This window comes from Thunnus albacares, chromosome 2 (genome assembly GCF_914725855.1).
Source record: "Thunnus albacares chromosome 2, fThuAlb1.1, whole genome shotgun sequence".
NCBI lineage: Eukaryota > Metazoa > Chordata > Actinopteri > Scombriformes > Scombridae > Thunnus > Thunnus albacares.
Window position 1 is genome coordinate 29,607,903 of NC_058107.1, and position 246,335 is coordinate 29,854,237.

General features: G+C 38.7%; 10 protein-coding genes and 1 long non-coding RNA gene across 17 annotated transcripts; 8 read left to right on the forward strand and 3 right to left on the reverse strand.

Annotated features, from left to right (window-relative positions):
* Nucleotides 1-97,775: 97,775 nt before the first annotated feature.
* jak2b (Janus kinase 2b) lies at nucleotides 97,776-125,986 on the forward strand. The gene is made up of 24 exons (XM_044329514.1): nucleotides 97,776-98,291; nucleotides 101,472-101,708; nucleotides 102,350-102,473; nucleotides 102,563-102,680; nucleotides 106,143-106,288; nucleotides 107,841-108,132; nucleotides 109,255-109,374; nucleotides 109,600-109,757; nucleotides 110,410-110,521; nucleotides 114,263-114,449; nucleotides 115,432-115,556; nucleotides 115,710-115,844; nucleotides 116,489-116,576; nucleotides 117,798-117,925; nucleotides 118,082-118,220; nucleotides 119,035-119,186; nucleotides 119,422-119,572; nucleotides 120,088-120,224; nucleotides 121,115-121,304; nucleotides 121,709-121,833; nucleotides 121,934-122,106; nucleotides 122,415-122,532; nucleotides 123,935-124,048; nucleotides 125,125-125,986. The coding sequence occupies exons 2-24, from the start codon at nucleotides 101,486-101,488 to the stop codon at nucleotides 125,230-125,232; spliced, it is 3,363 nt and encodes a 1,120-aa protein (XP_044185449.1). The 5' UTR covers nucleotides 97,776-98,291; nucleotides 101,472-101,485; the 3' UTR covers nucleotides 125,233-125,986.
* Nucleotides 125,987-129,565: 3,579 nt separating this feature from the next.
* On the forward strand, nucleotides 129,566-139,784 carry zgc:114041 (uncharacterized protein LOC574425 homolog). Of its 2 annotated transcripts, none has more exons than XM_044329537.1 (5): nucleotides 129,566-129,909; nucleotides 131,288-131,553; nucleotides 131,638-131,781; nucleotides 135,100-135,882; nucleotides 138,129-139,784. In XM_044329537.1, the coding sequence occupies exons 2-5, from the start codon at nucleotides 131,352-131,354 to the stop codon at nucleotides 138,311-138,313; spliced, it is 1,314 nt and encodes a 437-aa protein (XP_044185472.1). In that variant the 5' UTR covers nucleotides 129,566-129,909; nucleotides 131,288-131,351; the 3' UTR covers nucleotides 138,314-139,784. The 2 variants fall into 2 exon arrangements, with proteins under 2 accessions (XP_044185472.1, XP_044185480.1); XM_044329545.1 differs by having other exon boundaries at nucleotides 131,291-131,553.
* On the forward strand, nucleotides 131,788-133,964 carry LOC122965455. The gene is made up of 2 exons (XR_006398232.1): nucleotides 131,788-132,758; nucleotides 133,470-133,964. It is a non-coding gene; the product is annotated as an uncharacterized LOC122965455 (long non-coding RNA).
* Nucleotides 139,785-140,639: 855 nt separating the features above from the next.
* gldc (glycine dehydrogenase (decarboxylating)) lies at nucleotides 140,640-161,810 on the reverse strand. Its single transcript, XM_044329525.1, has 25 exons — nucleotides 161,107-161,810; nucleotides 160,833-160,911; nucleotides 157,874-158,009; nucleotides 157,269-157,433; nucleotides 156,717-156,794; nucleotides 156,364-156,511; nucleotides 155,524-155,720; nucleotides 155,290-155,386; nucleotides 154,715-154,820; nucleotides 154,372-154,511; nucleotides 152,941-153,021; nucleotides 152,604-152,701; nucleotides 151,295-151,379; nucleotides 151,141-151,182; nucleotides 150,881-151,023; nucleotides 149,963-150,038; nucleotides 147,828-147,953; nucleotides 146,738-146,887; nucleotides 145,540-145,652; nucleotides 145,257-145,398; nucleotides 144,305-144,416; nucleotides 144,053-144,148; nucleotides 143,789-143,961; nucleotides 143,584-143,664; nucleotides 140,640-141,836 (listed from the first exon to the last, which is right to left on the reverse strand). The coding sequence occupies exons 1-25, from the start codon at nucleotides 161,404-161,406 to the stop codon at nucleotides 141,699-141,701; spliced, it is 3,102 nt and encodes a 1,033-aa protein (XP_044185460.1). The 5' UTR covers nucleotides 161,407-161,810; the 3' UTR covers nucleotides 140,640-141,698.
* Nucleotides 161,811-164,298: 2,488 nt separating this feature from the next.
* On the forward strand, nucleotides 164,299-167,761 carry mboat4 (membrane bound O-acyltransferase domain containing 4). Its single transcript, XM_044337482.1, has 3 exons — nucleotides 164,299-165,620; nucleotides 165,996-166,220; nucleotides 166,765-167,761. The coding sequence occupies exons 1-3, from the start codon at nucleotides 165,499-165,501 to the stop codon at nucleotides 167,711-167,713; spliced, it is 1,296 nt and encodes a 431-aa protein (XP_044193417.1). The 5' UTR covers nucleotides 164,299-165,498; the 3' UTR covers nucleotides 167,714-167,761.
* Nucleotides 167,762-169,291: 1,530 nt separating this feature from the next.
* coq2 (coenzyme Q2 4-hydroxybenzoate polyprenyltransferase) lies at nucleotides 169,292-174,198 on the reverse strand. 2 transcript variants are annotated; one of them, XM_044329569.1, is made up of 8 exons: nucleotides 174,095-174,198; nucleotides 173,241-173,620; nucleotides 172,080-172,246; nucleotides 171,505-171,626; nucleotides 171,201-171,286; nucleotides 170,963-171,096; nucleotides 169,639-169,827; nucleotides 169,292-169,485 (listed from the first exon to the last, which is right to left on the reverse strand). In XM_044329569.1, the coding sequence occupies exons 2-8, from the start codon at nucleotides 173,563-173,565 to the stop codon at nucleotides 169,324-169,326; spliced, it is 1,185 nt and encodes a 394-aa protein (XP_044185504.1). In that variant the 5' UTR covers nucleotides 173,566-173,620; nucleotides 174,095-174,198; the 3' UTR covers nucleotides 169,292-169,323. The 2 variants fall into 2 exon arrangements, with proteins under 2 accessions (XP_044185504.1, XP_044185495.1); XM_044329560.1 differs by having other exon boundaries at nucleotides 174,062-174,174.
* Nucleotides 174,199-176,721: 2,523 nt separating this feature from the next.
* On the forward strand, nucleotides 176,722-192,011 carry LOC122965475 (zinc finger protein 462-like). Its single transcript, XM_044329580.1, has 11 exons — nucleotides 176,722-176,912; nucleotides 178,578-178,643; nucleotides 178,740-183,727; nucleotides 183,838-184,109; nucleotides 184,840-184,958; nucleotides 185,771-185,902; nucleotides 186,022-186,265; nucleotides 187,714-187,856; nucleotides 187,933-188,156; nucleotides 188,362-189,667; nucleotides 191,284-192,011. Exons 2-11 carry the CDS (start codon nucleotides 178,634-178,636, stop codon nucleotides 191,424-191,426), a joined length of 7,581 nt encoding a protein of 2,526 aa, XP_044185515.1. The 5' UTR covers nucleotides 176,722-176,912; nucleotides 178,578-178,633; the 3' UTR covers nucleotides 191,427-192,011.
* An 844-nt stretch (nucleotides 192,012-192,855) lies between these two features.
* On the forward strand, nucleotides 192,856-199,402 carry mfsd10 (major facilitator superfamily domain containing 10). The gene is made up of 13 exons (XM_044337494.1): nucleotides 192,856-193,002; nucleotides 194,279-194,457; nucleotides 194,897-194,993; nucleotides 195,122-195,225; nucleotides 195,392-195,550; nucleotides 195,778-195,969; nucleotides 196,395-196,497; nucleotides 196,596-196,707; nucleotides 196,792-196,900; nucleotides 197,533-197,623; nucleotides 198,343-198,390; nucleotides 198,484-198,573; nucleotides 198,784-199,402. The coding sequence occupies exons 2-13, from the start codon at nucleotides 194,305-194,307 to the stop codon at nucleotides 198,885-198,887; spliced, it is 1,362 nt and encodes a 453-aa protein (XP_044193429.1). The 5' UTR covers nucleotides 192,856-193,002; nucleotides 194,279-194,304; the 3' UTR covers nucleotides 198,888-199,402.
* Nucleotides 199,403-200,829: 1,427 nt separating this feature from the next.
* On the forward strand, nucleotides 200,830-213,012 carry LOC122965482 (selenocysteine insertion sequence-binding protein 2-like). Of its 3 annotated transcripts, none has more exons than XM_044329593.1 (18): nucleotides 200,830-200,868; nucleotides 201,775-201,890; nucleotides 202,021-202,195; nucleotides 202,286-202,361; nucleotides 202,751-202,965; nucleotides 203,078-203,162; nucleotides 203,250-203,344; nucleotides 205,307-205,453; nucleotides 205,593-205,655; nucleotides 205,831-205,929; nucleotides 206,828-206,957; nucleotides 208,774-208,940; nucleotides 209,051-209,180; nucleotides 209,307-209,562; nucleotides 209,695-209,915; nucleotides 210,137-210,291; nucleotides 210,421-210,604; nucleotides 210,782-213,012. In XM_044329593.1, exons 1-18 carry the CDS (start codon nucleotides 200,845-200,847, stop codon nucleotides 210,907-210,909), a joined length of 2,466 nt encoding a protein of 821 aa, XP_044185528.1. In that variant the 5' UTR covers nucleotides 200,830-200,844; the 3' UTR covers nucleotides 210,910-213,012. The 3 variants fall into 3 exon arrangements, with proteins under 3 accessions (XP_044185528.1, XP_044185536.1, XP_044185545.1); XM_044329601.1 differs by lacking the exon at nucleotides 200,830-200,868 and adding an exon at nucleotides 200,945-201,187; XM_044329610.1 differs by lacking the exon at nucleotides 200,830-200,868 and adding an exon at nucleotides 201,255-201,547.
* Nucleotides 213,013-216,296: 3,284 nt separating this feature from the next.
* prlrb (prolactin receptor b) lies at nucleotides 216,297-227,692 on the reverse strand. The gene is made up of 9 exons (XM_044329648.1): nucleotides 227,260-227,692; nucleotides 224,505-224,587; nucleotides 222,033-222,165; nucleotides 220,527-220,696; nucleotides 219,327-219,493; nucleotides 217,849-217,990; nucleotides 217,668-217,764; nucleotides 217,468-217,537; nucleotides 216,297-217,155 (listed from the first exon to the last, which is right to left on the reverse strand). Exons 1-9 carry the CDS (start codon nucleotides 227,262-227,264, stop codon nucleotides 216,352-216,354), a joined length of 1,671 nt encoding a protein of 556 aa, XP_044185583.1. The 5' UTR covers nucleotides 227,265-227,692; the 3' UTR covers nucleotides 216,297-216,351.
* A 352-nt stretch (nucleotides 227,693-228,044) lies between these two features.
* malt1 (MALT paracaspase 1) lies at nucleotides 228,045-243,481 on the forward strand. Of its 3 annotated transcripts, XM_044329636.1 has the most exons (18): nucleotides 228,045-228,727; nucleotides 228,864-228,982; nucleotides 229,475-229,641; nucleotides 230,340-230,461; nucleotides 233,687-233,834; nucleotides 234,060-234,238; nucleotides 234,399-234,495; nucleotides 234,607-234,654; nucleotides 235,484-235,507; nucleotides 235,613-235,657; nucleotides 238,149-238,352; nucleotides 238,459-238,636; nucleotides 239,173-239,244; nucleotides 239,335-239,462; nucleotides 240,463-240,606; nucleotides 242,037-242,194; nucleotides 242,327-242,452; nucleotides 242,770-243,481. In XM_044329636.1, exons 3-18 carry the CDS (start codon nucleotides 229,485-229,487, stop codon nucleotides 243,256-243,258), a joined length of 2,319 nt encoding a protein of 772 aa, XP_044185571.1. In that variant the 5' UTR covers nucleotides 228,045-228,727; nucleotides 228,864-228,982; nucleotides 229,475-229,484; the 3' UTR covers nucleotides 243,259-243,481. The 3 variants fall into 3 exon arrangements, with proteins under 3 accessions (XP_044185571.1, XP_044185557.1, XP_044185565.1); XM_044329622.1 differs by lacking the exon at nucleotides 228,045-228,727 and having other exon boundaries at nucleotides 228,734-228,982; XM_044329630.1 differs by lacking the exons at nucleotides 228,045-228,727; nucleotides 234,607-234,654 and having other exon boundaries at nucleotides 228,734-228,982.
* The last annotated feature ends 2,854 nt before the right edge of the window (nucleotides 243,482-246,335 follow it).

Sequence of the window (246,335 nt, forward strand, 5' to 3'; positions counted from 1 at the left end):
TCAATGTGAAAATAACTTTTGTTTGTTTTAAAGAAAACTCCACAGGGCACATTTACATTTGTAAATTATAAAAATCACCTGAATTTTTCATCATAAGACACTATGACTTTAACCTGCCTCTTTTTCTCTTTTTTTTGCTTACTTACCATCTTGGTCACCCTGGCACAAGCCTACTTTACTGTTGGAATAATTAATAAGCATCACTTAAATGCCTAAAATGACTCTTGATTAAAAAGATTCATTCTTTGTTTACTATTCACCTAGTCAACAAGGTGAGAGTAAGATATCTTTCATATGGAACATGGATTTTTCTGTGAAACAAAAAAAAAATATCCTCTGTGTTTTTTGCTCTTTTTCATCTGTCCACTATTTCTCTCTCTCTTACACTGACTTTTTTTCTTTCATCTTCCTGTGGTTTGACTACTTCATCATCTGGGGCCCTGTGACAGCAAGGCATTAATCCTGGCCACCTCACGCACACACACACATGCACAGTATGCTTGAACACACACGTGTGCACATACAAGCTCACACACAATATAGCCACACATGTACACACATAAACACACAGATACATGGACAAATGCAGATAACCTACTGCACCCATCAAAAGTTTGGACACACTTTCTCATTCAAGTGAATAGGAAAGTGTGTCCAAACATTTGACGGGGACTGTATATATGAACACACATGCATGCATACACATATATGCACATACACACAAGTACATCAATGTGCACACGCTCCTGAGCACTAGCACTCACACAGACAAACGTGCATAGTTAAGCACACAACCTGGATGACAGATTTGGAAAGAGATTCAATCCCTCTTCAAGCGTAGTTCATGTTCATTTTATGGCCACAGTTCAGCTGGTGGAGTGAAAGACGTAAAATGAAAAACAACTCTGACATTTACAACATTACACAAAGTTCAGTGCAGCGATGAAAAGTAACACAATCAGTAGATAGTACAGAATGCTGCAAACTGTCCTATACATTATCATATGCAGCACAGCACAAAGCAAGCAGCAAAATTTATTCATAAATTTCCTTTAAACAATATCCACAATGTTTACGGCCACCATTTAATTCCTGAAAAATAGAACCATATATTTTCTAACCCAGTTGTTAATATTTTGCTCTGATGATTCAAGAACTTCTCCAACTATGAGTCACCTAACCTTGTTTCTGGGCAAAATACAGGAAAGTGAGTCCAAAATACCCTCTGCACAACTCTATTTAGTTTAAGCCTGTGACATTATCAGCCTAATCATCAGCAATTGAGCAATCAGCTGGCACACCTGGTATTTATTTCTCCTTAATACAGCAAATATCTCTCTGCCTTTTTTGTAGAGATTTAACTCTTACATGTATTCATGCTACATTACATGCTACAGTCTAAATTGATTCTACAACAACATCAACAAATGACAGATGTATTATTCATCAATCTGCAACTAAGCTGAGACTGTAAAAGTTACTTGTTGTTTTTTTTAGTATTATTTTTATTTTTGATAGTGTTGGGTAGACATCCATTCATCCATTCATTCTCTAACTCATTCTCAATCAGACTCGGGGTTTGACAGCCCCAGCATGCATTGAGTGAAAGGTGAAAAAACACCCTGGGCAGGTGTCCATTCTGTCAGTGTTCCAACACATATACAGACAACCCCATTCACAATTGAATTGCCCTCAGCTAAAATTTTGGGACTTTGCACTTTGGAAGGAAACCAGGCAGAAATCCTCAATGAGAGGACCAGGGCCTATACTGGACTGCTTGGTAGCCATATTTTTCAGACACTAAGCAGCCTCACTAGGGCAACTATCATTGTGCATTTGACTCAATTAACAGCTGAGCTCCCAGAGTGATTATCAAGGTAGGGTGAGAACTTTCTCAATCACTGTCCTCACAGATTTTACTCAGTCAGCCCAGGATTTGTGTAGGCTTCCCCACGTTCACAACTATGCTGCTTCACCTAAATAATACTTAATATCATGCTGTATCTCAGCCCAGTGCTCATGGGAGCATAGTGGATTAAAAATCCAGTCAGTCAGTAATTGAATGGCAACTTTTTTAATGAGAATACATATAAATATAGATTTTATTTTGGCACGAAGGCTCAGTTTCATATCACAGCCTGTGAAGGCTACTTTAAAGACAGCAAATGCGAGAGTGGAGAGAGATCAATGCAACCCCCGAGGGGAAACCAGGAAGAAACGGCAGCATTTTAAATAGACAGCTCAGCTGCTGATAGTAATATGGAAGCTAAGCTGACACATCAGCTGATCCAGAGCACTCCAGTTGTCTGAGTTAAGTAGTTCACATTCATGATATTTATGCATGCTCTTCAGCTGTTAGAAGTGACCAAGTAAAGGTACATAACAGCTCAAAAATAGTTTCTGTAAGGCCAGGTTAAATTCATATAGTTGGATTTCATAAAGGCTATCACCTTGTTTAACATAAGTTTGTACATCTGTTTTGGACACTGTTTTAATGGTCTTTTGTAGCAGATTAAGCCATAGTCAGACTAGAGTTAACTGCCGCAGAGGCAAATCCAGCAGGAAATCAAATAAGAGAGCACCAACACTCACTCCACCACCTGAACTTTCATTACACAACATGTATGATCCACTGACTCAGAATAAAATGTGTGATAACACTTATTATGTTTAACCCAGGGAAGCTAATCACACCACTAGGACTAAATCTAATCAAAGCCCAAGAAATAGCCCCAAAACCACTGCTAGGAAGAGGGCCAGAAGAACCGTTACTAACCATGTTGAATACAGGAATCTGAGGGCCAAAAGAAAGATTGCTAGCTCCCCATCTGAGCCAGACATTATTCTGAGTGGGGACTCCATTACCAAGCATGTAAAAATGGCAAAGACTGACCTCTAACCATGGATGACACATCTGTCAAGGAGCCAACAGGGCTGGTGCCAGTTATCCTCACGACGCATCCAGGTAATATGAAGGTTAATATCCACGGTGGGTCTTTTGACAATCTTCAAAAAAAAAACTGGCTCTGAAATCCTGAAAAAAGATTTTTCCCTGCTACCCGAAAAACTGAGCGGCTATAAATCGCAAGATGTACTCAATTCTGGACCAATTCCAACTTAAAGGAATCAAATCTTATACCAGACTCTTTGGCCTGAAAACATGGCTGACATTGGCTTGCCTTACCCATGGGATAAAGTTTATTGACAATTTCAATATTTTTAGGAACTATAAAAAAATGTTTTAACTCTGATGGGATTCACCCAAATATCACTGGATCCAGACTGCTTGGTGCCAACCTACGTCATGCCCTTGGGATGCCATACCCAAACAAGAATGTGTGGATAAGTGCAAAGGACAGTGCACACAAGCAGACAGCCCCCCCCCCCCCCCCCGCCAGGATCCTTCCCACTCCACAAGACAGTGCTCCCCCTTCACTTGACCCTCTGCTTCACATCACCCAAGGCATTCAGAGGATGTTTCTGTCCCAATCAAGGACCCAACGACCCCCGTCCCCCATCCACCACACTCACCAATCAAGGAGTCAGTTAAGGCCGTGACAACCCAACAAACCCCCCTCACCCCCTTCAACTCTCTCACCAATCAAGAAGTCAATTAAAGCTCTCATTCAAATTGACGAACGATTAAACAGCAAGAACACTCAAGTGTCCACTGGAGATGAGACAGACCCCGTGCCGCTTCCTTTAACATACAGTACCGGTGATCCTAAATAGCCGGTGGCATGGTCAAACATATTGTAGCAATCACAGACCACCTGGTACCTGTCTCAGTAATCTTAAATTTGTCAAAGTTCAGCCACAGCCAGTCTCCTTTACTATCACAGAATCCCTACAGCTGTAATTAGCTCTTTTTTATTGTCAGACCCTTGGCTAACAAATTCTTTTTGGTTAATGATCTGATAATTGAAAAGAATCTGCATTGTGCGTTTTTAGTTGAGACCTGGCTAAACAGCAACACTGGTGTAGCAACACTGAAAGAAGTTTGTCCTCTAAACTATACCTTTTATCAGTCAGTCAGATGTATGATGACATTGACCCGGGTGAATTTGCATCATTTGAATATCTCACTTTTGAGCGTAGCCCCAAAGCTATGGAACTTATGAATTTATTGGACAGTTTTGAACTCACCCAACATGTAGATGAAGCTACCCATTGGCATGGTAACACTCTAGCCTTGGCAATAACAACAGGGTTAAACACTGACAATGTTTAATCCCCCCCTCCCTCACAGTTCTCTACATCAAAATGTGATGAACTAACTTCAATTAGAGGGTCAGAGGATCTCAATAAATCCTGTAAAAATGATGTAACTGCGAGAAAATTTGCCTGTATTACATTAACTAAGCTTTGCAAGACTGTCACTGAATGTAAATCCTCCACCTAATGTACGGACCCCGTACCTACAGCATTTTTTAAACAGGTGTTCAACAGTGTTTCAATTCATGTCCTGAACATTATAAATACATCTCTGCAAATAGGCATTGTCCTGGATGCCTTCAAAACAGCTGTTGTAAAACCATTACTAAAGAAACCAAACCTAGATGGTAATGCACTTACCAGTTATAGGCCAATATCCAACCTTGCCCTCATTAGTAAGATACTTGAAAAGATACTTTCAGTGCAGATAAAATCCTTTCTTAAAGAAAACAATATCCTGGAGGAATTTCAGTCAGGCTTGAGAACAAACCACAGCGCTGAAACTGCTCTTACTAAAATAATCAGTGACTTCAGACTAAACTCTAATGAAAATAAGGTCTCAATTCTTATTCTCTTAGACCTAAGTGCAGCATTTGATTGACCATGATATCCTAATCAATCATCTTGAAAATTCTAATCATGCATCAGGGAGAAAGGGAGAAAGTTTTACGTCAGTCATGGAGATCATGTGTCCGAGAAACATGACATCTGCTTTGGAGATGTATAAGGGAGCTGCCTTGGTCCATTATTATTCTCATTGTACATGCTGCCACTTGGTGACATCATCAGAGAGCACAGTGTATGTTTCCATAGTTACGTGGATGACACACAACTGTACATCTCAGCTGAACCAAATGATGCTGCAGCTATAAATTCCATTACTACCTGTATTCTGGTATTAAATAAATGGATGAGCAATAATTTCTTAAAGTTAAATGAAGATAAAACTGAAATCCTATCAGTTGGTCCCAAAACAAAAAGAGAAATGCTGTTTATAATAATCTGGGGAAATTAACTCCCTGGATTAAATCTGAGGTTACAAGTCTTGGTGTTAAACTCATCCAAATCTCTGCAGTTCGACTATTAACCAGAACCTAGAGGACAGAACACATTAGTCCAGTTTTAACTGCTCTGCACTGGTCTCCTGTAACATTTAGAATTAACTTTAAGGTCCTTCTCCTTATATACAAAGCTTTTAATGGGCTGGGAGCATGTTACATTGCTAACTCCCTTCAGGGAAGCCAGCTCATTACATACTTTTAATAGAAAGCTAAAAACGTATCTCTTCACTGTAGCCTACACCTAGCTACGACTTTCCTGATGCAGGCCTTTAATTCTTTTTCACCTTGCTTTTTGCTTATGCACTGCTGCGTTTCCTTTCAAATGTTGTATTTCACTTGATCTTATACATTCTATGTATTGTATTTATTAAAATCTTTATTTTCATTCGATTTTACATCAGTAGTTGGTTTGTAAATTTGCTGAAAGAGGATACATTAAAAGCGGTGAGATTTTTTCTGGCAACTGGCTTTTCTGACAGGATTGCATTCTGGGGTGCTGATAACTTCTGAAAATTCTGATAAATAAGTGTACACAGCTTCATTTATTATAAATAAATAAATGAATAGACTCAAATTGCCGCCACTGACAAAAAAAGCATAAAAATAAAGATCAAATGGGTTTATTTTCTGTCTTATGTCACATTAATTATGGCATTCTATCCTTGTTCTTACTATTTTCTTAACTTTATTATTATTATTATTATTATTATTATTATTATTATTATCATCATCATCATTATTATTATTATTATTATTATTTTTAACTTGGTTTTCAAAGGCTCTCTAGAAAATGTGATAAAGACTGAAATGCTGCTAATAACATCACGGCCACTAAGGCTAATTAACCCAGTTTAAAGATTTTCATTGATACTACTGAGTCTTGGAATCATGATTAAGCAGCCTAAAAGCAGACATAAATAATTTATAGATGTAAATCTTCTAAATATTCCATCAAGAGAGGACCGTGTAATGTGTGCTTCTGTGAGTTCAGCTGCTGTGTGTGTACAGTAGTCTACTGTATGTGTGGATACTGTCTTGAACTGACTGTAGACTTCAGTGCAAAAGAAAAAACAAAAACAAACATAGGTTGTATGTAGGTATGCAAGTGTAAGGTATCAGGACATGTATGTCAAATGTGTGCAGTGTTATTTTTATAATCAACAATGGTGTTACTGTCATGTGTGTAAGACAAATATCCTAAACAACAGAATACTTAAAATACATTAAATATAATCAGTGAATGTGTACAAAGGAATATGTCAGTATTGAAGGGACAGCACATTTACTGTATGCATGAATCTGTACCTCTATGTGGACATACATCGATAGGGACAAAATAGCTTGAAAAAGGAGGCAGGCAACAAGATAATGAATAAATGAGTATGTATTATTTATTTAATTCATTCTAATACATATTTATTTATAGTATAACAGTTTCAAGAGCAAAGTAATGAGACAATGAAAACAAGAACTACAAGCTAGAGACATAGTATAAAAATTACTTTAAAAAATAAAGAAAGGCAAGTCTAAAAAGGTGGGTCTGGAGCTGTTTTTTAAAAGTGTCCACAGAGATTATTTCCAATGAGAATGAGTTCCAGTGTCTGCGAGCAACAACTTCAAAAGCATAAAGAGAAGCGCCTTTGATTTTAAGTCTGAAGCGAGGTACAACTAACAAGCCCTGGGCTGTAGTAACTCTGTAATGTAAGAGGGAGCTTGACCACGCAAGCTTTAAAAGTGATAACAAGGATTTTGAATTGAATTTTGAAGTCAGTGATAAAAGTGAGGGAAAACGAATTAGAATGATAAAAGGAGGACCGAGGAGAGAATGAGGAAGAAAGAGACACAATGAGAGAGGAGGGGAAAGCAAGAAAAAGACATTTCAACGTGCAGACAAATGACTCTCAGAGCTGCTAGCTAGCTAGATAAAAGACAGGTCTTAAACTATGACCAAGGTCAACTCCCCTGCATCCTGGCTCGGCCACACTGACATATTTACACCGCTATCACCGCCATTTCTGTGTCTTTGCTTTTTTCTGTCTGTCCCTGTCTCTTCCTCTCTCAATCACTCACTCACTGCAACACAACAACACTGAGGCTGCACAATGTTGTTGTGAAAGAGTAAATGTGTTTACAGGCAACTTCACCTTGACAGAAATGTATATACAGTAGCCTATAGCCATTACAACTTTTTTATGGTGTCTTATAGAGAGCCAAAGCCCTGATGTCATGTCCAAGCTTGCCTCTGTTCCACTAGTTTCTGTGATTGAATGCAATCTCTCATTCATAAATGTTGAATCATCAGTCTTTCTGAAAAAATCAAGTGTGTTAATGGGGTTTAAGCTACTTTATATATAAAGCACTTTTCAGCACATTGCATTGCATTTACATTGCTACATGCATTGATTACTTGTGCTGTAGTAGATGCCAATTTGTTTTAGGATATGGAAATTTCACTTTGCCTTTCCTTTTAACTAATCAAACTGGCCCAACAAGTCAGCATTATACCCAGTAACTTTTAATCAGATACAAAGAGTGAAAGAAACCAACATATTTTTTTAGTCAAGTTTAGCAAGCATTCAGTAAATATCTTATTTCTTCTGATTACATAACTGCTCAAGTCTGAAAAAGACCTGAAAACAGTGGAATTGATCAATTTATTCTAAACAACAAATTGGTCTATTTCATACATTTAAATATACTGTCAAACAATAATCTGGAATCTTATAACTGGTTATAGCTTTAAAATATGCATTAGCCACACACACACATTCACACACACACACACACACACACACACACACACACACACACACACAACAAAACAAACATTTCAACGCCATCTCCAAGGAGCTCAACAATGGGCCGAGCTACTTTGCAGTCATATCTCTTCATTATGTCTCCATAATTTCAGATGTTAAATGTCGCACTAATTAAAAACATCAGCTTTTGTCATGATATATGGTGCCCTATTGTTTGTCAGCTTTCTATTAATAGCTCGTTTAGCAGTGGGCTTAATTGATTTCCTAGTGTGCTAATTGATTGCAAGGCTAGAGGGAGATTTGTTTTTGGAAGGTGAATTGAGCTGATTGTCTGAGAGTTTAGCCACTGAGACAAAGAGAGGGAGAGACTGAGAGAGACAGCGAGAGTGAGAAAATGACATCTTAGTCACACAGGCAATTAAGACTGAGAGCCTGACCTCCGCTAACAATGACTGATTACAAGTTTATGTGGCACTGTAAAATGTTTACCAAACGTGCTTTACCAAACTTTACTGTGCTCTAGTAGTAGTTGACATTACGTAATGTTGCTTTTATGGGATGCTGCCCAACTTCCCATTTGTGGACTTCAGTGGTTAAGAGTGTACGTTGCTTTTAAGAAATACTGCTCTCTTAAATCCACGCAGGAATAACACATTTCAAATGCTGCCTTCAGGAATTTTGTTTTTTGTTTGTTAGTTTGGTTCCCACCATGTAAAGCTATATTACCATTAGACCAAGCAAAATGTATGGCAAATGACATTTCTTGTGGTAATGAACATTATGGAGTTAATGTAATATGGAATGAAAATATATAAAATAAAACACACTGGATTCAGTGGAAGACCAATCCATTCAGTGGTGGAAACTGCAAAATGCTACAGATTGTATTTATTCATTATCATTCACTAGCATCCTCAGTGAAGTAATAAAGACTACATCATTTTGATTATTGAATTAATCCTTGTAAACCAGCCTGTAATGTAAATTATACGCAACACTATTTAATTTAATATGTCACTCTCCTCTCCATAGAAACGGCAGCTGAGGTTCATGGGTATTGTAGTGTTCTTAGCCGTCTGCCACACCTAACTCCCAGACGAAGAGTGATTTCTCAGAAATGAGGATGAAATAATTGAAACTGGATCTATAGGATCACTACATTATATTGTTATATATATATATTGTTATATGTTATATTGGATATTGTTTACAAATAAATTTGAAAATGAGTTACAGAAAGGGGAAACATATGTTTTAATGTGGAAGGAGTCCCGTTAATTTTCCCCATAGACACTGCTAGGTTCATAGTTGGAGCGCTTCAACAACTTGGATGGGCATAAAACGTTTAAGTTACAAGACTGTGTACATAAAAAATAAGATGGGAAGTTTCCAAGGTGAATCTGGTAAGAAACATCCAATCACAGAGCTTAAAATTTTCTTACAAGCACCGGTAACAGCAGGTGGAAGCTTAAGATGACAATGTTGAGAAAACTGTCATCTGTTTCATTTTAATATTCTGTTGCTAGCAGCGACTCCTAATCGCACAGCAGTTTAACAGACATTTTTACATTCAGGCTTTTGTCAAATCTGTAACAAAGAAAATACTGACAAGCAAGTCTTATCTACTCTCCAAAGGCTGTTTTTGGTTTTTCAGTACAGTAGGCACAGGATTGTAATGTCTTTTAACTGTAGAATTGTTTTTATAAATGTAGTTTTTTGTGAGCATTTTACTGCTACCCTAACCATTATGGTAGCTGTCTGATGCTAATGTGTTGCTAATATAACATTCTGAGTAACTGGAATCAATGGCTGTGTGCAAAATCACTCCCTCATTTGCTCATACACTACTCCCTACATAACAAACACTCAAAAGCTTACTCTATACTGAGTAAATTGAGATTTTGGACATGTAATCATCATTTTTTTCATCTTCAAAAATGCGATGCAATGTATTGTGGGTTACTCAGCAGAAACCAATGTTTCTGAAGCTAATGTGTTGCTGTAACTAAAAGATTAATGTTGAGCTTATTGTTATGTTTTTTACTTCTTTACTTTTGGTCTTGTGGACTCTGTGTGTGTTTACTAGATTAATTACTGTGATGTACTTGCTGTGGGGAATTTCCCTGGTGATACTGTACAATGTAGCTTGCTTGGCAGCTACTCTATATTTTTATGAATCCAGTTTTCTTGTTACTGTACTGATTTATTTTTACAATAATCTACCTATTGTTTGGAGTATTTGATCTCTAATCACTATGTATTTAACTATATTATTATATGCTATTGACTTTGGTGTTTATTCAGTAATGTTTTCACAGTTGCATCCAGTAAATACTCTCTTCAACTCAGGGCAGAAGTCTCCAGAATGTGCTCTGTTGCTCCGTCACTTTTTGTTTTTCTTCCTTCTTTGCTCCGTCTGTCTTTTCCTCTCTTAGTCTGTCTGTGTCTTTCTCTCCATCTCGCCTCTCCTCCCTAAGTGGATCTCTCCAAGGTCTTCTCAATTTTCCCTTTGTGCTGTTTTGGACACTTCACTATAAACCAATTTACCTAAACCAACTGACAGACATCTCACCTTGGGAAGAGGGGAAGTGTAGCAAAGAAAAGGGTGAGGGAGAATTAAAGTACAAAAAGCGAGGGAGAACACATCACGAAATGTAAAGAGAAATAAATGAGCAGGTTGCAGGTTCTATGTGAGCACATATCAGAGCGTGTATCCTGCGTATATGTGTGTGCGCACGCATCATTTAGTGTCATTTCCCACAGCATCATTTCCCACAAGGCCATGCATGAGCGGGCAAGCAGCTGGTCCCCAGGGACAACGGCAGTTCCATAGTTGCGCCGGTGATATATTGCCAGGAAACCCCTGGGGGCAGGAACCACTTATTTAGACATCAAATTAAGGCTGAAGACACACACACACACTCACACGCATGCACACACACCATATAATAGATGCACACAAACTGTACAAGATAGTTCCTCAAGCACGCATACACACAAACTGATGCTGATTCACAAGCGTGCACGGACACACACACACAGACACTAAAAGAACAATGACTTGCTACACATACATGTACACACACACACACACACACAATAGGTAACTCATAAATGCATACAAAACAATATCAATTCACACTTTCTGCAGAAATCTGAATAAGGATGCAAACACATCAGACGGACAAACCCGACAGTCTTCGCTCGCTGCTTGTTTTTCCCCGTGGTGAAGGAAAAAATATACACAAATATACACACGCACATACAATAACTAACAGATGCAGTCAGAGACACTTACGTCAAGGAATTGACCATTTGTAGAAAAATGGTTATCCAGTTATGCTAGATTTGATGGAAAAGGCTCCGCTATTTGAGGGAGCCCTCAAAAATGTTTTGCAGCAACAAGGATACTGCTGAGATAAACATACTTAAATCAACAATACGAAAAATGCCACATAAGGAGGCGGTTGAGGTAATGGAGGAAACTGCGACAGTAAACAGTGTTGGCTTGAGCATAATCAGTAAAGTAACAACACAGCTGTGAATGAGCCAATGGTTGTGAAGCACATTGAAAACAGCTGCAATACAAGTGCTGCCTGAAACCAGGGCTATGGTCTTTCTCTGTCTTGCTCTCTCGCACACACACGCCTACCTAGAACCTTTTATAGATACTTATGATTTGCTATATGGTGTGTCTTTGCATTCAGAGACATTGCTTTGTGTATTGTTTGTCTTCCTCTCTCTCATTCACAGACAGACACATGTTTACAGTTACAATACCGTAGACTTGAGAAGAGATTTAACAAGGAGCATGGTTTCCATCTGCTGCTATGTTAAAAGACTGAAATACAGAGGACTGAACTTATACATTTGACAGTTAATATGATTCACTAAAGATCATATTATAAGTTATTGAATGTTATCCTTGAAAATGACTTACTACTAAATTACTAAGATTCCTATCTGATCAATGTTGAAATCATTGAAATTGTATCTATGGACTAGCAGGTTCCCAAACTATGCTGGGAATTACACCAAGTTACTAATTTCAGTTTACCAATAAAAAAGTTCAAACGTGTCCTGACTTGACAGGCGCAACAGCAGAGAGAGGGGTTATGTCAGGCAAGCACATTTGTCATATGCCTACACAGTTTTGAAAATAGGTCTAATCAATCAAATAAGTGAAAACACCTGTGTGGGTGGACGTGGACCATGTGTTTGTGGGCTCCTCAAGAGAGCTGGATGGAGCGTTTCATTCATTGTAGTGAATGTTGCCAACCATATGTTTTTAATGGCACACGTACACATTATCAGCCATCTCCCCCCCACCCCCCACCCCCACACACACACACACACACAAATGGCATGAAAATAATGTACTTTTAATTTTACCTAATGGTTTAAACTCTCTTTGTTGTTTTACAGCCTTTTCTTATGTAATAGTGTTGTAACAGTAATGTTTGGGGAGCAGTGTATAAAGCAAACTACAATTTCAACAGTGGCCACTAGATTCCTTTTTGATGCTGATCCTTGAGGCTCTCCCTGTTATCAGATCTTTCTCTGATCTCTGTCTTGTCCTGTTTCTCATCCTATGATGATGCTCTTATACCATTATCTGGTTTCTGTCTAATTCTGTCTGGTGTCTTTTGACACCTTTTCATTTTTGTGTCTTGTGTAATTTCTGTCCTGCATCATTATGTGACTGTAGTCTTGTCATGTCACATTTTTGGGTACATTTATCTCAACCAAAACTTTCTTTCCTACACCATGACAGCCTGACAGCACCATAATCACCCTGCCCTGAGCGCTTCATTTGTGAGTTTTTTCCTACCTTTCTGACGAGCTGACATCAGATCATCACACATGCCCAGAGAATATAAATACAGACCTGGAAATGTGCATGATACGTCCCCTTTAAAATTTCTCCTCGACTTGCCGGGTCCATGTTTCAACGACAAAATGTATAGTCCTCCTATCAAAGAGGAATCCCACAGGAGCCATGTGGTTCCCTATCAGATGTCAGCATCTGCTCTCCACCACACTTCAGGTCATCATCCAACTCTTCACGTGTCTTTCTGCCACTGTGGACAGTTTAACTCTTCCCTCCCTTGTCCCCTGGTTCTCATTTCGCAACGTGACCCTCGGGCTCCCCTCACAACATTTTCATTTTCCATTTTCCATTCATACATATTATTTAATACATATAAAACATTTTCTCCCTAATATTTTACTCAATTATTAAGCTTTTGCCATAATTAACAAGTCTTCCTCTTCTTTCCTAATCTTTAATGTTTCTCTTTTCCTCTCACAAATATTATCTACCAACTTTGATGGTAACCTTTGCACTCCTTGTTTGTAATTACGCCAAAAATTACCAATTATTTTGAGACTGCAGGCATGACCCATCCATCTACTCAAACACCAAAGAGCCAATACTCATGAATGTCAGGCCGCCTTTAATTAAGTGAAGCAGAAAACCATGGTGAAGACTCATCTCAAAATCCTGTTGCCACAATAATTAATATTTACTTTCATTTTGTGCACATAGTTCAGAGTCCAAAGTTTTGTAACTATCAGACATCAAGTACAGACAAGATTATATTCTTAGTCATACTCATATTTTACCTTTACTCATCAATCATCTCTTTTTCCCACATCGATCTGTCCATACAAAAACATACAGCCCTGTTGAGCCCATCTATCAAGTCATCATTACTTTCACATCAAGTCTATTCGAATAAGATACATCAGATGCAGTAGTGACACAGCAAATGAGAGCAATGATGAGATGGACTGAGTGGTATTCAGTTGTAAGGTGTTTGCACTCATTATTTAATAAGCAATAACAACACTGTTGATGTGCATTTGAGCAGTGGTTAAGGCTACTGTGGTAAAAACTGGGCTCCGCTCAAATGCGGTCACGTAGCTCACATCTAAATATATTTTTTGCTAGATGATTGATTTGTAACGTCACATGACAGGCGGCAATGAAAGGGTAGAAGTCTAGAGAATTTCCTGTAAGCCGAGAGGCGTATCAAAAGGTAGAAATAATAATCATCAAAAGAAAAGTCTTTCCCATTAATGATGAGACACAGGAAAAACAGACATTAGGGTGAATTTCTCTGCATATTACTCCTCCTTCTTGCTTTTCATTTTCTCTATGTTTGATCAAGTTCTTCAGTAAAAATTTACTCAAGTGTAGTGGTTTAATCAATTCCCAGTAGATGTCTTCCCCAAAGTTGAAAATGAAAGATATGCCCCTGGGCCACTGCATTTACAGTCAGTTTTATGTTACAATTTAATAACAGGTTCCCACTGTTTAATAAACAGAGAGGTTGCCATTTATGACACTTATCTATGCAATTACAGTATGCCACTTTGTTATACTGCTATATTGCATCCATTACAGTATTAATTTGGAAGATAAAGTTGGAAGACAGTTGGAAGGAGAGGTGTGATGACATGCAGTAAACATTATATTCATTAGTTTCCTATTCTCTACTCAAACCTGCGAAGAGTGGAACATGTGTAAAGGTGAAGGTAAATGAGAAAGCTGGGGCGTTACAGACCCAGCGTTGTACTCGATACTACAGAGGAGAATATAGAGAGTACACTGATGAGACTGGGGAGGAGGAGTGGGAAGGCGATAGGATTTGAAAGGCATGTGTGGTAAATGGACTGTGAAGGTGAGTGAGTGAGGTGAAGAGGTGATATACCAGCGAACGCATTGATTGGATAATTGGATGACTGGACCTCACCAACATTGCTCCTGTGGAGAGAAAAAAGGAAATGAAGAGCTGTGTGTGTGTAAGAATGTTAAGCCCTGTGAGGTCAGAGGAATAGTATAATATGATATTCTTTCTCTCTCTCTCTCTCTCTCTCTCTCTCTCTCTCTTTATCTTCAACTGGAATTATGAGGACAAAGTCACTGTCACTTTTGCGCTCTTAAGGTTTTCCGATATAAAATTTAAGAAATACTTGTCTGCAGTACATCTTTGGAGTCGTCTACAATAGTTGTCACAACACATCTGGGTTAACATGGTCTCTACCATTTAACGTTGGAAGCAGGCAAATATGTGTAACATCACTGTAGTCTTAAAAACACAAAGCTGACATGGATGTGTTTCACCAACAATATAAAGAGATTTGATAGAATTTTCATGCTCATATGTATAAATAAGGTAAATAAAGTGACAAAAATGTTTCATCTGGGATCTAGAAATTAATTAACTTGTTATGTTAAACAATTATTGCATATAATACTTAAAAGAAAACCAATAACTATGTTGGAAGCAAGTGGCCACCACCGCAGCTTGAGGCTGAAGCCAATGTTGAAGTGCCTTAAAGTGCAACGCTGCCAACAACTTCTACATGCTAGCTCCAAAAAAAATCCATGGCTCCAATTGATTCCCATTCAAAAAGCGTCAACTACTAGAAATACTAAGTCAATAGTTTTTTTTCAGTGAGTCATTAGGATTTCAATTGCTAAATTCAGGCCCTCTAGTAAGTGTGCTGGTGTTCATAGCACAAAAAGTAAAGAAATTTGTGTTTGGTAGATTATTTCTTTGTTGTAACAATGCTTCTTGGCAATAAATCTTTGTTTCCCTTTTAAATGGTGCCACATTTGTAAGGAACATGCATTTGTGGGATGAGCAGCAGAGCTGAGTATGTGGCTTGCGCCAATGAAAAATTTGCCAAATCTTCTCTGCCAATGCCAAACAGCTTATTTTGCTGTTGCTATTGACTCTTGTTTTAAGCTTCTGGTACTCCCAGGTGCTGCCAGGAGGCCTGCCATGACTGCCTTTTACCATCAGGCCTGTTTGCGCTGGTGTCGGCAACACGTGCACTGGAACCTGAACATGTGTTCAGCGATGAGTCCAGATTCTGCCTGCGGATTTTGGATCGTAGGGTCAAAGTCTGGAGAAGGCCCGGAGAATGCTATGCTGATTGCTGCACCGATAGAGTATTATCTTTTGGTGGAGGCAGTGTGATGGTATGGGGTGGCATCTCCCTCACTGGAAAAACGAGGCTTGTCATCATTGGTGGCAATCTCAATGCAGAGAGATATTGAGATGAGATTCTGCAACCAGTGGCAATCCCATATCTCCACAGTCTGGGACCGAACTCTATCCTCCAAGATGACAACGCTCGCCCCCACAGGGGAGGGTTTATCAGAGACTACCTCCAGAATTTGGGAGTGCAGAGGACGGAATGGCCTGCCAGCAGTCCTGACCTCAACCCCATTGAACACTTGTGGGATCAGCTTGGGCGTGCTCTTCATGACCAACACAACCATGTTGGCTGACTTGCGACAACTGCTGGTTGAAGAATGGGATGCTATCCCACAGCAGTGTGTGACCAGACTGGTGACCAGCATGAGGAGGAGGTGCCAGGCTGTTGTGGCTGTGTATGGTTCTTCCACACACTAGTGAGGCTCCTGTTTGTTAAATGAATAAATTGTTAAATTGCCAATATGTCTTGTTTCTTCAAACTTCAATCATCCAATCTACCAAACACCAAACAATGTCAATGGCAGAATAAGCTGTTTGGCATTGGCAGTGAGAAGATTTGGCAAATTTTTCATTGGCGCAAGCCACATACTCAGCTCTGCTGCTCATCCCACAAATGCATGTTCCTTACAAATGTGGCACCATTTAAAAGGGAAATAAACATTGTTACAAAGAAATAATCTACCAAAACACAAATTTCCTTACTTTTTGTGCTATGTTTATATATCTCCAGTATAAACTAAATTTAATTAATTAGTGTTTTGTGACACAATGCAACTGTACTTCCCTCTTTCAATTAAAACTGTTGATGAGCCGCAGCAGCAGCAGCAGCAGCAGCAGCATAAATACTTACCAAAAAGTCTCCTCCATATGAATCACAATGGGAGAAATGCCTCTCTTAGCCCTCTTACCCCGATATGGACTTTCACAGACTCAATATCAAGGACAAGAGGAGATTTTAGATTTCATGAAACTTTTATGATACTTATCGAATTAAATCTGTCAGTGCTACTAACGATGTCCTGTTTATGTCTGCACAAGGAATGCTTTTGACACGGCAGGAGCTAAACTTTGAAGGCACTTCTGTCATTTCCAGAGCTCACATGGTTAGAGCTCTTTGGTTTGCAAAGCAGTGGCACGATGAGCATTTTAAATAACCACAGGTCTACAAAAGCACCTCCTTCCCTTGACAATATAAGCATTTTCTATCTGAGTACCCTAGACCTGTCATTGCTTTAGCCACACTAAAAAGAATCACTTCAAGAATGCCGCAGGGAATTTAAATTGCAAATTTAAGATGCAAAATTCTAACCTTGACTCGTATTAGCAGAGTACTTATAGGGACTAGGTTTGAAACTTGACTTGGGACCAAAGCTATACATTAAAAAGTTCTGCAGAGTTCCTGATCATTACAGCGTTTTTATGGTCAATGAATGTATTTTCATGCTTGTATATAGTATGTATGCCACAGTATCCCATTTGATTGCATATATGCAGTACTTACATGTGTTTTTGTGAGCCTGAGTTGCATTTTCAGCTTGATTTTCTGCATAAGTGTGCAGTCGTGTATGTCCTTATGTATGACTCAGCATGCAGGTGTGTGTGTGTGTGTGTGTGTGTGTGTGTGTGTGTGTGTGTGTGCTCTGTGATTTCCCAATTGAAGTACTGGCCAGAGCTGAGCAGGTCTATCAGGGCTTCGCTGATTCAGCACTCCACAGCACAGAGAGAGAATTAAGGACTGGACACATTCACATGCGCACACACATACTTTCTGCAGCCAACTCACCCTAAAGTGTGCACACTCATATGGACACTATCTCAGACACACACACACACACACACACAGACATACATGATTAAAAAAAACTGCACGCACACACACCTCCCTCTGGAGCAAACACCTAATGGAAATAGGATTAGATGTAGCACCAGCTATTACAGGAAAGTGGTGTGTCGCTCTTAGCTCACACAGGTCACACTGTCCTCATTGACATGTTGTGTGTAGGTATGTGTGTTTGTGAGAGAGCAAGACAGAGAGACAGGTATGTGTATGTACAGGTGGGTGTGTCGCTATAGTCTGTATCCTGTGTATGTCGTACATGTGTCCTTGTGCAAGTGAAAATACTTAGGAATATGTACCATACAGGTACATGCATCATAGATATGTGAGTTATGTCGATGGTTAGTCACACCAGCTGTTTTTGTTTACTGCATCCTTTACAGAAAAGAAGATTTTCTGCTTGTCTATGAGTAGTTAATAGCAATTTTTGTTATACAGTGATAGTTGTTGGACAACTGAGTGGGCAATGGCATTATAATGATACTAAGGGTGTAGAGTACGCACATCCAAAAAACTTTATCAGATGCTGGATCAAAAATCATATTAAAATCACTTTTTTTTTTTTTTTTGGACAATGCCTGACAAAGATCGCTGTTAGATCAGAACATTGCTCAATTAAAATTGCTGGGAGCTACAGTAAAGTGTGAGGATCTTCCTCTTTTTTCCTGATTATAACGATACTGTCCATCAAGCTAGCTGGGCCAGCCACGGCAGTTTAACCTTTGCAGGTACAATGTAGCTATCTTGCTGAGTCAAGCCGCCGCTTAGGTTGCTTAGGTGAGAGTAGGATTTAAAGGCAGCTTAAAGATAAGTTAGGTCGGGGCTAGAGCAGGGTGTCGCCTGTCACGGGGTGCAGTAGATTTATGACGGCACAGCCTGATATCCACTGCGGGGGCCTAGTAATAGGCTCACCCAACTTTTTTTGATAACTGATAATACATTCACCACCGGCCTATGAAGTTTTAAAGCTCTCAGAGTTGTTGTTGAATCATCTCATTTAATCTTAGCTTTGTCTTTGTAAGAGAGCTAATTAGCCAATAGGCTAATTTATCAAAGTACAAAGTTGTATTGTTAAATGCTTAATATAACACTGTGAAAATCAGATATTGGACTGATACTATGGTTGGTTGCAGTTACTACTCAAAGGTTAACATCATCTTGAAACCAAATATCGGGTTTATCGGTGTTAAAATGATCATAACCTGCTCAGAATATTAAAGAAAATTATCATTATTTCACACTGGTTTTGAGTCAGAAATGCAATTAGCATCTTATTATGTTATTGCAAACCATTAAGAATGTCCAATATGGCCATCAGGAAAGCAGATGTTACCGTAAAAAGTCACCGCCAGTGGCCCACACAAATTAACACATAATGACTGGATGACAGATGTGATAACTGTGTAGCATATTTGTTTGTGCCACACCCATACCACATGTGCGCACACACACACACATACACTGACTGCACAGCGTAGATACATTATACAGACGACAACAGTATTTCTTACAGTAATCATGCACACACACACACAGACTTTGTCCTTTACATGTACTCCTCTGCACACCTGTGGGAAGAATTGATTTTTCTGTATGTGCACTTCAATATACTACGACAGGCATACACACACACACACACACACACACACACACACACAGTGAAGAGGCCTAATTCCAGAGTTAGAAACTGATCAAACTCTCTAGTTTGTGACAGCACAGCAAACACGTCTGCCTCATTAGGAGAGGCATCTTCAGTGTGTGTGTGTGTGTGTGTGTGTGTGTGTGTGTTGGGGAGGGGGGTGGTGGGGGGGATCTGTGTGTGCTCAGATTAGCCTATTTGTGTTTGTGACAGTCTAGTTACCTATGCATATATTTATGTATGTGGTGTGTGTGTATGTATGTGTAGGTTGGTGGGTGGGTGGGGGGTGGGTTGCTGGAGATGGGGAGATGGGTAATGTTTGAGTGTGTGTGTGTGTGTGTGTGTGTGTGTGTGTATAGGTGGGTGGGTGGGTGGGTGGGTGGAAATGGGGAATGCTTGAGTGTATGTGTGTGTGTGTGTGTGTGCGTATGTGTCCCATGGGGATAATGTGACGAAGCCTGTGGTGTGATGTGTGATGTAAACAGGGATCATTAGCATAGCGACAGCCACTAGCATTCATACTGAGTCTACACCACCTGGGAACTGATAAACACACACACACACACACAAGAAAAACGTGTATAAAGATACCCACCTGGAAGGTAATACACAGTCACTGCATGTACAATATAAGTAAACAAAAACAGATTTACACACATACACACACATTCTACATTACACATTACATACATTCAATCCCATCCCATCCCTTTCTGGAACATCCCCCTTGTATCTTTATGGAAATTGACTGCAGACAGGGATTGGCTTTTTATGTCTGATTTATGTTGCTGCTGCTGTGTGTGTGTGTGTGTGTGTGTGTGTGTGTGTGTGTGTGTGTGTGCGCGCGCGTGTGTGTGTAAATTGAGCCCAGACAAGGATTGCGTTTTTATGCCTGTTTTATTGGACAGCCTCTATTGCTGTCAGGACCAGGTAAAGAGAAAAGAGGAGACACGAAAGATTGAAGGAGAGGAGAGGAGAGGAGGACAGGAGAGGACAGGAGAGGAGAAGAGAGGGGAGGAGAGGAGTGAAAGTATGAAAGAGGGCATTAGATGACTCGAGGAGGTAAATGAGACAGAGAGAAAGGGTGGGAAAAGGAGAAGCAGAGGAACTTGAGCAAAAAGTGTAGAGTGGAGGAAAAACACAGGAAATTAAAGACAGAAAGTGTGACCAGATACCAGACAGATACCAGAAAAATAAAATAAAAATAAAGGAAAAGAGAAGGAAGCGAAGGTGGAGAATGTAAAAAGAGAATCCACACAATGAGGAGAGGTCAGGAAAGATGGAGAGAGAAAAATGAAAGCATGAGAAAGGAGAGGAGAAGAGGAGATAAAAGAGGTGTTCAGGTGATCAATCCTCGCCTGCTCGCAGGACCGGCCCATTTTTCAACCCCTTGTTTAGCAACCTGTGGCGCTACACAGTGGAACACAACACACAGCGCTCCTGAACGGCCCCTCCACCAACCACCCAACGCCTCAGGAGAGCAGCGAATGTGTGTGTGTGTGTGTGTGTGAGAGAGAGAGGAAGAGGGAGAGAGGACAGGCATGAGACAGGCTTTTCTCTTCGCTGTTTATTGATACTCTGCTTCCCTAAATACAGGCCAATCCGTCTCTGTTGACACGCAGAAACATGCATGAACACACACCTCACGGATGGGACCGGAGGGTAAGGAAGAGAGGGAGACAAAGACAGGATCTAAATTCATGACGAGGAGGTGGAGAGGAAAAGAGAAGAGGGAATCAAAGGTGAAGAGGAGGATGAGAGATAAAAGAAAAACGCTGATGAATGAAAGAGGGAAGACACTCCTCCTTGTATAAAAAGGGAAGGGGAAGTAGGACAGGAGGAGAGTGAAAAGAGGAACGGATCTGAGCAGAAGGTGAAGAGGATGTGAAGAGGAGAAACAAAGTCCAGAGTGACTGATAGGCAATCTGCACATCTGTGTCAGCCTCGCCGTCCTTAGCAGACAAAAAAAAATGTGATTTTCCTCTCATTTCCACACTCTCTTCTGTTTTGTACCACTGTTTTATCATTATATCCTCTCTCTCTCTCTCTCTCTCTCCAGAGTAAGAGGCATTAATTTGCTTCAGTTGATTGCTTTGGAGCATTTCATAGAGCAAACATCATAACTCTCCTCTTCCACTTCTCTCCCTTGACTCCCTTTTTCTTCTCCTCCCCTCTTCCCTTTCCCCCTCCAGCCTTTTTTTTTCTCCTCTCTTTAAGCATAATTTCCAATTTCCCTTCCTCACCCGAAAAAAAAATTAGGAACAGCCACTGTCTATCTACTCATATTTATGTCTCTGTGCACTTCACTTACTCTTTTTCCTTTTTTTAATTAAGGTTTGAATTATTTAGAGGCACAAAGGATATGATATCTTCAAAACCAGCATACACAACTATTTCAAATAGTCTAAACTAGAAACTATATTAAATATAAAGAGTAAAAATACTAAAACTACTAATTTAATAAAATCCAATAATTTTGTGCATTACAACTCAACTAATGTTAATATTCATGTTTTATTCTCAGCAAATTATTTAAGTGTTAATCTTGAAAAATAGTTTGTGTTAATGGGTTTGGTGAATGTGGTTACTGGTGGTCATATCAAGCATATTTAAATGGCAAACTAGAGACGAGTGACAAATTAAAGGAAAAACTGGTACAGGTCTGAATGCTTGACCCCTACGGTGATGGGATCTGGTGGCTCTGTTCTCTGGGGGGCATTTTGCTGGCATGGTTTAGGTCCACTTGTCAATGTAGAGGGAGGGGTCTCTGCAAATCAATACAAAGTTGTTCTGAATCATCACCTTTATCCTATGATGAATCTTCAAAAAGATATTCCCTCATTTGGTGTTTTGATGATGGTGGTGGAGAGCGCTGTCTAACATGTCAGTCAGAAATCTTCCGTAGGTGTTCAACAGGGTTGAGATCTGGTGACTGTGAAGGACATAGCATATGATTCACATCATTTTCATACTGATCAAACTATTCGCTGACCCCTCGTATCCTGTGAATTGGGGGTAGGTCTTGTTTCCTTAGAGGAACCATGCCAGCAAAATGCCCCCCACAGCATAACAGAGCCACCAGATCCCCTCACTGTAGGGGTACTTCCTGCAGTGGCACTGAACATTAACTGTAGGTAAATTGTAAGCTGCAGCATTGTCCAATTGAAATGTAATCTCTCGGGATACTGGGCTGAGATATGAATATATGCTTTGAGTCTTCAAAAGACAGAGAGAGACAATCCTGACCAGAAAAAATACTTGAAATTATTAGTCTTCTCCAAATAGTGGGCTGTTTTTGTAGCACTATTGCAAAATGTCTGAAAGTGGGTTGGGTGGTTGGGTCAACTTTGGTTTATTTTAAGCATAACGGGGAGTTCTTCCTGTCATTCTGGGAGACTATTTTGTCAAACAAGTTACCACCAATTCGCCCCGATTCATATTTCCTCCAGAGATTGCTGTTACCACTCTAAGTCCTGACCTAGTGCCCTGGTCTACGTCACTTCAAGCGGTCTACATCATCGAGCTCACCATACCCCCTGGAGGACTCAGTGGATGAGGCATTTGAGCACCAAAAAATTACAGAGGCTGGCTGTTGAAGCACAGAAAGTCTGCATTGTGGAAGTGGGATGAAGAGGATTTGTGGCAACTTCTACCACCAGACTGCTCAGAGACTCGGGGATCAGAGGCTAAAACCTGAGACATAAAGGCTGCTTCAGAGGCAACAGTAAGGAGCAGTCAGTGGGTCTGGATACAAAGGCAAGACCCCTGTTGGGTCCCAATGTAAATTGCCTACAGGTCAGGAACATTTGGGGAACAGGGGGGTTCTGGGATGCCAGAATTTGCTATCATTCCCTCCAGAGACGTTGTGAGTTAATCAACAAAACATCACGGAAGGAGTGTACCCACTTCATCTGTAACATCCACCACCACCATCCACAGCAAGATCTTTTGTAAGTGATCACACAATGGATAATAAGATCGTTTTTTAGGTAAGAGGATTTGTTGGATAACAATGGTCGATTAATATATACGCAAAATTTTAAAACTGTATGACTGCTTACTAGGGAATACAAAAAATGTGTTTTAGCAAAATACTTTCTGCTGATAGTAAGAGTTGTACCAGAAAACCTGCAAGACATCAAAGGTTACACTGGACAAAACAGGTCAAAAGAAAAATCAGTTTTCCACCAGAACTGCAGTGAAACACATTGTGACTACAGCAGGAAGAGAAACTTCATCAGCTGGTATTTAAGTGTTACAATCATGGGACAAGATGAAGAAAAGATGACTGCACTCTCGAGGCAAAGAGTGACAATTTTAAGACTAATTACTGTATTTCTTCCAAACAGATTGTTGTTAATGACGGGGAAAAAAATGTGTTATGTATGATACACAAAAATATTTACAAATCTGAATGAGTATGTGAGCAAGCAGAGTTGCTGACAGTTTTTCCTTTTCCTTTTTAAAAGCCAGACACATAAATGCATCACATCCTGCGTGTTAGACGATTTTTTCCAAGAAAATCAGCAAATGTCAAAGCTAGCATAAAGTAGGTTTAAACACCACTGAATATATTAGCATTCAGTGTGATGATAGAATAAAACTAATACAATTTAATTTTTATAAGATGTAACACTTATGTAAATGTATCTGTAAAAAAAAAAATATTATATCTACTCATGTGGTATCCCTTTCTTATAAATATCACCCAACGGAGATTTATTCTGACCTTGTCTAAGAAAGCATTTCTGAAACATTGAATAAAAGTTAGATTTGCATAATGGCCACTGTTATGCAGCAGCATCCTGTTATTGAAGCACTCTTTTGATAGACAGGAACAAAAGGAAGCTGGAAGGATGTGGCGACAGGAAAGGAGAGAAGGGTAGGATAGGAGGAGAAGAGGAGGGAAGAATAGAAAAAAAGGCGGATAGACAATGTAACACAAGAGGGAGATGTAAGGATAGATAAAGGACGAGGACAGAAGTGGAAGAGTCAAAGAAGAGAGAAAAGAAAAGAGGCAATAATGGATAGAGGGGAGAACACACAGGAGTGAAGAGTAAGCGATGAGACAGGAAACAATAGGGGGAGGAATAAAAAGATGAGGAAAAGACCAAATATATCTAAGGCATACTCCAGAGATGCAATTTTTCATTTTTGTGACTCATCTGTCATTATGACAATCATACAATCACTCATGTGTAGAATTTCCTTCGGGTTCATTTTGGAAAAAGCAAAACATGAGAGAGAGAGAGAGAGAGAGAGAGAAAAGCTTCAAAAGCCATCTGAAGACATTTTCTCCAGAAGAATTTGTGACTTTTCTTAACCCACTGCCAATGAATTGATAAAACTGTTTTGTTAATTTCATGTTATCATAACCCTGATCCGCCCTGGGAAAAATGTCCTTGTTAGTTTGTTATTTGAATTTTCCCAAAAGTAATTTCACGAGGATGAAGTCAAGATTTTGATTAAACATGTAAAACTGCCTTGAAATAAGCAAACAGATCGTCATAACAAATGGACTCAAACGGAATATATAAAAATCAAGAAGAATCGTATATGTGAAAATGAGGTACAGGGAATACTAATAGTTAGAGTACACAAATAGTACAAAAGAAAGTGTGGTAAAGTATGTTTATGATGTCACAAAAATCCACCAACTGCAGTATTTAAAATGTTCTTCCTGCCTGTCTTATTGGAGTGAAAGTCAAATCTTTTTGAATGGAGTGCCCTTTTGTCATTTTATTAATATTTGGTGCGGCCTTGTTAAACTTTTGTCTTTTAACGTCCTTTTGCTCTATCATTATCTGAAAACGACTGGCCTTCCAGTTAAACACAGGTCAATAAAAAAGCAGAGATTCCATCAGACGAAGAGAGATGTAATTTAAAGAAGGATGAGGTGAAACAGAGAATAAAACGACTAAATGAAATCTGTCTATGGGGATCTTTTCTTTCTCAAATTATTGTGGAGAGACGGCCATTCATCTTCTTTTTTACGAGGGAAAACCGGTCCAACTGTGGAGTATACACATAATCATTCACGCCATGCAAGGTTTAATTTAAGGTTACAGTTGAAAAAACACACACACAGATACGATCATAAATATAGATTTCATTTGTATTTTAGTGGGGTGTGATTTTCAGAGTGTAAGACACTCAGTTACGTGTAAACAACACTGGAAATGCCATGTTAAAGAGGCTCTTGGGGTCAAAACCATAGACTGTATAAAAAAATGGACATAGTCACCATGACGTCACCCGTTGGTTTCTGAAGAGCGGTTTTGAAGCTCAAAGGCTCAGTCGCCATCTTGGCAGTGTGTGACCCTACCTAACTCCCAGCCAATCCAAAATGGGCAAAGAGGCGGGCCGAATAGCTGAAACAAGCCACCTAGCGGCAGGCGGACCTGTCACTCAAAGCAGCCATGTCCTTCATTATGCATAACTTTAAGGCTTAATAAAACTTAAACAGGTGAGTTATAAAAAAAAATTCACACCCCGTACAATTGTCATGAAAGTGGAAATTAGCTATAGAAACCAAAACCGTTTTTTGTACCAGGCTGTAAACATGTTTATTTCTGCTGTAAAGTTGGTCATTTTAACATGGGGGTCTATGGGGATTGACTTGCTTTTCTGCATGTCCACACTTACCGTCATTAATGTATGTGTTTGGGTGTGGTCAGAGGTATGACATCACCCAACAGTGATGTCATGGTGTACTGACAACAAAACAACATGACATATCATCACCTTTTAAGTTGTTATGTTGAACTTGTAAGCACACAGCTGCTTATTTACACACCAGCAGTTACACAGCAACATTATAATTTATTTAGAGTCGTGTTTCTGTCCACCTGGTGAATGTAAGTCCAATATTAACTCCTCTGTTAGTTCTGCTTTTGGTCTCCATCAATTCCTGAGGGAAATATCTGGCTCTTTAGCTGTTAAATGCTCCACTATATGTTCACCAGCTAGTCGCTAACTGTGTCCATTTGCTGTTTGGTGCTGAGCAGGTAGTGTACAGTGGGTTATTAGAGCTTCCTCTCTGAAAACAGCTGTCTGCTATGGCTGAAAATGACACCATGAGAGCGGTTAGAGTGAACCATAACAATAAAGTTGCAGCCAGACAGTTAAACAATGAGCTGAAATTCACTATAAATATCCCTAAAGGAGGAGGAGGTGCTGCAGAGTCGGGTGATCATTCTCTGTAAGTTCATCACTACGAGCAGCGCCTCTTACATTGCATATTGTCATTTGATGCATTGTTATTACAAAAAATATCGATTATAGCCGCTTTAAAGCCACTGAGCCTTCAGTGCTGAGCTGTTTTAGTCATGTACCTAAAAATTAGGCCCAAGAATGAATGCTGAAAAAGCCTTTTCAGCCTAAAACAGAAGGCACAAATGTCAATGTTAATGTCAAAACTCAAAACTCCATTTTCCTTTTCCTCTCTCTATGTAAGAAGAAAGCAGTATTTTCAGTATTTTCTGTTCACTTTAATGCTGCTTTGCCTATTTTAGAGACGAAATCTATCGTTCAAAACATCAGTTTTCTGACAGATCGATGAGGCCATTCAGCGAACACATATGGAGAAAAGAGCCAGAGAGCTTATGAAAGGAAAAATATATATTATTTTCTTCTTTCAGACTAACTCATATTCACACAATCACACACACACATTGTGACATTGATGTGTTTGAAATAGGACACAGTTCACTTAGCTGTAACAGTAATCAGCCATGAGCTTTTCTCCCTGGGTTTTCCCCCCCTTGAGATGCAGGGGCTGAACCCCACCAAGTGTATCTGTGAGTGTATGCGTGTATGTTTGTGTGTCCGTGTGCATGTGTGGTTTTCTACCTATGTGTGTGTGTATATGCACGCTACACAGAGCTAACCTTGAAATCTTTCGACATGATCTTTTTTACACAAATATTTACAGCCAGTACATCATATCCTTTCACATTCCTCCTCCTTTAGTCTCAAATTCTATTCACCACATTTCTTTTCTGCCCTCCTCTCCTCTTAAATAAGTCATTCTCTCGTTGAAGAGTCCTCTTGTCCATCTCTTCGCCTCTCTTCAGCTGCTGTTGACACTTGTATCTGCCAGTCTACGTCTCTTTTCTTCTCCATGTATTACCATTTATCTGTCAGCTTCTCTCACCCCCTGCCTCTTTCTCTTGCTTTCTTTCTCTTTTAATCTCTCAATGTCACTCTATGACATTGTCCTGAATTGGCAGTTTCCTTTTTTCTCTTGTTGCTAATTCAATTAACAAGATGCCATCTCCCCAATTAAGCTTTCCAATTACCGCTCTGCTCTCGGTCCGAATGAGACTTGTTCCTCCGTTTGGTGAAGGTTTTTCTTTGTGCTGGATGTTGAATTGAAAATGACTTGCAGCCTGTGATAAGACCTGCTCATCATCATCAAAAAAGAGAAACTGTTTAAAAAGTGTTCACAGCTCAGTCACTCTGATTGCTCTTGCTCATTACTGTTTTTAGAGTTTGGGCTGTAATAGTCAGTTGGTTCCAGTTTACACTGACCTCATTCACATGTGCCATCCTGTGCATTAACCTGCGGAGAGACGTAATAACACAGTCACACAAAAAAGTGCTCAAAGGAAATCTGTGACCCAATGTCCAAAACTGTACAAATGTAATCATTCATACTGGAATTGTGTAAGTACGTTATGGTTAATAGAAAATGCAGTTTTCACATGGTATTATCTGTGACATTCAATACTCTGCCATGAAAGATCAATAATGAAGTACCTACTACATAAGAGAAGTAACCTTGCAGCAGTATTTCTGCTCTCTGCGGCCATTAAATTTAGAAATGACAAAAGAAGGAAGAAAATAGGGTGTAAAATGGTAGATTCACAAGCCCTGTCATGTTGTCTTTTATTATCACACCTTTCAAGCATCAAAGTCAGAAAGAGTCTGACAGTGTCAGAAAGTGCGAGTCCTCTTCCTCCTTAACTGTGTGTGATGAAACTTTATTATAATGTGATAATAATTTGATTCTGCAAAGATTAGTTGATTAATTGCTTAGTCGATCAACCAGCTATATTGATAATCTAATTGTCTCAGTATTTTTTAATCAAAAATACCAGTTATTTACTGTTTTCATATGTGATGATTTAGTGCTTTCTTCTCAGATTAGCTTTGGGACTGTTGGTCAAACAAAAAAAAGGTATTTGAAGACATTACCTTTGACTCTGGGAAATTATAACAGGCATTTTCCCCTATTTTCTGACATATTTATAAACATAACGATTAATTGAGAAAATAACTAACTAATCAATAATGAAAATAATTGTTAGTTGCAGCTCTAATTCTGTGATACAGTAAACCATCCTGTACATTGCCAGACATCCAACAATGACGTATCAGGCTGTTTAACTGATGAAAATACTGTATCCCTCTAAATTGTACATGTGTGCCATCATTCAAAATGAATCAACTTGAAATAGGTTACTTAAACTAAAAGCACAGGATAAATGAAATCTACTGCATGCATGAAAAATAGAGAACAGCCCCCAGTTTCTTACATCAACATATGAATAATTACAGTAAATTCAACAGAGGTGGAAGAGGTACTCTGATTCATTACTAACAATACAACAATGTAAAAATACTCCTGAAAAGAAGAAAAAGCCCTTCATTCAAAATCCTACTAAAGTAATGAACAAAATTATTATCAGCTAAATGTACCTAAAAACTAAACTTCCAAAGCTAAACATTTCTGAAGAGGAGTAGTCCTGATGTATTAATACCTAAATAGCATTTTACTGTTGTAACATTTTACTGCTGGTCGAGGTGGAGCTAGTTTGGACTACTTTATATACAGTTTGGTAGTTTAGTCCAGTGGTTCCCAACCAAGAGTTGACCCCCCCCTACGAAGGGGTCACCAGATAAGGAAGAAGAAATTTCTGCTGCACGTATTTTTTATTCATTTTTTGGACAGAATCTTGTGAACTATTGGAGAATTGTACCTCTTTGGGCCTTGAATAGTTATTTAACTAATTACATATATGTGAAATTAAGAGTGAAATCATTCTTTGGTAAAAACTGCTCATTACTCAAAGACAATTCAAAATGTGACAAGGAGCCCCACCAGCTGTTTCACTCCTGATGTCAAACAGTGTGGTAAATAGTATATTGTTTCCAGATGAAAAGTAGTTGAGTCGAAGTATAAAGTAGCATCACTTACAACTTTATTTACAGCAGTTTGAAGAATTTATAAGGATCTTTGTACAAATAGTGGAGCAAGCTCGAGTAAAAGTAAAGGCAGCTGATCGATAGGGAGCCAGAGAGCTGTTATCACTCATTCAAATAACTGATAATTAATTAGGACTACATGTCTTCACCACAAATGCACCATGGGACATGGGCACTGTTGTTGTTATTTTGGGCCAGGCGAGGCAACGTCTACCTTTCAACCTTGATTATCTTTGGCATTTGTCAGAGTAATATTGTAGAAACCAGCAGCAGGTGCAGAGAGTTGATTAGAATCTGGCACAGTCACATGATGATGACTCATCGAAAACACATGCGAAGCAAAGAGGAAGAGGAAGCGGAGGGCAGGACCAAATCATCAGCTTCTCTCTCTCTCTATCTCACTCGATCTCTCTCATGACTTTGTCAAAAGGCGCATAGATTAAGAAAAACAGCGCTAATTAAAACTTTTGTATAAAACTGAATCTAACTGAACAGGCTGATTAAGTTGCTTTTCAGAAGTACGCAAGGCCATCAATGTGCCAGAGTGATGAACAAGGGTAAAAACTGCATCAGCGTGGATGGGATCTGAGGTTGTCAAAACACAGCCCAATTAAAAAAGTTAATTCATTAAAACTTGCTAGACTTGTAGAGAGACCTGTGAGATGACTGATTTATCTGATTTTTTTTTTTTTTTTTTTTTTTTTTTTCAGAACGGCTCCCATTCTGTTGAAGCAGCTCCGTGTCCTTGCTCTGGCAGAAAGGAATAAGAAATGCTGAAGAACATACCCGTCTCACAGACATGTAAGATAACTTAACTGATGCTCAGTTGCGCAGCGGCAACCGTTTTAGTCCACCTTGATGAATTTATCATATCTATCCAACATGATTGCTATAGAAAGGTCTCCCTTGAATCGTATGCACGAGTGCTAAATTGAAATACTGCAAGAAAGATTAAACCAACAAATTATCTCTTGAATGGTCTGGCTGCTAAAAAAGAACAAATGATTCTTCTTTATTATTTATTTTGTGGATGAAGGTAACGTGTAGCAGTAGCTCAGCAAGCATGCAGTGAAAAAAGTGACTTTAATAAGTGAGTTTCTGCCACACAACAGTTAGTTTAAAGAGTTTGTAGAGCTGGAGCCAGTGGCATCAGCTCTTCATGAGTTCAAACTTAGCTTAGGTATGATTGAAATATTTATTAAGCAGAGATTTAAGCTTCAATTATCAATAATAATAGAACTTTATTTATATGGCACCTTCCATAAGGGGTGTAGCTCAAAGTGCTTTACAATAAAATGAAGAAACAAGAGACTAAATAAAAACAGGCAAATTAAAAGAAGTGCAAATACTGGGAGATAAAATCAATCTTGCATCTCTCATATCCTTCGGCAGGGAATTCTATAATTTTGGTGCATAGGTAAAGGCTGAGCTGCCAGTTTTCTTATTTGTGTTATAGTATATATTTTTTAAAAAAACAGGCAGCAGGGGATCTAAGAGGAAGGATTATAAAGCCACAAAGAATTGAAACACTTAAACACTGAAATATAAATGATTAAATCAAGTTGCTCCACACAATGTAGTTCTGATGTAGAGATTAGTTATAATATAATAATATTTACACCCAGTAATTTTCAGGTGCAACAGTTGTGTAGCTAACTTAACCAACTGACAAACAAAGCTTGACCCATTTAGAATCAGGTCATATGAATTATGGTCGATATACAGTATGTGACCTGTATTTTTATCAAAATGATGTTTATTAATGATGGAAACTGAGAAGATTTTGAATTACATTTGTAACGGCTCAGCAAACAGGTAGGAATCTAATGCAGGACTCAGAGAACAACAGTCTTACATTAAAGTTCAACTTTACTGGGCAGTTTAAAAACTTAAGGGTAAAGCAGCTGGTAAGCAGAAGATAGCAATCAGTACTGAGAGAGCAAAGCAAGGAGCAGGATCTATGAAGGGTAGGGTCAATAAGTCGGAATAAAATCATGTGAACAAATCCAAAATTACAAAGGCAGGAAGGCAAAAGTCCAAATCCAGCTTGAGTTCAAGAGCAGGCAGGCAAAAAAACAGGAAACATGGCTGGAAAGTGTCCTCAGCCCAGCGGCTACTGTGGGAAACCAGCTCTCACTGGAGAACACAGCAGAGCCATGAGCCTGACCCTTCATCTTTGTCATCATCTTCCTCATAGTCATCAGTCTCCTCGTCATCTTCTGTGTCCCCCCTCTGACTCCGTCAAGGAGTCCAATCGACTGTCTCTCTTCGCTGTGATGTCACCCCTCTGCTTCCCAGAGCTGGGGAGCTGCTCCCATAAGAGGAGGTCACGACCTCCAGTGACCCACCAGTGGTCTCCGCTCCCTGTGGTCCGCGCTGCAAAGCAGAGGATTCTGGGAGCTAATGAGGGAATGGGGAGCAGGTGTGCAGATGTACAGGTGGGCAGGGAAGTCTGGCGAAATAACAGGTAGCTGCAGGACAAGTAGGAAATGGCAGGATCATGACAACATTTCACAAAAACATAACAATATACCTCAAAATAGAAAAAAAAAGATTAGATCAAATGACCAAATATCATCAGTCAGGTTGGCATAATCAGATATTTTCCACTCATTTTAAACTTCATGAATTCTGCTGCTAAGACACTTTGTTTTCCGTGTACACATATATAAATGTAACAAAGTCACACTTATATTCACAGTTAATTTTAATATATTGTTTGACTGTTATATTTGAGACAGTTATTTTTGGCAGTTATGTTATAGCATATTATGCTACAGTGATTTGTTTACATAGTTGATTGTTTTTTACAGCTTTGGACAGCACTACTGATGTTCTCCGTAGCAACCAGTTTACGCATTACTAAAGACTTTGCTAGCTATAACATTACTTAAGTTTTACATTCACATTTTGTCATTTGGCTTACGCCTCTCCAAACACCAGACGCCCTTATCCAAAGTGACTTATAAGCAAGGCAAGACAATCAAGCATTATAGGACAGTGACTCAAAAGAGCCGTGGTACAAATTCTCAAGTCGCTAACCAGGTACAGGTGCAGTGAGAAGTGTTAGTGCTACACAGATGTTCTTTTTTTTCAATTAAAGTAAGAAATTAATGCAAGTAGACAAGTTTTGATTATACAACCCAACTAGGTAAAACAGTAGTTAGAAACTAGCTAGTATTTACTAAGAACTCAGGAAGGACTTTACTTGCAAACATAGCAATGGATTTATGTATAGCTGGTTAAACTCACTCCTGGTAGCTGAAGATTATTGAGGCATGTTCCAGAGATTTATGCTATGTGTATGCAGCATTACAGTATTTAAGCTTGAGCAGTACTGCACACATTATTTCAGAAATAATTGCGATATGAAGTTGAAGGAAGGAAAATCCTTGGAGATCTTTTTAATAAAGTTCCTGGTTTCTCTGTATCCCTAGTATGTGTTATTGTGAAATACCATGTGGAATATTTAACTCCCAGAACAATAAAGTAGTTAATAACTGATGTGTGAGAAATGCAGGGAGAAGCAAAAAAGAAAAAGAAGTGAATCAGGAGTTTCTGTCAATAAAAAAGAGTATTTGCACAGTATTTTTCTCCACAGACTAATGGATAGACTGGATATTGACAGCAATAATCAGTACACATGAATAAAGCGATGAGAAAACAATGTTGCTAGGATGAGGACTTTAACTCCTGCTGGGCCCACCCATGCTGACAGTGAATGCTCTCGTGCTACAGTGCCATGAATCACTTTCGACAGGAGTGTCCACCAGATGGCATCGATATGTTCATAAATGACAGACCGGAGCAGATGGAGAGAGAAGCAGTCAAGACAACATACTGTAAGAGACACAGAATGGCAGAGAAGAACAGATGGTAAGAATTACTCAGAGGATGACAAAGAGATATAAGACTGAGGGTAGTAAAGAAAATAATGTATAAGTATAGAATTACAAAGAGAGGGGATATGAAGGGTCATGTGATAAATCTGTTTAAAACCAGTGTACTGTACTAGGTGAGCCAAAGGAAGCCAAGAAAGATCTAACCTTTTTTATTTAAAAATCAAATCCCACAAAGTTCCAGCTCCCTGAACTGAAATATTTGCAAAAGAAACTGGTGTTTTTCCAGTCTATGAAATGCTGTTTTTGCGTACGTGAAAAGATTTTTTGAAACAATCCTTTTTTTTAAAGAACTCAGTGATATGTCAAAAAAAATTTTAAAAATCTGTGGGAGCAGAGTGTGTTGAGGATTGACTCTCATGCCAGGCAAAACCTAAGAAAAGAAACTGAAAGAAAAGTTTATTCACAAGTGAAATGACAAGAAGTCAAAGTCACTATTAGCTCATATTATGCACTTTTTTACCCAAAAAGGGCACTAAGATCCGTTAACTCCTAAAATTGTTTTTGTGTGCCACATTGTTTGTCTAAAATAATACCCAGCCAAGTCAGCCAAAAGTTACACCTCCCAACCATAAAGTAGAGAGATTTGACTTCTAAGTTTATCTTTTATTCAGAAAAAAAAAAGGTTTTTCAAACTTTGCTTTACCCTACATTACTGTAGGTGTTGTCTCCCAACCATGCCAAACACAGTATCTTGTGAGGACAACAAGGGGAAAAAAGAGAGAAAAGAAAAAGGATTTTGAGGCTGAGCTTAGAGGAAACTTGTGAGCACTGTCTCTTTTTTGGCAAGCTTCCTGGACCTGAGGATTAAAGCTGAGCACTGGATGTTCAGGTGTGTGTGTGTGTGTGCAGTGTAGTTTGACAGTGGGGAGCTGGCCATGGTGCTGAACAGCTGAGCTCTGCCTGGTTGTCTCTGTCCATGGTGCTGAAGTTGATCAGTGAAACTGGAGAATTCTTGCCCTGACTTAAATTTGTCTTACAGCTTTTTTGTCAGCATACAAATCCCACAGAGCTAGTTTGGGTACAGATACTGGCCACCAAGTTTTTATAATGCCGAAATACATTTTCAGGTCAGGTTATTACAACTTGTAATAATAATTCAATAAATAACACAAAACTAAAGAAAATACTGGTCATGCTAAATGTTTTTAATTCCCAAATCATAAAAGTTAAAAGCTCATATTGGCAAGTGAACTAGCTTTAAATTTTTTTGGTGAAATGTGTTCTTAATGTGTTTTTATTTACTTTGTTTTTTCCTTCTTTCTGTAGAAAGGCTCTGTGTTGGAGCATGAACTGTGCTGCCACTTTGGCCCTTCATTTAGAAAACATTTTGATTTCAAGAGACCATCCTGCTTAAATAAAAGTTTTATTGTAAAAATACCTTAAAGCTATTTTGACCCAGAATGAATCTTAAACAAGAAAAAAAAAAAAATCCATGTCTTCCAGCTTTAACGTCCCCCTCCGGTCAGAAATGTGTTTTTCCTGTTCCTTCAGTTGGACGTGTGAGCTTCACTCTGCAGAGTTTGACACTAGAAGGCTGTTTTTACATTCATCTGCTGAAAGTGGAAAGTTTGTCTGTGCTCACTGAAAATCTGACTTCACCACTAGTTCGGAACCAATCTTGGCCCAGTAAACAACTTAACAACTTACAAGTGTAATATGGAAACTTGAAGCCTCCAGTGCACACTGAAAATTGACTTTTAAGTGGGTTAGGAACATCTTGTGTCCAGCAGTTAAACCTCTGAAATATTTGCATATTCATAGATTCAGGATTTTTCAATGAGGGAGAAGGAGAAGATGTCACTTCAAGAATTTTTGACGAGGTAATTGGGGTTTTTTGTGGAAAAAACCATATCAGACACAAATTATTTCAATATTCCAAACAGAAGCTTGTGTATGTGTGTTTGTGTGTGTGTGTGTGTGTGTGTGTGTGTGTGTGTGTGTGTGTGTGTGTGTGTGTGTGTGTGTGTGTGTGTGTGTGTGTGTGTGTCCTAAAGCTATATACCGTGAGACAACTTGCCTCTGTTGGCAGCTATAAGGAAAGATGATGAGATGAAAACTATGTGGTACATGAAGTAATAAGGTATACTGGCTATGTTGATCCTCCCCTGCTTCAGTATTAATTAATCTGTCAATTAGCCTATAACATTAGAAAATCAGATTTAAACTACAAGTCATTACTGGTTTGGACCTCTTTTTTCTCAGAAATAACAAACTTTAAGAACTACAGGGTTTCATTCCAACATGAAATGTTTATCATTTAAGAAAACTGGCATCTGCTGCGACAAAATGATTGCTGGCTTGAAAGTGAAGCAGAGATGGACTATTATTAAAATCATTAAACATCCTGAGATATTTTCCCAGAAAACACTTATTTTTGATTTTAGACCATCTGTGTTTAGAAAAATTAAAACAGCAATTTTGAAAGAAGCCTTATTGAAGCAGTCACATCTACAGACTCGTTCTGCACATTTCACAGGATTTCACGGTCTGATCTGTTCTTTTGCAATCACCAGAGATGAAACACGTTGCTTTTCACAGGACATTTCAAATGCTTTCTTATTAGACTTACCTTCACCTTTCATTTTCATTTTCCACATATAGCTCATGTTTGTTTATTACCCATTCTAAATGCAACTGAATTTTAATTCATCACAGCTTGTCCAACCAAATACTTTACAATATGTATTTATGGGAGCATGATGGAGACATTTTACTGTACAATCAGTCCTCCTCAGTTTCTCCTTTTATTGGTCTTTGGTGTATGATGTAAGTTTGTAACTTTACACAGGCACAGTGTGTGATTGTGATAGGATGAATCAGAGGCTGCCAATTTGTTATTGCTGTACATTTTGTCAAGAAATTCAAAGTCCTGTTGTGCTTAAAAATCAATTTGCCTGTCCCCTCTCATTTAAGTGCATTGTGATATAAACAAAAAAAATTCTACCACTTAAGATAAATACACATCTTTATACCATGGCCACTGAGAAATTTCTATTCTGAGTGGCTGGCGGATGTGGATTAACTTTTAGTAACCAGACAGTATAACTAGACACCCATTATGCACGTATTTGTTCAAGCCCAAAGCAAACCCACCTTGATGTGTTCTCATCATGACAGTAAAAAATAAAAATACATTGCATACGAAGCATTCAGAGCAGGCTGAAACTTGGGTGTTTATCTTACAGGGAGCATTTTTACGTAACTTCACCTCAAGTTTTGGAACTTTGACCATGTTTAACATAGATATCTGACATCATAACTGTATATAAATGACAGAAAATCACAAAAAGAATAATATGTCCCCTTTAATGCATTAATATTTAATTAAAAGACAGAGCTTAGGAGAACTACACAAATTTTATTTCCAGTGTGTTTGATATTTGATTGAATGTGGAAGTCCAAACCAACTGACAGTAGGTGGACAGAGGAGAGGACTTTTAACCATTTCAACAGAGACATGAACTAAAATAACTACATAAACACTAATAAACACTACATAAACACTAAATTTGCTAACGACTCAATCAACGTCAAAGCCATATATTCAGTAACAAATATACTTCAACAAATTGAAACAGGGTTCTCCACGCATCTTCCAACAAAAAGTAGCTGAATCAGGTGCTTCTCAGTTTGAGGACAGCAGACTTCAAAAAACAGAAGGGACTGGAGAACACTGATTAATTTGCAGCCTTTAATTGTGCAAACAGACTAACATTTCGACACCGCTGTGTCTTCATCAGAGTCAGAGTGAAAAGTGGATACTGAGAGCTCTCTGTTCAACAAATGTGTTTGTAGAAAATAAATTAAACCTAACTGACATTTTCAACCAGAGCATGGGTAATATTCTCCCTCTGTTAGGCAGGTAGTGTGCTCCGTTCAAAGCATGACTATAGACTTGGTACTTCACACTAAAATCATAATAGTTAATGCTGAAGAGGTAAAGGAATAGTGCATAAGGCTGCTGAAAACACAGTCAGTCCCTCAGTCATCAAGATTTGACCTTTTTTTCATGAACAGACATGCGCATCAAAAAAGTACATTTTCTTCATGGCATTTCAGCAACCTAATGCACAAAATTTAAAAAATGTGGAGTAAATACTTCCTTCCAGGTTTTGTGACATGTCATCCTGCTCTCTTAATTAAATTCTTTATTTATTCTGAAGGATTTTGCCTTACAAACAGGGTTTCCAATACTGATCTGATCTTTTTATGTCTGTTTAAATCAACAGGAAATGTAAAAAAAAAAAACATCCACACATTATACACCATACATACAAAAATTAGAATGTGCCAGTTAATAAGCGCAAGAGTTATAAATAATTCAAATAAGGTATTGAATTGCCGGGTGTTCTGATCTATCTGATATTTGTGTTTGTGGTTTATAATGTGCTGAGCATTTGCTGTGTTTTTTAAATGAAACTAAGCCATATTTTCCTATAGACACATGATGAAGAATTGCAAAATATGAATCTCTGACACAAGTACATCTTTCATGTCCCCTCCCCAGGTTATGTTTTAAACAATGCCACTGAATATCTGATTTTGCATTCTTGTGTAAATGACAACCTTTCTTTCCAGCTTCTACCAGCCTCTTTCATCTTTCCCCCTCATCATTTTAAGTGCCATGAAGAGGCCAGGTCATGAGTACCTTGGATATGAGGCTCTCTGTTGGTAAGAGGGCTTAAGAAGCTGCCTCCTCTCACAGGCATGTTGAGTTGTATACGAGTTGGTCTGGACTGCTCATAACATTAGCGGTGGGTGTCCTAGACTGCTAATACCGTCACACTGAGTCAAGCAGGGGGAGAGGAGGGGAGAGGTGTGAGGGTATGTGTGAGTGTGCTGCGCTTAAATTACAGCGATACACCTCATTGGTTGATAGTGTCATGCAGCGAATCTAGGATAGAAGCGTTGACATGCAAGAAGTGTGAGTGTGTGTGTGAGAATGTGCATATGATGGTAGTTTGGGGGGTTCGTGGAAAATATTCTTCATTTTTTTGTTAATATAAATAACCACAGCAGGTATTACTTCTAGAATCTGTGTGAGTGTGTGAGAGTGTGTGAGTTAGATACTTAATCTAATCACACCGTGGTAGTCATGCACACACAGAGAGCGCATGCAGAGAAATACACAGAGGGGTCTGTGGGATGAATGAGATGGCGGTGTGTGTAATTTACACATTCTGCGGGTCAGTATTTTCCTATTTTGTTTTTATAAGCCACTGAGATTTTATTTATTTATTTTATGCAAATAAATTTTGTTTGTAGAGGGTTTTTTTGTTGATTTGTGTTTCTTCTCTCTTGCTGTTTTGACGCTGAGGAAGTGAAATAGTATTAATTTTTTTCCTCCCCTCATGTTTACCTTCACACTGTATAGAAATCTCTGGTGTTTACTGTTACAGGTGACTGGTTTTCTGGTTCTGTTTACCTTGCAGCTCCCAATGCAATGCAATAAAGTTCAAAGGGGCATACAGTAAATTGAAATTGAAACACAGTTGGCAGTCTTCAGTTTGGGTGTGTTTTGCCGGTCTATCATACAAATTAACTCATTATTCCACTCTCAGCTGCATGTTCGCTGTGATCGTGCTGCAATTTTAAGAAAGCTTGTTTTTTGAACCATCAAATATATTGTTAATGGTCTGGTAATTACTTGGTTAAATGTTGGTTGGTATTTGGTCAAGACTTTAGCATTATGTGTTATTCTAGAGGAGGAGATGTGCTGGATTAACGCATGACGAGGAGCTTTAGAAAATGTTTAAGTTGTGCTTTGGGGCCAGATTAGTTGTGGTGAAATTGTGTTCTCAGCAGGATTTTATTCACACTCAAAGTAGCAGAGTGGCAACAAAACCTGACTTTGGATTTGTGTCTTTAATTTTGTTTGTTTGTTTTTAGGTGTTTTATATTAATCCATTAACAAGAGAGCAGGAAAACAGGGGAGTTACAAAAGAAAGACTACTGCTGGTGACAAAGGTCCTTAAGACTTACATAGTAAAAAAGTAATAACTAACACAAAATGAGGTTGCATGAAATCAGTCCATAGAAATCTACTCTAACTAGTCATTCCCATGCAAGTCCACAAAATCCACCTTTAGAGTCCAGGTCTTGCCATCTCCCAAATAGGAAAGGAAAGGGTCCCATATTTTGTTAAACTGAAATAGCTTTTCCTTCAAAAAGCTCAAGGCCTCCATCGGCATGAAGGTAGTACTGATGCATTGTGTTATGAGAGGAGGGTGTTCAGATACCCACTGTAGCAGTATATAACATCTGGCAGAGAACAAAAGTATTTTGAGCAACTGAACCTTGGAAGAATTAACAGGGGGTGGTTGAAGAATCCCTAGAATACAGGCACTCGGGGCAAGTTTATCCCAGTATTTTATTAATTTCTTGAAGAACGTTTGACCAACATGAAGATATGTAGTGACATCCAAATATACAATGCATGTATGTCCTATTTTCTGGCTTACTTTTAGAGCAGATCTTTGACAACTAGGGATTAATTTTGTTACACTTTACTGGGGTAATTTGAAGTCTGTGTATTATTTTAAATTGTATGTCAGTGGTTTATTGGTACTAAAATAACCACCTAGCTCTGACCACATAATATCCCAGTCATAAGAAGAAGAGCCCAATGATCTGAAAAGTCTGGTTGCTTGTTTGGAAGAATTTTGTTTATCATGAATTTATTTCCCCAGGAATGAAGTAGACAGACCCTGCAGGTTCGCTTTAAGGAGAGATGAGAGGAAACTTTTTGCCTGGAGATATCAAAATAATTGGGAGGCAGGTAAATTAATCTTAACCTTAAGATCATCAAAAGTCATGGGAATGTTATCCGTTATTAGGTCTCCAACTACATTAATCCCTCTCTCTGTTCAAAGGGGAAAGCATTTGGGTTCAAGGCCGGATGGGAAATTGGGATTCAGACGTAAAGGAGTGGGAGGAGAGACCTTACCACAATAGCCCTCACACTTCCTTGTTACGCTCCATACTTTAAGGGCATTTTTCAATAAAAAAAATACCTTTAGTCAACACCTGACTTGATTTGCAGTCATATATAAGAGATGACTAAGCGGTAGAGGGAGTACTGGATCAATCTCCAACCACAAAGAGTATGTGTCTTCTCTAATCCATTCTCAAATACAGTGTCCCAAACATGAAATCTGGTACATGTAAATGTATGGAAGCCCCAGTCCTCCTTGTATTAAGGGTAGCTGGAGACGCAATAGCCTCATTCTTGTCCTTCTACCTTAAAAGAGGTAACACACTGTTTCAGTCAGAGATTTCCTGGACAGGAAGTATGGGGATCATCTGAAATGGGTAAACCAGGCATTTTAGGATATTCATCTACAACAGGAGACTAACCCAGCATGCCAGGTCCATTTTAAAATATGTCTGTTTTTTAATATGCTGAATCAACGGGATAAAATTACATCTATACAAGCCTGAGAGTGATGGTGTTATATAATTCCCAAGATAGGTGAATCCATCAGGAGCCCATCGAAAAGGGGAAAACAAGACGAGCCCAGCACCCCTGAAAGTTAACGGGCATAGCTTCTGACTTTGTATGATTTATTTCATAACTGGAGAACTGTCCAAATGTATTAATGATTTGAATTATTCTGGTGACAGATGTTTCAGTTACACACATACAGCAATATATCATCCACGTAGAGTGAAATTTGGTGATTTCTTGAGCCTATAGCTATGCCCTCCTCTAGAACGTCGCTCCTGATGGCTTGTGCCAGGGGTTCAAATATAAGTGCAAATAATTGTGGGAATATAGGGCAGTCCTGCCTCATCCCTCTGCCCAGGGGGAATGCAGGGGCAAGGGAGTGCATACTATTCGTCAGGACAGCAGCATATGGAGATTCATATAAAATAGATATCCAATTTACAAAATAAGTGCTGATATTGAATTTAGTCAAAGCTCGTAAAAGATATGGCCATTCTATTCTATCAAAAGCCTTCTCCGTGTCGAATGAAATAACTAAAGGCTTTTGCTTCAAATTTGTCCCATTCTGAATGATACTCAGTAGGCTGCAAATATTGCTACATGAATTACAGCCTACGATGAAGCCAGTCTGATCAGTAGATATGATAGTTGGAAGCACAGTCTCCAATCATCTAGACAAATTTTTGGCTGTAAGCTTTCTATTTACATTCAATGAAGATATTGGTCTGTAGGATGAGCAGTCCTTCAATGGCCTGTCGTTTTTCAATATTAATATTTTGGCATCTATCATAGTCTGTGGCAATGAACTGATGTTAAAAGAATGAGATAACATGTAAGTATTTTCTGTAATTACAGAATTGTTGAGTCTAATTTATTAAGAATTCTTTTTTCAAACGTACAATTTATGAACCTAAATAAAATGAATCAGCTCTTACCAACAAAACCAACACGTTTTTTCTTATAATTTGTATCAAATTGCACAATCCTCTCTGTAAAATGACCTAAAAATGAACCCTTTAATACCTGCAAATTACTCTGAAACTTTGGAGGAAATTAGTGTAAAATAAAGTGTTACCAAAACATATTTTGGTATTATTTATTAAGTGTAAATTAAAACTCAATAACCAAAAAATCTACCAAAGGTTTTCAGGGTCTTTAATTGTATGGTGGTTGTTCCATATCTTTGCATCATGATATCTCAATACTGGCCCTATCACAAAAGGGAAGGTGAAGATGGTCGACCTGCCAGTATTGATTCAGTGTCATTTTCATGCTCTAGCCCCCTCAGTGGTTTTTAATGCCCCTCAGATGCCCTTCAGAGAAGCCCATGTCAACTGACCCACTGCCCAAGCCCTATATTGATTTTGCTCTGGTCACAGCGAAGTCTGGACAACCTCCTGCCCTGAGTCACCAGGCTTCAACAAAGCAACCCCCTCAAGATAACTCTTAGAAAGGTCACTGGTTCAATTACTGGCTACACTGGTTCACCCGGCAGGGCTTTTAAGATGTACCATCTCCTCTCCTTTCGCTCATTAAGTTGGGTCTTAATGTAAAATGCTAACATTTACATACATATGCTGCCAATTACTGTCAAGAGTCCCCAGCTTTTGAAGAAGTGTGGGAGCTGGCTTGCCTGCTTGATAGGTTACCATGGAGACACAGGAAGAGAAGGTCAGTGTTCGTGACGAATAGGAAGATGGAACAGGAGGGAGTGGAAAGTAATGGTGCTTTCTGATTGGTTGTTGCCCATTTTACAGCCCGGTTGTTTTAAAATTAGCTATTGTTCTAGTTATGAGTCCTTACTGATATACTGCAACGTCTGTAACTCTATAGGTGGCATTGGATGATAAGAGTTGGATAAAGTGGTTCATTTTTGTCTTGTCAAGTCAGAAATTTTGGCCTAATAGGGAAATTTGCATTTATATTTTATGCATATTTTTCAATAGAAACAAAAACACACTAAAAAAGTACACAAAAAAACACATATTACAAGCCATACACAATCATCAGCAGGTAACAGTTCAACATGGTGAAATATAAAGTCACTTATCAGTGCAACATACAAAGTACTTACACAGGGATAAGATGCTACTTCATTTCATGTGCAAATTAGGCAATCTAAATGCAGTGAGGACAGAATGAGACGCTGCTTCTGTTGTACTTTTAGTAGCAGATTTTATACAAAAGGCCTCATCACTTTTATCCAACCATCCTTTCCAACTGGCTCCAACTACTCTCAGTTTTTCTCTCTGCTTTTGACAAAGCAACACACACCAGACATTCATTTACAAGACTGATATTTTAAAAGAGTCTTTGGGTAGTTAAGACCCCTTTTTTACAATCATGTTTGAAAATGTTGTGAAAATCAAAGTGTCACATGAAGGGTCTCATTCCAAAATACCATATATCCATTATAAGAAAGAAGTCTGTTGCCACCTGAAACGATGAAAAAAAAAAAAGTTTTGAAACACAATAAATAAAATGTTCTTTTTGAATTAATGAGTAGTTGTTATTAGATGAGAAAATGTCAGAATTTAATAACTCTACTTCTTTTCAGTAGTTCATTTTATTTTTTATAACGTAGGAAAACAGTTAATACAAACACTGTCGCGCTGTTATTGTATAACACTTACAAACTCAATAGGCAGACCCACCTTTCTTCATTCAGCCCCCTTCTAGTTGCCTCACTTAGTGAGTTGAAAAAGTAAAATGGCCTGTTCAAAACTAACTGATACAAAAAAGAAAATGGTAAAACATCACTATGGCACCAAACATGCCCTTCTATACAAAGCCATCCCCAGAACACGATGATAAGAACCATGAAACTGAACCAGTTGAAGATATCCAAAAAAGAACTCCCTCAGAATAATTAAAATAAGTCAAATCAATCACATTTTCAACCATACAGTGAAGAACTCACCAATGAACACTTAAACCACTGTCTCCACTTGGCTTTCCCCCCTTTTTTGTTTAAGGACGTGGTTATACAACATAAGTGTCACTTCTCACATTAACACAGAAATGCTGTTCATGTACAGAGTTCTGGAGTTTTTGTACTGAAATATCATCATGTAATGCAGCCTTACTGGACCTTTGGTGCGGTGGAAATTTTGTAAGTGGACCTCTAAGACTTGCACCCCTGGTATGGTACTCAATATAAAGTTTCTGTTGTGACAGTTAAAGGAATGTTTAGACATTTTGGGACATACGCTTATTCACTTTCTTGCCAAAAGTGGCGCTATTTTTTGGTCCCGTGATGTGACTTCTGGAGTCTCCGCTGGTTGCCTGGCAATCTCCTAGTGACAACAAAGATTAAACAAGCAAGATATAACATATTAAGAAGTCAGCTTTAGAGGCACCGGTAGATGGATTTTGTTTGGACAGAGCTAGGCTAGATGTTTCCAGTCTCTATGCTAAGCTAGCAGCCGCTGGCTTCAGCTTCTTTTTCCACATGATTTGAGAGTGGTATCAATATTTTTATCTAGGTCTCTACAAGAAAGCGGCTAAGCATTTATTGCCATTTATTGTGCAATTGTACAATTGGCTGAATTGTATGGGAGGATACTGGAGGAGTAGTGATTATAGTCTGTTTACATATGGCAGGTAATACCTGCTGTTGTGATGTTTTGTCTTGTGTGTCTTCAGGGTATCAAATTTTTCTGTTCCTTAGTTTGTTCCCTTGGAATACCTCTTCACATTTGTTCTGCAACTATAGCAGTGAAATAATTTTATATAAGCTGTAATTTAAACAAGGCAGTCGTCACTCAGTGGCTGTGCTGCTGCCAAGTCACCAGAGTGTAATTACCAGACACAGCAGGGAGCGTCGTTTCACTTTGAAATACAGTTTAGACAAATCTGCATTCGAGTAAGATGGAGAAACCTCAAGTGTTTGAGGAAATTGTCATTAAATGTGCATCTAAATAGATGCGAGGGTTTCAACATGTGCCTGCAGGGGAAATGGAATTTGGAAAGGCTGAGAAGTGCCTTTTAGAGACGTTTGAAAAGTGGCCATTTCAAACTGAGAGAGAGAGAAAGAAAGAGAAAAAAGGGAGAAAAACGAGTGCAGTGAATCTGACAGAAACTAAGGCAAAAAAATAAAGGAAAAATGGACAACAGAGGAAGTTAGGAAAGTAGTAGAAATAAAAGGAAAAAATGATCATGTCTTCATGCTACCTCCTCTCTCAGCCTTCAACTCCTGGAGTGATGAGGCAACTGAGTCAGGCGTTGAACATTTTCTTAATTAGCTACTTGTAAACACACACACACACATCAAGACACAAATTATGAATGCACACTCATCAACTGAAATATACACCAACATGGAGAACACGTACACACAGGAAGCTATTTACACATTCACAACTCCAGTGTTGCAGCATCATACATGTAGCACATGCCAAGCAATTATAGTCATGTGCAACAGAGCACAAAGTTAAGCTCAGTGAAGCAACAACGTGTTTTGTCATTTAATTTTGAGGACTTGCTGTATTGTATTGTTGTTTGTACTGTATGTATATAACTCTTTCCCAGGTTTCATTGAATTTTCTTCAATGTTGTGAAACAGTGTCCATTTGTATTGCAACATATCGATTACATTATTTTGGTAAAACAGTAAAATGTGCTCCTTTGGTATAGCATTGATAAGAAGCCACATTCAAAAGCATCCTTTTGTTAGAATAGGGATGTAGCATGCACATTTCCAGGTCTATATTTATAGTCTAGGGCTCTATCGGTATCTATTTTTGCATGACTTACAGTTAAAAACTCCTTATTGATTTTATATTGGTTCTTTATGCAGCTGTTCTGATTGGTCATCTCCCAGAAACTGCCTCTTGGAAGACTTCTAGCTGCTCGGGAAGCTACGTAAACAAACAGTAGTAGTATGATTTTACTTCTTTTTCTTGTTCTTTACCTGAAATAGAAAATTCTGGCCTGATTACAATACCAAATATGCAAATAGACAACACAAACAATCCACAGAATAACCTTAACAACAACCTTAGCAACATAGACTACCAAGGGACGGCTGTTTGTCGGCATGCGCAAACAATCTGACGTCATCGTCTGAGGTAAATTTATGAAAGAAGCGTTCAGAGCAAAAAGCATGGTATGTCCCCTTTAAAGAAATAGGAAATATCAGCTCATCAGATGTGTACGTTGCCATGTCACTATGGTAGCGTAAATGGTCAAGAATCTGGGGGAAAGAGTGTAGTTATACCAGTCACGCTGTCATTTAATTGAAACAACCAGAGAAGGACTTTTCTCAGAAGACTTGTCTTCCTTACTGATTTTTTTCTAATCTGCTCCATAAAATAAGTACTCTGTTTGTTTGATTGCCCCCTCTCAACACACAGTTGGACATAATCTGGCTCCTGTGGTTTAAATGGATCCGAATTTAGTTAGTCGTTAGTCGTCTCTTTGTCCCTTTCCTGATTGATCTGCTGCTTCTGATCTGATGTTGAAATCTCAAGTCTCAAGGCTCAGATCAAGCTCAAAAAAGTTTATTATCTTTTCTTCCACTTTCCCATTAGATACATCCAAAATCACCCAGCCTTTATCAAAATGGCAAAATGGGAAACACATACAGGCACACACCAGGGTTGTAATTAATTGGTTCACGGGGCAAAACTGCCCTTGAAACTTCATAAAATGCCTGTGAAATTTAAAGTGAGGAGTACCATGGCTCCTTTTATTAGTTCTACCCTGTTCTTGCCAGTGAGTAGTGAAATTCATGCTGTGCATCTTTTCAAACAATTTTTCAACGTCGCTTGTGAACAACAAAGTTAACTCTAATTGAAGAATACTTTGATGTATAGATCGCATCGCAATGCTCCTCTCAAAAGGAAGGAAAGGGAGAGGGACAGAAGAGGGGGGTAAGTAAATGAATGGGTGAGGACAGAGGGAGGGAATGATGAGTAGGGCAAACAGAGGGGAGGAAGGGAGAGACGTGGGTAGCAAGTTTTCAGAATAATAGTCCTTTATATTCTCCCCCACTGTTCGTCTCCTCCCTCTCTCTGGGAGCGTGGCAGATATAAATCATGTTGTGTGTCAAAAAGTGTGTGCGTGTGTGTGCATGTCTGCGTGTCTGTGTGCATGTGTGTGTGTCAGGAATAGCAGGCAGTCCTGGGGCGTCCATCTTGGTTATGGGCCTTCAACAGCATTTCAGTCTGTTCTGTCTGCCTGATGGGTATGTATGGCTAGCAGACACACACACATACACACACACACCAATCTGTGTACTCCTGTCTAAGACTTGTTTATGTAGCGTTTCAGAAGGGCGAATGACAGTTTCTTTCACAGCACAAAGTGATGTGACAGGCTGGTTTACAGTAGCTTCAGAAAAACACAAAGATATATATATATATATATATATATATACAAATGCTTTTTAAGTAGTCACTGTATGGCTGATGCAAACAAAGAGTACCATCGTGTTATAATATAAATATGAATATTTGTCCACCCATTCCTGCATAACTGACTCCAGTTAGTGTCAGTTTGGCAACATAGCAAACAAAATAATTTTTTTGTTTTTTTGCTCTAGTCTTGCCCAGAATATCTACACAAGGTGACACAATGGGTACCATTCAGGAGCCACTCACACAAACAGACACATTCTTAACTGATGTGTACGATGGATTTAAGAGATTTTGTTGCATTCACCAGGTTCTCTTCCTGTGTGTTCAGACAGAATGCAAAACAAATTTTAGACACAGTGTGATACATACAAAGTCAATGTAAAGATGCAATCAGATGCAAATTCATCCGGGACAGTGAGAATTGAAAATGTTTCAACTTGAGCGAAATAGCTTATAGGTTAGCGTGTAGCTTACCTCATAAATGTACAGAGATGAGAGGAAAAGGGAGACGGGAGGGAAATGACACAAAGAACTGGAAGTCAACAGTCAGAGGTTGAGCTGAACACAAACACACTGGCACACTCCAGTGTCAAAGATCCACAGTCAGTGCACCTGTTGCTAGCTATAGCTTACGGCTGATGTAGGTTGATCTAGGTTGTTTGTATACAAACATTCTCTCTGAACACTCCTCTCTCTGAGTAGTTCAGAGGGGTGTACTACGAAGCAAGATTAGTGGGTTAGCGAGGTATGTTGAGCATAAAGCCAGGTTTTTCAATGTCACGAAGGTGGCTCTCTTTTAACCTGGCTGCATCACCATGGTAACTTATACTGCAAACTTAACCTGGTCCGGAGCAGGTTATGTTCTGAGTTTCAGCTTTAATCGGCAATAAAAAGCGCCGTCCTTTCACCAACTACCTGATTTGCTGAAAAGTCCGTTTAACACTTCTGGTACTGCAGCTATTAGAACATCAATTAGAAAATTGATTCGTCTTTTGTCATACATACCATTGATTGATATGTCATATTGTAAATTTGTAATGGTGCAAGAGGTTAGGGTTACTTGTGGGATGGGATTATGTTGCAATATATCAAATTGTATTTCAAATAAAAAAAATTAAAAAAAAATAATGAAGAAATACTTTCAACAAAACAAAAAGATGAATCTATTGGTATTTATCACAGATAATATTCAATCTATAATATTAATTTCACTTTGATTCGGCCAGAATCTAAAGTGATTTCCATTTATCCCATTATGGGACAGAGTCAGATCTGAATGCACTTCTTCAGTATAATGTTTAAATCTGCTGCATCGAGTTTAAAGTTTAAGAGCTTTGGATGTGGGAGGCACGGAGAATGCATTGAGTGGTAAAATAAGTATATAAACTAATTACTTAATTAATATATTAATGAATTTGTTTTTTAATGAACGAATTTACATCAACAATTTTCTGCCAGCATTCCTCTCTCGCCTTATTTGCAGCAACAGCGTTGCTTTTTGCTGTGATAATGTATTTATATTATTCATAGCTCTCCGTTATAATGATCTGTTCCTCCTGACTGAAGTAAACGGCACACGATCTGTCCATTTTGTGCGGAAAAAGAGTCAAATGACGCGCCAAACGCCCCCTTTTATGGGTACGAGCACAGAGCCTGAAGCGGAAAGCTTGGGTTAACAAAGAAAGTTCATATCCACCGTCGTGATACCAGTTATCTCTGATCGCGAGTTCAGGGTTTGTCGAGCCAGCTCACGCAAAGAAAGCCTGGGTATGTTGAACTTGCCTCATACTACACCCCTCAGACCTGTTGTACGAGTCATGTACAGATAATATGCCTTCCTCCACAGGAAGAAAACACTTGTTTGACTTGAAAATTTTAATGCCTTAATATGAATGACTTTGGAGTTTAAATATGTTACTGAAACTAAACTAAAACCTACTGAAACTAAAATAAAACCTAACATAACATAAACAAAATGACTACTAAAACTACTACATTTGTTTTTGTCTCCTGATTTCCAACAGCTGTGATTGTTCTTCTTCTTCTTCATGACTTGCCCACAAACAGATTGGAACAGTTTTCCTTATGTAGCAGTTTGGGGCGGCAATTTTGCTAATAATCAAATCTCATGAATACACACCTCCTAATGAGTAGGTGACTTGAAATTTGTGTAAGTTTGTGCAATTACTGTAAAAGAATTTGAAGGAGAAATTTAGGATAAGAATACGAAAATATTCTTGCATGAGGCTCCAGAAGGATAACAATTGCCTGGATGATTGAGAATCTTCTCAGACACTCTTCCATGAGGCCCAATGTTATATTGATGTTCAAATTGCTGTTGGGGTATCATGGTGGCTCCCTGATCTAAGGCACAAATCTTGTATCCATGACATCCTGGATTTGAATCCAGGCTGAAGCTTTTATATCCCTCTGCCCCTGAACCTTTCCTATTTGTCTTCACTTTAACTACCCAATGAAAAAGACAAAATGCCCAAAAAACAATACCAGAAAAAATGTAGCATGATACCCTGGGTTTCAATTTATAACATTTGTAGCAGCTTTATGCCTGTGTGTGTGTGTGAGAGAGAGAGAGAGAGAGAGAGAGAGAGAGAGAGAGAAGATGGGATACTATTTCGGTGTGAGGAGAAAGGAAAGGAGGAGGAGAGGCAGCAGTTGTTAAATCAGTGTCATGACTTCAGAATTGATTTGGATATGCATGTACTGTTATGTGTTGACATAATGACAAGCCACTGAATGGGAACAAGCCTTCCAGCTCAGATATGGACACACACACACACACACACACACACACACACACACACACACAAACTTTCTCACTCACAAATAGTCACGCATACACAACAAACACACTTTTGTCTCCCTTGCTGAAGTGTGTGATTGCTGCGATTGCTGTGTTAGTGTCAGATTGCAGGGCAGCATCAGTCTGGAAGTCTCATGCATTTTGATAGCATCTTAGCTCCTCTTCCGTCCTCTCTCTTTCCTCTCTTTGAACCATCATTTTACAGTATGATACATGTATCTCATAGTATATGTATTGAGTAATTCTCATTGCAGTGTCTTTCATCTCTATTTTTCAGCCATGCTAACCCCCCCTTTTAATAAATTTATCCTGCTTTTGTCCACTTTTAATCAGGAATCATTTCCTTTTTGGGGCAAAAAGTGGCACAGCAAAATTCATCCATGCGTCTTTTTCAAAATATGTGACTCTAAGAAATTTGACAAAGACTCGTTGACTACAGTAGCTGGCAACTTAACGCTAACAGGCTAGCAAGCTGGGAACATGCTTGAGTTAGTCGAGTTTCTTTCTATTTCCTCTGCATTGTGCCATTTACTCCCACATTGCATTTTGTTCTCAGCGCTAGCTAGCTTGTTAGCTTGGTTACTAACTGGGAGATTCATCCTTACAGTTTATTCAAAAAATGTATTGTCTACCATCAGCTCTTGTCTCCTAACTCTCTTCAAATGTCAGACAGATTAGGCTAAATAAACATGGTGCAACACAGCTAATAAGCCATGATAGTTTCATCCATTTTAAACTCACTCACTCGTTCCCCCAAAGGACATCTTTGTCAAGGCGCTGTCGGTCAGTGGTGCAAGTCCACATGGCAAATTTCACCAAAGTTAAACCTACTGTTCAATGAGTGTGCAAATCCACTGATCATGGCATTTAAATCATAATTTATTCTTTTTTTTTTTTTTTTTTTTAACATTTACATTTACATTTCACGGTTTTAGATATTGGTGTAACCAGGCTTTAACTTAAGTACCATTAGCTCTTGACTAATTGGCACCATTCCTGTCCAGAAATTCAAAAGCAACCAAAATTTGAATTTTCAAGACAAGCTCTCTTTGATTTGGAGCAGCTGTGCAAAAGAGGGACATTAAGCATGAAGCTAAAAGTGAGACTTTACATCTTTAATCTTTGGAACAGACTTTACTCATGTTAACAAATGAAGTCTAAGGTTAAAAACTGTTCATTTTGATTTATTCCTTTCGATTTCTACTACAGTATGGTGGCATGCTGGCCTACTAAACACTTGAGCCAACAGAGAGGCAGCCAGTAGTTTAATGTTTTTACAGGATGTTAAAGTTAGTTTATTTACTGTTGACTCATTTGTATTACAGTATGGATTTCCCATCAAAAGATATGAGGCCAACAACAAACTGCCAGCCTCTGGTTATGAGTCAGTCTTTATAAGCCTCGCTGTCCAACTAAAGAATTAAAACAATGCTGGAGTCACTTAAGCTCATTGTCAGGTAAAGAGAGCAAAATATGTGAATGAAGGCAAGACAGAGAGAGAAATTGCATCATAAAACAATAAGGCTGGCACTATACTCCAAGCAAATCAAATTTGTGGTCTTCAAATCAAGCACAGCACTGTGTGAAAATGTCTGTGACTCAGATCTGTTCCTTTAATGGCATAGATGCTAGACGGAGAAGAAAAAGTGAACTAGAGACAAATGACAAGAGGGACCGACAATCAAAATCCCAACCAAAGTTGATGGAAAATGTGATTTGGGAGGCTGAGAACTAGATTGTCAAGACTGTCTTCATAATAAAAACATCAACCTCTCAAATTATGCCGTTTGTGTCATATCATTCAGATCGTTATTTTTTATTCTACCAAAATACAAATCTCTGATATGACTGGATCATAGTAAACAGATCTTTTTGATTTTGATTAATGATAGAAGCAACACATAAACACAACACATAAATGTTCAAGATAGTTTCCTCTGTGGAAGTAGACACTAAACTGAAGGTGCTGATCATCCCTCCCCACCTCCGAGCAACTTCACGAGACTTCACTAATTGTCTTCATCTTAAACAAGCTCTGCTCAGACTTCATCTTAAGTTTTTCTCAGAACTCATCTTGAAACTGAATGCTTCATGCAACTTGAAAATAAATCAAGTAAATTCATTTCTTATCTCATTACTGAGATGCCAGCTTACTCGCCAGGATGTGAAATATGGACACCGTTCTAAATTATATCAATAATTCTGTTTTGCACCAAACCACCACTGGACTTGGCGAGAAATCTCCAACGTAGACTCAACGAAAAACAAACTTGGACTTCAATTTATGTTAATGTGAATAGATCACACATTTGGGATGCAATGTGTAATTGAATTCGGGATGAGAAATTTAAGTAGTGCTAGTTTAATGATAAACTGTTTATCAACTGCGGCCTCTCTCATACCAACTGAAGCTCAGATTCCACTTGTAATGTTTGTTAGTGTATGAGTGTGTCTAAATGTGTACATGTTTTTCTTACCTGTCACCAAAATGTTGCAGCTCAGTGACTGACTGATTGTGCTCTCTGATTGGATCCCAGTTGCCAAGGCGCGGGACATTAGCTCTATGAATGGTGGATACACACCAGACTTTTTTTTTTATTTTTATCTGACACATCACAGTTAAAAGTCACTGTTAGAAAAGTTCATTTAAAGAATAGTGATGAAAAAATCAATTATACAATTACATAATAAACCTAACAGAAAAACAAGAATGGAACTTCATTTATTCATTTCATCCAGTTTCTTAACACTTGATTGGATCTGGGAAAACCTCTAACACCATTAAATGAGAGACAAACAAATCATTGGCTCTTCAGCAGTCTTAGTCATCAAAAGCAACTTAATCTACAAATTCGAGCAGCAATTCACCACATCCTAGCATCTAGTAGTGCTCAGATAACATGACATCACTCACAATACTCCTAATGATCCCATTCGCAAAAGAGATTAGTTGCAAATGAACTAATCACTCGCGAGTTGCACATTGCTACAGTGAGTGGGGGTAAAAATTGGGTGAATTAGTAAGCAATTATGATGATGGAGAGCAACTGACAGTTAGTTATGCAGCGAGAGAGATTCAAAGTTGTGTTTACCCGACTGTTTTATGTCTTCTCCGCAAGTCTTTCTGCTTCGATGAGAGAACTTTCCTAGGGCTTAATGAGTTTGGAGCCTTGGGCGTTTTAGATTGATGTGATCTGGGTTTAGGAGGTAACTTTCAAAATGTATTCTGGTGCAGTTTAATCATCAGCGTAATCCATCTAGTTACTCTTAAGTAACATAGCCGGTAATTTAATTGATGTGCTCGTGGAAATGATATGAACTTAATTAAGGAAAATAGAAACAGAGCTTTAAAAGGTGGAGGCAGGTCAGGTTCTTGTAAGGTATCATACTATATGTGACACGTAGAAACTTTACCTGCCTTGAACAGAGAGGATGTTGCTGAATTGTTCTACTGTACAACTTTCCTTTGATGTGAAAAACCACTCACATCCATCATGAGCTCTGATCATGGTTTCACACAGCACAGCAAGACACAAATAGAAATCTAAAGCTGCTATAATCAGTGTTTTTATTTTAACAATGGATCAAATGTTCATGTGAAAGGTGTTGCTTGTAGTGACAAATGCTATGCTTATCACCCAACTCTGCAGTTCCTTCCCTTCAGCTCTACAGCAAAAGCTTTCTAGACTCTTATGGCTCATTGTTTTGGTTTTACAGCCCACATATTTACTTTTACAGTTTTCTCTCTCAGCACTCTTATCAGTGTCATTTTCAGACACAGCAGGCATCTTTTCCAGCAAATCATCTCTAAAAACCTACATGCTACCTGTCCAGCAACAAGTGGCAGACAAAGTTAGCGACTTGCTAATGGAGCATTTAGCAGCTAAAGAGACAAATATTTCCCTCAGGAGTTGGTCGAGAGTAAAACATAGCCAAGAGGGTGAATATTTGACTTACATTCATCAGATGGCCGGAAACACAACCACATAAATGTTGATGTTGCTCTGTGTCTGCTGGATGTATAAATAAGTTACTGTTTGCTAACAGGTTTGCTATATTAACTTGAAAGGTGATAATGTGTCATTGTTGGGTTTACAGCTTGATTCTGCTGCCCCCAAATGGCCAAAAAATTAGTTAATGCAAGTTTAAGAATAGAACCCAGCCATGCAAGACAGCAAAGGTAGATGACATGATTTTGGTCACTTAAATAATATGAAGGAAACAATATGATCTAGGTGAAAAGTTAGTCAGGTGATTCATTTACAAATATACACAAAAATGATTTTTATACAGTTCTCTGACAACCGGCAAACTTCATCTACCGATGAAGATCACGTATCAAGTCAATTTTTATTTATATATCACAAATTTTCCTCATGGGGCTTTACAATCTGTACAGCAATACAACATCCTCTATCCTTAGACCCCCAGTTTGGATAAGGAAAAACTCCCCCAGAAAGCCTTTAACAGGGAAAAAAAAACCCCAGGAGGAGCAACAGAGGAGGGATCCCTCCAGCAGGACAGACAGACATGCAATAGATGCTTTGTGTACAGAATAGACAAGATGGCAAAATTACAGTAAATGGAAGTTGGTTTGTGATTGTGGAGAGCTCTGTGTGTGCACATCTTTGCTAATTATAGCCATGCAATTTGAGTCTTTTGTGCTCTGCAGTTTTCATTATGGACCAATCTCTGTGCTGAAACACTGGCAACCACACCACTCACTGTAAGTTACAGTGAGTGGAGTAACAGTAACCTGTAATACATCCATGACCTGTATGCGTCTTGTTTTGTACAGTACCATATTTCTCCCCATCCCCCTGTCGCTCCACATTAAGTTCTGCTCTGTTACATTAAAATACCAGTTTTGAGGACCAGAAATACGTGGGGCTCAGCTCAAACCATTCGGGGCTGAAGCAGTGGCAGCACACTGGACCTACAGGACCTACAGGACGGACCCAAAGCCTTGGCACAGCTCTCACAGCTATTGTGTTCACTGTTGCTGTTGACATGAACACAAATGAGATGCAGGAGGTTTTTCTGTGATTCACAGCAACCTTAAAAAGAATGTGGGATTATGGTTAAGTGGGGTGGCCAATGGTCCCTTGGCCCCCATACTTCTGGTACCAGTGTCCCCACCACGCTGAGGGCGACACTGAACAGTTGGGCAGCGTAAGTGATGATAAAATACACTGATGGATATATATATCATAACAGTGTATGCTGACTATTTCAAGAGAGGAGCTAGAACACCGTGTTGAGTTCCAGGTGTGTGTGTCTGCACACTGGAGTGAGAGTGAGTTCATGATTTTCTTCTGAAAAATTTATTTTGAGCTCATGTAAGAATTCATGAATTTTATTCATGAATGTATATTTCCTAGTGAGCTAATGCACTTTACTATAAGTTAACTATACAAGTTGTGCAGTTTAACAAATGGATTTATTTGTGTTGTATTTCTATTTTCTTTATTTGGAAACAAGCCATTAACTGAGCTTAGTGTTAGTTCAGGCAGGCCACGAAGTCAAGCTCAGCTCACATACCCAGCTTTCATCAGTTGATAGCAGCTGATATCAAAGCCAGCCCACATCAGCTGATGGCTCAGCTGATTCCCTGCAATGCATTCAATTGGCAAATCTCATACAGGGCGCGTTATTTGAAGCTTCTTCAGTCTGCCTACCCTTGCTGCTTCCTCTGCAAGCCACTTGCAACCCGCTTGCACTCCAGCTCCTCCTTACATGCTGTGTCTGACTTAAACAATGTCAATTTCTGTTGTCTCCTCTGTTCTGTACCTGGGGTCTTTGCTGCTGCTCTCCCTTCCTTAGGCTTTCCATGTAAGCACAGGGAAGGGCAGGAAGGTCCGGGGGGTCTTTACTGCTGCTCTCCCTGCCTTGGGCTTTCCATGTAGGCACATGGAAGGGTAGGGAGATCCTGGGGGTCTTTACTGCTGCTCTCCCTGCCTTGGGGTTTCCATGTAAGCACATAGAAGGGCAGGGGCTCCCAGAACAAAGCCATGCTGCCAAATATAACTACTGCAAATGGCAATAAAGTTTTCTTTTGACTAAGTGGTCCTGAGTGAACTGTTGTCTATAGATATCTAATGTCTAGAGTTCATTAGGTTGAGTTATCTGCAGGAGGTATTGAGCTAAAGGCTGTCTACTGCAATCACTCATGTACTGTGATACTCTGGGTGGCCGACCTGCACCCTTGTTTGTTAGTACTATAGTGAACATTTTGGAGCTAAAAGTCAATATTAAGCTTTTGCTGGGGAAGGTGTTTCAGGAAAGGTTGTTCATAGGAGACATATCTGCATCCTATTTGGTCTCACTGATTTTGTTAATTATGTACAAAAAAGGGGAAAATAACTATTCTGTTTTGTTATCTGAAACTCTCAAAATCACAGAATGAATGCTGTTCTTTATTGAGTGCAGTCGGGGAATAAAAAACCAACAAAAGATTTTTGCTGCCCGGTCCCATCATTCATGACCAGGCCACACATATATGAAGAATATGACTGGGAGGATGTCGAGCAACTTCCAAATGGTGCCAAACAGATAAGACCTGAGCCACACAACCTCCTCTCCCCATGTGAGGTCAAGAATGAATTTTGATCCTCAATTTAAATTAATTGTGGTGATAATATACTCTATCAAAATAAAACAGTGCATTAAAAACAATGTGGTAATATTATTTTGTTGACATCGTAAAGCTGCTTCCTGATCTTTACCTTTACAAGTTCAAGGATGAATGAAATGTTCCAGGTCAAGGACTTTCCTCAGCTGAGTCTGTTTTTACTGAGAGATGTCTGGAGGCTGGGTGACAGCTTGGGTAACACACACACACACACACACAGTCACACTCTCCATGCTTGCATTCTGTTTCATTGACACACACACACACACACACACACACATACAGAGCAGAGCAGAGTGGTTAGCAGTGTGGCTAGCACTATCAGACCATGTGGTGTGGTGTTAATCACACCTATGTCCATTAGCACTTCAGCACAAGACGCTCTTAGCATGCACACACACACACACAACATGCACACACACACCCGCACACACATGCACACACACCACACAGAGAGAGGAATTACAGATAGTAATGGAAGACAGGATAGATGGAGTAAGAAAGAAAGAAAGAAAGGAAAATCAGATTTCTTTTTAAACGCGTTATACATGTTAGAAAACAATTGCTGAAAACATGTGAAAAGACTGTGAGCTATGTAGTACTGAATTGTGGAATTAGAGCGTTAAACTGTTTTTGATAATTTCTGTTTTCAGAATTTGGGTGAGCCTGAAATGGAAGCTCGATGACGTAGAGGGGTTACTAAAACCAAAACAATGAGCTGAAAGATGCTAAAAAATAAAGTGCATTAGAACTGAGGGGAATAGCGATAACACCTGTCACATTATACATAGTCATTTTGTACATTGTTAATATAAAATAATTGATTAAAGCAGCTTAAGAGCTTTAACGGGTTCAAAATGCCCGAAACTTCAAAAACTATCAACAGGAAAATAATCTGCACAGATTCTGATAATCAATTCATTATTTAAGTCAGTTATTAAGCCGAAGCCATGCCAAACACTCACCGGTTCCAGTTTCTCCAGTGTTAGGATTTTCTGCTTTTCCTTGTCTTAAATCATAGTAAATTTGATATATTTGGGTGTTGGACATTTTCACAATGTAATCAATAATTAATCACTAGTTGTAGCCCAACAGGGGCTCAGGCCAATGTCCAACATGCTGCTGAGTAATCATTCAATCAAGTTACTGCAAGATAAAGTATGTCATTGTGTAAACAGTATAGTTCCTACCTGCATTATAATGTATTTAAAGCCGGAACCTAAACATCTTCAGTTTAAAAAGGTTGTTTTAATCTGAATTTACGGTGCCATAATATCACACTTTTATACCTCTGTGCTTATTTTGGTTGTTTCTGCAGAATATCTGCAGAATCACATGCTTTAGATGCCTATTAATGTAGTTTCATTACAATTTCTCATGCTGTGTTGCAAGTCCCTGCTGACCAGTTGGTATTTACATTGATTCTGTATGCAGCGTTGTCGTATTTGTCTTATTGTCCAAGCAAGGCAATTATTAAAACAGGAACGGCTGTGATGTGCTTCCTGATTGGATGCTAAAAGATTACAGCCGTGATGAATAATAAAATCAGACTGGACTAATGTGTGGTGTTTAATTTGTGTGTTTTCTGGAATGGCAAATTGTGGACCGGTCTGGGACGGAAACAGAGCAGCGATTGGTGGATTTAGAGGAAGATATGCTCAAAACATGTCGTCAATAAAGAAATGTACATGTGCGATTTCATGCTTCCTGAACCACATTCATCCCACGGAAGAACGTTCTGCTACCCTGCTGGCTGATTTATATTGGGAATGTGTGTTCCCTTCCCCTTCTTCTCTCAAAAGCCAAAATCTGTTTGTGTTAACAATGTCACTTCAACTCCAAATATTTGAACTAGTTCAGGGGCACTTGATTTACTGCAGCAGACTGGAACAGCCGCCAACGCAGACACATTACTGGTGAGATTAAAGTAAATCAAGCACTCCGGTTTCTGCTGTGTTTGCTGTAGGATCAAGCGGCAGGGAAGGAATGGAGCTTTCTGTCTTGATCAAGATTTAAAAGGGTGTGTGTGGGTGTGCATTAAGAATACTTTCAGTGTCACAAGGTTGAGACCAGCCCTCACCACCTCCTGCGTGTTGCCCACCATTCTCATTCCTGTCACCCGCTGCTGTATGCTTTTTGAAAAGTAAACCCCAGTACCGTGAAATAATCTTGAAAAAATTGACCTGTTTTGGTTATGGAAGGCCTCTGTAAAGCCAGCCTCCTTCCACACAGAGTTGAAAAAGAGACTGCTGAACTAAATAAAAAAAAAAAAAAACACTTCACTTCACATCATGTTTTGACTCAAAGACTAAATTTCATTCCCAAACAATGCCAGGGCCTTTCATATACATTTACAGTAGCCTGAGCGTATAAAAGGCTTGTGATTAGTCACACATTGAGTGAGAGCCACTGCTCGCGGACTTGACTGTATAATATCGTCACCTCCCACTATCACTCCAGTGCGTGGTTCAGTGTTCGCCCACATGTGTGTGTATGTGTTAGTGCATATGTGCGGGTCAATATATCGCTCAGCCAAAGCCTTCTACTACCCTCAAGTGGCCAAAATCCAGAAGTGTCAGAATTTACCTGAGAGATACAAGAGGTGTGTGTATGTGTGTGTGTGTGTGTGTGTGTGTGTGTGTGTGTGTGTGTGTGAATGTGTATGGTTACTTTCATGTCTCCACTTATTTGTATTTGGGTCTTACTCGCTTCTGCGCCACTGTGTGTGTTTGTACATCACGCTTGCCTGCATATGTGTATGTGTGTGTGTGTGTGTGTGTGCGCGCACTGTGCATGCCCATGCCTCTTATTTAAACTAGAGATTAGTGGATAGAGAGGGAGCGGCAGAGCAAAACGAACAAATATACAAACACTGTAGAGAGGTGGAAGTGGTGGTAGAGGTGTGGAACCGGGGAAGGAAGAGCCGAGGCACAAACAAAAAAGCACCAGAGTCACTGAGCATTCAGTCCTGCATTAAAAAAAATGCAAGGATTATTGGTGGGGGCTTTTGGCACAGGTGAGACAAAGAAATTAGACCCAGTTTGAATACCAGATCCATGTATCAAAGGCTTATCAGACACCAAAACACACACTCAACACACAACTCTGGAAAGGTGTCACAGTGGTGGCAATTATTTTCAATCACAAGATAAAGAGTAGAAATAAGGTTTACCTTCCCCTTTACAAAGTAATCTACTAGGATTGTGCTCGACTGGCCAAAGCAGCACCTTGCTGGATGACAGCACATTGTGTTTGTTGTTGTTGTTTGCCAGAGCCCTCTGTGTGGACACCCCCACTGTCTCCACAGAGTGGCTTCATTCAAATGAATGAGGGAGCTGCAATTTTTCATTCAGGGCTGTTGTCTGTTGACAGTACTGATACAGTTTTTGAATATGTATTTGCATGCACATGATGGGCACCGCTGTGTATCCTGTGTTCATGTGGAGCATCGGTTGTTTGCATCCTCAGAAACTAATGCTACACATCCACAAGAAGTATTAAAGTACATAAATGTTTGAGGGGCAGAACACCAGGATGTGAAGTAAGGACAGCAACAGAATCTGAACAACCGTAATGATGGAAAGTTTTGAGTAAAAAAAACTTTTTCTGCTGCAATCTTAATATTATTGCACTAATAACCTTCTCAGGATTCACCATGTCAAGTTTTGTTTACATTGTGAAAAATCCATGGATGCAAGACTCTGAACCCCAAATTGCTCCCAATGATTTGATCAAATTGTAAAGTTAGAAAAGCACTATATAAGTGCAGTCCTTAAGAACTACAGTAGATGCTGGACTCCATTCATTCAAATTAAAAGTGCTCGCCCATCACATAAGCCAAAACCATTTTCTCAATTTCTGGTTTGCTTCCACATTGTGCAGCCCACTGGACAGGCGTATTAGTGTTTCTCTCCCTGGGTCCATCTCCCTGGTTCTAGACTTTACATTCATGCACTAGGCTCCAGGAAAAATGTGCAAATCAAAAACATTTATGGTTAAGAAAAGTCCCCTTCCCTCTTTCTCTCTCAACCCAACCAGTCAAGGCAGATGGCCGCCCACTGAGAGCCCGGTTCTGCTTGAGGTTTCTTCTCGTTAAAGGGGAGTTTTTCCTTGCCACTGCTCATGGGGGGGGGGGTGTTGGGTCTCTATAAATTAAAGAGTACAGTGTAGACCTGGTCTATGTGAAAAGTGCCTTGAGATAACTTCTGTTGTGATTTGGTGCTAATAAAATTGACTTGACTTGACTCATAATACAAAGATGAATAGTTTAGCTTGTTTGCAGGTCAAGGTGTCCTGTCAACAGTTTTGCAGACATCTCTTCTATAGTTACAGTGTATGGGGAAATTGTTTTTTGGTCATTTTTAATCATAGTACCGCAGTTGGCCACGGGACAAATCGGTAGCAAAGCTCACTGGCTACACCATACTGTATACAGCTCTTTTACTGTAATACATTTGTGGAAAAATCTGAAGTTTTAAAAGTTTAGAAGTTGTCTTGGCTCTGATCTCCCTTGACAGATAAACTTTTTTTAATTCTACAGGTAAAAACAGAAAACAAGACTGTAAACAACACCTATCAGGTCGCACCTCTTGTTTATGTCGAGGTGTTGGTAAAAAAGCAAGTAAATAAGGAAGATTGGAAAAATATGGAGGAAAAGAGAGAAAAAGAACAGAACAGAGATGAGTGTTGGAAATAGAGATTGGGAGGGTGTTCAGAGGAGGAAGAAAGAGACTCAGACAGGAAAAGAAGGCATTGGAGAGAGACAGAGAGACAGACAGACAGATAGATAGATAGATAGATAGATAGATAGATAGATAGATAGATAGATAGATAGATAGATAGATAGATAGATAGATAGATAGATAGATAAACAAATACAAGTTGTGCATAGGGCTCACATATGGGTAGCAACAGAGAGGCAGCATCTCGCCTAATGGTTAATTAGTCCATTTCAATTTCACACCGCCATTTTCTGGGAGGAGTTGAATAGCCGTATGGCCTGGGGGACAAAAGACTTCAGTCTGTCTGCTGAGCAGGACTGAGACAGCAGGCTGCAACTGAATATACTCCTCTGTCTAGTGAATGTGCTGTACAGACGATGGCGGTTATTGTCCATGATGGACAACAGATTATTTAGGGTCCTTCTCTCTGCCGCCGACATAAGGGAATCCAGCTCTGTGCCTACCACAGAGCCAGCTCTCCTCACCAGCCCGTCCAGCCACATAGCGTCCCTCTTTCTTAGTGCTGCCTACCCAGCACACCACAGCATAGACGAGAACGCTGGCTACAGCTGACTGGTAAAACATCAGCGGGAGTTTCCTGCAGATGTTGAAGGACCCCAGTCTCCTCAGGAAATAAAGCCAGCTCTGCTCCTTCCTGTAAATGGGATGGGAGAGAATGAAAGGAAAAAGAACATGAAGAAAACTATGGGGAGAGGTGTAAGACATGGTGAGAGAGAGTCAACAGATGAGGTGAAAGAAAAGAGAGAAAGGTTAAGTGGCTAGGGAAAATAAGAACAAGAAGGATATGGGCCAAAAAAAGAGACAGAACGAACAGAGACAGAGGGGAAGAGATGGTGGGAAAACGGCAACGCTGAGTGAGAGATGGAATGAGTTGTTGAGAGAGAACGAGAGACAAAAATGGATGGACGGAGTGAGAAAAGAGACAGCGGCACCAGAGGTGGTGAACCGTTCATGTGGAACTCATCTCTCTCCATTGTTGACAGTCTGTGACCTGTATCACACACACACTGTCACACACACACACACACACACACACACACACACACACACACACAGAGAAAGAGAGAGAGAGAGAGAGGTTGGAACCTACACACAAATATGCAGCCAAAAACTGGAGAGACAGAAAATAACCGCAGCAACATTTAGTCCAACTGACAGAACAAAAGCAACAACAGATACTCGATTTCTGTTTATCTGAAAACATACCCGAGTTAAGAGAAAAGGGATTAAATAATTTGGTTTCCAAAATCAAAACACATTAAAAGTTTGTGTCCATTTGATTTATCTCTGCAGACACCAGAGAAGAGTTCACAACAGGAAACATTGCTTTCGAATATACGGATCCACTGCAATACCAAGCAATTACCACTACTAAACATAAAGGGTGGGTTTATATCAAGCATTGATCTGTTTATACTATTGATCTGTTTACACTGGAAAGATAAATCATGACCCTAATGATGCATTTGTGATGTCTGGAGATTTTTTTTTTTTTCTGTGCCTGGTCTCAGGATTCAAATTTTACATGTACAGCTCATTGTCCCGCAGAAAAATTCTCTGTGCAGCCACATGTGTCAAAACAAGCAAAAAGAGACAAAACATGATACAAAACTCATCAATTAAATCTCAAAACCTCATCCACCAAGAGGCTTTGGAGTAAACACCATTAACATGTTAATGTTAATGTTAATAACAACAATGAATAATTAACCGGAGCTGATGAGAGTTAATGCCCTGTGCAAGAGAGGAAACGGCCAATTTCTCCTGTGCCGCATTGTCCTGTTTAAAGCTATGGATGGAAAAAGTGACATGGTTATACACTGATACTGTTTGGTTTATTAAATGTGATTATCAGACAGTGTCCCTCTCAAAAAGCAACAAAATGAAGAACGTTGTTTTGTTTTTGTTTGTTTTTTTCAAGATCTGGCATACTAAACATGTTGGAATCTCTGTTGTACCTCATAAATGTGACCCATAGACTGTACATAAAGATGGACATAGTGTGGCGTGACGTCACCCACTGGTTTGCATCGGAGCCAGTTTGAAACTCAGACTTAAAGCTTTTTTGTTGGCGCTGTCTTTTCCATTTGGAGCCAGGACCTTTCAAATAAGGAGTGTTGGAAACACACCCCGCTACCTCAGACTGAAGAAAACGACTAGCTTACTGGGTACACCGAGTTATACCGAAATATTGCGACTATAGTCCGACTCAGTGCGAGTTCTGGAGCTGGGACAGCAGCAAGTGAGCCAACTGTCAATCACAGCTGTCAATCAACGTCCACACAGCAGATATCAAAGCTACTACGAGTCTTCAAGTCTTATTAACGGAGCAATTATTTCCTGAATGACCACCAGCACACTTATAAGAGGGCCTAAATTTAGCGATTGAGACCATAATGATTCGTTGAAAAAACTGATTGACTTAGTACTTCTAGAGAGAAGTTGAGACTTTTTGAATGGGAGTCCACTGGAGTTTTTGGAGCCAGCATCTAGAGGTCATTGGTGGTACTTTAAGGTACTTCCACATTGGTTTCAGCCTCAAGCCTGACGTTTTTTCATCGAGTATTTTGTAGTGTGCAAAATATGTCATCTGTCCAACTTTTTCACTGCAATCTGCTGTCTTTCTGTTGACATTCCTCTTTATCCTGGTACTGTCACAAGCTTGATCAAAAGACAAGTTTCAACAAAGCAGTGTTTGCAAATTCACCATCACTGGTATTTACATCGGAAAAATTGAAATTTTAGTACAATACAATCAAATCAGATCATTTAAAGGACTCCAGTGTAGGATTTAGTGACATCTAGTGCTTTCCAAGCATTTAGGAGAACCTATAGTGGCTGCGAAACTTGTGAAAAACATAAAAGGCCCTCTCTAGAGCCAGTGTTTGGTTTGTTCGTGTTGGGCTACTGTAGAAACATGGTGGTGCAACATGGCGGGCTCTGTGGAAGAGGATCCACTCCCTATGTAGATATACAGGGCTCATTCTAAGGTAACGAAAACACAACAATTCTTAGTTTCAAGTGATTATACACTAATTAAAACCTACTCACGGATATTATATTCCATTTCTGCCGAGTCCGTTCCACTAGATGCCACTAAATTCTACACACTGCACCTTTAAAAGCAGCTATGTGCTGTTTGTGTGTAACGGGTTGCACTTGTTAACAAACCACTATATGTAACTTGATAAAACTTATTCTTAGTCTTAATTGCTATTTAATTGGTGTGAAGTAGGAATAGATGTAATGATTTTCAAATAATGTGTTTTTGTTAACCATTCAGGTAATGAATACAGCACAAGCTGTCATGATCAAGTCGCTTTTTCTTGTGCTACATGCGGACAGTTTAATTAGTAAGCAACATGTATGTGAATGTATCAATGTTTTTATGTTATACAGTGAAATAAAATGTTGCATGTCATGTGGGAAAAACAGAGGTCTGCCCCACACAAATTTTGCATTTCTTTATTTTTGTTTTTGATTTTTAAAGTGTAGAAATGAAGACGCAGTTTTCCATTTTCAACGCTGTTTTCTAATTTATGCACGTGTGTTTGTCTTGTCTCCTGGTTGCTGATGTAGAGCTTGTTTAAAATGGTATCTCAGTGGTGTTGAAGGCAGACTCACTCTTTTAGACGCACATACACACACACACACACTTAGGTAAATCTCACACAGACAAGGCTTTAAAAGGTTTTGGAGTGTAGCAGCACTTATACAGATTACCTCTTATCTCTTCAATATAAAAGCTCACACACATACACACACACATACACACACACACACACACACACACAGTCTCTAACATTCAATTACCTCTATCTATTCACTATACAAGCCCATACACACACACACATACACACACACACATAATCATTCAATTACACTAAACTTGCTCTATCGATTTTCATTCACAGTGACATGCACATTCTGTTCAGTGTGTGTGTGTGTGTCTGATGTGTGTGTGTGTTGTAGAAATGGTCTGGAGTGTGAATGGGCAGGAAGGTGGTGTGTGTGGCTCTTGTACTTCTATCTTTGTGAGGTCCCATACAGGTGTAACACCTTGAGAGGACATTTTTTGACAGTAAGGGCATTTCTGGAAAGTGAGGACATTTTGTTCTGTCTTCAGTTCTTCAAAGGGCCACATGAGGGTTAAGATTTGGTTTTAGGGTTAAGACTTGTCCCTAATCCTAGAGAAGAGTAGACTTACAGGGTTGGGCTTTGGCATAGTGTTGTGATGGGGTTACGGCAGCCCTGTTTGGGACTGTCTCATACACTGCGTGGGAGAAGGTCTTGGGCTAACCTCCCAAAAAAACAAAAAGCTGCTGTGCACTGCATTGTAACAGACATGGGGAGGTTAACCACACAAACATTTGCCAAACCAACAAGTTAGTCCTCAGCGGAACTAAATAAACCAACGCTTCCCTGGACTTTTTGGGAGGTTAGTCCAGGACTGTCTCTCACTCAGTGTATGACAGTCCCGAATGGGGCAAGGGTTACAATGGATTTTTAAGGATGTCTCTTTGGCCTAGTGATCTAAAACTCATAATATGTAATCACAACATCCCCACATCCAGACTGGGACCTTTGTTGAACATCATCCCTCCAACTTCTTTCTGTCAATTTCTTTTTTCTATGTACAACAGTAGACTAGGGTCATAAAAGTCTAGAGATATGCATGAATCTTTCAATCCTCATGTTTCAATCAACCACGTCACCTAAAAAAGATGTTTATATACTAGCAGGAAACATATTTGCTGAGGGAATTACATCTTCTTTTGAAATACTATTTAGTAGCATATAAACATAATTTCTGGGAGACAGAGTTGGCCTCTGACTTGCAATTGTGTTGCATCTGCAATTCGCTTCGGCGTTCAACCTGAACATCCCTTAGTGTTTCGCAACTGCGTTATGTCAACAAGGGTCCTCATAAGTTATAAAGTATGTGTATTTATGAGACCTTGAAGGAACAATGCAGTTGAAAGATTCCCAGAATAACAACAGACTGCTTGTTTACCTGTTCTGTGTATGTTCAACTCATCCAGTCTGCACTCCATTGACACACACACAGAAACATTCACACCCACTATGGAAGCAATTACGTAGTGATTCACAACCACGTACAAGAAATACAGCCGCACATACACACACTACAGTACATGAATTAAATAATTACAGCCTGACATGCACACACACATGCAGAAAGCATGAAGTTACACCAAATAATCAATATATAATTCAAGCCCATATACACACACCCACATGAAGCAGGATATATTATGCATTTTAGCCTTTGTAGCCATCTTTGCATCAGGCGCTACTGTCGTGGAAAGGTGTTGTTGTACAATAGCAGCCCATAGTAATGGAAGCTGGTAAATGTCCAATGTGTCTTGGAGGACTATTACAATCAGCAGTGGCATGAGGTGTGTATGTGTGTGCGGTGAGTGTGTGTGTGTGTGTGTGTGTGTCTGTGTGTCACTGCTCTCCGATCAGGTCCTGCTCAGCACCGTTTTGATTTCCCAACTGAAATCACCAGCTGTACCTGCTCAGCACGAACACACACACACACACACACACACACACACACACAAATACACGCCGTGTTTAATTGTAATGGGGCTTTTTGTGAGTCACACAACACAAGCTGTCTATTTCTCCATCACAGCTGAAACGAGGGGGAAAATATCTGTTCGTTACCGTGAGGAAAAGGTAACCATAATAGATTTTTCTCTGCTGCCTCTATTTTCTTGGTGAAATTAGTTTCTTTTTCCTCTCCTTCCTGTTCAACTTTTCTGTATTCTTTCTCCACCTTTTGTATATTGTGTTGTTTTTTTTTCCATCACAGGAATAAAATGCTTCATGGAAAATGACAAAAACCAACATCTCTCTGCAGGAACAGAGCAAGACAAACTATCAAACTATGCAAAACAGAGGGTCATAGTAAAACTCTGACTGTCAATTTCATTTCTCTCTGATTCAGCAAGTAAATATCTCGTATTGATGGCCTTGCATGATGCATTTCATTTTTTCTACCAACCTATGATGCATTTTTTTTTCTCTCTCCTTTTCTATTAAATTTCTTTTAAACTTGATGATTTTGTCCACCACATTCATGTCAATTGGAGTGGACAAACAGATTAGAAACACCTTCCAGTATAATGAATATTTCAATCCTAAATGTAGAATTTATTGGACGGCTGTTGTCCTGAATTGCAGTAAACCCTCTCTTGTGCAGGTGTAGATGAATGGGAAGTCACCTCACCAGTGGCAAATCCATTGTGAACAAAGAAGCAGGCAGGCGTCAGGTTCAATACAGTCGTTCAATAGTTTCAATGTCTGTAAGTTTGGCTTGTTAATAAATGAGTTTATTTCTTTCATTATTTTATGGCTTAGTTCTTGCTTGCTTTAAAATGTGCAGAATTATTTTATTTATTGTAATCAAGAGTTATATTTCTTTTCTATTTCAGAAAACCAATCCTCCCTTGTTAGAAAACAATGTCATAAAGCCCTTTGGACTACGCTCATGTGACTGATTGAGTTGGCAGGAAAGAAAAATTGTATTCAATTTGTCTCGAATGATTCTGGAGAGAAAGCTACATGACATGTCACCCTTATAATATATTCAAGTCTCTGGTATTCTGTTTAAATCCAGCAGGCCAGTGAGCAGAAGGGGCTCTTTTGAAATCCTGGAGAGATTTGGGCGGGTAAATTGAATGAGTATGCACAACTACTTTTGAAGAGGCCTTGAGCTCTGTGTATTCATACTTCTGTTTGCTCTTTGTCCGGCACCTGTTGTTGGGGAGTTTTTATTATCCAAATTGAGGGTCGAGTGTCGTACATTGAGCAGATTGTATAGCTGACTGAGAAAAACAAGCACAGTGGTGGCCTCAAGATTAGAGAAGCAGGCTTGTGACTGGAAGGTTGTTGGTACAGTTCCCGGACTGGCAGGATAAATCTGGGCTGGGAAGTGGAAAAGCAGTGGTTGTCCCCTCATTACCACTACTGAGGTGGGCTTGAGCAAAGCCTTTAAGCCTAACTTGGACTGCGGCTGTACTGGGCAGCTTCCAGGTGTGAATGTGTGTAACTGTGTGAGTGTGATCAGCACATTACAGCAAAAGAGATTCTCAGTGAAACTTTCCTGGATAAATAAAGCTAAAAAAAGGAAAAATAAAAAATTCTGCTGATCAAATTAGTTCAACCAGTTAATTTGGCGATCAAATGTATATTGGTGCCTTTAAAATCCAGATGAAACAACATTTCGAGAGTATCTAACTGCTATATCATGACTGTATATATATAAATATATGTATATATGTATTTATGAATGACACAGGACAGACAGGTAGGACATAACGTTGGGAGGAATTTGATTTGAACGTTGAAAAGTGGGCGTATCATAATAAATCTTAGCTCTGTGCTACTAAAAATTGAAGACTGATTGATGGGTGGATGTCCTGATATTATTGGGTGAAATCGGTCGACTCAAGACTATGTAGGTACACTTCATATTTTGTTTTACAGGAAGAAAACATGATTGAATTTTGATGAAAGAAAACTTTTTTTTGTATATATTTTTAAATAGGTGCACAGTATGATTGGGGATGTGCTCTAAAAGGATTAAAATGGCATTTTTCATTTCATCTCGTCTTTAACAGCAGTAATTTACTATACAACCCCTGCTGCTAAGATCAAAAATCCCAACTGTTCTGCAAGTGAGGTTGAAGTAAAATCGATCATTATAGCGTGGTGAAAACCAGGCCATTGCGTCCAGATATCCTGCCGTATTAGTGGACAGGGGAGGAGCTGTGACCTGATTAGAAACAATGCATTGAACTGCTGACGGTGAACGTGTACTGACTTCCTTAATACCTCAAGGTTGAAAACAACTTCATCTGGCCTTCTTTTAAAAACTTCCATGCATCTCATTAAGGAGAAGTAGGGCAGAAAATCTCTAAACAACAGCCACGAAGCAGGAAAAAAGTATCAAGTTTCCCTCATGTCAAGTTTTAATACCTTTCAGTGGTCCTCGCAGATGTTGATAAGATAAAAAGAAGGCCAAATATACCCCTCAGTTTGTTTGCTTGTTTGTTTGTTGTGATAGGTGTTGAGTAAAACCCAAAGGCGAGGTAGTCGGGCATTACACCTGGATCCAGTTTAAACCCCGCAGTGTGTTTCTGCCTGATTCCTCATGTTGTTATATAGCTTTGCCGTTATTACTTTTCTTCCCAACAGATGGATTCAAATGCAACAGGAGAGCCATGGGATGGAGGGGGTGGAGGGAGAGAGGAAAGTGGAAGGGAAGGGGAGGGGAGGGGAAAATAGAGATGAAGAGAGGCAACATGAGGTGAAGTGATGAGAGAAGAGGAAATGAAAGGAGAGGAGAGACAGTAAGAAATAAAAGCAAAGGAGACAGAGGAGGACAGGAGAAGAAGACAGTAGATCCACCCAGAGGAAACAGAGGCAGAAAGGTGAGAAAAGGGCTCAGCTTTGTTTATAACACCCTCCAACTATTGTTTGCAAGGGGCTTCGGCTGCCTCAGGTCTGATTCAGCATGCACTGGTGAGTCGCAGCGCTACCTGAGGGTGTGTGTGTGTGTGTGTGTGTGTGTGTGTTGATTTGCATTCCAGATCAGAAAGAGTTAGAAAGCCTTACAGTTTCTTTGTAATTTCCAGGTGTGCGTAACCATGAATTTCCCCCTGAAGTCTGTTCTCCACGTGTGTGTGCATATAGCTGTAAGTATTCGAGTGTATGTCTGTTTTAGGGGGTGTTTGATCAAGCAAACGGCTTTTACATTCACTGATTTACAACAGCAAATAAGTTTTGAAAGAAACGTGAAAGCCATAAACGAAAACGAGGGAATGTTTTTAATGAGCATGTCTGCTAAGTTACAAAATGTTAGTGAACGTATCTGCAAAACGTTGATTGAAATCGCATTTCAACTGTTCCTAGTGTCCAGTTGTAACAACTGAAGTGCAGTTACTGTTTTTTATGGTTATGTTTAGGGCACTTAAAGGATTTGGTTAAAGGATATGGATAATGATTATCTATCATTTTCTTATTGTCAATAAATCTCATGTGCAGAGCCAAACCAACAAAAAGCGGTGCGGCTCATTCGTGTGTTTTTAATAGTTTTTGGACTACGGCTCAGAGGAATAAGGCTTTGGATACACACACTATAATTGTAAGTAGGATCAATTCATTGTTGATTTGGCTCTGCACACTGAGTTTTGTTGAGAGTAAGAAAAATATTGAAAACCACCAGCCAAATCCTTTAAGGTTTAAGAAATCCTGATTTTGGCGAAATAGTAAAGTGGAACCTCAATCTTTTCCTAACCTTTTACCAAAGTGCATTTGTTGCATAAAACATCCCGCATGTGGAGGATGTTAACCCAACTCTCTGGTGTGAAATCTCTGTACTCTGTATTTCCACCATCAACCCTGACCTTCTCCCTACAGCTTCAGTGTGGTACAAGAATGTAGCACTACACTCACTGAAATAACATTTTAAACAAACATATTTACAGGCAGCAATTTCTCTGAAAGTTATAGGGCAAAACAAATTAGTAGTACATAAATGTAATTTCAAGGAGATGGGGTTGGATCAAGCTGAGGTCACATGAAGTGGAAAAACTCAACATCACACATCCTGTATCAGTTGTTGACTGCTGAGTAATTTCCAAGGTCAAGAATGAACTTTCACACTCATATCTTCTGTTTTTAGAGGGAAGAGTGCACTCTAACAATCTCTAACAAAAAAAAAATATATTTTGAAATTGATGCTCAAAGGTCATCCTTGGAAATGGCTGAAAAAACAATCTGACCTAAAAAAAACAACAAAACAAAAGAAAACTCACCTTAAATCTCACCCCCGAAGCTCCAGAACAGCTACTAAACAGACCTTGGGGTGAGTCTGTTTTGTCAACTTCTGTTTCCAAGAATGCACTTTGAACCTCTACTTAAAGTCAACATGGTTTAGACGTCCTAGAGGAGCTCAGAAACATAATAAAGATCTGCAGCTCTATGGAAATTTAGCAAAGTCAATGTGTTGATAACAATGCTGTCATAAAGACTCTCTTTTTTTATCTCAGGCTTTCACTTTTTAGGATAAATCCATCCTAAGCTGAAGATGACTAAACAGAAATAAAAGATCAGATTTAGCTGACTGTTCCATTTCTTATGTTATTGACTAAAAATCCTATTTGTTATTAAGGTGGAATTTTTCCTTGCAGTGCAACCTGCTTTAAGTCTAACAGCAAAATGAAGCACCTGATGTTGCTTCTGAGAACTAAGAAATATGTACCGTCACGAAGCGCCTTCATTGACAATCAGAGCAAGGAGAGAGAGAGCTTAACTGTGTGTGTGCGTGTGTGTGTGTGTGTGTGGGTTTTTGTGTGTGTGTGTGTGTGTGTGTGTGTGTGTGTGATCCCTCTGACAGACACCTCGCTCCACCGACTCAGTATCATGGGATTGAAAGGAGGGGATTGTGCAAAATGCGAAAATAAAAACAAAATGCATGAAATAAAAGATGGAGAGCGGAGAGGAGGTAAAAAAAATGTTAGTATAGCTAAAAGCTTCATGTTATATGTGTGACTTAACACACTGGATTTACCTCCATTCAATGAATTTGAATTACAACAAAACTTAAGAACAGTCTGGACATCAGCTCCTCTCAGGGCTCTCATGGCAGGTTTCCAGTTGAATTTTACATTTTTTTAGGAGGAAAAAAGCTTTGCTATTCACATATTTTCTGGTTAACTAAAACTACATGTTAACGTTAGGGAACGATCGTGGTCACCATTAAAATAAATCAGCGTATACTGTTAGTAGGAGACAGGGTGACAACCACAGTCTCCACTTTGCTCTCTTGGAGGTTTCTTGATTCAATAATAAAGTCATCCTGCCTTTGCTCTTGAGAGAGAGAGAGAGAGAGAGAGAGAGAGCAATCATTATTCATACTGCTGCAAGACGTAAACAAATGTGGTTTTAAGTGTACAAAGAAATGGCCGATACTGTCATTCATCTGGTGAGGAAACAATTTATTGGAACTAAACATACACCAGTAATGCACGGTTCAGTTCACAGGTTAGATAAAGTTGCAGATCTCTTAATTAACATTAACAAAATGTGAAACATTTTTGTGCTTATGCCAACCGTAGACCTTATTTTGTGGTTAAATTGAAAACACTTTGGGAAAGGCTCAAATTCTACAAACATTGAAGTTGAGCATTGCAAAAATCTAACCTCAGCATTTTAAAGGAAAAATATGGTGATGTTCTCATGCCATGAAAAGACAAAAACCAACAATGAATTATACTTCTAACAAGTATCGCCTGTATAAGCAAAGCCTGATAAAGTTTATTCGTCTGTGCCGTAGAGCTCCGTCGTTGTCTGCAAACTAAAAACACATCAGTGAGCAGCACCACTGTACCTGGTGACATGTTTAATAATTACCATGAACACATGTACTCTAGTTTATATCGATACAATCCCAAATGTACCATCCTGGTGCCTGTTTGAGTAATGTTTGCTGAAAATAACATTGCTTTTTGTTTAGGGGGTTATTTTTAAAAATTTACACCTTTAGTAGGAAGAAATGAGCTGGTGCTGAGAGTCACAGACAGGGGTAGGGATGGAGATGGACTAACGCTATTTCATAAAACGTATTGACAATAACAAAAATAAAGAATATCAACAGCCTTATCCTTTAACCTAAGTCATTGTTTTATTTCAAATTTGCTGCGGTAGAGAGTCAAAATGATGAAAAATGTGTCGCTGTCCTAATAAATGTGGACTACACTACACAAAAACATTGTAGTTGTATCATCCTTTACATTGTTTGTGACAAAAGCGCAGTCATTATATTCTTATTGCTAAGCTTTATGTCAAATGTTATTGTTGTTAAAGATAGCTTTCTCTATAAGTGATAGTGAACGATGAACTTCAGATACCAGAATAAATATGATTAGATAAAATATGTTATCCTATTATACATCATGTTTTTCTTTTTTCTTTTTTTTGGACGGCCAGGAGGAGAGAAGACTGCAGCCAAAAATTAGTTAAAAATCTTTTTTTATGTGTCTTTTTAAAGCAGCCTATTAACAGCTCTTCAGCATACACACACACAAAAAAAGAGAAAACTGGAAATCATACTTTGAAATCAGCAAGCAGAGCGTTGCTTCATGTCACATGTGTGAGTCGCATGGCTCACAATTCATGTCACTTCATGTTGCTGCTTCCCATAACGCTTCAAAGCAGTTTGGGTAATTACAAGGCTGCATCAGTTCTGCTTCGTTCCAACACACACACACATACACACACAACTCAAACTAAAACTAATGAACATCACCAGTGAATAACATTATTTCTGTTCCTTATCTCTCTCTCTTCTGTCCGAATTCCCTATTTCTGTTTTGTGTTTTTTTTCTCTCTCTCTCTATTTCCTGTTTCTTTCATTTGCCAGGTTGTTCAGAAGCAGCATAAACAAAGCTTTGATCACCAAACAAAGTCAGGAAACACTGGATTATCCATTCTGTGACATCATGTTTTTGGCTACTTGCCTATCTGCTTTCCTCTACACTTCTCCACTGCCTATTATCACTTGGCTGATTAATTGTTTTCCCCTCTGTCTGTATTATTGTCTGTGTATTATTTGGATCTGTCTTACTGATCGCTTGCCTATCTGCCTTACCTGCCGGCCGCTTCATTCTTTATGCAGTGGCAGACATCACAGGAACCAGCGCTGTCAGTGGTGAAATCAATGGGTCACCTCCCATGACAATTAAAAATTCAGCATTGTCACGGTTGGCTTCTGAACTATCATACAACAAAGAGGATGAGGCAACAGGCAGGGTCTGCAGAGAGAAAAGGAAACAGACAGAGAAACCAGACAAATGAATGTAGAGAGACAAAGAGACAGTCAGAGATCTACATAACTGTTTGCCTTCTTTAATTTAAGTGTCATATTTGAATTGAATTTTAACATAAGTGGTTCAAAAAACTGTATTATCTTTCAAATCTCAGCTTCTTTCTGCTAACAGATCAGATGTAGATTGCAGTAAATCTATACGGTTTATGTGTGCAATGTTAATATATATATATATATATATATATATATATATATATATATATATATATATATATATATATATATATATATATATATATATATATATATATATATATATATATATATATATATACACATACATATATATATATATATATATATATATATAGTAATAATAATGTAACAGTAAATTATCTTCTGTGAAATCAGGATCCAATGTTGCAGTCGGGTCAGTTAGACAGTGGTGTAATTACTGAATCTTGTTAAATGCTGTTCACATCAACACTTTCAATATATTTGTCTTGGAAGGAAATAATATAGAAGAGTATGAAAAGTTTGTTCTTCAAGTGACAAAACCTGATTTTAATATTCTTCATTTATTCATTCTTGAACCTTTGAAATTGCGATTTGACAAGAAACAGTTGGATGTTACAGAAAAAGCTAGTAAATGGACTTTTCGTAACTTATTTTTATGCTATTTTGATCATGCACTCTATTTCTATTCTGCTATGCAAGCACAGCTTAACCACAACTTTCAGTCCGCAAATGACAATCACCATGTCAAGTTAACTGATTCCACATGATATGTATTTCAAAACATTTTCTTACAAATCGTAAGATAATGTAACACAGATGTTGTGCCTTGTTGGGCTGAGAAATAAGAACGCTGACTTCTTAACTTCTCTGTTTATTCGATCCAGAACACCTCTCATCTACAAAGTAGTACATGAACTATTTATACATCTATTTAAGCCTTAGAGACCCACCATAGACCCATTTTTGTGTTTTTTATAGGGGACAGGGGATCTTTAGGGGGAGATAGCAGGTCAACAGTATATTCCACATAGAAGTTGTATACATCATCTGAAAGCTGGGAAAGTTGGGAAATAAACATTGTGTTGTGATCAGGCACCTATTCAAATTTTGAAACTTTAGAGTGTATAAGGGCTTAGAACATTATGACGGAGGTATATGATGGCCATTCCTATGCTCAATTATGTCTCATAAGCTGTTGCAGCATGTTTTGTTTTGATAACATTTATTACACAGATTTGGTGCAAAATTTTACCATTTTTGACAACTCGAGAATTGATAAAAATGGTCAAAAATCCCTCCAAAATATCACATTAAGACACCAATACCTTGAGGAACAACACACAAAAATTCATACTGTGATTTGGCATCAAAAACCTTTGATGGACACTTCTGTTGTAAAAATTGTTCAAGAAACAAGAAAACCTTGTTGTAAATATACCCAGGAAAGCCATACATCTTCTGGATGCCCTCGGTCTCTAGTTTGTGGTTGTAAAGTTTCATGAGGCTGTGATTATCCTAGAGGTCACAATAGGTCATTTTATACAGTGAGGTCAAGTTTCAAAAAATGGTCTCACTACAATGAAGTAGCCATAAAGTGGATATGTCTGTAAAGCGGAAGACTCGTGGAAACCCATAGAACCCATTTTCTTTCAGATATCTTGAGGTGAGAGGTCAAGGGACGATTCTGAAAATGGCCATGCCAGTTTTTCCCTCAACCAAAATTTAGCCAAACTTCGGAGCATTATTCAGCCTCCTTCCCGTCAAGTTAGCATAACAAAACTGAGCCCACTACAGCGTCTGAAAGACAGTAATGTCGGTAGACGCCCCTGTGGGATTCAGAGAGTTAACTACTTATTGTATCAGAAAAAATACAGTACGGCTGGAATGATGAAGGACTGAAAATTCATTTTAAAGCAATCTAGGATGAATTCTGGTTTGACTTTTAAACGCACTGCAATGCAACATTTGCCCATTAATTAATGACACAGACAATCAAACAAGCAAGTGGAAGCAACAGCAGCACAAATACTAATCAACATTATTGAGGGTACACATAATTAAAGGGGACAAGCCAGAATCTCTTATGTAGCCACCATCGCTCACACAAAGCACAAGCTTTCTACCTTTTACTCTCCCCGCATATCCCTCTGCTTTTTCTCTCCATCACCCCTCTCTCTGTCATTTTCACTGTGTGCTAAATGACATGGAGCACAACAGAAACTGCAATTATTCACTGCAGTAAGAATAAAACCAACTCAAATGCTAAAATACAGTACAGGTGTGAATGCATGCAATTGCCAACACACACAGCAAAGAACTCAAAAGTGCACTCAAACGTGCACGGCGGCACACACACATAAAAAACACAAGTGAGAGCATAGTATGTAGAGCATAGTGTAAATGGATGTGTACACACACACACACACACACACCAATGAAGGATGTGTGTTTGTTGTTTTCTGTTTGTTGTCTGACTGACAGTCAGTTTGGCACCATGAGGATTGATGACTATTCAGCAAGACACTGGCTAATCAAACACACACATGCATTCATGCACCAACTCATATGAACAACAACACACATGGCGCAGACTATAATTGTTAGTGATTGCCTTTGGATACCAGCCCATGCTCACTGATTAGCATTATGGCACAAATAGCTGTTGGATCTTTTCTGTCTCAAACAGCAAACCGTCATATTTATCTAGTTTCTTTATCCTGAGCTCTACACCCTCTGTCTATCTTGATGTAATCTCTGTTTCCAGCTTGTCTGTATAAGGTCCAAAACAGTGTTAAATCCTTTGTAAGTGAAAGAACATCACTTCTGTCTGCTTGGCAGCCTGTTGTCTCCTTTTCCAGAAAACATAAATACTGTTGTTGTTGTTGTTCTCCATTCTAAGTGACTGTTGCCACAGTCTCTCTGTCGTACGTACACATACTTGTTTCTTAACCTAGAGATCACAACAAGCCATTGATGATTCACTGCTAAAAGAAAAAAATGTGTCAAAGGTGTGTTTGGGAGAAAAACAACTTTTAGTTCTTTTTATGAGTTGCTGAAAAGCTGTCTTTTTGGAGACTGCACAGACTCCACATGGCAGCAGTTACAGTTGTATGGCACATTTTGGCCTTTGCCGTGTAAAGATATTATCACGCTGATTGTACATTAATGTAATAAAGCAATTATCATCCCTAAGAGACAAACAGAGCATGAGGGAGAGAAATGGAAATGAAGGGAATTTCTCTTCCATTAAGATGCAAACGGCTCCTGTTCCTTTGGGAGTGCAAACAAGCGGGAGAGGCGAAGAGAGGAGGAGGAGGAGACGAATAAATGAAGAGAGGAGAAAATGAAATGAAAGGACAGGAGAAGATGGGCTGGTTGCGTTGATCAAAGTGTGAATATTCACAGCACTCTCCTCTCCAAGATTAAATACTAATTACTCTCAACAGCTGCTCAATGAGCTCGCTAAGACTCATTATCACAATGTTCTACATGTGTACCACTTTAGAAACACGGAGCTTCATTGCTAAACAAGACGTCCACCAAGAGGAAATAAAAGCAGCACCTTCTTGGGTACAATGATTCCTGTAAGAAAGCTAAAAACTTTATTATGGACCATTCGCTAAGACCTTCAGGAGAGAGACAGGGCTGCTTTATTAACTAAACAATAAACGTTTATGTGTCACATCTCCAGTGATTATTTAGCAGTTATTGAATGTGGTACAGATGTGTCACTCAGTATATTGTGGAGCAAATTGTTCCTTCAGTAATGTGACTGAACTTCACATTAATGTGTTTATTCTTATCTCAACATGTCATTTGCTGTGCACCTACGTGTTACCGCATGCACCTGCAGCTTTGTGGAACTGAGGCTTCCCAATGATCTGTGGTTTGGACTGTACCTCATTTGCACATCCCTTTAGACAAAAGTGTCTGCCAAATGAATAAATGTCAATGCATTGTATTTCTCGACAGAGCTGAATCAGTGTTTTAGTGAAAAGGATGTCTCGATCTGTTCAGGAACTGCTCCTAATCACCCGATGTACTTTAATTTGTGAATACATTAAGTACATACATTTCCGTGCGACTGACATTTGCTTTGTTTGGAAGCCGGCAGACAGAGGGTAACCTTTAAACCTGCATTAACAGATTTTTTTTTGGTCAATTAGACTTGCAAAGTCCATGCTTTGTTGTACAGACTGTGCTATTTACACAATCATGAAAGCTGCTGCATGTTGAATTTGACAGTGTCTGAGTTTGGTATCCCCAGGTAGTAGTAGTGAACTGACTAACTGAATAATGAAATATAATATTATATATATAATAAATATAGAATATATGAAATATACAATATGTCACATACTGACAATAGAGACAGGTAAGTAAGTTTAATAGGGCAGAAATGAAGAGGCAATATATCACAATGGAATAACAAAAGAACAAAACTGTTTGTAATTTACTCCTTGGGGTTAAAAAAGCGTCATTTTAACCTCCAGAGGTTAGATTGTGTTGAAGCATTAGTCAGTCACTGGTAACACTGTGTGTGTGCGCGTTATGGCAGGAGAGTGTGCTCTGAAAATGCCAGCGGGCGGGGAGTTTGTGAGTGCTGGAAAGGCTGGAAAGTGAGTTATGAAATCCAGAAATCTCAGCAAGTACATGGTGTTGGTTCACTGGGGCTAATCAACAACAAACCCCCACAGATATACAGTATTTCAGTATGGTCATTTTGTGCTTCACCGCAGCACAAATCATACTTATTGCTTTTTTGAGGGCACAAACCAACTTAGAAACTACTGACATCCTCTCTTTTTCAAACTTTCCCCTCCAAATAACTCTACACAGCACCCTGATGTAGCAGAATCACCATAATAACATATAAATAACAGTAAAAGAGTGCGGCAGATTGTAGGCAAGCATGTCGCACAACTGGGTCAGCATGTTGGAGAATGGATCAGTCTACACAGTTTGTAGACAGGAACAATGAGCCACAGGGCAGCTGAAATAGGTGATCACAGCTGCACGTAAAGGCTATAAATACAAAAACAAAGAAGGCAAAGCTGCAAAAGGTGCAGAAAGTTATCCAGAAACTCAAAAATGGTGTCTGTATTCACCTAATGAGTGTTGTTTGGCTAAAACATACCCCCCACTCTTCCAGTTATTTTATTCAACAGAATTTAGCTTCAGTTTATCCTGCTGTTGTGACCATGACTGTGACGAGTATCCTGAGTGCATAATGGGAGGAAAGCAAATTTGTGTGTGTGTGTATGTGTGTGTGTGTGTGTGTGTCTGTGTGTGTGTGTGTGTGTGTCTTAGTCAGGGGGAGTTGCTTTTTGTTTGTTGTCTGTGTGACTGGCAGTCGGGCAGCATGAGAGTTGACGGCTAATCAGTGCGTCACTTCCTAATGGGCTAAAATGTACACATGCACACACAAATGCACACACAAATGCGCACAAACACAGCATGGAGTATAATTGTCTGTGATTGCATTTGGATACCCATCCATACTCACGCTGATTAGCGGCGTGGCGTTAACAGAGCAAGAACTGCAGAGTGAACGAGGGAGGGAGAAACAGAGAATGAGTTAGGGAGGCTTATTAGTTTGCACAGTTGTCTGCATATTGCTATTAATGAGAAATTTTTACCAATTAAAGTGAGCCTGAATCTACAACAACAGAACAATAGCAGCTCAATATATCTGCACATGATAAATCAACTGCAACACAGCTGCCGTGTTACAATTTTCAGTTTTACAGCTTAAAATTCCAACTCAGTACTCACGATAGATAGATGGAACTACATTTGACCACATTCTTCATGAAGAATTCAGCTTCGGTGAACTTTGACCTGCAATTTTGTACTATTGACCAATAGCAAACCATCTTGACAGTGCTGACCTTTGAGAGAGCTGAGAGTCCAGAATGGAGGAAGCTATTACAGTGTATTAGCTTTGAATCATCCACTTTCAAGCTGGTTTCATCTAAGTGAGCTAACATGCTTGCTAACTTCACCATTTTCCCCCAAAAATAACTCTTAATTGAATGCAATGATGTACAATCAAAAATAATAAGATACCAGGGGGAAGTAACAACACAAGTAATAATGATAATAATAATCAAAATAATTATAAATGATAAATAAATAATTATAACAATATGCTTTACAATAAAAACAGAACACATTATAAAACACAAATAGATTAAAATGAACTAAAATACCATAAAATATAAATTAATTTACCAAAAAGCAATTTTTAATATATAACTTTGGGTGAGGCCTGTCTGAGCTTTGTAAGTAATCAATAAAATGTTGAATCCGATTGGAAGAGCAACAGGTAGCCAGTGTCAGTGAGCCAGGATTGGTGAACTGTGATCATGTTTCCTTGCAGTTAGAGTCCTGGCAGCAGAGTTTTGGATGAGCTGGAGGTGGGAGAGAGATTTTTTTTTTACTGATGCCAGAGAGCAGGGAATTACAATAATCCTGGTAATGAAGGCATGGATTAAAGTTTCCAGATTTTTGGCAGAAAGAAATGGTCTAATCCTTGAAATATCTCTGAGATGAAGAACTCAGGATCGAAATAGAAAGAAGCTGTTGGGACTGACTAGTGCTAGCATGTTCCCAGATGGCTAGTGTGTTATAACATTCACTTCAAGTTCATTCAAGTTCTAATCAGCCTCGAGAAGCAACGTAAACACAAAAACTGTTCACCTGGAGGTTTATGAAATGTGTTTCCATGGCTGAGCACAAGCCAAGGATCATCATGCACAATGCCAAGGCTAGATTGGTGTAAAGCACATGACCATTGGACTCTGGAGTAGTGGAAACATGTTTTCTGAGGTGGATCACACCTCACTGTCTGGCAGTCTAAAGGACACATCTGGCTTTGACAGGTGCATGTTTGAATGCAAAGTGCAAACTGTAAAGTTTAGTGGAGGAGGAACAATAGATTAGGCCGCTTAGTTCCAATGACGAGAAGTCTTAATGCTGCTGCAGCATACAATGATATCTTAGACCATAGTGTGCTCGGGGAAAGCCCCATTTAAGCTGTGCACAAAGTGAGGTCCGTGAATTTGGCGTGGAAGAATTTGACCAGCCTGCATGGAGCCCTCAGCTCGACCCCATCCAAAACTTTCACGATGAACAGGAAGCCTTATCAACCAACATCGCAACCTCGCCAATGCTCCTGTGGTTGAATGGAGGCAAATCTCTGCAGCCAGGTTCCAAAGTCTATTGGAAAGCAAGAGTGGAGGCTGTTATAGCATATTAATGCCCATGGTTTTGGAATGAGATATTCAACAATCATATATAGTTGTAATGTTTTGGTGTCCACATACATTTGTAGTGTGGATAAATAGATAGATAGACATTTTGACCAAACATCCCACTTTGTAAGCGGATTTATCTCAATATGCCAGTGTTGGCAGAACTGTGATTTGTTTTTAAGTCCACATTTCACTATTTGGTTTGTTGGCAGTCACAACAATAGGTTTTGCATGCAATCAAGCATACAGACTTTCATATTCACCTAAATTAAAACACCAAGCATGTCCTTGGGGTTTGTATTTGAATATGAGAGGCATATTTGTTATTAGAGTGTATCATCATAGCTGAATTACAGAAAATTATTATTAATAAGCAGATCCTGAACATACCATCTCTGTGAAAAGCTAAACCGTTTGCAGTCCCTCTGGGTTGATCGCATGAAAAGACTTGAAGATATCTCGCTCTTTCTATGTACGCAGATGGGAACAGAAGAGGAGATTGAATGGGTGAGAGGGAGGGAGGGCAGAGAGGAAATAGGAGAAAATGGAAGCGGGAGACAGAGAGATGAGAGTGGGGAGGAGAGGAGGAAGAAGAGTGGCGAAGATGACGAGATGAGGGAGGGAGAGCAGAAAAAGGAGTGGGAAGAGGAGCGCAGAGAGGGAATGACAGCCTTAATGTGTCTGCATGAGTGACAGCCATGTATGAATATTGCATGCGTGATTAGGGAGCAGAGAAGATGGGGCTTAAATGGCTTGTTAACCGGGCCCCTAAATACTGGCAGTATGATGGAAAGGAATGGAGAAAAGGAAGCTGAGAAGGAGAGGGAGGCACCAAAATACTGGCAGAAAGAGAGCTGAGAGCGACGAAGATAGCTGAGAGCAAGGGGGTGGGGTGGGGGTGGGGGGGGAGTTAGAGGATGGAAAAGCGATAAGTGAAAGTAAAGGGAAAGAAAAATTGCTTGATCTTTTATTAGCTGATACAGAAAGACATGGAGAGAGCAGAAGCAAGACAAAAGAATGGGAGAAAATCACAAAAAAACATGGGAGAGATACATTCATGTAGCAGAAAACCTGACAATTAAGGCCTCAAGGACCCTTTAGATGGTTCTGCGTCATCTACAAATTACTTATTTTATAGCACTGCTGAACCATTTTCCAAACATACATATACACTTATAAATAAATTTCCTTCCCTTTAGATTTCCATTGGTTTGCATTAATTTCAGTACACGATGACAACCTCCTATTATAGTGTCACAAGTTGCAGAGCCCTGAAACTTGGTTAAGAAAGGTATAGGGCTGCAGCAAACAATTATTTTCATTATCACTTAATCTGCCGATTACTTTCTCAATTAATTTATTAGTCGTTTGGCCTATAAAATGTCAGAGAATGGTCAGATATGTTGATCATCAAAGTCTGTTGTGACGTCCTCAAATGTCTTCTTTTGTCCCGAAGTACAGTCAACAACCCCAAAATATTCAGTTCACAGTCACTGACAACTAAAGCCAGAAAATATTTACAATTGAGAGGCTGGAGTCAGAGAATTTGAACATTTTTACTTAAAAAATGGCTCAAAATGATTAATCGATTATCAAAATAGTTGGAAATTAATTTTCTGTCGATCGACTAATCAGTTATTTGACTAATTGTTGCAGCTCTAGAAAGGCAATCCATCAATAGCGGTCCTCACAGGTCCAGTAGGTTCCTTGTAACCAAGACCTGACTCTGGTCTAAACTATATTCAATATACTTGGGTCCAGGTAGTGTCCCGTACTAATGCTGCAGGTCTCAGGTCTGTGTGTCAATATTACGAACATCCTAATCATCGGGGGGATTATTTCTGTGTCCGTTCAAAATGTTGGCCCTGTAAATACCTCTACATCACAGCCAACAGTTGTTTTATCATTTCTTGTTATTTATTTAATGGATTTCTTTATTGGAGCTCTGAAATCCCAAATTTAAGATTCCACAGACAAACTGAAATCTTTTTAATGCACAAAAACCCCCAAATTCACATTGTCCTTCTTGTGTTGTCCATGTTTGCTTGTTGTTTTGCTTCTGGATTAGATTTTTCTGGCAACATAGAAGGTCAATGCCATGCTTTTCAGCAGCCAAATTTAAATTCTTAGATGTTGGATACCAAATTTAGAAAATGGTCCCTGATTATGCTACTACACAATGATAAAGAGTGCAGAAAATGTCATAAAATAGTACGTAATAATGTAAAGAAGTACTAATGGTAGTTAATAAGCTAAAACATGCAGAACCACTAGAATGTTCCTTTTAATGTTTGGTTTGTAGAGATTTTTCAATAGTAAATCTGCTGAAATTTCGAGACCATGTCATTATTGGCCGACAGTGAACAAAAACACTTATGGCGTTTTGCTAGAATGGCATGAGCAACACAAAATTATGGTTTTCTTATTGTTGTTGGTGTTTTTTGCAGCATCTAAAACTTGTTTTTGGCAATATGGAGTTTTTTTCAGCATTCTCAACCAGTTTCTGGCAGCGCTAGAGCTGTGATTGGGCAGCGTGGGACTTTGCTAATCGAAAGTGGCTGCATGCCCGTTTTGGCACCAACGTCACATATCGACAGAGCAGCGGATACTTTCTCAACTCCAAATTCTTGCTGCAGGACATTTTCTGGCAGAGAGAATTAGTTGTCCAAGCCAGATATACACGCACATAGCCACACAAACAGCACACATACACTCACACACACACACAGTCCACTCACACAGTTGCATGGACAATCACTAATGTAAAAATGTGTGAGCAGAGAGGACAACTGAGACGCAGACTTCGTGGGGGTGGGTAGTTTAGGTGTGAACATGTAAATGACAGGCGTATGGACAAGAATAACCGGCCAACATGTCCCTCTGTTTTCCCTCCTTCGTTTCTATGAATAAAAGATGGACAAGACAACTACAAATGCAGAGGTATTTGGTCAAATTGCATATGTGATATGATGTCCCTTATTTAGACCTCTATCACAGCTTCTCATCCTTTTCATTCACACTGTCGTCTACCAGAGCTCACTCTCACCTCTGGCTCCTTTTTACTCTTTCCTCTGTGGTTGTTTATTACTTTAATGACTGTGAATGTTTACAGATGTGACTCTGTGGACCTTTGCTTTCACTGTTGCACTAAGTATAATCAATCTGCTGTGCTTCTCTTCACTCTGTTAGCTCTGAGGTTTCTGTTGTAAATGTCAAAGCTTTTTTTTTTTTTTTAGCTGAGCTGAAACAATCTCCAGTGGCCAGTGTGGCAATTAAAGGAATGTTTTAAGTGTCCCTCGAAGGTTTTACAAGCTGGAGCCCACTTTAGTATAAAGGCTACTATCATTATTAAGAATAAGAAATGGAGACTTTCTAGCAGCTCAGTGCTAAATAATTTTATATTAACACTGTATGCTTTCAAAACTGGGAATTTAGTGTAAATCTGTAATATAAAACACTACAATATGTATGTTTCTGCAAGACAGTAGAAGCTTGATAATAATACCATCAAGATCAAATCACATATTCCTTTATATGGCTTATGTTTAGGATTGCAACTAACATGTCTTGATTATTGATTAATCCACATTTTTTCATTCAGTGATTATTTATTAAGTATATAAAATGGCAAATATTAAGGAAAACTTTAAAAACTCCCCAGAGTCAACTCAGAACTTGGTAAATGTGCATGTTCGTTCTATGCAGCCTGGGCTTGGAAGCAAAACAGCTGCAACGAAGAATCTGCTGCAGCTGTTTTGACTGGCAGGACCTTCTTCTGGTCTCGAGGTCCTTTACAAGTGTTTCCTTGTGTTTTTAGTCTTTTAAAAGGATAAACTTAATCTAGAAACACTGCCTCTATTTCAATGTCCCTCATGAGGCTTTCACATTAGATAAAGTTTAATTTAAACCTTAAAAACCTTAACCATAATCAGTATGTGCTGAACTGTAATCCCACACCAAAAACCAAGTCATAACCCTAAAATTATATGGTTTACCCTGTGGGGGGACCTAAATCTGGTCCCAAATGGGAAGTGAGTGCCCAGTGTGACAAACACATTTTTGTCCCCACAAGATTAATACAAGTACACACACATACTCTAACCCTTAAAAGGGGACATATTATGCTCTTTGTGATTTGTTATTCATGTACTGTTATGATGTAAGATATATATTCTAAACGTAGTAAAAGTTCCAAAACGTGAGGTCCACATATGTAGAAATGCTCCCTGCAAATCAAAAACCTAGTTCAGCCTGCCCTGAGTGCTTCGTTTGTGACAGTTTCTTCTACCTTGCCAAAGAGCAGCTCATCAGCCCATAAACAGCCATCACAAAGTAGAAATACAAACAGAAAGACAAAAGACATACATTTCTGACAATAAAACATACAAGTGAGTTCTACCATTTCTAAACTCATCCAAACCAATTTACACAATTATACCAACTCTACACCAGTGCACCCCTCAAACAATATCAGTCATAAACATCATCTCTGTATTTTCACCTTACAGCTCATATAACATGCAGTATTCATACTGTAGGACAGCAGGAACAGAAAAAGAAAACAATGTAACGGGTATAGAATGGACCCAGTTGCAGCACAAATGACACCAGTATATGTTTCAGTATATACCAGGTTGAACTAATGAGGGGTGTGGCAGAGCAGAGAGTGAGATTGAATGATTGGACAATTCCCACAGCAACAGGTGAGGGGGAGAGCAGACTCTGACAAACAATCATTGGCTTAGATCCAAGAAAATAAAATAGAATAAACCAGGCGGTCTTGGATTTTTTTTTATTTTTTATTTTTTATAATAACGTTAAGTACTTTTCCACTGGCGCCCATGTTTCAGCGTATTCTGTCTCATTATTTTTATTTTCCTACCTAATCATTTCTATTGCTTCAGTGATCCATTCTTTCTAAGTTGGTGTATTTAAAGCAATCCAGTTATTCATGATTGCTTTTTTTGTGACCATACATAATGAAAGAAAGTTTTATTCTTTGAAGATACTCCGCTGAAGTTATGCAAATCTCCCAGTATACATGATTGACTATATTAGTTTGGTTCATTGCTTGCTTTGTTATCCCAAACCAAAGATCTTTAATTTTATTGCAGTCCCACAACAAATGGAGCAGAGTTCCTTCCTCCAGCAGCACCACATTTTATATACTTACTGTCATCCCTTATGAACATTTTATATAGCTGTGTTGGGGTGTAGCAGCATCTATTAAGTATTTTACATTGACTTTGTTTTTTGTACAACTGAACTGCTGCCTTGTATTTTTCCATCATTCTAGGAAATATCATCCACTTGTAAATGGAGATCCCTGATCCATTTCATTGCACAAGTCTTAAATTGATCTTTGGTGCTTTCATTTAATATTGTGTAATACATTTTAACTATATTTTTATTGAACAAGCTGTGTTCAAATTTGTGTGTGTCAATGTTCAATTTATCTATGGGAATATTCTTTTTAATAGCCTTAAAGTGATGTCATTTAAGTATTCACTTTTTGGGATATAATGTTCAATGATTAATTCATTAAAGGTTTTGAAACAGTTGTTAGAAAATATGTGGCAAAGCTTAGTGATTCCATTGTCTTTCCATTTATTCCATTTCATGACCTTTTTGTTTACTTTTGTTTTATTTGAATTCTGCCATAGCGGTTGATTTATTGAGGTAGCTGTGTTTATTCCAATGATCTTTGTACATGATTTCAGGATGTCAAATGATGCTTCGATTGGGTTTTGCATGATTTCCTTGGGAAATATTTTCATAAAATATAAACATTTTGTGTCAATGTTTGAGCTTTGTAACATATTTTCTGCTATGTATTTCCAATCTTTGCTTACAGAGGGATCAAATAGTTCACTAACTTGCTGGCAACCAAAGGATAGATAGTAGTGAAAGAAGTTGGGTAGCTGTCATCCACCTTTTTTGTATGAACTAGACATCCGTGAGTATGGACATCTTGCCTTGACTTTGTTGCTAAGGTTGTTGCTAAGGTTTTACCATGAGTTTTTTGCATTGTCCACTCTCATATTTCAGATCGGATTTCGGCTGGAACATGTACAGATGTATTTGATAAGTTTTGAGTAAAGAACAAGAGAAAGTAGTGAAGTCCTACTACTACAGTTTGTTTCATGGTTTGTTGATGTAGCATCCAGAGCCGGTGGAAGTCTCCTGAGGGGCAGCTTCTGAGAGCTGGCCAATCAGAGCAGAGTGGGCTCAACAGGAGGGGAGCCTTAAAGAGACAGGAGCTAAAACGGCCTGTTTCAGACAGAGGCTGAATTCAGTGGCCACATAAAGGGCCAGTATGAGGAGTTTTTTTAAGTGTAAATCATGCAAAGATATTTAGGTAAAGCCCCAGATTGACAATATAGACCTGGAAATGTGTATGTAATGTCATCTTTAACCTAGTCATAATTTTAACCTTAACTGTAAAACAAATGTTTTACCTTGTGTTGACCAAATTTTTGTCACATAAAGTAACTGTGGGATTAGATATTTGTACCCCCAATGTGATGAATTATAAATACATAGCACATACACACACACATACACACACACTTCATCCTCGGGCCAGAAATCACATCTTTCACACAGACTCCTCTGCTGTGCGTTGGCTCTCCCAAACCATTTTTGCATTTTGCTTCATTGAAAGCTAATGAAGTGGCGTAAACATGATCTTTCACGCTGAGGTGCCTCTTCTTAGATGCACAGGCCAGACAAAATATGAAGATCATTCCAGATGACAAACACCTTTTACCGTATTCGTCGTGCTGTCAAGGAACACACACATGTCATTTCTTTTGTGAGACTTCAGTCAGTGTCAGCATGCACATTTCAGTCAGTTTAGTGTCTTACAAGAGAAAATGGGGCTTGTAAAGAGGGAGGTTCACATATTGTATTATAGGTGGATTATTTCATGAATGTATTCTAATGCAAACTGCATTTTGCATGAACAGTTTTGAAATTCAGTGTTTAGGTTTCTCACTCACAATTAGCCAACACTAAAATTCAGATCCACAGCACACTGTCAAATTAAAATTTTATATTAAAATCTGTAACATTTTTGCATTTTGCCAGATAACACCTTGACACCTTGTTTGCATTAAATTTACTGTCACTGTTACTGTGTTACAGTATTGTAATTTTAGTCTCTATTTCTGCACACAAAAAGACAGTGTCAGTTAACTACAGTATGAGAAACAAAGTTGCACAATTCTTCCAGTATTTGCTGCAGTCTTTCTGTTGTTTATGACTCTTTCTTTCCATTATTTTATTAAACTATGGTTTGTTTTTGTGCCTATGTATAGAACATTGGAAAACATGTATTGCCGTGCTCTTGTTCAAAATTCAAATCAGAATATATACATATTTTATAAACACATACCAATCAAAACTCATCTTGCAATAACACAAAGGCTCTGCAGTACTGTATTTAAACTTCTGTGTCTGTGTGTAATGCTTGACCAAATACTCCACTCAGCAGATGGCAGTAATTACTGCTCTAGTGAACATGTTCAACTCTGGGACAGATCTTCTTTGTTCGGAGAGTTTTATTGCATTTTGTGTGTGAAATTGTGTGTCTGGTCAAATATCGTTTAAGCATTGAGAACTGGTTTGAAAAAGGAGCCTAGGAATTAAGAAATGCTTCTACCAAACTGTGAAAAACTAAATACATAAAACCATCGCTTGTGAAGCTTTATAATATGTCTCAAGTGTTTGCAGAACATGTTCATGCCTGACAAGTGTTAACTCGGTTGTAAAACTCACCTTGAAGTTTGCAACATTTTAATAAACAGTGGTTTACAAGCAGATTAACTATGCTGAATGTAAAAATATGAAATGCACGAGATAGGCAAGGCTTTATCCAGGATTTCAGAATGACTGAGGTCTTATGTCCAAGGCGCCCCAATGCAATCCCTCCCTTTCAGAGAATTCTGATCAAACAACAAATAGAAAACCTTTATTTTTTTATGTAAGTTTTCACTTATCCATTGAAATATCATCAATAACATCTACTTGATGGATTGGAAAAATCTTCATCGTAGAGGTATAAAGAATCATTTTGTTCAGTTCAGTTTAAAGATTTGTAGTCACTGTCTATGTAGTCCATGCAATCACCTTTCCGTTAAAATTCACTTGAGTGCATACAACAGTAAATGAACGCATCACCAGTCATGTGATGTTCAGAGCTGATTCAGACTGTCTTCAGTTCAGTAGTATGTTGCAAGTTAATGTTGTTTCGATCAGTTCGGTACGAAAGTAGGCCTGTACAAGAACTTTTTACAAGGCTAATAGGTCAGCAACCACCTGTTAGCAACAGTTATCACATTGCAATTGTTTCTGTGGGTTTTGTGGTCTTTTATTAAGTTTTTAACAAGGACATAACAACAAGGTTAGCTCCACTGCTGAAAGCAATGTTTTGCATTTGTTTGTGCAGTACATGTTCTGAATACCCCTAATTCATGGTTCCCAGATGATGAATCCTAATGACTTTTGTCTCCCTGACTTTACGTCAAGCGCCACCATGAGGTTCACTTTTGTGCATGTATCCACAACTACTGGATGGATTGCCATGAAATTAGGTGCAGATGTTCACGTTTCCTTTAAGAGGTATTGTAATGACTTTGGTAATCCTCCAACTTTTCATACAGCGCCATCATCAAGGCCAAACTTGAATGTGTCCAATACTTTGGTTTATGACCAAATACCTGCAAAATAATAACAGGAGCCTGAGCTGTACTTTGTGTTTGGCACATGTTAGCAAATGTTAGCATGCAAACAAGCTAAGATGAACATGGTAAACATTATACCTGCTAAACCAGCATTTCAGCAGTGTCATTATAATATGCTGATGTTAGCATTTCGCCCAAAACACCCCTGTTAAGCCTCACAGCTGCTAGCAGGACTAGAGACTCTTATTTAACTGTAAAACAATCATAAGTACCAAAACTCATGACATTACCTCTGGGTTCTCAGTGGTAGCTATGGCTCTGGAGACGAGACTAAACACATAGTGGATCATGTATTTTCAGCACAATTCAGCATTGTATAACTTAGTTATTTTTATGATACATAATTCTGACGCAAAATTTAAGACGTAACACATGTGTTCATTGTATGGTCATAAATCAGCAAATAACGTTCAAATGCAGCTCCTGCAGGACTGTGATGGTTAAGATCTATTATGACATGACATTTAAGTAAAAATCCATGATGCGGTAAAAGTTTAGGAGCTCTTTTCCAGAAAGGAAAGAGCAGGAGAGAGAGGAGAAAGGAGAAAGTGAGAGAAGAAAAGAGAGATGAGGAAAAGTAAGAGAGAGAGAGAAAGAGAGATTCGGGTAGAGTATAAAAAGACAGATATGAGGGAAATGAAAAAGACAAACAGTCGGGGAAAAAGGTAAAGTTGAAGGAGAAGAAAAAGTGCTTTAAGGAGCTTATCGCTCATATGATAATCATCATTCAATTTGATTGGTTGGCAGATAGAAGGTCAAGAAGGCAGCTACTCATAATTGTGCCTCCCAGCTTGGGCCGACTGAGTCGTTTCAGGTATTGGGTATCGTGTGCATCTATGTGTGTGTTTGTGAGTTCTTGTAGTTCTATCTTTGTGAGGACCAATTTGAATTTTAGACCCTGAGTATGGGGACATTTTGGCCAGTCCTCACTTGTTTGTCACTTTGAAGGTTAAAAGTTGGTTTTAGGGTTAAGGTTATAGTTAGTTATAGGTTCAGGTTTTAGGTTTACACATGTATTTGTAATGGTTAAGGTCAAGGATAGAGGCCAGAGAATGTATTATGTCAATGAAGGTCATCATGTTTAGTGCATGTGAGAGAGAAACAGGGAGATTGGGGAGATGAGATTATATCCAAGTCCGCACTAAGCTGTCATTGACATTATCATGGATAAAATAAAGCTGATCTGTGTGTGTGGCAATTTTCTCTTTCTCTCATCAATAATACATTTCCAATACAAAGTGATCTTTGGAGTCTTTCTGTGGCTTCATCTGTCTGACTGCTCGCACTTTTTCTTTTGAAATGGGCCAGACAGCGTTTTTGTGACCTGAAGTTATGACTGTGTGCTAAAATATTCACTCTGCCCAGCATTGCTCCCTGAGGACTTACAGCAAAGTCATCTCTGATAATAACTAAATAAAGGTGGTTGCACTTCCACATCTGTCATTTCAAGATCACTTTGTTATTTGGGAACAGATGATAGAAAAGTTTATACTTCATGAAGGTGTTTCTAATAATAATAATGCACAATGTAAGAATAAAACAACACAAAGTACACTAAAGGTATAAAGGAAAACATTTTAATGCTGTAAAAAGTGGTAATAAAACAGTTCCTGCTACTAACTATGTATCAACTTTTTCTGCCTGGTCCTGTAAAATCAAGTTCACTCTTATGATCCAATATCATAAAAAATGGCTCAGTAGACTTTACAGGCTCACATCAGCAGTAGATCCTGACCCAGCCCAAGTTTTCACACAAAGAAAAAGTAAGTAAAAATACTGAGGCACACAAGGTTAAAATTAAGTTTTTTTTAGTAGGAAAAGAGCAATTAATTTGAAAAAGCAATGGTGCAGATCACCATCATTTGACTTTATTTTTTTAATGTATTTACTCGTAATATACATTTAGTAAAAGTATTTTTCCAACACAGCCATGTAAAAATAGATTCATGTTGTATGATCACTGGTATTGGCCATATTTATAAGGAAGCCTTGCAGGTTCTGCAGGAAATTTGAATGTCAGATCAGTTTCTTGTTGTGTTTTTACAAACCAGACCCTGTAAAAAAAAAATACAGTCATGCTGTAGAATAATGAATGTTGACCTCATTTTAAAAAATTAAAAAATTGATTGTAAATTGATGAGAGAAAAAACTAACTTAAATTAATAGACTTAAAATAAGTCTGGCTGCTTTCTCTCTGTATTTAAAAGATATTGTTCTGTATGTTAATGTGCACCGCTGAGGTCTATTTTCATCAATTAATGTTTATTAATTAATAATCAATAATTAATATGCAGGATTAAAGTCATTATCACAAAGTTTCCCCAACTTGGTCATTTTTTCAGTCTTATACTACAATAAAAATCCAGAAAGTAGGAAAGCAATGCATACTTAAGGTGCTATAAAGACAAGACAAGCAAAGATGCTATTTTATGTAATAAGATCATTTAGACGATAATATTGTGCCATATATTCACAAGCTGGCAAGATCTGGGAACAAAACACCAAGCTTCCTCCATCGCCAGTTTCTGATGGCTCCATTTTTATGTGAAGAACCTTTTGACTGTTACAAAAGCTTGATGCTGTTCTCAAGTCCCCAACGATATTTAAAGGACTTGGAGAAGAAAATGGCACAAATGGCACAGTGTGTGTGTGTGTGTGTATGTGTGTGTGAGTGTGTGTGTGAGTGTGTGTGTGTGTGTGTGTTTGGCTGGGAGAGAGAGAGGCGCAGGTGGTGAGTTTCAGGCATGGGAAGCCTTTGGAGACTCTGTTGAAATCACCAGGGAGCAGAAGAAGAACATTTTTTACCTCTGTTCTCTCTATTTTTCTCATCGCCACTCTCTCCTTCTCTCATGTTTCTCTTCACTTCGTCTTATATTTTTATTTTCTTTCTGCACTCCTTCCTTCTCAGCCTCTGTGTGCAAGCTGTGTACATGTAGCTCCATCTAGTGGCAACTCTTAAGGATGGCAATCATTTTTCTATCACCTTCATATGGTGTCTGCAAAGGATTGTGATCATAGGAAGTTATATTAGAGTAAGTCAGCAACCACTGACTCAGGATTTGACACTTTTTTAAGTTAGTGAATATCGTCATACATCTTATTAGAGATCACCTTAAAAAAGCAGCTTATTGCACTGACTGGCCTCAACAAAATATGATATGATACGACACGACACGATACGATACGATACGATACGATACGATACGATACGATACGATACGATACGATATGACACAATATATGATATGATGATATGAAATCTAAGGGATAACATGTTTAAGTAAAAACACTTATTTCCAACTTGGTCCCAAGATGTTAAAACATCAAGTGTTAAACACTTTCTTGGAACTATGTTTATTTGCTTTCTTACTGAAGGCACCAACACTTCTAAAGCTCATTAATGACAAGATGTACAGGAGCAACAGGAGTTACATGCAGTTAGTTTTTTCCCTCTGCTGCAAGTCTTAATGCAATGCTAATCACATCAGTCACTAATCACTCCAGCTCCATACTTAAAGCAGAATGAGTTATTGATTATATGGATCTTGTTATTTGAGTAATACAATTTGATGAAGAGAAATGTTCAGGTATCGATCAGATGAAGATGCAAAAATCAACAGCAAAAATAAATGCAGAAAATTCTAAGTTGAACAATGACAACTGAACACCTTCCCTCCTTCCTCTCTTCCTAACTTCCCTTTTGTCCACCACCCCACCCTTGTTTTCTCTTCTGCTCTTTGTCTCGGTTCCTCCACTTGTCCTTCTTCCTCTATTACCCTCCCGTGCTTTCGTTTCCTCCCTCCCCCGCCTCCCGCACTCTTATTGTCTCCCTCCATCTCCTCTCTCTGCCGAGGGCAACCCGGCTGTGATGCTGTTTTAGATCCACTGGAGGGATAAGTGTTAGAGCAGAACAGACTCTCCTGTTCCTGTATGTGTGTGTGTGTGTGTGTGTGTGTGTGTGTGTGTGTGTGTGTGTGTGTGTGTGTGTGCGGACAAGCATAAGTGCTGTCACCCAAACACCTGAGGACATCCTTGTTTCTAAGATATTTTGTAAGAGTGTGTGTTCCAGTGTGTCTGTGTCTCAGCGGCTGCAAAGACAAGTGTCACCTGAATGCCCCAGGACTCTCCTAATGCCTTTATTCATCCAAGTGTGTGTGTGAGTGTGTGTGTGTGTGTATCAGGTGTTTGCCCATGGGTTTCACCAAGGGATATAAATGTGTGCCTTGCATCTACCTATCCATCCATCCATCCATCCATCCATCTATCCATCAATCTATCTATGATCTATCTAGATCTATCTATCTAGGAAAATTGTGATATTTCAGACCAGTGGTTCCCATCCCTTTAGGCTTGTGACCTCCCTTTACAAAGAAATGTCTACTTGTGACCACTTGTTAACTGTTGCCTACAGGTATTAGTTGTGCCTGGTTCAACCAAAGATTTAATTGTCCCTTGTATATTTTGAATAAGCTTTAGACTCCAAAAATGTAAAATTATCTAGTAATTTACCTCAGATGTATCTTCCGGTATTCCAACAAAAAAAAAAATCCCCTGTGACCGAGAAAGCTTCTTCTTTACAGAGACATCTTTACAACCTTTGGCAGGACTCCTCCAACAGCAAACAGGGTAAATTAAAACTCTTTGTGTGATGAATTTTTAGTCCATAAAGGTTTTATATTTGTAAAACTTTCCTAGAGCCTAGAAAACCTATTTTTACATGAGGGAAATTCAAGTTTGTTTGTCTCTCGACCCCAAATGAATTCACACATATTCACACATATTGAACAAAATGTTGTCTCTACAGGGTCCAGTGCAAGTCAATATACATACATACATGCATACATACATACGCAAAAAGTACAAGACACAACAAATATATATATAGAGAGAAACAAATACAGAACACTACATCCCTTAGTAGTATAATTGTAAAACATTGTGAATAAAAAAAACTTGTAACTGTATTATAAATATATATAGTGTCAAGTGCAGGGTGTGTGTGTGTAGGCATGTGTATATTAGCCAAGGTGTGTAAGAGACAGGGTATTGATCAGTCTCACAGCTTGTGGATACAAATCAGAAACGCTAATGAGAGAATTTGCTAAGGAGAAACACTAATGCACATTTGCGGGAGAAATCCTGGGAGGTTTTTGGTTAATGCCTTCAGTGAGCATTAAAGGAAATAGGCGCCTTTTTGGGTTTTATCCAGGGCTTATAAAACATCCATGGCGGCAACAGTTTAGGGAAGGCCATTTCTCGTTTCAACAGAACAATGACCCCATGTACAAAGTGAAGTCCTTAAAGTAATGGTTTGCAGTTTGGTATGGAAGAACTTGACTGGCCTGCACAAAGGCCTGACCTCAACCCCGTCCATCACCTTTAGGATGAACTGCAAACCAGGCCTTATCACCTAACATCAGTGTTGGACATCACTAATGATCCTGTGGCTGAATGGAAGCAAATCCCTGCAGCCAGGTCACAAAATCATGTGGAAAACAATCCCATAACATCACAGCATATTACTGTAAGTTTTCTGTTTGTTTTGCTAAGGCTCATAGCTACGTGAAGTTTACAGATTATAAGGTAAGGATCCTTGACACCCGTCTTATACTTAGGCAAACTGCAAAGGGTTCAGAAAATGTTTGGTGTCCTTGATGATTCTGCCTCTGATTACGCCTTCCAGGCTTTTTATGGGGAAAGTAGTGTGAGCAGCAGAATTATTCTGGGGCAGTGATGTCTGGAAAAGCACCGAGAAGATGTAGCATAGTCTCATCATATGCCTTTCTAAGAAGCCTTGTCCGTCTGAAAAAAAAGCTGAATTTACACCAATTTGCTCAAGTTGGAGTTGGCCTCAACATCAGTCTAAACCACAAGTAACAAGATGAGATAGTTTTAGTTTCCTGCAACCTAATGGTACCAGTTTATGGTCTGTTTTTCTGAAATGATTAGTTGTCATCACTGTAAAGTGGGAAATCAGGCAGGTGTTGTATATTGTTAACCAGTGTATGTGCAGTATATGAGAATAATAGATATAGAGGACCATTGTTAAGTATAAACACAGCAATTTACAGCTTGAAAACCTTTCATCAAGGTAAATCCATTCCCATCTGACAAATGCTCAACCAAAATTTATCATCAGCTTTTCAATACTAGCATTTGTTCAAAGCCTATTGCACTGGATTGCATCTGATATTGAAAGTGTAGATTAACTTTTGTCCCTTGTGTAACTGCGTTGTAGTTTACACCACAAGTGGTTAGTTGTAGTTTCGGTGGGTGGGCGGATGTTGGTTAGTTCACTATTTTGTTCACTGACATGTAAAGGGACTGATTGATACAAAAATGCTGCCTTCATGGGTTCCTGTTAAGCTCCAAATTCACAGACTTGAAGTTGTATAATCAGTTATGTGGCATACATATTATCAAACTGTACAGTGACAGGTAATAGTAAACTTCATAGATCTAAATTGAACAAGGCACTAAAAATCTTAGCCTATCTTGCAGTATTCACCTCTGTCTAGTGTAATTTACAATATTATTATAATAGACTTATTAATTTGTTATATTGTGTAATTTTACATGCACATGCCAACATACTGGGTGCACTGTGGAATGGTAGCTATATAAATGAGCATTTTGTTATCACAATATTTAACCAAACCAATTTCAATTACATCTTGGCTTTCTATGGTAAGCCTGGCTATCAACTATTCAAGTGTTGTAGTCCAGTGGTTCCCAACTTAGGGGTTGGGACCCCCTTTATGGGTCACAAAACAAATCTAAGGGGTCCCTAGATGATTAAGAGGATAGGATGACTTAAAAAACATTTCTACATTTTTCAGATTTTCCTCTAATCATTTGCCCTTTTCCTTTGAATTACTAGATAACTTTGCCTCAAATGAAATAAGGAAAAAAATCACTCTTTGGTTGAACTGGTCACAGTTGATAAACAAATGGTTGCAAGCAAACATTACTTTTTTTAAGGGGTCACAAGCCAGAAAGGTTAGGAACCGATGTTGTAGTCATCCATACAACAATAATGGTATGTACTGAATATAAAGGCTCTACCATGAAATGATCGGTTACAAACAGAAATGCACCAGTTCAGGCATGCTCAGGTCAAAAGCAGATTTTATTGGTTATTTCTTTAGATATATTTTATTCGTTTATTATCATTTAGATATTTTGTTATTTTCCTTTGGTTTTTGTGGTCCGTGATTGTGACATTTCCGACAGCACCTGAACGCAGTATTAGTATGGTGGGAGAGGCTGGTTTGTTGACTGACTTGAGGCTCCGGCTGCGCTGCTGTTAGCAACCTTGTTAGAGTTGAAGCTGTACAGTGGACAAGTTATCAATAATGTGACTCATGTCGGGCAGTCGTGGGCACAGTTTTCGGCACAACAAGATGATTGCCTGCAGATGATTTCCCTGTTAATCGGAGCTAACCGGGCACGACGTGGTTGTAGCTAGCATTAGCATTAAGTTACAAGATTGACAAGATAGACGGCTGAAGTTCCTCTGGAGTGAGATGGGAAACGTTAGGCTGACCAGGGGTAGCTTATGTAGCAGGTTAGCCAGCTGAGTGCGACATGGAAAAAAGAATAAGTCCAGGTGAACCATAAATAAATAGTAAATTATCAGGGAATCTGTTTTAAGTGCTGATATTGAAGAACCATAAGCAGCCGTTTGTCGCTGTCAAACCCGCTCGTCCTGGCTGCAGCGCTGGCCTAGGAAGCTAGCAGCGAGCTAGCTGGACGCACGACTGGCTCATCAACCAAAGTAAGTGTTAGCACCCATTAATAATTCGTTGACAGCTTTATTCTGTTTATTTTTTTGTACAAACGCAAGCCTCTAACGTTAGTTGGTTGAGTCTTGGTTCGCACTGTTGTTTATGTGGTAGTCAACGTTAACTCGTACGGGTGGGTGTGTGAGTTTAACGGTAGCACGTAAGATCACGGCCTTGATGAGTTTGTTCTGTAGCCAAGTTTCTGATATTTAACTGAATATGTCCAGTCTAACCATACATTTATGGAAAACCCCTGCAACCCTTTTAAAACAGGCTTAAAAACCTTTTTATCCAGGAAGAATTTATTCAATTATCTAAAGTCTTGTTATTTTCTTCATGTTATGTTTTCAACGCTGTGGCACTTAGGGATTCACTGCGAATTAATAAATTAAAGCATTATTATTATGATTATTATTATTATTATGTAGCTCTGAACTTGCCATAACAACATGATAATAGACAGCTTCCAGAAAATATATTTAATTTTGGCATTCTTACATTCAGTCTTGCTTTCTACTTGCAGATAGATTTGTTCAAATTGTCAAAATAAAACACTGAGAATGAGAAGATTTTAAATAACAGTTTTGTACATATTTTATGCAACTGAAAGTCGGAAATATTGGAATTTTGAAGCTCCATGCTCGTGTGAAATCGTTATTGTACAGCCTCTAAAATGGCATGAGAAATATTGTCAGGAATCCTCACGTCAGTGTTTTGCAGAAGTTACCAAAATGTACAAAATTCCTTTGTTATTTGCACCATATCCTCTTTCTCACTTCCTACTGGAAAGGTTGTTTAATTAAACTGCATGCTGAATGGTAAAGTGTTTCTCTGCTTACTAGCCAGTGGTGGAAAGTAACTAAGTACATTTACTCAAGTACTGTACTTAAGTACAATTTTGAGGTACATGTATCTCACTTAAGTATTTCCATTTAATGCTACATTATACTTCCACTCCACTACATTTCAGAGGGAAATATTGTACTTTCTACAAATAGTGATTTTTCCCTCTAAACTTCTCACATGATTTGATTTTAATAAATGTTCAAATGATCCAATATTTCAACGAACAGTAAAAGATTAGAGAAAAAGTCTAAAAACTGAAAACAGATTTGTGTATCAGAACTTTGTTTTTCTTCTTCCCTCTCCCATTAATCATCTCACGACCCCTCAGATTTAAGTGGTGACCCTTTGGAGGGGCCTGACCCCTAGGTTGGGAACCACTGGACTAAACTAGCTAACTGTATATAAAGTAGTTGAAACTAGCTCCACCTCCAGCAGCTGCAACAGTAACATGCTGCTCTAACACTGATGCTTCAGCATTAATAATATAATGATGTCATATATAATAACATATCAGTCAGAGGGACCAAACCAATACTTTTACTGTAATACTTTAACTACATTTTGCTGAGAATACTTATGTACTTTTACTTAAGTAGGATTTTTCATGCAGGATTTTTACATGTTATGGAATATTTTTACATTGCTGTATTGGTGCTTTTACTGAAGTAAAAGATCAGAGTACTTTTTCCACCACTGTCACTGATCAATAAACATACTAGTGCTGAAACTATAAGTTGATAAATGGAGTAGTTGATTGACAGAAAAAATGACAGCTTTCCCTGTTTTCAGTTCCTCAAATGTGAGGATTAGCTGCCATCATTTCGGACTGTTGAAATTCCCTTGAGCTCTACGAGATTGTGATGACATTTTTAACATTTTTTAATGGACTACATGATTAATGGATTAGTTAAAAACATATTCAACAGTGAAAACAATCATATTCTCCTCTGAAGTTTTTTATGTTTAGATATTTTACAGCTTTGAATCAACAGAAAAGATTTATTAATGTCAAAATGAAAACAAATCTACAAATTCATCTAAATTAAGTGTAAATCTGAAACATAGTATAACTAATGGTTTAAATATTTATTACCCCCACTCATCAGCATGTAGCGGTGATATCTTTTGCAGCAGCTTTGCACATCTGGACGGTGCAGATTTTCTTCCTCTGATTTGTTTTTGAATCCCGGCACGAGAAACACTAGAGTTCTCGGTTTGTTTACTTTTTACTTTTAGTAGCTTTTTTTGCCTCTCAGCCATGAAGCTGCGTCTGGTGAAGGATCCAGACGTCAGTTTTTGTATGCGCACATCTGCCTTTACTCCTTTAGAGCTGCTAAAGGCCTGTTGATAAGCTCATTCACTAGTGCCTTTCTTGCACTCGATTTTTGAGGACGGCCTGCTCATTGCCATATTTTAAATTTTTTTATGATTAGCCTTAGCATGTACTTTGGTAATGTTTGTAGTTTTCAGTAACCTTCTTACAGATTTGTTAGAAATATTCACTTTTCTCTATAAGGTAATACATTTTTTCATTAGATCACTCCAAAAAAAAGTCCTATTTATGTCCACAGTTTTCAGTTTGTAAAAGATTAAGAGGGGAAGTAAATATTTTATCAACTTTCCAAACATGATTCATGAACTTTTTGGGTCTCTTCTTCATTACAGTAAACCTTTTAATCAACCAAACAGAACTCATTTAAATCATTTCAATCTTGTAAACTGTTTAAATACTTCAAAACATCAGAAACGTCAGAAAGTTCTGGTATTCATTGCAAATCAAGTTTGAGTTTGAAGTGTTGGTGCTCGGTAGACTGTTACAAATGAGGAACAAAAACAAGGACAGGATCTCAGCAATTAGGTATCTGATGTATATCTGCTTATGATCATCTCTCAGTTTGATATAGTTCTGTATTTGGGACGGAGAGAGAATGAGGGGATTTAATTATTCTGCTGAGTGTGTGTGTTGTATGTAGATTTTTGTCTATTTAAATGTAAATAATTAATGGAAAGTGCTCTATTTGAAAGTTGATCCACACCAGCCTGTATTAGAGAATTACATGCACCAGAGCTAAAAAATGTCAAGGCTCCATTTACAGTGTAACTTGCCTGAATGTTTTTGATAACTCTAAGCCCTATTTTTGAATTTGATTTACAGATTTTATAACCTTTTTTCCACAGACAATGGTTCCTCTGTGCTGCAGCTAACAGTTTATGCAACAGTCGAGATCATGTAGCCTAGCTGATCATCATATTAAATTCATCACACTTTACTAACAAAAGAAATCGTCATTCTTTCCGCTGACATTTTTGCATTTCACTGATTGAAGGTTGCACACTGTTGATGGCCTCCCTGCCAGCCATGGACACAGTGACTGACTCATGCCCCGCGGTGCACCAAAATGGGACCGCCCATCGGGAATCTCCAGACACAAGACCGGTCGCTGCTGTTCTTAGGCTTCATTTCTATCACGGCAGCCAGGGAGTGGCCGACTGCAGTTTTCTCAGCTACCCACCTGGGGACTATGTGGCTGAGGAGCTGTGTATAGATGCAGCCAAGGCGTGCAGTGAGTATTCGAGCTTTGTAAGCCTGCGTGAAGCACCCCCATTCATGTGCTTTGCTCATGAATCAACTCAGGACATAGGTCCTAAGATAAGGTTATCAAGAGCCCACAGTGAAACCTATCAGAGATCAGCAGAAAAATTGTTAGTTTGTTCAATCATCTCCATGCTTTGTTTACACTCTGTCTGGTCTGACTTTCTTTACTTTGCAAAACTTTGGTAACTTTGCTTTGGTTCATGATTTTTTTTTTTTTTGCCAGAGTTACGATTTAAGAGTCAATAAAAGTATGAGTCTACTAATACACTGAGCTGGCCCATGGAGAGGGGAAGGCCCAGGCTCACCTGCATGTTGTTAAAATAGCATGTTATGTGTTTGATGATAAGCCAAACACAACTGACATTTTAGACAATCTTTATTGACCTGATGTTCACCTGTGTTGACACTAGAAACAGATAGTTTTCTAATATGTGCCCTGACGTATAATCTATCATGTGCTCCTGAGAGCTGCCTTTAAATGAACACAGTTTCTACAGGAATACTGCAATTTGTTCGTGTGTTTAATTTATACAGAGCAACTTAACTTTGAAGAACATAATGTGGTTATAATGTTACATAACGTGGTTTCTCATTCTTTGTCTGCTGTAGGTATCTCACCTCTGTACTGCAGCCTTTTTGGTCTCTTCAGAGAACAAGACCACTTGTGGTTCTCACCCAACCACATCTTTCAGCTTGATGAGTCAGCATCAGAAGACGTGTTTTTCAGAATAAGGTAGCGTACAGTATCTTTGCTCCTGCGTTATATCTCGTGTATTTTTCACAGACTTTCACTGCATTTTGGTTCTTTGCTGTTTACTGCAGGTATTATTTCCCTGGCTGGTACAGTGGTGGAGCATCCCGGGCTTATCGATACGGAGTCGCCAAAGGATCAGAAAGTCCTGTTCTTGATGATTTTGTAATGTCATACCTCTTCTTTCAGGTAAGTGTCTCTTCATACAACCACCCTCTTTATTAAATATAGTGGTTAGAAATGAATGCTTTATATGGAGGTCAGTTAAGAGAAATATTCAACAGCATGTTGTTAGGTCACACTTCATATTTCAGATTTATTGAAAGCATTTTAATATAGAGAGGTAACAAACCATTAAACTGGTACTTTTTATTTGCTTTTTTGCTTGTGTGTTTGGTTGAGCTGCAAAAATTAGTCGATTAATCAATTAGTTGATTAATTAATTAATCAGCAACTATTTCAATTGTTGAGTTATCGTTTCAGTAACTGCAAAAATGCCAAAAATTAGCTGGTTTCTGTTTCTAAAATGCGATGATTAAACGCTTTTTTTGGTCATACATGATAGTAAACTGGTTATTTGGGGGTTTTGAACTGTTGGTTGAACTGTTGGTTGAACTGATGAAGATGTCACCTTTGACTCAGGGAAATTAAAACAAGCATTTTTTTACTATTCTGTGATATTATTATCAAGATTAATCAATGAATGCCCTAATGTGGTGTTGGGTGTCTACGGTGAAGAGATTCTCAGCCCGTTCTCAGTCTGTGGTCCATGCCGTAAACAAAGAGGGCTGCTCATTTGAGCAAATGGCGCTACCAACTGTGCTGTGTGACTGCAGCTATATCTCTCATGCAAGAGTGAACTCTGTGAGCAGTTTAGGAACTAACAGCCTGCACAAATCAGCACCTGAATTAAATTCCCGAAATTAAACCAGACAGAATTGTACACACACAGTTTTTCTGTGCTTGACAGATCATACCAGGGTCAGTGCAGTGAGCCATTGTCCAAAAATGTCATTGTTTGCTGTAAGGTCCCTGTCCTTGTCCGAAACAATTAAGTCAACCAGCACATGCACAGTGTTTGCACAAATGATAAGGATCTTAAAAGAGGCCCTGCACTGTTATCTTGTCTTGAAGCTTTGTCATGTAGAGGGGCCCTCTGTCCAAAAGTAGTGTTAAGGTTCTTGTCATTTTCAGCACCATATTGTTCAAAAATATGAGCTGTTCAACATGTTACATTGACTGCGCTGAATATTAGTGGCAACAAAGAGCCACAGGAAGGATAAGTAAGGACCAACTGTACATTTTTGCCCCAGTGTTACCAAGCAGGTTAATTTGTCTACAGATGCCACAGTACCACTACTTCAGTACTGCCTGACACAACTGCAGAGCTTCTCCATCGCGGCCAGGAGACCAAACTTAGGTCTTATATTGAAATATGTGTGGTTTTGTGTGTTCGAATGGAGTACCCAAACAGTAAGTACATTTATTGGCTGCTTGAGTATTTGTCTTTGTGTTTTGGGAAATAGAAAGCAGAGTTGTAATAACAGTTTTTTTTCTTTTCCTTCCACACATCATTAAAAATAAAATATCTGTTTGAGAAAAGTTGAATTTTACAGATGGGTTTTCAGTCTCGCATGCTGATGTGTATATAAACCAAATTGCAATAGAAAGGAAGAGTACGGTATAGGTAAGTCCATAGTTAACCGAGCCAGTAATATGACTAGAGGTGAACTCCGGGTGAACTAAAGGATTATGTGGAATTATGCCTGGGGAAATCTGCCCTGGTGGCTCGGGAAAAGCCTAAAAGGGAGAGGGGAAACACCACCACGGGGGTCATTTGAGTGGTGTAACGCACTGTGTGTTTGCAGCCATTGAACCATTACACATGCTCACTTTCACTGTGGACAGATGTTGTGTTGTTGCTTTGTGAAGGATACTGTAAATTCCTCGCGGTTTAATCTAGAGCCGAGCTTCTGCGTCAGTGATAAAGAGAGGCTATTATGACTCGCAAAGGGAAGTGTGTCTCAGCATTCACCAGTTTGACGTTAATACTGTACAAACAACAAAATAAATCTTAAGTCCTGTTTTTAAAGGACAAAGATAGATGATAGGATTTGTAGTAATTAGATTAAATTCCTTTTTTTGTTTAGTAGTGGGCGGGTTTTACACACAAGTGAATCATAATATCAGCTAAAATAATAAAGGTCTTTTCCTTAAGTTTTTTTGGTGGATATAGGTAAATAATACAATGTTCCCATCTCTCAATGGTTGTCATCTAAGGTTTTCACAACTGTAGTCGGTTTGCCTTGATTTGGACCAAAACAAAACAAAAAAATTAATTAATTAATAAAAACACCCACCATCACTTTGTAGTTAGAGTCTGTTTAGAGTTCACACTGACTTATTACAATCAAAACAAGAGTTACCGAAGTTCAGGTGTCATGAGCTGTCATTCTGCTACATACAGGGGAATATCAAAACAGAGTTTGTTCCAGTGATTGACAGCAGGTCATCCTGTACCCAACTGTTCTCCAAGCCGTTATTTATCTACCCTTGTGGCCATGATGATGATGATGAAGAAGTAGCGGGATGTGAGCCATAAAGTCATAAATAAACAGCGGGCAAATAATAAGAAGAAGAATCAGAGATAACACAGAGGGTTTGAAAGGGAACAGGATGATCAGTAGATTATACATTTATATAGTATTTCATTTTATCAAGTGTCACCTCATCACCTGTTATGGATTCACGACAAAGACAACCCACACCATAGTTTGCATGGAAGCAAGACTGAAATGCTTTTTAAACACGGAGTATGCAACATTGCTGTCTTCATCTAGCTATTAAAGTGACGGCTTTTTGCGGTTCAGCCATAAATATCTTGTACTCTGTCTTCTCACAGGCTGCTCAGTGATGAATTGTAAAACTTTATTTAATTAATAAACCCACATTAGTGCAAGGGACGCTCCCCCCATGCTGCTTATGTTCAAAATTCTGACAGTGGACATTTATAGAAAGATTTCTGTTTGCTTTATGTAAACTCTGTGCTTTCACAAGCTTTATAAAGTGTAGGACTGCAACTAATGATTATTTTCACTATCGACTAAGCTGCTGATTGTTTTCTTGATTGATCCTTTAGTCATTAAAACATCAGAAAACAGTGAAAAATGTCCAAAACCCAAAAATATTCAATTTGCTCTCATGTAAGACCTAAAAAAGCAGCAAGTTCTCAAATTTGAGAACTTAAAACTGTCAAATGTTTGGTGTTTTTGTTTGGGGGGAAAAAAACTTAAAGGTTCATCAATTATCAAAATGGTTGCAGATTAATTTCCTTTCGATCAACTAATCGTTGCAGCTCTAATGAAATGTTACCAGGTTCAGACTCAAAGACTGCCATTGTGACTTAAACATAAACGTGACTCAGGTGCTTATTCAGACATGAGACCAACATGTAAAACTGCATATTGCACATAAAGACGTGGGTGTCTGAAAGAGTCCTGAGAAACACTTTTTCATGAGTCTTGTTGCTGTTGTTTTGTCCCTTCCAGGGTCTGAATAACAATGTTCTTGCAAGTTCAAAGATGGACAATGATCAGATGGTTTAAGCTGCAGTAGTAACACCTGCTGTACTACTTTCTTCTTTTCGTGTAGTGGAGGAATGATTTTGTCAATGGTTCAGTAAAGATCCCTAACTCCCACGAGACGCAGGAAGAGTGCCTCGGTATGGCTGTCTTGGACATGACGAGAACAGCCAAGGAGAGACAGATGTCACCGCTGGACATCTACCACACTATAAGGTATCACCTAAATAACTAGTTATGTTTTAAGATATCCAGATGCTTTGAATCATATACAGTACAGTCTACAGTCTCCTCCTTGTCCCTGATAGTCCTCATGAACAAATCAAACAAAAGAAAAGGAAAGTCTACTCTACGAACGAGCCAAACTTCTTAAACACACCAGTGTGTAAATGTTTTCTTAGTAAAACAGCTGTAATAGAAATGAAATATCTGATCAAGTAATAAGTAAACAAGACTTAGATTGTGACAAAGCAAGCAATGCCAACTTTCAGGACAGTTTTTGATACTGTGTGCACTTTATCTCAATTCCAGTACTTTTTGACTTTTAACATCCTTTAATAAAAAAAAAGAACCACATACAGCTCCTATCCAAACCCGTAGAATAAAAAAATTACACCTCACAGACACCCCCTACGCCATCCACCAATCACGCCTCGAATACACACACACACCCCTCTCCCCCACACATGCATACACACACACAGCGGCAGCAGCCCTGTACCGCAGCATTCCTTCTAAGAGGACCAGCATACCTAATTATAAACAAAAATACAAAAACGTGACATCATTCATTCAGATACATATACAGAGACCCTTCTCCCCCGCAGTACAAGCAGCCCCGTCTATACACCAGACCCTCTGAAACCCAATAATATAATTTACCAGACTATAATAAGCTTATTCAGCTCTGAGGCGCACAGAGACCAGCCCCCTCAACATAACCGGGTCTACTGGCGCACAGTCCTTCACTTTATTCCTCCTTGTGAAACAAGTAGACTGTCCATACAGAAAATTCATCAGCACACTTTTTATTTTGTTTTTCACAGAACACAATGGTCCCAGAATGAACAGCCCCACAAAAAAAACCCCAATTTTTCCACAAGGCACATACAGCAGGGCAAGAACAAGTGACACGGTTACACTCAGTGAACACATGTACTACAGTCTCAGGTCAATTACAGAAAAGGACAGCCATTACTCATATTCTTATCTATTTAGGACAGAAAAAAATAATCGCCAGGGCCGCATGAAGCACCCTCCACTGCAGATCCCCTGATCTTTTTGTTACTCGTAAAGCACTCTCCACATAAACCTTGCCATAGTTGCCCTCTGTGTCCTGCCACTGATGCTCCCTGACATCCTGCAGAGCTCATATATTTCTGACCTTCGCTGCAGCTGTGTACAAGGCCCTCCCCTTCACATTCCAGTACTCTTTGAACCTGAAGAATATTGTGGTTTGAGACCCAGCCTTACTGAGTAGCCCAGTGTTAGTTGAAGCTTTAATTTATTTTTATCCGGCAAGCAAAAATGTACAAGTGCGCAACTTTGATGTTCAGACTCCTAATATGTACTGTACATCAATTTTATTATGTGTGTAAAACAGAATCGAAATGATATTGACATATTTCAAAGGAAAAAAATCCTTTCTTTAATAACAATACTTGTGACAGGTAGTTTTTTTTAAACATATGAAAGACACAGAATATATTTAGACAATAGGATTTATGCTGATACATAAAATAGTTTTTTTCCTCTTGCTTACCTCCAGCTATAAGTCCTTCTTGCCGAAGGACATGAGAGCTCAGATCCAGGATTGCAACTTCTTGACACGTAAGCGTATCCGCTTCCGTTTCAAGCGCTTCATCCAGCAGTTCAGTCAGTGCCGCACCACAGCTCGCGACCTCAAGCTCAAGTACCTCATTAGCATGGAGTCCCTGGAGAAGGCCTTCTACACAGAGACGTTCCAGGTCAAGGAACCGTCCAGCGGACAGCTCATCATCCTGGTGGCAGCAGACACTGGTATCCAGTGGTGTCGTGAAAAATTGAAGGATTCTGACCAGGTTGGTACCATTAGAGCTGTTATGCGTTATAGCTATATGAGCTATAAAAAAAGGAGTGCAACTCTTGAAATCTTTAGTTCCCAGGTGACTGACAGACAGACATTTGTCACCCTAAAATTATCCAAATCAAAATCACAAAAGCTTCAAAAGAAACTTCTGAATTTTTCAACCTGGACCCTATTTTCCTGTCATTTCGTGTGTAAGTGACTAATGGGGACAACAGTTTTTGAAACCAGTCCAGTATTGAGCAAGAGCGCTGCAGCAGCAAAATTGGCTGCAATGTAATACCACCCCGTCAATGTATGTCTGCTAAAAGTCCTTGTTTTTGTCACTGACAGGCTCAGATTGTTATTATAAGTGTCTGACAGAAATGGAAAGGACCCTACGGAGAAATAAAATGTTTTTCTCTACCTTTCGCTTGAATTGTGTCTAACCAAGTCTCACTCAAGGAGAAGTCTTGTTCTGATATCTAACGAGAGTTGAGTTGTTGTTCAGCCATGACTTTGAAAATCTTTTAGATAACATTGAGCTATGCTTTCTGTACTCCAGCACAAAAAAACTCCCCCTCAGCACTCCTCTCTGTCATGACTGATGACATATTTAGCTGATTTCAACTACAACTCAACTCTTGTGGGATTTCAGAAGGAGACCTCTCCTTGAGTGAGGTTTGGTTTCACGGCTGCAGCGCTCTCATTCAATACTGGACCAAATGCAAAAATTCTTGTCCCCATTAGTCACTTGGACACAAAAAGATAGGAAAATAGGGTCTAGGTTGAAAAATACAGAAGTTTCCCTTTTAAGAGCTAAGGAAAGGTAGAGACAACACATAGAAACACTGAATTTTTTTCCCTGAGTGTGTGCAGTGTGTCAAATGTGTGCTTGTGGAATTTGTTACACAATTCAACAGTATGTTTTGGGGGTTTTTTTGTGTTTGTTTGTTCCTTTTTTCGGATGACAGTTGAGTTCTGTGACTATGAGGCCTGAGATGTATCAGGCTATATCTGTCGCTACACAGGCGATACTTGTTTGTAACATAAATTCCTTGTTGGTTTTGATCTATTTGGGTGAATTATTGGTAATAAATATAAAAGTCTTATCCTTTTAATTATGCTGTTCGGCCAGGAGCTGCAGACCTTGTGTGACTTTCCTGATGTCACTGACATCAGCATCAAACAAGCCAGCAAGGAGGGCGCTGCAGAGACCCGGGTGGTCACTATCAGCAAGCAAGATGGCAAGAACCTGGTAATTTCACTTTTGAACCTCTGTCTTTAGTCAGTTATAACCAAGCAAAGAAACTACTTTTTTGATATATTGCAAAATTGACCTGTCACTTTCAGTTTCCAATTTATTTCCCAGAGTGGCTGTAAAAGCAGAAAAACATCACAGCTGTAAGAAAAGATTTATAAGCACTTGTCTATGTTTAAGTGCAGCTGATGTATTCTGTTGTGTTTTTTCTATATATTTCAGGAGCTGGAGTTTCCCAGCCTGTCTGAAGCTCTTTCCTTTGTATCCCTCATTGACGGCTACTATCGGCTGACTACAGACGCACATCACTACCTTTGTAAAGAAGTTGCGCCTCCTAGGCTTGTGGAGGCTATTGCCTCTCATTGCCATGGGCCTGTCTCGTGAGTGAAAATTTTTATTTGACCAAAAGCATCAGTAAGGGCTGTAACGTCTTCAGTGTTTTTCAGATCTTCACAGTGGAATGAATAAGAGCTAACATCATTTAATTAAATTAATTTGAATACAGCCCATGTAGCCTAGTCCTAAACTATGTTCTAGAAACTGCTTGGTTTCCTAATTTGTGGTTACTCCACCGCCTCATTTTACTGACAAGCTAACAAATGATTCCTTGAATTTGTGGCTGCGTCACTTAAGTTTCGCAACTTTCTAAAGCTGGCGAACAGTCACCCTCCCTTTGCAGACAGGCACAAAAACGAATGAAAGTTTGCACAGCTGCAAATTATTTTCTCTACATTTCTTACACTCCTAATTCTGTTGTTTTCCATGTTAACAGCTGAACTACACCAATCACCTCTGTGTTGGTAGCGATGAAAATTGCCACTATTTAATGTTCTACAGGAAGAATATGATACATCATTTATATATTTTCAAACTGCTGCCAAAATTCTCAAGCAGTTCTCAGGTCAGGTCAGGTGGATGGTGTTTACAACCTATCCAAGCAGGTAATTCTGCATTTCTCTTCTGAGATAGAGGCAATAATCAGCGGTAACTCTCAATATTCATTTGTTTTGTGCTGCATGTTTGTTGTTGCAGAATGGAGTTTGCAACCAACTGGCTTCAGAAGTGTGGAAACAAGCGTGGGTTGTACATTTTAAGATGTAGCCCAAAGGACTTCAACAAATATTTTCTGACTTTCCCTGTTGAGGTAGGTAACACTCACTCGTGGAAGTTATTTGAGTGTCAGGAGAAAAGAGGAGAGGAGGAGATGTAATATAGATGCAAAATGTTAAATGTAGCAACACAGGCAAAATGACAGGAGTATGTACTCATCTCTATTAGCTAAATACATTTTGTGTGTGGGACTGAAGACAAGCTGCAAGTGAGGAAAGTGCATCATGTAGGCAAGCTTTGTAGGAATTCCTGTCCCTTCAGCAACTCTGTCAAGTAGAACTGGGTATCATTGGAATTTAAGTCAAAGAACTTTATTCTTTCCAAGCGCTGCAGCCGAGCATACCCATTTCAACAAAACTCACTGGAAATATATCTGAAAAGATTTTTCTACACATTTTACACACATCAAACTTCTCTCATTCATCAGTGTTTGTTATCATCTATAGTGTTGTGACAAATAACCTTCAAGATTACAGATTATTATTCAAATCAGGAAATATCTGATCAAAAAATCAGTAAACAAGACTGTGGCCACACTCAAACTAACAAAAACACCTCATTTAAACACAGCACAGTGTTCTAGTGGGGTAATAGGGTACTATGAGCTCTTCAAGATATGATGGTGCCTGACCATTAAGGGCTTTGTAGGCAAGGAGAAGGATTTAAAACTCTATCCTGGATTTTACAGTGAGCCAGTGCAGGGAAGCTAATATGAGAGAAATATGATCTCTTTTACTAGTTTTTGCCAGTACATGTGCAGCTGCATTCTGGACCAGCTGGAGAGTCTTTAGAGACTTGCTAGGACAGCCTGATAATAAGAAAGTGCAATAATCCAGCCTAGAGGTAACAAATGCATGGACTAGTTTTTCTGCATCTTTTTGAGACAAGATGTGTCTGGTTTTTGCAATGTTACGTAGGTGGAAAAAAGCAGTTCTTGAAACTTGTTTTACTCTGGGAGCTGAAGGACATATCCTGATCAAAAATAACTCCCAGATTCCTTACGGTGGTGCTGGAGGCCAGGGCAATGCCATCTAGAGTAGCTATATAATTAGATAATGTGTTTCTAAGGTGTAGGGCCAAGCACAATAACTTCAGTTTTGTTTGAGTTAAGTAGCAGAAAATTGCAGGTCATCCAGGTTTTTATGTCTTCAAGGTACGCTTGGAGTTTAGTTAACTGATTGGATTCATAAATACTATTTGGTATCATCTGCATAAAAGTTAATGAAAGTTTATGGAGTGTTTCCTAATTTCACCTAAAGGAAGCATTGAGTATATGAGGTGAATAGTATTGGTCCAAGCACAGAGCCTTGTGGAACTCGTGTTTAACTTTTGTGTGCATGGAGGATTCATCGTTAACATGTACAAATTGAAATCGATCGGATAAACAGGACTTGAACCAGCTTAGTGTGGTTCCTTTAATGCCAATTAAATGTTCCAATATCTGTAATAGGATGATGGTCAATGGTGTCAAGTGCAGCACTAAGATCTAACAAGACAAGCACCGAGAGAAGTCCGTTGTCCGATGCAATTAGGAGGTAATTTGTAACTTTCACAAGTGCTGGCTGTGTGCTCTGGTTCACTCTAAATCCTGACTTAAAACCCTCAAATAAACTATTGTTATGTAGAAAGTCACACAACTGATTGGCGACAGCTTTCTCAAGGATCTCTGAGAGAAGCAATGGTTAGATATAGGTCTATAATTGGTTAAAACACCTGGATCAAGAATAGGCTTTTTAAGAAGAGGTTTAATTACAGCTACTTTAAAGGACTGTGGTACATAGCCTGTTACTAAAGACAGATTGATCATATCTGGGAAAGAAGTGCTAACTAAGGGTAAGACTTTAAGACCTAGTTGCGATGGGGTCTAAGAAACAGGTTGATGGTTTAGATGAAGAAATCGTTGAAGTTAGATTGGGAAGGTCGATTGGAGAAAAACAGTCTAAATATATATCAAGTTTTACAGCTATTTCTAAGGTTCCTGTGTTTAAGGATAAATCTATGCCAGTTGAGGGCAGCAGGTGATGAATTACTATGAATACCATGAATACGAGGTATACCATCAATGTAATACTACTGAGAGCTATAGTAATACATGGATCAATAGAGTTATGACTCTTTGTCAGCCCGGCAAAAATGCTGAAGAGGAAATTAGGGCTGTTTTTGTTCTCCTCTATTAATGATGAGTAATAAGCGACTATGGCATTACAGAGGGCCTTCCTATATGTTTTAAGACTATCTTGCCAGACTAAGCAAGATTCTTCCATTTTGGTAGAACGCCATATCCTTTCAAGTTTTCGCAATGTTTGCTTTAATTTGCTGGTTTGGGAGTTATACCATGGAGCTAACCTCTTTTAGTTTATCATCTTGTTCTTTTAGAGGGGCAATAGAGTCAAGTGTCATTCTCAGTGAGCCTGCAGCACTATCAACAAGATGATCAATTTGGTAGGGAAAAAGTTAGCATAAGAATCCTCTGTTGTATTGAGACATGGCATTAAATTTAGTGCTGATGGAATCACTTCCTTAAATTTAGCTACAGCACTATCAGATAGATGTCTAGTGAGGACATTTTTGCCTAATGGCGTGTAGTCCAGTCAAGTCCATTTTTTTTGTATAGCGCCAAATCACAACAGAAGTTATCTCAGGGCGCTATTCACATAGAGTAGGTCTAGACTGTACTTGTTATTTTACAGAGACCTGACATTTCCCCATGAGCAAGCACTTGGCAACAGTGGCAAGGAAAAACTCCTCTTTAGTCCAGTAATAGGAATTCAAAAGTTATTAAATAATGGTCTGATAAGAGGATCCCGTTAAATTAAACGTTGTGTATGCCAGAACAAGGTCGAGATTGTGGTTAAAACAGTGAGTTGGTTTAGTTACAGTCTGAGAGAAGCTAATTGAGTCCAATAATAAATACAGTGCTAAGGCTATCATCATCAATGTCTACATGAATATTAAAAACAGCTACAATAATTACTTTATCTGTACTAAGGACCAAATTTGATAAAAAGCGAGAATTCTGATCAAGTACAAGGCCAGGAGGACGGTACGCTATGACAAATAGAATTGGCTGTTAAGTTTTCCAGGTTGGGTATGAAAGACTAAGAACAACACTTTCGAATGAGTTATAATAAAGTTTTGGTTTAGGGTTGATTATTGGGTTTCCAGGGTGCGGAGCCATGCTTCTAATTCACTGAGCCTCGCCTCCAACACGGCAAATAAACTACATTTATTACATGTACTTTTATCACTAAAAGACGCAGAGGAACAGCTAAACGTAAGACGCACTGAGCAAGAGTCGCTAAAGTCGCTAAAAGAAGGAGATAGCTGTGAGTGTTTGAGCGGATCTAGTGTAAATTTAAATGTACGACAGGTAATTAGCCGCAGTAATGAAGAATATAGCTAAATTAACTGGGTTGAGAAGAAAAAACACTACCAGTAACACAGACACCAACACAGGCCATTTGAGTTTTGCATACCATGGTGTTGGTCCACGACTGAAGGACCTGCTTTGGATACAGTTAAGTCATGCCAGTTTGGTCGTACAGGTTGAGCAGCAACCTGTTCTATAAAAGGTTACTTGCTTTGTAAGTTAATGAATTTTTAAAAAGCTTCTTTTAATTCAAACCTCAAGTGTTTTCATTGTAGAATTATAAACCACCTAGACTAGATGTCACACTCCAAATCAGACTTAAGCTGTTGTATCAATGTCGATTCCATGACTGAAGCTTAAACTGTATCTGTTTCCACTGTCTGCCTTCCTCTGTGTGTCTGCTAGGTGTATGATGCTGTAGAATACAAGCACTGTCAAATAACAAGGTCTGCCAGCGGGGAGTTTAACCTCAGTGGAACCAAAAGAAACTTCAGCAGCCTGCAGGAACTACTCAGCTGCTACCAAAAGGAAACTGTGCGCTCTGACAGCATCATTTTCCAATTCAGCAAGTGCTGTCCACCTAAATCCAAAGGTAAAACTAACAAAATCTGGATTTATCCAGGGTATGGTTTTACGAGATTAGTTGACATTAATAAAAGCTATGTGTGTGCTAAAAATCCAACCATTATATACTGCAGGATTAATGATAATATAGTAGGTTACATGTTTTAAAAATAGAAAGGTTTGCCAGAGATGCCATGTTAAAATGCATACACAGAAGGGGCGGACAACTGTACTCCAAGAAGCGTATAGGAAAAGGAGTTGAGGAAGAGATTTTTACTATTTTATGTTTACTATGTGAATTGGTAGAGTGATGAATGAAACATGTTCAATATCCTAAGAGGGAAACATCCCTTTAATCCCTATTTATCCAGTCATTTGTAAGCACACAGGATACTAGTTTACACACTGGGCTTCTCTATCAAATGTGTGTATCAGAATCTCCAACACAGCAGTGAAGCTCGGCAGATCAGGCTGGTTTTTCGGGTCTCTAGCTGTATTGTTTTTCAGATACTGCTGAATACAAAGACAGCATTTGTACTCCTGCTAAGAAACTTTGTACTCAAATAAGGAATCAACTACCCTCTGCACAAGTTATCTAATGCACCCTGATTTGATGGTCGTTAGCTTCTTATTTACTGAATTTTAAAGTACACTCTGGCCAGTCACAAATAGAGACGGAGAGCATTCATTTTCTGAATTGGGATGCACAGAGAGCAGACTAACAACCAGGATGACTCAGAGGTGTCTCAGTCCTTGTGCTTTGGTAATTAAACCAGAGCTGATGAGAGCTGCAGTTTTTAATAACATGGTGGCTCCATTTCCCATGAAACCAGTAACAAAGAAATGCAGTTTCAAAATGTTATGTAATCCACGTCTGACTCACATAATTATTTCTCAAGTTTCCCTGTCAGTTGGTTTCTAACTTTGATCGCTTTCAATTTCGGGAAACTGTAATTTTCAGCTTGTTTAAGATATGTTTTTTATATGATTTTCTTTTTTCCCACCAACAGAAAAGTCCTGCCTCCTGGTATGCAGGAGCAACAAGGGCTCAGAAGTGCCTATATCACCTTCATTACATCGACGCAACATCAGCCAAATGGTGTTTCACAAGATCAAGAAAGAAGATCTGGAATTTGTACGTTTTGCATATTCGGGGCTGTCATGTGTTTGTATTTCCTCCTCCATCCGACAGCTCTTTACATTAATGCATATTAGATTCTGCATAATTATGTTGCAGCAAATGTATTGTCTTTAAAAATGAAACCTGCAATAATGATTTTCCTTTCAGATGGAGAGTCTAGGTCAAGGGACATTTACCAAGATCTTCAAAGGGGTCCGCAAAGAGCTGGGAGACTATGGTCTCGTACACCAAACCGAAGTTGTCATGAAAGTCCTGGACCAGGCCCACAGGAACTACTCTGAGGTGTATAGATTTAAAGCTGTGCAAAGACTTTAGTTCACAGGGACACAAAGTAGATATTGGTAAAAATATAAAAAAGTAAGCTATTGAAGGTTAAAGGTGCATTGTCTTCATCACGACACACAAGCTGGAAGAGCTCTTGCTGTGTTTTTTTATTATGAACAGTTTTACATGTTTACTTACAGTGCATGTATTGAGAAATAACTGACTGCTGGTAAATTCAGGCAGCTGCAATTTATTCTACTCTCTTCTTCTTTTTTTTTTTTTTGGTGGATCACACTATCTCAAATGATTAGTCTATTAATCGATAAACTGACAAAAAAAAATAACTGTCACAGACTTTGATAATTGATTAATCATTTTACTCATCTTTCAAGAAAAATGCCAAATATTCACTGGCTTCAGCTCTTAAATTCAGGGATATGCTGCTTTTCTTTTTCTCATGATAGTAAACTGTATATCTTTGGGTTTTGGACTGTTGATCAGATAAACTAAGGGATTTGAAGTCGCTTTGGGGTCTGGGAAATGATTTTCCGCTATTTTCTGACATTTTAGAGACAGAACAATGAATCAGGAAAATAATAGAGATCTTAATTGTCACTGACACATAAACATTGTGGTCTTCCGTCTCTTTTTCTGTCCCACAGTCTTTCTTTGAAGCAGCCAGCATGATGAGCCAATTGTCCAATAAGCACCTGATCCTTAACTATGGCGTATGTGTCTGCGGAGAAGAAAGTAAGTCAGACTTAAAGAGAGAGACACACACACACACACACACACTCGACGCATAAGCATATGTCCTCATTTGTCCTTACAGTGAGATGGATAGAAAAGGATCTGACACACACACACACACACTCAATGCACATGCAGTACATTCATTTGACAGGCATTATAAACTTATGTCATTATGTTCTAATGATGTCAAGAGCCTGCCATGCTTCACGATAATCTTAACCAGCCTCTATTACCCTGAGGCTCTCAGCCATAATTAAACCGTGGGCTGTGGTCGGCTATTCTTAGGAGGATTACAATACCCTGCCCCAGAAGCTCTTATACCTGCCCATCTCCCTCCTCACCTCACAAGACTTCTGTACTGCAGGCATCTGTCTAGGCTGCACATGTCTGTACTGCTCAGAGTTAGCATTTATGAATAGCATTCATGAATGACGGAAAAATCCACCCTGAAATGTCCCAAAACTTAAAAAAAAAAAAGAAAGAAAAGAAACTAGTGGCAAAGCAATTTTCATCATCTTTTCTTATTTGGAAGTTTACTGGACAAACATAGAAGAGATTTATCAGTTTAATTTTTGGAGATTCCAATGTACATTTTAGGATATTATTTAACCAGACTGCTGCAGCTGTCAGTGTTAGCTGTCAGATGAAATGAATGTGAAGCAAAGACAAGATATTGAAGAGAACATATTGTAAAGGGGGCCGCAGATGCTAGTCTTTGCCGTCAGTAGACAATTTTAAATGTGATCAAACAAGCGCACCACAACTTTTTTTCCCTCTTTATGCTTTTCCAAACTGAAAAAGTGGGGGAAAAATATGAAAAGGGCACAGAAAACACCTGTCTCTGGGTTTGCTGCCACAGATCAGTAACCTCATCAAACATACATGAGGTTTGTTGAGGGAAAGTGAACAAAACAAATGAATTGTTTTTCTGATAATTTTTGTGAAATATACACAATTCCTACTCTCTTCTTTTCCCAAGTGGCTCATAAGGGTAATAACATTATGTAGGATGACGTGAAATTGACATGTTTAAGACTTGGGTTGTGATTGCAAAATTCACAATAGTCTTTTTTTAACTTGCTGGGCAGAGTTACGGGAATAAGTCATTTGTATTTTGTATTTGTTACGTCCCTCCAGGTCACCTTCATTGTTTTGTATCTCTTTATTTTTATAATATATAATTGATCACAAAAACAAATGAAAAATGCTTTCTTTCAGACATCATGGTGCAGGAGTATGTGAAGTTCGGTTCGTTGGACACCTATTTGAAGAAGAACAAGAATTCAATAAACATCCTGTGGAAGCTGGAGGTGGCTAAGCAGCTGGCCTGGGCCATGAACTTTCTGGTACGAATCTGAGTAAAGCGGTTGTGTTTTTTTATAGCTACTGCAAAAGTTAAGAGAGTTCTCATAAAGGCTGATACACAAATTATGATTTTAAAAAACGATTGCCTGATTGTTCTCTTAGTGTTACCGCTTGACTCTCTATTTCTTAACCCGCAGGAGGAAAAGCATCTTGTCCACGGGAATGTCTGCGCTAAAAACGTTCTCCTGATCAGAGAGGAGGACAGGAGGGCTGGGAACACTCCCTTCATTAAGCTGAGTGACCCTGGCATCAGCATCACTGTCCTGCCTAAAGACAGTGAGTTGATATCCGTCTTCCGCTTAAAGGACAAGTTCACAGTTTTTCAAGTCTGTCTTAAAACAACAGTCAAGTGTCCATATGAACAGTGAAAGAGGTTTTCCTCGCTCTAATCATTCCTCCTGTTCATACTGGCTATTAAAAGATCCCCTTCAAATCCACAGTGTGTCCACACAGTCATTTTATGCAAAAATGCATTTAAATGTTTATCTGACACTTATATGAGGCTTAACCACTAAAAGGACTGTAACGTTGAAAGATATCTACTTGATTTGACTAATTTGGACGACTGAAGCTTCATATTAGCTGATGAAGGGATCTTCTTATGGCCGGTATGAAGAGTAGGAATTATTACGGCAAGAAAAAACCTATTTCAGTGTTCATTTGGGCTCCTGACTGTTGTTTTAAGACAGACTTGAAAAATTGTGAACCCATCCTTTAACTACTGTAAAGTAATACACTTATTCTATCAGAAGGGGGCAGCAGTTAGCCATTTAACAAGGCTGGGATTGAGATAATACCTGTTTGCATCCACCTTGCACTGGATTACTTAATTTTGTTTGATGCTTAGTTAAAGGAAAAATACTTATTTTTCAGATAAATTAAGTTGTAAGTCACTAGTACACTATTATGATAAAGGAGAGTTTGTTATGCAACACTGGATTCTCTTCTTTGCTAGCTGGAAAAAGGTGCCAGGTGAAGTGCAGAGAGTTCATTCATCAACTGAAATCTTCCCTTAAAATTTCCAGTTATTTAACTGAAATAAGAAAATCACTTAAGCTGCAGCTGATTAAATGTTTTTGTTTGCGATCAGTCTTAATTGAAAGAATCCCCTGGGTGCCCCCTGAGTGCATCAAGGACCCTGCCAACCTGAGCCTGGCTGGAGACAAATGGAGCTTTGGCACCACACTATGGGAGATCTGCAGTGGTGGGGAGAGACCTTTAGCAACACTGGACAACTCCAAGGTAGGGCCGCGTGGTACGACCCAAGCGACCTGGAGTGAGATAACAAGTTTCCAATTCCAACTCTCAGAGAAAACAGTGCAGTGCAGTGAGATTCTACACGTTAGCTGAAATGTTTTGTCATTACGTAGCTTGTATACTGTATGCTTATTATCTTATATTATAAAACATAATTTTATCCATCTGTGTCCATTCTCCATCCACACAGCCACTTTTAACCCTCGATTGTGTGTTACAGAAAAGCCTGTTCTACGAGGACCACCACCAGCTTCCTGCACCAAAGTGGACCGAGCTGGCTAATCTGATTACCAGCTGCATGGACTACGAGCCCACATTCAGGCCCACATTTCGCGCTGTCATCCGTGACCTCCACAGCCTCTTCACACCAGGTGGGGTTATACATTTCACCGAGCCGGGCAGCCAAACCGCTCCTATTAGTGTCACAATGTAGGGAATGTAGGTCACACCAGTGTAGAATCTCAAATATCACACACACACACACACTGTGACCACACACATTCATCATAGTGTCTTCAGAAACATGTCGGTGAAAAGAGAGTCTCTACTTCTGTCTTAATTAGGTCAGCATCAGCTCCTAATGGCAATGAGGTGAGGAATGAAGAAGGGATAGTGATCATTTCAGGAAATGTGATTGTCTTCTTACCGGGAGTTAGACCAATTTCTGAACTAATCACATAAAGATTAAATTAATTTTCTTATCTAAGATTTGATTAGCTTAACTTCACACAAACACTGAAGCAGGGAGACCAGTGATGGAAAGTCGAGTTCAGCTTGTCAGAAAATGCTGAAACAACCTCAGAAGTGACTTTAATTATCTCAGTATATGTTGATTTACCTCATTTTTGGGCTTGAATATACATGATTTTTGTCTTTGTGTCCCCAGACTATGAGTTGATTGTGGACAGCGACATCCTGCCAAACAGGACGGTGGGCTCTGGCTGGACGAGCGGGGGTTTTGAGAGTCAGGAGCCGGCTCAGTTTGAAGAGAGACACCTCATATTCTTACAGCAGCTGGGCAAGGTACGAGGAAGTGTGACATCTGAGCTTTTAAGTGGAGGTCAACCCATGTTGATAAGATAAGACTTGAGACCCCGCTTCCTTTTGCAATTCCTTTGAGTTTTTCAGATTTTTCGTCATGATTTCAATGGAAACCATTTTTGAGAGCGAAAAAAAAAGAATTAAGTCTTTTTCAATATGGTGCTTCAGTGCCAATTGCTAAATGTTTTTTATCTGATATACTCTGAATTAGAGCTGCAACAATAAATCAATCAGTCAATCGACAGAACATTAAAAGGCAACTTTTTTGATAAGCAATTCATCATTTCAGTCATTTTTCAAGCAAAAATGTCAAATAATCTCTTGTTCCAGCTTCTCAAATGTGACAATTTCCTGTCTTTCCTTGTCATTTATGATTGTATATTGAATATTTTAACATTTTAGGCTCTGAGTCAAGCAAAACAAGCAAACTGAAGACATTACCGTGGCCTCTATTTTTAACATTTCATAGACAAAACGATGAATCAAGAGGATAATCATTGGATGAATCAATAATGAAAATCATCATTAGTTGCAGCCGTAAATGAGTACATTCATACATTAATGAATACATGTTTAGTGTGGATTTCCTCAGAAGAGATAGAACCAGAAACCCAGGCAGTTTTTGTGCCATGATGTAGTTAGGTCGATCATTATTAGGTTGATCTTAATCTTCATATGAGAGGCATTATGGGTATTATATCCAGATCTTGATGAATTGATTATTACATAGTAAACAAATAACTTAGATCCTGACATTTTCTTTGGTCATTTGGCCTTCAGTCGTTTACTCATTTGCAGATGGAGTGACATAAATCAAACTAGGAGTAAAAAAAAAAAAAAGACATCTCACTCGAGTTGGTTTTCTGTTTCAGGGAAACTTTGGCAGTGTGGAGATGTGTCGGTATGACCCACTTCAAGACAACACGGGAGAGGTCGTCGCCGTGAAGAAACTCCAGCACAGCACCGCGGAGCACATACGAGACTTTGAGCGAGAGATCGAGATCCTGAAATCTCTCCAGCATGAGAACATCGTCAAGTACAAAGGCGTGTGCTACAGTGCAGGTACGGTGATTTATGGCGTCACTCTAGTTTACCATAAACCAACAGACAGCAACTGCAATAAATTTGAGTATGACTTAATGACCAGGTTTTCAAAGGATGTCCAGCGAGCTCATAAATCTCACTATGTATACTTAAATATGGTAATAAGTACCTTTGAACCATATATTACTGTAGTATAAAGATTTTTTTGTGTGTGTTGGTGAGCATCCACCCGACTTGTCATCATTGTATCTCTCCATATGTTACTATAAACCAACTACATCAAACAAAATCGTGTTGGTATCACTCTGCTCAGCATCACCCTTAATATCGACGAATGAGGATAATACACTTATGAGTTGTCTGATCAATGAAAATCTGTAAGTTCAGTAGTTTTTTTTTGTTGTTGCTGTCGTTTCTCTCAGGACGACGTAATCTCCGTCTCATCATGGAATATCTGCCGTTTGGAAGTCTGCGAGATTACCTCATGAAAAACAAGGAGAGGATCGACCACAAGAAGCTCATGCATTACACTTCTCAGATCTGCAAGGTACTGAAGTCTGTCCAGCTTCTGTCACACACTCTCGGGAGCTACTGACCACCGGGGTTACTGATGCAACTATTTTTTGTTTGTTTGTTTGCTTGCACAGGGTATGGAGTACCTGTCAAGTAAGCGGTATATCCACAGAGACCTGGCAACACGAAACATCCTTGTGGAGAGTGAGCTGAGGGTGAAGATCGGGGATTTTGGCCTCACCAAAGTTCTGCCTCAGGACAAAGAGTACTACAAGGTCAAAGAGCCAGGAGAAAGCCCCATATTCTGGTCAGACATTATTATATACTGTCTATATTTACCGCTCTGTGATGTTTTGTTCTGTCTGTAGCAGAAGTTTTTCTCTCTCCTCATGATGCTGCACCAACTGCTGATACTAAAGAAGTGTTTTATTTTAAAAATTTGTGCACATTTTCAGATTTTTTTTAATTCTCAGAATCGACATTTTGCAGTGTTTTAATGTTACTCTGTTGCAGCTAACACATAATTCAGTAATATTAATAATTCCTGTGAGAAATTTTGAAGTCATCTTGTCCAGCAGAACTGAAACAGGCAGTAACAAATGTATTACTTTATAGGTATGCCCCCGAGTCTCTGACTGAGAGCAAGTTCTCTGTGGCATCAGATGTCTGGAGCTTTGGAGTGGTGCTTTATGAGCTCCTCACCCACAGCGACAAGAACTGCAGCCCTCCTGCAGTAAGTGACAACACACACTCTGTCTTTCACTGTGCAAAGATTATTTTAAAAATGTTGCATTATCCAATCTCTCCTAAGTGCTTCAGGTTTATCTGTGGTTTTAATTGCTACAACAAAAAACAATTTAAGCACATTTGTTGTTTTCCGTTTGCCATCCTACATTTTTTTCTCATCACTCTGTCCTCATTTTATTCTTCTTTTAATGTGAGACTGTAGTTTAACTATGTGAAACAACTCTTGAGAGACAAATTCATGGAAGCGGCATCTCTGTCTCTATGATTCTTTCAAAACACTCAAGACTTTGGTCAGGAACGGTACAGGCCTGAATGCTTGATCTCTACAGTGAGGGGATCCAGTGGCTCTGTTATGCTTTAGGGGGCATTTTGCTGGCATGGTTTGGGTCCACTTGCCCCCTTAGAGGGAAGAGTCACTGCAAATCAATACAAAGTTGTTCTGAGTGACCACCTTTATCCTATGATGAAACATTTCTATTCTGATGGGAGTGGTCTCTTTCAGGATGACAGTGACCCAAGTCATAGGACACGAGGGGTCACTGAATGGTTTGATGAGTATGAAAATGATGTGAATCAATGTTCTATGGCCTTCGCAGTCACCAGATCTCAACCTAAATGAACACCTATGGGAGATTTTGGACTGACATGTTAGACAGCGCTCTCCACCACCATCATCAAAACACCAAATGAGGGAATATCTTGTATCTTGACTTGTAGAATCAATGCTAAGGTGCATTGAAGCTGTTCTGGCAGCACATGGTGGCCCAACTCTTTACTAAGACACTTTATGTTGTTTTTTCCTTTAATTCGTCTCCTGTCTGTAACTTAACCAGAAGGAACAGACATTCCAACCTGTCAACATTTTACAGGCAGTTCATGTAGTTAATCAGTAGTTCATGTTCTGTAAAAAAGGAGCAAACAAACCCTGACAGCAGTCAGCCGCTCCAGGGGAAGAGGTTTTTTACTGCCTCCTTTGCTTGAACCATCATATATCAAAGTGTGTAGAAAAACGAGGCTACCACTTACTTACACCGCTAAATACTTTCTGACATTTAACAGCTTCCACTGATGTAAACTGCTGACCACCTGAACCAGTAATATAGTGTGTGTCATGTATGTTTGCAATGCAGTTAATCATGTTGACATCTAAATTGTACATGCTTCTACATACCACACCTGACAAATGACAAACTCACTCATAGAGGTCATACCATAGTTTGATATTTTGACAATTGTGGCATTTCTCTGTTCATGTCAGTCATTGCTCAAGTAGTCAGGACACTAGTACTCTTAAATTTGGAAATCACTCCTATTATCTATAAGGATCTTTTTGTTCTATCTGAATTTGATAGAAACCTTTTTAAATCTTTCGTCACTTTCCTCCTCAGGTTTTCATGTCTATGATGGGGAATGATAAGCAGGGACAGTTGATCGTCTACCATCTCATCGAGCTCCTCAAATCAGGCAGCAGGCTGCCTCAACCTCTGGGGTGTCCCACAGAGGTAGGAACATCTACTACTGTTTGCTCTATGAGAGCTACAAAAGGGATCCACTTGTCACATACATGTACACTTACATAATGTATACATATAGTACACTTAAACTCATACACGCATCTACTGCATACGTGAGTGCGTACACATGTGCAATGCATTCCACACACAGACACACACATGCATGTGCATGGACACAGTCTGTTTATATGTTCAGTCCAGACTAAAGTTTCTCTACAACTTGGGTAGATGACCATGAAATTTTGTACGGATGTTCATGGTCCCCAGAGGATGAGGAGAATTTTGATCAGTTCTTTGGTTTATGACCAAACACCTGCAAAACTAATAACATTCACATCAGCCACAGCTGTACTTTACTGTTTAGTGCTAATTAGCAAATGTTAGCATGCTAACCTGCTAAACTAACAGTAACAATGGTAAACATTATACCTGCTGAATAAATTGTCATAGTGAGCATGTTAGCATGCTGACATTTAGCCTGACAGAGCTGCTAGCATGGTTGTAGACTCTTTAGTCTTGTTATCCATTTGTTTGTTTAGCTGTTTTAATCTGAATTAAAAAAGCTAACCAGGGACATGGGTTGCAAATTAGCAACATTTGTTGCGTTGCTTCTTTCTGTGTAATAATGTTTATCTGTATTGTCCATGGTAAACTAACTCAGAAAGAGATAAAAATGCAAAGACACATTTTTATGCATATTGTTTGAACTAAGTTGACTGTAACATCAATGTTTTATTTCTCCTGATATAGACCTTGCATGTTCTCTCCATTTAAAGAAAGCAGACCTAAAAAATGATTTATCTTTTCTTAACCGTCTCTTTTGCTCCTTTGGTGTTAAACAACTGCATTTCAACCTGTTTACCAAACACAAACATTTAGCCTGCAGTTCTCAAAATGTTGCCATCAGGAATGACTGACCTGTAATTGTGTGTGATTTTGTTGTTTGCTCATCTCACTAATTCTTATTTTATTTAATTTTGATTTTTCAAATAGTAATATTTGATGAGTGATTTCTCTGAGCTCTGTGCTAAAACAATTGTTTCTCTTCCTGCTTTGTCTCTCAGATCCACGAGATCATGGAGGAGTGCTGGGACATCGACCCCGGCTTGCGTCCTTCTTTCAAGGAGCTGGCCTTGCGCATCGACCTGTTCAGGGACAGTAAGGAGTTTTAAACAGAGAATCACCTGAAGTGCCATGCTCCTCTACAACCGACACGCTCTTAACGTTGTTGCCCTTGTTGTGGCAAAGGAACAGAGGCCAAGAGTGCCAGGGTCAGGCAAAGAAACATGTGACTGGAAGAGTGGTCGTTCCAAACTAGGACCAGCTCAGAAACGACTGCCAAGGTGCCTTTTGAGCAAGGCACTCAACCACTACTTTCTGTAGTGGAGTGGCTTAGTGGTCAGAAGGAGAAAATGTCGACTTGGATGCGTCAAACTGGTGAAAAAGAGAAAATGTGTTCGGTCAAAACTTTTGGAAGCTTTTGAAGAAGAGTTCAAAAGTTTGTGGAGACTGTGAGTAGTTTATTGCCAGATCTAAAGCTAGAGTTGCTTGTGTCAAACAAGTTCTCTGTGTGTGTGAAAGGGTGCGAGAGAGTATGTGTGTGTGTGTGTGTGTGTGTGTGTGTGTTGTCCATACAATCAGCTAGCAGGGCTAGCTCTCGCCATCCCCTTTTCCCCTCGCCTGAAGGAAAAATGGACTAATAGAGTTTTCTATGTATGTGTGTATATACCTACAGTATATTTGTGTACATATTTCCAGAAAAATTTTATAATTTTATAAAATGAAAATATAGTAAATACTATATTTGAACTGCCAGCAAGATGTCAGTGTAAATGAATTACATGCAAAGGTGATTTAAAAAATCTGTTAATTGTTTTATGTTTTTATTGTGAGAGGTGGTGTGAAAATTAAAGAAGTTTAATTCAACAGCGCATCTGCTCATCGCTCTGGAAACTCTTCCTCGCTTTAACGTATTATTGAAAGTGCTGCACTGCAACCAGCTGAGAGGTTTAATATCAAAATAATGTTTCAAAATGAAAATTTCATGAAAAAGGAAATGATACACAAAGATTACAAACAGCACAGAACTGCCACCCTAAAGGCTAATTTATGGTCAGTGGCTCAGTGTCATTTAACAGAGACTAAAACGTCGCCAACCTTTTTTTAAAATGTATGCTTCTGCGAAAGGTTTCAGTCGTCTCCATGGTAACCAGGCGCTATCCTCTGGCCAGCTTATTTAGTCACATTATGTCATCCCGACCGGGGCTAATTAAACAAGGACGTTACAAGTTATCTAAAGTTACAGACCAAAAAAATAAATAAGGAGGTTAGATGAAAACCACAGTTTCCATGGCAACGTTAGTAACACTGCCCAGTCAAATTGCGTGACAAACTATGACGGCACCCGCACCTTAACAAAATTCAACAGGTGCGCGACATGAAAGGAAAGAGTTAAAGGACACTCTTTTCTATCAAAATACGTTATTTCTGTCGAGCGACCATAAATCAGCCTTTAGTAAAAAAAAAATATGCCTGAACATTTTTCTTGTTAAAACACGAAGATATCTTTGTTTTAACCAGAAAATATTTGAAGATGTATTTCCTTATTAAGAAATACTTTTCTCATCATAATGATAACATTTTCTCATAATAGTATGAGTGTTTATTATGACAAACATCCATGAGCTTGGTTCTTTCTCTGCATGCTGATGACAACCTCATCTAGGTTGTTTAGTAAGAGCAAAATTAGTTTGATTTTAGTTTGGTTTTTTTTATTTATTATTTTATTTCTTAGCCCAGAAAGAAAATAAGACTTCATGAAGTCATTCAAAACTTCAAGCATCCATTTCAGCAGCAGAAACACTGAAATATTAGACTTTATCTCATAAAAACAGCAAACACCTTTCTCCCAGGAGGAGTATTTATTCTCAGAAGGAGAAAATGTCCTCATTTTAACGTGAATAAGCAACTTTTTAAAATTAGTTTTTCACGTTATGAGAAAGTTTTTTCAATTCATTCGAAACCCCTGTCATTACAATGAGAACATTTTCTCAGTATAATCTAGAAGCTGAGCAAATTTTTTTTTGTCATGGCGGCAGTTTAAAAATATTTTTGGGACACATCAAATTTGAACCATCTTGGACTGTTTCATTTAGCTGAGTAACTTCCTGTTAGTGTTTTGATACACGTCAATGATGACAGAAACCTTCCCCAACTCAACCTCGACCTGATCACTTAATTCTTATTCAGCAGCCATAACTACCTAGAAAGGTTTTAAGTTCCTTGCATAACTGTAGGAAATCCTGTATCATTGACGTCATAACTTTGAAACAAGAGACTGGATGTAACATACTCGGTTGACAAGTAGTGTCTCTCTTAAATCATGAAAGCCTCTTTTCTAGAGCACGATGGGTTCAAGGGAAACTCATCAACCACAGTTGATGGTCTAAACAGAATAAAAGTTAACATTTTAACTGCAAATATTCATCGCACAAGAAAAGAAGTTGATCATACAGTTGACACAAATTGAACTGGCCAGCTGGAGACTTGGTTTGAAGTCACCCTGCTTAAATGTCCAGTTAGCATATCAGTGTCTGTTTCAGTAAGTTGAGACTAACCTTAAAACTGCTAGAAAGACTTCAGGCATTACTGTCAAAGTTTATAACAATCGTTTGATTTCTCTCATGTGATACAGATCAGTGTAGCTGAAGCTCTAATCCGCACCACAGCCATGAGCAAGAAATCATTTGAACACTTTAAACCCTGAGAGCACTGACCGTGTAGACTGTACTAACGAGGCCTCATTATGTAACTGCAGAAACAGGAGCAGGGACCATGAGGGGTTTCCAGAAAAATGTTAAAATTACGGAGTAGAGAAGTAATGTTCAGAAGAGGAAAGTTTGTGTACAGACAGTCATCAAATGAGTGATAAATACTAAAAAATGTAACAATAAATATAACAAAAGCTAGTAAAAAATTTAATCTGTGACTAGAACCAGTGGTGAAAAGTAACAAACCACAAATCTGGGGTACTTATAATTACTTAAATGTTACTTTGTACTCCACCAACTTCAGAGGAAGGTATTGTTGTTTTTTTTAACCTGGTCGATATTTATTGAAGCTTGTTTATGCCAAAAAAAAAGGAGGGGAAAAAAATAATTTTAGAAATGATATATGAAAAGAAATACTCATGGTGAGTCAAAATTTTGAAATATTTTGTCATAATTTTGAGATAAGTCAAAAAGTTGAACTTGACATTTTAAATGAGATATTCTGATATTCTTTAGTTAATAAGTCTGAATTACTGTGTGCTACTGTACTCAAATTTTGAGATAATTCTGGGATAAATCAACATTTTTATTTTAAGACAATATTATGGTATAGTAAATCGCAGTTAAGATTTAGAAAATTACTACCAAAATTACATTATATGTCAAAAATCTTGACTTGGGCTACTAGTTCAGAGGGGCACAGTTTTGGCTTATCATGAGATCTTCTATTTTCATGTAAATAAAATGCCTACACGCATCAGTAATGGATAAAAACAATCCAACTATAAACAGGCTTTGAGGAAATAGTCAGTCTGCTTCTCTTCTCAAGTTGACTTTGCCTTAAATTACTGCTAAACTAATTAATTAAAACGCTTTTGTTATAATTCAAAATAATAGAAATCCCATCACTTTGGATACTTCATTTAGATATCCGGATGTGACGTACGTTAATGTGAAGCTCAAACAAAGCAGAGGACGTCCGACCGGCGGACACTGGCTCCAGATGTCCGCACTTCACCTGCAAACCCACGGACTGTGCGGGCATGTTCCCGGGAAGTCTGCGCGTGCAGAGGGCTGCTCGAACCCGCAATTTATTAAGTCCACAAGGGAAATTACCCATAATCCTGCAGCAATAGGCTATAAACATAGCCTGTATAAAAATAGACTATAAACTGACAATGTAAAGGGAAATAATAATACAAATTATTATTATTAATAACAAAAACAGTAATTATGATAATTATATTTGTATATATAATATTAATAATAAAAGTTATGAATTGATGATATTAGCTTTTTTCACTTCTGTTGTATAAATTAATTGATGTAGTGAGGTATAACATGCCTACAGACTTAATAACGTGGATTTGTTTATTATAATCTGCTAAACTAGACGGGCAAATGTTGGTTTTAGTCCGTCTGCAATGTGAAGGTGCTTAGTTGAGGATTTAGTTGAGGATTTGATGTGTGTTTACTTGGCAGCAGGGTAGCAGTTAATGTAAAGGTAAAGTAAATGTTAAATGTAAAATATCACTGAGCATTTTCAGTAGACGTGTTGAGAGCAAATCAGCAGACATATCAGAACCGTTCACATAAAATGAGCGGGGTCAGGAATTTCAGTTTATTTCCATGGAAACATTGGAGGTCTTAAATTCCGTTTTAAGAGCGCATTTTTACCCCCTCGCGTCCTGGCGCCCTGCACACTTGACGTGATGACGTTTAACACGTCACGGTGCGTAATCCTGAAGTCCGTCAGGGCTCTTATCCGTCCGCAAGTCCGGGGGTTGGACGTTAGGAATCAACTGACGACGACAATGATGAAGATGATGATGATGATGATGATGAGTAGCTCACAGCTGTTTTAATCTCGTCTGAACGCGTGTGTGCTGGGACGCTGGTTCGATAAACGTAAAGAAAAAAAGCGAAATAATATCGCTAACAAACATTTAACTGCGATGTCAACGCGATTACCTTAAAGTTCTGAATAAGGGCGCACAGATGGTTTTGACAGCGCTTTACCGCAGTACAGAGAGAAGTGTGTTTGTGTCGGAAGGACGCCAGGACTGTAGCGGATTAAACGTGAGTTGGAATTTACAAAACATTTTCTTTTTTTCTATTTAATACTTTGTGAGTAAGTTTGTATGTTATTCTACGTGTGTGTGTGTTATAAGAAGCTGTTTTTATGGCTCAACGGTTTTACGTTGTAAAAAGCCCGTTTCACTGTGATAAACATCAATTCAAGTGTTTACTTAAAGGACACGTTCACAATTTTTTCAAGTGTGTCTTAAAACAACAGTCAGGTGCCCATATGAACACTGAAAGAGGTTTTCCTCGCTGTAATCATTCCTCCTGTTCATACTGGCTATTAAAAGATCCCCTTCAAATGTGTGTCCACACAGTCAAAATACATTTAAAAGTTTATCTGAAGCTTATATAAGGCTTCAGCAGTCTGAGTTAGTCATATCAAGTGGATATCTGTCACATTTACACTTTTTAGCATCAAATTCCCTCTTTGTGTTTCCTCAGACAGTGTTTCCCTGTTGAGCTTCAGTGGAAGTATAGTAACAAAAAGAGGAACTTTAGCAATAAAAACACTGTAATGTTGAAAGATGTCTTCTTGATTTGACTCATTTGGATGACTGAAGCTTCATATTAGCTTCAGATAAACTTTTAAATAAAATTTTGCACAGAAGGAGGCTGTGCTGTGGGTTTTGGCCCCTGTCATTTGGATCTTTTAATGGTCAATATGAACAGGAGGAATGATTACAGCAAGAAAAACCTGTTTCAGTGTTCATTTGGGCTTCTGATTGTTGTTTTAAGACACACTTGAAAAATTGTGAACCTGTCCTTTTAAAATGCCAGACCTTTTAAATGACCGGGTGTTAAACAGCTGTATTTTGTGGTGGTGTTGTGTTGGATTTGTGTTTTTTATTTATTTATTTATTTCAGGGCTGCAACCAACTAATGATTATTTTCATTATCAATTAATAATTTGATCATTTCCTCAATTAATCCATTAGTTGTTTGGTCTGAAAAATGCTAATCATCATTTCTCAAAGCACAAGATGCAACCTCAAATGTCTTCTCTCAACCTAAAGATATTCAGTTTATTATCTTAGAGGACTAAAGATCTAAGACTCATGGACTCAAAGCGATTAATCGATTATCAAAATAGTTGGTGATTAATTTTCTGTCGATCAACTAAACATTGCACCTCTAAATATTTTCCCTAATTTAGATATGAGCTAAAATATGATTCAAAGACCGATGAGTTAGATTTCATGGTCACTCTATAAACACATTCTCACAAAATGCATAACTTATCTTTCAAGATAGTTTGACGACCCAAGAAATTTTTTCAGAAATTATAAAGATAAAATGTGTTTCACAGCTGCTACATATCTGTGTGTCGTTTGCATACTTATTTCCATGAGCTTCGTCCGGTCTGTTGGTCTAGCAGCTTATTGCATGACAACCATCCAGCTCAAGCAGCAGAGGAGAGCGTCTCGCAGGGTCTGAAGATGAAGACGAGGAGAGCCGCCCCACCTGATGGGGGTTACGGCTGGGTGGTGGTCATGTCAGCCTTTTTCATCATGGGCCTCACCGCCGCTGTCCTCAAGAACTTCGGCCTCTTCTTCCTGGACATCCAGAGCCACTTCGGGGTCCGGACCAGCACCACCTCCTGGGTCACCTCCACTACGATTGCCATGTTTCACCTCGGAGGTAAAGATGTGATGTGGTCAGCTTGAACTTCTTCTTTTTCCATCAGGGTGTTTTTGTTATGTTTACTTTTCATTTTCTCCTCAGCTCCAGTAGCCAGTGCGCTGACCTTACAGTTTTCTCAGCGAGTGGTCATTATAGTCGGAGGCCTGCTGACCTCCTCGGGGATGTTGCTGGCGTCTCTGGACCTCAGTCTGCCCTGCCTCTACCTCAGCATGGGCATCCTGCAAGGTACTACACTCAGACTTTCAACCTCAGGAAGTATCACCGCTCTTTTGACCTACTGTTGAGACACTTGTAGATCATTTTTGACCCTCACGCCTTTCCATCTATAAATATATTAATTTTTACACATAGCCGCATCAGATGACATGAATAGCTGAAGTCGCTGTAATGTTGCATTTTGGCATGAACCTCTAAAAAAGCAAAACTAATGGTTTAAAGAAGTATTTTATATTTTATGCAATATATATTCCTAACCTGTGATTTTCTATTTTTCGTGTCAAGGCAGTGCTGTGCAGTTTAGGCTACTTGTTAAGACGATACAATGTTATAGATGGAAAATAATAATAATGATGGCCTGGTTAGTGGGCTTCATGCAAGAACATTTTCATATCCTTATCCTAAAACTCTTACTTCTGCTTGTACAAGTGTTCCAAGTCAGTTTAACAGACTCTCCTAACCACACAAACTTGTTGTAAATTGCTCGTTTCAGCTAGATGAATGTCACCTGTTCATGAGGAGGTGTGTGTTTGTGAGATTCTTCATTAGTGTAATCAACGCCCCTAAAATTACTATGAAAGGCGACATGCTCGCTCTGTTTGTGGTTGAGTGTCATTCACAAAATTGTTCCCAAAGAGTGAAAAGAAGTTCACACCGCAGAGCTTCAAGTCCTGCTGTCAGAAATCAGCAGACAAATAACAAATTTAGGCCTGTCAGTAATAAGGGACCCGAAACGATTAGCCCTGTAAGGCCCACTGTTGCATTACAACAATCACTTTTAGCTATCTTAAAAAACAATCTGTAAATGTTTTTTTTTTAAAGACCACATATACATAGTCACTGGGTCCTATTGTTTATCCTTGCAATGCTATTGGATAGTAAATGTGTTTATAGGTCCGGCCATCTGGCCATGAACTCACACTACTCGCAAACCTTCCATCAAGCTCATCTTCTTATTTTATTGGACTGGATTTGTCAAGAAAGAAGTAAGTAACATGCCTTGAATATATATATATTTTTGTGATAATTGCAATGTCTAGAACATGCAGATACTTAGTTATTGTGGAATACGTTCATCAAACTTGATTTTGAGCTTGTTATGTCTATGTCATAATTCTACAACGCTGGGTTAGGATGGTAGTCAAAATAGCATGTGCACCTTAGACATTACATGGGGACACTGCACTTCTCACATGTTCACATATGGAAAAAATATCATTAGAAATATAATGTCTTTGATGATTCACTATAATTAGGTTCTAAATTTGTTTGTTTTCTCTTAAAATTTTGAGTTTAGACAAGAATTGAACAAAGCAATAAACTGTTTCTGGTCGTAGTATCTGAAGCATTATCTGTAGCAGAAACTGTATCTGTATCTTATCAGTTAAAAAGATACATTTAACTGACCCTGGGCTTTTTTCTGGGCTTTGTTTGTTTGCCCAAATAGTTGCCTGTTACATTAGTTAGGTCCTGGTGTGGGAATGTAAATGTTCTGGGTGGATACAGGTATTCCTTTAGGTATGATAAGTAGAGAGCACTGTAGTGTGAATTTAGTGGAATGTGTTAATGAATCAATCCTAAACACTGGGTTCACCACCCTATCTATTCCTTCAGGTTATCTCACACAGTATAATACTTATATGTATCATTAATACATATATTTATTATCATTTGTTTTTACTTTTTCCATTTCTGAGTGCAACCAGCAAAGACAGGTCTTCTGTACAGTGTGCAGGATGTGACTGTTGCCATCCAAAATGGAGAGAGTGATTTTGAAATGGAATCAGACAACACTGATTCGAGTGATGAAGAGGCAGATGAAGATGCCAGTGAAGTGGACGAAAAAAAACAACAACCCACTGACTTCCCAGTCAGTAATTACATGGACATCGAGCCCCAACCAAACAAACACACCATGCCCTGTGACAAGGTATCGCTCGCTGAAAAATCGCACATTTTCCAGTGAAGATGAAGAGAGGACGCTGCAGACACTGCAATAAAGGATAAACTAACACGCTATGCAGCAAGTGTGATGTTCATCTTTACTTTTCAGAGGAAAAGAAGCGTCTTTGGGACCATCATTGCAAATGAACATGGCTGAACACTGGGACGGAGATGAAATTCAGTTTTGTAAATACAATTTTGTTCTGTTTTTTTTTTTTTTATTAATAAATGACTATTCATAAAAAATATGACTGTTGTGTGATTATTATTCATCGTATATACTGCTATGGGGCTAAATAAGATTTTTTTTCTATATTTGGGCTTTACAGGGTTAGAAAACATGAATCCAGCTGCCAACGACGTGTCATCAGAGCAGCTCTGCACTGTGACAGAAGGAGGGAATGCTTTCACATGAAGTCAGATGCTAAAAAACGTCTTTCTAAAACTGATGAATGCCACCAATTGCCTCTGAAGAATAAATTTGTTCATACGAGTGGTTCTTGCATGAGGCCCAATGTTTTCAATCTGTACTATCGAAAACACCAGTCCTGAATCAACACACAGAAACCAAGCAACTTTGGTCTTTTTATAAATATTTCTGAAACCCAGAATGATATGTGTTTTCCATTGATGATAGTAGGAACAACATTTTGGAAGGTGGAACAGGGAGGAAGTAAGGAACAGGAGAGAATAACATGTACACATACAAATGTCTTAGACAAACGCAGAGTGCAGAAAATAAATGTGACGTCCATCTCTGTTTCATGACCAAAAGCAACTAATTCCTGAGGCTCCACACAGAATGAGAAACCAGAAAATAAATACTGAGGTTCATAAAATAAATCAGAAAAAATACAGAATTAAAGAAATTAGGGACCATATATATATTTTCAATAATGCTTATTGTGTGTCTTGGTGTTTTTGGGGCTGCAACAATTTTATTATTGAATCCTCTGATGATTTTCTTTCTCAATAATCAATAGTCAATGAAATGTCACAGTAGATTTAAAAATGGCCGTTGTAATTTACCAGAGGCGACATCTTCAAATTGCTTGTTTTATCTAACTGACCAAAACTTATTAACTTAAAAATCATATATACGACAAAGAAAAGCATCAAATCCTCACACCTGAGAAACTGGAACTAGCAAATACTTGTTCGATTTTCGATTAATTGATTTATAAAAATAGTTGTAGATTAAAGTTCTGGCAGTCGACTAATCAATTGAGAAACAGGAACTAGTTTTTTACACTAGTGTTTTTTACTCATATGGGACTTTTTATTGATTTGTTTTTGATTGAAACATTATCAGATCCCAGTCTTCCAAAAATAAATAAATTCTAGATGTAGATGGTAAAACAAGTTTCCCTCCTCTGTTTCCAGGAACGGGCATTTGCTTCTCATGGATTCCCGCCAACAGCATGGTGAGCCACTACTTTGTTCGGTGGCGTCCCATCGCCTATGCCATCGCCAGCTCAGGAGAGTGCGTCTTCGCCATCATATTCAGCCCCCTCTTCCAGTGGCTCATTGAGATGTACAGCTGGCAGGGCGCCTTTCTCATCATCGGAGGCCTTCAGCTCAACCTGTGTGTCTGCGGCGCTCTCATGAGACCGCTGGAGACGGTCCAGAGCCCGATCCAGGAAACCAAAGACAGTCTGGAAGTAGATGCCACTGTGCTCCCACCAAAGAGGAAACCCATCTTCCAATTCTCCTTGATAAGAAAACCTGAACTCTTCCTCTACATCCTGTTCGCCATCTTTGCGGCAGCAGGGTTTTTCATCCCTCCTCTCTTTCTAGTGCCCTTCGCCAACAGCTTGGGGATGGATAAGTACTGGCCAGCATCCATCCTGTCTGTGCTGGCGTTGGCCGACCTGGCGGGGAGGCTGATCTGTGGTTGGATAGCCAACATGAGGCTGCTGAGGAACCTGCAGCTGCTCACCATGGTGGTCACTCTCCTCGGGGTGGTGCTCCTTCTGCTGCCCATCAGCCACAACTACTGGAGCATCCTGGTCTTCTCTTCGCTCTACGGCTTCCTGTTCGGCTGCGTGGTGGCCATTCACGTCACTTCCATCGTGGATATCGTAACTCTGGAGGGATTCGACAGCGGACTGGGGCTCTTTATGCTTTTCAGGAGCATCGGCGGCTTCATGGGTCCACCTGCTGCAGGTGAGAAGTCTGTATTTAGATTGTCGGGTTGAAATAATGTGGCACAGGTGAATGAGTTTAAAAGATATGCAAAAAGCTTATCAGTCACATGCTTCTGTGTTTAGTTTGGCACTCGAAACGTGGTGTAACAATGTCCAGTACAGAACTGAGACATGCACACACACACACAGTACAGGACGTCCTTTTGAAAAAGTTTCAATATTGGTGCCAATATGATGCCTGAGTTTCAGTACAGATACCAAAACAAAACATTTTTCAATGCCTTAGTTTGGGAAATATAAACATGTTAACCCTTTTTTCATTAAATAACACTTTATTGATGGAAAAATAACAGCATCTCATGAAACAGACAAAATAAAGACACAACGTGACAAAATAATAAAATTTCAAATTAGAAAGCCATATAAAGTACAATATCATATGCCAGTGAACTTACATGTGCATAAATTTGAAAAATAGATTCATAGGTTTCTTTATTATGTCAGTGTAACTATGTATTTCTGATGATCCGAATAGAGACACACAAAGAAGCATAAGTTGAATACGGCTTTATTTCCAGCCGGTGTTCTGTCACATGCAAATACAATGAACAACAAGCCAACTTGAACCGAGATCTTTTTATACCTTGCCACCTTTTCAACATATGTTTTCCATTATGAGTGGACTTCTCCCTTGTATGATGAGTTATGATACGGACCTGTCAATATGTCAGACATCTTGGCGTCGTCCTGAATTTACACCTAAGGGCCCCACACTAGATGTTGTTCCAGTTTGTCTTATTGACACATGAACATGGTGCCTCAACTAAAGGTTTCTTACATTCCTTAAGATGCTTGCAACACATAGAAAATATCAGTCAGACTGCTCAATGCATCAGTTTTATAATGAATTTTGCCCTTTATTTTACGAGTCTGTATTATCTGAATAATATTTATTAAAAGAACTGTCATTTTGATACTAACCGAAGCAACTTCATTCAAAGAACTGCTTCATTTAAACCTAAGTAAATAATAATTCATTATTGTTCTATAGTTGGAAATTGTGTGCTCCATATATGATTAATTGTATACTGTTTTGTAGACAAATGTCACACTTTTGTATGATCAGCTGAACTACTGTGCACTGACTAAAAATGTAAGTGTATAAATTGAACATTTACCCCCTTAATTTGCACCAAATTACATTACGTTAGAAAGAATCTGACCTATTATTTGATATCAAATTTCAATACTTTTCAATACTCTATAAACTTCAATAAGCAGTCAGCCCTACACACACACACACACACACACACACACACACAGAGGTTAAGGGTTAGAGAGGAAAGATTCTCACCAGCAGGTTTTGCTCGCATAAAGATACAAAACTCACAAAACTAAACTCACATTCTTGTTTTCTTTCCTGACAGACCTGTCAGTGTGCATTGCTGGTTTCCTGCTCCAGGTGCAATGAGAGAACTCAGTCAATTAAAATGAATGTCTACTAATCTAACTGTGACTGGACAATATCAGAGGCACAACAAAAACAATTAGTCCATTGATCGATTAGTCGATCAACAGAAAATAAATCACCACCTATTTTGATTATCGACTAATCGTTTTGAGGTTATTTTCTTTTTCAGAAAAAATGTAAAAATTCTGATTCCAGCTTCTCAAATGTGAATATTTTCTTCTTTTTTTTAGTCTTCTATGCTAGTAAACTGAATCTTTGGGCTATTAACTGTTGGTCAGGAAGAAAGAAGACAGTTTAGGACGTCATCTTGGTCTTTGAGAAACAGTCATCGACATTTTGTTTACCGTTTTTATAGACCAAACCATTTATTGATTAATTGATAATAAGAATAATTGTTAGTTGCTGCACTAGATGATTTTTTTTGCACTTGTTTCATTTCCAAAATGAGACACTTAGCATTCATTAAAGTGAAAAACATATTCTTTTAATACGAGTTGCAGCACCAGACAATAATAACCTCTACTGGTGTAATTAGTTGACACAATGACTTCACTTTAAACAGACTAAAATATCTCTCATTTACAGTTCAGTTCTGTAATGAATGCAAAACAGTTAGAAAAGACACAGTTTGTTCTTCATTGCGTGTTAAATCCACAGTAAAGGAGACGCTGAAACAACACAAATGTCTCACAGCAGGTTTACGCACTCCTGATGAAATAGATATGCCTGTTTATTTATTTATCAGCCCTGTGACCTGACCTTCTGTTTCTTATTCTTCTGTATTTCTTGCGCAGGCTGGCTGGTGGATCAGATGAATGACTACAGCGTTGCCTTCTACTTCTCGGGCCTCTGCCTCGTCTCCTCGGCGGTGTTTGTCGTCCTGGTCGACCGCCTGGTTCAGAAGAGAAAAGATGTGGAGGCTGACGTTCAGCAGGCGATGAACCAGCTGGAGGACTGGGACGGAGAAAAGGTCAAGTGAGACACTGTTGCATAAGGATTTTTACCTGAATGAGCCAGAGGAGCTAGTTTGTTGGCTCGTTGGGTTCATGAACACATGCCAGCTGCTGGATAATGCAACGTAGTTTGACTTGTGTTGCGGGTGTAGGTCACATGTTTTTATTTACCTCTGCGTCACAGCATCGTCTGCTGGTGTTAAAACACCCTTTTAAGGTTTATATTTTTTATTGGAAACCAAAGAAACACTCTGGGGTGTGTTAGGTTTTTAGTATGTCATGTAAAGATCAGATATTTTTCTTTGTTTCTGGGGGAAATTTTAACATACAGCCCGACTCACTGGATCATGCACTAACATACGCACATGGCTGCAAAGCTCAGTTAGCACATGCAAAAGTAAATCGTGCTTTCTACATTTTTAAACTATGATTTTAAGTTACAAAATGGGTTTGCATGTGCCACCAGAGAAGAGGTTTTAGGATAAGATGTGTCAGAAAGACACCCAAGGACAAAAGGAAGGAGGATCCCGTACAGTTATTCAGTCAAAGCTCTATTAACAATTAAAATACACTAGACAACAAGAGTTCTAGTTACGAGCTGCTGACTTTGTGCTGGATCCAAACTTTTTTTTTTTTTACCTTGGAGAACTGCGGCTTCTGAACAAATAAAAACAGGCTCATAGTCATTTAAAGTTGTGCCTCCAAATGGAACATGTGCAGAAGTTTCTGATTTTCTGGGGGGGGGAGTTCATCCCTGCAGTGGTTCCAGGTAAAAATCTGTTCATCCCTCTGCTGCGTCAGAGTCACCAGTGCCTTATCAGTATATTAACTGTGTTGCTGCTATTTATAGAATATTTCTGAATATGACCCAAAGTACTCCAGGAAAAAAGCTGCACATTTTATTCTGTTACTTTCTTTGAAGCTGTGACTCCTTTTTATATCACCAGGTCAGTTCAGCACATGTGGGCCAGACCTGTAAAAATATAAGTGGAGCAACTTTGCAGTTGTATGTATCAGGTTTCTCTAATAACTCAAGTGTTGACTATCTGTGTTACTGGTTTGTTGGCAGTGGCTCTTAAAGGCTGTATTTAAGTTATAATGTAGCTTTTATGATTTAAAAATATCCATCTTGTCCAATCAAATCAGTTATTTCTATGCAAGAAACTGAATATAAAGTCTTTCAGAGAAACGTGGTTTGGTTGCTTTTAACCACTTTAATTATGAATTTGCTTAATGATCTTTCAAAGATAACTTGATCCAAATAACTTTTGTTGTCATTGAAGCACTGAAATACAAGTTTTCCTTTGCACAGCTCCCTACTTTTTCTACTTTTAAAGCAATTTCAACCAAGAAATTGCTCTTAATAGATTCTATCAAAGTCTTAACTGACAGTTTTTGACTCAACATGTTGAATGTTTTTCACATCACCAGTCCTTGTAGCAGCTAAAATGCAACATTTTAAAAAATAAATTACTGCACTGATGGTTTTTAAATGCACGACTCGTGATGTCTTTCTTACATCTGGTTGTTTCTATCTGTAGCTTTGCTTAACAGCCAAACTGATCCCAAACAGGCTGCTGGAACTCCTCTGGAGCTGCCCTCCACAGCCTGAACCTGATACCAGGGTGAGGATATTTGTAGTGTCTTTTGGGAACTCGTGGTATGTGCTGTACAAATTGCTCAGGAGTTAGTAAGTACAGTTATGTAACAATTGTCATTGCGTTTCAGCCCTCACACTGAGCTGGTGTCACATGATTAAACACACATGACTTGAGCTAAAATTATTAGTCGAACAACACAGTTAATCTGCAACACTTTTAGTAATTGTTTGATTTTCTTAAGCAAAAATGCAAAGAATACACTGGATCCTTCTTCTCAGAATTGAAAATGTATTGATTTTCTTGAACTTCTTTTGGTTTTGGACTGTTGGTTGGATAAAACAAGCGATTTAAATATATAAACTTGGAGTTTAAGATATTGTGATGGGCATTTTTTACTATTTTTATGGCCCAAGTGATTAGTACAGTAAATTATCGACAGATTCACTGATAATGAAAAGGTCCTTGCAGCCCTACTTTGTGCCTTTTAGTAGGGCTGCGACTAATACGTGTCAAAACCAATTGTTTTGTCAATGAAATCTCAGGAAAATGTGAAAAATGCCCGTCACAATTTCCCAAAGCTCAAGTTAATGCCATAAAATCGCTTCTTTTGTTCAACAAACAGTCCAAAATCCGTATGTATATATAAACCCTATATATAGTTTTGCATTACATAAGACAAAAGCAGCAAATCCTCACAACTGAGAACTAGTGGGAACTAGAATGTTGTATGTGGGATGTTTGCTTTAAAAAAAAAAATACAAACGATTGAAATAGTTGACAATTTTTATCCCTTGATGGACGAATTGTTTCAGCTCAAGTCATTAGAAAGTAAACATCTGGTGATCTTGGTGTTCCACTCGTCACCACCAGGCGGCAGTGTTGCCTGAAATATGAAAACTTAAAATCCCAAACTGTACTTATTGATACACAACATGAACTCACTTAAAGACAAAAATGTTTAATACAGACTTTTTTTTTCTCTACAGACAAAACACTTTAGATTAGAAAATATTTCATTTAAAATTAACATTAAGACTATCTATGTGGTCAACAAATGTCACAACACATTAAAACATTTTCATACAATAGATGCATATTAACAAAAGCCTACAAGAGAACTAACTGCTATGTTTTGTCAGGTATTTTGAGAAAAAAACAAAAACAAAAGGCAGCTATTTTACAAAACAGAATAGAGGCACCAAGGGTATTTTTTATAGATGTTGGAAGTCAAAAAGTATAGAAGAAGTAGCTGTAATCAGCTCAAAGTACAGTGTGTTATGGAGCGGCCTCAGTGTCGAAGGGTGCACTTATTAAAAGCAAAAGTTGCACCTTTGGTCCATTTGGAAGAGTTCGAGTAGGAAAAACCTCAAAGGGTTTGATCAGACAGAGGCCTGGTCCCAATGTCCGCCTCAAAGACTCGGACATCTGTTCATGATGAGGCAGCAAGAGTTCAATCAGGGCTGTCCTGTGAAACCAGTGAGCGCTTGACGATTCCTAAATTTAGGCACACATTCAGCAACACTTCAGGGAATTAACCACAGTTCGCTAATGTTAAAAACATGGATGACCGGGGAAATCTGAAATCCCTATTATACCGGAAAAGTGAGCAACAATCACTCAGTTTTATTAAACTACATCTGAAAAATCGAACATTGCTTCTGCTCCAGCGAACATGATTTCACAGTAGCCCTCTGAGTCCTTGCAGCCTCCTGCGCTCGCATTTTCTCTGAGCAGACGGGTGTTTTAAAGTCAGTGAGGGTTCACCGCTTTAAGCTTAGGCCAGACAATGGGACCGGGCCGCAAAGAGCATCTATGAGGAGGCTCTCTCCTCGTACGGAGACTCGTAGACCTCCATGGGTGGGCAGGTGCACACCAGGTGCTGGTCGCCATAGATGTCGTCGATTCTGGAGATGGTCGGCCAGAATTTGGTCTCGGGCCTGATGAAGGGCTGTAAAGGACAGAAGAGGGGAAAAATGAGAGAAAGAAGTCACAGGGACTTAATGACGAAATGCAAACGTTACAAAGTGATTTACTGAAAGGCTTTAAAACGGGGTTCAGTAAGTATCAGGTATCAGAAGTGGTTCCATAACAATCCTTTAAAGTCTGCTGTGAAGGAATCTGATTGTCTTAAATTCCTAGTTCACCCAAATTACAAAACAAAGAACTCTAGTTCTAGTTTTTGGTTATTACACAGAAAAATTTCTCTCCAGAAAGCATCCCTGTTACTCTGGATAATCCACAGTGAGGTCTGTGGATCATCCAGAGTAACAGACACCCTCTGAAAAGAAATGTTAACTTTAAAAATATAAGATTTAAATTCTGTGAACATCAAACAAAATTCAGTTCACCACCTCAGACAGGTATCACAAACAAATAACACCAAAACTATCTGCGTGAGTTGAGGTAACTGAGAATGTGTGTTTGTAATTTGGGTTGAATGACCCTGAAAGATCCTTTCATGTGATTCAATGTGTCAAAAAATACAATAACTTCATTTGTTACAAGGTCGTGATTGTGTGAATGTTCAACCATAGCCACTCAGCAGGTTCTGCTGTGAGATCATAACAGTCACAGGAACGAAAAGTTGGTTCTAAAAGGCTGGTTAGAAATGTGGAACAAAAAAGACCTGGTCCAGGTTTTACCTACCTAAGGTCATAAGGTACTAAAAAGGGCAAAGTTTTCCTCTAAAAAACACTTAAGTGGACTTTTAAAGAACAGAAATGATGGTAAAGTCACTTAAAAATACTGTTGGTATTTGAGTAACTCACATTCAGTTCTGACTCGCCGCCTACATCCCAAATTACATCAAACCTCTTCAAAGTCTGATGTTGCTACTGTGAAAGCTTGATCATGGTCTTTGTGAGTGGAGAGTATAAAGCTGCTGATGTTTCTCACTGATAATTTATCCCATGATCCTACTGACAGATACTGCTTGTGTTGCCGAAGCTACTCTGGAGTAACACTTGCTAAAAATTACAGTATGTTTTGGGACTAACTTTTTTATTTTAATGAAATTATATATTTAGATTTCTTTCATTAGTAGAAACAAATGTACAATTAACAATGTGGAGAGGTCTTAAAGAAATGAGATGGGCCAACATGTGTTGGTTTTGATATTTAATATTTTGGAAGTAATAGTGCTACAACTAACAAACTGTTTTCATTGTTGATTAATCTGCAGATTATGGTCTCGATCATTTTGTCTTAAATTGTCAGAAAATAGTGAAAAATGCCTGTTTCTTAGAGCTCATTGTGATGTTTCCAAATGTCTTGTTTTGTCTGATCAACAGTAGAAAACAAAGATATTCAGTTTACTGACATGTATGATACAGAAAAGAAGCTGCAACCAGCAGATTTGTCCCTTTTGCTTAAAATGACTCAAACAATTATCAAAATAGTTGCTGATGAATTTTCTATCAATAAATTAATCAGCAAATTGTTGCAGCTCTAGACTACAGTTATAATATATTGTGATAGCCTTATCCATTATTTTTTACCCTTTATATTTTTCCCCCCTCCCCTGAGGTTGTAACAGGAATAAAAAAAAAAAAAAAAAAAAACTGTCCAGTGTTGTTGCAATTGGCTCTTGTAGCCACTAGAGGGCAACAAAGACTGTACATTTCTTTAAAGTATCGCCAGCACGTTGTAAAAGTTACAGTGTGTACTGTTGAAGTCAGAGTGATCAGGACACTCACCAGGGGGAAAGCTGCAAACTCTCTGGAGTAGGGTCTGTCCCAGGTGGAGGAGGAGATGCAGGCCAGAGAGTGAGGGGCCATCTGACACACAAACACATGAAGACCTCATGTCAGCATATTCGCAACAGCTTAATATCGGTCTGTAAAACATCATTTCATCTCATACAAATACATTTAAAGTGGACAAATGAAGCCAGTGGCATACCTTCAGCGGGTTGACACGGGAGTCCATCCGTCCCGCCTCGATGTCTGCGATCTCCTGTCGGATGCCGAGCAGGGCGTCACAGAACCGGTCCATCTCAGCCTTGTCCTCCGACTCCGTGGGCTCGATCATGAGTGTTCCAGCCACGGGCCATGACATTGTGGGTGCATGGAAACCTGGACACCAGCACAAAAACAACACACACTGAGCAACACATACAGTATATTTTGTATTACAAATAAGGAAGAACGTGAATGTTCAACCAACCGTAATCTTGCAGCCTCTTGGCCACATCCACAGCCTCAATATTGGCCGTCTTCTTGAATGGCCTCACGTCCAGAATGAACTCGTGCGCTACGAAACCTGTTTAGACAAACACGAGAACATCAGGGACAACATTTTTAATTTGATATGAGCTGATTAGAAGCATTAAGTCTTTGCAAATTGATTACAGACATCCCGAGATGTGTGCAAAAACATCAACATACATCAATATAAATTATGCTTTCAGTGTCTTACCTTTCCTGCCTTTGAAGAGGATCTTATAGTGACCTTCCAGCCTCTTGGCCATGTAGTTGGCATTGAGGATGGCCACCTCTGTAGCGTGAAGCAGTCCCTTTGATCCCATCATCTAAACACCAAGAAAGGAGTGATGTGAAGCATCATTTCCACAAGTCAAATCAATTTGCTAACACAGATGGATTTAATATATTAATGGAAATTATAATTATTTATGTAAGGATTCAGACCAGTCATTGAATAATCTTTTTTATTCTGTAGACAAACATCTAGTTTATTTCTTTGACTCCCAACTGATGACAAAGTTTTTTCCAAAATGTGCATGTGATACTTAAAAAAAAGTTTCACTTTTAAATCTTTGTGCGGATATAGACAATGACAATGAGGTCACGTCTTCAACTTTCTCAGTTATCAAGGTCAAAAAAGACATGTAAAACAATTTAAAAGCAACTGGATTTATCTCTTTCAGTGTTAAAGACTTGTGGTGAAGAAAAGTGGATGTCATAAGGTGCATTTCTCTTTAAAACTTGCGCAAAATGTGCACTTTGCATCCCTTAGGTGCAACTCCTTCCTGATAAACAGAAGATAAAACGTCATGATATCGACACTTATTAGCTACTTTTTTTTCTACTTTATTAGCTACTCACACTTTAGTTCATGTGGCTGACATGAAATTCACATGATGAGCAGGTGACTTTAACGACGAGGTTTAAGTGTCTGAAAACTTCCCACCAGCCCAAAACAGCAGTTGCCTTCGACTTATAAACTCTAGAGAAATCTTTTCCACCTTACACTGTCAGTGTGCTTTTGCTTCAGAATTACACTAAAAACTTTGTTCTTATGTCTTTCTCAACATTTTTCACAAAGTTTGAGAAAGATTTGGTATCAGAGCACTGATATGTCGTCTTGTCAAGATAACAGAATGTGAACATGGCTGATGATCTGTGCTGACCTTGATGTAGGCCCAGGAGATTGGCAGGATGGCGCTGGAGCCCCAGGGGGCGGCGCTGATGGTGCCGAGCGAGCTGCTGGCGTTGACCGACTGCATGGGAACCACCGGGTGGCTCGGCAGGAAGGGGGCAAGGTGGGCTTTCCTGATGAAGAGCAGATGAAAACATACTCAAATTCAACTAATCTTGGAGACATTAGTTCATTTAAAGGAATACAGGATTTGGGAAACTAATTTGACATTTTTTCCCACATCTAGTGAGTGTGCCATTTATACTCTGACTTACACTCCGATCGGCCCCATGCCGGGTCCTCCTCCACCATGAGGGATGCAGAAGGTCTTGTGCAGGTTGAGATGAGACACGTCAGAGCCGTAATCCCCAGGACGACACAAACCCACCTGGAGGACAGCGTGAAGAAGGAAAATGAACGATCTGAAGGCCACAGTGGCTGGCGAATTGCTGAATTCACCTGGAGTATTTACCACTTTTCCCACATTTATAACTTATATTACTGAATGGAAAAGAGTAAAACTGAGTAATTAGACAGAAACTAGTCTCAGTTCAAATTTGCAGTCATGTGGCAGTCAGTCTACGGAGTGTAGAGTAAGTAAAGTGTAAAATAAATAAATGGTTTTATTGATTTAACTCAAGACACACAGATGGGGATATTGCGAACATGTGAACAAACAGCAGTTATCAACCAACATTATCATAAATTTGGAGTTGTGTTTCTGTTCACCTGATGAATGTAATTCTAATATTCATTTTCCTTTAGCTCAAACCATTTAGCTGCTACATGCTCCACTATGTTCACCAGCAAGTCGCTAACTGTCTGTTTGCCGTTTGGTGCTGAGCAGACAGTGCACTGTGAGGTTTTGAGAGCTTTTATTACTGAAAACAGCTGCCTGCTGCAGCCAAAAACAACACTACAAGAGTGGTGAGAGAGTGAACCAAAACAGTTGCAGCTGGACAGATCAACAATGAGATGAAACTCAGCAGAGAGGAGCTAAGAGGACATTACACATTGTCATTTGATGCAGTTATTATAAAAATATCAATTAAAGCTGCTTTAAGCATGCAACTCTTCCTTTAACCGTCTCACAAAGTTAAAATCTGATTACACTACAGCACTGCATTTTTCTTGACCTTTTTCTCAACTTTATTGTGGTCGTTTTACTAGAAATACCTCAAATACAGAGTCTACTTGAATCATATGACTGGCTACTGGGAGTAAAAGAAGTTTGCATCTTAAAAGTCAGAGGGGGGCAGGGTCTGTAAGTCTGTCAGGGATTGGTGGAAGGAGTGTTGCGATCATCTGCATATTATAGAGATCGAAGGTTATCTATTTACAGCCTGATAACACACAGCTATAAACCTTTAGCCTATTAGTCTTCGGTTTCACAAGTAATTACATATTTTACTTGCCGTGAACTGTATTTTACTTTTTTTAATTTGCTTTGTTGCCATGTTACACTGCACTCACTTGGGCGTTCATGTTGGCTCCATCCAGGTAAACCTGGCCACCGTTCTGGTGAATAAGCTCACATACGTCTCCGATTTGCTCTTCAAACACACCAAAGGTGGAGGGGTAGGTGATCATCATGGCCGCCAGACTCGCCTTGTGTTTATCCACCTGTAAGAGAGCGCAGGTTTCGGAACCAAATAATTATTAGAAATTAAAAAGGCGGGCTTTAGTATACTGAAAATAATTTGACCTGTAACTTCTAATCACCACTCAAGGGTTGTTCATTTTTGCTTGAATTCAAAGCCGCCTTTTATGAGCTCCTTAAATTTCATGATCAAACAGCCGACAAACCAGCAGAAAATTATAATAATGTAATAAATAATGCAGTTTAACACTGTCCAACATGTGTTTCGTTCATGATCAATGACAAAGTTATATAATCAGTTATTGTGAGTCCCTTTTACATGCAGAAAATTCAGACTGTACCACTCTTTGGGATAACATTGTGCACCAGACAGCCAATCAACAACTCACATCAACCTTTAAGGACCAGTGTGTAGGATTAAGTGGCATCCAGCAGTGAGGTTGCAGATTGCGACTAAATGAATACACCTCCCCTTACTCTCCCCTTCCAAGTGTGTAGGAGAATGTACGGTGGCCACAAAACTCGCGAAAAATGCAAAAGGCCCTCTCTAGAACCAGTGTTTGGTTTGTCCATTGTGAGCTACTGTAGAAACATGGTGGTACAATATGGCGGGCTCTATAGAAGAGGACCTGCTCCCTATGTAGATATAAAGGGCTCATTCTAAAAAGGTAATTATACACTAATTAAAATATACTCATAAATATTATATTCCAATTCTGCTAAGTCCGTTCCGCTAGATGCCACTAAATCTTGCACACTGGTCCTTTAAGAGTTAATGCTGATGAGAGGTAATTTGACACTCAGACACATAATAAATAACTACATAATTGTGGACTACACATTAAATCCTCTCAAACAGTTACTAGGAAATGTGACAGGTGACCTTTGTTGCTTTATCTGCCAGACAAATTTCATTTCTCCTATACTGTATATCCCTCTTCTAACCCCTATACTAATTCTTACCAGAGCCTTGAGGTGTGCCAGGTCGATGTTGCCGTCTTTGTCCACTTCCACCACCTGCACCTTCATGCCGGCCATCTGAGCACTGGCTGGGTTGGTGCCGTGGGCTGACTTGGGGATCAAACAGACCTGGAGCAGAGAGAAATATCATTGCAGCAGGACAGACGTACACAGAGCACCAGTTCATTTGAATATCAAGAAGAAGTGATACTGATGCAAATTATGATTTTATTCTGTTATGTAGCCGTAATGAAAAGAAATACTTCAATTGAGGCTGTGACTGTAAATTCTGGTTATCCTGGAAAAGCAGCACTTATTATTAGGGAAAGAAAAGCCAAAGTGGGGATGAAATGAGGTTGAAACCAACAAGTTTTCAACTAAAAAAGATAAATATTTTATATATATTCCTTTTCGTGAGTGATTTTGAAACCTCAACAACCCTGTGTTGTTTAAACAGAGCATGTAAAGAAAGTCATTTAAGGATATTTTAAGGCTGAGTCAACAGCTAACATTGAACACAACAGCCTCAATTTTCTGAAGTTAATACCACATAAACTGCTATTTTAAAAAAAGGTAGAATAAATCATATCAACATACAAAAATCTAAGTTGATATACTGTATGAGCTTGGTCTGTGTGTGGAAATGCTGTAGATCTTTTAGGGTGAATTTTGATCCGGTCAACACCCACTATTGCAACTAATGTGTAACCTGCCTGCAGGTCACTAATTGATTTTATCCCTTATTAGGGTGACACTTCTGGCATTTTGCAACTTAGTCACACAAGGAAACTGGGGCACTTAGACCTGTGGGTTGGGTAACATTGACAAATGACTGACTGGGAAAACACTGACAACTGCAAGTCAGTGGTGTGACGGGCTCAGCAGTGTCTTAAAACCTCCAAATATGGAATCTTGGAAGCAGGTAATCTATGGTGGGGGCGCAGTGTTTTCAGCCCCTTTGTTTGCACAAACGGTTGTCAGTTTGGACTTCGACTGTTTCAAGGGATCAGGCCACTATCTAAGATGTGCTTATGAGGGAGCCATTAAAAAACAAAGGCCAAATTATAGTAGAGGAAAAAAATACTTGAGTCAGCCTTTCTTTAATCTGAGCCAGTGTCTTATCTCGCCTCGTCCTTGAGCCAATGACAATCAGCACGTCCAGGATAGTGAAGAAATTTCTAACCAGGATGCCTGAAACATGTTAATCTGAGAACAATAAACCTCACTGTTACAGTAGGAACTCAGATTGAGCTGAGAGGACTTAACACTCTGCGGCTTATGTACTAATGCTTTATTAACCTCTGTTTGATTATGCTGACTGAAAGTCTACTGACAAACTACTGGTAATAAATCATCCATACTCGTCAGCCATAAAACTGATACGTCTAAGAATAGCAACTCATTGTTAATTGGGTTTGTGAAAGAATACAAAAAGAGGCTGAAGCTTCATATATTTTCATTTCTCTTGAGCTTCACTGTGGCTGTTAATCTTCTCTTTTGGCAGATTGTAATGCAGAAAATCAGGCTTTAATCATATTTCCTCTAAATTGCTGAGGCTAAGCGAATAAGGCTTTGGAGACAGCAGCTTATTCAATCAATTATCCTTGAGGGTAACAATTTAGAATTTATAAAGGAATATACTAACATTTAATAAATGGTTTACCACTATTTATTATAAGCAGATATAAAGAACATTTTTAAAGCTGCGACGATTGGTCGAGCGACAGAAAATTAAATCGTCATTTTTTTGCTCAAATTCTCCGACTCAAGCCTCTCAAATGTGAATATTTTCAAGTTTATGTGATTTATGTGAGAGTAAACTTAATATCTTTGGGTTGTGGACTGTTGGTCGGGACAAAATAAGATATTTGGGCTTTGGGAAACAGTGAACAACATAATTCATGCCCACAGAATTCATAGTTGTTGACAAATAACATTTATATCTGCTAACAGTTACATTATAATGTGTTATAAACCACTTAACTGTTTATATACTGCTTACTAATGCTAAATAGGAGGACTTTAAACAAAGTGTTACCGAGGGTCACAGGATCAAGATAAAAGCCTGCAGTGTAATTAAGTCTTATTAACTTCGATATAACACTAATCCACACTGACTTCAGTCCAATTAGACTTACACTTCTGGAGCTCTCTCCCTTTGAGTTCAGGTAGGCTTTTATGGCTGCCAGGCCAGCGTATTCTCCCTGAGCACCACTGGAAAACAAGGCAAACACACCATGGTCATGTACCACACACACACACACACACACACACATCATTACCTCAGGACAGTTCAAAGACCAGTGTGCAGACGTTACCAAAAGGGGAGTGAAAGATGGGAGGAAAAGCTAGCTGTACGATAACTCTCCTGGCCAATGTAGCATGGTGTACTATTCATAAACCCTCAGCTGCTGATAAGTGGTGATAGACCGCTCAGGTGGGTGTGTGTGTTTTATCAATTGAAAACTGAAATCATGTAGATTCTAGACTAATGGATACTGACTAAAGTCTGAAACCAAATACAAAGTCCCAGACACAAAAGGTAAATGCCAAGTGCTGGTTTCTTACTTCAACTAAAAGGTCTTGTTTCCTTGTTTCTACCCTTCAGTACTGTTACTTAATCAAACTAAGAATATATACATAATAACTGATGAATGGTGATAAATTTGTAGATAATGCATCATTTAAATATCACATTTATCACCATTATTTAGCCAGTTTTAAAGTTAAAACAGCTCCCATACCAGTAAAAATCATGTTTGATAGAGTAGAATAGAAGATGAAGATTATTCTCATTTAAGACATTAAAAATTAGACAATTATTAAGAAAAGGGTAAAATTTTCTTTTCTGACCAAATGTTTTTGGTAATAAATGCCTTAAATTTCTCTAACAATGACTTTTTGTAGCTTCAAGGCTACTTTAGAACAGCTTGTCAAAGGGCAAATTAAATTAATTAAAACAGATAAGCATCACTTTATTTCATGCCGTGTGGCAGAGTTTAGGTGCTTGGATCCTGGAGTATGTAAGTTTTGTGCTGCGACAAACAATGACTCACCTGTTGGGCTGGAAGGAGATCTTGTCATAGCCCGTCACCTCACAGAGGTCCCTCTCCAGCTGTCTGAAGAGCTTCTGGTAGCCCTCTGCCTGATCCAGAGGCACAAAAGGGTGGATGTTGGAAAACTCCCTCCAGGTGATGGGCTAAAGAAGGGAAAACAGGGAAAATTCAACTTTCCAAAACAACTTTAGACATCCTAAAAACTTGTATAATTTGTTATAAAAGATCTGAGTTTTAGTCAGATCTATTCAGTGACTCACCATGAGCTCTGAAGAACTATTTAGCTTCATGGTGCAGGAGCCCTGAAGAAAAAAAACAACATTTTACCACCACATTCACTCCCACGTTTGACGTGACAGGAAATTCAATTGTTTGCGGTTCTGAACATGCTGTTTGACTTCAGGTAGGACTCACCAGCGGGATCATGCTGTGCACCAGGGAGATGTCCTTGTTCTCCAGGCGCTTCATGTATCGCACGATGTTGGTCTCAGAGTGGTAGCTGGAGACAAGGACGATCAGAGAATGGTGTTTGACTGAGTTACAAAGCTCTGACTCAAATATCACAAAATTAAAGCAAAGTTAACACCAGTGGCATGTTTATTAAGTGTATTAGTAGAAAGGTTGACTGTGCATCTTTTCAAGTATGTCTCAGTGATAATGTCAGAGAACAAACTGGGGACTTAGACATTAGAGGCCCTGATATCAGACTGCCTTTGTGGCGCTAATAAAGATAATATGCACCAGTTTCAGCAGCCAACAGAGAGGCATGAGTTAAAATGGTTAAAACACTAAAAACTTAGTGTATCAGGACAACATGTTTCTTTTATATTATAAATCAAGTGAGCACTTTGAGGATTCCCAGTAACCGAGTACTGAAATGCTTTGAAATAAATATGCCTCTTTGTTATGGCACAAACAAAACAGACTAAATACTAGCAGGGTGCAAGTGCAGAGGGGCTTTATATCAGATAATTAGTATTTAAAAAAGTATGTACACCCAGTCGAACGATCTGGCTTTTCCACAACCAACTGAGTTCAACGTTGGGGTTCAACAGGGTTACACCTTTTCAGCCAATAAAGACCTAGTGTGGAGTAACTCTCCAAGTATCTGATTAACATTTTTGTCTGCTATGTAATGTAGTGATTATAAAAGTAATAAAACAGCTTCATCAGTGGCATGTTATGCAAGAGAAGCTGTGGTAGTCATCGACATTTCATAACTGCAATAACACAACCGCCTGTGCAATATCATTAAAAAAGTGCTATGTGCCAAATAAAAAAAAAAAAAATTAAAAAAAAAAAAAAAGAGTACTCCACCAATTTAGCATTGCACTCCTATGACATTGTCACACTCATGATGAACAGTAAATTAAAAAAAATTGAAATTGATGCAGCAGAACTAGAGATTTTGACTTTTTTTATTCCACGCATCCCTCGTCCTTATCAAAACCTGGCGCCTAAATTACCCAGAGTGCAACTAGACTTTATTCACTCTGCAGGCTACAGATGTCTGGTAACTTCACTTCTTTCTAACTCCACACCATCTGATTTTTTTTCCCCATTTTCAGACTTGCAGTCTTCAGCTTCAACTTCCACTGTTTATCAGATTTCACACAGCTTTATACATCTTTTTCCACACATGCAGTAGCACTCCCCATCACCTGTAAACAGACTTTGATGTGTAAAAATCAGTGGTTTTCCTGTTTAAATGAGAACTACCAACCTGTTGAAGACCTGGTGTGTGAGGTACTTGCTCGTCCTCTTGAATGGACTTCCCATGATCCCTTTCACCCGTTCGCCCATCTTTTCAGCAATCAGCTCCTGGAAAAATGTATCATTTAAAATTAAAGCAGGTGGTGCTTTACTTTTAACCCTCCTCTAAAAATAATATAGAGAAATACTACGCAACCTCAAAACAAAGAAATAAATGAAATTACAAATAAATTATGACACCTGAGAAGTAAAAAAAAATGGCAGCATAAGTAATCAGTAGACAGAATAATGAGGCACAAAGACGTAAGACGTGACGACTGAGCTGAAAATGTTAACCATCAACTTACAGCTGAGGATTCACATCCAAAGACCCAAAGCAAGTCATCCAAGTCCCTCTCAGTCACAGTCTCATCCAGAGAGATACCCAACTGTTGAAAAAGAAGCAGAGATAAAGTTTTATTCAAACACAGAAACAGAAAAGACAAAACATGACAAAAACACTGAAAGGTAAAATAAAAGTCAAGAATTTAAATTTATTTACAGAGTGACCAGGATTGAAAAATGCTATAATACGTACAGTAACTACAAAAATTAGGTGCATCTAAGTCTCCTCGGTTCTTGTTTTTCTGCAACGTGTTCTTTTCTGGCGCTGCCCTATCCCATTTATCCATATGTAAAAATAGGATTGTAGATTAAGCCAAGTTAATAGAATATTTGGATATTTCTGAAAATTACTTTCATATGATTGAGACCAATGATTTCTTACCACAGGACTCAATAGCCTCTTACTTGATGGAAAGCATCCACCTCACATTTTGCTTAGAAAGCGATCGAAGAGAGAGAGAGAAGTCGACGGCACTCTGGATGTTTGGGCCGTAAATTAGTTTTTATCTGCCAAGTCTGTCAAAGTTCTCACGACACAAGTTCCTGTTAATAAAGATTGTCCTTTGTAGATTTTTTAAAAAGGGAGCGTATCAGTTAATTTTGTATGTTTTGGCCTTTTATCTGATGAAATCTTAATAGATTATTAATTAAATAAACAATTAAACATATAAATATGCAGTGATGTGCAAGAATACAGTTAAATAAATTAGAGGTGCATCGATCAGTCTTATTTCAAGAATAAAAAATCCCCAAACCAGGAGAATCAGCTTCTCAAATTTGAGAATTTGCTGTTTTTCTTACATTATAATAAATGAATATTTTTGGATTTTAGACTGCTGATCAGACAAAACAAGACATTTAATAATGTCCTCTAGTATATTGTAATGGCCATTTTTCACTGTTTTCTGATGATTTATAGACCAAACGATTAGTTGATTAATCGAGATATGGCAGATATGTCTTACTAGTAGACAATTAAGCAAAGAGAAAACACAGTTTTAGTACTTTTAGAGCATGATGAGCAAGTGAGCTATAATTATCACAGAAGTTAAACTTTTTATGTCATATATTTTTTAACTCTTAATTTCTATGTTTTTAATCGTTCCTAGTTAGCAATGTCATTTTTTATTTCCTTGTAATCTCTTTGTAGCAGATGTTCCTGTGCTTACCAGACATGTTGACAAAGCTCTAATGTGAATGATTGTGTGGTTGAGCTCGATAGTGTCATTGCACTGTAATTTAGTGGTGAGGTTTCATGTTCTTGTATTAATTACCCTCCAGTGCTGCAACAACGCAAAACACTTTTGTTTTGGATTCCAATCATGATCCTCTTGTCAATGAAAGCTCACTAAACCACCACTGTAGTGCTTTCCAGGAACAAAACCAGTTCTCACCACTCCCTCAGTGTAGACTCTCAGGTTTATCTGCCTCTGCACGGCTCTCTCCAAGATGTCTTTGGCCGCTACGCTACAGTTGATTTTCAGAGTGTCGAAGAACATCTCGCTGTGCAGCCTGTGTCCTGCTCTCTTCAGACCTGAAACAAAGTGAGGTGCAAATGATTATTTATTCAATCATTTATTCAGCTATCCATCTATCAAATGATGGATCTCACCACAAATTTCTGGCACTCCCAAAGGAGAACTGATTGAAATTAAGCATGCACAAAATCTGTGAAGATGGCTACTTTCAGGGATTTATCCTGATGGTATATTTTAAGTCAAAAACAACAAAATTTACCTTCGGCAAGGATCAGAGCAGCATTGTGCGTCCTCTCAGCGATGTGTTTGAGTCCTTGGGGACCGTGATACAGTGCATACATAGCAGCCATGTTGGCCAGCAGAGCCTAGAAGTCGGAGGTAAGATGACAGAATATGAAAAAGAATCAATTAGGCAACAGGAGAAAAAAAACACATAATGAAAATAATGCAAATTTCTGCTAAAAAGGCTGTAGCAGCCATTTGTCAAACTAAGAATTTGAAACAAACTTAAAATCAAAAGGCCACTGATGCACCACAAAGATATTTCAGGCAACAGGTCCATTGTCTTTACCATGGCTTTGCTTTTTCTTTTGGGTTATTAAACCATGGCAAGCAAGAAAATGATAGAACAAAGAAATTATGGCTCCTGCTGCCTCTCTCTCTTTTCATTTATTGTGTCCATTTTGTTAATTTTGTCCCTCTATCCCGTCTTACTAATTAAATGTCATTATGGAGGCCCTTGGGGTATATTCTGAATCACACACACACACAATCTAGTATATCTTTCCTCCTTTTTTGTTATTTCCACATATAAACGAATGAGCCTGGTTGTACCTGAGCAGTGCAGATGTTGCTGGTTGCTTTGTCTCTGCGGATGTGCTGCTCTCTGGTCTGCAGTGCAAGCCGATACACTTCTTTACCAGCGGCGTCCCTGAAATGTAAATACAGCTTTCTGAGTTCTATAAAGAGGCTTCTAAGTTCCTACTTTCAATATAAAGATCTGTCATTTCACACTGAACTCCTCTATCAGGGAAAGAAAATCAGTTTGGGGTATTCTGAGTATCTCACCTGGTGACTCCAACCATTCTGCCAGGCATCATTCGGACCAGGTTGTCTTTAACAGCGAAGAAGGCAGCGTGGGGACCACCGTAGCAGAGAGGAACCCCAAACCTCTGGGAGCTTCCCAGCGCAATATCGACCCCAAACTCTCCAGGGGGACGCAGCACACAGAGAGCCAACAGATCTGTGGCACAGCAAACCAGGGCCTGGACACGGAAAGAAATATATCATAACCAAGTTAATTAACCCTCTTTGCTCGTAGGAAGACTCTTCTGACTAATCTGTAGTGTTTTGTTTTTTTTAGGAATGGCACATTTATGTCAGGGATTTACACTGGTTGTGCCCTTCTGGTGAAATAAGAAGACTTTAACCAAAGATGAAAAGATCATATACGTCCCACTCCTCCATGAAAAGCTGCACAAAGCAAATTCTTCAATGAAAATATACAACTATGTCATCAGCATATACATCAAAGTGAGGCTGCTGTAAAAAGGGGCATCCAATTGCTTCCTTGAGACACCTTGAGGATTAAATTTGGACATTGGATATGGATGCTTCTCCACTAAGAGATGGAGATTAATCAAAACTTGTGTGCAAAATATAACTGTCCAATAAAGAGCAACTGCAGTGAGAGAAAACAGCACTCGCACACTTTAGATCTTATGCTTCTCATCACATTTCTATAATGTCATAACAAAATAGTAAAACAAGCGTGCTGTATGCAGTGTATTACCATCACATGGCATCATTCCTTTTCATTATTTCAAGACGTTACTCTTGCTTTGCCATTTTTAACCACCAACTTGCTTTAGTATTAGTCACACTTTTACTTGTTTTGTGGTCTCTTACCCCTCCCTTGTGTGCGCGGTCTACAAGGGCAGTAAAGTCTTCCACCCTGCCATCAGTGTCTGGATACTGGAAGAGCACACCGCTCACGTCCTTCCCACTGAAGTCCATCTCATGAGGCAGCTTCAGCACCGTTTTTACTCCAATGTAGCTGCAACATAACAGTCAAAGTTCTTGATCTATGTACACATAACGCTACAATGTGGTACTGTGAAACTGTATATAAGCAAACACACCAAGAGTACATGAGAAAAAAACATTTTCTCTGTTTTGGTAGCTTCAGCATGAGTAGCACCTCTTTTGTATTTAGAGAGAAATCACACATTGACGTGTGTGTGTGTGTGTATAGTACATACTTGGCCCTGGTCTGCACCACAGCAATGGTTTGAGGGTGGCAACGTGGGTCAACATAGAAGGTTCTTCTTTTGTTCTGTCTGTGAGAAGTAAACACAAATACCAGGTAAGGACAAAACACTGTAACCCGGGCCTGTCAGGCTAAAATTAAAACAACATCTTCAATTAAACCAAGTCTATTCTTGTCTCATAACACTTTCCTTCTAGCATTACAGGAACATTTTGCTAGATCGTCTATGAAGGATCTTAAACCCTGAATCTTACTGGCCACTTGTAAAATTGGCCACTTAGAAATTGAAGCTTTTTCTCTGCTGTTGTCACTCTAGACATCACATAAACATATATATTTTATGTATTTTAAATGCCTGCATTTGCTCTTCAGTTCTTTCTTGTGGATAAGCCATGGCTTACTGTGTCTAAGTATGAAATACAATAATGATATGAATGAATATGATTAAATGCTATTTTGCAACACACTCTGGCGAGCAAAGATTGTTCTCAAAGTCACTGCTTGTGTTTGTGATCTACAGTACAGTGGGTCAGTGTGTAAACACCTGTGGCAGAGCTGCATGGCCTCAGCGGCGGCCGTTCCCTCATCAAGCAGGGAGGCATTGGCCACAGGCAGGCCAGTGATGTCACCGATCATGGTCTGGTAGTTGAGGAGAGACTCCAGGCGACCCTGAGAGACCTCGGGCTGGTAGGGTGTATACTGAGTCACCCTGAGTGCGAGACATACACAATGAATCAACAGAGGGAATTTGGACGCGAGGACAATAGCACAAAGTTGGTGGTTATTCAAGGAACCGAGACGGGACAGTGGAATGCATTGTAAGTCTCCCCCGACCCAAGAATTTTGGAAACAACATAAGAAAGGATGGTTGATTTGGATTTGGGTGAAAGAAAATTTTGTTCAGCAGAAAGCTGGAGGGAGGCACATCATCAAATCTCACGAGTGAAGTTTCGTTAACCTCAAGGCACAAGGCTTCCTATTACAAGAACATTACTCTGCACTGCGACAATTTAGCTTTAAATGAGTAACCAAACCTTATGAATAAACATCATTAGTTATCTGTGCAGGGATCAGGGATGAAACAAACTCTCAGTGTTCTTTAATTTCCATACGGTTTCTTCTGAGGGAAGGTCACGTGAGGACACTCACCAGCCTGCATTCTCCAGGAGATTACGCTGGATGGGCGGCGGTACTGAGCAGTTGTAGTAGCCCATGCCAATGTAGGACCTCCATACCTTGTTCTCTGATGCAATCTTCTGTAGAGACTCCAGAACCTCATTCTCACCTGTAAAAACATTCAAAGCAAGAATGTAATTTTTGCTAAACAGCGGCCACTGTGTAACAAGTGATTATTACAGGATAATGGTATTGGTTAGTCTCGCGACACCAGACAAAAGGAGATCTCGACCTACCGAAGTCTGTGGATTTCTAAATACACGGTAGATGCCGTGTACACGGCGGCTAACAAACCTACCGTCTTTACATAGTCTCACTTTAATGTGTGATTAAGATTTTGTCTTTTCAGTCTCTGCTTTATTGGGCTGTAGAATAATATAGAATGAAGACAACAGAATTTTGTTTACATCTCTGGTTGTAAAGTTCTTTATGGCAGTATTTAAGTTGCATGATTTTTGTTTCAATGCAATAAAGTACCTTCATTTTTCCAGGTATTTAATTCACAGGATTACCCAAAAATATACTTCCCCTTCTGTTTCTTTGTGAATTTCCACTAATTTCCACTTTTGCACTAAATCACAGTAAAAAGAAAAATTAAATGAACCATGATACATTTTATTTGCCCATACAACATGGTTACAACTACAACTTTTACAAAGTTTACCTTCCAGTCAGACACTGATCAATAAAACTAACAGCGACGGCAGAACAAGAAACACCAAAATATCTGATGAACAGCATCTTGTCTCTCATGTGAGGACCTGGTGTAGCTTTATTATAACTCTAATCAGTGTGGCATGCAATCATTTAGAGCCGCCACGCTCTCCACATTTACTCTTAAAATGATTTGGATTTAAGACTGAGAATGTGCTGTAAGTATATCAATAAAGGAAAGAAAAACGCCTTACAGTCGACGTGAAGATAAGGAAGACAATGCACATATAACACATTTATGTCCGTGTTACAAGCAACCAGAAAGAGGACGACACTCATATGTGTTCTTTCTTGATGGTTAGTTATTTAGCCTCATTCCCCACTGCTGTAAGGGAGCACAGCCAATACACAACCAGCCTCTGAGATTCCTCTGGCCTTCCTGGCTGCCTAGCAACTCCAAGGAATGGACAATACCGCTCGTCTGAACCGAGAGCCCTGACTACTCCTGTTTTCAGAAAAGAAAGGTGGGGAGAGGGACCGTTTGCCCGTACCCAGTATACAAGTGGATATTTACAGCTCCTGTGACGGGAAAAACGTTGCTCATTCAAGCTCCGAGAAGTGTTCGGAGGTGGTGAATCGGCGAAATTCAGCACAAGAAATAAAAATGTAGTATTGTGTTTGTTTGTATCTCTGTGTATGTGTGTGTGTGAGAGTTTGTTTCAGTAGGGAGGATTGCTTTCCCATGGTCCCCGGACTTCTACAGAGCAGCAAAAAAAGCCTGATTCAGAACCATCCAGGAGGTCTATTGTTGGAGAGAGAATCCCTTGCTGGCTTTGCAAACTGAAGCCCTCCAGAGCTGAACAAGCAGAAAAACCAGCACGGCCTCCAGTTTGTTCCTTCAGCATGATTTGTTGCATTATGAAACCTAACAGACTCAGAGGAGGGCGGACCCGACTAAAAACATTACCTGCGGATTAATAACTTCTTTATCTCAACAATAATCTTTCCTAAATGTTGTAGTTTCTAGAACATCTCCCCAAAGTTAAAGCTGACTGTGTTTATGTTTGTAAGGTCAATAAAGAGTCTGCTATAGGGTCATGTCAGCATTTATTTAAGGGGCATAATCACACACTAAACATGTCCCAGCACACCGTACATTAAATATAACATGTACTGACTTTCAGGGGTATTGTGATATGACCATATTGTGTTATAAAATACAAAATCCTGCTTCCCAAATTTATGATTCCAAGCTAAAGGTGATTAAAAACTTAACTGATAAAGTGTAACAGGGTTATTGAACTGAGCATCAATTTTATTATTTACATGTGATTGTGCATGCATTTGGCATCTTATGTACTGATACCAGGGGGGAAAAAAGTGTTATTATTATATTGTGATATTCTTTCTATTTTGCACTTTACGCACCCAAAATAATAACAGCCCCAGTTTAACAAATTAACATAACCCCCCTCCCCGCGCAGAAGATCAATTTGCATATGGAAACACTCATTATTCATCATCATTTATTCAGCTTTGAACAGAGCTTACAACTAACAGAAAAGCATCAGAGAGATTTAATCTTCTACTACAGCCAATTTACTTAATTCACTGCTTTATCTCTTCCACCGTTTGCCGGAAATCCCCTCTGATAAGACCGTCTCATTATTCTAAAAAAACCAACTCGGGAAGACTCTGAAATGCACAAGCACTGCATAGGAGAGAAAAAAAAGAGAAAGAAAAGACCATCCAGGCAGATCCCATGCAAAACATACCCAAGTCACCTTATTAGGAACCCCCTCGGCTGTGATGTAATGTGAACGCTGTAACCAGATTGAACTGGACTTGGGACCGGAGCTCAAGGCTTTAACTTTACACTCCAGTTGCCATCCTATGAGCATCAGGCTTCCCAACAGGAGATTGGTGCCGCTCGCCGAGTTTCGCAAAAACAACTCCAAATATGTTCAAAGGAAGACTTAACGGCGGAGAGAGCGCTCCGCGGCGCACAATAGAGGTGCAACCTACATTTCAGCCACTCACTTGGCTTCATTTTATGCCTGTTTAATGTGGGAAAGAAAAAGAGCAGGAGACGACTGGGATTTTTCTTTTTTTTAAAAAAAAAAGCCTCAATTTGGTGGTATAATTTACCATTTTAAATCGGGGTTGGCACAATGGCATCGAGGTAAAATGCAGCTTTTTTTTTTTAGTGGAAGGATGTAAATGTCACACAAAGAGGTTATTAGAGCAATAAAATATTATGATATAAGGCAAAACTTACAGACTGGATCATCCATTTTCATACTCCGCTGCATACGGATGGAGGATGGAACTGTGTTTTCGATCAACTGGTCGATCGACTGGAGAGAAAAAAAAAGATTTATAGATATATAAAAGCGCGCAAAATATGCATATGAACACAAGATAACATAAATATGCTGCTCAAAGATTTGATCTCAAGCTGAAACTAGGTTTGATGCTAAAAAAAAAAAAAAAAAAAAAGAAAAAAAGAAAGCATGTTTTTGCGCCTAAACTATTGTTGGATGAAATCTTACCTCGAGTCCCAGAGCATCCAGCATTTCTCTCTTCTCCCTCTCACCTGGACCAATGTGCCTCTCTGCAAAGTCATCATGTCTGGGTAATATTCTCTCGATCTGTCTGGAGGTGGCGGCTGCAGACGTCCTCAGACCCCGGGTTGCTGCTGCTGCTGAGGGGGTCAGGGATGCCCCGCTGTTTCGGATCCTGCACTGAAGTTTCCAAACCACGCGGCTCTTGTCACTCAGACGCCTGCACGGTGCGCTGGGACTCACCGACTTGGCCAGGAAGATCCCCCAGGATTTGGCGCAGCTCTGCATCTCTAAATCACTTCTCAAGACAAGTCCGCAGAAACCGGGTGAAGCCTCTTTTTTTTTTTTTTTAAACCTCCCCTCGCTCAGCAAGAGTTTCCCCCCACTGATGCGGATGCGATCCCTGCAGGTGACTCTGCCAACTCCTTCAAACTGCAGAGTTTATACAACTGCACAGTTGCACAAGAGCGAGCCAATCAGGGCGGAGATGCTGCGTGACGCAGTGACGAGCCCCGGTCAAACAGCTGCTTAACTTTCTCACGTGCCCACCGACCACCGACAGAGGATAGGAAAGGAAATACAGATGTATCACTCTGGAGATATATTTCAGGAGCAAGGCTCAATTTCAAAGTCCGCCCTGAACACTGAGCTCTCACAGACTTTAATGACAGACAAGATCTGCTCAGAGATAATGTGTGAGTGCAAGAGGGTAAAATGCTGTCTAACAATTAAGCTCAGGCATTTACCTACATATATACCCAATAAAGTGATATAGTTTAATTAACTAGAGTGATAGGGTGCAAAACAGTAATGTACTGGATAAAAACTTGTCTTGAAATCATTATAATGCCATCATAACGACAAACCAGTGACACGCTGGTGAGTCATGTAGGTGCAAGTGAACTCGTTTTTACTTGCTACTTCCGTTATTTATACTCCATTTTAAAATTGCAAAGCCATGACTAACATAAAGGGATTAAAAGAGGCCAACGGTTGATTTCAAAGGAGACCTGCCCCTTGCAGAATTATCTGGAAAACACATCAGAGTCAGTCAGTCAACATGAGGACAAACCGCATTTCAAAAATGCATCATGGGTGATCTGATTGTGTGTAGGCAGCACTGGATGCGGGTATCAAGATGCATTTTAGGATCAACACAGTTCAGGGAGGCATGTGTCCAAACACTGAGCGGCTACAGAGGGAACACTAACGTATCCATAGCTGCACTGATGGACTGTGTATTTAACATTGCAGTGTGTCTATAGTACCAGAAACCTGGTATCAAACTATTACAACGTGGTCTGTATCATGGCAAATGAATTTTATTTTCTCTAGCAGAAGGCAAATGAAGAGCTATTTGCATTTCTGTTTATCTGGTTGCAGTTTTCCCACACAAGATATGAAACTGTCACAAGTTCTGACACATCCGACAAGCATCTGAAGCTCAGATGTGGCCTGAAATACCTGTAAACAGCATATGTCTGAGACGGGGTATTGTTTGTTTGTTTCGTTTTTTTCCCCAAAAAGCAGCTTATTGGGTCATTTGAGAAACCAGGTCAAGACTGAATTTCATGTGCATGTTACTGTGTGTGTGTTACATTCATCATCAGTTCCCCCAAAATTGAACAAAGGCTAATTTAATTGAGCCAAACAGACAGACACTGATAATGTGACAATACATGATGTTTGATAATTGTAACAGTGTTATATAATGTCTGTTGGTGTTAAAGTCCACTTCTGCAGACTGAAATGAAGGCCAGTTTTATTTCTAGCAAAGCATGATTCCTCTTAATAAACATAAATTATCTCCACAGTGGTGCTAAATCCATCGTACTGTTTTTAATACATCAACTTTCAGTTATGAATCCAGCTTTATTATAATATAAGATAGAATAAAATAACACTTGGATTTACACAGTTATTTCATTAATTATCAAGTATTACAAACTCCACCAATCAGCGAGACAGAAACATTACTATTGTGTTGTCACCTGTTCCCCTCTAAGAATCGCCAGCGGCTAAACGAGCTCCAGTTTAATGTATTTTCTTTGTGGGAGTTTGTTCTGGCTGCCGCCACCGCCGTTAACGTTTTGCAGCTGCCTTCAAACGTGAGTCAGTCAGCCATTAAGAATTTAAACCAGGAACATGTTTATACTCGGTGAAATCAGTAACTGAGAGTGGGATTTGATTTACCTTTGATAAAATTGCGTAACACACCTTGAGAGCATCCTGTTTAGATTGACTCATTTATTGCCTTATTATATATTTCGCAATAGATATGTGACGAATACTAAATATACAAGAGTACGTTTGTATTATGATTTAAAAATGAAATTAATATCTTTCTATGCTAAATTTTATTATTTACTAATTATTAAATATTAAAGAATTCATAGGTTGTTCTGTGTTTTAAACTTTCTAAAGCTTTATGCCTTTTGGTGACCCTTGGCACAATCAGATTACCCAACAAGTCAGACCTGCTTAATTTTGATATTTCCTCTTCATGAGGGCAGCTCAAAACATCCCACTACATAATTCTGTCAGGAATAAAATTACAATCATAGTCTCGTGCTGACTTTTTACTGACTGTTTAGTGCACGTTATTAAGCAAGACAGTGTCCATATAATCAGCAATATAAGTTAATATTAAAGTGAAAGTAAAGTTCACTTCAGCCGGAGTGACATTTATCTACAGATTTATTTGATACAGATTGAAATTGACGCTTACAAAAGTTACTCAAAGGTTTATAGCATCTCCTGAGGTCAAAGGTAGCTTTTAATATATCCTGTAAAATCGTGTTTGTAGGTAAAACTTTACTTGGTACAGAACATTTGAACATTAGTAGTTGTGTTAGTCATTTAAAAAAAATATCCTTTATCCCTAATTTTTCTAAAAGCACTTCTATACACTAACTGGCCACTTTATCAGGAACACCTGTGCAATCTAATACAACAGCTCTGCCATAGATTCTACATTTATGAAGCTTATACATTTGCAGTTTTTGTTGACATTGTCAGAAAGGTGATAATTCTGCTTTTATGTTTATTATTGAGGTCGTAGTGGGTGGTGGTGGTGGTGGTGGTGTACTGGGTGCAATACATTGAATGGTGTTCCTAATATTTTGCCCTCTTCATGTATGTTAATGAAGTGGACAAAATATTAGGTACACCATAGTTAAAAAATGTAGAATTTATGGCAGAGCTGTTATATTGGATTGCATTAGATTGCACAAGTGTACCTAATGTAGTGGCCGGTGACTGTCCAGTTGCTGTGGCTTAGAGCTGAATAGATTTATCCTAAATGCTGTCTGCCAGTATAAAGCCAGCAGAGACAAACCTGTTTGTAGAAGCAAATATGACCTTGAGCAGGTTAAAAGGATGATGAAATATTGCATTTTTTGTTTTTTTACATTTGCATCTCTTTTCATTTTGACTGCATTGTATTTATATTAGTATGAAGTACATACAGTATATGGTATAACTATTAGAAATTACAATAGAACAAATTTCATGAGTTGTTGTTGTTGTTGTTTTTAAGGTACAAATGTCACCGACCAAAGTGCCATGATGTTGATGTAAACTGCACAGCTTTGGTGAACTTTTGATAGACTGCTGCTTGACCTCTCTTTTTATCTTTAACCTTTCTATCTCTTGCTTTGTTTACATTGATTGTTTCTTTGCAAAATGTCACACAAATAAACCATTACTGTTGTTTGATGGCTGTTGATTGCATGTAACGGTTGCAATTTCGGAAGTGATGACAATATTTTTCACATAAACCCTTTTTTTTAGTGAAAATTGAATAAAATGTCTGAAATATAAAAAGCAAAACATCCGACTGATCAATCAGGCCGATAACTGGAATTCAAATCAGGGTGTTACAGTTTTAAAAGAAAAGGAAATTTAACTTAACACACAATGCTGCACAGACTCCAAGACTATGATGTAATGCAAGTCTGATATACAGTTGTTTTTTTTTTTTTAAAATGAAACATCCTGGTGTAAAAGAAAAAAATCAATTCCTTCCAAAAAAAAAAACTCAACTGGAATTGCAGAGTTAAAGATTTCCTGAGTTATCATCTGTTTAGTTTTTTGATTTGAACAAATAAAAACAGATAAAGTTAAAGGGGAAAAACACAGACTTCTGCTGGTTGCTACAGTTGCTGAAACATGGACTGACATCACGCTCCCCTATCAAACAGTACTGATGATGGTAAACAAAAGAAAATGACTTTAATGCAAGTCACAGATGGAATGACACAGACACTCGGTCCAGCTAAAACAAATATTTCACCTCTTTAATACGACAATCACCACGAAAAGCTCAGACATCTCCTATCGGTGTCGGTTGGTCAGTGATATTCACTCAGAGACTCAGATATGGGTTCGATCGACTGGCTGTGGGAACAACATCGGTTTTTAATGTATCAATGTTTTTCACTTCCGTTCGCATTTTTGTTTTATTTTCTTGCTAAACGGGGATATCTGTCCTTAACATACAGGTATGTATAATTACAAATCCATTGATTTTTTATTATGAGAACAGTGTTTTTTTATAATTATTTGTGCAGAAAACTGGAGTCTAAACATCTAAAATGGATAAAAATTATTGCAATAAACCCATTTTAGATGTTTATTTTCATTAAATTTTATTAGGTTCATGAAGTGTTGAAATGTAAAAGTCATGTATGAAATAATCCAACACAAAGATATGGAAACTACTAAACTACACTTGTTTTCTTATTTTTTTAAATGTATCTTTAACTATTATGATTTCATAGTTAGCTTTAAGTATTCATCTGCTTATATTTTTAAATTCTCTGATATATTTGTTGTTTTTCTCAACAGTCTTGACACATCATGAATTATATCTACAGGTACCTGTCTGTTTGTGTTGGAGGATGTGTTCTGGCTATTCTCACAATGGGCGTCTACAGCGTTCTTCTCTTCACCTCCGCCTTTGTCTTTATTCTGCTCGTGAGCTCTGTGGACCACAGCTGTATCCATGCCTGGGTGTTTGGCGTCCAGATGTTGTGGCAAACCTTCTGGCACCTGCTTATACAGTACAGGGAATACTACCTGCATGAGCCTGTCGACATCAGGTACTAATTTGTATATATATATATATATTTGTATGTAAGCTAACAAGAGTTACTGTTTACTGTTGGTTAATGTGTCTGACTAATATAGTTGAAGAGTGTAAGTCAAGTGTGACGCTCTACTCTGGATTACTCACTTTTGAAAAACAAAGCTTCTGAAAAAAAAAAATCTGTTTGTTTTTCTGTTTGGATTTGACAAACAATCTCACCTCGAGGTCTATAGTAACTGCCACATAGCTTTCAACCACATCACATGGTCCTCATCAGCAGATCTACTAAGTTCAATTGTCATAGAACTGTAGACTTTAAGCTTTAAACGATTTTGAGCACCTCTAAGATGTCCATGTTGACTACTACTACTACTAAGTGGTGATTGTTTTGTCAACTGTGTGTCCAAGGTTAAAGGTGAACTTTGACCCTCCGTTTTTTGGATGCTATTATGTTCTATTCTCTGAATTTGAACAGATATTCAAGCACCTTTTCTTCTCTTTCTGACCAAAGTGAATCGTATTGTATATAATCAAATTAACGCCTCTTACACTTTCAGATTGTTTTTGGCGGTTTCCTCTTTGATGCTTCTCACCCAGAGAATCACCTCAGTGTCCATGGACGTCCAGGAGAAACAAGTTGTGCTTCTCTTTAACGCTTCCACCCACAAGAGGGCTTGTGGGATGTTTCTACCTCTTATTAGCTACACCCTCAATTTCACCACACTGCTTGGTGGCCCTTTGTGCTCCTACAGCCAATTTGTGTCCCTTATGGAGGGTATCAAGCTAAACCCTCCGCCCAATCCACTGGGCGTAGTCTCTCTAAAGTTGATACAGGCGTTATTGCTGGAGTGGCTACGATATTGTCTTGTTTATTTTCTGAAACGTAATGCTTATGATCCCTCCAGCTCTACCGTTCTCTATGGCATGCTATGGGTTTGGGGTGCGGCACATGTTTTGAGGATCCAATATTACGCTCACTGGAGGATCAGCGAATGCCTCAATAACGCAGCTGGGCTTGGATTTTGTGAATCAGGTGACACCACAAACTGGAGCGGACTATCCGACGGAGATTTCTGGACCATCGAGACGTCGAGCCATATATCCGATTTCGCCCGTCGATGGAACAGTACAACAGCGTCGTGGCTGCGTAGATTAGTGTATATAAGGTGCAAACATTTCAAGTTGTTCATGACTTTTGGTTTTTCGTTGTGGTGGCACGGTTTGCACTTGGGTCACTTTGTGGGGTTTCTGACCTGGGCAGCAACAGTGAAAGCAGACTATTACATACACAGGTACTTGCATCCAAAACTTTCATCAAAATGGAAACAACTGTTATATAAATGTCTAAGCTGGATAAACACTCAAATGATTGTTACTTGTGTTGTTATAACAGTAGAATTAAGAAATATGTCCGGTTTGAGACTTCTGTCTGTAACATACATGGGTCTGTTTCCACTTTCTAATATAATTGTGCTCTTTATTTTCTTAAAAGTCAACACAGTTTAACAGGTTAGTCATGTGAACACTTGAGGTCGAAGATGTATTAACTAATGCACTCATGCAAATTAATTGGGTTTCAGGATAAAAACAATATGTATTTTTTCCATTTTGGGGGAAATTTCTTCTAGTAGCATCAACTTCAGTAGGCTTGTAAATTAAACCTGCATTAAGCAACATTTTGGATATTGGATTAGGGAGATTGATAGTACCAAACTGAGAAAAAGTCTCCAACTCTGTAGCGATGTGCAGCTTGTAGCACAATGTTTTGGTTCCACCTGCATCATGCATGGCTGAGTGTGACTATTCTCATGAATCCCTCATATAAAATAACTGGCAGCAGTTTCCACCAAACAAACTCAAACAAAACAAAAAAGGGAAAGTGCACACTACCAGTCCTGTTTCAAAGAGCAGAGATCTGACGTAAACCAGTGACTCCTACAGAAAGTCAAACCCACATATTTTTCTCAATAGTTGGTGGACCAAAACAGAGCTTAAAAAGGCCAGAAAATACTGGACTTACACTTGTCAGATGCCCCGAAATATGATTCTCCAGGTTATAGCTGTAAAAACTTATAGGACAGGTTCACAATGTTTGAAGAAAACAACAGTCGAGTGTCCAGATGAACGATGAAATAGGTTTTTCTTGCTGTAATCATTCCTCCTATTCATACTGACCATTAGAAGATCCCTTCATAATGCACCCACAAAAGTTTATCCAAAGCTAATATGAAGCTTCAGCCGTTTGAATGAGTCAAATGAAGTAGATATCTTTCAGCATTACAGTCTTTTTAGTGCCAAATTCCCTCTTTTTGTTGCTATACTCCCACCACAGCTCAACAGGGAAACACAAAGAGAGAATTTGATGCTAAAAAGACTCTAAATGTGGCAGATATCCATATGACTAACTCAGAGTGATGAAGCCTCATATAAGCTTCAGATAAACTTTTAAATGCATTTTTGCACAAAATGACTCTGTGGACACTCTGTGGATTTTGGCCCCCATCACTTACCTTCAAGAGCATTTGAAGAGGATCTTTTAATAGTCAGTATGAACAAGAGGAATGATAACAGCTCTTTCAGGGTTCATTTGGGCACCTGACTGTTGTTTTAAGACAGATTTGAAATGTTGTGAACCTGTCCTATAAGCTGATAGCGCGACTTGCCTGCAAGTTCATTTTGAGATCTTTCTGCTCCCTAGTGGTAGAAAAATACTTAACAAGCTTTAAGGTATATTTAGCAACAACAATTATAATATGTTAAAGTTTCCCCAATCATTTCCATTTATTGTAAATAAATTTCACAGATTTTTGTGTTTGTGTGTCGCCACCAAAGGCTCAAAGTCATACGGGTACCTGAACATATAGGTGAACTATATTTAGGAGGTACTGTATTCTATTTATTGATTTAATGTCACTAATATCTAGTTGAAAGTGAATTGTAAATTAAGAACTGTAAATGTTCTTATATGAGCAAAAAAATGTATCAAATTACTTTATTTTATGGGTTAAAATCATACAGATTAAAGAATATTTTTGTGCTCTCATATAGAGCTTTGTTAATGGTAAAAAAAAAAGTGATGAACCATAAAAGTAATAAAGTTAAATTTATTATCTCACTTATCTCAATGTTTGCAATTCCTCATTTTGCAGCAAAGTCTCTCGTCTTTCCTTCCACAAATTTCCAGCAACAATGCCTAAAAATAACAACAGTCCAAGGTTTCTGTTCGAGACAAACTTCTTCCAGCAGTCCTCTGGTTTGTTGATGTCCAGTGTGTAAATCTACAACAGAGGAGAGTAAATGTCACATTTAATGGAGAACACATAGCTGAGATGTTTGGTTTAGATAATAAGCAAGAAGACCGGTTACTGATTTGAAAAATAAACCTCCATTCAGTTGGTATACAGTTAATAGTTAATGCTTTTGTTCCTCACCTGATGTGCTAGATGAATGGCCACCGTGGACAGTACAGCATAGTAAGGGAGCGTCTGTTCAGCATTGACACCAGCTGTAACCAGTCCTGACATCATGGCCACTGTGAAGCCACTTAACCAAGGCTTGGTTTGCTCCTGGAACCTCAGTGCAGTCGACTTAACTCCTACCTTGACGTCGTCTTCCTTATCCTAGTTATCAAATAGAGCCCAGGTTCAATAAATATTCTCTTACTGTACTGAGGTCTCATTTAGTCACTAAGTATACATGCAGGTTTCATTTTCAATCCTTTTCTTCATCAGTCCAGCTCCAGTTTTACATCAACAGACCACAGAAATTAAAGGCAATACACAGTTCAGCCAAAGCTAACATGATGCAGCAGTAGTGTTGTACAATACAGGCAAGACATTATATCACCATATTTTTACTAATTTCCTAATTTTTACATCTGATGGTATTTGACTTTTTCAGTGGAAATCACACTTATGTGTTTTTTTAAAAAGGCCCAATCAGATTTTTATCAAATTCTGGGAATATTCACAGTTAGACAAAAAGATAAAAAAGTCAAACATCATCACCATAGAGAAACCCTTTACAGCATAAGAAAATATTAATACATTTGATTTACCTGTTGCCTCGATTGTGTCAGGTGGATTATCACCTTTTGTTTATATTTTGAACATGGATGTGCAATAAATTCTTTACTTACTTTACTTTTCTGTTATTATGTTGGGGCTTTAATTCAAATATAGTAATTCAATTGCTTATAATTACAATATGTAAGCTTAGTGAAATAATACATCTATGTTAGTGTATCACTGCATCATTGTACAGTATAATAACAATTCAATGACTTTGAAGTTGAAAGATACTACACATCATTTACTGTTGTTTTCTGTAAATTCGGTGGTTTCGTCCTGTATCATCTTGGTATCCATCTGATGCATTTCCACATTAATTTATTATAGTTTACTATAAAATACAAATGACTGAACTGTACAGCGGTGTGCCCTTAAGGAACTACAGTGAACTCTGGAAAGCCAGAGCTGCAGTATAAATAAAGGAGTGTACGTCTATAAAATGGAACCTGACAGATAACAAATTGGTTATATATTTACCACTCACTATGAAATTGTGCTATGCAGGATTATAAATGATGAGAAATAACATTTCAATCACATCCATGGTGAAAAATAGTGATTTAAAAAATAATTAACATTTCTTTAATAAACGCAAACTAAAACATTCTCACATGATTCATGTTAAATAAGATTTTGATAGGAAACATTAAGAGCTGTGGAGAACATAGAAAAACCCCTACTTCACCTGATGTGCATATATTGTGTCATATATCAACGTCCACATCACTCCTGAGAAATACAACGGTAGACACACGGACCAATCACAGGAGCCCTTGACAGCAGACCAGCCGAGCAGCGCTCCCCAGTTGAAGGTGAGGCCTAAACAGATGAAAACGTGACCAAGTTTAGCTCTGCTGACAGGGAGAATTGTTTACTTTAGATGCAGAACACTGCGGTATAATCTTACACAGTATGTACAGTACCTAGCACAAACTGTGGCCAATATGTGATCCTCTTCATCAGCGGGTAGGTGACGACAAGAGATAATGAGGCAGCACCCAAAGCTATGCTGTGAGGAGCATGATGAAAACAGAGCGTTATTAAATATATAAACAACTTTATATATAGGAAACTCTTGTGCCTGCAATCTAACACACACACCTACACTACCTACACTCCTGATTATATGTTCCATCTTCCCTGCTTTTTTTCTTTTTGCAAATAAACTAATTAAAGCTCAACAGATCACTCTACAGATGTGATGAAAAAATGAAGATCACTGGGTACCTGTAGTAGTTGAGACATAGAAGAACCCCGAGTGCAAGAGAGAGCTGCCCTCCCAGGAAGACTAGTGCCTGCATGCGAGAAATCTCCCCTGACGCGATGGGTCGAGTGGCCGTCCTGGACACCTGCACATCATCACTTTCAATCAGTCAGTGCTGAAATAATATTAGGAATCTGTACTTCTTGCTGAAATATAGCAGTAAGGAGAGTTTATTGACACAGGCACAGCAACATACTGTCAACAGCATCTTATTGGTTGTGAGAGCGTTTATGGTCAGAAAGGATTTCTACAAACGATACACATTAATAAGGACAGCAAAAAATTAGACTGTTAGGAAACCCATCTTTTGAAGTAAAAAAGGGAGTTGACAACTAAATTAATTCAATAAAAGCTAAGCATGCTGTAGGGGAGTCACAATAGTTACCTTGACTCCAATAAACTCCCTAAAAACCCCTTTAACGGGGCAAAAATGAAAGAAAATCTCAGGAAGAGCAACAGAGGAGGGATCCCTCTTCCAGAACGAACAGATATACAATATATGTTGTGTGTACAGAATAGACCAAGAACACATAAATACCTTCTTGTCAAAGTCTTTATCCCACATGTCATTGATGGTGCAGCCTGCTCCTCTCATCAGCAGAGCACCGGTACCAAACAGGGTGAGCATGCCCAGATGTGGGAGGCATCCAGGGTCGGCAGCCAGACCGATGCTCCATGTACACGGGAGGTACAACAGCCAAGTGCCTACGACACACAAACACACCTTAACTTATAACACAAAATGTACTATTAGTGTTGTGTGAACATAGTTGCTCTTGGCTTTTACATTTCTATTGACCAAGCTGTTTTACTGTGGCATTGCTAACCATTACATCGTACACTCTTTGTTATCAAGCTTTGGATGATAGCAGTGTTATTTTACTCAAATTAGATCTTGGAGAGGATGTTGATGTTTTTATGTATTCAAGACTTTTTTTCAAGGTTGCCTAGACCTTGAGGATTAACTACAAGCTGCATGTTAACTTTGCACAAAACATTAGTTAAGGTTAGACAAATGATAAAAGTTGAGATGAATTAATATGGTCTTTTGAAGCTGAAACAAATATGTTTGATAGAATATACCAAATGCAACATGCACTTTTGGAAAAGTCCTTTTTAAATTCAGCTGAAAATCAAGTAAATCTTTTTAGACTGCCTATTTTAATGTCATTAGGTGTTTTTAATATGCCATTATATTTTTGTAATGTTGTTTATTATACAATTGTGTTAATTATGCCGAAAGAGATTCAAAAAATTTGCAGATTTGATAGTATTACAAACATCTGAACAGCTGAAGTAAAAATAATGCTGGACCAATCCCAATATTTTTGTTTTTTAAAAAAAATAACTTAGGGCAATATCTTTAATATGTTCAAATCAGTCTCTCTATTTTTATTATCTGTTCAATCATGTTTCAAGCAAAAATTTTGAACAAAAGTCAAAAAGTCTCTAGTAACAGTCTATCAAATAAGATGATTTTCTTTTCTTTGACAAACATCATTGTAATTTATTTTCTTAGAAATAAACGTAATGTCTTGGATTGCTGAAGACGTCACTTGGGCTCTGGGAAGTTGTGATGGACATTTTTCCCTATTTTGTGACATTAAATAGACAATAAATAATTAACTGATTAATTGAAAAGTAATCCTTAGTTAGTTAATTGCAGTCCTAAAACATACACATAAACAAATGTACAAACCAATAGGTTTGTCCAGCCTCATCAACTGGAGGTATGGCCGGACAGGTGCTGGGGCTGAATTCACAATTGTAGCAGCTGATAAACTGAATGGTCTTCTTCCATAATGATGTGTTTCACGTAGTCTGACTGATGGACGGATCGCACTCTGGCTGTAAAACACTCTTCTCAACACACTGGAATCTGAGAGGAGACCATCTCTCGTCCTTCCTCCTTCCTTGTGAGGAAAGCAGTTTGACAGGGTATAAAGACAGGGGTAACAGGTGCCATGGTGAGTCCTCCTGAGGGCGTTCAGAGTCAGCTGGCTGGTCAGCTTGGCTGGGAGCATGATGCCTCTCTGAGGTCAGGTGAACATTGTCTTTATTCCTCAGAAAATATCATCCCTGAACACAAACAGAAACACACACACAAACAATTGTTTTCCAATGGCTTTTTCACAGAGGAGAACTGATTTGCTAGGACAGGCATTCCCTTTGTGCTCGCACTGCATCAGATGCACAAAGACTGAGATGTTAATGTGTCAGAGAGCTCTTTTTTGTGCCTGGAGCTGCAACTTCAACGACTATAACAGTGTTTCTGGTTATATTAGCTGTTGCAGGCAAAGGTTAGTTCGCTTGTAAACAGGAAAGTCATACTGAAAACAGCACACACTAATATTACAGTTACGGTAAGTCATATACTTAATACTGAGGGTATAATCTGTGCTCGCCACAAACCAACCCTAAAGCTAACTCTAGCTTAATTTAGCTATTTCAAATGAATTGTATCAACGTTATGTTGTCTTGAACAGAATATAATGAGATGTAACGGTGAAACAAACTTACACTGTAGGTTACAGTAAAAAAAAATGGACTAACCACTACACATGGGGATTTTGTCGGTCACTGACTACTGTTGGATGCTTCCATGTTGTGGTACGCCCGATATTGATCCGGAGGAAACAAAGTCAGTACTCGGAACCAATGACAGCCGTGGCCCAAATGTATTATTAATAATAACACATTTTATTTATAGAGCGCCTTTAAGGGTACTCAAATACGGTTTTTTCAGCTTTATGTTTTAAAATCTTTGGCACGATACCAAATATCGTCAAAAAGACAAAGCTGAGCTGTACAAAACCACACCTGGCCGTTGCCATGGGCCGTTGTGGCAGTTTGTCCTGGATTAAATTAGTCCGTATCGAAATCTTTCATCGTTTTTATGACACAATAAAAAATATATTGCAGTCAAACCATTTGAATGCAGTTTGCTCCGCCTCTGCATATTTAAACGTCTAATAAAAATGTGAACATGACCGAATTCATACTATATTCAAAATTAAAGTAATTTATTTACAAGATTTTTTTTCTTTTTAAAGTCCTCAAACAGTCCTTATATCGCAGAACAAAAAAAAATAGACTAATTAAAAAAGAGAAAAACTCAACTGCCCTCCTTGGATCTAGTGGCTAGAAGGTCTTTCAGGACACAACGCACTGCCAATTAAAAAAATATCAATTACAAGATTTGTCTTTGGGGCGATAAAACAGAATAAACTTGGACCAAACTTCATAAATATTTATCACCATTCATTCGCCAATAAATCATAATCTTTGCCAACTTGCAATGGATGGCAGGCCCTAGTTTTGACCTCAGCACTCCATTACCATCTTCTATAGGAGCAGTTACTGTTACTGGGAGTTAACTGCCCGTTTCAGTCACCAAAATTACCTGTACAAATCTCATATAACCTTATTTTTTATACCTGTTATCAGGCACGTTACGTCCTGAAAGACATCTTTGTAATCCCACAGACAAGTATCTGCTTTTTCCCTGAACAGAGACACATACTGTATGCACCAGTGTTTAAATTCCTAATGTAAAACTAATAATAAATCACACACTTTGATGGTTTCGGCCAGAGTTTCCACCTGGTCAAACATTTTATCATCCCGGGGAGAAAACAGACATCTGTGGAATAATCAAAGACACAACAGAGTGCTTTATAACAGGTGAATAAGAAAATGTTTTGACCTTTCCTTTAAAGATTTGCATATAGGTGACCAAATAACGAAGCGCTGACGTCACAATTGGGGCAAACTGCTTCTTTGAATAGATCAGCTTTGACAATTTTTGGTGTTGCCCCAAAAATTATTTTAAAATATTATGTTTTGAAAACACAGTCTACTTTGACTTTAACTTCATGATAGACAAATCCATGTGTTAGATAAGTAGGTATGATCATATGTATGTATATGTTTGGCGGCATGGCCTTGAGGGTAACAATAAGATAGTCATATGGACATCATGGTTATCATGTGGAAAGCTTTGTCTAGGTCTGTTAGAGGGAATCTATAAACAACCAAAGGGCCTCCCAAGGCCGTCAAAATATACCAGTGACTTTCCTTTGTTTCTTCAGAATTCTCCACAGAGACTCTGCGTACTCTCCGTGTCTGTTGCTTGTGTTTGGATTAAAGAGACGCTTGACTTCAACCAACCTCAGTCTGTTTGATAATTTTATCTATCACTTCATAAACAAGTAATACCATTTGCTAGTTGCTACTTAACTAGCTGGTGAAGTCATCTCTTGCCTACTGCAAATGGGTCTAACTGAAACATGCCAAAGAGCTTGTCCTAAATTTATCAATTCCTTAATTCACTTTTTAAAAACCAAGTTAATCTACTGCTAAATTTCAAACAGAGCAATGTGTCATGGTAAATTGGAATCATCAAGAGACATTTGTAATTTATTTATCAATATGAATACTGTCTGTAGAAACAATGATAAACATTTGATTGATTACATTTTAAAACTGAAAGTCTGACTGGGCTGTTATCAAAGTTTAGTTAATACGTCATGCTTCAGAAACAAATACAGCATGTCTTGCAAGTACAAAAAAATATATCCTACAAAGACAAAAAAATATCACGTAACTTTTGGCACAATCTTTCCACCCTGATTGTGCTGAGGATTTTCTCACAAATGTCCTCAGTACTTCACCCTCCACAACAGTAGGTGGCGCTATGAGTCCATTTAATTTATGAGTCTGTACATTGTTTTTCAGGAAAATCTTGCATAGTATGCCTTTAAAACAACAGGCAGAAGTTGGGTTGTAGCTAAAATCCACTGACGCCATAGTTAGAGAAATTAATTGACTTACAAATATCATAGGTAAAGCAGTAGTTAAAAATATCATAAAAGGATTATATTCACACAACTTGGCAGGAATACTGGGACTTAAATGACATTGGAAGACATCTTTACATTGCAAGAGGTATGATGAAGAAAGAAAGGAATTAATATCAGTACTAAAGGGTGAAAAACTCAATATTAAATTGGGAAATCTGCTAGAAAGGACATCTTGGAAATTACGCGATCTTCTAAGTAATTACTTAACAATAACAGGAAAATTAAAGAGAATTTATTTATTTATTTCCTGCCAATCTACGCTTCCTCACTCCAGTCCAGTAAGTGGCGGTATTGAGCCTATAAGCTGGTTTGCAAACCGTCATTAAAAGTCGAAGAAGTAGCAGAAGACGCAGAAGATGCCAGAGAAAGTTTTACTCGCGGGAAAAATGGCGGAAATGTGTGGTTTCTTCACGGTATCAACATCAGCGTTGCAAAACATTTCCTTTTAAGCCTCTTCCTGCGTTTGTCTGCATGCGTGAGAACACAATCTTTATGCAGTGAGCATTTTGGTAAGTTTTATTTGTCAACAAGTGTGTGTTGAGAAAGGTCGCGTCAGAGTTTCGTTGGTAAGGTTGACGGACAGACGTTAGACGCGTTTCACGCCTCCTTCCTGTTTAACGTACCCGGCTGCAAGTTATACACCGAGGACTGAAATCGTTTGTACGGCTAAAGTTGTGACGCTACTCAGTTAGTGATGGGGGGAAACGAGGCTTTCTGAGGCACTGAATCAATATGAAAACAATTGCTTTAAAAATGGTTTCGAAGCATTTGATGCCATCAAAATGGCGACATCTCCTGGACAGCTATTGATGTTACACTTATGTGGCTGAATTAAATTTTCATACAGTCTACAGCTCTGTTTTTAGATATCGTTGCAGATTGAGAAGCACACCCTGTATCTTTTTAAAAAAAATCCATCTCTTTATTTTTTTCATCTCTTCATTCACTTACAACATGTGTGACATAATCATAACAGGCATGACTCCACTTTCAATTGGTTGATACATTCAACATGGTAGCAGGACATATTGTAAAAAATAATAGACAGAATAGTAGACAATAAAATCAGTGAAAGAAATTAGTGTGTACACATTTCCTAGTGTTTATAAATTGGATAGACTCAAAATACCCTCTAAATTCAATCACGAAAAGTTCAAACCATGGGTGAGACCTCGAGATCTTGGATTTATGGATGTGAAATTTTACCAGTAAAATTAATAAATTGACAGTCTGTTGAACTTTTTGGTGTTGTTTTCATAGTATAGTATTACATCAGTGGCTTCCAGCTTAAAGGGATAGTTTGGATTTTTTTTGAAGTGGGGTTGTATGAGGTATTTATCCATAGTCAGTGTATTATTTACAGTAGATGAGAGTCGGCAAGCCGCCAGTCTGGAGAGGCAGGCAGGAGTACTGACACAAGTGAAGAAATGTACTGCTGTGGACAGGGGCAGCAGCAAAATGTATTTTAGCCACCTACAAAAAAATCCCACACCCACAAAAAAAACAAGATCAGTTTAAGTGTACACAATATTTAGAAAATTTTCACCGATTTATCCTGCCATCAGACAGCCCTTTCCTTTCGCACTACATTTTCTCAACTGTGGAAGTTTCGTTTTCTTGCACATGCCAAGGGAAAGGACTGTCTAACAGCAGGTAAAGCGGTGAAATTTTCTGAATATAGTGTACACTTAAACTTATGGTTTTAGGTGGCTAAAATACATTTTGGTGATGTGAAGTGATTTTCCTTTTGCTATAGAAATAATTTCTTATATGTTTATTAGTACATTTGTGACTTCAATATTTTTTCCTTTCTTAAAGAAGGTAAGTTCCAAATCCAGCACCACACCTCTCTGATACGAGTGTGATATACTGAGGCCTCGTTTAGGGTGGTCACATGATTTTTGGTGTGATGAAGCAAGCATTGAAACATTTTGCCGTAATACTTTTGCTTGAAAGGTCGATATAGTGTGTAGTAGTAGTCTGCTTCGAGCGTAACATCGCTATGCTCAGTTGTTTTTCCTTGAGAAGAGCAGTTCTTCTTAGTTTTGTCAATACTTCATTTTCTATGTGACAGTGCACTTAATTTTGAGAGTTGTAACAAAGTAAACAAATATGTGGCGCTACTTTTGTAACTTGAACAATTCAGTAATGTATGCATTTTCTATCTTTTATAGGTGCGTCCCTGCTATGACTATATATGTAAAGCTCTGGGTAACGAGAGGAACGCAAGATGCAAAAAGGTACTTATTACAATTAATTTTCTAGTAATATTAAGTGTTGTTTCTATGCACTGGATCACATTAAGTTGAATAAGTTCTGTTACTTGCCCTCCTCAGATTCAATGCACCTCTCCACCCCTTGTCACATGATGCACAATCAAGTTGCCCCTCAAGAATCCCCAAGCAAGTCTTTTCATTGTAGTCACTGTCCACTCAACTTCAAATCCCAGGTCTTCTTTTTTGAACACCTCAACAACGTGCATGGCTTCTCTATAGATGCTGCTATCAGAGATGCTGGTTTAACTGGGACTGACAAAGCCAACACTGACAACAACAGTGACAGTTCAAGAGGTACTTTTGAATGCCAGCACTGTGATTTTAAAGCTTGTAGTTGGGACGTTTTTAAAAAACATGAAATGTGTCACAAAAAATCAGAGGATCAGAACATGAAAGGAAATCCCATAATTTCTGAAAATGTTATTTCTGCAAACCCGCACAAGAAAGCTGCAGAGGAAAATGAGATTTCCTCATCAGTTATGTCTACCTCACAAACTAAATGCACACTTAACTTATCAAGGGACCTGAAAACATATAAGAAGCCATTGCAAACCATCACCAAGTACTTTAAGACTACATCTGGATCAAATGGGAACCCCTCCGTGAAGTCAACTGATAATCCAGTGCTTCTAGATAGCACCAGAGGAACACTGATTTTGGAAGAATCCTCCTCAAGCTCCAGCCCAAACCGCAGTGGTGTGTTGAAAGTCACTGCAAAGTCGATGATTGATCTCTCCAGAGTGTCTGACCATTACTTGCTAAATGACCACCTTTTAATTGCTGACCTTACACCGCCAACGCCTAAGGGACAAATCAAAGAACCAGTTCCTAACAAGGCTGGCAAGAGGACCTGTAAGGAAAGCTCGACAAGTCCCCCAGACAAAAAAATAAAGATGGATAAAAAAGAGGCAAAGGAAAGCAAGCAAGACTCGTCAAGCACCACAGAATTTTCATTTGAAGTTAGTGATGATGAAGAAGAAAAGAGGATTAATCTTGTTAATGGAGACATGAAAAGCCCAAAAGTTTACTTTTGTAAGCACTGTGACTACAGTGATGTGGGCATCCAAAGTGTGTCTACCCATTATCAGAGTGACCACCCTTACGTAAGATATACCTCTGACTACGTTCAGGATCCGAGTGATCAGAGTGCCACCTTCCGTTGCCTTGAGTGTCCAGTTGAGTTTTTAAGTGTAACTGACCTCAAGAAACACTACACACAAAATCATCCAGAGGCCCCAAATGTATTCACGATGCAACTACGTGAACTCCATTTGGTTTTCAAATGTTTTGTGTGTCCATTTACCATTAACACATTGAAGGCCTTGAGAGGACATTACAAGGAAAAGCACCCAAAGCATCAAGTGAATAATTCATTGATGTACTGCAGATATTTGGCAACCAGATGCCAAGAGGGATCATCTCAGTTGAACACATGTGAAAAGACTTCCAGTTCAGAAAGTTCAGAAAGGATTTCTACTGAGAGTGGCCCAACACCATGTGAGGAAGGCAAAAATGCACCCTCATCCCAACATGCCACCTCCAAAGAAGCAGGCGTGGCCTTGTTTCGATGCAACAACTGCAATTTTAGTCACAAGTCAGTTGTTGTTGTGCATGTCCACTACCAAAAAAGCCACCCAGAAGAAGCAGTCACAATTGACAAAATCAAACAATCGGCTCTTGTCACGTCACAGACGACTCCCAAAAAGATGTCAGAGTCTCCGAACTCTGTAACAGTAATAGACAAATCTGCACCTCAAAAGAAAATTTCAGATTCTCAGATTCAGGAAACAAAAGACAAATCGAAGCTGCAACAGCAGAAGATTTCATTTTCTAAGCACACACCAGAAATTTCAAAGACTCATTCAGAGTCTCCCAAAACCAAGAAAGTGGAATCTGCAGAGGATGGAACGCCTGCCAAACATGATAGGAAAATGTCCACTGAAATGGACACTTTATCCCCCACTTTACCAAATACAGTGTTTTACTGCCAGTTTTGCAGTTATTCAAGTACCAAAATAAAAAGCGTTGTTGGTCATCATAACGCAAAACATTCTATACACACAGAAATAGGAATTGAAGAGATCATAAAGTATAGTGCTGAGTTCCAGAAGAAGAAACTTCAAAGGGAAGCAGAGGCCTCAGCAAGTACATCATCATCTACTTCGGTGATGAAATTTCACGCCTATGCACATGCAGAGGACTTGTTTTACTGCCAAAAGTGCAACTATGGAAATCCCTCTGTAAAAGGAGTAATCACCCATCAAAGCAAAATGCACCCAAGCTTTAAATACAGCAGTGAATCTGTTATTGAATATACAGCTTTGATTCGTGATGAAATTAGAAAATCAAAATCTCAAGCAAAGGAGTCATCCATTTCTGCTGATCTACCTCTTCCTCTTTTGAGTGAAGGCGATGAACATATGTTTTTCTGCCACTTTTGCAACTATCGACAAAGTACAGTGAGCCAAATAGTGCATCATTACTACAAAACACATCGTGGATTTGTGGCTAAGGCAAAACAAATCCGTCTACATACTTCTATGGTTCTTGAACAGACACAGAAATTGCATCTAAAAGCAACTGCAAACCAAGAAGTCAGTCAGGCATCTGTTGGGAAAAACAGAAATAAAAAGAAAAAAACAAAGCAGCCTGGCAAATCCTCTTCAGTTTCAGCGTCATCCTCAAAGGAAGCCTCACAAACACAGAGGACCCTGCAGTGTTCTAGATGCCTATACGTCACTCAACATTTGTATCTTTTGAGGAGACATATACGGAAAATCCACGGGTCATGTTACTCACTTTCAGATGTTTTAAATGTGTGTTTTAAACAAGGGAATTTACAGTCAGGGTATCACTGTGAATTTTGTGTTTTCGCTCACAAAAAAGCAACAGCGTTGCATAAGCACTATCAGGAAAAACACCCAGGACGTAGACCAAACCTTGCGTTCATAACTACTCAGTTATATGTCGGTCCTGAAACATCCGCTCCAAAAAAGAAGAAACCTCAAATAAAGCACACAGATGGTATTAGTGACTGTGATGGCACAGATGGAAGCTTACCATCTCTGAGATCTGGACAAAATGAAACAAAACTATTTCCATGCAGAGCATGTTCATTTAAAGGTCGCTCAGTGTCAAGTATCACAGACCATTACCGTGCTGTTCATCCTTGGTCTGTGAAAGAAGATGGATCAGTCCTGGATGTCATCAACAGAAAGAAGCCAAGTGCAAACAAGCAGGTAGAAGACCACAGTGAAATACCTGGGTCATTTGACACCTACCAAGTGCCTCTTGAATTTGACAAGTCACCTGATTCACCTCATGAAGCAACAGGATCTCTCTCATGGCTCAGGTGCCCTTGCTGCCCGGCAAGGTTTCATACCCGCCATGGTCTCAAAATTCACTGTGGAATGAAACACCAATATGTAATTGAAACTGTAGAAGAGCTGCAAGAACAGGAAATACAAGTCCAAACACGTGTGCATGTCTTTAAATGTCCACATTGTACCTACGTCAATACCAATTATCAAGGGGTTCTCACTCACTGCCAGATGAGGCATCCTACCCTTGCATCAAGAGCAGACAGTCTTCATGTGGATGAAGAACATTTGCACCTTTGGGATGGCTGTTTGAAAAGAAATGGTCCTGATGGCGTATTGAGATTTACTGGGTTCATGTGTAAAACCTGCCCACAAATCCATGCAACGCTAGAGAAGCTGAACAAGCACTGTGAGGAGGACCATAACCTGACTGTGCCAAACACTGAGCCAAGTGCACCCAGACCAGCTCCTGAACTACCAGCTGTAAGTGAAACACAGCGATCAAAGACCCAGAACACTCAGGGATCAGTAAAGCAAGGTTCCTCTGTTAATAAGAAACCATATGGAAGGGTCAGGTGCCACCACTGCACCTATAGTTGCAGCACAAAAATTGCGCTTGGTCGGCACTTGCGCGCTTACCACAAAAATGCACTGGTTTCACCTGCTCAGAATTGTTTATACATGTGCGTCATATGTTCCAAATCCTTTTTCGAGAAAAAGCGTCTTGGGTGCCATTATACTAAGATACATGGAAAGGATGCCTTCTTCAAATACTATGCACCCGTATACCAGAATGTCCCCAAGAAGCCAGCACCAACATCTCCAGACCATCCCTCAAGTCAGGAGGCAGAAAATACTTCTGAGGCATGTCAATCTGGCACAGTGACAGAAAAAAACAAAAGAATTGTCTTCAAGTGTCCAAGGTGTCCCTATGTGAATACTAGCCAGCATGGAACTCTAACTCACTGCCGAAAGTCGCATCCAGCCCTCATGGCCAGGACAGATGACCTTCAAAAAGATGAAATCCTTTTAACCAACATGGTCACGTGTACGTTGGGAAAAGGCTCTAATGAAAGAGGGTATATGTGTAAAATATGTCCACAAATTCATGCATCGTTGAAGAAACTGAAAATCCATTTTGAGAGGGACCATGGAAAGGAAGCCTCCCACAAACACAATGCCAACATGTACCACCAAAAACGCAAGAGGCCACAACCACCATCGTCAGTACAAAACAAGTATAAGTGTGACCTTTGTGCCTATTCAGGAATGAAGCGAAGGTACTTGTGGAGCCACTACAGAAAGTATCACAGATTTGATACTCTTACCACATACAAGCGACTTGTAAAGTATAATAAACCAGGAAGAAAGGTCAGTAACCTACCTGAAGCTGAACCTGAATCTGAGGAAAGTGCACAAATTAAATGTAAGAAGTGTCCCAACTTATTCTTTGACTCATTCGAGCTGCTTATTGGCCACTATAGTACCTTTCACAGGTCAGATTGCAAATTGGATTTCACTGTGTTATACCCAATATCAAAATCAAGTACAGGGGTGTACAAATGTTGCCACTGCAAGAAACAGTTGAATGGGATTAGAAAGCTTTGTCTCCACATGGATCACCACAGAGAGAGGAATGAAAATGGGGAAGATGCTGCAAAGAAAATGGCTGAAAGGACAAAGCCATCGGTTGTTGTTACGATAACACCAGAGGCCAAATCCACTGAAGTAAGTTTACTCTGCCTATATGGTTATTTGCACTTTTGATCATTTGCTAAATGCTTGGTCTATACTTGTAAGTTTAAAATTTGTTGACCATCGCTGTGTTTCATTTTCAGCCCTGTTGTCAAGACGAAATACCCTCATTAGAAACTGTGGAGGAGCCGGCCCAAAGAATTGTGTCTTTGCTGACAAGTCCTTTGTCATCACCTTCAAAACCCCCTGATCTGGAGCAACCAGATCCAGAATCAAGTGAAGGCAAACATACTTGCAAACAATGTCTTCGCACATTCATGTCACTGAAAGGTTTGCGTTGTCATCAACGCAGCCATGCAGCTGTGGCGGCCATAAAGAAACTGGACAACCTGCCTACCTCAGCTTTAAAGCAAATGTAAGAAGAAAGGAAACTTTGAAACTTTGTTGATTTGCAGTGAGGAATTAGGGCCAATGGGGGAAAAAGTTCTATACAGTCAGCATGTATCAGCATTTTAAAACCAAAGTCTGTCTTAAAACAACAGTCAGGTGCCCATATTAACATTGAAACAGGTTTTATTCATTATAATCAGTTCTCCTGTTCATACTGACCATTACAAGATCCCTTCTTAATGCTCCTCTCTGAGTGTCTCTGAGTTAGACAACTCAAGTTGGTATTTTTTAAACTTAGAATGTCTAAGTGTAAAACTTCCTCTTTCTGTTTCCTTGTTGAGCTGCAGTGGAGGGGTACTAACACAAAGAAGGAATGTCATATTTAAAAAAAGAAATGCACATGACTTCAAGAACTCAGACTGCTAAAGCCTAACTGCACATTGGAAGAGCACTATTAGGATTGGAAAGTCAGTAAGAATCATTACAGCAAGTAATGTTCACCAGAGCACCTGACTATTGTTTTAAGACAGACATAAAAAAATGAAACTATCCTTTAATACTATCACAGTGTAATTAATACAGAACTATTCATACTTTGTTCAACATTAAAATTTTCATGTATTAAATGAAAAATACATTACACATATGTGATGTCCTTTATATCCAGAACCCCCAACATGAATTTGGTTGTTAAGCTAACTGTGATCATATGTGACTGAATGTCTTGATTTTTTTTTTCTTCATTATCTCAACAGCATGGACAAATACATCTTGTTCAAATCTGGGACTATTAGGCCTTTCCAGTGTAGTATCTGTTCCTATCGGACGACCGTCATGGCACTGTGGAGGAGTCATTTTATGAAAAACCATCAAGGTGAGCATCTGCATAAAACATAAAACTACATGACAAGGCTGTTGGAAGTGGTATCATGGTATAAACTGTTACAGGTTACCAGTATGGATGAAAGCTGTTCTCTGGTGTCATTTCTCCGAGCTGGTTCTGGTCAGGCTGGTGTATTACCAGCATCTAACACAGTGTTGTGTTAAATACAGGCTGTCCCAGACACATTATACTTTCAGGCCAGCTCAGATCAGTGATTCGCAACAAGACTGGATGCAGCTTACAAAAGAATCCCAAGACGCCTGATCGTAAATGTTCGAAAACTGGGCATCAAAACAACACACACAGACACAGATGACTGTTTCCATAGCAACGACACACTGGCATACCCCACTACTTCTGCGTTGAGACATTGTAGCCTACAAGCTACGTTACTATCTATGAGCAGATGTTATCACCATTTAGCTGGTGATGGGTGTTGTGTTTGTTAACGTTAGCTAACATAACTCACAATGTTAGCTTGACTTAAATGAAAAAGTCTTCAGGAGCTCTGCAGCTAACCATTTCATACTGCTGCAGTTTTCTCCTCCACTTTCTAAAGCTGTTTTGTCTCATTGCGAATCATTGATCTGAACTAAACCACCTCTGTCTGTAACTATCCAGACTCCTGACTGAATGTTTTTTTTTCTCTGTTGTGAAATTAACAGCTGGAGAGGTTGTGAGTATTGTATCACCTACTGTCCTAGTAATCTAGCTTAATTGTGCGCACGTTCTGTGTGCTAAAAATTGTGTTAATTATAAATGTTGCAACGTAATAATATGCTAAAAAACTACTGTACACTCAGATGTCATCGTGGATCCTGCTGAGACTGACAACCAAGATGAGGAGAACACTCAGATTGCTGAGAAGGAGCCCCCTTCATCAGAGGAACCGAATAATTTGCCTGAACATGATGAAGAACCGGATAGTAGTGAAGGCAAGTCATCCCTCCCATGTTTTATAATCATAATGTATAGAACCACCAAAATGTATAATACACACTTTTTTTGCATTAGCAGCCATACTGAGAGAAGGTGTTTTGTTGTACCTTGACAGATTCGCTGTACTTGGAGCCCCCAGATGTGCAGCGGCAGTTGAACCATTACAGCTTGATAGCAGAGGCTGGTACCTCATCTAAAGCGAACATAAAAGGAACCAAATTACCTAAGAACAGTCTGCTTCACTGTGAGTTCTGCAATTTCACCACTGGACACTTGTCTAGTATACGTCGGCACCTCCTAAATCGCCATGGAAAGAAGATGCTCAGGTGTAAAGACTGCAACTTCTTCACTGGTTTAAGGTAAGTTACAACCACTTGGGTGAACTGTTACTTTCACTAGTATTTCTCTGTATGTGTTCATTATGTTGCCAAAAATGAGAGATGCTCTTGCAGTAAAGTCACATCACATTTACATGCCATACATAACTTTTACAACATAAATGTGTCGTTATAACTACTCAGACTAAACCTTAAATTAGATTCACAGGACAAGGCATGACCAAAAATGGCACACTGAAAAGTCACCAGTCTGTAAAACATGCACATCTTTCTTGTCCAGGTGCTAAGTCCAAAAAAGGTGTAAAATGCTTCCTTAAAAAATGTCTTCTTTAGTACAAATCAAAAAGAGTACACTTCAAGTTAATCTTGAAACAATTGTTACAAAGAAGAATATTTTTAAGGGAGCATTTCACAGCATTGTGATACTGGAAATACAACCCATGAGAAAGGGGCAACTTAGAAAGTTTAGTTGTATCCAAAACTGAATCATAGTTCCATTCATGTTTTTGTATATCTAAAATGCTTTTCAGTGGGACTGAAGATTGAAAATGCTATATCTGTGTCCAAAATCACTCCATCACCATTTTCTAAGTAATGAACAGTCAGAGGTTTACTCTCTGGAGTAGTAAATTGATATTTCAGGCACTGATTTTCAGGCATATATTATGTATCATATATCATCATCACTTTTCAGGTGCAGTGTCGCATAGCTGTCAAATGTGACTTGTTGCATTGTAGGTTTGTTAGCAGAAAGTAGTTTACATGCCATAGACATCACATGTGTGTTGCATCGTGGGAACTTTTGAAGATAGTATTATATAATGCATTATATAATTTCACAATCAGAATTCAAGGGGGAAAGTAAATATAGTACACTATATAGGGGGGAAAAGGGAGTGATTTTGGACACAACATATTTGTGTTTATTGAATTACTACGTTCAATATTCATGTGAAGGTGAACAGAAAAGGTTTACGTGGCAATGGGGTTTCAACTAGCAATTATTTTCATCATCGATTCATCTGCTGATTGTGTTCTCAATTAATAGATTCATTGTTTAGTCCATGAAAGGTCAAAAAGAAGTGAAAATACCTATCACAACTTCACAAAAACCCAAAGTGATGTCTTAAATGTTTTTTTTACTATCATGTGTAATAAAAACAAGCAACAAATCCTCATATTTAAAAAGACGAAACCAGCTAAAATCTGACATTTTCGTTTGAAAAATGACTGAAATGATGAATTGATTCTGTAAAATTGTGACTGATTAATTTTCCTTTGATCTTCTAATTGTTGCAGCTCTACATGACAGTTTTTATTCAGAAACTGATCATTATTGGAATCTTGAAGCCATGTATTGACAATGTATGGAGCTCACTTGTACAAATCTTTCAGATCGCCAATCTGAAGTCTTTGTTTCTCAGGTGCTGTCCTTTTCCCTCACTTCTTGTTCTTCTTCCGTTCATCAGGAAAACCCTGGAGATGCACATTGAGACAGGTCATTCTACCTTCCAGTCAGAGCCTACTCATCAGAAGGATCTTCGCTGCCCGTTCTGCCTCTACCAGACCAAAAACAAGAACAACATGATCGACCACATCATCTTGCATCGTGGTGAGTTTGGTGCCGGACAGGATTCACCTGTTATCTGTTACGTTATATTCAGTCTTTTTGTCTCTTTTGCTTTCAGAGGAACGTGTCGTGCCAATAGAGGTGCGTCGCCCGAAGCTGTCACGCTACCTTCAAGGCATCGTCTTCCGCTGTCACAAGTGCACTTTTACAAGCGCCAGTGCTGAAAACCTGCGTATGCACATGATAAGGCACGATGACATCAAACCCTACAAGTGCCGGCTGTGCTACTTTGACTGCACTCAGCTATGCGACTTGGAGGCACACCTGTGTGATAAGCACCAGGTGAGTATTTCTCACTTGGCTCCTCTTTGCACTGCTGGAATTCCAGCATGTGAAAACCACATTGTCAGTAGCTGATGTGACAAATAAAAATTCTTCACTGATTGCTGAAGGAATTTAGAGAATAGAGAGAATAGTGGTGCACATGAATGGACCTATAAGTTCTTGTAATTTTAAAGTTTGATTTCTTTTTCTCTCTTTTGTGCAGGTTGTGAGGAACCACGCGCTTGTGGGTCAGGTCAGCCTTGATCAGCAAGAGGCAAGGCTTGGTAGGATGCAAGAGGAGGAGGAGGAGGAACCTCTGTCTAACTTGGAGAACCGCAACAATGGGAGTGAAGATGTAGAAACAGAGGAGTTGGTCGAAGTTCCACATGAGACGCATGCTAGGAACCCTGCAGTAAACGGCAAGAGGGAGAACATAAAACTACAGATTGAGGGATTGTATCAGCAGCAAAGGCAGGGTGGAAGGAAAAAGAATGAAGAAAGTCTCACCGGGAGCTCTACATTTAACCTTAAGAATAAAAACAATGCAAAGCCAAACACTGCTGTCCCAGAGAAGCATGGGCAGGACCCACAGGAACGAGCACAGAACGAGATGCTCTTGACAGACAGTGCAAAAAGACCAAATGTGGCGGAAGGGAACAATACAGATATGCGTTTTGAGGATTGCAACGATTCAGAGAAAGAGAGGCAGATGAATGAAAACCAGCCCAAAGCTAGAGGCAAAGTAGACAGCAAATTAATGTTATTGCAACAAAGAGAGGAGGCAGCAGAAGGAAGCTCAACAAAATATGTTAGAATAGCTGATAAAGCACAAGCGCACAAGCTACAAATCAAGGCGCTGCAAGGTAGAACGTTGAACATCGAGGCGAAGGTAGAGGATGATATAATGCGTCGTATTCTACTGCTGGATGAGGACGGCAGCATCCGCAGGACACACAGGAAGGCAGTTCACGATAGAACGGTTAAGATCGACCAGAACATTGAAACCAAGGTTGCAGATAATGTTCTAAATACGATCACTTTGCTAGACGAAGAGGGCAGTGTCACTTTGGCCCAACCCCCAAAAAATCACCCTGAAGATGGGACTAAGGCAACTCCAGACATTTCAAAGAAGAATCTCATGCTGGCAAACCTCAAGTGTTTGACAGCCGAGAGACACTTGCTAACTCTGACACCCAACTGTGCACAACTTAAGATCAGCCGTAACAAACTAGCTGACAGGGAGAGCTTAAGATTCCCTGTTACAAACTGTAAAGAACAAGTGCACCATCAGACAAACTGTGAGGAGCTCACTGACTCTTATGGAGCAATGCCAGTACTTAAGAAAGAATGTGTGAAGGAGCAACCTCTTAGATGTTGCAAGGAGGAAGAAAAAGAAGATGATCGTTTTGAGCAGAAGCAGGACAGACGAGGCAAGGTGATCGTTGAAAACACCGAGAGCAGACGTAAGGATCAGGGACATGAGGAAGGAGACAGGATGAAGGAAGCTGACAACTCACATGTCCCCAAAGGTAAGAAACTAAACGGATCACAGTGAATTTAAATAATTAGAGTTTGGATGTACAGTTGAAGAGCAACACACACACGTCGTTTCTATGTAAAGCTTCAGTCACATTATATTTCTGTCCTACAAATATTTGCTCGGTTTGGACATTACAAACACTGATTCATTGTGTGTTTAATCCCCATGTTTAGTACATTATCACACAACCAGATTACAAACTGTAGCATTGCTCTCAGCACTGATATCAGTTTGTGATTGCTCGCATCAAGACTTGTTTATTACCCACAACAGGAAGGTGATATCACTTCTTTTTTCAGGGCAGTGAGGGGAAATGAAACCTGAAACCTGCACACCAGCAAAGTCTTGACACATGAAGAAATTACATTGCATTAACATGTCAAATATACTTTTGTCCTTTTTTTTTTTTAGCTTCAACTTCCGTGACGACTTCTTGTGTGTATGATGCGTCTGCTGTGTGTAATAATAGTCAATCGGTGTGACTGGTAGAGTGTGTGTTGTTTTTTTTTTTCCTGTTTCAAATGCAGCAGAAAAGAGTAGAAACTAATCAGCTGTAGAGCTTAAATGAGTCAATCAACAAAAAAAATACTTGTTACTTTTTTAATAAAAGAAAGAATAAAGTCTGCACACTGTAGCTCCCTTTAATGGGACATCCACAAGTGATTTTTCGAGCTACAAGTTCAAAACATCACTTGTGGATGTACATTGTTTCTTTGGTCCAAGTTTTTTTGGCTGTGCACATCTACCGCACACTCTTTGATCATTTTTCAATAATCAATTTATCATTTTAAGTCATTTTTCTATCAAAAATGCAAATATTACCATTTTCCAGCTTCCCATTGTGAGGATTTGCTGTTTTTTTGTTTGTTTTGTTTTGTTTTGTTTTTAAATATAATTATAAAAACTAAAATTAATATCTTTGGGTTTTTGACTGTTGGTGGAACAAAACAAGCAATTTTAGGATGACACCTTGGCCTTCTGATGGACATTTTCTAAAGTTTTCTGACATTTTAGGCACCACACAATGAAGCGGTTAATAGAGAAAATAATTGGCAGATTATTAAATAATGAGAATACTCAGTAGTTTCAACCTCAAGTGGTTCTGTGTGTGTTTTGTCCTTTTATAACATTTGGAGATGTACAAAGCATCAGACCTTGCATTCCTGTATAGTACATACCAAATGTTTTGACTGTCTGGAAATTCATTTGCCCTCCGGTAATCTGAGGAAAACACCAGATGTCTTTTTTAAAATGATGAAACATATTGAACAAGCTGCATCAACCACCGAATGAAAGATTTCATGATCCTTTTTTTGTCTCTATTGTAAATACGTTTACATTTAACGATGTGATTTGATTATTTTGACCTGATTACACAAGTAAACATGCATGTGATTTCTATACACATCATGGTATTCATGCAGAAAGTATGAAATATATTTGACAAAAGCAGGGCAGTATCTGTTTTCATTGTACTACTGTACTGTTAAACAAGTTATTTGAAGAGTACAGCTTGCTCTGTATAATAATTGTGAGTTGCAGCCCTTGTTAGGTTTGGGAACTAGTGCGTGACATCAACCTAAAGTCTTTGTTCTCGTTCTTCAGATGCCCTCGCAGCCGTGGACGGAGCAGCTGAAGTACAACGCCCATCAATTACAGAGAAGAAACTGTTTACATGTGAGTTTTGTGGACGAAACCTCACGAGCAGCTGTGAACTGGAGCGTCACGTCATGCGACATGGAATGTAACAGTTTTCTTTGTTACGGACGGCAGAAGTAGCCTCCGCTGTTTATTTCTGTGTGAAAAGCTGGATTTTGTTTTCAGGAGCTGTCCTCCATTGTCTCACTGTACTGTGTATTTCTAAACAACCTATTTACAAATTAATTTTTCATGTTTTGTGGATTTTATGTATTTTATAATGGATGTTTTTCTTATGTCACGGTTCTCTTATTATGTGACGGTTTCATTGCTGCATAGGCTTTCATTTGTGAGATTCATAAATCTTCACACTGTTAACCGTTGTTGCATGCCTTTTTTAAAAAAATGTTTTTAAATCAACGTGTTCAATACCAAGAACTGGACGAACCTCATAAACCACTGAGTGTTGAAATACTTCTGCTGCCTTCAAATGCTGTCGGGTGTTTTTGGACAGGAGTTGTGTGTGCATTGCTGTTGAACAGGTAGCTGTTTCACAAAGTGGTTAGTACAATAATAAAGGTATTTAGTTTGATATACTATTTAAAAATATATGTTTCCTTTTCCTTTTTTTTAACATTTTTTTTATATATATCATTTAATTTTTATTTTGAATAAACTGAAATTGTGTCACCATACCTGATGAATCTTGTCCTCATTCTGCTGCTTGGATATGTTGTCTACTGCATTTGAAACTCTTGACAACCATAAATACAAAAGCCTACGTGAGTACACTATTATATTATTATAATTATAGGTCACATTTGTCTTCCTGATGCTAACATTAGAGGAGATTTAAATCGTTATTTTAATGTTATCCATACACTGGTTTTATCTTTTAAGTTATTTTCATGAGCTCACAGATGTCTGCTGCCTGGAGTGATAAAATATTTTGCTTATGGATACTATGAGACCGAAACATAAGTTAGAAGGTGGAAGAAGTACTCAGGTCCCTTATTTAAGTACTTAAGTAAAAGCACCAATACAGCAAAATAAAAATCTCCATTACAAGTAAGTCCTGCATTAAAATCCTACTGAAGTAAAAGTATAGAAGTATTAGCAGCAAAATGTAGTTAAATATATTGCAGTAAAAGTATTGGTTTGGTCCCTCTGGTTAGAAACCACTGGTTTCATCTTTAACAATGTGTTGTATTTTAAAAGCTTGTTATATTATCCATTGGCTCAAATCTTCATCTGAAAAGTAACTAAAGCTGTCAAATAAATGTAGTGGAGTAAAAAGTACAATATTTCCCTCTGAAATGTAGTGGACTGGAAGTATAAAGTAGCATAACATGGAAATACTCAAGTACAAGTACTAATACCTCACAATTAGACTTAAGCACAGTATTTGAGTAAATATACTTAGTTACTTTTCACCACTCTACATATACAGTAGGTCACTGAAGCCAGCAACAGAAGTGTGAAACACGGAAATACGAGCTTACGAGGATTACCTGAACGCAGCATCCTTGTCTGTGAATTACGACACATTCTTGTCATCCAAATGTAAAAGGACACCGCTTCCTGGTGTGGACTAATAGTACTGGACCGATGATAGAAGAGCTGGAGCTGCTCGTGTCGGTGAAGTCCATGGTGTCAAGTTGTGATTTATGATTCTGCGGATATCGTGTAAGTAAAATATGTTTCAGTGCTTCTGTCTGCATGATTACAAATGTCCGAAAAGAGGCAGTGATGCTGCTAAAGTATTGATCAATCCTACGAGTATGAATCAATACAGCGCTCTGCGGGATCATCCACATGAAGGAAGTGTGTTTTTATTAAGAGTGAAGCTATCTGATTTATAATTAGTTTCATTTACAAGACGTTTGCATCTAAATGCATTTTTACTGAGGAGTTTACTGACACTGTGTAAAAAACTTTATCAGAGTATTTTTACAGTAATTGTTTCCTCCTTCCTCCTCCTATCTTTCTTTCCTGGTGACTTACTGTAAGATGTAGAAAATGGAGACTGTGAGTAATTGCAGCTCTACTGATATGCTTCTAATTTGTAAACTATTATTTGGCATGTGGTTGATCATCCACAGCAGTCACCTTACCATAGTAATAACTTTCACATTTTCAGATTGGGTGGCATCACTCATCACATACTGAGCAACTACTCACCCTGTTTATGTTTGTACTGAGATTAGAGCTGAAATAATTAGTCACTTGACTCATTAATCAGTCAACAACAAATGTTTCAAGGCATTTTTCAAGCAGTTAGCATTTGATGCTTTTCTTTGAAAGTTGATGGAATATTAGGGGTGTTTGGGTTTTGTAGTTTTGATTGGGGTAATTTTTTTTATTTACAGCCTTGACTAAGATCTACCCATGAGCCTTCAGATTACTCACATACTATTAGTTTTGATATTATGGTACACGCCTGTAGTTTCCTGTAACTTCCTGTAACTTCCTATAAATAGACTTGGGAGGGGAAGGGGGGATGAGGGGGCACAATTAATGTGATATTAATTACAGGGAAAATTGAGACAGTGTTCAACTGATACACTTCCAGTTAATTCCAGTTTAGCCTAAAGAGTCCTCGGGTCAGCTAGACATTTATTTAGCATCTAATTCAACATACATGAAAAATAATGTTTCCAGTCGTAAATGGTTTCAATGGAGCAGTTCTGTCAAGGAAATTCATCTACAATTGAACAGCTGCTTATAAACTCAACACAGCAAACTAAACTCTAATGCTCTACAAGTAATACCAGTTACTTTCCAGGAAACTTACAAGGAAATAAGGAAATAACAGACCTGTAAAATAAAAAAAAATAAAAAAGAAAGCTGCTTGGTTTTAACAAGTAACGCAATGTAGTTTTAATGTACTACATTTTCTTTTATTGTCACATCAGTGCTGCTTTTTCTAATATGTACTGTAATGTGTTTTATTTATGAACAGAAGAGACATCGTATCTAGTTGGAGGAATGTCAGCCGTAAACAAATCTGCAGAAGATGGCGGCGCGTTCTCGTCAAAGGTCATCAACATCGTGTTTATCATCCTGCTGCTGGACCTGCTGGGATTTACACTGATTCTGCCTCTCCTGCCTTCAATTTTGGACCACTATGCACAAACAGGGGTTAGATTTTATTTTTTTTTTAAATGAACAACTGCTACTGATAACTTTCTATCAGACCATTAAAACTGTACCGTAACACCTAATAATACATTATCAGCAGATATGGACACATATTTGGTTTGCTGAAAAGTTACAGAAATGTCAATTGTGACTGTAAATTTAAGTTATCAGACTGGTTCGGAAGATTCAAACATGAAGCTCCAACAGTACAAACTGGTTGGTGAAAAGAGGAATTTAAATGGGACGTATTGGACACACAATTTGCAGAATTTGATGCGATGCTCCTCTGAACAAAGGCGGCTTTGTGTGATCCCATTAAAAACTATAACCTAACTCATGAGTGAGTCTACTTGCTGACTCATGCTGAACTGGCCTCTTCACTGGTGTTTCTATCGTCCCTGCTTGATGTTGTATTTTCTGTGTCTTCTTGCTCTGGCAGGATGTCGTCTATCAGTCTCTGCAGAGTGTCGTGGACTGGTTCAGGGAGGCGGTTGGAATTCCTATGGAGAAGAAGTACAACAGTGTCCTGTTTGGAGGTGTTTGGATTCATTTCACACTCGATATGGCTTATGTGGAGCTCTAACTTTTTGCGTGATTTTAATAATGCAAAGGATCATTTCAGGTCATCAGTTTTAATTTTCGTGCTTCTTAATTTGACTTTCAGGTCTGATTGGGTCACTGTTTTCTCTGCTGCAGTTCCTGTCATCCCCTATAACCGGGGCCCTGTCAGACCGCTATGGCAGACGACCCCTACTTCTTCTTACCACAGTGAGTACTATACAATATTACACCTCTGTTTTTAGTATTCTTTCACTTTAGGAGCCTCATCAAGTCATTCGCTTGGCACGGTTCATCTTCCCCTTGTGTAAGAAACTGTGCAGCCTCGCTGTCATCACTGATTCATTTGTTTCTAATTGGGCGCCTTGTGTCCCAGTTAGGGCTGATGTCCTCCTATGCTGTCTGGGCCGTTTCCCGGAGTTTCAGCATGTTCCTTCTGTTTCGAGTCATTGGGGGCATTTGCAAGGGCAACGTCAGCCTCTGCACTGCCATCATGGCTGACCTGCCTTGCCCAAAAGCACGGAACCGAGGAATGGTAGGCACAGACTATGAAGAAAAATGTATTGTTAATATAAAATGTCATAATAAATGATTAATCTCTCACAGTGACTCATATCTGTCAGGGCGCAGTGACTCTGTCCCTCACACTTCTTTGTTTGCTCATAGTGTTGCTGATTATCCAGCTCATGCCACGCGATAGGAGCTTCAGCTAAATGTCTGAAAATGTGAAAAAAAAACTAAGTATAATTTTATTGTGACCAGGCCATGATCGGCATTGCCTTCTCTCTGGGCTTCACTGTTGGACCTCTGATGGGCGCCTACTTCGCCATCGGCTCCAAAACGACAGGAAACGTCTTCTATCAAACTCCGGCTCTGCTCGCCTTGGCCTTCAGTGTCGCCGATCTGCTCTTTATTTGGCTCACGCTGCCAGAGACGCTCTCAAAGGACGTCAAGGTCAGCTATGGAAACACTCCTACAGCCGAATGTCCCACTGAATCATAAATGTCCCAATTCCACGCCACATGCTAATTATATACTACTGTACATACTAATATTTATTGTGCAGTGTATCGCAGTTGGTATACAAGAAATCAGCATAATTAAATGTTGTAGACTAACAAGAAACTATATACTTGTGATGTTTTGATGTCAACTATGAAATATTTGGCACTCAGATTTGGCCCACAGGCTGCTATTTGCCTAACATGTCCCGCTCTAACGAGTATAACTACACTAATGGAGGAGAGAAGGAGCTGTCAATCAATCAGTGGTTAAAGGCAATTTAGTTATCTTCAGTTGCTTAAATCATTTTATTGACAGCAACGTTTTTCTATCAAACAGGTACAGATGATTTTTTTTTTTTTTTGGTTTAATTCTAGGGGTCGCCTTCAGGGTTCGGGGACTCCAGGGACCTCCTGAGCCCGTTAGCGTTGTTCCATTTTTCAGCTGTTACCAGAACAGAAGATCCACCTTCAAAAGAAAGTGAGTGTAACCGGCAGAGGTTTACACCCATTTGACCCATTTATAACGCAGGAATGCACTTTGGCACACTAATGGGAAGGTGGGAATGTGTTTTACAGGAATGCAGAAGCTTCAGGTGTTGGGTCTGGTTTATTTCTGCTACCTCTTCCTGTTCTCTGGTCTGGAGTTCACACTGAGTTTTCTGACTCACCAGCGTTTCCACTTTACAAGGTATAAACTCAAAGATAAAGGTGTGTAGTTAATGCATTTGAACAGCAGCTTTCTTAGTTTTACATGTATTTTTTCTCTGAACAGTATGCAGCAGGGAAAGATGTTCTTCTTCATTGGTGTCATCATGGCTTTGATCCAGGGAGGGTACGCTCGCAGAATCAAACCTGGGCAGCATATCAAAGCTGTTCGTATGGTAGGATTACCTTCTGTTTACATGGCAAATATTCTTTGCTGATGAGATGTGATGCACCACTGCACAAATGTTTTCTTTATTCAGGATGTCTGCAGGTCCAGAAAAGTTTTAAAAACCATTTAATTCAATTCCCTCTGCAAAAAAAGAAGGTATTAAATAGTCCGAAATTAAATTTAAAAAGTCTTCAATATTTTCTTGCCTGCTGTTGACTTCATTTTGTTGCTAGGAAGTGAATCATCCCATAATGGACAAGTATCAATTTTGGCAAATAAACTGAATTATTTTAAATTATAAACTATTTTATAATTGGTTAATCCATCCACCAATTTCCTGCCACTTATCTGGGTCCAGGTCATGTTAATTGATTAATTATATCACTAGTTACTGTTGTTATAATAAGTACTGGGAAGTACTGGAATGTGATATAATATTTGTCATATAAATGTCAATACATGCATGTACTTAATAAATATTTATAGGACTTTTTGTCCTGGTTTTCAGTCATTCTTTGATCAACATGACAGTGAATTAAATTACACTCTATTCTATGAGTGTTGAAAAGGTCTTAAAAAGTTTTGAATTTGCTGAACACTACAGAAACCCTGTTACTGAAATGTGTGTCTCATTCTTAGGCAATCATGGCACTGATCCCAGCGTTTATTCTCATTGGGCTTTCATGGAATATAACAACGCTCTATGTCGGCTTGGCGCTGTACTCTTTTGGTGAGTCATGTTAACGTTCACTCCATCTGAATGATAAACACTCCTGATCTGTGCACGTCCACAGAGTAAGTTTAAAAAATAACAAATGGTTAAACTAGGTCAGGGCAAGGCAATTTTATTTATATAGCCCAAAATTACAAATATACCTCGAAGGACTTTACAATCTGTACAGCGTTCGCTACACCCTCTATTAGACCCTTAGTTCAGAAAGGAAACCCCAGGAAGAGCAACAGAGGAGGGATCCGTCTTCCAGGGATCTTCACAGAGCAGACAGAAATAACAATATTACACTATATGGAAGAACAGAATCAACAATATTAAAAACTGGGAGGACCTGGACCACACAACCTCCTCTCTACCATGAAGACCTGGAAAGACGACTGACTACACAAACACAAGAGGCAAAACTCAAGGATTCATTAACTACATAGTGGTTGTGCAGCAAATGGTATTTTTATATGTCATGTTTAAAATTCAATAAACTGTAGGTATATGACAAATTCCAATACATTATTAAACAACAAGAAAAAGAAAAATAATGAGGCTAGTGTATGTGATAAGGTAGAATAATGAAAGATAATTAGTCACTGAGGCAGAAAATCTGGAAAATATTAATTGAACCATTTAAGAACAGATAACAAAACAACAAAATCAACACAACACACACCATCAAATGTGCATGCTGTCTTTATATTTTATATTTCTCTTTCTTGTTACAGCGGCTGCAATAGTAGTTCCATGCCTGTCGACGCTCGTCTCTGACCACGGTGAGCCTCTTATTCACAGAAACTCACAAACCATTTTGACTGTACTATAAAGTGCACACTGTAGCTGTATATTCACTGTGTGTATTCCTACAGGCTCAGCCAATCAGAAAGGCACAGTGATGGGGATCCTGCGAAGTTTGGGCGCCCTGGCAAGAGCACTGGGTCCAGTCGTGTCATCCTCCGGTAAGGAAGACAGATGGCAGTAATGGCACCTAAAATGAAACATTTTGTCAACAATTTATGAAGCAGTAGCCAGCAGACACAAGCTACTAAGGATTTTGAGGCATGAAATAATATGGAAATTACATGCGGTAACATGTTTCATAGAATAATATGTTTGCTGTATCTTTGAATGTCTTTGCAGTCATTTTAACTCTTGTGTTTGCTTTACAGTTTACTGGATAGCTGGAGCACAGACCTGTTTTCTGTTCACATCAGCCTCTTTCATTATACCTCTGGCTTTACTGAGCACAGCTAGAAGACTGAAGGAGGAGTGAACGACTTGAAAGACTTTAAAGAACTCCGTTAATGCTGTTTCTCCACAAAGAGACTCTGATTGCAGAGACATTCTTGTTTTTTACTGCTTCATTGAATGTTATGATGTTTACATCTGCTGGGAAAAGCAAGCACTGAATTATTACTTTATTACAAGCAGAAATAATGAAGACATGTGTGCTTTTTGCGCCGTTCGTCAAGTATCATCATGTGAAAGAAGATGATGCAAGAAATGATGCACATGCCAAAACATGGGGATTTGTAGAAGGGAAGTGTGAAAAGAAGGGTCATGATGCCTTTCATGTGCACATTTAGACCTACACATATTATGGCACACATGGGTGAGGGTGAATTACAAATAGCATTCATGCTTGTGAAATATAGTTATCACTTTGTACCGCAGTATTTTATCAATCATTCTGATTTTATATTTTAACAAAGTAGTTTTATTTAGCTCTTTTCATAAATGTTGATATTCTATTTTCTTGTAATTAAAGTGAATAAACAAACAAGTCAATGTTTGTCTGTGGAAATAAATATCTTAGATTTTACAAAAAGGTTTTTCAATAAGTTCTGAGGATCTTGTACTTTATTTGGGTATTTTTATGTTATGCTGCTAAGTACTTCGTTGTTATCAATTACTTTCCAGATAAATAATTTATATACAAATATATGATCAACTTATAAAATATGATACATTTTAATAGATTAAACTACTTATATTGATTAGTTAAAATTGTAATATTACACTCTGAAATATTCTGCACAAACAAACTAAAATACAAAAATAACAGTGTTTAGAATATATTTTGACATATGGCCCCTCTACAACACAGGGCCACAACTTTAATGAATAATACAGGTAATTACGTGTATTTGATAATTCACTTTCCTTTGTAAAAATTACAATTCAAATTATCAAAAGTCAAGTGACAGGAGTCAGGACAGTTGTCTATTTTCCCAGGTGGGTAATGCAACCTTGTTTACATCATGCTGTTACAAATTTCCATTTATGTGTGGGGTTCATTCAGAATTATTTTATTAGCCTTCTTGGAAATGGTAAATGTTGACACTGTGGCATACTATTACTGACATTAGAAACCAGTGGTGGAAAGTAACTAAGTACATTCACTCAAGTCCTGTACTGACAATACAGTACAAACAGTACAATTTTGAGGTACTTCTACTTGAGTATTTTCATTTGATGCTACTTTATACCTCCACTCCATTATATTTCAGAGGAAAATATTGTACTTTCTACTCCACTACATTTATTTGACAGCTTTTATTACTTTCCAGATCAAGATTTGACACAATGGATAATATAACAAGCTTTTAAAATACAACACATTGTTAAAGATGAAACCAGTGGTTTCCAACCTTTTTGGCTTGTGACGTCTTACAAAAATCAGTATGTCGTCGGGGTCATATTTCAGATGTCTATGAGTTGTTAACAGCTCCACCAAATAGTGATTTTTCCCTTTAAACTTCTCACACGGTTTCATTTCAATAAATGTTCAAATGATCCAATATTTCACCAAAAAATCAAAGATTAGAAAAAAAGTCCAAAAACTGAAAACAGATTTGTGCATCAAAACTTTGATTTTTCTTCTTTCCTCTCCCATTAATCATCTTACGACCCCTCAGATTTATGTAGTGACCCTTTGGAGGGGCCGACCCCTAGGTTGGGAACCACTTGACTAAACTAGCTAACTGTATATAAAGTAGTTGAAACTAGCTCCACCTCCAGCAGCTACAACAGTAACATGCTGCTTACACATTGATGCTTCAGCATTAATAATATAATGATGTCATATATAATAATATATCAGTCAGAGGGACCAAACCACTACTTTTACTGTAATACCTTTACTACATTTTACTGCTTATGTACTTTTACTTAAGTAGGATTTTTCATGCAGGAGTTTTACTTGTAATGGAGTATTTTTACATTGTTGTATGGGTACTCTTACTTCCATAAAGGTAAATTAAGTATTTCTTCCTCCACTGTTGGAAACAATAATAATTTACGTTTTGCTCTACAGCCTCTGTAAAACAAACAGACCGCAGATGTCGCTATAGACTCTCCTCGCTGCTCACAATGTAAACATCAGCTGTTTCAATCAGCCTCAGCTAGCTGAGCTGCTATGCTATCAAACAGGTTGTTTAGCCTGAATCATCCAACACGTTGCTGGTGTAGTTAAACGCAGAACCGCTGTAACAGGCAATATGACAACACACGAGAGTCCGAGTGAACCTGCGGAGATGTGACTGCAAATAGGAAAACCTGAAGATGGAAAAGGTAGTTCACGAAAGTATCATAACGGTTGTATTTTAGCTAGCTTGCTAGTAGTGCTAATGCAGCGTTAGCCCGGACGTAGCTCACTTTTAGTAACTTTAACGGTTGCAAACGGTTGAAAACAAAACGTTTAAAAGCTGTTTTAACCGCAACAACGAGCCGTTAGATATGACCGTTAAGTTTTGACGAGTTACCCCGAAAGTTAACGATTGTGTAGCCAGCTGTTAATTTATTGCTAACTTTAATCATTTGATCGTCAGCGTTACTTGAATCACACGTTGAGCTCGACACATTTTTGTGTGCGTGTGTAAAACGTGGATAAAGTGATCAGATAGTATTGAACAGATCGTGGTGACACATGTCGTAAGTTGAACTGCGGATCGATAATGTGAATGTCAAAGGTCATCCGCTGTGTCTGTTTTACTCCATTTATTTTCTGTTTAACTCTTTCATTGCATTTGAGTGTCTTTTTTATATTGTCTTGTGTTTCTTTTACATTTTGTCTTAATTTATGTTTTTTTTATATAAAGCGCTTTGAATTGCCTTGTTGTTGAAATGTACTGTACAAATAAACCTGCCTTGCTGTGCAGTCTTTTGACCGTAAACACCAGAGGAGGCAGAGAAATGAGCCTGCTGAGCCACACACAGCCTCATCATCACCTCTGATGTTACCCAATCCATATGCGACAGACCGGAGTTCAAGAGGGTAGGAAGATATTCACAGACATTATCTTTTATCTTGGTCAAATCACTCGATCACTTGACCTGATGGCCTCTGAGCCACAAGTTTCAATTATTCAGCCTCTTATTTGTGTCAATTTCTGAACTTTGTAAAGGAGTCGGTCAGGTCTGAGCCCAAAGCGGAATCCATCAAATATCAATGGAGTGCCAGCAGGAAAAGGTGGAGATGTGCCAAGAAGTCATGGCTACAGCAGCAGCCGTCGTGCTGCCAGAGACACCAGTGGTGATCTCCAACAGAGAGACAAGTCCATACGGGATCAACAAGCAAAAGTTAGTTTCATGTTTTTTTGTACCAGGCAACTAGATAAAACAAATGTGCTACATGAAACTCATTTCAGTGATTTTCATCCATCTCCACAGACATCAAAAAACAACAACGACTCTCTTGCTCAAGGCAGAACAACGGGCAAGAGCTCAATGGATGTACAGAAAAGAGGTACTTAAAAACAAATGGCAACCAAATGGAGAGTTATTTTTCTTGAATGATCCCTGAAACACAACTTTGTCGTTGAAATGAGTCAAAGTAGATATCTTTCAACTTTACAGTCTTTTTAGTGCCAAAGTCCCTCTTTTTATTACCATACTTCCACCGCAGCTCAACGGGGAAACACAAAGAGGGAATTTGATGCTAAAAAGACTGTAAATGTGGCAGATATCCACTTGGTACGACTAACTAAGCTTCAGATAAACTTTTATATGCACACACACAGACTTTTTGTGTGCATTAAAAATTTTGAACCCGTCCTTTTAATTTGATTTCCCTCACTTTTTTTACTCTGAAAGTAAATACTAGTGCTCTGACATTTACATGTAATCGATCCACAGGTTTCAGAGGCGCCAGATCTGCCACGAACTCTGCAGGGAGGACTAAACCAGCACAGACAGACTTGGTCCCATTTGAAGTGAAGATGGCAGATTTCCCAGAGTTGGCTGGTGTCTCGTTGGGTAGAGCAGGCCCTCCGCTTGTTCAGAAAGAGTGCTGGGGGCCAAATCCTCCATCTGTGAGCCCTCAGACTCAGAAATCGGTATCTCCCTGGAAGGTGAGTTTACAGAAATATCAGATGTGATATTATGTATAAATTTGCAGTGAATGCTCACTAACACAGAGTTGAACTCATGAATTTGGTGTTACCGTAACTTTCTGTGGTGTAGACTGGTAGGAGAGGATCTCCAACACAGCCTGACCCCCAACAAAGTGCCACTGATGCTAAGCCAGACTCCTCTGCTGTCCCACCAGGTTGGTTGAAAATTCAGTTTTTCACTGAAGTGAGTAAGGTAAAACAAATATTTCAAATATCGACCATCTGAATTTTTATGTGAACAGGTCAGCCTGTGGTGACTTCCTGGGCTAACGTCGCCTCTCAGCCTCCGAAGAAACCTGTCACTAAGGAGGCGACAAACAGCAGCAACCACATGCAGGTTAGTAGATATGTGTGATTTAGACTCTCTAGATAACAGCTGGACTTTTAGTTAAACTATAAACTTAAAAGAATAGTTAGAAAATCATATCTGGAAAGACTCAACATCACTGATTTTACAACTTGACTACAACTGCATATTATTTCAGTCTCAAGTCCCTTTCACATGTGCAGTCTATCCCTGAAATGTTCAGGAACATTTCCTGCATGGGGTCATGTGTGAATGGGAGCAGGGATTGATATAAGGAGAAATCTGTACCGCAAATTTCCCACCTCAAGACCCTAGTAACATTTCAGGGAAAATGCTGGTATGGCTGTGTTGTGAATGAAAGCAGTAATATTACAGGGACAAGCACATAAAGGGTTACATCTATCTGACAAAAGACGCGTTTACATGGAGCGAGCGAACCAATCACTAGACTCCGCTGATGACTTATTTGAATCCTCGACTTGTTTACGGTTGCCTCGCCAATGCGCTTGCGGGTGATTTGTCTTGCAAAGTTGTTGAATATTAAGTACATTACAAGAACATTCGCACCAGACAAAAACAGCTCCTCACCTGCCGTGTTCCTGAAAATAAGAGACGTCTTCTGCCGCATACATCCAGCCTTGCCCCATCTTCTTCTTCTTCTGCTGAGTTTTATGGCGTGTTGCATTATAGCCATCTGCTGGACTGTCCCTTGCACCGTCTGTTCCGGCATTGCCATGACACGTGTGAAAAGGCGCAAAACGGAAATGTTCCTGAATGTAGTTGCACGTGTGAATAGTGAAAATCACTAGCGGTGCCTGAAAGATTATCCCAGTAATTTACTGGGAACTATGTGTGAAAGAGGCTTTAGATACAGATGCACTGTGCTCTTATTTCCTTCATTAACCATCTCAAAGGTGAAATCTGTAAGCTTTTGTGCACGCTGTCGTCTTTTCAAGCAGTAAGAGGTACCTGAAATTATGTTCAAACTAAAGCAAGATGGGAGATTTTATATGAATCAGCCATTACAAAAATAAAATTGTAAACAAAACATACCAGAAAGCCAACTGGTGCACTAAAAAGCTCATTTGCTTGTGCTGTTGATTTACATGGATGAAAATATAAACACAGTGAGCCGATTTACACCTTACATTAATATTCAGTCTGTAACTGAATATTCCATCTCAGTAAGGACAAGCGCATGTTATTTCAAGGTGTAAATGCATTCGACATGTATTATGATTGGAATGTGACCGGATTGGCCAGACCACATCTGGAGGTGCGATCAGATCTCAGCCCTACATACAGCGTGACTGCATTCATTAAGAAGAAGATCCACCCAGCAAATTGAAAGGTCAACTAACACACCTTCTTCCTGCTATCTTAAGCAAGTCTGACAAAAGCTACAAGCAGGAGCAGTAGCTATAAATCTTCCCTTACAAATCAAATTTTTGCCATTGACCTTGACCGACATCCCCGGCGTAGGTAGAATCAAGAACGCTTATTAATACCAGAGTCTGTATGAAACACGTTGCTGTGACTTTACAGGCTGAACAGACATCAATTAGTATCGCACAGTTACCTGACAAGTCGATAAAGTATGGAGTACAGAGTTTTTGCTAACCAGTGTTTAACAACTTGATCGTATTTGGAGTCGTCCCTGTTTTTAATAAAGTTTTTATTAATTGTGACACCTCCACTGGTCTAATACCCAAATGGGGACGAGTGATTTCAGTCTTAAATTTGAGCACACGTCAAGGCAATCTATGACAACTGTTAATGGTGACCTGCCTTTTTTGTATAAAGTGTGTAAAGTGAAGGCAGTCATCAGGGCCACACCAGGGTTATAATCAGACTTGAAATCATGTAATGTGTTCCTTGCTGTACTTGTTACTTGTTAATATGTGGTGGTTTGGTCTACTAAAACTAGGCAATAGAATGTAGTTGGCAAAACTTGTAAATTATTTTCTGTCCCTATATTTTACGTCATGTCAGACAGAGGACATGGCTGCACAACAGGAAGAGGGAGCCTCAGGGAAGAAGAAACGTAAGAAAAAGAAGAAGAAAGCTAAAGGTGCTGGTGAAGATGTGGAAGCTGAGTCAGAAGAGCCAGCAGTTTATCAGGAGCCTCCAAAGTTTGAGGTAAAACCTTGTGTTTTCGGTATTTCCACTCAAGCCAAAGACTAAATCCAGTTCTAAACATGGTTTTTAGTTAAATAATTTAAGTTTATATTTACAAAAAAGGTGCTGGATGGAAAGTTTTTGTAATCTTCTTGTCTAGGATGAAGAGGAGTTCCCAGGCTTGTCTCTTGCTTCGACTGGGACTGCAAAGCTATGCAATGAGGTACACAAAAATTACTTGTTTTATTCTTCCAGATGTTTTAACATATACATTATCCTTTTTTGTTTGTTTAAGAATCTGCATAGGATGTCACTTAAATAAGTTAATGAGTAATTTGCAAAACATGTGTGTGTATATATATATATATATATATATATTTTATTTTTTTTTTTTTTAGGAAAACCAAAGAGAAGGGGTTCAGCCTCAGTTTGCTGATCAGAACAAGGAAAAGACACCAGCAGCAAAAACTCCCATAGAGACAGCTAAAAAAGGACAGGTTTGTATTTTATTTATTTAAATTCAAATGGACTGACTTTTGATATTATCTTGGAGAATACAACATACATTGAGCCTGGTAGGTCATAATTACAGTACATAACAAAACTGAGTACACCCCTGGTCCCCTGCTCCACTAAAATGTTAAGTAATTACAAATCATGTCCATTTAATACAATTTTATTTGTTTTCAGACAAAACCCAAGAAGAATTAATCCGATTTATGAAAAAATTGCATTGCATTCATAGAGCCATCTATAAATGTCATCTCCCCTACACCTTTTGCACTCATGCAGCCCCATATTAGCACACTCCCGCCTCCATGTTTCAAGGTTGGTACTATGCAGTCTCTGTAGTAGTCCTGGCCAGTTCCACGCTAAACATGTTTGACCCCATCTGATCCAAACTAATTTATTTTGTTTTCATCTGACCAAAGAATGTGCTGCCAGTATTCATCAGGATTTGCTTCATGTTCTTTGGCAAAGTTTAATCTTGCAGTTTTGTGAGCAATGGTTTTCTTCTTGGATGTTGTCCGTAGAGGTTTATTTCATTGAATGTCCCCCACACTGTCTGAACAGTCACTGAAACACCAGTTTCCACAGATAATGTTTATGTCAAGTCAGAAGCATTTGCCTGTGTGTTTCGCAATGCAAGGTTGCGTAAATACCGAATTGCTCATGCCGTCATTTTTCGAGGACGGCCTCTGCACCTTCTGTTATTAGTAGTATGGGTCTTGCTGTAAGTATAAATAAGATCAAATGCCCTACACTTCACCCTAAATATACTACAACCATTGCAAGGTGATATAATGTTGAATAATTTTAGTGATATTGCAAAGGGGTTTACTCAGTTTTGTTATATACTGTATGTACCCTTGATCATGGTCACCTGCTTTCTAGAAAGCTGAGAAGATCTCGGGAAAGAAGAGTAAGGTTCCTGTTCAGCTGGACATCGGAAACATGTTGGCTGTCCTTGAAAAGAAGCAGCAATCTCAGAAAGCCAAGCAGGACGCCAAGCAAGTCATCTCAGGTGGGTGACAGTCGGCATCTTGAACATACTGAACATTAGCCTACTCTGTATTTATAAGTACTATTTTTTTATTCAGAAGTATATTTTGGATTACTAGTTTGGATCCAGTCATGGTCCAATATTCAACTTACACATGACGTCTCCGAGGAGCAGCAGCCAGTTGTTTACAGGTGCTGATGCATTTGGGACTATTTGTAGAAATTTAACTGTCCGTAAAGCCCATGCTGGATCTCTGCCGTTTAGCAGGTGATGCTGTAGAGCTGTTTGAGGCGCTGTCCTCCAAAGGTCTAATGTTTCCAATGGCTGGCACTTAGCTTATTGTTCCAATGTTTTCTGTTTAGAAGGTGACCAGTAGCTGTGTGAGGAACTCTCTGACTTGTGTCCGCTAACGGACATGATTTCTCTCACTTCCAGTCCACCCTTGGCCAGTTTCTGGATGGTAGTGCTCCTGATGCTGTGGTTTGTGTAAATCACTGATGTGCCTGCCTCTTTAGATACATGTGTGAGCATGGAACCCAGGTAATTGACACCCATTGGCTCCAAAGAGTACCACACTTCCCCTAACTTTTCTCCTCTCTTTGGATGGAAGTAAAAAGGTTTAGTCTCTTATAGAATTTTTGAAAGGTACTTTTCAAATGATGAACGGGACACAATTCACCGGATCTTCAAACATAGCCCCTCCTTTGCTTTGATGGCCCCTTTCATGATGTTTTTTTGTGGGGGGGGGTTTGTATCCTCGTTGAAGGTGAGTGTCACATATTTGGTGCCTTAAGGTAAAACAGGTATCATTAGACAAGTTTGACCATGGTTCTTCAGAACACCTATTATTATTTTGTTATTATTACGCTATTATGCAAGACTTAACAAGTCTTTTAGCCTCTTTGATGTTGCTCTTTAATTAACCCACCTGTTGAATCTCGTTTTATTATGAAAGACTGTGGTGTAAGTTTCCTCAGACCCTCCTATCCTCTCCTCCCAAAATGTAGCTGGATGTTGAACCACACTTTGTTTACCAGGCCCCGTGGTGTGTTTGGGTTTATTGCCTCTGAGTTCCTCAATATTATCAGGTCCTCATCGGTGATCACGGGACGATAATCAGGTTTGTTATGGCCTGCTCTCCTGAGGAACTTTATGAGTCCACTAAAGACATTATTTGATGTAGTGAAGTCATTGTCTTGCATGGTACACCATGCCTGACTAAGAGGAGAGTCATTAATAAAACAGTTAATGCCAGCTCTCATCCCAACGTTGCTACTAATGAAGTAGCACTGACCCTTGTTATTTCTAATTGAACCATAAAATTTGCAGAGAATCCATCTTTTGTAAGAGTTGCAAAATCCACAGCTTGCTTAGTGTTTTTCAGATAGTTGACCAGGACATACTGGCTTCGTTCCCCGACTTCTCTAATTGATTGAGCTCTTCATTTGACAACGCCACATATCTCTCGTTTTTTGGTTTTGTGTTCTTCTCATCCTCTTCCAACCATTCATCAAAACAAAGTCCGCCATATAAATCAAAATTAACTGCAAAACCATCCATTTTGTATCAATATTGTAGGATACTGGTTTTTGCTTTTTAGCTCTGGCAGTTACAATATTGCCATGGAAATAGCGGAGTAATATTTTTAGTGATGAGGCATTTTTAATTTGAGCACAGCTAGGTGTGCTGTCATGCTGATTTGAGCACGTTCTAAATGTCTAGTTGACCAATCAGATTGCTTGGGCAGAACTACTTGTTATATAATGATCCACATTTGTTGGTGCAGGGTATCAAAGCCAGGTCTAGAATAAATGTTTTGCTCTCTCTTTCTTTATAGTTGGTGGAGGACTGCCCGTTGTCCATATGCAACCATCAGTCCAGAAGAAGCCACCATGGCAGCAGGATAAAATTGCTCACAATCCCCTGGACTCCACCAGCCCTTTGGTGAAGAAAGGCAAGCAGAGAGAGGTGCCCAAAGCCAAGAAACCCACTCCTCTCAAGAAGGTAAGTCCACTTACTCACTCTGGAACAAATATAGATGTATGACATTTGTGAGTAATATATGTCAGCAGTACAGGCTCCTCATTAGTAGTTCATTTCTGCCTGATCCTCAGGTCATTTTGAAAGAAAGGGAGGAGAGGAAACAGAGACGTTTGCTGGAGGAGAGAGGCCTGCTGCCTGAAGATGAGTCCAAACCTGCAAATGATGCCATAGAGGAAGAGCAGTGTGGCGCAAATCTCACAGGTCAGAGCCAGTGTGTGAAACAATAGAAAAAATATTGTTTAAAGTAATCAACAACAATAAATAGCTGAAGAAAACCTTTGATTTTGGCGAATATTTGATCTGTATTGTGTGCTCCTGAAACCTCAGATGAGGATGTCAGTCCTGTAGCGGGAGATGATGACCTGCCAGAATTAAATGACACAGACCAGATGGTGACAGAGGGTGATGGAGAGTCCAACAAAGACGAGCTCGTAGAGGAACAAACCACCTCAGCTGTGCCATGCTCCACCGTAGAGGAACAAACCACCTCAGCTGTGCCATGCTCCACCGTAGAGGAACAAACCACCTCAGCTGTGCCATGCTCCACCAATCGACCCAAAATCCACAGCAGAAAGTTCAGAGAGTAAGATTCTTTGGTAGCTTTGTGTCCATTGTGTGTGGATGAGAAACAGGAAAAACATTTAATATCACAGGATTGAGTCTGTTTTTGTCACTTTTTTTTTGAATTTTAAATATATATTATTGTACATGTCAGCTATTGCAGCCAGATGCTGAGCAAAGACGTGGATGAGTGTGTGACGGCTCTGCTAAAGGAGCTGGTTCGTTTCCAGGACCGCCTCTACCAGAAGGACCCCATGAAGGCCCGCATGAAGAGACGGCTTGTGATGGGCCTTCGAGAGGTCCTTAAGCACCTCAAACTCAGGAAGGTCAAGTGCGTCATCATCTCACCTAACTGTGAGCGCATCCAGTCCAAAGGTACAGAGTCCCTGTGAAAGCTTATGGTGTCACCTTTGAGTCTGTTTCAGGGATTAATTTTATAGACACTTGGAAAGCATTCTCTGGACATAAAAAGATTTAGGCTACTTAATGTGTACATAGTCTTAACATCCCTGAGAGCTTCATGTAGCAGCTGGAACTCATGATGCATAAAAAAAAACGTGATACTGATGTTAATAAAAACGTGTTGTCTTTTGCAGGAGGCCTGGATGAGGCTCTTCACACCATCATCGACACTTGTCGTGAACAGGGGGTGCCATTCGTCTTCGCTCTCTCACGGAAAGCTTTGGGTCGCTGCGTCAACAAGGCGGTGCCTGTCAGCCTGGTGGGCATCTTCAACTATGATGGTGCACAGGTCAGCTTTATGTTGAACAGTAGTACGCACTAACAGAGAATAAGACAGTTCTTTTAATAATGTTTTTCTCAGTAGAAGATAATTTTAGTATTTCAAACAGGCTGAAAACTTTATCCTTCCTCCCTGCAGGACTACTATCATAAGATGATTGAGTTGTCGTCTGAGGCCAGGAAAGCCTACGAGGTGATGGTGTCGAGCCTGGAGCAGACCAACCAATCAGATGCAGAGCAGGCAGCAAACATTGAGATAAACGAACTGAGCCTGTCTGAAGAGCCTGATCCCAACACCACACAGCAAGAGGAACCAGAATACAGTAAGTTACTGTCCTGTTCTTTCTGTCTAAAAGGTAAAACCATGTGAAATTTCTTGACTTCTACAATTAAATCCACTTAAGTCGTGAAGGGTAGATGTTGATGAATAAAAACAAACTTATAGGGAACAATTTGAAAGTGAAATACTAATCAAATATTTTCTTTATTTCTTCTTCCAGTAAAAATATGGAAGAAAATGTTGGAGAAGGAATGCAACCATACATTTTTGAACTTTGAGAAGCAGCTGAGCTCTATGCGCTTGGACAGTGAATGTTACGAAAACACTGATGAAGATGAGAACAGTTGACAGTGGCGATGCCTTTTTTTTTTCGTGCCTCAATGAACCCACTCATGCTGATCACCAGCTTAGAAGAAACTAGGATGGGCTGGATCCCACATGAGGACCAGAGCGTTACGAGGTCGCTCTGCTGAGATGGTTTTCAACCCAGGGGGCCAGGACGCAGTCGGATAATTTGTTGAATGTTAAAAAAAAAATATGAACTGTGTTGCTAATTTTTTCAATGAATCATGATTTTCTTTGAAAAGCTAAATTAAGATATTTTTGTGTGTAAGATAATCGAGCAGAGATGTGTATTTTTAAGAGCGCATGGACAGCCTATAAACTGGAAAGCTTTACCGTTGACTCAATAGGACCAAACCAGTCACTTGAAGAGATCCCGCAATATGAATTTTCAATCATGATATCTGTGAACATGCCTGGAGGACGTCTAGGAGGCACTGAATGTGCACAGAGTATCAACCGGATATTCAGGAGTTGGAGATTATTGGTTTTGATTTGACACTGTGGAAACCACTGTAGATTTCTTCAGCCTTTCTTTTAGGGTTTTTTTTTTCTCGTGAATTATGTTAAGTTTAAACGTGTTTTTCTGGCATTTGAGAAATGACAGGAAATAAAGAGAAAGAGGAGGGATGACATTCAACAGTGGAACACGAACTGGTGGATGTTGCAGGTACACGTTCAGCGTCTAATAGGGGCAAAAAATTACAACCACTAAGATTTTGAGCTTGTGAAATGATGGTTGTGTTTCATCCTTTTATAAACCTGCTGGGATGAAATTCAAGTTTGTGGTTGTAGAAATAAATTTGAGAAACTCATCACTTAATGTTCCTACAGTATGTTACGCTGAAGTTACATGTGCATGTTAACACCCTGCTTTTAGCTGTAACTTCAGCCTCACACAGTGCTGCTGAATTTCACGGTTTTCTGCTTTGAATCTATATTCAGATATTATCAAGAATACTTGTTCTTTCTTATCATGTAACCCTAACACTGATATAAGTTGTGCACACATTTTATTTACACATTCTTAGTTTTTTCCTACAAGTATATATTTACACAGGTGTACAAGGGCGATAATCAACCACATGAAATTGTTTGAGTATTGCTTCACAAGCTCAAAATCTTGCTGACTTTTGAGTGTAAATCACTAAAACACCAGCATCCCTGCAGGTTCAGTTTAGAGTTTAAAAATTAAGCTATGCCCTTTCTTTGCATATGAAATGAAATCCTTGTTTTCACAAGTTGAAACTTAAAAAAAAAAAAATCCTGATTGCACTAAATTGTAGAACCTGAGTGTTTGATTTGTGCTCAACTGCCAAAGTACTACACACTGTATGTAGTTCTAGAGAAAAAGCAGAATAATGTTTAGAAACATTACCTGTGGTTAACCTGACCTGGTTTTCTGTTCATACGAAGATGAGAAACGAGCAGTGGATTAACATAATGATAGATCTTAAAACAGATTACAGAAATATTACAAGCAAATTGACAATCACGTGTTAAATAAGCAATAAATGATGAAATGTTAAATGGGCAAAATTAGTTCACACAAATAAAAATCAGATTTCAGACAACAGATTAAGATTGAAAGGGAGATAATACTTCTAATTATGAACTAAAGCGATCATTTTAAGGAGACTTGCTAATATAAACATTTCATGTATGTGGGATGGAGGTGTACTGTCTCTGATGTGCTGAAGAATGTTATTGGAAATCAAAGTACGTGCTGATAAAAAGGATCTTTGTGAATCTTGCTGTCATTGGAAATCTTGCTGAATTACGTTTTGGTACAATTTTACAGGGTGGAGAAAGAGTAAATTGATTGTACAGTATAAAAGTATTTTTCTATGGTAGACATTTTGTCATGTTACAACACGAATAGCACAAGTGTAACTGATAATATGAATTATGGCCGCTGGTAATGTTATTCCAGGATCCGGATGTTTGGGCTTTTAAATGGAACTGAGTCATCATTAATGTTATTGGTTACAACTGTGGTTTTCTTGCTTTGATGAGTCAAATATCCTTAAATAATAAAGGTCTGTACACAGTCTTCAGGTTCATATGAATCTAAAAGCAAAATAAAGCAAAATCAGCTCTTTTTTTTCACTCTCTGTTTCTCTGTCTGTGAAATATAAAGCTACAGCCAGCAGCAGGTTAGCTTATCTTGTCACAAAGACTAGAAACTGAGGGAAAGGGGAAGGTGGTAACAGTCTTCCCACATGACTCCCCAGCAGAAAACAAGAGTACTGTGAAGTGGTTAAATATGATCTGTGGTAACTAGTGAGAAAATAGGAATTTAGAACCGCAAGAAGAAACAAAGGAAGTAAGATATGGCTTGATATTGTAAAAAATATTTTCTAAGCCAAATATTTTATGAATCCTTGAATATAAACTCTATATGTAAGATTGAGTATGGACAAATTTCCTTAGAGAAAGGAAATAAATGATACATAAATGTTCAGATGGTTCAGTTGTGGCACATTTAAGAGTTAAAACGAGGAAATTTTGGAATTGATTATCTGTCTTTTGCATAAAGAACACAAATGCAGTGTTTACTTAAAGGGAATACTATGCAGGATTTTCTTAAAAAGTAATGTATAGACTCATACATAAGTAATCCCTCTCAGTCATCACTTATGACCCACTAGAAGTGTGTGACGGTGTATTTATCCACAGAGACTCTGCCCTCTGCCTGTAGTTTCTTATTATTTTGCTGTGTTCCGGACGTTTCTGGGTGTCAACCTTTGGGCAGTGGGTGTGTAGCCCCCCATCAATAACAGCGCACAGGGTGTGAGGTCAGGAATCGTAGCGTAGCGACCAGGTTACATCGCTATCTCCGTCTCTATCCTCTGCTCCACTCTGCTCTCTGTCTCTGTGTCATGGATGTATAAGGAGCTGCAGGTCTGTGTGTCTGCTGAGCCACACACACAGAGCAGAGAGGCCACAGTGGACAAGATGAAGCTCTGCATTCACACCAAATCCAGCAATGCAGCACCTTCCTGCAGGGTTGCACAGAGGTGTGGGCCAGTTTATTTGTGCTTTAGAATGTAACCATCATGAAACAATCGGAAAATAACATTTTATTTCTCTGATTCACAGCTTTGTTCTCACCAGCGCTGCTCGCTCTCTTCATTCACTCTCTAGCTTGCTCGACCATCACTTCTCTCTCTCTTGTGCTTGCTCAGGAGGAGGGGCCAACTTTGAATGCTGTGTGTATACAAATGCCAACCGACAAATCCTGCATAGTATACCTTTAAATTTGAGTGATAATATAGAGGAAGAATAGTGGTCCAAGTATGCTTCCCTGAGGCACCCCAAACACAACAAAACACAACCAAATATAAATACAACCCCTCAGATCTGTTCAATTGTGAACGGATTCTTTAAATGATTAACATTTGTCAACAGATATGACAGTAAATAATTTAATTTTGATCTGAATAAAAGTATCTTGAGAAATATTTTCATTATATCTGAAACGTACAATTTACTTGGAACATTTTGTTTATTTGGGTTGAGGAAAAAAAATAAACATCTTCCATTTAAACAACAGTTAACACATCCAAATGATGTATGTATCCATAACCTGAGGCAAAAAAAAGCCCCAAAAAACAAATCCTGGGTTTAAACTGCACTACACAAAGTGCCTTTTAAGACCAGACAGTGTTTAAAATGGACTAAACAGAAAACACATTTTAAAATGTTATTATCTTTGTTTCTATGAAACAAATAGAAAAAACAAAATCATTAGATGTCACCTGTGTTAATGACACTAATTTGAATTCTCTTACTACTGCTATCCTCAAATGAATATTTAAAAAGGATTTCATTTGAAATCCTTTATATAATGTGATGTAAAGTAGCCTGTGTAGACTTTACATGTGAAATGATTCATTCCAAAATGATTTCTACTCTCAAAGTAAATCTATAGAATATAGTTCATCAACGATTTCAAACATCATTCTTATTTATAATATTTTTTAGTTTTACACACCATTTCTGATTTTTAATCATACAGCTAAAATAAGTAGTGATATTTTCCAAAAGGACAAATCTTGTGTAACATTTTGGAGTGAAACTCATGTTGAATAAGCTTCAGGAACAGTCATTCTTTTAAAATCTGTTGCATTAAGTATGTCTTTCAAAGAAAAATACTCTGTTTATTTGTTTAGACTACAAACATGTTTGTGTGCGGTCTGTTTCTTTTGGTTTCATCCTTAATTTAAGTAGATCAAATTAAAAACAATCTTTTTGTGAGCAAGCGTGGTCAGATTTGCCTGTTGTTTACATTAGACTGTGTCACCACTTTTAAAAATTTAGTGTCACGAATATTGTGTTGAAGTGTGAGTTTGTGTTTCTTGTGTTTACATCCCAGATAAACCAGAATGGCCAGAACTGACCTTCACCTACAGTCAAAACAACAGACTGAAAAACCACTATGTGATCATTTATCACCAACTACTCTTTAAAGGATAAGTCTGGTGATATTCTAAATGCTCCTGTTCGCAGTAAATCCCATGAAAAGAACAAAACCAAGGGCGTACCATGCCATACCCACACTCACCATACCACGGGCAGTGTAGTTTATTATGAGTTGATTCCACATACACTGTCCTGCTGCTGTAAATACTCATTAGAGCATGAAACAGTCCCTGACAATAAAACACCGTTTACTCCTGTTTTACTAATATTTACTATACAGCGTCCAGCTGTTCTAGGAAAGTACACAGCCTTTTTAAAAATAAAATAATTTATTTGTGGTACATTTTTAAAGATTTATGTCTTCAGAAGGGACAAAGAGAGCCACAAACTATACTGAGAGTTGGACTAATGCACTGTTTGATTTTGGTCTTTTCATGGGATTTGTTTGTTATAACAAAAATACAGATTGTCACTAGTTTTTTCCTTTAATGCTCAGCATTAAAACACAAGTCATTCTATCTTATTTATCATCACCCCTGTACCTAAGACATTATACTTTTAACAGCCGTTCTCAGGACTGGCTGACACTACATGTTCCTGCAGTAAATAAATACTAATTTTGGAAAGACAACCTTCAGATATTTCACCCCATTTGTCTGGAATCATTTACAGAGTAGACTGAAACTTGACACTTGAAACTGATATTGATAGGGCAATTAAAAAATTTGGTTAGAAGTTCTATTGATTTTAGGTGTGACTGTTTTACATAATATGTTTATTATTTTATTCCTTTCTATACCGACATCATCATCGTTATTTTCGAATGGAATTATTTATAATTTGTCATGCTGTTGTATTTTATTATATTGCTGTCATTCCCATTATCATTATTATTTTATTTTATTTTTTATTCTGCACTCAGGTCTCACTAGCAAATGAGGTCGTGATCTCAATGCGACTTCGTGATGTAAAAAAAAAAAAATTAATTTAAGTATATTTGGACAAAGCATATAACACAGAATCCTACATTAAAGGTGATGCAGGGATCGTATCCACATATCCACTATCGATGAGTTCTGTGCAAACTCCAGTCACATGATGATTTCCTGGCTTCTGATTGGTGGAATGTGTGTAGTGGTTACCCTTTTCTCTACAGGATGTGTCAAGTGAGACACTTTGTTTCTGGAGGAGGACCATACTGTCGCTGGTCACCTCCTTCACCCTGCTGTAGTCCTCCGGCAGGTCCTCTTTATGTCCCTGAATGTAACCGGAGCTGTCGAGCGGGACATTTTCTTTCTCAAGGATGAGAATATTGTCAGTGTTCACCTCTTTCACTCTGCTGTAGTCCACCTCCTGTACGTAACCTGCATGTCTCTGAATGTCAACATAACCGCTGTTTGCGAAGGATGTGAAGGTGTTCTCAGCTGTGCCGTCACAACTTGACAGACTCTGATCTGTTGCGTCTGTGTTTACAAGGTTTATACTTGGGCGCCGATGTTTCTGAGTAGGCAGCTGGGGTGGCTCCACGTTAGATAATCTCTCTCCAGAGAGAGACTTGTTGCTGTTTATCAAGTTATTTATTTCATCCTTCCTTTCAGCAGCCTTCTCCCAGTCATTTTGGACACAGGTTGATTCCTTACATTGGATTTCTCTGTCTAGGTGGAAGACAGCAGGAATAATCAAGCTTTTTTTCCTTTTTTGAGATTGAATACTGTCATCATTGTCACACACAATCAGGTAGTCCTCCATCTGGTCCTTCCAGGCCACCAGAGGAGGAAAGCTCTGGTTGGTGATCAGGGCATTGACAATGTCTTCAGATCGCCCGCTCTGGAAGGATTAATTAGGGTTTATTGACATTGTGTCATATGTCGGACTTGTTATTACTTTCTGTGTTATGTGTCTTTGCTTTTGTATTATACTGTCTTTACTTTGTCTGTCAAAAGCACTATGTAAACTCTGTTTTAAATGTGCTATATAAATAAAGCTCTTATTATTATTATTATTATTATTATTATCATTATCATTATCATTATCATTATCATTATCATTATTATTATTATTATTATTGCATCACTATTGTTATCAGGGCCAAAACAGCTTTTTGGATGTGCTGAAAACACAAAGCAGAAGCAGTTTTACCTTCAGAAGTTGAACATCGACGCCTCTTATCTTTGGACGAGGAACAGGGGGCAGAAGACACTGCTTCACACTGAGGAACAAAAGAAAGTGAGTCATGAGTCAGATTATCTTTATCATCTTAACTTTATATAAAGAGTTATATATATATATATATATATATATATATATATATATCTTTTTTTGTTGTAGAAGACACATACTGTTTCCTCTTCATGACCATGATAGACATCGCTGCTAGAAATGGAACTGAAGACAAAGTAGAGACCAATATCCAAAACAGTCTCTCCTTCTGAAAATCTAAATTTAAAAAAATATATATATTAGTACATGTAAAACCTTTCTTTGAAGCCAAAGATGGAGCAAAGAACTAATGAGACTTACAATCAGGGATTTTCACAGAGGTAGTGTTGCTCCACTCGCTCCAGGAGCCGTGGTCTAGTCTCCAGCGCACCCGGACCATGTACACCACCCCGGGATTCACGCTGTACAGTGTGAAGTGGGTTTGTCTACCTGCCTTGAACTCCTAGAAAAATCACCTAATGTTTACCTTGTATGCAAGTTAAAATCACATTTTGGTTAAATAGTAGTTGCAAATATGTTTGTTCTACTTGAACTGGTGAGTCAGACATGTCTGATTAAATTACACAACATTAATTTACTTATAAATAAAAATGTGATTAAAATGTTCGTACTAACACAACCACTGGATGGTTGAATAAAAAATTAAAAAAAAAACATACACAACAGCACCATAGTTACATTTATGTTATGTTATATGTTATGTATATCGTGTTATGTTCGTATTTTAAAGAGTATGCTGTATTTTAGCAAAAGTAAAGGACTTGAGGAAGAGGAATAACTGCAGTTTGGCAAAAAAAAAAGAGTGTAAACTTCCCCAAACCGAATAAAGAGCAGCAAACATACAGTATGTACATGATTTTTTTTAGCGGTTATGAGAGTGCGTGTTAACAAAGTTAACATACAGTTTGCTCTATGATGAAGGTAATTTACAGTAGTCTGGTTTTTCCAGTACGCTTAGCCTGCTTCGTCCTTCACTATGCAAACCATCACTGGCACACCTATAGGATTCGTCTGCTGTTATTCAAGATTCAAGATCTTTTTTTATTATCTTTTTTCAACATAAGGTTCCACAACGAAATGTAGTCTGCAGCCCCCCAATACTACTCACAAAACAGAAACCACAAAAATGGACCAACAAACGACAAGTCACAAAAACAAAACTATTGTTTATGTTGTAGTGTAGAGGATTAATTGAGGAGTCTCACAGCCTGAGGAAAGAAGCTGCTCTGTGGTCTGGTGATACGACAGCAGATACTTCTGTATCTCTTGCCAGATGCACACATGACAAACAAACTAGGGCTACAACCAACAATTATTTTCTCAATTCATTTGAAAAAAAACCTTTTTAATTTTATTTTATTAATAATTTAGTCTAAAAAATGTCAGAAAATACCAAAACAAATACCAGACACAGCTACCAATGTGACATCTGCAAATATCTTGTTTTGTCCAACCAACAGAAAGATAAAAATTGAAAGATATTCAGTTTATTTTCATAGATGAAACCAGAAAATATTCACATTTAAGAAGCTGGAACTTTTCACAGTGAGATTTTGATTACATGCAAATTACAGATTTTACCTTTTAGTCACTCACTATTCTGTCCTGCAAAACAAACACAATGTAGAGCAGCCCTCCGGCGAGGACAATGTTTGTTTTGGAAACCCAGAAGGATAAAAGCAAAGCTGTAAAAACTATTTGACCCCATTTTGGAAGATTTATGTGCAAATGATTTCAGAGTTTTCCAGCACCTCAAGCGTTTAACATTTAACACTCACCTTCCACCTGTTGGTGTTCTCTTGTTTGACTCCTAGTTGATATTCAGGGGTGACCCAGCCGGACTGGGTGTCTGTGTTGTGGGGACGCTCCCACCTCACATGGAGGTTCAGACTTTCCTCTCTCTCCTCCACCAGCAGTGTAACATTTTCAGGAGTGTTGGGCTTCACTGTCAAGCACAGACACACACACTTAAACTAGCTCTTCAGACACCAAAGTGTCACAAAAACCACAAAAACACAGAAAATACTTAATTTCACCAGTATACGTTCTAATATTTAAGTGTGTTTAGATCTCTGGGACCAAATCTAATGCAGCAGAGTTACTATTTTATTACATGGGACAGGACTCTGCTCCAAATGCACTGTAAGTTCAGTGCATGGACATCAAGTGCTTGTATAACCAAACAAAAGATGTGAAATTTGAGCCGAGACTGTACACAAGTTTTACACGCGGCACGAACCAGTTCCACCTCATTCTGTACAGGTCTTTATTTGTGCCTCGTGTCTGTCACTCAGTACTTTTCCACTCCTTACGGAGCTCAAGAAGGCTGCACAGCCAATAAAACCGTGCCAATCATTAGCTGAATCAATGCAGATAAATTTGTGCTGTGTAACCATCTATGTCTTCAATGAATACACAGGTCTAGTAGTAGCCAATAGTTCAAAGTGTCATTCCCAGTCTGATACAAAAACACTGCTGAACTAAGCAGATTAAACTGTTCTTAATAATTTAACAATAATATTCTTATAATTTGTAGAGATTTCTTGTCACTTAATTAAAAATAGTTTAAGGATAAATAACTATTATAATTACTATTATTAATTATTAATCCACGGTGGTTCAGTGTTGTAAGACAATGCACAATAAAGTCCAAGGGAAGTGACAACTTTTTATAGCGATTGTACGATAAGTAGTTCTGTGCAGAGTCAAACTGTCTGCAATTATATTATACATATTCTTCATAACTAAGAAAACAATCCCAGCTTAGAGGATATTTTCAATATGCAGAAAGTTGCTTTATTGAAATTCTCTTTCAATTACTGTCTTTGTTAATCTGCATTTTGGTTTTCTTGATTGCCTCCTTGTCTTTATTTTAAAATACAGATGGATTCATGTTTATATTTTTACTTGAGAGGGCATATCTATGTCAGATATCTCATCTAATTTAAAATCCTCTTTCTTTGGCAATAACAGCTTACCTATTTCCACCACGTCTATCCGTAAGGTGTCTGAGGTGGCGTTGCCGAGGGCGTTGAAGGCCACCACTGTCAGGTAGTAGTCGACCCAGATGGAGGTATGGTTCTTGTCAAAATAACAGGAGTTCCTTCCTGCTGAGTGGTAGTCTGGACACTCATGTGTTCCTTCCAATCTAAAAGCAGACAAAACAAGACCTTTACTGACCAGGATATGCTTCATATACACAAAACCAGCCTTGTATAACTGTGCTGTGGGCTGTAAATACATGTAAGCACTAAATAAACAAGTACCTCGCTCCACTGAGTGGCTTTTTACTAATAATCAGATATGAGTCATCTTATGTGTCCATAACAGACAACTGCAACATAATGATGTGTCGCCCAAATAATAATAATATTTTTAGAAAGAAGAAAGATAATCAGAATTCCTGACAGATCTTATGAACCACAGGGGTAGAGATTGTTGTCAAACCATACAGAAGCATCTAATTATTCAAATCATATAAAAAAAAGTGCAACTGTCACACAAATTGACATTTTACGTACGTTTTAACAAGACTGAAGAGTCTCCAGCTATGCTAGCGGGTCTATGAGGCTGTATTTAGACACAGTGGTGCTTTGAGCTAAATGCTAACGTCAGCATGCTAACACGCACACAGTGACAACACTAACATGTTGATGTCTCAGTTTAGCATGTTTGCATGCGAACATTTGCTAATTAGCACTAAACACAAAGTACACCTGGTGTTCATTCATAAACTGTAAAACAAAGCATCGGACAAACTGAAATGGTCTTCAATGTCATTAGGATTCATTCCATCTTCTTTCCCGTTAAAAGGTTTTTTGGGAGTTTTTCCCTCATCTGAACTGAAGGTCTGAGGATAGAGGGTGTCATAAATTGTACAGACTGTAAATCCCCTTTCAGCAAACTTGATTTGTGATATTGAGCTATATAAATAAAATTGATTTGACTTGACATGACAAGAGTCATACATTAAACATAGTTTTTAGCTACTTCTCAACTTTACAAAAATACAATTCTGTACAACACAGAGTCCTTTTATTTCTTAACATGAAAGTAACTGAATATCAGCTCTCAGTTAAATGTCTTAAACTATCAGTATTGGTATTTTGCCTTCAGGCCTGGGTGAGTGAGGGTCACACAGGTGAAGCGTTTTAAGTCCGCAGGTTTACTTGCACAGCAACAAAGATTTGTGCTCAGCTGACTGAGCACAAGTGTGTGAACGAGGGAGCTGGTAGTTTTCCACTCTCCTGTCTACGACACTACACTGACAACTCAACAACAACAGCCATACTTTTACTCGCTCTGTGTGGATGATAAAACTCATCAGAAACTTCTACGTCACCCCCCCCCCCCCCACCCAACCGCCTCTCTCTCCCTCACTATTCCCTGTCTGTACGTCTACTGTGATCTGTCGAATAAAGGCGAAATTCAAAGATAAAAATTCCTACAGATAAAAATAAACGATAATTAGTGATAGGACTGACTTTTCTCTCTCGTAGTAGAGGCGGTGCGTGGTCGGCAGCCCTCCGTCGGAGCCTGGCTCCCACCGGCAGGTAAACGTCTCCTTCTCAGGGGACGTGCAGCCGAGCAGGACTGGTTTCCCTGGTGGAGACATACCTGGCAACACACGTGACAAACAAGCATCAGCTCCCAATTTAGCACTAATACAATAAAAAATTAGGAACTTTGGCACCATAAGACTATGATTTAAATGACATATTAAATGACTGATTCACCCAAATTACATAAAAACATTTTATATATATATATATATATATATATATATATATATATATATATATATATATATATATATATATATATATATATATATAGTACAAGACATTAAAACCATAAAATAACACATATGGAATAATGTAGTTAGCAAAAAATGTGTTAAACAAACCAAAATATGTTTCATATTTATGATTCCTCTCAACCAGCTTCATGAGGTCATCACCTGGAATGGTTTTCAATTAACGTGTGCCTTGTCAAAAGTTAATTGGTGAAATTTCTTGCCTTCTTAATGCATTTGAGACCATCAATTGTGTGACGTAGTGTTCATATACAGCAAATAGCCCTAGTCAACTACTGTAGTAATCCATATTATGTCAAGAACTGCTTAATTAAGTAAAAAGAAATCCATCATCACTGTAAGACATGAAGGTCAGTCAATCAAGAGAATTTCAAGAACTGTGAAAGTTTCTTCAAGTGCAGTCGCAAAACCATCAAACGCTACGATGAAACTGGCTCTCATGAGGATCGCCCCAGGAAAGGAAGACCAAGAGTTACCTCTGCTGCAGAGGTCATCATCAACATCTCAACATCAACTGTTGGAAGGAGACTACATGAATCAGGCCTCCATGGTTGAATTGCTGCAAAGACACCACTACATTACATTACATTAGTGGAAATGAGTAAAAATGTGAGATTTTTGGTTCCAGCCGCTGTGTCTTTGTGAGACGCAGAGAAGGTGAATGGATGTTATCTGCGTGTATGGTTACCACCATGAAGCATGGAGGAGGAGGTGCGATGGTATCGGGATGCTTTGCTGGTGACACTGTTGGCGATTTACTCAGAATTCAAGGCACATTTAACCAGCATGTCTACCTGCAGCGACATGCCGTCCCATCTGGTTTGTCTGGTTTTTCAACGGGACAGTGACCCCAAAACACACCTAAAAGGCTAAGTAAGGGCTATTTGACCAAGAAGGAGAGCGATAGAGTGCTGCATCAGACGACCTGTTCTCCACAGGAGCATTCAACCCAGCATTTGTGGGAACTCCTTCAGGACTGTTGGAAAAGCATTACACGGGTCGAGTGTGCAAAGCTGCCATCAAAGCAAAAGGTCAAAAGGCGGCTACTTCAAGGAATCTAAAATATGAAAGATATTTTGCTTTGTTTACACTTTTTTGCTCACTACATAATTCCATATGTGTTATTTTATAATTGTGATGTCTTCAGTATTGTTCTACAATGTAGCAAAAAGTAAAATAAAATAAAGAAAAACCTTTGAATGTGTCCAAACTTTTGACTGGTACTGTATGTTTCTTTATCCACTCAAGTTCAGTTCAAGGTTAATTTAGTTTGTGATGCTCACGACATTGAAAAACTACGTCAGAAAAATGAAACAGTGACAATTGTCTTACTTTGTTTGAGCACAGGAGATGATACTTGTGTTATAAACTTATTCCAGTGATCTTGATCAGGCCCACAAGATTTGCATTAATTTCTTTCTGTGTATTTAAAGGAACAGTTCAACATTTTGGGAAATATACTTATTCGCTCTCTGTCAAAGACTTCAGACAATCAATGTATCAAATGCTCTGGAAAACTACCAGTATCACATTTCACATGCTTTTAGCGCTTTCAGGCGTCACTGGTCACCACTTAATGGACCATTATGTACTGGACTATTTCTTGGATCTGACCAGTTGCCCAGCTACCAGCGGAGGTTCCAGGAAGTTACGGCTCTGAACTAAGAATAGTCCCCCATGAAAAGGCAAATAGTCATATTTATACTTTGGTGTTGGTATAGATACAGATTAAATAAACGAGACCTAACATGATAATTACTAAGCGTTACGGAAATGGTGCTAGGTGCGACCTGGTAGGATTGTCTCAGTGACTTTTACATAAAAGTGACACGATTATTCAGACATGAGACCAACACGTACAATATGTCATTACATAAAGATGTCTGACTATGTATAAGAACTGTTGACAGTGAGGAGACATTATTTATATTGTATTTATATTATATTAAGACATATTTGTGAAAAGAGAGCGAAATAGAGAGAAGTTATTATTATTATTATTATTATTATTATTATTATTATTATTATTATTATTATTATTATTATTATCATTATTATTGTTCTATTTCAAGTGAACCAACCCTTTAAACATGATATTGATATTATCCAAAGATAATGTCATTCAAGTCTTTCAACTTACTGTTGCACTCTACAGCTGCCAACAGCAACGAGAGCATTGCCAGCCCGACATACCTCGTCATCCTAACTGTCACGCTGTGCACCCTGCAAAAAGGAAGTGACATCACAAGTTTGTGGTTAATGAAGTGAAAAAAACCCGTGGCTGTGTGTCTTGTTTTTACCTTAAACAAGACGATATGAAGGGAAAATAACTAGCACAACCAATAATTGTTGGTACATGTTGTAGCTGACACATGCAGTACAGGCCAACAGTCGTCACATGCTGATGAAATATATGTGACTTAACATGTATATTATGATTTAAACCGCAGTATCACATGAGTTTTTCATCAGTTTTCATTAGAGAAAGGAACTGCAACATCAAACTTGTGAGGGTTATAAGTTAATAAAGACAGATCAAAGGTGAAAAGTTATACTGGAGATTTCAAAATTAAACTGGATTTACTAGAATTAACCAGACAACTGTGAAAAGATTGAGGTGATGTTGTGTCAAATCTATAAAAAAAACCTTGAACTTTCATAAATGTGATTGCTGAGGATAAATACACCATCATGTTGTTTTTTTAATTAATCTGACTCTCACTTGTTGCTCAGCTAAAATTACATAAATGAACTGTGCTTCCTTATTCTGGGGAAGTCAACTTCAGACAGATCTACTGAGTCAGATAAAGCTCTTGCTCACACACAGAAACTCACACACACACAAACACACACACACACACAGACAGACTTCTGAAACATCGGCATACATGTTGGAAACTCTAAAATTTAGGTGACAGCACCCAGGATCAGAGGGGCAACACACTCTGCTCTAAAAGGCTGTTTTTCTTCAAAGTCCTGTGCTGATTTTTCTGCAGGTTTTCAGTACATTTAAACTCGCAGGTTCCAAAGTAGCTGTTCTTCCTTGCTTGCTCTTTTCTATGCAACAGTATTGAAATGCTTGACGCAATTAGTCATCCGAAAAGGTGTGGGAAAGCTTCCTACACCGGCAGACAGACTGTAATTCACAGGAAACTACAGGTTACACCTTTAACTGATTTTTTGCCTCTGTTTTTTGTACAGTAACCACAGCGACAACAAGTACGATTTCATGCTGTGACACCTGCTCTGACAAGTTGTAACAGGATCGCTTGAGCAAGGCAGGACCTGGATGAGGCTTATTTCTTAATTCTTAACCAAAGACGAGTAGAACAAAGTGTGAAAAAAATACCTAAAGCTAAATATTAAGCTTTATAGTGGGACTAAGCATCATCTGGAGTAATAGTATTATGTAATGTATGTACTATAAGATCATTTAACATTTTCTTTGCAGAGTAAACTTTTGTTTTCTGTCAAAGAAACCTACACCTATACCATTGTGACAAATCCCAAATGGCTGGAGTTGAATAAACTTTTATTTAAAGGTGCAGTGTGTGGGATTTAGTGGCATCTAACTGAATAACCCTTTCCTCTCAAATGTGTAGGAGAACCCATGATGACCACGAAACTCGCAAAAAAACACGAAAAGCCCTCTCTAGAGCCAGTGTTTGGTTTGTTCGTTCCGGGCTACTGTAAAAACATGGCGAGCTCCGTGGAAGAGGACTCACTCTTTATATAGATATAAAGGGCTCATTCTAAGGTAACGAAAAAACACAACAATTGTTAGTTTCAGGTGATTATACACTAATTAAAACATACTTATAAATATTATAATCCATTTCTACCAATAGATGCCTCTAACTCTTACACACTGGTCCTTTAATACTACAAAAACACATTAACTACATTACATTAGAAACATAAAGTAGGACTGTTTTCATAAATAATGTGCAATGCACAATTTCTTGGAGTAAATTACAACAACAACCTAAGTTAAAAACCCTACCTACATTAATATGATTTGTACTAAAATAGAAAAGATCCACACTGAAATGCTTGACATCGTTATGTTGGTATCATTCCATGTCATACCCTTAAACACGTACTGTTATATAACTTGAGCTAGCACACTCTACACACTATATATAAGGATCTTACAAGAAGAACAAAAACCCTCCTCCCATAATCTGCCATTTCCTGTGTGAATTATTCAGTTTCAGTTGATTAAAACAGGAACTGATGTCAAGAAGAATCTCCATTATATAATTTGTGTAATTTAACAAATAAAAAGATTACATTTATCTGCAGTGTTTCCAAAATGGATTTTCTGTTATGCTTGACAAAATAATAGAAACACCTTGCACTAAAACCTACTTCATCATCATCATATGGCCAAGCTAAATTAGACAACAACACAGTGTTCTGCTTTTTGCACACACAGTTTTATCATCATATTAATATGCAAACACATAGTTCACCCCCACTGCACAGAATCTTTGTAAATTACTGTCTCTCTCTTTCTCACACTGTTGTGTTTGTGTTTATGTTTATTGTTTAATGTTAATGTTTATTGCTTTTTCTGTTGACATCATTGAATTCCTTGTACTTGCTACTTGGCAAATAAATCTGATTCTTCTTCTTACACAAGGACTGGAAGTCTCCTTTCTGCATATTAATGCATGTTATTGCACAGGACTGCATTACATTGCACAACTAGGTGTTCAAATTGTGTCTGCTCCCTGTGGACCAAACTGCCACACATATAACTAGCTAAAGTCAAACAAAAACTACATTACAAAAACCTAAGACCTTTAGACACATTTATGCTAACAGCTGCAAGGACAGTAAAACAACAGCATGTGACGCAGAAAAATGTAATATGGAAGGTGTTTACTTACGCCATTCACCAATTAAGGACAGGTGTCGACCTTCCCAACTTAGCAAATGAACTACATTTACCAGATGTTGACACAAACACAGAGGAAAACAGTAGTCCTCTTCAGAACACTACTACAGTACACATTCAACCTTCTCCCATTTGGCAGGCGATCTGTCTGACACCTCAGGTATGGCGTGTATGTCTGGTATGAGAGGTGTCCTTATGAAGGGGAGGGCTGTGATGTCGTCAGGACCTGCACACCTGAGTTACAGCCAGAGATCACAGCCTGAGCAAGATGCTTCACTGTGGCATAAACCCGTCTTCCTTAAAGCGCAGACTGACTGTGAATCTCGACTATAGTCTCAAATTATGTTGTTTTATTGGCATATTATGAAGAAAATGTCACTTCTGTTACATTGCCTGATGTCATTCCCCATCTGCAAACAAAAAAAGAAAAAAGGATGGAGAAAAGATTGAAGAAAATATGATCAGTGACAGCTAACGTTAGCTAGCTAGCATTAACGACGGTCAACCAGTTGTTTGTTGCATATTTAAATTAACACGTTAGTTACTGAAAAGAAATATATACAAGTAAAATGCAGTTTTTATACAAGTAAATGAACTAGAGCTGCAAAGATTAGTCGATTGATAGAACTATTCTGCTAATCAATTAATTGTTTTAGTCATTTTTTAAGGAAAAATGCCAAATATTTGCCAGTTTCAGCTTCTCAAATGTGAGGATTTGAAGCTTTTCTGTGACATAAATGAAAATAAACAGATTATCTTTGGATTTTGAAAAGCTGATCAGACTAAAGAAGCCATTTGAATACATCACTTTAGGCATTTTTTTCTGACAGCTAGCTAGCTAGCATTAACAATTAACAGTCAACCAGTTTTTTGTTGCATATTTAAATGGACACAGTAGCTAATGTTAGTTACTGAAAAGCAATAAAATACTTGGAAAATACAATTTAACTGCATTGTTTTAAGGTTTAGTTGGTCAGAGTTCAGGTTCAATCAAGTTTGACAGGTAATCGTTATTGCTCGCTATGCTAGCCATTCCAAGCTAACCATAGCATTTAACTTTACCAGAAATGATTGGCCAATGTTACAACTGCCTACAAGAAGTCTTTATCCTCCTGTAACGTTATAATGGAAAGTAAAAACTGGCACTTGCCAGTGCATATGCCACTGAAAGAACAGTTGCTTTTCTTTTAGATTTAGGCGTATTTTCCCATATATCAGGTCAGAACAGTCTGTAATTATTCTCAATAGGCACATTTTATTGGTAAAAAATTAATTTAGACTCTGAATCCTAAAGGCTGGATTAAGCCTTTTAGCCAACCCGCAAATTATCACCCACTTCACCTTTGGCACTACAAAAAAAATCTATACTGCAGGGATTCATCTTGATGCACAAACAATCTTTGGCAGCAGCAGTCCGCAGCTGCGCGGGGGGAAAAACCAAAACCAAGACAGTGCAGTAGGTGTGCTACATCACGCTTAACATTTCTTCCAGGAAGTAGATTTTTTTTTGTCTTGAAGTAGACTAGATAGGAACACGTTGATGATAAACTTTTCTCTGTGGCTGCCATGTCGGATTCTCTGGACCGGTCCACGAAGATCAGCCTGTTGAAGGAGCCGGTTGTAAAGAAGCTCTGTGAGCTGTTGGACAAATCCAGCAATAAAGGATGGCGAAAACTGGGAGAGATAGTCGGCAGTGACAGACGTTTTAAAGTCAGGTACAGTCGGTTGAAATGATTCAGAGGATAAACTGTAGAAATACACAGAAATGTTGTGGTTTAAACAAACTTATAGTGTCTCTGGCACCAACACTGTACACTGTTTTATGTCATTTTGTATTTACTGCGGTATTACTGTGATATTACTGTGACAGAATGCAATACGCTTACCTGTGATTCTATATAGATAACCTTATTATCACACAAATTAGGTAGGTAAGAAAAAATAATATAATAATCTATGTATATAATAACTACAGTACAGTAAAGTTTGGACACACTTTCTCATTGAAGTGAATGGGAAGGTGTATCCAAACTCTTGACTGGTATTATATATGTTCGTGTTTGCCTGTCTTTCTTAAGCTGTATGTATATTTGTATAAATATATTGAGCATGATGTCAAATTCTTTGCGTCAACATACTCGGCCATGAAACTTGGCTTCTGATATTTGAAATATGTCTCGCTGTCAATATCCCGCATTGTCCTCCAGCTCAGACGACATGGAGATGTGCTCTCTGAAGGTGCTGGAGCTGGAGGGCAGCCCGAGCCGCATGCTGCTGAGGCTGATGGGAGAGCGAGGCTGCACCACAGGTCACCTGTTTGACTACCTCCAAACTCTGGGCAATTCAGAGGCCACGCAGTGCCTGAAACAATCAGGTACAGTGAAACTGCCCCCGGACCAGGTTGGCTATTGTTCTGCCTGTTTTGGGCTTTAAAAGGGAATTTATGACTCACTTCAAGACCGTGGGTGACATTGTCAGGGAAGTTTATAGTCATCGTGACACTATCTAAGCTTGTCATTGTCGGCAGGCTTCAATCAGTTTGGGTTTCTGAAAGAGGAAACATATGATTAGTGTGTTTGCTCCATAATTTTATTCTTGGCGTGGCGGTATAACAGTGAAACTGCATTTAAACACTTCTGGGGCAAAAAAATCCCTTTTAAACCTACTTGGATGAATGTTATTTGTAGCATTAAATGTCAGCTTTACATAGAAACTGTTTGTCTTTGCCACAAGTATATAAACTAGAACTACAACTATATATAAGCAACTATTTCAGTAATTGATTTATCATTTTAGTAATTTTTTTTAAGGTAAAATGGAAAATACCAAACATTTGCTGGTTTCAGCTTCTCAAATGTGAAGATTTGAAGCTTTTCTGTGTCATAAATTACAATAAAGTGATTATCTTTGGATTTTAAACTGATCAGACAAAAAAAGACATTTGTACACGTCACCTTGGGCATTTTTCACTATTTTCTGACAATAATTATTAGTTCTATCCCTAATATAAAAATCGGTGTAACAATGTACAACAAAGTTTGAATTCAAAGTGAAAGCATCCTGAATGTTCAGCCTTGCAGATCCTCATCCAGCCCCAGTCGGTGGCTCTTATATCTGGCCACAACCTGCGGCTCAGCTGCCACGCTGTGGGCAAATCTCCAGTACAATACCAGTGGTTCAAGACAAAGGAGGAGGTGAGTTAAGATCTATGTATTAAACTCAGACTGGCAAAGGACTTGAAGGGAATTTTTACAAGTAAAACAAACTGCAGTTAAAGAGCCAAATTACTGGTTTGAGTTTGAAATTGTATTCATCAGCACTTCTCGATATTCCTGCCCCCAGATGCCTCATGATGACCTCTTGTAGCTTTATGAGTTTTAAGGTCTCTTACTATGATTTCCTGGCTCTGTTTTACATACTTGACTAATAAAAAAAGCTTGGATAAACACCAAAAACATGATCCATTGTTATATAAGAAACATATTTTAACAAGCTCAAACAAATCACTAGGGATGCACAATATTGGATTTTTGCTGATATCCAATATGCAGATATACACATTTTGGTGGATCGCCGATGCCAATATATGCACTTTTTTTTTTTCTTTGATGGCCCTCTGGCACATGCAGACATAAAATACATTGCTTTTCAAAAATGTACACATTCACAGGGCAAAATAAGAAAACTGCTTCAACTCAGGTAACGTGTAAAACATGCCATATTTATTTTTATGTAACATTTTCAAACGAAACTTGTAACATTCATTCTACTTCAACAGGCTTGAATGATTCTCTACCTCACACAATCCTAACAATAGCCACAACCAGGGAAAGTTTGACCTATTTCACAAGTTGCAAAACAAGGAAATAAATGTAATCTCTGTCCACAGGGATGATGTGAAAGTAAGTGCATTGTATAACTGTGCAGCAATTAAAGCCAACTGAAAGAACATAAATAGACATATTGTACTCTAATGGTGTCATATATAATAATATATCATTCAGAGGGACCGAATGCAAAGCTACCGTGACTATCACTGACTTACAACAATAACACTGAGCATGGAGTTAGCAGCAAAACTAACACAGAAACATCTTTCTCAGGACATTATGCAGGACCAGCAGGGAGAAATATGAGCCTTATAGATTAATCTTGCAGTTTGACTTCATCCATGAAACCCTTTTCCTCGTTGCCTTGCAGCTGCATCCCCAAACATGTGACCAGAAGCACAAAGCCAGCTGGCTAAACACATAAACAACACAGGAGTAAAAAAATCCTCAGAGTGCCTTCATTTCACTGCTTTTTAAAAACACGCCATGGTGATAACATCCACCGGCATGAATCTTGTTTTTCTGACAAACAGTCAAATAGATTGTCACAATTAAAACATCATCTTATCGTCAGAAATGTTCATTTCGGGGCCATGCCGATATTATTTTAAAGCTTTTGACATACCGATATCATCGTGAATCCCTACAAATCACCTCACGAGCCCCTCTCTTGGCAGATCTTTTTTCCCTCGGATTGAGAACCTCCTCTATATCGCTCCCTTATCAGTCCATACTGTTGACATTAAAAGCAGCTCCATAGTAAATCACCTTGTGCAAATATTTCACGTCACGTTTTAAACATTCAGGTGTTCCACTGAAGAGTCAGAGCGGAACCAAAATAACCTCAATGTAAGAAAGATCAATATTAAATCTTATGTTTCCTGTATGTGAACCTGCATTTAACTGCAGTGTAAAATGTGTTGTATATGTTAAATGCTGTTCAGTTTTTCCAGGACTGTGTTGCACCAGCTGTTCATAAATCTGTCACTAAGTTTGTGTGTAAAGTCTTTCTTAAGTTCTTAGTAACTATTTGCTAGTTTCAAACTATTGATTTACTAAATCAGTTTGCACCATTAAAACCTAATAAATGTCTTAACTATTAAACATTTTAATAATGTGAATATCGGTCGCTAGGTAACATCTGTGTCCAATCAGAAGCACCCAATTAGAAACTGGAAGCAATATTTTTCCAAAAAAATTGGAAGTCACTGTAGCGTCAAGAGATGTAACTTAACTGCCAAAAATGACGGTTTTATATGTGTTTTAAAATCAGTAGTATTCATGCAGTACAGAGAAATCAGAGGGAAATACTCGATTATGCTACGCTAAGGGACCTTATTTGATCATTTAGTTTAATATTTATCATATCATAATATTTTGTAATTTGAGGTATATTGTGTTTTTTTTCTGTGAAACGTAATGTAAAGTGTCAGGGCAGATATCTACTGTATTCCATATTACCTCTTTTTACTCTTCAATCTAAACAGGTCAGATATTAGCAAGCTAACGTTGTCATTTGGGTCACTCAGCTAGCGAACACAACAGTTAAACCTGGCAGTTAGTAGGTGTAAATATTTAGTATCAACTAATCTCTATGTAAGAATTAGTTTATGTGTTGCAACCAGTTTTAATTTAGTGATGTGTAAATCTCCACTTAGTAAACACTTACAATATAGCTAGGCTAAATTTGAACTTACACACGGACTCTAAACAGGCTCTAAACATTCCCAAAATTGCACAATACTCACATCACACTGTCAAGCTACTCAATGTTTCCAATAACATCTAAAACCAGTTTTCTCCATAGCTAGTGGCCCACTTTATTAGGAACACCTGTGCAGTCTCACGTAATCCAATAAAACAACTGAAGTGCATCGAACTGAAAAGTGTTCCTAATATTTTGTCCATCCCATTAACATACATACTTTTCAATATAATGCACTCAAGCACACCACCACCACCCACTGAAGTATCGGGTGTGGATATCAGTGGTATCAGCAGTGTATGTCATGCATGAGTGAAGAATTTGAGTGTGTAAGTGTTATAAAACGCATGAAAACAAAGCCAAGAAGTAAATCAGCATAACCAAAACTAACAGGCGCAGCCGAGAGCCTGAGAGGGACTACATCAGTGCAGCGAGACCAGGTGCACTGATGTTACAGAAATTAGTCAGCTGCAGGGGAGAGACACCGATTAGAGACCATACAAACTCCCCAGATGACAACACATCACAACATGCTTCAACTTTTTATTTACCTAAAACTAGACTTTGACCTCCATGGGTTTTTGAGGAATGGTGCATAGTTTTTCTATCATTCTGTATCTTTAAATTTGACCTTTTAATGTACATAAATTACATATTTTGATTGCTTTTCCCTGAATTATGTTTTTGGTAGCTTGGAAAAGCCTTTAGACAATCATGCTTGGACACTAACACCCTGCCGTCCCTTTTGTGAGACATTAGACCTTAAAATGAAAAATAGATTTGAAGATGCAGATTTGCTCCAGAGGTTAGAAATAATGTTTCTATTCCGCTCTGTGATTTTTATACAGTATTGATAAATGTCTATTTAAATTCGTCAACTCTAGGTGCCAAACAGCTTCTCTCCTGAGCTGGTGATAAGTCCGGTCCATCTGAAGGACGCTGGCTTTTACATCTGCAGGGTCAACTGCGGAGACATTTTTGAATTCAGCCAGTGGGCTCAGGTGGACGTCCTGAATGTCGCCATGTCGTACGGTGAGACGCTCCAGCACATAGGTGTCATCTATGTGCATTTGTTGGTATTTTTTTCTCTAATTATTTGAACCACTTATGTTATTTTAAATATTTTAGAGGTGCCTGCATAAACTGCAGGAGAGGATATGTTTATTTCTTCAGAATAAGTGACTCCTGTGGGAATTTCACCTCTGCTAGATGAAGTTGATAATCTTTGAATGATGTCGCCTCTCCAACCACCATCAGGACAGAGTTATCATTCCTTAGAGGGTCGGCTGAAGGTGGTGATCCAGCCTCAGTCCCAGCGGCTACATGTTGGGCAAACCCTGCAGCTGGAGTGTGGAGCAGTGGGACGACCGGTTCCTCGCTACCAGTGGCATAGAAATGGAGTCCCAATCCCCGGCGCCACAAAGAGGAAATTCACGGTGAGGAGTGGTTGTTAGAGAGGTTTTCTGATTTAAGTTTGTAGTTGTCAAACATCACAAGGCACAAACTGGTGGCTAATTGGTTACAAGACAATAGAGTTTAACTTTGCAGTGCATTAAATCGTTAATAGTTATATATATTATTGTTCTCGCATTTCAGATTCCTCACGTGATGCAGGATCATCACGGCAGGTATCGCTGTGAAATCAACAGCAGCACTGAGAGAATGTGGACCAATGAAGTTGACATTGTGATAGGTATGTCACAACTTCATTACAAGTCTTAATTCTTGCATTTACAGTCCAGTAAATCCGGCTCCACTGTCATTAATGTCCAAGTGACTGTTTGCCTCTGTTCTTAACTGAAAGCACCAAGGATATCTGTCCAGTTTTCAGGGGCAATGGAGTGCTCTGAAGGTAGAGTTGGAAGGGCGGATGCATGGTTTATTAAAAGGCAATAACACAAAAATTAGTTGGCATTAACTGCATGCAACCCTTAAATTGTTCCTCTAACCGCATGTGGGTCACAAATCAGATTATCATGTAAACACTAACCAGCACAAAACTCACAGGGTTTAAGATCCTGGCTTCACATGCATGAATATCATTTTGAATTAATTCTATATTTGTCTAATTGTCAATAAATCCCATTAACCAAAACCTACAATGAGTTGCTCTTGCTAACAAATATCGTCTACATAGCCAAAGCCTGATTTAACTAATTCCTCTTTGCCATAGATCTACACACCAACGGCTCGCTGGTGTGTTTTTTTATTAAAAAAAACACACCAGCGAGCCGCATCATTACACTAGGGACATGTTCCTTCATTGCCACAAACAAAACTATAGTTGTAGTGCTAAAAACTACAGTGTTGAGCTGTTTTAGGAAATTAGCTTTTGATAAAAATGAAACTTTTTAAAGATTTACATTTTTAGGAGGAACAAACAGGTTCATGGTTGAGTGCCACTGACAGGTTGGGGAAGTTGGAAAGTTATAGTAAAACATATTGTTGGTTTTGGTCTTTTCATGGAGTTTGTTTGCAATACGACAAATTTAGAATAAATCCAGTCTTTTCCTTTAAAACTAACTTTTATTAACTGACTTAAATGCTTGAAAATTAGAATTAATTGCTCTTCTACAATCACAGTAAGGCTGACCCTCCCCCTTTTCCACTAATCAGTTAGAATCTATTTCTAGGTAAACAGGTAATATGATAGTGATGTGTTTGTATTTTTTTATTCCTAGATGACGTTTACGCCATTGGAGGGGGTGAGTAATTGTACTTATCAGGTGTTTTATACATGCTCTTGAATTCATATTTACACTTGCTGTATGATCCTTTGTGATGTTTTCGCTGTGACATTTGAATTTTAGGTTCTGGTGACTTCTTCTTAAATAGTATCCCAGACCAACTTTATGGTAAGTTTCTTACAACACATTTCTTTATGTGAGCAAATCATTCAACCTGTTCTCTAATGTATGTTTTTGTCACTTCTTTTAATGATTGATATGACAGATGTACAGTTCCTCTATATATGAACTGTTACTGTTCAGTCTCATATTAAAACCGATCGCACCAATCAGATATCAGTTCCCATCTTGACACCAAAAGACGGATGTGAAACTTGTAGCACTTTCTGTAACATGTGATGTCAGTAGCTTCGCATGTGGACAAAATATTACATTATGGCGTAATTCAGTCAGAAAAAAACAGAACATTGCAAAAGTTGGTTTATGTTGCAGGGTTGATGTATGACATGAAATCAAACGGCTAATATTAATGTCATTGTGTTTGGTATTCAACACAAAATGACCAACTGCCTTAGTTTACTCATCATCATCAATCAGAAGGTTTGCAAATGTGTCTTAAGTTCAATTCTTTCCAGGTTTTTGTTGTTCCTTGAGGGATTTTTTGTTGTAATTTTATAAAATGTATATACGGCATAAAAAGTAGGACATTATAAAAGCAGAACAAACATAACACAAAAGACAAACAACACAAATGAAACTAGACTAGAATCGATGAGCAACACTGAGGTGGATCGATAGAGAAAGATGAAAAATCTAGAGTAACAAAAACGCTTAAAGATTGTGTTCACATGTTAATTCCTCACCAATAATGATCCCCAGTGGAAACTCCACCTACTGTCAGACTCACAATGTGTTTAAACAAACAAAGAGGTCTAAAATGATGCAGCAGAACCAGAGATATCATCTGTTTTCATTCCACGCATTCCTCTTCCTCGTCAAAACCCGGGACCTACATCACCCACAGTGCAACTCCGTTCTATTCTTTCGACCGCACAGATTTGGGTATGTTATGCTAGTAGCGGCTAATTTGCGGAGATGAGGAGTGGGCTACAGACGTCTGATAAACCCCATTTCCCTCCAGCTCCACACCCCCAGAGTTTGTTCATTTTCAAACTTGTATTCTTTATTCATGTCAGACTTCACACAGCCACAAAAGAGTTGGTTCTCCCCAAGACCTGTAAACAGACTTTGATGTGCAATATCAGTGGAGTTTCCCTTTTAAAATGACAAGGGGCAACTGTCTCGTATTATAATCCGTATCTGTTAATCTGTTCTAGCAACAGTTTTTCTCATGAACTGAACTGTCTGAACTGTCTTTAACAGGTTTTATTAGATTAGAGCTGCAACGATTCATTGATAAGTCGCCAACTGCAGAATTACTGTTAATATTTTGATAATCGATTAATAAGTTTGAGTAATTTCTAAGAGGAAAATGTCCAAATTCTCTGATTCCAGCTCCTCAAATGTAATATTTTCAATCAATCAATTTTTATTTATATAGCGCCAAATCACAACAAAAGTCATCTCAAGGCATTTTTCACATAGAGCAGGTCAAGACCGTACTCTTTAATTTACAGAGACCCAACAATTCCCCCATGAGCAAGCACTTGGCGACAGCGGTAAGGAAAAAGTCCCCTTTAACGGGTAGAAACCTCAAGCAGAACCCGGCTCTTGGTGGGAGGCCATCTGCTTTGACCGGTTGGGTTGAGAGAGAGAAAGAAAGAGGGAAAGGGGGAGGGGGGACAGAATAACAACAATCATAACAATAATGACAATGACACAGCAGCAGCCAGGGAAGGATGCCAACAGGACTGTGAAGGACCGCGAAGGCTTGGCCCAGAACCCAGGGTTTCCTGTGAGATGAGAAAGCACAAAAAAAAACTCCGGGGAAGAAGCAAAGTTAGTAACATGCATTGATGTTCCATGAATGCATACAGATGGAGAGGAGGAGGAGGAGAGAGGAGCTCAGTGCATCATGGGAAGTCCCCCAGCAGTCTAGGCCTATAGCAGCATAACTAAGGGCTGATCCAAGGCGAGCCTGGTTGGCCCTAACTATAAGCTTTTGGTTTCTTTAGTCTTCTATTACAGTAAACTGAAAATCTTTGGGTTGTGGACTGTTGGTCAGGACAAAACAAGACATTTGAGGACGTTACTTGGCCTTTGGAAAACAGTGATGGACATTTCTACCATTTTCTTACATTTTATGGACCAAACAACTAATTGATCAATCGAGAAAATAATTAACAGGTTAATTGATAATGAAAATTCTCATTAGTCTTTATTAGAAAGACAGCTGAATTTTTTTGAACAGCCCAAAAAATCTAAATGTGGTATCTGGGTGGCTTTTTAGCGAACCTTTCTTATTCATTCTGATATATGTACGTTTGGGAAAACTTCAAAGTATACATCACATTACTTATAAAGGACATTCCTCACTTGAATTTGTAGATGTTGCTGTTGACAGTACTACATCTTGATAGCTATTTTTCATGCCTGGTTCACTTTTCAGTTCCAAGAGATGTTCCCTTGATGCATGTTTTCATGTATGGGTTGAATTTAACCCAGTGTGACTTTCTCCCTCTCTCCCGTCCCGTCACAGCGACTGACAAAGTGGCCTTGCTGATTGGCAATCTGTCCTACAAGAACCACCCGCAGCTCAAAGCTCCCATGGTGGATGTGTACGACCTCACCAACCTCCTGCGGCAGCTGAACTTCAAGGTGGTTTCTCTGCTGGACCTCACAGAGTCGGAGATGAGAAACGCTGTTGACGAGTTCCTGTTGCTGCTTCACAAAGGCGTTTATGGTATGTTTGGATTACAAAACATTATGTATGTTTTAGGTGATAGTCTTTTAGAGCGAAACTGACGGTAAGCTGAATGAACCATTGAAATGTACACTTCCCTCTTTAGGTCTTCTGTACTATGCTGGTCATGGATACGAAAACTATGGTAACAGTTTCATGGTGCCAGTAGATGCACCAAACCCGTACCGGTCAGCCAACTGTTTATGTGTGCAGAGCATCCTTAAACTGATGCAGGAGAAGGAGACGGGTCTCAATGTGTTTCTGCTGGACATGTGCAGGAAGAGGTGAGTCCTAGAGTCAAATAAAGGTACTTTGTCACATTTGATAACAGGGATCTAACCGATACTTCTATATAGAAAGGTTTAAAATGCATGTTGGTGAAAATGTAGAATATCTGAGAAGTTTACAGGTGAAAATGCTCAACTCATAGACTTCTGACACCTGCGACGAAGGGTCACAAGCAGATTTAGCTTTATTTTAAGTGGTCACAAACCAAAAATTTAGAGAACCAGTGCTTGTAAATCACCAACATGAGCAACAACAAAAGCAACCATGAGTAGGCAGTGTAAGGCTCCCAGATATATAACTGCGACTCCTACTACAATGATCATCTAACAGAAAAGCACAAGGGTAAAAATGCAGCTGGAATCATTTTTCATGGGGAATTTCAATTTATGTCCCTATGCTCTAAAAACTTTGAGCTCAAGACTGCGGGAGTTCTCCAAGACTCCAAGTTGACTTTCCCTCCAGTGTAGAGCTGTTAGGTACTTATTGCCTCAGTTTGCATCTAAAGAGTTTAATGGATTTATTCATTTTCCAGGAATATTCATGATGACAGTGCTCCAAACATTGTCTTGAGGGTCACAGCCAACATTGTCTTTGGATACGCTACGTAAGTCTGAAACATCAACTATCATTTAAAAAATTTTTTTTTCTTTTTCACAAGAATATAAAAAGTTTTATTTTTTGTCTCATGTGTCAGATGCCAAGACGCCGAGGCCTTTGAGCTGAGCTCCAGTGGCTTCACCAATGGTGTGTTTGTCAAGTTTTTGAAGAAGCGACTGCTTGATGATGAGAAGATCACCGTGGTGCTGGACCGAGTCGCTGAGGGTAAGAGAGGAACAGGAACACAATATGTTAAGTAATAGAAAGGAAACATATGCTAAGAGGTGCTAATTCAGTCTGGACACAGTGTCATTGCAATTTAAGGTGAAATATATCAGACAGTAAAGCATTTAGTGTGAGACCATAAAGTCATTAGGAAACCGTGTACCGAGAGAATAAATCAAGTGAGAAGTTGGGTCATTTTCTCACAGACTTCTATACAATCAGACTTGTTTTTGGAGCCAGTGGTCTCGCCCCCTGATGGCCATGAGAGAGAATTCAGGTTTAAGTCACTTCCGCATTGAATTTTGAGGAGATAATTAATTATAAAGAATTAAAAGACCACATAGTAATGTTTGTTTGTTTTGTATTTGTTATGAAATTAGATTGTTTTAAAGTTACTGTAAGCGCTTCAGTTTATTTTTTTAATGGACATATGAAGTTAACTAAATGTAGCTGCACATGCACTCAAGTAACCAGGTTACACTCGGCTTTCTCCAGACCTGGTTTCTGTAATCGGGGTAGAGGATTAGAGAAACCTGATTTTGACAGGTAGATTTCTCCTGGAGAACGCTGATTTCTCTGCCATGTATACACATAACCAGGTTTGTAATCGGCTTTTTACAAGCACACATGTGCATAAAAATAGACCGCAGACACGGAAAGAACAGCGGAGCCGCTGGATGAAAGGAGAGATTATTACTCAGAGTGATGCGTCCTCGTGTTTTAAATAATTCCGACTAAAACAAAGTAGAATATAGAAATCTAAATAAGTCGCTTTCCACCTTTGAACATTTGAGTCAGACACTTTCTCATTGTGAGGGAAAGCTCCTACAGCTTCTGCCTGTCTGTCTTTTTCTCGGTGTATGTAAATGTGTTCCTTGATTACCCACGTAACCTGGTTTCTCTGAGTAATCTGGTTACTTAAGTGCACGTAAACACGCTGATGTCAAAATTGTATCTGCTCACTTTGTTGGCTGATGTGAATTATAACTTTTGCGTGCAGACATGGGTCAGTTTGATGCCACAAAGGGGAAACAAGCTCTGGAGATCCGCAGCAGTCTGTCAGAGAGGAGAGCTCTGACCGACCCCATTCTGCCCGGCGACGGCGCCGATCACGCTCACAGCCGCCAGTGGGCGAAGGCTCACGGTGAGTTTTGACCATAAAGCTTATTATAGTTTTTAAAATTTGTTTATCATGTGTTATCACGGCACTGTAAAACCCCCATTTGCTTACTGCACGCTTAGGCAAATGTTGACTCTTGTTAACGTTGACTAAGCGCATGGTGCTTTCTGACATTATACACACTTACACACACACACACACACACACCGGGGCTTCCCAGCGCAAACACACTGTTGTTGGCTGCTCTGTTGTTAGTTACTATGCAGCACGGTGGAAGAGCAACAGTCACCCGATGATAACATTATCACTTCTTCCTTTTTCATAAGCTAATAAATATTTGCTAATGAAACACAAATAAAATGGAAGGGAAGAAGATGACATTACTTCTGGTAGATTTGTTGTGATTCCTCTAACAGGATAGTAAATCTCCTGAAACCTTTGGTAAATGTACTCTGTAACACTGCTAGTCCAGAAATTAACAAAACCGTGTCTAAAGATCAATCAGATTGTTCAGAAAATATTTTCTTTTTCCTTTTTAGTTCAGTATGTTGCTTTACGAACTCTTCTTTTTTGCTTTTTGACTCACATTTTTCAGTTTCGCTCGATTGTTCATAACAATAATGAGAAATGTGGGAATGTATAACGTATAGCTAGCTAGTCAGTTAGTTAAAGCCGGAGCGCAGGATTTTTATCTCCCCCTTCTGGCAGTGAGAGTAATTACAAAAACCGTCACTTTGAATAACAGTCCAATAACATTTGGAAATTCTAGAAGAGCTGCATGATTAAATTATTTTATCCTCATTCAAGTTAGCAGAGAGCTAACTGGAATTTAGCTGGTTCAGCTGGTGGAGGTCTCTGTTCATCCAGTGGCCAGCGCGGGAACGTCAAACCCAACACCTGATTGAAAACTCTGTATACTGTGAAATACAGAGAGATTTATCTGGCGGTGATAGGCTTAATTAGCATTGTGTGAACTCATTCGGCCATGGCTTGAATGTAACAGATGTTCATTTATATGTAAGAGTTCTGCAGGTTTAAACTTTATGTGTGAAGGAAATCAAGATATCTTTTGCGAGACAGACCTAAAAACAGACACACTAATTAAAACAAATTTCAGCTAGTAAAAGATCCTCAGTTGAATAAGTGTCTCTGTAACACTATTTAGCATTTAAGCAAACCTTTAATAAATCGTTAATAACACACTATAATGTAGTTTAACTCCTCTTGTGTGCAGGAGGTTGTTATATAATAAACAATGAATGACAATATAGTAAAACAGTTGTCATAATATAAAATGTCTTCATAGTTAGTTATAATTGATGACAAATACTGTACATTAATAAACACTTTAAAAATGTCTCACTTTAACTTTGTTAAAGTGTGTTATAAATGCTAAATTCTATCTTTATCGTGTGATCTGGTGTCATGTTTATTAACCGTTAAAATCATTTCAGAGCTTCCTGAGAGTATGTGTCTCGACTTCGACTGCGGAGCTCAGATCAAGTTGGGCTTCGCGGCAGAGTTCTCCAACGTGCTCGTCATTTACACGCACATCGTGAAGAAGCCTGCGGACATGTTGTTCTGCCAGGCTCACGTCACCGACTTCTCACAGGTCAGTGCACCGTCGTTAACGCTACGACAACAATGATTGATCATAAAATAATTTAGTGGGAAGTGTGAATTATTTTGACAGTGAGCGTGTGTGTGTGCATTTATGTCTTTGTGTGTACTCTTCCTCCTGCAGGACCTCGATGTGGATCCCAAAGAGATGAACAGAGAGACTCCAGAAGAGACGGGGATCTACCTTCTGTCCAGCAGCCTGCCGCAGCACTGCCTCTACACTAGACTCAGCTCCCTGCAGAAGCTCAAGGTAAAATACTCACATTCACTTTCACACAAAGAATTTTGACATAAAACCACCTGAACGCCTAAATAATATCTCCAGAAAACAGAATAACAGCCTTGTTTTTATCCAGGACTCATATTATCAAAGTAAAATAAGTTATTTACTGAGTGTGAAGAATAAGACACATTTATGAAGCGATTTACTCCCACGGCAACAAGGTTTAAGAGTGATCCTTTGTCTTTCATAGGATGTATTTGGTAAAAATTCAGTTTGAGAGAAGCAGAAGTTTATTCTCCCCTCACCCGACATTAAACCTTTTCCTTCCTCCCCACCTGCAACAGGAGGAGCTGGTCTTCACTGTGTGCCTTCAGGGCACCTTCACAGCCATGGATGACGACGACACCGTCCACTGGACCAAAAGCATCAGCATCGGCAAGCCGCTGATCGCCCGGCTTGACCTGCACCGAGCCATGCGGCGGAACAGCTGCCTGCAGACGTGCATGATGCCCCACAGCCCGTCACACAGCCCCTGTCACAGCCCGGGGCCCGAACACCACCTCCACCTCCATTACGGGCAGCAGCCGACTCAAGACTACAACCGCCTGTCCCCGCAGCATCACTGCCTGGACGTCTACGATCGTCCGCAGGGTGCAGTTGGAGGCCGCGGGGAGTCCTACTACGACACCATCAGCCATTATGGGCCGATGTACGACTCGGCTGGGGGGCTTTCGACCTCGCCGGGCAGGCACAGCATCCCTATAGAGGCCAGTGAAGACATCAATGAGCTGCAGAATGTGTTCATCAACAGTCTGCAGTTTCAGCAGCAGTGAAACAGTTACTGGAAGTCACTGAGCATTAAATGTGCCTTTTGTTGTATCTGAAATTCTGCTGCTCTTTCTGTTACTAATATGATTCTTTTAGAAAGTTAATTCCTGAGGTTACAAGCATTATTTGTCTCAATAAGCTGTAAATTGACTTTTTACTTAAAGTTGAAAGAGTTTTGTAAATAGATTTTTAGAAAAAATGTTAGTAAACTGATGTATTTGCACCATTTGTGATATTTGTTGTTTATTTGTCAAATTTACCGACGATTCTCAAGATTCTTACCAAACAGAAAAGTTAACAGGCTGTGTTTAAGCAGCTCTTAAAGGCCTCGCGGGCAGTAATGTTAGTTATAAAATGTGTTGAGAGATGTTATACATCTATAAACTACAAGTGACAGAGGACTGTTCTACAAGAAGCTATTTAATACTTTTTTTTTTTTGGAGTTTCAGTCAGCACCATCAGACCTGCAGCAGTATTCAGGAAGCTCATAATAATGTCTCATAATGGACAAATGTTGATTTTAGCAAAAACCTACATGAACATAAATGAATCTCTTGTAATCAGTCAATCCATCTGTCCATTTATTTGCTGTTTATGAAGATCCAGGTCACATTCATTTAATCAATTATATCATAAGGAATTATTGTTATAAACTGCTGGGAAGTACAAAAAAATCATTCTCAGCTTTTTCATCCCCTGGCCTGCTTTTCTATGTGGTATTAAAAAGTCTTAAATTTAAGGTGATGGTAGTTTAATAATGGGTCAAAACAAGATCAGACATGTCAGAATCATTGTGCAACGGTATTACAGACTCTTTTCTAAAGAGATGAAATTGTACCTCTTACAAAGATTTATTTAAACCAGGAGCTGAGCGTGTACAAATTACAGGAGCATTGAGATGAAGAAGATAAGAGGAGGAGCAATCTGCGCCCTTTAATCCAAGGAGGAGAGTGTTGTAAACATGCTGCACGTTCATATAAGTGAGATAAAAACTGCTGTCAGTAGAGGAAACAGAGGCTGCAGGAGCTCCCTCTGCTGCACAGTTTGGACAATCACAGTATTTAAGACCATCAGCGAAACAATAACGAACCGGAGGAGGGAAAATGAAAACTTCAAAATACCTGGGATGATGGGATAAAATCAGATTTAAAACCTCCATGCTAAGCTCTTTTTTTCACAGTTTTTTTAATCTTCTAGCTGCCCCCCTCTGAATGGTTTACCTCTCCTCCACCGGTGGCCTCTGACACTCCTCTCTCCCCTCTCTGCTACCCTAACTCTGTATTTAGCAGCAGACTTCATTAGTCTCCGTCTGCTCCTCAGTCAACCGTAAACTTTCCCAAAGAGTTGCACTCTGTGATTTTCCTTCCAGGGGATTTAAGGCTGTGTTCCCTCTTGTTATCCCCCACAGGTCCAGTTTGCTGTTTTTTGATTGGCCTGATGTGACAGATCAGAGACCGAGGAGCTGGCAGAGTCCAGTACACTCTGACTGATCACATTATCCCACGATCAAAGCAGCTCGAGGTCCTTGCCTTTTAATGTAGAGTCAAGAATACAACAAGCAGACTCTGCAGTTTGTATAACACAAGGTCACAATAAAAATCACCGTCAGGAAGCACACATAACATAACGCGCTGCTCCACAGTCGTAAATTTCTACATGTGACAACGTGGCACGTGCAGAATTAATCTTCTTAAGTATGAAACCATGAATCATGTGCCAGGATGTCCCAGACAGTGACGGAAGCAGCCGAACCCTGCAGAGCATGAGGTGAAGCCCTAAACTCTTCACATCAGGTCAATTTTATTTAGCCGTGTTCAGGTTTAAGTTTATATGCAGAGATTAAAAACTGAAAACGTCAAACAGCTGAAAACAGCTGCATAATATCCTCTTTGGCTCTGAAAGGGGCTTTTCTTACATTTCAAAAAATAACCCTGGTGATGTCTTTATTCCAGTAAATAAGAAAGGAAGTAAGCTAGACCCAGGTAATTATAGACCAGTCTTCACTTTATCTGTGTCAAACATTCTAGAGAAATGGTGCAAGATAAAATAGAAACAATTAGAAACAAGTAGATGGAGGAAGGTCATGTGGTCATGTGGTTTTGTTGGATTTACAGAAAGCATTTGACACTGTGGACCATAATATTTTATTGATTAAAGGACAAGTTCACAAATTTTCAAGCATGTCTTAAGCAACAGTTAGGAGCCCAAATGAACATTGAAACATGTTTTTCTTGCTGTAATCATTCCTCCTGTTCATACTGACCATTAGAAGATCCCTTCATAATGCACTTTAAATGTACGTGATGGGGGGCAAAATCTACAGTCTGTGCAAAAATGTATTTTAAAGTTTATCTAAAGCTAATATGAAGCTTCGTCCCAATGAGTCAAATCAAGTAGATATCTTTCAATGTTACAGTCTTTTTATTGCCAAAGTTCCTCTTTTTGTTACTATACTTCCACCGCAGCTCAACAGGGAAACACAAAGAGGGAATTTGATGCGAAAAAGACTGTAAATGTGGCAGATATCCACTTGATATGACTAACTCAGACTGATTTCGGCCTCCATCACTTACATTGAAAGCACATTTGAAGGGGATCTTTTAATAACCAGTGTGAATAGGAGAAATGATTACAGCAGGAAAAACATGTTTCAATGTTCATTTGGGCTTCTGACTGTTGTTTTAAGACAGATTTGAAAAATTGTGAACCTATCCTTTAAGTTCAAGGCTGTGAGATTTAAGTGGTGTCAGTAGTGGGACATCATCTGACTTTAAGAGCTGTTGAATGTGTCCACGAGGCAGTGTTTTAGGTCCACTTTTGTTTTTATTGTACATTAACGATTTAAAATCAGCCAGTGATAGTGATGTTTTCTGATTATTGTGCTCTACTAGTGTCTCATAAAGATGAAGCGGTAGATAAACTGTCAGTGCAGCTCTCTGGCGTCTGGTTGTCTGATAACAGCTCATGACTCCATCTTGGAAAGACAGAGATTTAATTAATTAATTTTTTTTGTGATTTTAATCCTTGATGATTGCAACAATTTTTAATCTGCATTTTTTTTGGATTATCAAATAAATTCAAT

Coding starts and splice junctions, on each gene's coding strand:
- zgc:114041 (XM_044329537.1), top strand. CDS start 131,352: ATGAAGACGAGGAGAGCCGCCCCACCTGATGGGGGTTACGGCTGGGTG. Junction 131,782..135,099: donor CAGCATGGGCATCCTGCAAG/GTACTACACTCA, acceptor CTCTGTTTCCAG/GAACGGGCATTTGCTTCTCA. Junction 135,883..138,128: donor CATGGGTCCACCTGCTGCAG/GTGAGAAGTCTG, acceptor TTTCTTGCGCAG/GCTGGCTGGTGGATCAGATG.
- malt1 (XM_044329622.1), top strand. CDS start 228,834: ATGTCGGATTCTCTGGACCGGTCCACGAAGATCAGCCTGTTGAAGGAG. Junction 234,239..234,398: donor CCACAAAGAGGAAATTCACG/GTGAGGAGTGGT, acceptor CTCGCATTTCAG/ATTCCTCACGTGATGCAGGA. Junction 239,463..240,462: donor GCTGGACCGAGTCGCTGAGG/GTAAGAGAGGAA, acceptor TTTTGCGTGCAG/ACATGGGTCAGTTTGATGCC.
- prlrb (XM_044329648.1), bottom strand. Junction 222,166..224,504: donor GGCAGCTGTAGAGTGCAACA/GTAAGTTGAAAG, acceptor GTGTGTTGCCAG/GTATGTCTCCACCAGGGAAA. Junction 217,765..217,848: donor CTCTGTGAAAATCCCTGATT/GTAAGTCTCATT, acceptor TTTTAAATTTAG/ATTTTCAGAAGGAGAGACTG.
- coq2 (XM_044329569.1), bottom strand. CDS start 173,565: ATGCTCCCAGCCAAGCTGACCAGCCAGCTGACTCTGAACGCCCTCAGG. Junction 171,627..172,079: donor ATAAAGACTTTGACAAGAAG/GTATTTATGTGT, acceptor GATGATGTGCAG/GTGTCCAGGACGGCCACTCG. Junction 171,287..171,504: donor CTATGTCTCAACTACTACAG/GTACCCAGTGAT, acceptor TGCTCCTCACAG/CATAGCTTTGGGTGCTGCCT.
- LOC122965475 (XM_044329580.1), top strand. Junction 184,110..184,839: donor ACCTCAGCTTTAAAGCAAAT/GTAAGAAGAAAG, acceptor TTATCTCAACAG/CATGGACAAATACATCTTGT. Junction 187,857..187,932: donor CCACATCATCTTGCATCGTG/GTGAGTTTGGTG, acceptor TTTTGCTTTCAG/AGGAACGTGTCGTGCCAATA.
- LOC122965482 (XM_044329593.1), top strand. CDS start 200,845: ATGGGTACTCTTACTTCCATAAAG. Junction 208,941..209,050: donor AACCCACTCCTCTCAAGAAG/GTAAGTCCACTT, acceptor CCTGATCCTCAG/GTCATTTTGAAAGAAAGGGA. Junction 209,916..210,136: donor TGAGCGCATCCAGTCCAAAG/GTACAGAGTCCC, acceptor TGTCTTTTGCAG/GAGGCCTGGATGAGGCTCTT.
- gldc (XM_044329525.1), bottom strand. CDS start 161,406: ATGCAGAGCTGCGCCAAATCCTGGGGGATCTTCCTGGCCAAGTCGGTG. Junction 151,183..151,294: donor TGCACAGCATGATCCCGCTG/GTGAGTCCTACC, acceptor TTTTTTCTTCAG/GGCTCCTGCACCATGAAGCT. Junction 143,962..144,052: donor CAAGAGGCTGCAAGATTACG/GTTGGTTGAACA, acceptor GCTGGTGTCCAG/GTTTCCATGCACCCACAATG.
- jak2b (XM_044329514.1), top strand. CDS start 101,486: ATGGCCTCCCTGCCAGCCATGGACACAGTGACTGACTCATGCCCCGCG. Junction 114,450..115,431: donor CTGTCCACCTAAATCCAAAG/GTAAAACTAACA, acceptor TCCCACCAACAG/AAAAGTCCTGCCTCCTGGTA. Junction 120,225..121,114: donor TCTTACAGCAGCTGGGCAAG/GTACGAGGAAGT, acceptor TTTCTGTTTCAG/GGAAACTTTGGCAGTGTGGA.
- mfsd10 (XM_044337494.1), top strand. CDS start 194,305: ATGTCAGCCGTAAACAAATCTGCAGAAGATGGCGGCGCGTTCTCGTCA. Junction 196,498..196,595: donor AGATCCACCTTCAAAAGAAA/GTGAGTGTAACC, acceptor TGTGTTTTACAG/GAATGCAGAAGCTTCAGGTG. Junction 198,574..198,783: donor TCCAGTCGTGTCATCCTCCG/GTAAGGAAGACA, acceptor TTTGCTTTACAG/TTTACTGGATAGCTGGAGCA.
- mboat4 (XM_044337482.1), top strand. CDS start 165,499: ATGGGTTCGATCGACTGGCTGTGGGAACAACATCGGTTTTTAATGTAT. Junction 165,621..165,995: donor TATCTGTCCTTAACATACAG/GTATGTATAATT, acceptor TTATATCTACAG/GTACCTGTCTGTTTGTGTTG. Junction 166,221..166,764: donor CATGAGCCTGTCGACATCAG/GTACTAATTTGT, acceptor TTACACTTTCAG/ATTGTTTTTGGCGGTTTCCT.